The sequence below is a fragment of the Alligator mississippiensis genome, chromosome 6 (genome assembly GCF_030867095.1).
Source record: "Alligator mississippiensis isolate rAllMis1 chromosome 6, rAllMis1, whole genome shotgun sequence".
Lineage (NCBI taxonomy): Eukaryota > Metazoa > Chordata > Crocodylia > Alligatoridae > Alligator > Alligator mississippiensis.
Window position 1 is genome coordinate 40,558,734 of NC_081829.1, and position 203,214 is coordinate 40,761,947.

The 203,214-nt window shown below is 44.2% G+C and overlaps 3 protein-coding genes across 9 annotated transcripts in view; 2 read left to right on the forward strand and 1 right to left on the reverse strand.

The window, feature by feature from the left end:
• The window catches only part of CHAT (choline O-acetyltransferase), a 56,025-nt gene extending 20,381 nt beyond the window's left edge, over positions 1 to 35,644 (forward strand). Inside the window, exons 7-14 of the mRNA XM_006270175.3 lie at positions 4,291 to 4,460; positions 8,092 to 8,192; positions 8,868 to 8,996; positions 9,788 to 9,910; positions 12,070 to 12,211; positions 22,352 to 22,414; positions 28,216 to 28,353; positions 31,660 to 35,644. Coding sequence (XP_006270237.1) covers positions 4,291 to 4,460; positions 8,092 to 8,192; positions 8,868 to 8,996; positions 9,788 to 9,910; positions 12,070 to 12,211; positions 22,352 to 22,414; positions 28,216 to 28,353; positions 31,660 to 31,929 — 1,136 coding nt within the window. The 3' untranslated portion in view covers positions 31,930 to 35,644. The remainder of the gene's footprint in view (positions 1 to 4,290; positions 4,461 to 8,091; positions 8,193 to 8,867; positions 8,997 to 9,787; positions 9,911 to 12,069; positions 12,212 to 22,351; positions 22,415 to 28,215; positions 28,354 to 31,659) is intronic.
• An 887-nt stretch (positions 35,645 to 36,531) lies between these two features.
• On the forward strand, positions 36,532 to 41,844 carry C6H10orf53 (chromosome 6 C10orf53 homolog). Its single transcript, XM_006270169.4, has 3 exons — positions 36,532 to 36,707; positions 38,539 to 38,658; positions 40,349 to 41,844. The coding sequence occupies exons 1-3, from the start codon at positions 36,614 to 36,616 to the stop codon at positions 40,411 to 40,413; spliced, it is 279 nt and encodes a 92-aa protein (XP_006270231.1). The 5' UTR covers positions 36,532 to 36,613; the 3' UTR covers positions 40,414 to 41,844.
• A 40,593-nt stretch (positions 41,845 to 82,437) lies between these two features.
• OGDHL (oxoglutarate dehydrogenase L) lies at positions 82,438 to 182,033 on the reverse strand. 7 transcript variants are annotated; one of them, XM_059729799.1, is made up of 24 exons: positions 174,874 to 175,293; positions 174,315 to 174,394; positions 172,575 to 172,801; positions 167,841 to 168,011; positions 157,602 to 157,704; positions 151,226 to 151,341; positions 150,673 to 150,827; positions 133,462 to 133,608; positions 131,987 to 132,077; positions 130,907 to 131,086; positions 130,272 to 130,400; positions 127,063 to 127,242; positions 126,581 to 126,733; positions 121,302 to 121,404; positions 120,481 to 120,609; positions 115,616 to 115,766; positions 108,577 to 108,704; positions 97,728 to 97,906; positions 89,072 to 89,143; positions 87,848 to 87,973; positions 86,866 to 86,938; positions 84,173 to 84,336; positions 83,591 to 83,745; positions 82,438 to 82,646 (listed from the first exon to the last, which is right to left on the reverse strand). In XM_059729799.1, exons 3-24 carry the CDS (start codon positions 172,779 to 172,781, stop codon positions 82,523 to 82,525), a joined length of 3,036 nt encoding a protein of 1,011 aa, XP_059585782.1. In that variant the 5' UTR covers positions 172,782 to 172,801; positions 174,315 to 174,394; positions 174,874 to 175,293; the 3' UTR covers positions 82,438 to 82,522. The 7 variants fall into 7 exon arrangements, with proteins under 7 accessions (XP_059585782.1, XP_006270227.1, XP_014457208.1 ...); XM_006270165.3 differs by having other exon boundaries at positions 174,713 to 175,293; XM_014601722.3 differs by lacking the exons at positions 174,315 to 174,394; positions 174,874 to 175,293 and adding an exon at positions 181,939 to 182,033.
• Between the last annotated feature and the right edge of the window lie 21,181 nt (positions 182,034 to 203,214).

The window sequence follows — 203,214 nt, forward strand, 5'->3', positions numbered from 1 at the left end:
TTATTGTGCTGTGCGTTAGTACTTCCAAAAGAAAGTACTAAAGCATTGTGTAGTAACAACATCATCATAGGACAATGTGTAGAAGCACCCTATATGTTTAAAATTTATAGATAATTCTATGGTATCTAATAAGACACTGGAAAGACAGAAATATAGGTACCTGCAGCTCACTGAGAGGATAGTTAATTACTGTCAATTAAATGCAGAATTACTCTAATCAAATACTCAGCTTTTCATATTTTGTTTCCCATTCTACAGATCACTGAAATCCATGCAAACACTCAACCTGCTGAACACAAGAATTTTCCCCTATTGCATACAACAAATAGTGAAAATTTTTACATACAACTACAACCTCTGACAGAAACAAAGTATTTCCTTTGGAATGCCACCTCCTTTTGTTTGACTGTTCATAGTTTCTTCCACATCTGTTTTTTTTCCTTTCTGGTTTGCAAATGTTCTCCAGAGTCTCTGCTTACAATATAATATGAACCTATGCTAGAAGGGCCTACACATTTTACATTTCAACTTATGCAAATTGTACTATTTCATCCAAATTTATTTCTTCCTAATCACTTCCCAAACTGTCCTTTGATTATAATTCATGAAGGATACACAGTACTGGAAAGTGAATTCAACAGGTCACATCCAACATAAAAATTGTCAGCATTTTCTTTCCCATAACACTGTGCCATTAACCAATGCCAAACCATTATCAGTGACACCGAGGTAAAAAAAAAAAAAAATATTTTAAAAATATATTACTAAATATGAATGAGTCAGTTTCATAGATCTCAATATTCCAAAAAACAAAACAAAACAATCAAAGCATATTTTTACCAATATGCTAGACTCAAGAAATGTTTTTAACCAGATGAATAATGATACTGCTTCAGATATAGTAGCATTAAAATTTTCTTCAGGACTCATTTCAGACACCTAGTTTTATTGCTCCTTTGAGAACTGCAGTTACATTGAAGAGAAAAGAATTGAAGAAACATGCTGTTAAAAAAACCATAACTACCAAACTGGCAAATTTAAGCAAAAAGAGGAAAGAAACGCCCATTCAGCTAAACTGGTATTAACATTTGCACGAAGAGCTGATATAGCTGAACCTATTTTTCTATTGGTCTGAGTTTTAAGAAGACAGTGCAGCAAGACTGCCAATCCCAACAACTTAGAATTCATACAACAAGCCTTAAGAAATGACTCCCAATTGAGCCTTAAGAAACGGGCAACAAGCCTTAAGAAATGGGCTCCCAAGGGAGGTGGTGCTCTCCCCTACCCTGGGGGTCTTCAAGAGGAGGTTAGATAAGCATCTAGCTGGGGTCATCTAGACCCAGTCCTCTTTCCTGCCTATGCAGGGGGTCGGACTCAATGATCTACTGAGGTCCCTTCCGACCCTAGAATCTATGAATCTATAACAAGATGGTCTTAAAATCATGAGATTTGGAAAATAAAATCCTTCTTGCCTTTGGTGCCTAAGCCTCCAGGATACATCTACAACATAATTGCGATCTTTTTTCCGCCTTTATGATAGCAGAAATATTTTAATTTTAATGAATGTTACCTTCTCATCCTTTTTCATAACTTGAGCTTTAAGTAAAACAGTAAATATTGTAAAACTTAAGAGTTAAAGTCACAGGAGTTGGCTATATTAGGGTCATTCCATTGGAAAGGAAGAAAAGCAAGAGATAACCGCTAAAGCTCATTCTGCCGTTTCCTGAATATTTACTAAGATCATCTCTGAAAACACCATTAATACCCCTATTTTCAGATGAATTGCTTTCTATTACATGACTTCACATAAATATCAAAATAATGTAGAGCAGAAAAATTGCTTCTGTATCAGTGAAGGACATAAGGAGAACTTTTGATACCAGTCATCTCCCTCCCTATACAGTAATTAATTGTGAGTTCATATTGCAGCTCTAATCAGATACATAAATCCAAGCTGAGATCTGGTATAAGCAAGTATAACTCTGCTGAAGCCTCACATGCACATTATCTAAGTTTGGTCCATTGCTCCCTTCCTACCTTTCCCTTTTAAAAAAGGCTTTTTAAGAAGTTTGACTTACTATTAAATGTAAACCAGCACATTTGGTAAGGTAGTAACAAGACAAATTGTTCTTGTTTTCCTCTGCTAGTCCTTTATTTTCATTACTTCTTGAAATATTTTCCCTCCCTAGTTTCAGTACACAATTTCTTTTCAGTTCATTTTCTGCTTTACATGATAAACTTGTCAGTGTTTGACTGATTGCCTCTCTGGACGTGTTCTGGTTCATTTGCAAGGGCAGTTTCCCATTGCTTCTCTGTTTCTAACATAGGAGCCTCATTTTACTTCATCTAAACCTAAGCAATAGGAACCCTGAATCCATATGTCAGAGTAAAAGTTGCATATTAGGTGATGGTGGGTAGGCAGCAGCCATGATAAAATATATATGCCTGTCAGGTCACATAAGCAAAACACTGAACTGTAAGAAAACATGGAAGGCAATTTTGTAATTAATTCTTCAGCCAGTTTTTGCTTCTAAAATACTAGGTGGCTTCTGTATACAGAAGTAACATCAGACATTTATATAGCACCTCCTTCTTGAAGGATCCCAGTGCACTTAATACTGCACACAAAGCAAGGTCTTCTGACATAACTCAGAATGATGCACAGTGGGGAAAGAAGAGATTCATCACTCAAGACACAGCAGCAAGATCTATTCTTATTAAAAAAATGTCATGATGCTTTTAAGAGACAACAAACAGCAACCAAGACCTCAGTGTTTACTGTGTGCCATACATTTTACAGAGGAATTAAATTTAACAGAAGACCTGGCTTGAAAATTAAGATATAGAAATGGGTTCCTAACATGCATTTTATATATACATACCATCATTTACAACTACTCAGCTAAAGTCTCTTTAGGAACTTACCAGGATTTGAAGGTCCACATTTTAAACCACTTGTTGAGATTGGCAAGCCTTGGGTCTTTTCCTAAAGCTACCTGTAGGTAACTAAAACCAGTGAGATTACTCTTGAGAGAAATGGCTAACCAGGGCAAGCAAAGAGTGCACAAGACTATTTGGTAGTTTCAGTCAATGGATCCCAGCTGTTTCTTGTTGGAGCTGCCCTGTAGAATGGGCCAATGAAGCACCTACTCATTCAATATCCTGAAATAGTTCTTGGCCTCCGTTTTCTTTCTAGTCTTTTTGGATAGCCTTCTTCCTCTTCACTGCATGCTGACTGGAGAGCTAGCACAAAACTAGCATAACTAGTGCTGTGCAAATAAGTGATTAATGTGTTCTCAAACAGAAATGGTTCTGGTTTTCCTAATGAAACAAAAATTTAGTAGAAAAATGGTATTTGTAATGTGTTTTGTTGTTGCTTGTTGTTTTCTTTAGATATATAAAATTAAATATTAGTGAATTTTGAAATGAAATATAACTTCAAAATTAAAACCAGAAATGTTTTACTGTTTCTATTTAGTAGCTGATGTTTTCCTTTTTGGTAAGTTTTTTCAGCCATAACTATCTGGCAAAAATAGGGATTTGCAGAAGTTTTGGTAAACCCAATCTGCATTTTTCAGTGAACCACATATCTGACAAAAAAAATTGCTCAGCTCTACCAGTAACATTGAATGAAGTAAGAGTGAGAGCTGAGCTCTTACAAGGAAATGGAAGTTGAAGTCATTATCTGAAATTTTTGGAGGGGTTGTTTGATTGTGTTAACACTAATTTAATATGAATTAATGAATAACACGACTTCAAATGCAAATAGTCTTGTTAAAGATTCTACACTTTTAAGCAGCTATGCAGGGCTTAAGAGATCAAAATAAATACCCTGTACCACAAACCAGCTTTCCAAAGAAGGCAAGGCTCTATGTTCCTATTACTTCTGAGTTAAACCCTGATAAAATGTGAAATAAATCATTCTTGTATTTATGCATTATAAAGAAGGGAAAAAAAGTCACAGCCCAATTTAAAAAAAAACACAAATAAACCAATATAAGTGCATTGTGTTCAAATATTTCCTAATGTGATGGGAGTAAAATTAACTGATATATCTACACTACGCAAAAAATAATATGATAAAAACCCCACAATGTAATGAAATGGACCCCATTTGCAGGGTGGATAATTTTTGGAGGTTGATACTACCGTAAGTTATTTGGCAAAATAAACACAAGAGACTGAATTCCTAGGGGAAGGAAATATCCTGCATCTGATATCAGTGATTGCACTGTGCACCCCTCCAGCTACCATAGTAGAGTTGTAAACATTTTAATGCTGTATCCACAGACTCTACCAATCGAGATTCTCTTGACATGATTGAACGCTGTATGTGCCTGGTATGCCTGGACAGCCCAAGTGGGATAGAAATCAATGACACAAACATGGCTTTGCAACTCCTACATGGGGGAGGCGATGATAAAAATGGTGCCAATCGCTGGTATGACAAACCCATGCAGGTAAGTCCTTGCTGCACGCTAACACATACTTACTATTATACACGTTAAAGACTCAAGTCCTACATATCAGGGTGATCATCACAGGAGTTAAGATGATGAACATTCCATCTTTGAGCAGTGCACTTTAAAGAGGGCTTTCATTTCCTTTGGAACTTTAGGCATAGACCACTAGTAAAGGATACTCATACCAGAAATCAACAGACTGGAAGGAGAACCGTATTAAGGAAAACGCTGGGATGAATTGGTTTTGAAACTTAGAATGACTCCAAACAGACAGGAAAGCAAGATTATTGATCTCCCTGGGGAATGAAAGGTGTAGGTGTCAGAGTACATTCTTTGTCATTTCTAAACACATGCAGTTTTACAATTCGTTAAGTTACCATTTAGCCATGCACCTGAAAAAATATGGTTCTCCTTCAGAGTCCAGCATGCAGAAACACATTTATACCATACCAAATGAAAGAAAAAGGTTAAATTAGGAACCTGAAAAGAAGATGAGCATCCAACTTTTCCTCATCTTACACTATTTTTCTGGTGTATAAAAACAGTAGCTATAGTGGTATAGTATACACTATAGTGGTATAGCTACACTATAGTAGTATAGTGTAGCTTTTTTTACTAAACCAGGTATTGAGCCTTCAGTTACGGATCATTTATTTGTAAAATGACATTCTGGAAGAGTTCTTCTTGGAAGTGTGGATTTTTCAGATCCTTTTAACCACGATGGTTTGACTGTCATATTTTAAAACATCACACTATTATTTGTACCTTTTGTGATAGGATCTAGTGTGCAGTCATGTATCACATACTTATCAGGCTGATAGAACTGCTGATGTCTCATGAAAAACTCCAGGAAAAATGACATAGTTTTATGTCTTTATAATAATGATATAACTTTGCAGTACGTTGTTTCATGTTTGTGATGCCTCTTGCTCTTTCCTTAAAATGCTAAGGTATTTACATTAAAACAAGGCACATTATTCTGACTTTACCCAAACCAGTTTTAGACTAGTGTAATTCTGTTTCAGTAGTCATTCCTGATTTGGGCCAGTAGAAATGGGTTCAGCAGCCGACACACTGTTTTAAGAATGAATCATCTCCTTTCTAATCATAGTCCCTTGTTGCTTCCACAGCCACTAATTAATGATGTCATAAATGAAGGATAATGGGCTTGATTTGGCCCTCATTAACATCATCACATTCACTAATAGCAACTGAGAGTAAAATAGAGAGCTGAATTTATTTAATGTAAGGAATAAATAACAGGCACAGAGGAAACCCTAAGAAACAGAGATACTATTTTCATTCCTGAAAATGTACAAAGTATAGAAAGCCTTTCACACAATAGGATTTTTTTTTCTAAATTTGTATAAGTTTTTCAATGGGGCATCAATAAATTTTAAATGTCCCTATATTTGTATATTGACTTTTTAATCACATATGATCTGTCTTCTTTCAAAACAGGATAGTAACCATTAGAAATTAAGTAGCTTATGTAGACATTCATATTTGATGTAATAAAATGTTCTTTGTGTTTGGGCAGATATTTTTTACAAGACAGAAATTTACAGCATGAACAGGCTGAAAGATGTCCGAACAAAATATGTTCCTCAAAAGGGCAACCAACAATTGGTGGGAAAAAATCAGTTTGGTGTAAAGTGTCTGTTGTTGGTTGATTGCAAAGAGAATATAAAATAAAGGTGAAGAGCAGCAGGCTAATCATATCCCATTATGTCAATCTGTATGAGATTAAAATTTAGAATAAAAGGGGATGAAGACTATAACATATAGAAAGGGAGAAAGTAATATGAGAAAGGCGCTGAAGGAAAGAGGATAGAGATACCAATTAAAAGCCCACTGGGTGGTGTGATGCAAATGAATACCAATAGTAAAATAAGACAATAAAGGGGCTTTTGTAGCACAAACCTGCCTTGGGGCATGTCCAGAAACTGAGAAATGGGGGCCATTTTCCTTCTCTTTAGGAGATGATTTACTCTGTCATGAAGGCAAAAGCTAATTCCATTTTCCACTGAGATCAATAAAAGTTGCTAATTTCAAGAACTTTCCAAGACTGATTCCGAAACAATATAATGACTGAAAGCCAGGTCTTTCAGTGTAACATGAAGTTTTCCCAACACTCTGATTCTAGTAGACCTCTAGATGACATCAGGGTCCAGATGCATTCCAATAACAAAACAGGGCAAAACAATTCCTCTCTGTCACGGCGGGATCCCCACAGAGGGCCGTGATCTCCTTGAGGTCCCTCGCTCCGTGTCAGGCCGGCCCAAGACACCCTCTAATTCTCGCCCGCCACGTCTTGTTGGTCAATATAATGTTGGGAGGCTGCCTTGTGTCTTCCCTGGGCACAGCTACTCGGGACCTCTGTCCCCGCAGTTCTTCCGGACCCCCTGGGGGTCTCCCGATACGGTGGGTGTTCCTCGGACACCCTAGCCTTATGGGCTATGCGTGGCTCCTACCAACCCCTAATACCACGCCCCAAGCCTCGCAGATGTAATAGACGTTGTCCGGTCTGTACGCCCGCTTCCCGGGCCTCCTCTCTAATGTGGCCCACTCTGGGCTCCCCCTCTCGTACCCAGCCTCTTGCTGGGACTCTCGTCTAGCCCACTCTGGGCCTCCCCTGCCAGTGTGGTTCCGCTCAGGGACTCTCTAGCGGGCCTCCGGTCCTATGGGCCAACCGCACGGGCACCCTCTCTGACCCTGGCTCACCGCACTGCTACTCCCTGTCTTTTCGGGGCAACCGCAGCGCCCTACCTCAGTCTGAGGGGTGTTACCGCACTAGCCTGCGGCCGGGCTCGCTATACCCGTCTCGGGCTTCTCAGTAATTGCCCCTCTCTCTAGGGCTCCTCAGTATGGCGCTCCCCCTCTTTGGGGCTCGCCATGCCCACTCTGGGCTACTCAATAATACCGCCCCTTTCCTGGGGCCGGGGTCTATGTTCCCCCACACGCAATCCGGGGTCTAGGTCCCCGTCTGCAACCTACAGGTTGCACCCGCGACCCACTGGCCGCGCTCCTCGCCGCCAGTTGCTCACGCACTGGCGTGCGAGCTGCGCCTTCCCTGGCGCTATGAAAATAATGCGCCCTCTTGGTGCTAGGGCACCCCACACTCTCTGGGGTCCTTGTGATTGAGGCCTCCTCCAACCCCTACAGCCTCACCCAAGCCTCCGGGTGTAATATACAGAGCCAAACGTAAACTAGAGCCTCCTGGCTATAACACAAACATAAAGCCCCCCTGGCTAACCATAGTGCCCAATCCTCTCAGGGCTATCATGAGCTGTACTTGCCCGTCGGGCTTCTCCCCATATCTCGGCTGAGGAAGCTCCTGCCTCTCCGGCTGCTGGCAGAGAACTGCCAGCCTGGATTCGGCCCTGGACTTTATAAAGGCCAGGCCCTGCCCCCTTCTGGCCAGCTGGCTCCCCTTAGTTGCTCCAACAACCTGCAGCTGTGCTCAATTGGCTCTGCCAGGGTTCTCTCCCTGGCAGTTTCTCCTCTCTAGGAGCAGGCACTGAGGTGCCCTGCGACACTCTCATTATGTTGCCAGTGTATATTGCTTTGTTTGTATCACTGAATGATCCTACTGATGTCATATATGTGATGGTATTTCCCTCATCAGTTTGTAGTGGGAAGAGATGGAGTGTGTGGTACAGTGTGTGAACACTCTCCTTTTGATGGGATCGTCCTGGTACAATGCACCGAACATTTGCTCAAGCACATGTGAGTCCTCCCTCATTATTACCACAACAAGAAAGGATCCAGATATATTTTTGCTCATAAACCTTTATTTGGCCTTCTGAATGTTTGAAAGAAGTTCAGGTACCCAAAAGAAAAAGGAATCAGAACCTCCTCCAAATTTCCTAGAATTCCCACTCGGTAAAAACCAGCTCTGTGCATGAGGACGGATGAAGGCCAAGGTGCACTTCACCCCCATTTGCAAATCAATATTGAAGTACCATCTCCACACAGTGGCTATGCATGCTTCACTATGGTTCATAACAACTGGAAATGCAGATTACAATTCAGATAATTTCTTTTCTTTCACTTCTTTTTAATGAACCAAATTCTAGTTGTCTTGATATCAATGGGAGTTTTTGCCCTTCAAATTACCAGGTTTTGGCTCAGTAAAGGAGTGCGTAACCCAAATTAAGATCATGGATTTTGAAAACACCCAAACTGGTTTCTTTGGGATTACTCTTAATTTATACTACTATAATATCAGAATTCGGCCTACTGAATTTGTATATTTGACCCTGCAAAACAAAGAGAGATCACTTTGATTTTTCTCTGACAGGCTAAGAAGTAATTATTTACCCAGAACATGCTAAGAGCACCTTTCGTAACAGGCAGGTTGTCACTCAGGTCGTTAATGTATATTCTGTCACGTATTTGCAGGAAGGAAAGCTGTAAGAAGTTAGTCAGAGCTGATTCTGTAAGTGAGCTTCCTGCTCCAAGGCGATTACGATGGAAGTGTTCTCCAGAAGTTCAGGGACACCTATCTTCAGCAGCAGAAAAACTTCAAAGGTACTGCAAATTTCAATGGCTTTAATGACCCACCGTTGCAAGTGTGTAGCCTTAGGACTAGTAATGCATTACGGCACCTAATCCAAAGTAGTACTGATTACCCTCAACTCCCACACAAGCTGAAGATGCTCAACAGTTACCAGGATTGGTAGCCTATATATATAGATATATAGATATAGATATAGTAACAACAAATATCACAGGAAATAAATCTAGTAAGGCATTTATTATTTGCATAGATTGCAAACAGTGGCCTCTGTTTTTAAAGCTGCATGAAAAATGTGGGGGAATGTATATAAGAAAGTGTTAAATAACTGGCTTGAACAATTTGAATTAAAGAATGTAATTTGCATGTACCCATGCTAGCTCTTCTGGGATGGATTTTCAGGACTATACCTGAATTCTACAACAGGATTAAATGGTGGTTTTTAAGATTCAACCTATTTTCTGACGTTCACTAGAAAATGAATATAGACATGCAGATAGTCAAATGTTTTTGTTATGTCAAATCTGTTATGTTTTTGCCCATGCAATCACATTAGATGGTGCTAACATATATGTGTCAGGTATTAAACCATTCCAGATACCAAAGGACTAGTTTTATTTCTAAATAAACAAAAGGTGCCATTTCTTTAAAATGGAAGTCCATAATAAGTTATGGTGTGCATTTGATAGTCTAGCCATTATTTAAACATTGCAAACTTTGTAACACAAAAATGTTTTCAAAAGGTTCTCTAAGAATTGTATCTCATAAACTTCTGCTGCAATAAAACAACTTTATTTTTTTTTAGGATAGTAAAGAATCTAGATTTTATTGCTTATAACTTTGAATACTATGGAAAAGAGTTTATCAAGAAACAAAAGATTAGCCCAGATGCCTACATTCAAGTAGCACTTCAACTAGCCTTTTACAGGTATGTTAATTTACTTAATAGGAATAAGTTACCACAAGAACAAATCTGCAATAACGCAGTTGTCTCAAAGGCCCAATCCTACACTGTGCACATAAACACACTTTCTTTAGCATGAAAGCAAGTTATGTCTGCCTCAAGGATGCATGTCTGGACCCTTTAAAATCAGGATAGAAATCCATCCTGTCTTAACCCACAGTAGAACCCACTTTGCTTTGACAAGTAGCATGCCACTTATTTGGAATACTTGTTTCTCAACTGAAATGAAAACATTTGAGTTAACCAGAAGAATAAGCGAGACGTATATTCTGGTAGTAATCATAAAGCTACAACACATTTAAAAACCTGAAGAGAAGCAAGTTCTTATAGCAGATAAAGATGATAAAAATTGCATATCTAATTTTTCTATTATAATCCAAGTTAAATTCAAATTCAACACAGTGTCATGAAATGAGACCCAGTTCTGTGCCTCACTCATAATTATGCATAGTTAGAGGACACAAATGAAAGTTTTAACTGAGTAAGGACATGACTGAGTAGAAGGTTTAGTTTAAGGAAAGTCCTGGGGAAAGAATACTGGCATCTAAATGGATACAGTCAAGCTGCAGATGCTAACACATACACAAATTATTCCAATCCAGTCTGCCACTTCTCTTCATATACAGGCTGGGTCCAAGGAATTTATGCAGTTTAGACCAGTATGGTTTCTAATTTCTTTGTATGTGTATGAAGTCAGTGACTGTCTGAGCAAAACATACAACCCATGTACACAATCTCTCTCTCTTCCATCATCTGCCTTATCTTTTTCTATAACTCCCTCCCTCCTAACTCACCCAGCAGCCCACATTCATGATCACCTCCATTCCACCACTCACACTCCATTTTCTGGTCTCACCCCCTTTCAGTCTCCCTTTCATTTTGCCTGCCTCTCTCTCCCATACCCCAACACCTGTACCTTCACCATCACTGTATGTGAAGGGAATGATGGGCTATCACCTCATTCATGATACTCTAAGGTGTCAAGAGAAGGAGTCTGAAGCCCCCAATTAAGAGGGTTTCAGCAAGCACTTGTCCATGTTGTCAGCCAGCACTCTGGAAGGAAACTCTGCCACAGACCCACAAGGATCTGGATATCCCCTCACAATGCCCTCACCTCTCCACTAATAGACAGCAACTGTGATTTTATCAACATATCTCAACAGTATGCATTACTCTTGCAGAGCATTATGGATGGTACAGCTGACAAACTGGTCTTGGACTTTCCCTGGATACTGTAAGCTTTGAAATTAAGAGTTACCCAGGGCTTTTTCCACTGTTAAAGCCTTCATTATTCATAGCTTATTAGGACAATTAAAATTCCAGGCTAAACCAGTTGTGTGGTTTTTCACAGTATGGGTTATTATACCAACAATTCCCAGTCTCATCTAATTAAATCCTGGAATGGTCTTCCACCTTATCATAGTCAACAGGTGTCAAATTTGTTTGTAGCTAAAATCTCAGTGGAGTTTCTAGGTCTGAGTTAAGTTACGGTTCCAGGACAATTGTGCTGTAACCAGGAGCCCTAATTCAACAGCAGTCTGAATAAGTCAAAGTGATTTATAGAATTCCTTCAGTGGGGCACAGCAGTTAGACACCTAGTTGCAAAGGCACAAGAGTAGAAATACATAGTAACACTTCTGTTTTCACCTTTGAATCTAAATATGAAATGGCATTCTTCACCCATTTTAATTTCTGTCAGACACATACACACACATGCTCCATGCCATGCAAACTTTCTTGTTTCAATAAAACATGTTCTAGTCCTTTAAGTAAATGATTAATCACAGAATTATTTTATTGTGCCATGCCAATAAAACAGCTGTTGATATCTTTCAGTAAATTCTAGTTTCACTAGCTTTGTTTTTGCACAAACACATATTTCTTTTACTAGCACTATATAACTAAAATATACCCAATTCCTTACAGCTCATTGTATTAGAAGGGAGCTAGCATTCATCTTTTTTGTAATTTTCGTATAGAATTCTATTATCATTAAAATGAAATACTACATAAAAATAAAATCAAGGTTGTAAAAATAAAACCTACTGAGCCTCTATATCATTTTGCCTTTATGATTCTCTGAAAACAATGATTCCTTGGTTTTTTCTATTTCATTCTCTCAGATGCCACGGGAGACTTGTTCCCACCTATGAAAGTGCTTCTATAAGGCGATTTGAAGAGGGGAGAGTTGACAATATTAGGTCTGCTACTTCAGAAGCTTTAGCTTTTGTAAAAGCAATGATTGAAGAAAAGTCTTCTCTATCGGTATGTTAATCCCATTTTTCTGCTAAACTAAAAATAAAACTGTTTTTCCATCTCATGGTTATTATGAATTAGTTGTTGAACAAAATCATAAGAATATAGTTAAGAAACTGTAGGCTTTATAGACTATGTTGAGGCTGGTGGGAGGGCTATTTCTGTGAGTACAACATTTTTATGCTAAAGATAGTATTCATTTTCTTAAGTACCCAAAACATAATGCTTACACAACATTATTTCATGAAAAACAAATAATTCTTTTGTAATTTATGCTTAGAGACAGATTCTTTGAAGAATTCTATACTGAACATAAAAGTTCAGGGCCATATATGGCACAGTTGACATGCCTTGGAAATCCCATTTGTAGATGTACTGTGTATAAGTCTACTGCAGGTTGCAATGCACTATCACTGTGGTGCTCGACCTTCTGGCCCTGCAGGCTGGATGAGTGGTGTGGGGCTAGTCTGTGTGTTAAATCTGGCTCATATGGTTGGCCTGTGGGTCAGATCTAGCACAGGGTCAGCACAGGTGCATGGGTGTGACCCAGTGTGCCAGCCTAGCCCTGTGCAGTGAATCTGACCACAGTGCCAACCTGATTCTGCATGCCAACTTTATCCATGCGCCAGCCCAGATGCAGTGTGTGGAGCCATGTCATTCAGCCCATGGGATTCCCCATGGGTTCTCAAATTTAGCAGCAGGGGAGCTATGGCAGCATTACTTGCCATAGTTCTGAGAGCTACAGCAATTAACATTGTCACTGGTCCCCCACTACTGCAAGTGGGATCCTGCCACCATTCCCCCTGCTGCCCAATTTCAGGATCTGTGAGGAGTTGCACAGACCAGATGGCCTGGCTTTGAGGGCCAGATCTGCTCCATGGGCTACAGGTTGAGCACCACTGCACTACTTGATTTTGGTAGTTCTGTGTTAGCTGCTCAGTTTGTTTGCAGACACACACTTCAGCCAAATACATATCTGGCACTAGTGTAGAATGCCTAATAAAGATGAAACTTCATGAGAACAAGCAGTGAAGTCTTGATCTGCTAAGGAAACAGCTTTCCAAAATATACTGGAAACCACTTTTGGGAAATGCTCTATTTATCTACCTGCTGTGCAGAGTTCTTCCACACATGCTCCTATCTGCCTGCAAAAGTAAGAGTAATTTGCCTTGTGAGATAAGTGGGTGACATTAAGGCTGTGCGAGGCTTTGGATACAGCTTCAGATCCAGAGAAGCTTTGGACACTTTGGCATCTGAAACAGCATGTCCAAATTGAAGCGCTGGCCTCGTTAGGCTTCCCCAAGTGGTTCAGAGCTTCCAAAGTGCTTTGGAGCCACCTCGGAGCTGCCTCAGAGATCCAGCCATAGGGTATAATGGGGAAACAATAAAATATCTATAACTTTGTTGTTTTTTGTCCAATTTGGATGAAATTTTCAGGGGCAGTAGACTCTTCAGGGAGCATGAAGCCTGCCTAGTTTCAAGAATATCGGTTTAGGGGTTTTGGGTGAAGTGAACCCCATATTCTTGAAAGAAAAACTCATGTCACGTCTAGGTGTTAGCCTCTGCTGAGGCCACAAAGTCTGCCAAGTTTCAAGAAAAATCAGTGTAGGGGTTTGGGGGGAACTGTGCCCCAAATTCTTGAAAGCAAAACTCCTGTCACACGTATGTGTTACACCACAGGGGGGTCAAAACTGCCAGGGTGGTAGCTTTTGCTGAGGCCACAAAGCCTGCCAAGTTTCAAGAAGATCGGTGCAGGGGTTTGGGAGGAACTGTGCCTCAAGCTGCATACAAGCAAAACTCGTGACATGGATGACACTGTGTGTGTTAAGGCGCAGCAGGGTGACAGCTGCAGGGATGGTAGCCCCTGCTGTGGCCACAAAGCCTGCCAGCTGTCGAGGAGATCGGTGCAGGGGGGTTCTGGGGCCCTGCACCCCTAGCTGCTGACAGACAAAACTCGTGACATGGATGCTTGTGCAACTGTATCTGTCTCTGTCTTGGGGCATGGGAGACACTACTGCAGGCCTGGCTGCTAAGCTACTGTGTTACCAGTTACCAATCAGTCATGATTCATTCAGGGACCAGCTCGATACACAGGACCTAGCTAATGTAGCCTGTTAATTACCATCAGTTAACACCTACAAAACCAGACTAGGAGAGGAAATAATCAATACAGACAATCAACTGCCCCAAGACAGTCAGTCCCACAAGCACCCATGTCATGAGTTTTGTCTGTCAGCCGCTAGGGATGCAGGGCTCCAGAACCTCCCTGCACTGATCTCCTCAACAGCTGGCAGGCTTCGTGGCCACAGCAAGGGCTACCATCCCTGCAGCTGTCACCCCACTGAGCCTTAACACACACAGGGTCACCCATGGCATGAGTTTTGCTTGTCCGCAGCTTGGGGTGCAGTTCCTCCCAAGCCTCTGCACCTATCTTCTTGAAACTTGGCAGGCTTTGTGGCCTCAGTAAGAGCTACCAGCCCTGCAGTTTTGACCCCCCGTGTTGTAACACCTAGACATGACAGGAGTTTTGCTTTCAAGAATTTGGGGTACAGTTTCCCCAAAATCCCTGCACCAATCTTCTTGAAACTTGGCAGGCTTTGTGGCCTCACCAGGGGCTACCACCCCTGCAGTTTTGACCCCCCCCCCTTCCCACGTGGTGTAACTCCTACACGTGACATGTGTTTGGCTTTCAAGAATTTGGAGTACATTTCCCCCAAAACCCCTGCACAGCTTCATGCTCTCAGCAGAGGCTACCACCCCTGCAAGTTTCATCCAAATTGGACAAAAAACAACAAAGTTATAGATATTTCATTGATTCCCTATTATACCCGATGGCCGAATCTCTGAAGTGGCTCCAAAGCTTCTGAGCTGCTTCAACCGGATCGAGGCGGAAACCCGGTCCAGAGCTCCGGATCGGATCGCTGCCATCCAAAGCGGCCAGATCTGAAGCCGGATCGGATTGCTGCCAACTCACACAGTCCTAGGTGACATGGTGAAACTGACAGGTTAGTGAGTATTTATAGGCAAGCAGGCAGGCCATAAACCCCGCAAACTGCAGGCTTCACCTTGCCCCCCCCGCTGCCCCTTACTCTCTCTAGGCCCCTGGCCTCCGCTGTATAACAGGAAGGGATGTCTGAATATCTTTCCGGATCATGTGGAAGATACTTCCACCCTGCATGTTCCCTGATGTTCGCAGATACTTCTAGTGGGTGATACTTTCCCAGAATCTGGACTTCTTTGTACTGATCCCAGTCCAGCTACAATAGGCACCATAGCTCTCCAAAGCATTTATCATGAACTGTAATAAAGACACCAAAAGGCAATGAGGAATTATTCTCTGAGCAGGTATATTGTGGTGGCCATATTCAAAATTCCAGAAGATGAGTGAGAATTATACTTTCATAGCTGGTAGGGTTGGAAGGGACATCAAATCCAATCCCCTGCCATGGGCAGGAAAGAATGCTGGGGTCAAATGACCCCAGCTAGGTGTCTATCTAGTCTCCTTTTGAAGACCCCCAAGGTAGAAGCAAGCACCACTTCCCTTGGAAGTTGGTTCCAGATCCTAGCTGCCCTGACCGTGAAGTAGTGCCTCCTGATGTCTAGCCTGAATCTACCCTCTGCCAGCTTGTGACTGTTATTTCTTGTCACTCCTGGTAGTGCTCGGGGGAACAGGGACTCTCCCATTGCCTGCTGGTCCCCCTTGATCAGGTTATAAGTGGCCACCAGATCCCCTCTAAACCTTCTCTTGTGGAGGCTGAACAGGTTCAGGTCCCATAGTCTCCCCTTGTAGGGCCTGCCTTGCTGCCCCCTGATCATGTGAGTGGCCCTCCTTTGGACCCTCTCGATGCTGTCCACATCCCTCCTGAAGTGCAGCACCCAGAACTGAATGCAATACTCCAACTGCGACCTGATCAATGTCACATAGAGGAGGAGGATCACCTCCTTAGACCCGCTCATGATGCATCTATGGATGCATGACAAGGTACAGTTAGCCTTCCTGACTGCATCCCCACATTGGCAGCCCATGTTCATCTTGGGATCAATAGTGACTCTAAGATCCTTTTCTGTCTCTGTGCTGATGAGAAGGGAGTTCCCCAGCCTGTAGGTATGCTGCTGGTTCTTCCTCCCCAGGTGCAATATCTTGCATTTGTCAGTATTGAAACCCATCCTAGTCTCATCCGCCCAACTCTGTAACCTGTGCAGGTCTACTTGTAGCCTATCCCTCTCTTCCACCATGTCCACTTCTCCCCACATCTTAGTGTCATCTACGAATTTGAACAAGGTGCTTTTCATCCCCTCGTCCAAGTCGTTGATGAAGATGTTGAACAGTGCGGGCCGAAGGACTGAGCCCTGGGAACCCCACTGCCCACATCCCTCGAGGTCGAAAAAGACCCATCCACCACCACTCTCTGGTGTGACCCTCCTGCCAATTAGTGACCCATCTGACCGTGTAGGCATCGACACCACAGTCGCCTAATTTTTTAATGAGAATGGGGTGAGAGACAGTGTCAAAGGCCTTCCTAAAGTCCAGACAGACTAAGGCCACCACAACACCTGGATCCAAAGATTTTGTGACCTGGTCATAGAAGGCCACCAGGTTGGTCTGACAGGACCTGCCTCATAATGAATGATTATGCTTAAGGGCAATGTTGGTTGCCCCTAAGCATAATCTCTCCTGCTGGTCCCTCACAGATATGAACCTGGATAATTTTCTCAAAGAGCTTTCCCAGGACTGTGGTAAGACTAACGGGCCTATAGTTTCCTGGGTCCTCCTTCCGCCCTTTTTTGAAAATGGGGACCACATTGGCCCTTTTTCAGTTCTCTGGCACCTCACCAGAGCACCACAAGTGCTCATAAAGCTGTGCCAAGGGTCCCGCAATGACCTCTGCTAATTCCTTCAGCACTCTGGGGTGGAGATCGTCAGGACCTGCTGATTTGAACACAACTAGTCCCACCAGAAGTTCCCTAAGTCCTCACTGACCCTGGGCCTGGCTGTGCCTCCCCTGGGACCGTTGGGGATCCCGGTGGGGGGGATGATCTGGTCCCTGCTCAGAAAAATGGAGGCAAAGAAATTGTTAAAGAGATTATCTTTGTCATCTGGTGCGACCACCAGATTTACTAGTGTGTCCTGCAGGGGCCCCGTGTTAGCCTGTACCTTCTTTTTACCCACTATGTATTTAAAAAAGGACTTCTTGTTATCCTTGATCTGGGTTGCTAGTCCCAGTTCCATCTCTGCCTTAGCCTTCCTAACAGCCCCCCTACAATCTCAAGCTAAGGAGGTATAGTCCTCCCTGGTGATGGCCCCTCCCTTGCATTGGGTATATGCCTCCTTAGCTTTGAGACATTCCTGGATGCTTTTGGTGAGCCATGGGGAATTTTGAGCATTCTTGACCCCTTTGATCCATGTTGGGATTGTCTCCTTCAGGAACGACCACTCTTCTTGGACTCCCAACTCCTCCCCCTTCCAGGACCTCAGAGCCTCCCCAACTAGTCTCCTTACCTCATTGAAATCTGTTCTCCTGAAGTCCAGGGTTGCTGCCTTGCTGCAGGCCTTTGACACCCTGTGCTGGGTGGTGAATTCCAGTAGGCAATGATTGCTATCGCCCAGGTGGCCAAGCACCCACAGTCCCCTCACCAGGTCATTGCCTGTGGCCAGGACTAGGTCCAACAAGGCATTTCCCCTGATGGGACTGTGCACCTCCTGAGTTAGATGGAGGTCCTGCAACTCGGCTAGGAACCTACGTGAGTGGTCAGACCTGGCTGACTACTCTTCCCAGCAGATGTCTGGATAGTTTAGGACACCCATGATCACCACTTACTTTGACTTAACTGGCTCTGCAAGCTGACCTGAGAATTCTTGGTCTAGCTCTTCTCCCTGGTTGGGTGGCCTGTAGTACACACCCACCGTTAAGTCCCTTTCCCTCCGACCCCCTTGTATTCTGACCCAGAGCACTTCAGTCTTCCCCTCCTCTGTCCCAGTGTTGTTGAGGATGTGTATTGCTCTTTGACATAGAGTGCCACACCCCCACCTTTCCTCCCTGTTCTATCCCTCCTGTACAGCCTATAACCCTTGATGTTCACTGCCCAGTCGTGCTTTGGATCCCACCAAGTTTCAGTGAGCCCCACTATGCCTGGGTTTGTGTTAACTAGCAGGACGGCAAGTTCCTCCTGCTTGTTCCCCATACTATGAGCATTGGTGTAAGGCATTTAAGGCCTCCTGAAGATGCATGCACCACCCCTGTAATCGCAGGACTGTCCGGGCCCCTGTCTCTTACCTGGGTACTTCTTGTGCTCATCGCCTGTCTTGGCTGGGCTGTTCTTGTGGGTGACTCTTGGTTTGGTGTTCTGTGGCTCCCTCTGTCCTCATCCTCCCCTTCCCCCAACAAGCCTAATTTAAAGCCCGCCAGGGAGGTGACAGTTTCCGTTCCCCCTGTCGCAGAGCACTTAGGTGCCCTGCTCCTAAGAAGGAAAAAAACTTCTAGGGAAAGAGCCCTAGCAGTGAGTGACGAGCCCAGCTGCTGGTTGCCAGGGCAACCAGAGGAGGTCAGCTGACCAGAAGGGACAGGGCCTGGCTCCCATATAAAACCCAGGGCTGAGGCCAGGCTGGCAATTCCCTACCAGCAGCCAGGGGGGAAGGAGCTCCCCCTGAGCAAAGCTGAGAGGAGAGGCCTGACCGCAGGTACAGCCCTAGGACCAGGTAAAGGATGGAGCCTCCATGGGGTGTTTTGAGTAATGCCGTTATAGCTGGGTGGCTTCTGTTTATGTTATAGCCAAGGGGCTCATGTTTTGTTTACTGTTTAAGACTGGTGGTTTGAGTGAGGCTATTAGGGGATGGAGGCGGCCTCATAGGGGATCCACAGTAGTGTGGGGACCCAAGCGCCAGCAAGGGCACAGCATTCGGGGTGCACTGACCCCAGCCCCAGAGAGGGGGGCAGTTGAGAAGCCCCAGAGAGGGGGCGCTGATGAGAAGCCCTAGCACGGGTGTGATGAGCCCCAGAGAGGGGGGCAGCAAGAAGCCCCAGAGAGGGAACATTGGCGAGAAGCCCCAGTGCAGGTGTGCTGAGCCCTAGAGAGGGGGCAGCATTTGAGAGGCCCTAGAGAGGGGCCCACATTTTGGAGAAGCCCCAGAGAGGGGGCAGTGATAGAAACCCCAGAGAGGGGGCAGTGAAGAGCCCCAGAGAGGGGGCAGCATTGACGAGTGCCAGAGAGGGCGCAGGGTGAGACCAGGGCTGCGCAGGGCCCAGAGAGAATAAGAGGGCCATATTATAACAAGGCCATGACCAAACAACGTCAATTCCATCTGCAAGGCTTGGGGCGTGGGTTAAGGGGTGGTTGGAGCCACGCATAACCCATAAGGCTAGGATGCCCCTGAAGCACCCATTGCAGATTGGGGCCCACAAGGGGTCTGGGAGTCCACAGGGTCAGATATTACAACAAAACGTGTCCAAGAGGACATAAGGCAGCCTCCCATATATTTATTCTCCATCAAAGACGAGGCAGGCGAGAAGTGAGGGTGCCCTTTGGGCCAACTTGGCATGGAAAGGGGGCCTTGGGGAGATCACAGCCATCCTGCAGGACCCCGCTCCATGACACCCCCATAACATCTTCCACCATCATTAACTTGCTCAGTCCAAACTTTCTCTTCTGCTGAGTAACGCTTAAAGATGTTTCATTTTAAAAATTGCTGACAACATAAATGAAAAGTTGAATTGATTCCTGAATTGGAAATAACTGTGTAGTCACTCTAGGCAAATGATGACTTCTTAATGGTGACCAATGTCCTTTGGCCTGAACTCTCCTCCAGTCTGGCCAACGCTCCTCAAACAGGACTCAGTCATTCTGGTAGTGACCAACTCTTGTTAATGCCATATCTGTTATACGGTTCTCCGGTGAGTAATGCAGCTTGTCAAAGAAGAAGTTTTTCTGGAACAGGAAAACTTTTAGGTGGTTCTCCAGTAGCAGTCCCTCCTCTGTACTTTAGCTCCCCAAACACTCAGTGCCTGGGAACCACCCCAGTACTTTCTCTCTCTCAGATGTTCTGCCAGAAGAAAGATGATACCCTTGTCAGCTCCTGCTGTCACATTCTCTTGCCAAATTTCTTTAGCTATTCACCTTGCCCCATCCTGTGTGCTCACCCCTAACTGACTTCTTCAATGCTCCAAAGCTACACCATCTCCTAGTCAGTGCTTTACTGCCCCATCTCCAACCATGCACACATCAGTGAGCTCTTCAACTTCATTGTATCATGCAGGTGAGCAATAATACATAAAATATGATCCACCTTTTCCTAAAACCAGTTCTCTCTGTCCTAAATTAATTCAATGCAATGTTGATCTAACATTTAAAATCTTTGTCTTCCCCAATTGGCTGTGCTAAGCATGGAGAATAATACCTTTACTCCATATAAGAATCCTATAAACATAATGCAGTTCTGGCCAATGAAGTTGTGACTTTCCTCCCTGCCATAAATTATTCTCTTAGAATACCCACTGGGGAATATAAAGGCCATTTGAATTGTTCTGTGGCTATTTTGCCTGTAATTTTGGGGGCACAGAAATATTTCAGATTTTTACTATTCTTTTCCAATCAAGAATATATGCATTGTAGTTACCAAAAAGAAAAAACAGGATTCTCTTAAGAGAAGTTCTCTTTACTTCGTGAATTTTTCAGACCCATTCTCTGCCTGTGGAAGTGAAAAGGTTAATTCTGTTTTTGGAGTAACAGACATATGTCTTTTGATTTAAGTAGCCTTGAACCCTCTGAAATATTGCTTGTTAGTAGACATTAGTCCAAATCAAATAAGAAAATATCTCTGTGGCTGATACCACAGAAAGTGATCTTCAAATGATAGTTTGAACAGTCACCAAAGATTGATTCTTAGATTGATTATCTAACTCAGGAGATATATCTCATGTACTCAACACATCTGTAGAGGAAGGAGCATCTGACACTGCAGAGATTGCTTGAGTAACTGTAAATTTATCAGATTTACAGACTGCATTCTATAATTTAATCTATATAAAGGACCTGGGGCCTGGCTAGTCTTACAAAGAGATATCAGGCTCTGTGCTGTGAAGGTCTCTGATGGTGGCCTTGGCTTGTTTATAAAATGAATGCTTGGTTCAGTAGATCATTCATCATCCATGCAAGCTGAACCTTCCCTGTTCATTAAGAACCACACACACACACACACACACACACACACACACCCCTAGTAACTCTTTGCTGTTTCAGGGTCTCTCTAAGATACAACATCTGGCTTGATATACAGCAGAGCAGCTAGGATTGATCCCACAGCTTAAGTCTGACATTTGGCAGGAGCTGAAATTTACAATTCTGTAATCTGAGATGTGAAATAACTGTAAAGGTTAAAGCAGCCTTGGAAATTTTTAGTTGCCGTTTCACTCAGGAGAGCAATTTTCTTGACCAGATAGTAAAATATAAATAGAGTTTTTCATTAACAACACTACTGTTGTTTTCAAGATAAAGGATGCTAACGGAGATTTAATGTTTGATCTGATAAAATTTCCAAGATGGTTTTGTAAGCTGGGTTAAACTGTGTTATTATTTTGCCTTTTAAAAATAGAATGGAAAAGCAATCCCTATCTCCACCTACTGCAAACTTTACTAACTATACCACTAGTGACCACTAATTTGAGTACACATACTCAGGCTTTTTTTCATTTAATTTCTACCAATTATGTTCTAGACTTGAGAAACTGGTTCTACTCCCTAAAAGGTTTCAGTGGTAAAGATTATTCTGCTTTTAATTTTTTTGAAGTTTGCTGCCACTTATATAGAAGTATGGCTAAAGGAATTAGACCCATCGGGTCAAATGTTATGTTAGCTCTTGAGCTGATAAAAACTCCATGGAAGTCAATAGAAAAATCTCTCCTTGGTTTCCATAGGTTTTAGATCAGCTCTTTTACTTAGTATGACCTTCACACAATAAGGCAATATTATAAATCTTAATTCTGAACTACAGTACCCTTCTATTCATTCAGAGTGTTCACAGTAATATAGGTATTTAGGGATTGCCAAGGGAATTTGAGTGTACTTACTATTTGGTTGTTGGCTCATTACCAGTAGATGCTCCTTCATAAAGAGATTTTTCAATATTACCAATTTATGGTTCTTCTCCACCAACAGGATTCTGAGAAGATGCAGCGATTTAAAGATGCAATCACAGCTCAAACTAATTACACTATTTTGGTGAGTAAATTGTTGGTCTGCCTGACTAAGAACTAGCCAGTTTTAAAACAAAAAACACACATGTAAATACATAAGTTTCAAAACTTCAGATGTCTCTGAATATGGAGGTATCAGTGTCCGACTTAAGAAAGGCTTTTTTACTATCTAATATATCCTCCAAAAAGACATCTGGTTCCATCTTCTACTATTTCCCTTCAATAAATACTTACTAGGATATAATATGGCGTAAGACTAGACAGTACTTCATAAGATAATGTTTTTTAGTTTACATTACATCATGACTTTTGGGTATTGTCACAGAAAATGGTATTGTGTATCTGAAATAAATCACAGACAAACTGTGATACTGAGTGGCATTTATAATATAGTAGCACCTGGAAACCCTAGTCATGGATAACAGAAAAACCAGCCCTGCCTCAAGGAGCAGGAGGGCTCAGGTAGAGAGACAGATAGAACAGGGAAGTAATGAAACATCCATCTGTTTCATTTCCTTTATTCAGCACAACATTCATTCATTCATTCATTCAAACCACTGCAAACCAGAACAGTAGCAGTATCACCTGCCTTTATTAACTGCTGTTTGTTATCCACCACAAACATTAATCAAGAAAGAAGGAAATGGGTACTCTAAGATAATGGGCCAAGTACATTTTAAGGGGTGTTGCAGGAAACAAAAATGGCCATTCATAAAGGTAATAAGCCTTGCCTTTCTGTAACTCCACACACACACACACACACACACACACACACACACGGCTGGAACCAGAGGTGCAAAATGCAGCTCACTCCAAAGCTCATGGGCATCTACATTCCAAGTTTGGGTTCATGTAAGTCTAACACACTGATAATAACTCTTCTAAAATTAGCTACTGGCATATATCCTTCATGGGAATTATGGGGCCTCCTCATTGTGTGACATAACTAGATGGAGTAGCATTGGCCTCAGTGTTGTTGCATCCATGTTTCCCCATAGGAATCTGTCCTTGATGGTGGAATGTATTCCAAAAGCTGAATGAGAACGTATATGTTAAATAGTTATTAACAGCAAATAATGATTACCGGATTGTCCATCTTAATTATTGTTGTACAGTATGTGCTATACTATACAATAAAGAAGGGGATTCCCCAGTGAAGAAATCACCTTACTAGGAAAACAGTTTCTGTTGATTATAAGTGAAGCAGCTCAGCCTTGGTAATAGTCCACCTCCTGCATGTCAAGACAAAGCACTGACTTACGATACTAACAACTTACTCAAATCACTTATGAAATTAATCACTAATAACAAGTGGCTTTGATATAAAATTTACCACCGTTGGTTTTGCCTCAGTCTATTACAAATTTAATGTAAACTCTTGGCCATGATCATTACTGATTACTACTTAACCATTCACCATTAATGGTTTTCCCAAAAGTAAAATCAGTCTGAGGATGATGAAAAGCAGTATGTGAGCAAGGAAGTATTCTTAAGTCTGGTGAATGGAGAGAGGAACAAGGAAGTATAGTTTTGTAGTTAAGACACTGTACTGTGATACAAAAAATGGGATCACCTTCATCCTAAACAATCTGCATGTTTTACCTCAAAGTAACTACACATAAGCTATGTCAAAGTTAAATCACAAGCAAGGAAGGATACTTTAAGTATACTGCAAGGTAATTTGCCATGGTCAAAGTCATACCCACCTTAGTATAGCTTGCACTAAACTGTGCCTAGTCTTTAGCTTAGACATGGCTTTTTAAACCTCTAAATAAAAACCAAAACAGCTTTTTAGCAGTGAAGACAAGTCACTAATTCATGATCCTATTATTAATTCTGTATCGTAGTTCTCCAGCTGTAAAAAAAGGTATATAAATACTTCTTTCCCTCCACCAAGAGTCTGTCAATCTTCATTTAGTTGAAAAATTTTTCAGGACAGGAACTGTTTCTCATTGTGTGCATGCACACAGAGTGATCTATGTCAGTAGGGCCTCTGAACACTACCTCAACACAGATAAATAATGCCCCCCCTACACAAATTATCAAAACTTGTTCAATAACTCATTTTCAGTCCCACAAAATTTTATGAAATCTAGGTCATAACTAAAGTTGCTTTGGAAATTTTATTTCTGGCTTCCCAAACTTTTATGGAATTATAATTTCAGCCTCAACAGTTCTTTAGCATACTTAAAAAATGAGGAAGGATTAATGTTGATACATTCTTAAAGATATTCTGGAATTTAACTTCAGATGTAAAAGAATTCCAATCATATTTCTATCATTTAGGATTTCCTTTTTCATATGAACATTTAACTGATGTGCCTTTAAACTTTGAAAAAATCAGAGTCAATATTTACACTGATTAAACTTATATTTCTACTACATATACACAGCCCTGAAAAAAACCAAGAGCCCTACCTCATAAAACAAACAGCAGTTTAGTGATTTTGTTTTCCCTTGCTAGGGCTTACCAGCAGCATTGCTATCTTAAATGTGGAGCCCTAAAATTCAATTTAGCACAGTTTTTTCTTGTGTGTTGACTCACAGTTTATTTCGTTAGCCTGTCTCGGTTGCTCTTCAGACACGACATTGATCTATGTTGCAAAAATGTCATTGCTAACAGCCTTATAAATCTTGTGGGATTGCAAAATATTTCTTTTGATCACCAAGTCAATTTCCTTCAACAGGAAAAACCAGGTAACCAGTACTGTGCTGTATGCTCATCTTCCCTCCATCTCTGACCTGTGTGCCCTAATGCCCATACAGACCCCCTTAAAGAAGGTTACGCTTTTTCTTATGACAAACAGTACTCCCTAGACCTTGCATCATTCACCCACTCATATGTTATTACAATACTTCCCTTAAGAAGAAAAAAAAAAATTCTCATCTTTAAGTCCTGCCATTTTGCCTTCTTCCCGATTTCCTAGACCTTCCAATCCTTTTGGGGTCTGTACCTCTTTGGCCATCAATTCTGATTGAAATGTTCTGCATCTAAATAATATATCCTTCCTATAGTATTTCAGATAGTCCATCGGTGATAAGCAGGGATCCTGGTTTTCTCCAATTAAAAATTGCAAATTCAATGATTAAAAACCCCAAATCCGTGATAAAAAATAAAGGCCCCCCACAGCCCCCACCCCTCACCCAGTGTTGTGGAGGGGAGTGCGGGGTACCAGCAGTCTCAACAGCCCTCCTAATGCCCCTTGCAACAGCCCCCAAGACATGCAGACACAGACACTGACACCCACCCCAGCAGATAAGTGTGTGTGGGGGGAAGGGGCAGGGCAGGGCAGGGGAAAGGGAAGGTGCTGGGTAGTAGATCAAGAAGGCGGGGAGTGTGCCCCTGTTCCCACTCCCAGGAGCGGGGCCAGGGGGTGAGGGCAGGGGTGCCACTCTGTGGGCCACACGCATGCTGGCCTGACAGGAGATTCGCACACAGACGGAGCCATCGCAACTCTGCCACTGCACCCTGTGCTACCATCCCATGGCCACGCGCATGGCTTTGTGGGTAGGTGGCACAGGGCACAGCAGCAGTGCAGTGGCAACCACTGTGTGCAGGCCACATATGTGCCACCCAGCCGGGAGGTGAAACAGGGGGCTTGCATGCAACGGCATGCCCTGCAACTGTCTGCACAGCTCCACGGTGGTGTGGGGTGGTGGCGGCTGCATGCAGGCTGGGGGGGCTTTGTGGGCAAGCGCTGCCACCATGGAGCCATGTCCTTTACCCCTGGATCCTAGAGGTAAGAGGGGCTTGGGAGTTGTGGGGCAGGGCTGGGGAAGATGGTTGGGGGCTGACGGAGTGCAGGGTCCTGCCAGCTTCAGGCGGCACATCGCAGCTGGGAGCAGGGCCAGGGGGTGAAGGCAGGGGTGAACGCTGGCACAAGCGGCCCCACAGGTAGGTGGCAGTGGCTGCCCGTAATGGAGGTGATGGCTGCTGCCTGCTAAACCTCCTGCTGCTGCCATGGAGCTATGCCCGGAGCTGCACAGCTGGTGGCAGCAGTGCAGGGTGGTGTTGGGGATGCCTGTGTGCCACCCAGCCACCACCATGCTGCCACTGCTGCCCAGCAGCTCACTGCACAGCTCCAAGCATGGCTCCACAGCGGCAGCGGGAGGTTTTGTAGGCAGTGGCTGTCACCACCATCATGGCCCTCCAGGTAAGCAGCAATGGCCGCCACGTGCAAACCAAAGCCCCCACCCTCTCCTCCCCCACCCCTCCATCCCTTGCCATGGCTGCAGGCTGGCCATGGAGCTGTGCTCCAGCTGCATGTGAGCTTCCCTTCCCCTCTCCCCTGGGCATGTGGCCGGGCGGTATGTGTGCGGCCCGCACATGGCAGGTACCACCACACTGCGCCTCACATCACTTGCCCACAAAGCCCCCCCACAGAAGGGCACCCCTGCCTTCACCCCCTGGCCCTGCTCCCAGCTGCAATGTACTGCCTGGAGCCAGCAGCACCCCGCACTCTGTCAGCCTCCAACCATCTTCCCCAGCCCTGCCCTACAGCCCGACTTACCTCCATGCTACAGGGGCGAAGGGCGAGTCTGAGCCTGAGCCCAAGCCCCGCCTCGGCTGCCTCAGAAGCTCAGGCTCCACCCTCCCTGCTCTCCCTCCCCCTCCAGCCAGGGCTGGGGGTTTCCCCGCGCTTTTTGCAATTGGCTCTTGCAGGCTGGAGCTGTGCCAGCCTGCAAGAGCTCATTGCAAAAGTGGAGAATCTGTGGATTTCTCTGCTAAAAAGAGAAATCCGTGTTTTCTCCGATAAAAACAGGGAATCCATGGTTTTCATCATTTTTCTGTGGGAAACGGGAAACTGGATCCCTAGTGATAAGTAACAGCAGTAGTGTAAATAGGGTGGAGCAAGCAGGGCACCAGCCCTGGATGCCACCTGTGAGGGACACCACAATTGTCCCCCCATGTCTCTTTGCCACAGCAGGGGCAGTCCTGAACTGTCCCTGCCTGATCATAGGAGCCAGGCAGGGTACCACGACACCAAGCAGTGTATCTTGGGGACAGGTGGCAAATGGGGAGAGCAGAATGGTATCCCCCCAAACCAGGGAGCCTTTGCCAGAGCAGGAGCAGCCTGTATGTATTGGAGGCATGAGGGAGGAGTGAACTAGGCAACGGGGTCAGCTCCCAGCGCCAGAGTGGAGTTGAAGCTGCTACAGCAACAGCAGCAGTAGCTGGGGAAGGTAAGCCTTCCTTTACCCTCACCCATGTCTGCTCCCTCACCCCATCTACAATAGCTGGCATATCCCTGTGCTTCCAACCCTCTCCTGCCCCTGGTGCTCAGTGAGCTGACTATGCCTCTGAGTAACAGGGTTCTGTCCCACATTAAGTCTACACATTTCCCACCATTGGATAGGATTCCAAAACATTTTTTGATGGTGTAGCTCATTCAGATCACTACCTGGGCACTTGTTCCCAGAGGATATGATACACATTACATACAGAATGGTTGAAAAGTGTGTTTGTTATGGTACTGTAGAGCTAACATTTTGGATGTGTGATCAGAACCTTGGAAAAACCAAATTGCTGGCCCTAACAGAATCCAACCAAGACTTGCAGTATGGTTCAGGGTGGTGGCCAGAGGCATAGCAGGATAACTCTGCCAGGGCAACTACAATGCATGAGCAGCAGGGACTGCGGGGGCCAATTGCTGCGCTGCAGTCAGCTGTCACTGTGGTGGTAGAAGCTATATTCTAAGTGATTTTCAAATACCTTCCGGACATTATTCTACACAAACCAAGGTTCTTATCTCTAACCAAGGGAAATCATAGCAACAGCTGAGCACATTGTCAGTTTAAGCTTGTTTTCTGTTCTATTGTGCATAGGCTATTACTGGAATGGCAATAGACAATCACTTGTTAGGGCTAAGAGAGATGGCACGGGAACACTTCAAGGAACTGCCAGAGATATTTATAGATGAGACATATTTGACAAGCAATCGATTTATCCTTTCAACCAGCCAGGTAAGTGTTGCAAATTCACTAATCTTGCTATACCAAGACTTCCTGTTAGAGAGCTAATTCGTTTATAGTCAGCTGATTTTATAGTTCACAATGGGAATGGCAGCTTTGAAACAACTTGAGGGTGGTATGAATAGCTGTGAAACATTTTCATTACCTGATTTTCATTACCAAGTGTTTTTCCATAGCCAAATTTACATAACAAAAAATGGCTGAATTTTCACTTCTCTCTATCCCAAAGCTTTCCCTGGCTGAAGCCTAATACTGAACACAAGAGCAAGAAAAAGTATTTTATATAAGAGCCTTGTGCTTCCATTCCTTCCACACTAGGTACTTCCTTATGCCATGCCCTTTTAAAGGCATCAGCTCCACTGAGAATTCTTTCTTCCACTGACAACACTGGCACCAAGCAAGATATACTACCACTGTGAAGGAAGAAAAGCCAGGAAGCATGGGCAAATAATAGCAGCTGCATTTGAAATATTGGGGCCAGGGCCAGCATAGGTTTCACAAGGCCTTATAAATGCTTCAAATATGTATGAAACCCTGTTTAATCTTTCCTCGTCTAAAAACGTTCCTACTTCCACACTCTTAAGCCAACACTAGCTGCCTGTTAAATGACTGGGACATTCTCTGTATACCTGTTTATGAAGAGTTAATTTATAATCCCTAGTAGAGATCAAATGGGCAATTCCACCAAATAGTAAATAATGAAAAAGGCAGCAGTACAGAATCATATTCAAGAGCTTTAATTAGAAATTGAGAGGAAAACTGGGCAAGACAACCACTAGAAATAATAATGAGGCTATTAGAGCCCCATAACTGTTGGATACATATGTAAAGGAACCGTGCAACCACACAGCTAACATAGGCCAAGGCCACCATTGGCTCTGTCTGTCCACAATATACAGAGTACATAAACAAGAACAGATTATGAAGCGTATATGAAGTTCTAGTATCATATAGCTGCCCGCATCCTTCAACTGTAGACTGTAAGTGTCAGACATGCAAGTCCTGATCTGAAAGCCAGCACTTAAATTTACAGACAGTGCACAGCATCGTGAAATGATCAACAGTCACTAGTTTCTAGACTGAGCATTTTGAACAATATAGCCATCCATACAGGAGTCGACAAAAATTGAAAATTAAATATTTCACCACATATAGTATCAGCTTTAATTAAATTAGAAAAAAAATTCCTAACAATTCATTTGCTGAAATGCTACTTCAACCTTATAGATCTGTGAGTGTGCAATAAAAAGATCTGATAATATTGTGCTGTAGCATAAAACCTTAATAAGTAATTTGATCTTGTCCTAATGTTTGTGGGCTTTCAGACATGAGTGAATGTAACCAGAATACCACGGCATAAATTCTCCAAGAAACCATCCATGAGCAACGAATGCTTCTGAATAGCTCTATGGCCTTCGGCTGTTGCACAGCAAATTTATCTGACAATTCTATGACTCTATTAGCAGGACTCTAATGGCTTGTTCTACACCATTAAAAAGCCAAATGTCATTTCTGAAGGCCCATGTACACAAAGTCTGAAATATATAAATCTCAAACAAATCTTAAATTTTCTTCTGTAGAACGCATAATGTCATAATTATATTGAAATTGTAATAGAAACCCAGTTTCAACTAATAGCTGAATGCATTAAAATGCAGTTTTTATGTGAACTCTCAATATTAAAAGTTAAAAACTGTGCAAATATTATATTCTATAGTTGATTAAACACTTAATATTACAAGTTTAAACTAACCATGAGGTAAGGAATGGAATGCAGTCCTAGTAACTAATAGCCACTGGGGCTTCATTACAGTTAGAAAATTGGGGGGTTAGGTCAGGTTAAAAATGGCCTCCTGATTTAAGTCAGTACTTAGATAGATGCCAAGAGCCTGATCTAAGGTAATTCAGGGTAGGGGGAAGGACAGGCAGGACTGGGGCAGCGTGGGAGTGCAGGGAAGTCATAGAGGAGTTGGTGCAATGAGAGATGCTCTCCAATCCTGCCAAAATCTCCCTGCCCACTCCCGCCCCTGCCCCATCATCCCCTGATGTGACTGAACTGCTCCCAGTCCCACAAACCACTCCCTGGGCAAAGTTTACCAGCATTCAACAGTGTTGGGAGCCTAACAAAAATAAGGTAACATGGGGGGCGGGGCAGGCAGATGGGAAGGGTTGGTAGGATAAGGGGGCCTCTCTCTCCTCCCAACCACAAGCTATTTTTAGACCTCTAACCCCAGACAAACCACAACCCCCAGCAAACCAACTGCCCCTTATCTTTCCCCCCACAACTTGTTATGATCAGCTTACCACACCAGTCCCTTGCACCAGTCCCAACCAGCCCCACCCCAGACTCAGAAGGCACCAGTCACCCCTGGGAGGGAGGTCGGTTCTGGGGCTTCCCCAGGTGCCCTGTGGGGGGTGGATTGGAACTCCCCCAAAGTGGGCCCAAAGTGAAGGGCTCCAATCTACCCGCTCAAAAACTGGGGAGCATCCCCCAGCATGATTTCCCTCTGCTCCCCTCTCCCCCTCCCATTCTGAAAACAGTGCTGGGGGCAGGGCTGGACTGTGTCAGTCTAACCCTATTCCTAGCACACACAGACACAAGTTAATGAAGGTGCTCTGCTTTAGAGCGCCTTCATTCAAACCCTGCTGTAATGAGGATTCAGATTGTCACAGGATTGGGCCCCCTTAAAATGCTCCACAGTTGTCCACTTGTCATGGCTGTAGAGCACTTTGAGGGCCAAATCAGGCAAAAATTGTCACTTTTGTCTGCACATTTAGTGTACCTTCATGGTACAGTTTAATTAGATCAGTTCAGCCATTTTTGACCATTCTAACCTACCTGGAACTTCTGCACAGTTCACACTTAGATCAACCTAACTAGGGATGTTAGTGTAAGGCTCACACATGGGCAAACTAAGTTAGATCAGGTGGCAATTTTTAACATGATTTAACCTCCCCCTAACCTCCCTTAACATCCATACCTACCTTAAAGGTCTGCGTAAAATGAGAGAATAAATGAAATTACAGTCTCATATTGAACCCAGTTTTCAAACAGAGCAAATCACATCCAAGTTGTGCATGGAAATTAATATACAGAATCTTATAGACATAACTGGTTTATCTGCCAAAATGCCAGTTTTTGTCTCCAGCTCTGAGATCTGGACTTCCCTTTCAGACAGTATTTGGTAAGGGAATCTGCTGTTTAAAGTATTTGTGGCTTTTTCACATTTTTCTTTACTATCGGTTAAATTACTTCAAGGGCAGTTATGAATTTTTCCCCTCTCTCTCCACAACCAGGTTCCAACTACAATGGAAATGTTCTGCTGTTATGGGCCCGTAGTTTCCAATGGTTATGGTGCATGTTATAACCCACAGCCAGAGCATATATTATTCTGCATCTCAAGTTTTAAAGGCTGTAAAGAGACCTCCTCAGTCACATTTGCTAAAGCTGTGGAAGAAAGTCTCATTGAAATAAGAGATCTGTGCAACAAGTGCAACTCTGCTGTAGCAAAACCACTGGCTAAACAAGAAACTGCTGCAAAATGTCATAATGACCATAAGCTCTAACCGTCCATGTGACCTGAACTGTTTTCTTTCCCCTGCCCTGCAATTATTTTTGAAGCTATTACCAGAAACATTTCATTGTAGAAGAAAAACATGTTTTATTTTGGGTATGGATGCTGCCAACATTTATCTAGAAAATAAGCTAGAAAAGCACTGAAGTTTCCAGTTTTTGCCCAATAATCAGCAATAAGGTTTGGTTTGATTAGCTTAACAGAAGATGACAATGATATGGGTACATGCTAGACCATCACTTCTTTTCTATCAAATATCTAATGAGTTTAACTGTTTTAGTGTGGGACATGAATTAAGCATCAAAAGTGTGACACCAAGACAGTCTGAAGGGTAGTATTTCTTAGCAAATCTAACAGATTCATGCATAGTCTTGCAGGTTTTGCATATAAGCGAAAACAAGTTCCCATATGTTTTTTCACCACTGAGTGCTACATGCAATGTGCTATAAAGTGAGTGCTGTTAAATCTTTAAAATTTTGCTTTTGCTAAGTACTTAACATTACCATAGTATTTTCTATGTACAGGGAATATCATTAGCCGTGGTAATGTTGCCTGTTTCCACAAGCAAAATTGTATGGTTTTTTTGAATGGTGACTGATGTTTAGTTTTATAAACACCCACAAATTGGAAGTAAATTCTGACAGATGCCTTGAAAGATGATAATATTGCCTAAGTTCCTGTTCATAAATGTTGCAAAAGCATTATTAACCTGTATTTAAACCCAAGTACTGCATCATCAAACAACTGTTCCTAGTAAAAGCCAAAATAGTAACTGACATTTGAATTGAGGAGTTCTACACTGATAGCAGAATATCTTTTGCCCTAAATTAATTTACTTCATTATATCCTTCTATAACTAAGTGACATTCAGCCCTTTGTGCCCAGCATAAGGCCTGCATATCTCTTATTTCCACATTTTTCTCTACACAGGAATGATTCACTGTGACTAGCAAGAGTCATATACAAATTTAAGAAATTAGAGTGCTGCAAAAAAAGCAAACATTTAGAGTTGCTGTGCAAGATGAGGTAGTCCCCATTATATGAACTACAGACATGCTCAAAGTTTGAGAGTACGTATCAGTCATTGCAGCTTCTGATCATCCCATTTGTTTTCTTTTCTTATTTACCATTAAGGTTACCATATTTCCAGTTCCAAAAAAGAGGCCACCTGTTGAGGGGACACCTCACTCCCAACCCACAGCCCCCTGGGGCCCTGCCAGCACCTCTGACTCCCAAACAGCAGCCCTCCGTCCCTGCTGCTGCCCCTCACTCCCAAACCAGCCACAGACCCCTGGTCCTACCAGTGCCCTCACTCCTAACCCACAATTCCCTGTCCCTCCAGGCCATGCTGATGCCCCTCACTCCTGATGCACAGCCCCCTGCTCCCTGCAACCCTGGGAAGCTGCCCCCTTCCCAACCAGGCCAGAGCAGGGTGATTCTGATTCATGTGGGTGGCAGGAGGAGGGAAGAGGAGGGGAAGCCTGTGACACCCCCTGCCCTGGGGTGGGTCTCTCACACTATGCCAGGCGGCCTGGCCATGCCCTTCCCTCCCACCTGGGCAGCGTCTCCTGGTACCCTCTGCAAGCTTGGGTACCAGCCCAGGTGCTGCAAGCCCAAACACAGAGCTCCCCACTTCCCCGGCTGGCTGAATGGGCAGGCACATCCCCTCCTCCCTCCTGCAACCCCAGTGCTGCCAGGCTCTGCCCCCCCCCCCAAATCCCTCTACACACCCCCACCACACACACCTCTCAGGCAGCCCCCATACCCCAGCTCTCCAACCCCTGCCCCCCACAGACTTTCTATCAATTTGGCTTGACAGCAGCCATACTGATCCCTGTTTGCTTTTCTTCCCACCTTCCTTCTAAGTTTCATTATCCTTCTTTCTGACTGAAAGATACAGCTGTGTCTGGAAAAGTTCGATCCTGAATGTTAGGACCTAATCCAGCTCCCATAGGAGTCAATTGCACAGCACAGGTGTAATTAGGCAGCAGGGTCATTTTCCAGGTTTTGCTTAGTTCAGAGGTTGGCAGTGGTAAGTGTATAGACATTCTTGGGCTTTTTTGCAGAAAAAAAATGGCTCTTCTGTAAGTTACACTGGTTATCAGTGAAGAAGATCTATCTCTTGGGCTGCACATGCAGCAATTCAAAACCTGGCAGGCAGCTATTGATAGCCTGCCCCCTTACCAGGCAGGGCAGAGGACAGGCTGTCAGGTAATAGGCTCCTCTAAGGGCAAGGATGGCTCAGGAAGAAGCTCTTTAGTGTCCCTTGGCTGGAGAGCTCACCTGTGTACTCGACCAGTAGAAATGAACCTCCACATGCAGCCAATAGCTTGATATTCAGACCAGATAAAAATTACCACATAATAGTCCTTTACTTCAAGTCACAGACAGAATAAAATAAATAGCAAAAGAGTTCATCACTTGCCTACTGATGCAAGGTAACAGGTGTTTTTCAATTTTTTCTTACTGTTAATTGACAAATTGCAAAATATGTAGTCAGGATTCTTTCAGTTGACAGAAATCACAACTACCAATCCTTGCTGATTAAAGATCATTATTGTAGGTCTAAATGTTTTTACTGACGATTTGTTTTTAACATCACAAGTTTGTAAAGTGCCATTTTGACATGCTGAATGAACTTGGTCCTTGCGTGGCAGGGCACTTACCCTTATCTACACACATGCTTAGTTACTGAAGTGCTGAGTACCTTGCGATGCACAAGAAATGCAGAATCAGCCCAGATGTGGTTGAATTTGAGATTATACTCAATATAAACAAGAGGAATAAAATCAGAGCAAATATAACACAATATTTCAATTATCAGTTCCAAAATATATTTTCTGTCCAGCCTCTCAGTTAACAGAATCATGTATCTCCATGTTAAATTATGCTTTGTTGCGATGCAATATTTTAAGGATTTCAGGAAATAGTAGTTTCTGATGCTTAAAAAAATTGTTAGAGACTCATAGAATAACGTCTTGTTCCGCAGCTTTGAAATATATAATCTCAGCATATGCGTATATCCGAAGTGAACATAAATCTATTAAATATCATTTACCTACAAAGCTCTGGAATTGATTGCTTGCATTTTGAGAATTGTCATTGGCAAAATTAATAGAATTACATGAATATAGTAAGAAGCAAGGATTTACTGCAAATATATTGAAATCCATGTATTCACTGGAAGATGTAAAGTTTAACACAGTATGGACATATAAATAACACACACATACAAACAGTCATAAGGAGCTGTTTTATTTTACACACACACACACACACAGCTGAGCCCAAAAGCTTGTAGGAAGGCATATCTTATTTAAATGAAAAATACTCATGAATCTCAGTATCCAAAATGGACAGAACTGAAAGAAGTCTTATTTCAGCATGGTGATGCATACTGATGATATATATGGCTGGCCTTTGACAGCACTGACAGAAAAAAGTACAAGAAGACACAACTGAATCCTTTATGGTGTGTTATTAGAATATAAAGTGAATATTTTAGTGATATGTTTATTTTTTTAAAACAATAGAGATTTATGGCAAATGAAAATGTATATATCTTGTGTCCCAATTCTGCTTTAGTTGTAGTTTATGCTGTAAGGAAACAGAACTGAATCTCTCTAGGCTGCTACATAATTGAACTGTGCACGGGCATTATAATGCCAGAATATTTCAAGAGAAATCCATGACCAATAAAAAGCATTCCCAAGAAAAGACCTGCTTGTGCTTGCTTCAATCGCAGACACACTGTTTCAGTCTCTTCAGATATAAGCAAAAGTGGTCTGAACCTGGATGCTGCCAAGGGGGCACGGGTAGCATGGCCCAACATCACACACGACACAATGCGCATTTTGCTCCAGAGAGAGAAACTACAAGTGTTAGGCCCCTGCTACGTTACATATATTACACAATTCACTGGGGACTCATGCAATAATTGTAAACCAGGCACATGTGCAACGTTATCCTCAGGATAAAAATGGTGCTCCTGCTAGGAAGAGATGTTAACAAGGTTCTTTGGGTAGATGCGATCACTTTTATTAGACCAACTAAACAGTTGCAAAAACTGTTCTTTGCAAGTTGTGGGGCACAAACACCCTTCTTCAGGCAGAGGGAGAGTCTGCTGGGGTGTGCGAGCTCTCTTGGGTGGAACAGAAGCCAATAAGGGGGAGGGGGAAATAAATACATTTTCCAACTATTTAGTTGGACTAATAAGAGATCACATCTACCCAAAGAACCTTGTCTTCCTGTGTCCTTAGACCAACACGTCTACAACCAGCGCCCTGAAGTGTAACACCCCTCTAGCCGGTCCCCGCCGCTTCCATCCGAGCGCGCACCGGGGCCCCTGCGTCGCCGCCCGCTCTGGTCCACTGAGGAGCGGGGCGGGGGCGGGGGCGGGCCGGCGCTGGCTGCTGAGAATCCAGTTTAAAAAACCCAAATAAAACCTACAACAAACCAGGCAAAAAAATCTAGTCCAAAAAGCACAACGCCGCTGGCCCTGCGGCCGGGCTCGGCCCGCGCAGGGAAGGACTCCTCCTCCGCACCGGGCACCGCCTCAAGGCCAGGCCCGAGGAGAGGCCCTGCTCCGCCCTCCTGCCCTCAGTGCTGGGGCTCCTCCCCCGGCCCGGCCTGGCCCGGCCCGGCCTCCCCGCCGGGGTTGCTAGGGCGGCGGCGCCATGCCTCGGCGCGCGCTTGTGTCGCTGCGCTTCGGCCTGTCCCGGCGCTGCGGGCAGCTGGCGCATTGGACCGGCCGCCTGCGGGGCCTGCGAGGTGCGTGCGGCCGGGGGTGCAGGGCCCCGCTCCGCTCTTGGCCCCTGTGGGGCACGCCGGCGGCCCCTCCTGCCCGCAGGCCTGGGCAGAGCCGACCCCGGGCGAGGGCACGCGGGCTGTGTCCAAACGAAGAGGGGAAGAAGAGGTGGGGAAGAGCCCTTTAAGGAAAGGCCCGGACCCACAGTAAAAGAACAGACCCAAAAAACTAGCAACGCAGCCTAAGAATGTGTCATAATTCTCAGAGGAGGGGAGTACTTATGTCTGCGGTCCTGTCAACCCATGCGTCTCCAAGCTGCTGGCAGTGGCTCAGCACCCCTTTCCCCAAATGGTTTCCAAGCAGCTGCTGCTCCGCAAGGAGCCAGGATCCCCTGGGCCAGAGTCCTCTCCTGCAGCATCTCGAGCCCTTAAGTTACGGTGCTGCAATCATGGTGGGCACAGTCAGCTCCAGTTATGCTAACCAAATTAAACACAGAGCAATTAATGGAATTAGAGATGAGAAGGTGGCACTTCTGTCCACTTTTCCTGAAACAAAGAGTGACTAGAGCACAGACAAGGAAAAGACCCAATTCACATTAATTAAATATGTTCTTTTAGAGGTTTACTGTAGGTCTGCACTCCCTCAGCAAGGCCTTCACTGAACAAAATTGTTAGAAATTAGCTTTCATTTTTTTTAGTTGATAAGCAACTGATGCTAGGCTCTTATCATAGTGCATTTCCACTGCCAAGAAACATATCCAGAATAAGATGAAAAAAAGGCAACTTACAAAATACATGAAAATCCAAACCAATCCATCATGTTGTTTGAATTGTATTACTCAAATTCAGCAAGACTGAAGGACGGCTGGTTAAGACAGCACTGTGTAATGTGCATTAACACACCAGGATACTCTATTGTGGGAAACCAAATAGACCAGGGGTGCTCAGCCTCCTGCCCACCAGCCAAATGTAGCCCATGGGTTCTTGGAATCCAACTCACAGGGCTTCCCCCAGGTCAGGAAATTTGGAGGTGGAGGAATAGTAGCAATTAGTATGGCAACCCTTCCCCTGCCAAATTGCCACACATCAAGAGGGCCCACCCCATGGGGCTGGTCCACACCCCCCCCAATTGGACCATGCCCCCTTTTCCCCTGCAGGGCTGAGCTGCCCCCTCTCCTCCCAGCAGGCTCTATCCAGCCACTGCTCCTTCCCTGAGCACTGGATTAGGACCACCAGCTGGATCCAGCCTGTGGACAGAGACCGCACTGCCCATCTGGACTACTGGGTGGGGGGGGACGACTGAAATAGATCATAAAGATTTTTTAAATAATAATTTTTTGGCTTAAATGGAGAGTTGGAAAGATAAGCAGAGACCATGTTTCATCATAATTCTCAGACAAATTCAGAAAAATCTCAGAAAAATCATATTGTCGAGAAAATCACAGGATCCGTTGTACATGTCACACAAATACAGTTACCTGCTTAGTGCTCCAACTGTACAGTAGTATCCTTTTAACATTTATTGGATACTTTTCTTTCAAAATTGTTTGTAGATACTAGAGTGAAAAATTAATTCAGTGTACTCCTTATGACTACTATACCAGCCAGTAGCTTATTTAAGTGCATAGCAAATGTCTTGCCTTTTAAAATGAGATTAGAACAGAGGAAGGGTGGAGTAGTTCATTCAAAGGTGACCCACTAATGTAGTAATCATGAAATTACAAATTACAACCACAACTTGTAAGGAATTTTGTACAATGCTTTCCTGCATTGCACATTATTTTTTCATGCTTGTCATCATGAACAGTTAAATTTAGAAATACCAAAAGAAGGCTGCTTTTCTGGTCTTTTGTAGCTGTGCTGGAAGCAGATGGACATCAGGTTATCCTAGAAGAGATGCCAGACTGGAATGTTGTAGAACTTGTAGTGAATGGCGAAACTGTGTTCCAGTGCAATATTAAAGACCTCGACTTCGGTAAGTACCAGACTTTCTTTGCTGTACTCTTCATTAGATATTACTTCATTCTGAAATTAATGTCAAAAGTTCTGTCTTCTAAATTGTCACTTTAATTAATATTAACATTAATGCCTATCAGTTTTTCAGTTCTTTATACATAAGCCATCATAAAGTGCACATAAGAGAAAAGATTGTCCATTGGTTAGGGCACTGCTTGGGAAATTTGGGTTAAGTTTCCTCCCTTTGCAATATTGAGCAAATCACTTAGGTTTACATTCAAAATTTATTTAGGTGCCCAACTTCCATTGAAACCAATGCAACAACACCTTTTGGTTCTAAGTCTTAGTCTCTCTATGTGCCTAGGGTCTTAAATAAGGATAACAGTACTTAGCTACTGCACAGAGGTATTGTAAAGATTGTGAGGCACTCAGATACTACAGGAGTGGGGAGTATAACATTCTTTTCTTAGATACAGTAGCTCCCTTAAAATAATAGGAAGGTGGTACAATTATACATAAAGACATTTCATTATAGATTTAATGAAGTCACATTTAGGTTGGGACAAAGGAGTTTCAAAAATCTGCAGCAATTTAAAACAGGAAGCATAGCAGAATGTTCCAAGTGAAGCTGCAGAATACTATAACTGGATCCAGTAACCTGTGTTAGAGTTTGGCCAGAACATGAGAATTCATTTTATTTTCAGCCTCCTCAGCTCTACTCAGAGACTGCAGGGCAGGAGGAGAAGCAGAGAACTGGAGTGCTCAGCTTTCCCATCTACTTTGCAGCCAAGATGGGTGAGGAAAGAGAGAGGCAGGGAAGTCCAGTGCCCCAGCTCTTTGCTTCCAGAATATACAACTGCTAAACCACCAGTGAGGCTGGAGTAGGGTAGACAACAAAGTGGGAAGTGGAGCCCCTCACTCAGCATCCTGTAGCCCATGAAAGACACGTGTCATTCACACTTTCTCCCTGCAGAGATAAAACTGAAACCAACAAGGTGCTTTTGGGTTGGGCAGCCAGGAAGCAAAAAGATTCCATTTCATTTCTCCCAAAAGTAGAATTCTTCTGGAAGTTCTTTCCAACAAACAATTTGTATTTTTTTCTTTTTAACTTTGTCCCAGTTCAGAATGAATTCCACTCCCCTCACCTCCAAAACATGAAAGTTTTACAGTAATTTCCATTTTCTAGCCATCCCTGTCTCAGTGTAGTAACACAATGGACATTGTTAATAACTACCTATGGCAAGGACTTCCACTTTTTTTTTTAATCTGAAAAGATGTCACTTTCAGTACTCTCTAATTCCATTTTGGGCATTGATTAAATACCGTCTCCTCAGGAGGAGTGCCTTCTAGCTAATGAATCACCGATAGCTTGCAGCATGCACTCCCTGTAATATTTCTGTATTTTGTGACATTCTTCAGTGCAAGTAGTTCTCAGTCTCAGATTATGCAGTTAAACAAGATCAATCCTGCTTATTTTTTGGACAAAATTGACGGAAAATATTAATTCTTCCGTTAAATCCAGGTTTATTTTGGTTTCTTAGTACGGCCACATTTTTAGGGACTCACAAGAGGTAGATTTAAACTAGGTTCAGGTACCTAGTTTAAAGGTAGATTTAAACTGGATTGGATGGGAGAATTTAACAGAATATGATATGAAACTAGGAGTAGAATTCTACAAATATTTTATAAGTGTTATTTTTTTCCTTTAGGAGGTGATGGCAAGTTGGATCCACTTTGTGAAGAAGCCAGAGTAGCAGTGTTGAATGCCTATTGATTATCAGGCACATTTCCTCTCTGTCCCTGGATTATATAGATTAATTATAATAATTTTACAAGGTATCAGATGTCAGACTACAGGTAGTTCTATACATTTTCATACCTCGTAGCAGGTTTCTACATAACTGCATTGAATATTGCCATGTGTGAAACAAGAATACTATCTTCTTACAGAACTATATACTTACTTAATTTTAATGATTCCCACAAGTTTCTAATACATTTATTTACATCAAAAAAGTATTCTAGCTTATTTTCTATAAATCTTAGATGGCTAATATACGTTGTTTTACAGAAAACATGAAAACCCGCGTCCTAAATTAAGACCAATTTAGAATTAAGGCTAAATTTAACTACACTGTCATGCAGTCAATAGGCTGGATTTATTTTTAAGACAAAGTGATAAATCTGGCCCTTAATACTGCCCTATGAAAACCAGAATCTTTTCACTATCATTGGCCACCCATAACAAACAGATTAATTTAATCACTGACCACAAATTTGGAGTTCCTTACTCAAACATACAGAGGTTGTATCAGCTCCACCCGTTTTAATAGCTAGAAACATTTTGTAGAGAAAAATATACTTTTAATTTTGTACCTACCATTAAGATTCAATGGTCTATCAGTTTTTCTTGGGTTATTAGACACCAATGTAGGGAAGGAAGATGGGAGAATAACATTATTATAAACTCAGGTTAAGGTTGCTTAGATGACCATAACTGAATATTAATCTATTTCTGAAGTTTGTGGGACAATAGTTCATTGGTAACTCAGATTTTCTGATTCTCTAATTTTTGTTAATTTCAATACATGTTTTCAACCTCAACTTCACTTTACAATTTTTGGCTCAGGTTAATACAGCTGTTTGCCAGTAGTTCTTTGCCAGGATGCTGGTATTCTTGAAAGGTTGTTTAGTTCATGTCAGAAACAAACCAAAACAAACCAAGCGTATTTCCTTCCTCTGGAATAGAACTCCTTGGATCATCATTTGTATCACAGTGCAACCATTTCAACAAAATGTACATGATATTAGACATCCTTAGGTATTAGTAGGTAGTACAACTGCAGTTTCTAAGAACATGGCTATGACGAGACAAAGGCTGGCTGTTATAGAGCTAGAGAAAAAGCCTATAACTCACAATACCTCCAACCAACTTTGGTCTGCAGGGAGAGGTCTTAATTACAAATGACCAAACTACATTGACTTACAGTGTGGATCTGAAGCAAAATCATGAAACACTGTCAAAATACCACCACTATGTCCTACTATGGTCCCTTACTAATAACTCAAGGATGCCAGAGGCTCTGAATAACCTATTCTTCAATAAGTGGTACAAACTAAACATACCAGTCACTAAATTGTGAGAAGCAGGAACTTTTTCTTCAATCTTCTGAAGGAACAATAAAGACAGCACTTTTGCTTTCTATACATTTGAGACTTTTTTATTTAAACTCAGAAGAAGCACAGTAGAAACCCACTAGTATCTGTACAAAGTTATATATACAAAAAGCTATTAATAGTGACACAAATGACAGATGTTCTGCCCTTAACAATGATCACTATGAAAATCTGAGCCCTAGTCTTACATTTTTGTCCTCTCATCTGACCTGCACTTGCTAGGAACAATATAAAAGCCCTATAGAGTTCCCCCAGCTTAGGACATATGGAACATATGGAACGTACGTACAAGCTGTCTTTAGAGGACCCTCTAGCAGACATGCAAGGTTAAAGCAATAGCAGCACAGAAAGCTGGCTAAGTTTCACTGGGAGTCATTGCATCTCCTGGAGCAGCCCAGAATCAGGAGGGCACAGTGGTGCCTTTAAACTACCTACCCATGTCTTCTGGTCAGCAAATTCTGCACTGTACCTCTTAGCCTGATTCAACTAATTATTTAACCACAAAATAATCCTTTACAGAATGGAAGCCAGATCCCACAAGCACGCCTGGAACATCTATTGGACTTGGTAGAGTTTAGGCATATAGGCTATGGACAGAAATTACACATAAACTGGTATAAGTGATAGGAAACTGGTTTAAATCTGTAACAACAGAAGTTCAGTGCACATGAACTGCTTTCAAAATAGCTGAAATTAGTTTAAGATAAACCTGGATGGATGTAGTATCAGACTTAACCAATTTAGGTTAAATTGGTTTATTGAATTTCTGTCCCAGATTCCCTCCAGATTCAAGTTAACTTGCAGTCCCCCAGTATGCCAGGAAGCTTTGTACCTTCCTAGCAAACCCCTCGTCACAGGAATAGGCAGGCTAGCCTTGGCCCAAGCTGTCTGCTCCAGTTGAGCAGAAAGGCGTGCTCTAACTGCCCCCTCCCCCCCCAAGCTTCTGGCCTGGGTCACTGCAGGCAAGTGGCTGCATTTCCAGAATCAAAAGTGAATGTCTGTTAACTTGCTAATTGGTTCAATCTACACAGCTTAGACTAAACTGTGAAGATTGAATCAATTCAGTCTTGGGTTTTTTGACTGTCTGTACTTAGCCATGGAGGGCACCTATATATGTGCCGGATGTCTGCTCTGATGCATGCTAATTAGCATGTCAGAACAGAATCAAGTTTACTGGAGCGTGCTAATTAACACACTCCAGCAGCCTTCATGTCACATCTATACAGCATTCTTGTGCTTCAAAATGGCGGCAGGGGCACTGTAACTAAAGCTCACTTTAACTAGAGATCATAGGATCCCAGCAAGGTAAACATCCAGATGTTTTTGAATGCCTTCAAGAAACATATGGATGTTTATCTTGCTGGGATCCTATGATCCCTGCTGACTTCCTGCCCCTGGGGCAGGAGGCTGGACTTGATCTTCCGAGGTCCCTTCCAGCCCTAATGTCTATGAAATCATTGAACAAGCTTTAGTTCAAGCACCTCTACTGCCATTTTGAAGCGCAGGATGCTGAATACATGAGACACTGCAGAGCCTCTCTAATTAAAGCCCCCCACCCCTCTACCCTGCTTTCAAAGCAGCTCTTGGAGCCACTCTAATTAAAGCACCTTCCCCCACCTTGGAGCATGTGTATAGATGCCCAAAGATTCTGCCAGAGTGGGCCCCATTTATCAGTGGGCTTAAAATGTTCTACTATATACAGTAGACAAAGATGGAAATGCCAAAGAATGCATCAGACTACATACAAGTAAAGAAATTTTGAAATATTGTACTAAATTCAGAGTTGATATGATCTTTTGCTGTACTATGGTATGCATAAAAATGCATATGGTATAGTGTGAGGAAAACTTAAAAGGATCTGCAGAAACCCCATCATTGTTTACTAAGCAAATCCTTTAGAACCATATTTTCAGCTAAAACTTAGTAGTGGTTGGCTTCACAAAAAAGCAACTGTATAGCACCATCCTGAGAATCTGATTCTTCATTCTTTGTGCATCCAACCAGTCACTGATGCCACACGGGTAACTATTGCTGGTAAGTTGATCACAGGTCTCATCGACATTAGTGGAAGTTGAGCCTCCTTTGACAGAATGGGATTTGGGGAATGAAAGGATTCTGGGATAGAAAAGAGCTGTGATAAATTTACCAGAGATAAAAAGGTAAAGAAAGCATTGCACATTAAGAGACTCCATAGATTTCTCCAACTCAAAAGGGATTGCAGTAACATCATCCAAAGAAATGATGTACTAGTAGCAGAAGCTGATGCACTAGTTCCTTCTAGAGCAAGACCAAAAGTAATCAAATCTGACTAAGAGTTTGATGGATTTAGAACTTGTAAGAACTTAAACCCTGTTTTTGAGTGTTTTTTTGCCGCATGTAGGAGATCTCCTGTTCCATTACAAAAGGAAAAAAAGAAGTGCCACTTTATTGTTTTGGAGTAAGGGGTTCAAATCCTCAAAAGTATTACTTAATTGCCATGGTATCTATGAGTCCCTGGATATTCTGTGCCTATTGAGATAGGTATTTAGCATGGATATTTAACTTCTGAAAAAAAGATTTGAAAACAAAGTAATTATTTTGAAGTCAACTTCATTTTTGAAGTGCCCCATAGATAATAAGAGCCATTTGAGAATGATTACACAAGGACATTTTGCTTTTAGATCCTCTCCACAGTGACTTTCACGGTCTATTGTAAAAGTCAAATCAGGAGGAGGGACACAACAGCAGTAAATTGTGCCAGTAGTAGCCCAACTAAATTGCTATGCAGCCTTTGTGTCTTGACTAATTGTCTCATTAAGACACATTTCTGATCCCCGAAATGGATCTCAAGTATTCTTAATCACTGAAAAATTTGTACCATTAAGGGCCTCTCCCTCCTGTCCTCAATACTATTTACAATGGAAAATACACAAAGATCCTTGTTGATTGCAGCCCCACTGGTGCACTGTTGGCAGTCAAGTGGTGCTAATGGCACAATAACACAATATAACTAAAATAGTTAGCCTTTTAGAGTAATAATCTTGTATAACATGATTATGCTATATTGCATGATTTTCCTCATGTTTTGCAAATGCTTCCAAAAAATCTGACAGTTTTCCAGTAATTTCTCTAAATGGGAAGGTTGGGGGGAAGGAAGGGATTTAACAACTGAATTGACAGTTTTCCCATACTTGACGATTCTCAAAACTGGGAAAGCAAGCGTTGCTAAAATTTTTAACGTTTGTTGAATAAATCATTAAAACAACTTTAGCAAGCATCGGTAACAAGCCCACTCCAGTCACTTCTTTCACAGAACTGAATATAGAGGCTTTTGGTTTGCTGGGAGTTTGAGGTTTTTGATTAGGAAGCACTGGAAAGAATCTGCTTATTAACTCCTGTTAATGTATAACCTGTTCAGGATGAACAGTATTGCAAATGATGGGCACCAGCTTATGAGAGCATGTCAATTTTGGCCACCATCTGGGGTTGCACAAACTCTTGCGGTTGCACAGCCATTTGAGAATGATTGCACAAGGGAATCTTGCTTTTAGATCCTCTTCGCAGTGACTATTAATGCAACACTCTCCTTTTGATATTCTTTTGATTATCATACATCATTTTTCCTGGTTCTATTACAGATTTCTTGTGTGATCTTGGGAAAGTCATGTAACCTGTATCAATTTCCTTGTGAAAATGTTAATAATGTCCCTCTACATCATATGCTGTTGTGTTCATATGTTGATGCAACACTCTCTCCTCCCCCCATGCACCCAAGATTTAAAGCCACAAGTAGTTTTAGCACTGATTTCACAGAATTAAAGGAGCACAGTCATTTAATTTCTTCAGGCAATGAATTCCCAAGCTATTCCAGTCATGGCCAAAAAAACCCAAAAATCCCCCAAACAACCCTGCCAATGTCAATGAGGATAATTTCATGAAATTTACCTCCTCACAGGGTGCATCTATATGTGCAATTAATGAGTCTGAATTTCCTGCACAGTAGATTCAGGTGCAATAAACTATATCCAGGCACATGTCTACACATGTGCCCAGGTTGAAAGTAAATTTAGCCTAGCAGGAGCAGTGCAGTCCAGGGCTGCTCTTGCCCTGCTCTGCCCCCTGCAGCAGCCAGGGAGAACTTGGGGTCCAGCTTTGGGCTGGCAGTGGGCATGGGCAGGGTTGGGGAGGATCAGGCCTGGGATGGGAGGGAGCTGTCCCTGGCTGTGTAGGCAGCTCTGAGCCACGTCAGCATGACTCAAAGCTCCCCCCAGAGCCATGGACAGCTCCCTGCCTGCCCTTCAGAGCTCAGGGCTAACTCCAAGCTCTGTGAGGCTCGGAGCCACCCCTGGAGCTGAGAACGGCTCTTCCCTGCCCCCTGGAGCTCAGGGGTTAGCTTCGAGCTCCATGCAGCTCAGAGCTGTCCCCAGAGCTGGGGACAGCTCCTCCTCCAGCCCCTGGAGCTCAGGGTTAAGCCAAGCAGCCGTTGCAGCTCCCTGCTGCCTAGGCTGACCAGAAGCAATTTGCTCCCAGGTCAGTGTCTACACGTGTGCTTCGGTGCACTAGTTTAAACTGCTGTTTTCTGGTACTTGTATCTGTCTTAGTAATTGCTGTGCGCATGTAGATGGTGATGTTTTACTGCACACGTTAGATTAGTCTAATGTGCAGTAAACTGCACATGTAGACTTGGCCACAGAGGACTAGCAATGGCACATATATCATTTCCATTTCAAATGGTCTATAAACTTTGTGACAGGGGTGCTTTCAGTTCATATAAGTAACTCAGGGGAAGCCTACAGGAACAGATTGTTTGCTCAAACATCTCTTCTGTTTATTTTGTCCATTAAAGTTACAGTATACCTCACAATAATCACTTATCACCCATGAGTCCCATTGTTAGTTATTTACTTGGAAAAACAGAAGAAAGATAGCTGATGTTGGCACAGTTCTGAGGTAGTGTTTAATCAATTAAAGGGACATTGTTGGAATGTGGTGTTTTTTAAATGATCTGTTATCATCATCCTCTTCTGTTATTTAGAGTCCAAGCAGGAAGCCTATTTTGCTTTCCATATATGTTAGAATATTACTTTTTGTGCTGCACTCAGGCAGTGAAACAAGTCAGGGATGTTTTTTTCTTTTGATTATCATGCATCATGTTTTCCCAGTTCCATTACGGATATCTTGTGTGATCTTGAGAAAGTCACATAACCTCTATCCATTTCCTTGTGTGAAATGTTGATAACACTCCTCTACATCACACGCTGTTGTGTTCATTAAAATGCTTTTCAGTTCTCTGATGAAAGGCATTTTGTAAACACTTATTTACACTGAAGTGCTGCAGTAATTGGGGTGCAAATACTACAGGAAAATGCTTAGCACAAAAAGCCTCCATTTCATTACATGGGGGAAAAAAAATCACACCTTTTTAAAAAGATGAACAAGTCTACATTCTTGTGCTTTTGTCAATGCTATTTAACAGTCCTTTAACTACTAAAGTTTTTGGGTTCTTGTAAGACATTATGTTAGACTCTTGAGAACATTCCCTACCCGATCACATCTTTGTTCTGGAAGTAACCTAGAAGAACACACATGAGATTCCCAATTCTTCTGTTTTGGCTAGGAGTACATGTCTCATCATAGAACAGGTCTATTTACACAAGGACTGTTTACTCATGTAAGTAAATGAGGATGTGTAACACTAGATGTAAGGTTTATTGGAAAGCCAGTCATCTTCCCACTGAATATAAAAGAGTTTACCTTTATTATGTCTTGCAAAACAGTTTGTTAAAACAAAGAACATACATACATATATGAACAGTGTACATGTCAATGCAATCTGAAAATGAAGTTATTCATGAGATTAACTCCAGGGAACAGATTATGACAAAAAGGCTACATGTCATCTCTCAGGTGTCATAACAAGGATAGAAGTTATAACAGTAATAAATTTTCTGAATAAATCCATTTATTTTGGTCAGTTTCTAGTACAGGGTTCACTAAAGACACAAGTTTAGTACTGTTTGTGCTAATGAGGGATCTGAATGGTTTGAGGCAATATCTAAAAATAAATCACTGGGGTCTAGAATTCCCAATTCCATTTTTCTCATGCAGATAATTATCACACACCTAAGAGAAGTGAGGGATAAGCTCCACTGTTTTTGGTGACAGTCTTTGTAGTGACTGTCAGAGAGACCAAAGTCCAGACTCAGAAAAGTCTTTCACTGAAGCCATTTTGAGTTTTACATGAACAAAAACTTCAGAATTACCTCCACACACAAAATAGCACTTTTTCTAACATGAAAATTCAACGCAACTTAGTATAAACATTATTATAGAAAATTTTAAAGTGACAAAAATTGATTGTCACCAATGACCTTTTAAAAGAAGCAGGATCCACATTGTAAACTAAATTAATTATTCAAATGCTACTGGTAGGAAACATTGGCAATTCAGACAGTTTAAAAACTTGTATCATCTCCTTTTTATTAGTCAATACTAGTGAATTGGCCATCAAAAATGATGGGGGTGTGGGGGGGACAGAGCGCCGTCACCCACCACCCCACACTGCTGCCGCCTCCCAGAAGCAGGAGAGGGGAGAAGGAAGCTTGATCCTCTGTCTCCCTCCACCAGCGACCCACACTGACACTGCCTCCAGCACTGCTGTCCTCCCTCCAGCCCTGCTCCTTGGAGACGGCAGAGCACCACCATGACAATAGGGGCAGAGTGGGGGGCTCCGTTCCCTCCATCCCTGCCACCATGGTGGCGCTTCACACTCCGATTGGTTGTTCAACTAACCAGAGTGATTCGAGAGTGTTACAGACAGACTAATGGACTAAGCCCTTTATTATATAAGAATGCTGTTATCAAAGCAGTGGGCAGAGAGAGAGAGATAGAGAAAGAAAGAGAGAGAGTTGCCTTCTCACATACAGCTTTAGCCCTGATTTCTGTCAAAGACATTAGGATCAGATCCATCTCAAATTCTAAACTATTTTGGCAACAAAAGAATTTTTCCACAAAGAAACTTAGAAGAGTTTGCATAAAAATACTGACATAAAATGCCATTTGAGAAGTAAAGCTGTAAAATATTTGACTCCTTTGGTACTAACCTACAGAGTAAGGAAATACCCTTGTGCTATATATTTCATAAGTGAACTCTGACATGTTGCACTATAAATCCAGATACAAAAAGGTTTCCTCTAAATTGTTGTTAGTATCAGAGACCATCTGTGGAGCCTGCGCCCCGCTCTGCCTGGTCTATCGGGGTGTTGCCCCTCCCATCAACTCTCCTGCCACGACTTGGATGTAAATATATACCTTAAGAGGGGTCTACAGTGGAGATCTTTATCCTGGGTGGGGCCTCCCAATAGACGGTGTTACTCATGGTCGTCTGACTCGGTGGTCCATGGGGCTCCACCTCCCCTACACCCCGTCCACGTGCCAACCGCTGGGTGATGCGTTCAAGACGTTTCCAGGCCTTGTATGATGGCCTCAGACCAGTTCTCCGGTTCCTGGTTGTTCTCCCTCCTTCTGGGAGCAATATCTCCTTTTCCCTCTTTTACAGGAAATACTCCCCCGAGTTAGGAGGAGCTGCAGGGTGATTCCCCTGATTCCAGCTCCCTCTTGGAGCCTCCACTGTCTCCCCTCTCCTACCAACAGCAGAGCGCTCCCCTGCCTCCTGAGCGTTAGCCGCTTCAGGAGACTGAGAGAGTGCCTCGGCTTGCACTCTCTGTCTGCCTTCTGCTCTGCCTCCTGTAGAAGGCTTACAGCTCTCTTCTAAGATGCCTGCTTGAGACCCGCAGGCTGGGTCCTCTCCTTTCCGTGCCCGAGTTCGCAGCACGAGCAGCCCGCCCGTACTCTCTCTCTCCGGCTCCCCCTTTCTCCCTGTTCTGCCGGCATTTTTAAACTTTCCCGCAGCTGCCGATACGGCCGCTGGGATTGGCTCAGCTGTTCCCTGCACTGGGAACAGCTGTTGCCACAGCCGACGTAATGGCGGTTCGTGCGGCTGCAGCCACGAACGCGGCTCCTGCCCCCGCGGCTCTTCAGCAGGTACGTACGCCCCTCTGGGTGCTTGCTCTCGGGGTCTGGGGGTCCTCCTCCCTCTCCCTCGAGAGCCTGTGGGGGCACTTTGCCGCCACAGACTTCCCCCCTTAAGTTGCCTTGTGGAGGCTGGTTTTCTCTCGTGACGGCATGCGTCACCTGCTGCTCCTCCCCATGGATGTGACCTGAACCTTCCTCTGGGTTATTCGCGCCTCCCCATCTGGACAAAAAGTCAGCCACAAAGTTATCTTTGCCCAGACGGTGTATCACCGTGAACTTGAATGGCTGTAAAGCCAAAGCCCAGCGGGTGATCCTGGTGTTCATGCTCTGTTTCTGTGTCAACCGCTGTAGTGGTGCGTGGTCTCTTACTACCACGAATTCCCTCCCCATCAGGTAGTATTTAAAGTATTCTATTGCCCAGCGTATTGCCAGGCATTCCCTCTCGATGGTGGCATACCTGGTTTCCGCACGGCTGAGTTTCCTGCTGGCAAAAGCGATTGGACGCTCTTCCTGCCCGTGTTTTTGGAGTAACACTGCTCTCAGAGTCCTGATGCATCTGTCTGTAAAACGAAAGGGGCATTAAAGTTAGGCGTGTGCACGATAACGTCATGGTGTATTGCTTCTTTCAAGTTGTGGAAGCTCTTTTGCATCTCTGGTGTTCATTTCAGTGGCGTTACCGATCTCCCAGCTAATGCGTCTGTAAGCAGTGTGGAGAGCGTTGCAAAGCAGGGTATAAATCGCCGATAATAGTTAATGAGTCCCAAGAAGGAACACAGTTGTTTGCGGGTTCGCGGCTCCTGGAACTGCCTTATAGCCTCAATCTTATCTGTGAGGGGCCGAACTGTCCCTCAGCCCACCTGAAATCCCAGATATGCTGTTTCTTTCCCCGCTAGTTTACATTTCTTCGGGTTGGCGGTCAGCCCCGCTGCTCGGAGTTCTCCCAGGACAGGTCTGAGGTCTTGAAGGTGTTGTTGCCAGCTGGCGGAAAATATAATGATGTCATCAATGTACGCCACCGCATATGCTGCATGTGGTGCCAATAGGTTGTCCATCAACCTTTGGAACGTCGCAGCCACGCCGTTGAGGCCAAAGGGCATCCGCGTGAACTTGAATAGGCCCCACGGGGTCCCAAAGGCTGTTTTGGCACAATCCGTGGAGCGCATCGGGATCTGCCAATACCCCTTTGCCAAGTCAAGCGTGGTTATATACTGTGCTTCGCCGATTTTCTCAACAAGGTGAGTGACATGGGGCATCGGAAAGGCATCAAACCTAGTCAGGGCATTAAGCTTCCTGTAGTCTATACATATGTGCAATGACCCATCTGGCTTGACGACAGGAACTATGGGACTCCGCCATAGACTGCGGGACAGTCGTATAATCCTTTGTCCTTGCATCTTCATGATCTCCTGCCGTATTTCCTGTTGCCACTGTTGAGTTATCAGCCTCCATCTCTCCCTAACTAGTGCCCCCTGAGGTGTCCTGATCTCATGTTCTACTCCCGTTACCCGTCCCGGGACCTCTTGGAACACCGCCCTAAATTCTTCTATCAAAGCTAATAATTCTTGCTGTTGATGGTTGCCCAACTCCTTGCCCATTTGTACTGACACCTCCTCCCAGGGTCTCCCTAACCCAGGACACGGTGGTCCCAGGTCTTCCTTTGTATCCTCGTCTAGAGCCATCCAGCCCTGAGGAGTCTTCCACTCCTTGAGCAGATTCACATGGTAAATCTGTCGTTCCCGGCGGTGACCCGGTTTAAGTAATTTGTAATCCACCGGCCCCACTTGTCTCACCACGGTAAACGGCCCCTGCCACATTGCCAGCTGTTTGCTGGAGGAGGTTGGCAGCAATACCGGAACTTTGTCCCCCGACTGGAACGTCCGTGTTCTTGTCTTCTCATTGTAGCGCCTTTCCTGTATCCCTTGGGCGTCCTTCAGGTTTCGCCTGGCGATCCGTTGGGCCCTGGAAATTCGGTCTTGCAACTCTTCCCGGTATCTTTCCGCCGATACCCCCAAGCCCATCGGCCTCTCCCATTCTTCCCTTACGATTTGTAGCAGTCCCCGAGGACTATGGCCATACACCAATTGAAACGGAGAGTACTGGGTTGACTCTTGCGGTGCGTCCCTCAGGGCGAACAACAAGGGTGTCAAGATAGTATCCCACCTCCGGGGGTCTTCCTGGGCGCACCGCCTGAGTATCCGCTTGATGGTCCCATTTAACCTTTCTACCAGACCATTAGTTTGGGGATGATAGACTGAGGTCTTTAGCTGGGTGATGCCGAGGGTTTTACATAAAGCTTTCATTACCCCAGACATAAAGTTCATCCCCTGGTCTATGAGTATTTCCCGTGGTATGCCCACCCGTGCTATCCACTTGAGTAGCTCTTCCACCACCCGAGTGACTGTTATGGACCTCAGGGGCACGGCGTCTGGGAACCGGGTGGAATAATCTACCATCACCAGGATATATTGGTATCTGTTATGGGACCTGGGGAGGGGTCCTACTATATCCAGGGTGACCCGCGAGAACGGTGTCTCTATTATTGGCATGGGATTCAGGGGTGCCCTTGGGGGTTTCCATTCCTGTGCCCTCTGACACTCCGGGCATGCGGCCCCCCATCTTTCCATGTCCTCTTGGAGACGAGGCCGAAAGAATTCTTGAGCCAGCCTCGCCCGGGTCTTGTTACGTTCCAGATGGCCACCCACGGGTGAGTGATGGGCCAATCTCCACACCACCTTGCGAAGTGAGGACGGGACCACTAACTGCCTCCCTCGTATGGTACCCTCCTCACACCGTTGGACCCGATATAATAGCCCCCCTGTTACCTCGAAGCCGGGACGACTCCATGAGGATCCTTCCCCGGGGTCGATGTCCCACATCCGCTGCAGTTCCGGGTCCTCATGTTGTGCCCTACCGAATTGGGCCGCGCTCACGAACTGTTCTAGGTCGATGCCGTCTGACGTTATTTCATTCCGACGGACCAAGCCCTTGCCAGCCCATCCCTCTCCCCTCTTGATCCGGTTCCTCTCCTCTTCCGTAGCCCTCAGTCGCTCGAGGACTGTATAGAATGGACCCCATTCTCAGCCTAGGATCATCTCACACGCCAGGGTTGGGGCAATTCCAACTTGTAGCTCTCTGCTAAACTCCATCACCCTAAGCGGAACATAGCAAGTCTGGAACCGCATCTCCCCCCCCCCTAGTATGCAGGTCATCGTCAGGGATCCCGCACTCTTCCATCCCATCTGCGGAGCGAGGTCTGCCTGAAGTAGGGACTGGGAACACCCCGTGTCCAATGTGGCCTTAACCGCCCTGTCTCCAATCCATGCGGTTACCACGGGTCGGTTCCATCCTTCATTTTGGGTTGCCGACCCAAAACTGCAATCAATAGGCTCCCCTCTCTCCGCCTCTTTGCGTCTATCCCGGGAGGGTGGATATCCTGTTGACATGCGACTCAGCTCGCTCAGGCCCACCCCACATTCACGGGAGATGTGTCCTGTTTGCCCACAGCGGTAACACACCACCCCTTTTGGTGGTCCTTGTCTCGGGGCCATTCGCCTTTCCCCTTCACTTGGCTGTCCCTCTTTTGGGCCTCTGGAGCCTCGCCCATATCCCCGCTCCCTTACCGAATTCGCAAAGGCCTCAGCCAAGCGAAGTGCCTCTTCACTAGTTTGTGGCTGATGTCTCCATACCCATCTCTGGGCATCCTCCTCCAAATCCCATATGAATTGTTCTAACAGGATCTGGTCCATCACGCCCGCCCAGTCAAACTTGCTGGCTGGCAACCATTTGTTAAGTGAGTCCCTTAAAGCTTGCAACAACCCCCGGGGTCGCCTAGCCTCCTTGGTCTTTCGGGCTCTAAAGGCCTGCCGGTGACTTTCCGGTGAAATCTCAAGCCTGTAGAGGATTGCTGCCTTAACTGTCTCATTGTCACGGGCTTCCTCCCTTGATAGCGCTCAGTAGGCGGCTTGGGCCTGATCTATCACCAGTGCCCCCAGGTGGTGGCCCCACTGACCACGGTCCAACCCCGTCTGGATGGCTGTCCTCTCGAATGCTTCAATATAAGCTTCTGGGTCATCCTCCCTAGTCATCTGGGACATTTTAAATAAAGCAGCATTTCGCTGCATCCACTCCTGCTGGTGTGCGCCCTGTACTTGCTGCACTTCCAGCACCTGCCCTATGGCCTGGATCGCCTGTGTAAGCAGCTCTGCGTGTGCTAGTGCTGGCTGCTGCATCGCTATTTAGTCCCAGGTCGGGAACACTGTCCCATTAATGCCGTACAAGGATGACGCTCTTCCCGGCCAATGCACCACTGTGGAGCCTGCGCCCCGCTCCACCTGGTCTATCAGGGTGTTGCCCCTCCCATCAACTCGCCTGCCACGACTTGGATGTAAATATATACCTTAAGAGGGGTCTACAGCGGAGATCTTTATCCTGGGTGGGGCCTCCCAATAGACGGTGTTACTCATGGTCGTCTGACTCGGTGGTCCACGGGGCTCCGCCTCCCCTACACCCTGTCCACGCGCCAACCGCTGGGTGATGCGTTCAAGATGTTTCCAGGCTTTGTATGACGGCCTCATACCGGTTCTCCGGTTCCCGGTCGTTCTCCCTCCTTCTGGGAGCGATTTCTCCTTTTCCCTTTTTTACAGGAAATTCTCCTCCGAGTTAGGAGGAGCTGCAGGGTGATTCCCCTGACTCCAGCTCCCTCTTGGAGCCTCCACTGTCTCTCCTCTCCTACCAACAGCAGAGCGCTCCCCTGCCTCCTGAGCGTTAGCCGCTTCAGGAGACTGAGAGAGTGCCTCGGCTTGCACTCTCTGTCTGCCTTCTGCTCTGCCTCCCGTAGAAGGCTTACAGCTCTCTTCTAAGCTGCCTGCTTGAGACCGGCAGGCTGGGTCCTCTCCTCTCTGTGCCCGAGCTCACAGCACGAGCAGCCTGCCCATACTCTCTCTCTCTCCAGCTCCCCCTCTCTCCCTGTTCTGCCGGCGTTTTTAAACTTTCCCGCAGCTGCCGATACGGCTGCTGGGATTGGCTCAGCTATTCCCTGCACTGGGAACAGTTGTTGCCACAGCCGGCGTAATGGCGGTTCGTGCGGCTGCAGCTGCGAACGTGGCTCCTGCTCCCGCTGCTCTTCAGCAGGTACGTACGCCCCTCTGGGGGCTTGCTCTCGGGGTCTGGGGTCTGCAGGTCCTCCTTTCTCTCCCTCGAGAGCCTGTGGGGGCACTTCGCCGCCACACCATCCCATGTGTAATGTGCAAATCAGTCATATTAATAAGGTCTTTGAACCAGTTCTGCTTCAGTCAAAATGCCGAACTGCTGACGTGATGCCAGTGCTTGTACCACAAAAATCTCCAGAGCAGCTGTCAGATATTCAGTGTTCACCACCATGGAATTAATATTGTAAATAGTTTTACTTAAAATTGTTCTGAACTTATTTTACATTTTGGTACCAAGAACAAAAAATGGTTGCATCACAAACATTCAAAAAAGATTCACCTCACCTCTTAAATTATTAAAATACAGCTTAAAATCTTTACAATATTACCAGAGATTAGTTACCTACAAAATAACTCCTGGGAGCTTTTGTTAACCATATATTTTGATTCTTTGAGGTTATATACTATTATATATTCATTTTATTAGGTTATTTTATTTAATTCTTCTCAAATACCCACAACAGTAAATCTACTCATTTGAGGAATTAATATAATTAGGAAGTTAATGATTGAAATTAGTATTACACTAATTGAATTTATCCTTGTACAGTTGTATTGGCTAGAATTCTGTAATATACTTGTAAGTCATTGAACTGACTTACCTATAAGTATGGTGTCAGAGATTTTATTGTAGATGGAAATCCAGGGGAGATTATACCATGTCACTGCAAAAATTATCTTCCAGATCTTAACAGGACAGAAATTTGTATCTGAACATTCATGCCAAATCTCTAAGTTACATATGAGTGATTGATATTGATCTGTTTACACCAGTAGCACTCAACCTATGGCCTACAGGCTACATCCAGAAATTCAGAGCCAAGAAAGCAGTGGCAGCATTGCCATGGCAGAGCCCAGACCTGAGGAGAGCCCCAAAGCTGGATTGTACTAGCACATGGAGCCACACCAGCATGTAGGTTTGTTCTATGGCCAGATCCAATGTGCAGGGCCATGCCAGCATGCTGGATTGCACCAGTAGACAGACCGCTGGATGCTGAACCCACAGTCAGTCAGGCCCGTGGACCAATCCTGCACATGGGTAGACTAGCCCAGTGCCACTCAACTGACTCACAGTGATAGATAGGTTGAGCATCACCAATTTACACTACACTGAAATGCTCCCCAGTCTGTCCCCCTCCAAGTTTGTATGCTTGATGGAAAAACCTCTTATGTCTTTGTTGAAGGAGGGCTTAATAAGAACCTTAAAAGTATTCATAGTCTCTGGACTTCCAAAAGTCCACTGGCTCCTCCCTTCGCATGGTTTGCTTATAGAGGTGAGGAAAGCAAAAATATATGAGAACCATGTACTCCCCCATCTGTGAACACCTTTGCTTTCAAGAAAAAGGCACAGGAAATGTGCTGCACTGTTAAAAATAATGACTTGAAATACAATATGGGACGTTCCTACAGAAGCAGTATCTCATCACATATACATCACCATAGCTACTATATTTCGCTTTTAGAAAAATGGTGTCTCAAACTTAGGCAGGACAATTGTAATTAATCAGGAATTTCCCTAATTTATGGACAACAGGGAAATGAAAAGCCCCGTGGTTACCTCAGATGAAGAGTCTTGTTGCTTTTCTGAGCCTGGAAAACTAGGCCACTGTTTGGAGAATGGCTTTTCTTTCCATTTCCTGCTTCTGTAGGAACACATCTGTGAAACCAGAGTTATTACCAGAGGTATAGCCAGCTAGTACTATGCCTTGGAGGGCAGTGGCAGCAGCAGCAGCAGCAACACACTCTTCAGGAGCCAGTGGTTCACTGCTGCTGAGAAATCGATTTGGAGAGCTTTGAATTGATTCATACCTTTAAATTGGTCCCCTAATTCAATTCAGATTCGGAGATTCGACCACTGAATTGGGCCACCTGAAGCTTCGCACAGCCCTGCTGTCTGCAACAAACCAGGATTTATGATTACCCTACATAAATGTGTAAGCCTGAACTCTGAGCAAAAGACCCGTCAAAGATGCTTCAAGTCCAGTGCACAAAGTGCTGTAGGAACCATCTGCAAAATTTCTTAATTTTAACTCTGTAAATTTAATATTTAATTAAAATAAAGGTTTAAATAAACGTACATTCATATATATAATCACCTGTGCTGAGATTATAATATAAGAAACCTAAAGATGGTGCCAAGGATGCTTACATCCAAATCTTTACAGAACTTATATCCAAACCTGTGCATTTAATAGGCAATATGATTACAAGTGTATGTATGTATTATACAGTAGGAGCTTTGAAAACCACTTTTCTTACCTGTGTTTGTAAAGAAGACATTGACAAAAATCATTCGCTCAAAACCAGATTCTCTTTAAACAGAAGATTTAACTTAAGCTATTATAAAATTGCTGAAGTGTTAATAGGCCTCTAATCAATTTTAACTAACTACACATATCACCTTCCTGCGACTACCAGAAATATCTATTAGAAGCATATCAACTTAAGGCTCTAAAAAACCCCTAAAATTTCTGCTCTTTCTTGTACTTTATATTCAGTTGACAAAGTGAGGTAAAGCAGAGGTAGAGTGTGAACCCTAGTTTGGCAGTATGTCAAACTCTCTAACCCAGGGGTGGGCAAGATCTGGCCCACCAATTGATTGGATCTGTGGCTGCCCCCACACCATTCCACATGGGACTGAGCCCCATCCACTCCCACCCACACATGCTCCCATCCACACCTTCTGACAGCCCCGGCCCTGGCCAGCACACAGCTTCCCAGAGATGCTGCTTCTAGGGCAGCCCCAGCCACCCAGGTACTGCTTGGCTCCCCCCACCTCCAGCAGGTCCTGCCCCTGCTGCACTGCTCCAGGCAGCAGGTAGCATGGGGAAGCAGTGACAGCCATGGGAATACGTGCTGGCCACCACACACCCAGCTGGGTGGAAGAGAAGCTGCTGCTAGGCAGTTCCTGCCCTTGTGCATGGGGCTTCAGTTCTACTTCCAGCTCCTGGACACCTTCCACCCACTCCACCACAGCCACAGTTGCTTCCCCCCACCACTTGGCTGGGCACATGGTGCCTGACACATGTCCCCACAGCTGTCACTATTCCCTGTGCTGGAGGCAGGGGGAGCCAAGCAGTACCCAGGCGGCTGCAGCTGCACCAGGAGCAGCCTTGCTGAAAGCTATGCATGCTGGCCAGGGCCATCAGCAGGTGGGAGTGCAGTGTGGACTGCCCCAGGCAGGAGCAGGTGGAGTTCAGCCCCATGTGGAGCACCATGGGGGCAGTTGTGGGCCAAATGGGACTGAGGTGAACCACACCTGCACCACACTGTCCAGGTGAGCTGTGGTGCACATGCTTCCAGCCTCCCAGCCAGCTCCTTGGACCTAGCACATTTGTCTGTTTTATTCTGTTCTCCTGGAGCTGAACCCTTTTTTGGTTTCAGAAAAGTATCTTAACATATCATTAAATTGTTACACAAGTAAGAATGTGCTTTAGGACTCTATAAGAGGCAGCTAGTTAAATTCACACTGACAAAGATGACAGTAACAAAATCCCTGCAGTGATTATGAATACTGCATATCAATAAGCCAACAATGTGTACTGAACTCTTCAAAAGATAAGGATTTGTTGAACTTTGAGGGAATTGCCCATGAAAGGCATTATAGGACACAATGTCCCAAAACAGCAGGGAACTGGACCCAGAAAGTCCTTTCCAATCCTTTGCCCATTATAGCAATACCTGTGTGCTCCTTTAGACTGAAAATCTCCCTAAGCCAGTGGCGGCAGCCTGTAAGCACAGGATGAGCCAGCTCCATGATAATACATACTCATGCCTTTAGAGTGACACAACCATCTGCAGTAACTGAATACTGCTGCTCACTTTGCATTTTAACTGCTTCAACATAAACAAGGGAGACAATTTGTGTTCCATAGATAGGAGCATCTTCCCCGCTATCCTGTCCCCCAGGGGCACCATAGGGGGATGGTACATTGGCCTAAGAGCCAATAGGTTGAGGGATTTAAGCTCAACTTATATGAAATGTTTGCAAAGTGCACTCATTTCTACCTTAGAAAGATGGGAAGTATTCTTTCCTTTCCCTGCAATTCTCTCATTGTTTAAAACACATACTAAGAGGTAGCATAAGGTGATTTCTGGCAATACTAGCTTTGTTTCAGGACACCACAGTAGCACAGCAGAGTTCCAGAACATCCTCAGAAAGTATAAGTTTTATGTACTCATAAGCAGTGTTCTAACCACTAGCCCACAATTCCCTGTCTGGGCCAGAAGATTGGAAAATTACCTTAGTACTGCAGGGGAAAAGATTGCAAATCTGCTTGGACAAAAGTTGGTGTATCAGTTATCTCCACTCATAAAGTTGAGTACAGGGTATCAAGAGACTTATGGGCCTTCTAACAATAAGCATCAGCATTGACAGGAAGCTTGCAACAGAGGTTCTATTTCAGTGTTTCAATTCAGAGAGTATCTTCAGTTTTAATTAAAATTGCCACCCCCCTTACAAAAAAAAAAAAAATCTTAATTGACCATTAATGACTACCTCACTTCAGAATCTTACAAAGCCACTGACTGATGAACTTTATTAATAATTAAACAGTTCAAGAAATCTACAAAATATTTTCAATTAACAGGAGGAACAAAACCCAAACACTTTCTTTTTCCCTACAGATTTTTCCTCCTGTTCTCTCTCTCTCTCTTCCATAATGCACCACATTTTAAAATAATGGAATAAGAGTGAAAGCGTAATCTGGAAATGTCAGAATGGCATTAAAAAAAATCAAAACTGTCAAAATAGGAAAAAATAGTAAAATAAAGGATGGAAAATTTATGCAGAAGTATCAGTATTAGGGAGGACATGCACACACACACTTGCTCACTGCTGACAAAATATATTCCATTTATACGTTAGTTTGCAAGAAATTTCCTAATATCATACATTTTTCCCCACTGACTAGGAAAATATAACTACTTAGCCTATCCTTGATTTCATAGCATTACCCTGTTTCTTAGCCTGAGGGAAAACTTCAAATAATCTTGACCTGACCACTGGACTCCATCAAATCAAGACTCCCATTGTAACAAAAACCTACTTTTCTGAAATACTAAATGAGTGAGGAGGAACAGAAACAAAACAAACACTAAGCATTTTTTATTGAAATAAGAGAATCTCAGGTGATTTAGACTTTGTGGTTTAAGATTTTTTTTAAACAAACACTAGTAATTTCTCTACTGAACTGGCATTTGCTACCACAAAAATTAAGGAACAATGGGAATCAAGAGACATGTGGTGCTGCCTGAGTTGCAGAGATACTACAGACACATTCTGGTTTTTAGTGAATGCTATGCTCAAGAAAAAGAGCTCCAACACGAGTCCCAACCCTGCAATCTTCTGTATCCAAAAAATGTCTCTGCAGCAGAGAGAGACTGAACAGAAAATCCTGCACTATCAACGTGCCTGGTACGTAGGGCTGTGAGGGGCTTCAGACAGAGCTTCGGATCCAGAGAAGCTTCAGACGCTTCGGGGTCCAAAGCAGCACATCCGGGTCAGAGCGCTGGCCTCGTTGGGCTTCCCGAAGCAGTTTGGAGCTGCCTCGGAGATCCGGCCATAGGGTATAATGGGGAAAAAAACAAAACATCTATGATTTTGTTGTTTTTTGTCCAATTTGGATGAAATTTTCAGAGGTGGTAGACTCTGCAGCAAGGATGAACTCTACCAAGTTTCAAGAAGCTCGGTGCAGGGGTTTGGGGGGAACAGAACCCCACATTCTTGAAAGCAAAACTCATGTCATGTCTAGGCGTTACAACATAGGGGAGTGAAAACTGCAGGAATGGTAGCCTTTGCTGAGGCCACAAAGCCTGCCAAGTTTCAAGAAGATCGGTGTGGGGTTTGGGGGAAACTGTACCCCAAATTGTTGAAAGCAAAACTGTCACATCTATGTGTTACAATGCAGGGGGGTCAAAACAGCAGGGGTGGTAGCTTTTGCTGAGGCCACAAAGCCTGCCAAGTTTCAAGAAGATCGGTGTAGGGGTTTGGGGGGAACTGCCCCTCAAGCTGCAGACAAGCAAAAACTCGTGGCATGGGTGCTTGTGGGACTGAACGTCTCTGGCTTGGGGCAGGGCAGGGAGACACTACGGCAGGCCTGGCTGCTAAGCTGCCATGTTACCAGTTACCAATCAATCAATCAATCAATCATGATTCACTCAGGAACCAGGGACTCAGGGACCAGCTCAATACACAGGACCTAGCTACTACATAACTTAACAAACATCAATTAGCACCTACAAAACCAGGCTAAGGAGAGGAAAGACTCAATACAGACAATCAACTGGCCCAAGACAGACACAGTCTTGGCAAGAGTTTGCCTGTCAGCAGCTAGGGGGTGCAGGACCCCAGAACCCCCCTGCTCCAATCTCCTCGACAGCTGGCAGGCAGCATGGCCTCAACAGGGGCCACCATCGCTGCAGCTGTCATCCTGTTGCGCCTTAGCACACACAGTGTCACCCATGGCGCGAGTTTTGCTTGTCCGCAGCTTGGGGTGCAGTTCCCCCCAAACCCCTGCACCAATCTTCTTGAAACTTGGCAGGCTTTGTGGCCTCAGTAAGAGCTACCAGCCCTGCAGTTTTGACCCCCAATGTTGTAACACATAGCTATGACAGAAGCTTTGCTTTCAAGCATTTGGGGTACAGTTCCCCCCAAACTCCTGCACTGATATTCTTGAAACTTGGCAGGTTTCATGCTCTCTGCAGAGGCTACAATCTCTGCAAGTTTCATCCAAATCAGACAAGAAACAACAAAGTTATAGATATTTCATTGATTCCCCATTATACCCTCCAGAGGCCAGATCTCCAAGGCGGCTTCGGAGCCGCTTTGCCTGTATCGAGGTGGAAACCCAGTCTGGAGCTCTGGATCGGATCGCGGCCATCTGAAGCAGCTGGATCTGAAGCCGGATCGGATCGCTGCCGACTCACACAGGCCTACTGGTATGCATCTGAACCCACTTCTAGAGATGGATGAAGACAGGTGTCATTCTTGCTGTATTCTTGGCAGGGGAATATAGCAAGCTGGTGAAAGACCTAGCAATAATCCTTCAGAGAAATTAACACAACTAAGCTCCACATAGGTGAAAACAGACTTGCACTAACATCTCTGATTACAGGATAGAGTCACAGCTATTATCATTGGACTTGGTTGGAAGATGCAATTGTACATCTGAAGTTTGCAAAAATAAAACCATTTGTCCTTGTACAGGCCAAATAGGGCCCTGGCATAAGTAAGTTAAGTCTAATGACTTTACTGACTCTTAGTACCAGACTGAATTTGCCCCATAGTACTCTAAGGGTTTGTTTCATCCCTTTGCCAGCAACAAAAAGAGGAAAAATAAGTGCAGACTATGTTAAACTGGGGCCATGTCCAACCGGCAGTTCTCTTAATCATGGCTGTTCTCATTACACAGACCTGACATTTTGGTGGGGCGGGGGAGGGGAAGGACAGGATTTGATAAAATATCACAAATATGTCAGGTAGCCTGTAATCTGGTAAGCAGGACTGATTTGAGAGGCTTCTAATTTCATTTAGTTTATTTGGCCTAGTGGTTCATCCAGGCCTGGCCAACCTTGGCCCAGTACTACAGGTCTTGGTCACTTGTTGGGCAGTTCTTGTAGGATTGCTCATTTGGAATTGTGGGCCTTAGTCATGGCAGAGCTAAATATTCTGCCCACCCATTGAAGTCAATGGCAATGGCACCCTGGGAATTCTGAGAAACTAACAGAAGATTGAAGGCATCACCTGTATACGTTGTTTGCTATTCTGCACCTACAACCTAGTTTCATATTGTATGTGCTTAATTCCAAAGTTAAGCTCATGCAGAGAAACAACAAATTAATTGAGCTGCTTTCTTTTTTTAAATGGATTGTTTATGAAGGAAAAACCGAGTAATTGGATAATTATTTATAAACAACTAGGGAGGAGTATAAGAGTATTGCTCGGGCATGCAAGGATGAAGTCAGGAAGGCCAAAGCACAATTGAAGTTGTAGCTAGCAAGGGATGTGAAGGTTAACAAGAAGGGTTTATACAGGTATGTCAGCACCAAGAGGAAGATCAGGGAAAGTGTGGGTCCTTTACTAAATAGGGGCAGCAACCCAGTGACAGACGATGCATAAAAGGCTGAAAAACTCAATGCTTTTTTCACCTGAGGCTTCACAGACAAAGTCAGCTCCAAGACTATTTGGCAGCACAGTTTGGGGAGGAGGTGAGCAGCCACCAGTGGAAAAAGAACAGGTTAGGGCCTATTTAGAAACGCTGGACATATACATGTCCATGGGACTGAAGAGGATGCACCTAAGGGTGAGGAGGGAGCAGGCTGATGTGATTTCAGAACCACTAGCCATCATTTTTGAAAACTCATGGTGATCAAGAGAAGTCCTAGATGATTGGAAAAGGGCAGATATAGCGCCCATCTTAAAGAAAGGGAAGAAGGAGATCCAGGGAACTACAGACTGGCCAGCCTCACCTCAGTTCCTGGAAAAATCATGGTGAAAGTCCTCAAGGAATCCATTTCTATGCACATGGAGGAGAAGGTGATTAAGACCAGTCAGCATGGACTGACCAAGGGCAAGTCTTGCCTGATCAACCTGATTGCCTTCTATGATGAGATGAGTGGCTCAGTGGATGCAGGAAGAGCGGTGGCCATGATCTACTTTGATTTTAGCAAGGCTTTTGATACAGTCTCCCACAACATTCTGACAGGCAAGCTAAGAAAGTACCCGTTGGATGAATGGATTGTAAAATGGATAGAAAACTGGCTGGATCATTGGGCTCAGATGGTAGTAAATCAATGGCTTGATGATACTAGCTGCCAGCTAGACAAGTGGAGTGCCCCAGGAGTTGGTTCTGAGGCTGGTTTTCTTCAATATCTTGATCAGTGGAAGATGAGATGGAGTGCACACTCAGCAAGTAAACTCAGCAAGTGTATGGCTGACACCAAGCTGGGGGAGTAGTAGATACACTGGAAGGTAAGGGCTAGGATTCAGAGAGACCTCAGCAAATTGGAGGGTGGGATCAAAAGGAACCTCATGAGGTTCAATAAATGCTAAATCCTGCATTTAGGACAGAACAATCCAGCAGAGGGCAACAAAAATAGTGAGGGGGCTGGGGCACAAGACTTCTGAGAGGTTGAGGGAGCCAGGCTTAATTAGTCTAGAGAAGAGAAGACTGAGAGATTTAATAGCAGCCTGTGACTACCTGAAGTGGGGTTTGAAAGAGGATGGAGCTAGACTGTTCTTGGTGGTAGCAGATGACGGAACAAGGAGCAATGGTCTCAAGTTGTAGCAAGAGAAGTTTAGGTTAGATATTAGAAAGAATTTTCTCACTAAGAAGGTAAGTAAAATATTGGAACAGGTTACCCAAGAGGTGGTGTAATCGCTGAGATGATCTAGTTGGGGCTGGTCCTGCTTTGGGCAGCAGATTGGACTAGATGACCTCCTGGAGGTCCCTTCCAACCCTAACTTTTTATGATTCAATGATTCTATAATCTGATGCACCAGTGCAGGCTGGGGACCAATGGGTTAAGCAGCAGCTCTGCAGAAAAGGACCTGGGGGTTACAGTGGACAATAAGCTGAATAGGAGTCAGCGTGCCCTTGTTGCAAAGAAGGCTGATGGCATACCAGGTTTCATTAATAGGAGCGATGCAAGCGGATCAAAGGAAGTGATTATGCCTCTCTATTCAGCACTGGTGAGGCCACATCTGGAGTACTGTGTTCAGTTTCAGGCCCCCCACTACAGAAAGGGATGTGGACAAAGTTGGAGAGAGTCCAGCAGAGGGCAACAGAAATGGTTAGGGAACTGGGCACATGACTTGAGGAAAGGCTGAGGGAACTGGGCTTATTTAGTCAAAGAGAAGACTGAGTGGGCATATCTATACAAGGCATTTACTGCACAATAGACTAGTTAGCTGCACAGTAAACATCTCAGTGTCTACACGTGCACCCATTGTAGGCTGCAGTAAACACCACATCAGGATAAGTAAATACAAGTAAATCTGCAGCAGCACATATGTAGAGATCGACTCGGCTGGTTGAGGCATGAGAGCAGGGAGCTGGACTAGATGACCTCCTGACATCCCTTCCAGGGTTTGAATTATGGGGGATCGAGGGGTGGGGGGAGCTAAGGCTCCCCCTCCACTCATAAGAGACAAGAGCCTTCCTGTAAGATTTGAAAATCATAACCTGGGGGGAGGCTCTGTTTCTATTAGGGCATCATGATGTGCAGCCCAATTTTTTTTGCAGACCCTCCCCCCCTCCCAAGAGTCAAAGTTTAATTCAAACCCTGGTCCCTTCCAACCCTAGTTTTCTATGATTTATGATTCACAGCTGAGGAGATGCAACACATTCTGTCATTTACCAATAGCCATGTCCCCCACAGCCCCAAACCAGATCTTTCCACAGGGTTTTAAAATTATTTGCTTTGCATTACAGTCCTATTTAAAAACACAAGGAAGTGAAGCAGCCATCTTGGCATTTGTTGAAGCTACAGCATATGCCAGAGCCAATGTTTTCCATTCTAATCACAATAAAAGCTGAACTTTGTGCCTTATTTTTGTCTTTTATTCAAGTCCCAAAGTACCTGTACATTGATGCGCTAAACTGAGGCTGTTTGCTGTGTACCAGATCACTGTATCCAATGCCAAAACCATGTGTTGTCACAGTTAGAATTAACACATTTGCCATCTCAAGCTTCTGAAAAAGCTAGCCAAAATTTATAGTTCAGAAGCCTACTTGAGTTCATTTCTACTAGTTATTTTAACAGGACTTGCTAGTGCTACACGTTTGTTTCCTCTTTTCAGAACTATGTATAGAAATAATTTAGAATACCTTCAGGATTTCACATAGATAGCCTCTCACTAGATTTAGCAAGTGTGTTAGGCATTTGAGCCAACTAAAGACATTAAAAGTAAGGACTATCAGTTCACTAAATTCCTTGATGAAAAGTTAAGAAAAATGTAATTTGGGGTATTTTTGGTCCAGATGTTTCTCTTGCCTCATATGATCTTTAACCACCCAAACTAAGTCTCATGTACTGTAGAGTAATGGACACTACCTTGTATTTCCTTGGGGTAAGAAAGAAGTAAAGTGTGAATGGTTCTATCATTCCCAGAATGTGGTTTCCCCATGTTATGGCAGACTGCATCTGCAGAGTATACATAAAGCACAGCAACAAGGGAGCATCAGGTTGACACTATTAAAATACTCTGGTGAAACTTTAATATAGACAGGAAAGCCAACAGCTTGTTCAAAGCAATCTGCTGAGTTTATGGATATGCACAGTGCAGGGTCACACTGAAAAGTAAAACATAAAAATGCATCCTGTTTGTCATGTTTTTTTGCATTTTTCTTAGAGAAAGAACCAAACAAGGTATGCACTAAATGACTTGGGTTCCAGTACTTCACCCTTTATCTAAACACTACGCAAGCATTAATTAATAGACCAAGTGACAATCAATAAAAAAAAAAACTATGTTGTACAAATTGATAAGGCCCTCAGTTTTAAGTGTGATATTTTCACTGATGTGTTTGGTAGCCTTGTTGGTCTGAGACAAAAAGAAATGCAAATTTCTTAGGCCACAATTTGATTATATTTTATTTTAACTCAAGGACCATCAATTTATAAAATCAGTTTATTCAGAAATCATCCTTTGACCCAAATAGACCAATTCTCAAATGTGCTAGGCCACTGAAAGAGAATGATGAAACAAGCAGGGGAAATATGCTGGTGTCTTTAGGATGCTAATACAAATTCCCAAAAGAGAAACGGTCAAAAAACAGCCATAACAATAAATTATTTCTACGTTTTTACTTATTTATTTTTACAAGCAGAGATGGAATTTTTTGTTCAGCAATCATGCCCTGATCTGACAGACAATGAAAATGGAAGCCTGCCATTTACCACTTTTATTTCTATGTTAATTTTGTTTTCTACTTTTGCATACACAAAGTGCGAGTGCATTTATCATAGAAATGGGGACAGAAATATTTCATGTGGTAGTGAAATGACTTGCCCTGTGCAGAGTACAATAAATGGTCCCAGTATTATTTAGCTGGAGCTGACTCTTTCCATTGAAATATGAACTTTAACAACAATGAAAGACTTTGGATCACAGTTACTTACTATCAGCTTAACATTCTTATCTGCAAGAATGAACAGGAGGCTATTCTGGCTGACTTAAACTGCAACAGTCTTCAAGCATATATACGGAATATTAAACAGCAAAAGGCAATCCACTTTAATGATTTACCACCATGTTTGCTGGGAAGAGAAGAAACACAAGGCTGCCTGATTTAAAGGGATGATGTTAAGGTTCATATATGCAAATAATAGGCCTACTCAACTTGGTTTTTGATCTTGGGGCAGTTAAGCACTTCAGCTCATTGGCTATCTGCTTTGGACAAACCGCTTTCCATAATCCTGTTTTCCAGGCAGAGAGTGGGAAAAAAAAAGAAACAAGTCCTGGGTCTAGGTTATATATTGCTGCTTCTATGAGCCTGCTGCTCACAGCTGAGAACATTTGACAGGAGTGCTGCTCATTCTGTGGATGTGATCAGCTTCTCAAGGTATGGAGAAGCATGTATTTTTTTATTGGACCAACTATTTTATTGGAGAGATGTTGCACAAACTCTCGGGCATGAGAGATGTTACCAAGCAAACCTTGCTTCTTGTGTATTCCTAGACCACTACCACAGGTAAACCACCACAACTGTACTATGATAAGATCTGTAGGACAGTTACAAACTGAGCACAGGATAAATGCTGGTTTCATCTTAGTGATATCACAGGAAATACAAAAGGAACAGACCTTGTCAAAAACCCAAGCATGCTGTTACCCAGGTGACCTCATGGGTAAGCTACTGATAAAAAGGCATAACCAGGTCTACAGCCCAACATTTCATTTGCTTGCACCTTAAAACATAAAAACAAATATTTACCCCAAAGTCTATTTGGCTACCCATGAGAGCACAACATAGATTCTCACCTATACTGGCTGGGAAGACTCTAGAGGTGGGAGGAGGGTGGCATGCAGATTGGTAGCAAATCATCTTGAATTTGCTGAGTTCTCCAAATTTCCCTCCAGCCTATGCCCAATATTTATAGATGGCTAGTTTTAATATTCTAATAAAATGATCTCTGATTGGTTTTATTTGCATTTCTTTGTTTCACTGAACCTTTTTGAACTGGACTGAACCGGATCTCCTGTGGACTTGGAAGGTGTCAGTTAGTTGGGTTTTACATCCTTGGAGAAGAGGAAGGGTTTATCTTATCTCCTTTCATTCTCCATTGTGGAATACTGTTCCCATTTCTTCTGTACCTTAGCTTATGACAGGAGTGGGCAAAATACAGCTCGTGGGGTCAGATCCAGTCTGCCAGGTGACTGAATCTAGACTGCAGCTGCCCCTGCAGTGCTTCACATGGAACTAGGCCCCACCAGCTTGTGCCAGGGTAGCCTGCACTGAGTTCTCACCAGCGTGTCCAGAAGCTGGAGCCAGAATCCCATGCATTGGGGCAGGAACTACTCAGCTGAAGCTTCCTGCCCACCCAGCCAGGATCAGTGCAGCATGGCACAGTGCAGTGCAGCAAGGGTAGGAGAAGGAGAAGGAGCCACTGCTGGAGGCATGAGGAGCAGACCAGCACCTGGCTACAGCTGCACTGGGAACAGGCCCGCTGGAAGTTGCTCCTGATCTTGCCCCTGCTACGCTGTGTCACACTGGGCAGATGGGCCAGCAGCTTCACACAGGTGGCTCTTGCCCTAGCACATGGGACTCCAGCTTCAGCTCCTAGCTGCTTTTCTAGGAGCTACAGCCAGGGCCCAGGACGCTAGGGCAGGAGCTGCCTGGCTGAAGCTGCCCGTTGGCCCGCATTCCCCCCACCCCGGAATAGTGCAGCAAGGCAGGGACAAGATCAGGAATAAAAGCTGCTGCTGGAGGCAGGGGGAGAAGAACAGAACCTGGCCGAGCCAGGCCTCAGCCACTTGCAGGAGTGTAGCATGGGCTGCCCCATTGCGAGTGGGTGGGACTTGGCCCCATGCAGAGGGCCATGGAGGCAGTGCCTACTAACCTAGCTCTGCTGCATGCACCCCCTACCCCATTTCCCTCCCAGTCCTCACCCACAGCAGGTTCCCAGTACCTAGTGCTCACTTCCCAGGCAGTCTCCCCCCACCTCTCCCTCTCTCTCACACACACACACACACACACACACCCTCCACCCCACATTCCCCAGAGCTGTCACTGCCCCACAACTTGGCCCTGTGATCTCAGACACACACACACACACACACACACACACACACACACACACACACACCCCTCTACCCCACATTCCCCAGAGCTGTCGCTGCCCCACAACTTGGCCCTGTGATCTCAGACACACACACACCCTCCACATTCTCCAGAGCTGTCATTGCCCCACAACTTGGCCCTGTGATCTCAGACACACACACACACACACACACACACACACACACACACACACACACACCCCTCCACCCCACATTCCCCAGAGCTGTCACTGCCCCACAACTTGGCCCTGTGATCTCAGCCTCACCCTCCTCTCCCACTGCTGAACACTGTTCCCTGCCTACCCACAGCCCCATAGGGAGTTTTGGCAAGTTGTTGCAGCTGGGGACAGGGAGGAAGGAGAGATGACTCAGCCCGTGACAAATCATCAAAACTCTCCATGTGGCCCTTGGGGCCAAATAATTGTCCACCCCTGGTTTATGGTTTTCTCTGCAAAGGCTTTTGACAAGGTTTTTGTTTTTACAAATTATCTAAAAATTTTAACAAATATATATCTGGTATAGCAAAATGGAGAGAAATGCTAGAGGGAAGAGGAATGAAGATTAATCAATCCAAAATGGAATATATCCACTGTAATTTCTCTGAGGTAGCCGATGTTGGAAATGTGCTAATTAATGAGAAACATGCTCAAAAACTTGACATTCAAGTATCTGGGGTCAACCATTCAGCGGAATGTCGAGTTAGACAAAGAGTTGAATTATTGAATAGGATGGACAAACTGGAAATTGGCGACAGGAATATTATGTGCCTGGAGAGTATCAGTGAAGTCACTGGCAATGTGTAGGGGGTGCACAGGTGTGAACGTTCACCCCCTGAAAGCGCTGGTGACAGACCACGCTCCCCACTTAGGCGATGGGCAGGGGGGGCAGGCAGGAGTGCTAGTGCCCCCCGCAAGTGCCAGCCGGGAAGTGGAAGTGCCAGATGAAGCACCGCAGCCACTTCCTGGTCGGCACAATCAGCCATGGTCGGTGAGATTGGCTGTGGGGGGACTCCTGCCAGTCGCTGACTGGTTGCTGAGGGGGAATGTGCCTCCCCCAACTAAGGTGGCACCAGTCGCCTATGAGTGAAGTTGAAGAGGAAAGTCTACAAGACTTGTGCATCCTGCGTTATTGTATGGAGCAGAGACATGACCCTGAAGAAAACTCAAGAAAGGAGACTGAATGTGGTAGAGATGAGAATGCTCCAGTGGATGTGTGGAGTAATGAAAATGAATAAAGTGAAGAATACCTAGATCAGAGGATCAGTGAAGGTAGTGGAGGCATCTAAGAAAGTACAAGAGAAGACTGGCTTGGTATGGGCATTTTCAAAGGAATCTGGTAGAATATGTAGGAAAAGAAGTTATCAGAATGGCACTACCAGGAAGAAGGGAAGAGGAAGATTGAAGAGGAGATGGAGAGATAGAGTGGAGGAGGAGTTGGAAGAAGAAGGTACTGTACACATGAGCAAAGCCGGTAGAGAGCCAGGATCCGCAACAGCAACCCCATTTAGATGGGAAAAGTGAGGGAAGAAAAACAATATCTATAATAGCAAAATAACATCTAATACATTTGGTTACATCAGTCGCTACTACTACTATTTTAAGATAAAGCTCTGATATAGTGTATGGTCTTTCCTTATCACCTTTCAGGCCTTGTACTTTGTTTAACTGTGTTTGATGGCTTCTGTTGCAGATGTGATAACTAATTTGGTCAGCAAGTAAAGGTTCACACTACAGTCACTCAGAAACAGGCTTTGGGCCTTCTGCTTAGCAACACTTCTGCAGCTTACCCCAGACCCTTTGAACATGGTCAGGGCTGGCAACAGTGCCCTGGCTCTTCAGGCACTGAATCAAAGCACAGGAAGAAATCCCTCCCACTTGCTTCCTTGGTGCTCAGACTGGTTACTGCTAACATTTCATCCCAACAGCTGCCACAGCAACTAGAGATCTCATCTCACAGAGGTTTATCCCCTTGTGCATTTATATTTAGTCCCTGCTCAAGCAGGACAATCCCCAACTAGATCATCCCAGTCAAGGCTTTGTCAAGCTGGGCCTTAAAAGCCTCCAAGGATGGAGATTCCACCACCTAAGTTACCTGTTCTTGTGCTTCACCACCCTCCTAGTGAGAATACTTTTCCAGTTATGCAATCTAAGTGTCCCTTGCTGCAACTTATAGATTTCATGGACATTAGAGCTGGAAGGGACCTCGGAAGATCATCGAGTCCAGCCCCCACCCGAAGGGCAGGAAGTCAGCTGGGGTCATAGGATCCCAGCAAGATAAGCATCCAATTTACTCTTGAAGGTGTTCAACGTAGGTGCTTGAACCACCTCCGATAGCAGGCTATTCCAGACCTTGGGGGCTCAGACAGTAAAGAAATTCTTCCTTACGTCCAGCCTGAAATGGTCTCGCAGTAGTTTATAACCATTCGACCTCGTCATCCCTTGGGGCGCTCTGGTGAGCAAACATTCCCCCAGATACTGATAGTCACCCCTGATAAACTTATAGGTGGCCATCAGATCACCCCTGACCCTGCACTTTTCCAGGCTAAAGAGCCTCGTAGATCTCAGCCTGTCGTCGTAAGGTCTGTTTTCCTGACCTCTGATCATGTGCATGCTCTCCTCTGCGCTCTCTCAAGCTTCTCCACATCCTTTTTGAATTGTGGAGCCCAAAACTGGACACAGTACTCCAGCTGCGGCCTCACCAAGGCTGAGTAAAAGGGGAGAATGACATCCCAGGATTTGCTTGAGAAGCATCTATGGATGCAAGCCAGCGTTTTGGTTGCTTTACTAGCTGCAGCATCACATTGCAGGCTCATGTTCATTTTGTGATCAATGGTGACCACCAAGTCTCTTTCTTCCGTAGTACTAGCCAGCATAGCACTGCCAAGCCTGTAAGGATGCTGCAGGTTTTTCCTCCCAAGGTGGAGAACCTTGCATTTTTCAGTGTTAAACACCATCAGGTTCTCATCCTCCCATTTGCTGAGCCTCTCCAGGTCAGCCTGTATCACCCTCCTGTCTTCAAGCATGGATGCTTTGCCCCAAAGTTTGGTGTCATCGGCAAACTTGGCCAGTCTGCTTCTGACTCCAATGTCCATATCATTAATGAAGATGAACAATATGGGTCCAAGGACAGAGCCTTGGGGGACCCCACTGGTCACAGGGCACCATGACGATTGACTTCCATCAATTACCACCCTCTGGGTCCGACCACGGAGCAAATTTCCCAGCCAGCAGATCATGGTGGACCCAAGGCCACAATTGGCCAGTTTTATCAAGAGATGATCAATGGATACCAGATTGAAGGCTTTTTTGAAGTCAAGATATATAACATCAATCTCTTCTCCCTTGTCCAGGTGATAGGTCGTCTGGTCATAGAAGAGATTGAATAGGGGGTGCATGTAGAAGAGAAAATGAGATTGGTCAAGCAAGACCTACCCGCTACAAACCCGTGCTGACTATCCCTCAGGATGTTGGCGTCGGCCAGTCTGTTAAAGATGGCCTCTTTAATAAACTTTTCTAAGATCTTCCCCAGGATAGAAGTCAGGCTGATGGGCCTATAGTTTGCCAGATCCACTTTCCTCCCTTTCTTGAAGATAGGCACCACATTGGCCTTCTTCCAGTCTTCGGGCACTACACCAGAGTGCCAGGAGTTCTCAAAGATGCTTGAGACCATTGCTTCTTGTTCTGTCATTTGTCACCACTGACAAGAGTCTAGCACCATCCTTTTTGGAATCACCCTTCAGGTGGTTAAAGGCTGCTATCAAATCCCCCCTCAATTTCTCTTCTGCAGACTAAATAAGCCCAGTTCCCTCAGCCTCTCCAGTCATGTGCCCCAGCCCCTGAACCATTTTTGTTGCCTTCTGCTAGACTCTCTCCAAGTTCTCCACATCCTTTCTGTAGTGGGGGGCCCAAAACTGGACACAGGCCTTACCAATAAGAATAGGAGGGAAATAATTACTTCCCTCAATCTGATGGCAATGTTCCTACCAATGCAGTACAGCATACTGTTAGCCTTCTTGGCAACAAGGGCACACTGAGTCATATCCAGCTTACTGTTCACTGTAACGTCTAGGTCCTTTCCTGCAGACCTGCTGTTTAGCCAGCTGGTCCCAAGCCTGTAGTGGTGCATGGGTTTCTTCCATCCTAAATTCAAGACTTTGCACTTGTCCTCACTGAACCTCATGACATTTCTCTTGGCCTAATCCTCCAATTTGTCTTGATCAGGGGTGTCCAACCTTTTTGAATGTGGGGCCGGATCATGAACTTTTTATCACCTAGTGGGCCAGCGAGCCATATTCAAAGACCTCACAGGAAGTGGTATCACATCAGGAAGTGATGTCACGTGACCTTTGACACCAGTGAAGTTGCAGGAAGTGACAATGAAATGGGTCTGGAAATGTGGTTTAAAATCCAAAATAAAAACAATATAAAAGCAAGAATGAAATAATACCAAACACTTGACTAAAATAAACACTTTCACTTCTACTCACTTCTCAGTGAATGAAAGAAGCATAATGCAAGTCAACAGATCAGATGAGGAACAGATATCAGCCAGAGTGGAATCTAATCAAAGCAACAAAATATGGGCATTTTTGAGAATAATCTTCAGGAAGATTGACTGTTATAGAATTAATAACTAGTTATGACTAAAAGTTACATAATAAAACCCTGGTTTTAAATGTTGACCATAATTTAAATAGCAACATCAGAAGGGCTTGTCAGCATCATCCAGTCTTAAAATAAATTGCCCTTTTCTACACAGAGATTGATGGCAACATGAAACTTGACTGCTAGGGAAGCCCATCCAAAGATGTGCTCCCTTCGCACCTCCCTACTCATTCCTACAGGTGTTCCCAACACCCCCTAATCCCCCCCACACACATGCTCCCTATACCCTTCCCTACATGCACCCCCTATTCATCCCTACACCCACACCCAACCCCCCCATCACTATGAATCCCCCCACACGCATACTCCTTGTTGACCCTTTCACCCCAATACTGCCCTCACATATGGAACCCTGCACCCACACCCAACACACATACAGGCAACACTAGCCCACCAAAGTGTCAAGGGACCTGCATGCAGCCTCTCACCCTCATAAGATTCCACTGATTCAATTGCTGGCAGCCTGCTTTTGAGCAAAGTGCATCTAGTGTGGTCCTCACGGTGCACCAGACTAGCAGCTCCCACTTTTAATAAGGGCTGGGGCATTAGGATCCCCAGTTGTGGCTGGACATAGAGCGCCTCTGGGCCGGGCTCCTCCTGCCTCCCTCCCAGCCCGGCTCCGGCAACTATGCACCCCGCAGCCCTGGCCTGGCCCCAAGGCACCCCCAGCTCTGCGCAGGAACTTACCCGTGCCTCCATCCACCACGCAGGATGGGCAGGACACGGGCCATGCAGCAGCTCCCCGGCCACATGCTGGGGGCAAGGGGCGGAGCCAGAGAAGAAGCTGCACACGCTGCCCCAGCTTGTCTAATCAGGCGCGGCTGGGGCAGCCCCACGCCGTGCAGCGCTCGGGGCAGCGGTGGCAGGACCTGGCTCACTGATGAGCCTGACCCCGCGGGGGTAAGCAGCTCCCCACCCTTCGCTGCCGGCTGGGACCCACGGGCCGGCACTGCCCACCTCGCCTCGCTGCTGCCCCACCTTGCCATGGCTCCGCAGCGGCAACAGCAGCTCCACGCTCTGCTGTGGCGGCGCCACTGCCACCACGGGCCAGATAAAATGGCTTGGCAGGCCACATGGCAGCCCGCAGGCCGTATATTGGACAAGCCTGATCTAGATCACTCTGAATCCTAGCCCTACCCTCCACCATATCTACTCCCCACCACCCCACTCCAGCTTGGCATGATCTGTAAACATAGAGAGGATGCAATCCATTTCATCTTCCAGGTGGTTGATGACAATATTGAAAAAAAACTGGCCCCTAGGACTGATCCCCAGGGCACTCTACTTAATACCAGCTGCCAGCTATACATCAAGCCATTGATTCATACTTGTTGAGCCTGATGATCCAACCAGCTTTCTATCCACCTTCCAGTCCATTCATCCAACCCATACTTAACCTTAACTTGCTTGCAAGAATGCTGTAGAAAACCGTATCAAAAGCCTTGCTAAAAATCGATATATTATTCCTGCTGGTTTCCCCACATCCACAGAGCTAGTTACTCATCATAGAAGCCAATCAGGTTGGTCAGGTATGACTTGCCCTTGGTGAATCCATGCCAACTTTCTAATCACATTCTCCTCTAAGTGCCCCCAGTAGCAGGGGAAGAAATGTAGGCAGTAGTATTCTGACATTTAGGGTGTGTAGACAAGTGCTGCATGTATGGCATACAGTGCTGTAATTTAGAGCACTTTTTAAGGCATTATAATAAGTTACAGCACTCTTAGACATGACAGAAGTGCAGCGTTTGGTGTGTGTGGTGGGGAACGTCTGAGCCTCCTTGCACCATCCAGGCTAGCAGGCAGGGTATGCTTCACAGCTCCAAGCCTCTGGGACCCACGCAGGGTCTCAGGGTGAATGCATAGTAGGGGTGTGCGAAGCTTCAGTCCACAATTCAATTCAGAGAAGATTCGGCCCGATTCAGAGACCAAATCACCAAATCCAAATTGAATCAGGAGAAGAAAAAGAACTCTGAATTGATTCAGAAGCTCCAAATCTATTTGGAAAAGAGTCAGAAGGCAGTCTTTCAGGGGAAGAAAAACTGAGAAGAGGGAGGGGGAGCAAGGGGGGAAAGACTGACATTTCTAGCTGGCCAGTGATTGTGTTCTTTCCTTGAGTCCCCTTCCAATCACAGTGCTCTGGAGGTGGGATGTAAAAACAGCATATAAACCTCCCTCCGCAGGCTTTCTGTGCCTTTTATGAGCTGTTTCTGCCTGAACAAGTGTTTGAAAGGTACTGGACTGGCTTGGCTTCCTACCTAGTCAGTCTCCTGCTACTTTCTGTTCTTAAAAGGGATTGGATAGTAGGTTGTGGATGCAAGTGGCTCAGCTGAGTCAGCTTCTGTTGTTGTGCCTCTGCCTACTGAGGAGGGGATAAGGCAGGATCCCCACCCTCAACCCAGAAGCAGAGGAGTAGTGTAGTGTGGGATCATTTTGAGATGACAAATAATCCCAAGTATGCTATCTGCCAGCACTGCCAAAGGCAGATCAGCCAGGGCAAGGAGGTGAAACACTTCACCACCACGGCGATGCTGCTGCATCCGAGGAGGCAGCACCCCCTTGCACTTCTTCCTCCTCAGCCTGGCACCAGCATGAGTATGCCCAAAGCGAAGTCCCCTGCTCGCTCCAAAGCCCCCATCCCCCCAAAGCAGAGGCAGGCCACCCTGAAGTGGTTGGGGAAAGCTGCAGACAGAGGGGGGCACATTGCAAGGGTGAGCAAGGTCACCAAGAGCATTGGGGAGATGCTTGCTCTGGATGGCCACCCCTTCTCCTACCAAGTTCCCACATGCACCACCTTTAGCAGGATGGTGGTGCCCTCCCTCTAAGACATGCAGGGAGCACTTGAGGGAGGAGCTGCGGAAGGCAGGGCCACAGGTAGCTTTGCACTTCACCTCTGACATCTGGAGCAGCCGGGGTGGAGATCACACCTACCTCTCCCTAAAAGGCACTGGTGCAATCAGTTAGGCCATTCGTGGACTCTCCTTCAAGCTGAGGTGATGGATGAGTCCCACACATCAAGGGAGATTATGGTGGTCATAAACTGCATGGTGCAGGGGTGGCTCATTGTGCAGGGCAAGCTCACCCGCAGGTTCATAGTCGCCAACAATGGGGCCAATATGCTCAAGGCTGTCTGTGATGTCAACTTTGTTGGCATCCGCTGTGTGGCGCACAAGCTGTACCTCATAGTTAGGGATGCTTTGGTGAGTGACAGGGCTGCTAGTGATAGTGCCATCACTACCACCCAGCTGATTTCAACCTGCAGGAAGGTGGCAGGCTATTTCCACCAGAGCATCAAGGGGGGCAAGATGCTGTGGGAGAAACAGGCAGAGCTGAGCATCCTACAGCACAAAATCATGCAGGATGTGGAGACTCAGTGGAACTTCATGTACCTGATGCTGGAAAGGCTGGTGGAGTAACAGAAGGCCATCTATGATATGGCCTTGCTTGGGGAGATTAAGATCAGCAGTCCCCTTAACAGGGCTGTGTGATACCATCCCAGATCTTGGTGGTCCTCATGGCCACCAAAACCCTCAGCACTGCCTATGCCCTCCTTAGCCAGGTGATCCCCATAGTAAGGGAACTTCAGAGCCAAATGGAGAAGTTCCAGGGTGTGCGGGCCAGGAGCGGTCTGAGGCTTTCGGGGGCGCGCGGCGGGCTGTGGCCAGCAGCCCTGGCACGTGGGTCGGGGAATTCGGCACGGCAGACTAGAATTAGGCACGGACGCGTAGAGGTTGATTAAAGATTATTTTACTTACACCATAGATGGTCGCGGTGCAGGCAGGAAAACTTGCTTGCGTTGCAGTTACAGATAGGAAAGAAGAAGAGCGGACAAGAGTTCTAACCGCGAACTCTGGTCCAAGGCCGGCTGAGAGCTCTAGAACCGCGAGCCCGTCGAATCAACCGGACGAAATAACCCGAGAAGAGCTCTGGATACCACAATGAGAGTCTGAAAGGTGACTCTCCACGAAAGCGCGCAGGGAAGGGTACGTCGAGGGATCAGGCAGCGACGGGGAGAGGCTAGAGGTTGATCAGGCCCCTACATCCTTCTTAAGGCACATGCTGGGTTCGTTAAGCTCCACAGCGCGCTTAGAGTTCTTCACGAGATGTGAAGTCCTCCTTCTCCTCCTCCACGAGATGGTTGTGGAGTCCTCCAACTTGGGCGAAAACTGCTCTAGCCTCTTATACAGCTAGCAAGCCAATCGCTAGCCACCACGTGGGAATAATTTAGAAACAGCCAATAGTGGGACACAAATTTACATGCGAATGGCGGGAACTCCTTTGCACCGGGGTTTTCTCTATGCAACTGAGAATTGCACCATGCAAAGAAAGCTCCATGTAGCAGGAAATAATTCTGCAATGCCGAAGCACACACAAAATCATACCCTTTGGGTCATGACACAGGGGATCAATGCCCCTGGCTGGGGCAAGCCGGTGTCACCAGAGGTGCAGGCACTGGTGAGGTGGCTGAAGGAGGGCATCAGGAAACGGCTGGATCCATTACAGTCCAGTATGGTCCACATGCTAGTAGCCATTTGTGACCCAAGGGTGAAGGGGGTGTGCACACCAACAAAACCCTAGATCACTGGATGGAGGTCCTGGGGAAGAGTCAGGGAGGCAGAAGGGCAGAGACCGGGGGATGTGGAAGAGGCAGAACCTGCCCCATGCCAGCACTCCATCCACCAGCCAGTCTCCTCTATGACAGGTGCTGCCAATGTGGGTCAAGGGCCCAGCTTCCAAGTTGGGGTCCAGATGCACCATACCCCAGCATCAGGCAGGTAGCGCCAAGGCCTCAGTGGCTACCCATCTCATTGAGGAAATGGAGCCACTGCTCTGCGACCCCTTGGCCTACTGGGCAACCTGCAGCCAGATGCGGCAGGATCTGGCCACAGTTGCCCACGAACACCTGTCCTGTCCACCGACCAGTGTTCTGAGTGAGAAGGTGTTCAGCATTGCTGGGGATGTGTTGTGACACCCACCACACCTGCTTGGATCCTGGTTTGGTGGAGCAGCTGATGTTCCTGAAGGTGAACCTCCCGTTGCTGGGCTTCCCAAAGCTCCACCTGCAGATGGAGTGAGTGCCACCCACCTCACTCCGTCTGCACCTATTTCTGTTTTATTTTTTTAACCAGTTAATGCCCTGCTCTCTGAGGTGGAGGCAGCACTCATTGCATCACCAGCCAGCAAAGGAAGACCATGTCCCTGCTGAGCTTCTGTGCCAGGGTGAACTTGGAAGTACGGGCTGGGGCTATCAGGAGGGAGGAGGCCCCAGGTCCTGGGCATAACCACTAGAACTGCACTCTGCCAGGGTTGGGGAGGCCTGGTGGGACTGCTGGTGACACAGCAGACCCAGGAAATGCCAGGACTGAGAATCCCCCTGGTGAAAGGTTGGTGGGAGGTGCCATAACCTCTAGCCACCACACGCATACACACAGTCCTGGCTGGGGAAAGCCCAGACCCATCATGTCTTTGACAGGCCTGAGGCTTGCTGGTTGCATTGGAGTGGTGAGGCTCCTGGTGAGCTCAGCTTAGCTGCCTGGGATGCCAGCTTTCAGGTTGAAAAATGCTTTGTCAAGCTGAGGAAGCATTTGCAGTTGGTCTGTGTGTGTGCTGTTCCTGGATGGAAGGAATAGTAAAGAAGCCAGAGGCTGGCATGCAATGCAGGCAAGGAAGCCAGTCAGTGAAAGTGGAAATAGAGGTATCAGGGGATGAGAGAGACAGGCTGGGGTAGGGGGCCAAATCCAAATCGAGTACTTCCCTATTTGCACAGGCTTAGTGCGTAGGTGGGTGTAGGTGTGCATGGTCCCCTGGTGGTGCTGGGGAGCACTAAGGAAGCTTGAAAAGCCCATGGGATATTGGCAGAATTGCCAGAAATTTGACTAGCATACAGAAGTTATTTTAGGTGCAGTAAAAATACAGTGCTTCAAATTTAATACTTCATTTAACAAGGATTAGTTTAAAATGCTGTACCCCTTCTTAAACGTAATGTAAAGCCATGTACTTCTGTTAAGTCGTGGCAATAAAATGCTTTAAATGGCAAAAAAAAAAAAAGCAACTTCTGTATGTTCCCACATTTCTTGTAATAAAACTGCTATAACAAAAGGCCAGTGGTAAATATTTATAGGTACTTAAGCCTCGAGTCCTTTTTAGTGTTTTCCTTACTTTGGAATGCAGGGTTATTGTCCCATTCTGCTGCTGCACTTCCTGCGACAACTATAACAGGGTATTATTTCTACATATCCGAAAGAGGCCAAGTATATAAAATTAATTGATATTGTTCTCCAAGTCTGAGCTCTCTTGGTATTTGTACTGCCTTTGCAGGTCAAATGCCAATTGTTCCAAAAGGATCCTTCTCCTTCTTCCAGAACTTTTCCCCACCTCCTCCCTGCTCACAAATCCTCCTCTCACCTCTATGATGCCTTGCATCTCCTCCTCTGGCTTCTTCATTCATTCCAATCACTTCAGCTTAAAGAAGAAGCAAGGTATGGAAAAGAGGTATTCCAGTCAGGCTTGAAATGCTAAAGTGAATCTGTGAAGTCTAGGGAGTAAATTTAGATAGGGTACCAAAGCAAAGTGCAGTTATTCTGCCAAAGTTGTCAGTGAAGATATTTGCAGTTTCACTGCAGGTGATTTTACACCTGCAAAATAATGTTCCTTTTCCAACAATGCATCTCAAAACATAGTTTTGACTTAAAGCCATGTTTAGAAATGAAAGAATCTGCCTTTATCTGACTAAAATATTGAGTTTCAAGAAACAATTCAGTCCTTATCCTAACAGAACTCTTTTTCAAATGAATTTGCTTTCCCTGTACATGGCATAATGTACCAACGCTGGCATGTAATGCCATAAGCAAGTTGAGTCAAGGGGAAAATAATCCTGCTTTCAAATAAAAAAAATTCAAGTTTTGATTAAATGAGATGATAATGATCAGTTTAATTGTAAACATTTTCACTCTGATATTTATAACAGCTTCATATGCCTATGAATACCTGAAAGAATCACACAGATCAGAAGATAAGGGCTCTGCCTAGTAGCTTGTTTCAGTCATATTTTCAGTGCTCAATCCCTCAGGGCCTGAATTCATGCTATATGTCAGCTGTTATTACAGACTACCAGATGGATTGTCAAGGATGGTTAATTTTTACGTTCATATTTCAGATTCCAAGCCGGTTAGTATCTTAAGGAGCAGGTTATTAAAAAAATAATAAATAAAAAATATTAAATAAAAATTCCAACTGAACGAAATCCTTTCCTGCTTTTGGCCTAACAGCAAGTACAAGTCCTCCAAAAAGTCTTTCCCTCTCACCTAAACACTTCCAATTCTCTTTTCATTTACAACCAGAGCCAGGAACCAAACCCACAAGTATTGGAATCCCAGTCCAGCACCTTTACCACAAGCCCATCCCTTCCTCTGCTCCTCTATTCTCACTTTTTTTTTCCAGCCAGCCTTCCTGCCTCACTAGTGGCAGGCAGGCCTTTATTTCTTCATGCTGCTCCATGAGCCTCGTGCTGCTTTACTTTTCTTCACCCTTTACTTAGATTCTTCCTGGGTGTGGATTTCTTCCAACATAAGCAAAGCTGACACTCCTGTTGCAATATACCATGAGCCAGTCACTTTTGTGTGGAGGGCTTTTCTATTTAGTGAAGAAGCACTTTAGGGCAGGAATCCTCATCCATAGTGCCAAGAATGCTGCTGGTTACCATATTTATGCATATACCAGATGCATTGTTTTCCCAGAAATTAGCTCACCAGAACTGGGGTACACAACTTAAGCAGGGAAGCTGATTTTCTATCCAGGATAAAAGCAAGGAACCACTACTGCTGCTTCTTTCACTTGCCTCCAGCCATGGGCTGTAGAGGGAGGAATGAAGTCCAGTCTTCAGCAGCAGCTAATTTTAACCCTTTTACAACTACTGCTGAATTAGCAGTAACTTTTGACCAAAATATGTTGCCATTTCAGCTGTGGCTGTGACAGGGTTAAAACCAGATTCTGCCTGAGTATAAAAAGGGAAGGCGAGTGCTCCATCACTGTTCCATGCAGCCAGGACTTGGGAAAACTCTTTTTTCTCTTCATTCTGTCTTTCTAAAAGAAGATACATGTCTTATGTACACGTGTGTAGTGTAAGAGAAAATATAGTAATTCCCCTTCTTAGAGATAGAATTCTTCAATACAGGTTAAGACAGGAACATGCATCTAATTTTACCATGTCGAAGAGCTACTACATTTTTGTCAAAACTACTCAACCCTCAAGTTTTCTTCCTGTATCATGGCCTCTTTACCCCAGTAGACCAGCCCTACACATGGGGTCAGTCACACACACACCCATCTCCCTATACACACTCACACATCCCAGGTAGCAGTTTCTTCCATTCCTTCCTTCATTTCTAGTTTACCCACTGGTTTAGCAGGAAAGGTCTATTTGCAACCTCTTAGAAAGCAAAAACCAATATTCCTAGTAGTTTTCCCATTCAGTTTTATTTTCTCCTTTGGAAGCAGTAATTGATGATAATGCCATGCAGGTGATGGACTGGTGCCCTGAAGTCAGAACATCTTTCCTTCAAAGGCCTCTAGGTTGAAAGCCGTGTCCAGGAATTTTCTGAGTGACACCATATGAGTGTTCTTGTTACCTGTGGCAGAAGCAGCAGCTGGTTCTCGGCCAACATACCTACGCAATGCAAGACAATTAGATGGATAACAGGAGAGGAAAGAGACAGAATATGTTGAAGCTGCTTTAAAAAGTGAACATGGAAACTAGTTAGTAGCATTTAAGTTTGGGTCAGGAAGATGTACGCATTCTATTATGGCCCCTCCTGGATATTCAGTGTTATTGTAGGTTTAAGACAGAAGACCCGATGAAAACTACTCTATGGCCTTTGATAGAGCTGATCTACACCAGCTTGGAACGTGGCCCAAGAGGGCTATTTGACAGTATGGGTCTATGTATAGGTGGCTCTTCTTAGTTGCACACACTCAGCCTTACTAGGGATAGCCCAAATCACTCCTCCAGTCACCCTACAATGGTTCGGGAATAAACAAAAGCTCAGAGAAGAATAATCACATGCGTAGATCATGACCTATTCAACAGCTATCTCCTGTGAGACCCAAGATATGGAATGGAATTTTTACAAGGAAAGACTGTTCCTCAAAAACAATGGAAATGCAACAGAGCCAGGCAATATAAAAAAGGCAGAGGAGGAGCACGAGGCTGTTAGCCTGTTAAGCTGCTATTGATTTTTCTGTATAACTGAAAAATAGCTCAGTTTTACAGATGCTGTGGGGAAGAGGGAGTAGAAATAACAATAAAATGAAAATTTCCAGGCTCTCCCTCTTCAGGACATGAGACTGGATTAGAATATTCTGCTCTACTGCTTAAGCATCCACTAGGTAACAGGAGGTAAGCAAGGTGGGTATACACAAACTGGAGGAGGGAGTGTGATGTTTATGCATTGGCGATATAGCTGCTGAAATGATACAGGTTTTTAATCTCTCCCCTTCCCCTTATATTCCAAACTCAGACCTTTCAAGTTTGGCGGAATTTGATTTTTCCACAACTGGCAGGTACATTAACCAGTAGTGCAGAAGAGACAGCAGTCATTTAATATTTCATACCATATGGGTCGTGTGTGGTTCACAATAGTGCGGAAACGAGGTTTCACATAGTCATAGAATCCACTATTTTTGTGCTCCTCCTGACACCAAACTAGATCAGCTCCAGGATATCTCTCAAGCTCTTCCTTTAACAGATCAAAGGGGAATGGAGAGATCTGAAAAGGAGAATGGACACTGAAAGATAAATGGCAAAGCTCTCTTTTCCATGGTCAGATATCACAGAGAAATTATGTCAAAATTTATGTAGAACTGCTACCCATTTATTAGAAACTACACAGTAGTTATAGCTAGCAGACTGAGTAATGGAGGTTAGAGCCAGAAGCTACCAAATTCTAATTATGGTTTTGCCATTTTTTTCTTGATCCCACAATCCCCATTTTACAGATAGGAAAATTACCTAATCCTCCTAAGCCCCTTGTGAAGCAGACAAGCAGTAATGTTTCTGAAAATCTGATCTTATATACAACCGCTACATATCATCATCATGCCAGGCAAGTACAAACAATTTAAAAGCTAGCTCAGTTACAATCTGTGGCTGAAAACAAACAAAGTCTTCTTTTCAGTAAGGATCAGGACACTCACCTGCTCTAGTCGAGTTAGAGCCACTTGTCCTTCCAAATCTTGGTTTTTTCTCTCTTTAAGAAGATCATAGTACACTTTCCCCGTACAGAAAATCACCCGCTTAACCTTATTCGGCACTTCCACTGCAATTCCTTCCTCTGGAATCACTCGTCTGAAGCTCATACCTATTAATACCAAAAGATCTTTTAACATTAATTATTTTGACACCGTTTATTTGAACACACTCTAGAAGGCAGCCCATTACAAGATGAGCAGCTTATCCCAGCTCTCCTGAAAGCAGATTTTAAACACCAATTTCTCTTTTGGCATGCACTGGACTCCTGTTTTTATCTACATTTTGTGTGCCGTAGACTGGACTTAATACCCTTTCATTGCTGACATGGATATATGTTAACAGGGCATGCCATCAAGTAAGAAAAACATCTGTTAATTCTGCATTTAAGTCTGAAATAAAGAAATTTTAGAATGACTTAAGTTACATTCTCCACATGCCACCTTCTATTTTATATTCCAGTGAAATATTAAGACTATGTTACTAGCCTCTTTGTGTGATCAAAGCCTTCTGTTTGAGACATTAAAAGAGGATTATCTGGAAAAAGGAGACACGAAACCAGTAATGGAAATAACTATGTAATACAATTTAGACTGTATATCACAAAACTACCCGAGAGTAAGATGTATTCTCCCTCTGAACATGTCTCAAGAGACTTGGATGAAACTTTTGCTAGGGACACACAAAACTAGAGTGCACAACAGGGGCAATCCTGCATGGGCAGGGAGATAGACTTGGTCTTACAGGCCTTTTCCATCTTTCACTCCTAAAACTGATTACAGCTATTCCTGTCTCAACCAACCATGAGGTGCCAAAAAGTAGCATTGACCTCCAAGTCTGAACCAATGCAACACACCCACATACCAGGAAAATAAAGTCCTGTTTGCACCATTTATCTTACAGAGAAGAATAGATTCAAATGCATGAAAAAACTGATTTATGTCCAACTTATCTAGTCTGACTGAGCAGAGTTCACATTTTAAGACAACTATGAATCTGTGCTTTATGGAGCCAGCCTCCTCCTTTCAGCCTGCACACTTTAATAAAAAAAAAAAAAAAAAAACAAGCAAGGTGGCGAGCTAATATACTTAACCCTTTGTATTCACTTACAGTAACAACATTCAAGTACGTCTATTTGAATATTGAACTAGAACCTTTGGCCACTACCATGGATTAATACAGAATAAGTATGGAAAGTAAATAGTAAGGGGACAGACAAACACCTAACTTGGTTAATTTACATTGGTTCTGTATGCCAAATACAAGTAACACCAAATTAGGAATGGGCACACAAGCAGCTATCCTGGGACAGCTCACAAAGTAAGCATATCTTATTGAATCTCGTTACTAGGCACAACAGGAAACACACAGTCACCTGTTTTGCCTTTAGTAACGGGATTTTGTGAGATCGATGTAGACAAAACCTGAACTAGCATATAACTGACACCAGCAGACTCTTACTCTAAAAACAGAATTACTGCAGAAGAATAATTAACACACATTACCCTGGCTCAGGTTTGGCCCACTTATGGTCAAGTTACTCCTCCTCTTCTGAGAGGTAACTGTAAATGCATTTAAGTTAGCTTGTTTAAAGGTACACTGGTATCATGGTCAAGTGTCTGCTCCCCTAGTCAGTCGGTTTCATCTTAAGATAGCCCTTTACTCAATGTAAACCAGCTCCTCCTCTACCCAGGGGCCAAGCACTGTAACAAACCTACTGCATGCAGCTAGCTTGGAAAAGCTGGTCATGCATCCATTCCTTACCACAGAGAAAATTTAATACAGAGTGGGCATATCTACACATTTAGGCGTACCTACATTTAATGTGCATTAAGGCAATTTAGGCTTGCATCTACCCATGCGCACATTAAAGCATATTAACACTGTGTGCATGGACTGACGTGGGAAGTTAGTCCCACGTCAGTCCATACACAGCGTTAATGCGTTTTAACGCATCCACACATGTGTTAATGCATGTTAGCTATTCGTGCCTAAAGTTGATACTTGCTTTTGCAGGTATCAAATTTAGGCGCAAGTAGCCTAAAATTGCCATTTTACGGTGTATTAAAGGCACGCACATGTAGTCACCTGCCTTTAATGTGCCTTAAGTTGGGCTAAAGCACCTTAATTCATCATGTGTAGACGTGCCCAGTAAAATCCTATAGTAAGAGAGTTGCATGCCTGCATCCTACATAGCCAACAGCTACTACTGCCTCACTGTGCTGTCCAGCAAAGCTTCAGGCTGTCAGACGTTTAATTCTCCACTTCTCCTGGTTAGTACCTTAATTAAATTTGCAACAGGACAGAAGGTGTCCAGAACTGAAAGTGGAAGCAAGTGACAAGTCACTCCTTGGAAGAAAAATTAAGTGGGGGATTGTTTAGAACAAGGTGCCTTATGAGGACTTTATACAGGCAATTATGAGATGTTACTGAAACTAAAGAGAAGATTAATTATTTGGATCCAGGCTCTTCCAAAATCCTGAGAGATTTCTTTTCCATGTGCACTTTGCAGTTGCTGTGGAAGTAATGGGTTTTGATCTCCTAGGAAGTTCATTATCTGTGGAATGAACACTCTGGGTCCTGTATTAAGGATTAACTGCTCATAAATGAATGTGTCTACAAATGTTGTAACTGGACCTACCAGATACCATTTCATCAAAATTGGATTTGGCTTCAGGATGCCTCAGCAGTGACTTGGGTGTCAAAATGATCAGCTGTAAAAACAAATTGTTACAAATCTCAGAGGCTGCTACTAGCTTCATCACCTTCCACACGCATGCAATATTAACACTACAAAAATAGTTCTTGCATGTGACACCCTAGAACTGATATAAGTTTACCCAGTGCATAGGACTAAGCTAAGCAAAGAAAAAAGAAAACTAGCCACTGGAGTAACCCAAGGGGCTGTTCATAGAATGGATCTCAGTTCCAACTACAGGCTCTCCAGGGTAGAAAAGCAAGGCAGTGACAGCACTGTGGTAGCTTGACCTTGTTCTAGACAGAGTAGAAATCTCAAACTGAACAAGTGCTTTGGACAAATCTTTTGTCAAATGAATTGTAAATGTACCAAATCTCAATTCTATGGGTACCCAGGTTCAACTTCACCCAACAGCGTTACAGCTACACAAATGGAAATCCCTAATGCAGAAGAACCACTAATGTACGTTATACAGCTGTTCTAGTTGAAGAGTAGACTGAACCATACCAGTACATATCATGAGATGCAAGGAAACAACATCTACCCCAGGTGTCTGCACTGGAGCAAAAACATGTCTGTGCAGATCAGATACAAATGAAAGCCAGGTCAGCAGAAGATAGCACTGTCTGTGCAGACATATGTGCTTTCCAAGCTCCAGCATCTGTGTCCAGAGGCAGTAGAATTTATACACACAACCCATGCGAGCAATGGAATCCCTGGAATCAGTGATTAAAAAAGCATGCCAGGTGTTTGAACACATGAAAGGAAAGCTGACCAGAAAACCAAACCTTGCCCCAAAAAGTTTGCATGCATTCAAGTTTCTTACTGAAGTCCATCTTCTACTGAGTAGTATGTCAATATAAAAACAAAACCCTGAATTCAAGTGGCTCACTGTAATTTGAAGGCAGGGTAACTGACCACTTACTGGTTTCCTGAACGGCAGTGAGATCTGTCTTCTGAGGACATGAAAATAATTGGCTGGAGTTGAACAGTTCACCACAATCCAGTTGCACTCGTAGAGCTGGGAAACTTCAAAGTGTTCACTAAACTCCTAAATAAGGCATTAAAAAGGCATCAAAAGTCTCCCTTCCTTTTCATTCCACCCTCTCTTGTCCACTTCCTACCTTGCACACCAAAATCCATAACATTGAAACCTAGGAAATACAGCAGTTCTGGAGCACTAGAGGCTACAAACTCTGCTTTAACAAATGCATAACAAAAAACCTGTTCAATACTTTCTCCTCCATCACTCAAGTTCTAAACAAGAGCCCACGGAAGTCAATGAAAAGCATCCCCTAACTACTGATTTCAGCAGGCTTTGACTCTTTTTACTTGTATTCAGTAGAAGCTTCTTAGGAGTTTAATAACAAAAAACTCTGAAGATTACTTCCCTAGCAAACACATTTGAACTTCTCACTACGCTGTTCATATGCTTTCCCCACAGAACAAATGATTGTGTTCCAGCCAGTGGCTATAGGAACAAAGCTGAACTTTGTCTATAATTGCTACTCCCTGATACTTTGAGACAGCACCATAATAGGAGGCCAGAATAAAATTGCACTTAGATGCATAAGTCCACTTACATGCCTAATAGGTGGATCAGAATCTGGCCCTGGGACTGGACAAGGAAGCTGCAACTGGCATTCACGATTTAATGGTGTGATAGTTATAAATGCTCAAGGGAAGTAGGTCTTGCAAGTGGGTAGAGCCACAGGAGTGAGTTCCCCAGTGAAAAAGGACTAGGGTGGAAAAGCATGTTACAAAGCACTGACAAGTTTACTTCTGACACTCCCCAACTTCTGAGTGCCTGAATTTACAACGTTAAAAGTATTTTTAATGCAGCTGCATGTGTGTAATTCTTAACAACTCCTCACTCTCCCTACCCATTTTTTCCAAAGGATCTACCTATTGCATCTCATCATTAGCTGTAGAATACCATTCTAAAGCCCAATATTTCAACTAGTTGTCCTATAAGAACGTTCTCCCTGAGCCAACTTTATTATTTCCTCCCAGAACAGACAGTTAAGTGCTATTTGGTGGCAATAAATAAATCTCTCATGTGATAAAGCCAACAAAAACCCTGCTTAAAATAAACCTCTGAAAAGCTGAAAGCCAAAGGAAAGTCATTACTGCTGACAAGTCTACTTACTGGATAAGCATCAGGATCATCATTGCTCATCTGCAGAAATCTCTCAGGCCTGGCTGAAGAATGCTCTGGGCCCTGGTAATCACATTTTAAACACAACAGCCAACAGTTTAGATGTCTGACTAGATCACTCATTGCACTTATGCTTCCTGTCAGCCTAATCATCACAGAGCAGCACTGGACCAGGCTGCTCCACCCTCTCAAGCAGAGAAGCATTGTAACAGCAACAGCTAAAAAAGAGGGAGGCTTTGAAGAAATGAACAAGAGGCTCCCCCCCTCAATAAAGCCATGATGGTAAGTGCTTTAAGCTAGGTTTGGATCAGGCACAGCTACCTGATCCAAGGCAGCTACCAATAATTTCTGTCTTAATTCAACATGTTTGGGCAAAGCAGAGGGGTATCTGTGACAAGAGCCTACTTGCCATTTCAGGAGGGTGACGTGTGGTAGTGAAACCAAACTTACGTTCCCTTAAAAACAAGCAGCATGTGTAAGACATGATGTCTCCAGGGCACTAACAGCTGGAACACAACCTGAACCACCAGTTCCCTGAATGAATACTGCAATGCATTTAGCGTGATTAAATTTTAGCTGGCACAAGTAAGCTAACTAACTATTCGTTAGATATCCTTGATAAGGATTTTGCACTGTGCTAGAGTTCAGGTATCTAGCATGTGGATACCGTTTTCAGGAAATGAAGACACTTTACTGACCAAGTAAGTACAATTAGCTTGACTTCACAATAAAGGAGAGGCAGATGGGACAGAATAAGTCAGACTCTATTGCCCATCCAGCCTCTATTCTGCTCCTTTATTTTAATATATTGCTAATGTTAGTCATCTCTCCTTGTACGGGTGATTTTTTTTTAAATTAGGCAAAGCTTCCATGGCAGAGAAAATTACAGGCATCCCATCCTAAAGAGATATTCCCATGCCTATATACAAGCGCGGAGGTTGCTCCAACACGTTGTAATTGTAGCATGTTGGAGAAGACTCAATTAATCAAATCTGCTGAAGCGTGGTAAATACCGTGTTCTAGCCAGCCTCTGCATCTGATATATCAGCATCCCCATGCTGCAAAATGGCCATGGATGCTCATCAAATAAGCTTTAGTTAAAGTGCTCCCACCACCATTTTGAAGCACAGGGACATTGATACACAAGACACTCCAGGTGTTTTAATTAGAGTGGCTCTCGGAGCTGCTCTAAGTAAAGCGCCCCACCCCTGAAGCACATATAATGTCTGCTGTTCTCTCTCAGGGCTTTTAGTGCTTAATTCTGTTTGAACAAGGGCTTGCTCCTTTACATATCACCCCTTGCCATCTGTTCAACTGAAGTCATGCTGAATTTCTGACAACTCCATGGTAATTTCTATGGCAATTTACATGTTCTGCTCTCTATACTAGGAAGGGAAGGGGGACCTCAGAGCACTCAGTACCTTCATAGTCCCTCATGTGCCCACCTTCGGGCCTCACCTGTCCCTCATGTGCCCACCTTTGGGTCTTGGAGGAGCAAGTGAGGGAGCTCCAGGAGGCAGTGAACAGGCTAAGGGGGATTAGGGATGATGAGGCTGTGATTGACGGGTATTTCCATTCCTTACAGCTCCAGATGCCCACGGGTGAAATTCCATGCAAGGAGTCTGCAGCAGGGGAGTGGAGGACAGTCACCTCTGGATGCAGGTGGTGGGGCCTAGTGTCTGCTTCCCCATTGCATGTGGGGAACAAATACGGGGCCCTGACAACCATGGAGGAGACAAAGGAGGAGCATTTTCCTGAAGAGGTGGTGATCCCTGTAGCCCCTACTGGGCAGGCTGGGAGATCACTGCCCAGGCAGAAGAAGAAACGCCAAGTGATTGTGGTGGGGACTCAATCCTGAGAGACACTGAGAGGTCAATCTGTCGACCGGATCCTATGGCGAGAGAAGTCTCCTGCATGCCTGGAGCTAAGATCAGGGACATCACTGAGGCGATTCCTGCTCTCATTAAGCCCCCTGACTACTACCCCATGGTCCTCGTCCATGTGGGAGCCAACGATGTGGCTAGGACCAGCCCTGACTGCTTCATGAAGGACTTCCATGACTTGGGAGACAGCCTCAAGAAGACTGGGGAGCAGGTTGTATTTTCCTCCATCCTTCTGGTTGGCAGCAGCCGGAGACGCCAGGGTGCCCGCATCAAGGAAGTCAACTAGCAGCTCCAGAGTTGGTGTCTTCAGGAGAGCTTTGGATTCCACAGCCATGACCAGAACTTCCAGGGAGGAGGCTTCCTGGGAGATGATGATCTTCATCCCTCTCCCACAGGTAAGTATCTGTTCACCCGCAGGTTGGCTGATCTCCTCCGAAGAGCTTTAAACTAGGCTCGACGGAGGTCAGGGAACCGGTAGTCAAAGAGAGCCCAGGGCTGGTAAACCACAAACAAGATGCCAGATCACACCAGGTAAGTATTAAGGGGTTGGTAAGCCATAAACAAGGCACCAGACCACACCAGGTAAGTAATAAAGGGAACACACGCCATCAAGGCACAGGGGCACCAAGAGCCCCCTTTGGGGGACTAAAATGTCTTTATACAAACACCAGGAGTATGGGGAACAAGCAGGAGGAGCTCGCACTCTTGCTTGCTAGCACCCAGTACGACCTAGTCGGACTAACCGAGACATGGTAGGATTCTACACATGACTGGGCGGTAGGCATTGAGGGCTATAGGTTGCATAGGCATGACAGAGTGGGGAAAAAAGGTGGGGGGTTAGCACTCTATGTTAAGGAGCAGTCTTCCACCATTAAGGCGGGGGTGGAGGAGGGGAACACTGAGGCATTATGGGTCAGGATCCAGGGGGGGCCAGGGGAAAAGGACTTGGTTGTGGGGGTCTACTACAGGCCTCCTCATCAGGATCAAGAGCTAGACGATGTATTCTCTGGGCAGCTAGTAGACGCCACACAGGCGAGGGAGGTGGTGGTCACAGGAGATCTAAACTATCCAGATATCTGCTGGGAGGAGCAGACAGCCGAAACAAGCTGCTCGTGGAGGTTCTTACACTGTGTGCAGGACCTCCACCTAACCCAGGTGGTGTCTAGTCCCACCAGGGGTAGCGCCTTGCTTGACCTGGTCTTAGCAACAGGGGATGATCTCATGGGGAACATGCAAGTTCATGGTAGCCTGGGAGATAGTGACCATCACTTGGTTGAGTTCATTATCCAGCGAAGGGTGAGTAAAGTAACTAGTGGGGCTAAGGTGCTGGACTTCAGAAGGGCCAACTTTAGCAAGCTTAGAAGGCTAGTTAGTGAAGGGATGCAACTCAAGAACATAGAGCATATGGGGGTCCAGGAGGGTTGGAGGTATCTCAAGGGAGTGATCCTTGGGGCTCAAAAGGAGTCTATCCCATTACGTAGGAAGGGAGGTAAGGGGGCAAAAAAGCCCCCTTGGCTGAACAGGGAACTCCAGGAGAGCCTGAGGGCAAAGAAAGAGATGTATAGGTAATGGAACCAGGGAGCAGCCACCAAGGAGGAATATATCTCCCTGGCGTGCTATTGCGGGGAATCAGTTAGACAGGCCAAAGCAAGGCTTGAGCTCAGGCTGGCTTCAACAATCAAGGACAATAAAAAGTCCTTCTTCAGGTATATAGCGGGCAAAAGGAAAGCTCAGAGCAACATAGGGCCCCTGCAGGACAAATCAGGACAGTTGGTGGTTGACGCGGGGAAAAAAGCAGAGCTCTTCAATGAGTTCTTCACTTCAGTATTTTTATGTACCGACCAAGCCAATTCCCCCAGCTCGATCATTGATGGATGTCCACATGGCACCAGTCCGCCTACAATTAGTTCTGAAATGGTTAAGGAGCTCCTGGAGGAGCTGAATGAGTACAAGTCAGCAGGCCTGGATGACCTCCATCCACAGCTGCTGAAAGAATTGGCCAGTGTCATAGCTGAGCTGCTGGCACAGCTTGTTCGAGCACTTGTGGTGCTCCGGCCAGGTCCCTGAGGACTGGAGAAGGGCTAACGTGGTGCCCATTTTCAAGAAAGGGAGAAGGGATGAGCCAGGTAACTTAAGACCAGTCAGTCTTACCTCTATTCCTGGGAAAATGCTAGAGAAAATAATCAAAGAACACATTTGTGTAGGCCCAGCAGGGGAAACGATGCTGAGGGGAAACCAGCACAGGTTTGTCACAGGTAGATCCTGCCTGACAAACCTTGTAGCCTTCTATGACCAGATCACGCACCGCCTGGATGTGGGAGCCAAGGCTGATGTCATCTTCCTGGACTTTAGGAAGGCCTTCGACACAGTTTCGCACCCTATCCTCATTGGGAAGCTAGCACACTGAGGAGTGGACGCCTACACGGTCAGGTGGGTGGCCAACTGGCTTAGGGACCGCACCCAGAGAGTGGTGGTGGATGGTTCCTTCTCGGCCTGGAGGGAGGTGGGCAGTGGGGTCCCGCAGGGTTCGGTCCTTGGACCGATATCATTCAATATCTTCATCAGCGATTTGGACGAGGGTATGGAGAGCACCCTCTCCAAGTTTGCTGATGATAGCAAGTTATGAGGCAAAGTTAGTACACCGGAGGGCAGGGAGCAGATTCAGGCTGACCGACAGGTTGGATCAATGGGCAGAGAGAAATAGGATGCAATTTAATAAAGATAAATGTAAGATACTCCACCTGGGAAGGAGGAATCACCAGCACACCTATAGGTTGGGGAGTGTCCTTCTCAGCAGCTCGGAGGCAGAGAGGGATCTTGGAGTCATAACTGACTCCGAGATGAACATGAGCCGGCAGTATAATGAGCCCATCAACAAGGCCAATCGCACCTTGTCACGCATTAGCAGGTGCATGACTAATAGAACAAAGGAAGTGATGCTCCCCCTCTATGCGGCACTGGTCAGGCCGCAGTTGGAGTACTGTATCCAGTTTTGGGTGCCGCAATTCAAGAGGGACACGGGGAATCTCGAGAGGGTCCAGAGGAGGGCCACTCGCATGATTAGTGGCCTTCGTGATAGACCCTGCGGGGAGAGGTTGAGAGAGCTGAACCTCTTCAGCCTTCACAAGAGACGGCTGAGGGGAGATCTTGTGGCTGCCTATAAATTTATTAGGGGAGGTCAACGGGGAATAGGGGAAGCGCTGTTTACTAGGGCGCCCCAGGGAGTGACTAGGAATAATGGGTGTAAACTAGTTGAGAGGGGATTTAGGTTAGCTATTAGGAAGACATTTTTCACAGTAAGGGTGGCCAGGATCTGGAATGGGCTTCCAAGAGAGGTGGTGCTATCACCTGGCTTGGAGGTCTTCAAGAGGAGGCTAGACAGTCACCTGGCTGGGGTCATCTGACCTCGGTCCTCTTTCCTGCCAGGGGCCGGACATGATGATCCGTTGTGTTCCCTTCCGACTCTACAATCTATGAATCTATAGTCACAAAAGGAATATGAAGATAGAACAGCCCAGAGCATCTACCTTTTATAAATGTTCTCTTGTAATCTGGCCCCAAATTTGAGTTGCAAGAAAGCCACAAAGCAAAGTCAGATAGTTATAGCAGAGTGTGACAGTAACACCGTGATACCAAGTCCAGCTGGCATAAATTCATTTGGCTAAAATTAACAGAGTGCAATGTCCTACTTTAAAGGCATATTAAAAATGTTAAAGAGAACAGAACATTCAATAAAGATGCTGAATTTGCCATACTGGAAACAAAACTGTGTCCACAGGGCATGTACAAGGAGGTAGCAGGGATGAATATCTCCTGACGGCACACTTGCTGTTCCAGCAATAATTCCTAATCCTTGCCCTTGATTTACATCCCTCACTGATGTCTGTTGAATCTGCCCACAAGTGTGGTGGTGGGTTTTTTATGGATGTCCACCCAGTAGGTCTGAACTGAATTAATTAGCTACTTTCAAATGAGTACTGCCTGATACCTCCTTGGTGAAAGTCATTCATATCACAACCCACCTGGCTGCAGACAAGTCTGTGGCCTAGAAGTGAAAGGATTCATATCCCATCACCAATCCTCCCCCAAGATATTTTGTCCCTAATATTGGATTTTAGAGAGAAAATACAACCTCTTATATAATAGAAAGCACCTCTGGGAGGATAAACTAAATCTCAACAGCCTGTCAGGATTCTCCTGTATTCTGAGGATTGTTGCCACACAAAATAAGTTTCAGAATCTTATCAAATCCTGAATTTCAAGCAGCTGCTGAGGCAAAAAGTTGGGTTCCAGCAGTTCAAATGGTAAAATGCCAATTCCCTCCAGTTGTTTGAATGCTTTCACTGTTCACACTTGGGACTTCCTTGTGCCAAGAAGGGGCTGGCTATAACCCTGGCCCAGTAGAGGAAGGGAACCTGCAGCTATCCCCAACCCCTAGCCAGGGAAGCTAGCCAGGGAAGCTTTCCCCACATTATCAGCCAGCAAAATTGCACTACCAGCTGTTCCTGGTGGTCCCCAACAGCATTCTCTCTCCTTGGGGATTCCCCCACATGGGGGGGCTCTCCCCCAGGGGGAGGGAACTTCCCACAGCTTCCCCAAGACCCCAGCAGATGTAGCTGAGCTAGGCCAGACCCACATGGCAGGGGGTAGGCTCAGATTCCTGTTCTGTCCCCCCCCAGATCTCCCCCTGGCACAAGCTTCTTGTCAGAAGCCCTAACTGCCATACCAGGAGCTTGGATAGGGGGCAGAAACCAACACCCCCCGCCCTTGGGCCCAGGCTGGCTCCTTCCAAGATTCCAGAAGGGATAGATAGGCCAGGCCCATGTAGTTTTATAGATGTTAGGGGCTGGAAGGGACCTTACAGATCATTGGGTCCAGCCCCCCTGCACTTGCGCAGGAAAGACTGCTGGGGTCAAATGACCCCAGAAGATGGGTATCGAGACACTTTTTGAAGATCACCAGGGTAGGTGACTGTACCACCTCTAGAGGAAGCCTGCTCCAAACCCTTGGCACTCGACTCAAAGAAGTTTTTCCTTATGTCCAGACTGAAGTGATCTTCAATCAGTTTGTGCCCATTGTTTCTTGTCCTCTCCCAGGCCCAGATGTACACCCCTAATATACTTATAGGTTGACACCAAGTCACTTCTGAGTCATCTCTTCTCCAAGCTGAACAGTCCCAAGTCTTTCAGCCTCTCTGTATGACCTGCTCTCTAGGCCTCTAATCATGCACACGGCCCTCCTCTGAACTCCCTAGCTTCTCCACATCCTCCCTGAAGTGCGACGCCCAGAACTAGATGCAGTACTCCAGCTGCAGTCTCACCAAGGCTGAGTACAGCTGGAGGATGACATTCTTAGCCTTGCTCTAGATGCCTCGGTAGATGCATGCCAGCATTTTATTGGATCTGCCAGCTACAGAATCACATTGGTGGCTCATGGTCATTTTGTTGTCTATCAACACTCAGGTCTTGTTCAGTTGTGGTGCTGGCAAGCATAGCACTGCCGAGCCTGTAAGTGTGTTGTGAATTATTTCTCCCCAGATGGAGTGCTTTACATTTCTCCATATTAAACATCATCAGATTGAAGTCTGCCCATCTCACAAGCCTGTCCAGGTTGGCTGTATTTCGTAGATTTCACAGACATTAGGGCTGGAAGGGACCTCGCAAGATCATGAGGTCCAGCCCCCTGCCCAAAGGGCAGGCAGTCAGCAGGGGTCAAATGATCCCAGCAAGATAGGCATCCAAGTGTTTCTTAAAGGAATCCAGAGTAGGTTCCTGCACCACCTCTGGGGAGTTTATTCCAGGCCCTGAGGACTCGGACAGTAAAGAAGGTTTTCCTTGTGTCCAGCTTAACATGGTCTTCCAAGAGTTTGTGACTGTTGGACCTAGTCTTCCCACGGGGTGCTCTGGTGAACAGAAGTTCTCCCAGGTCCTGATGTACACCCCTTATATACTTATAGGCTGCCACCAAGTCACCCCTGAGCCTACGCTTCTCCAGGCTGAAGAGTGCCAAGTCTCTCCTCATAAGGCCTGCCCTCTTGTCCTCTAATCATTCACATGGCTCTCCTCTGGACTGTCCTCAAGCATGACCACACTCTTGGGGGAGGGAGCTTGGATTCTCCCCAACCACTGCTCCAGCTCCTGGCACGGCAGCCAGGGCTGTTGACAAAATGCTCCTGCCAGGAGCTGGTGGGGGAGCTCCCCCAAACATCTGCTTTCTAGGCCCAGACTGACTCCTCTCCAAGACTCCAGCAGGGGTACCTTCCCCAACCCCCCTCTCCCTCCTTCCCACACTACACAGGAAGCAGACTGTCCTTGGGGATTATGAGACAGCCCCACAAATGCACATGGGATATAAGCAGAATCACCCTAAATTAACCCTCACAGGATACCTGTACATGGGTTTCCTAAGGCACTGTGCTCTAGAGCACCTTCATCTAACAGCTGATTTAAGGATGGTTATTTTTTTTTCATGAATGAGCCATTTTAAAAGCACTCTGCAGCCATACAGTTATGTTACAGCTGTAAAGCACTTTTAGGGACCTCATCACAGGAAAAATGTAACTTCTGTAAGTGTCCAAACACGCACACATTTATATAGCAAAAGAATACTTTAACATGTCAGCATCACATTCATTTCTCGTTAAAAAAAATTAAGGATCATGCATCCACATGTCTATTGCAAAAAGGGAACTGGTCTGTGTCTTTTATTCTATAGCTTTATGTTCATGCATGCTTCCTGTTCCAGCAAGTTAGTGAAAGCCTTACCATTCCTTCCATTCCATGTGGCAAAAGCAGCACAATCCCATTGTGACGAACCCACTTTGCCTGCCCCGAGCTGATGAACTGGTCTATTATGCACTGTGCAGTGTTGTGAAAGTCACCAAATTGAGCTTCCCAGCACACCAGAGCATTGGGACTTGCCATGGCAAAGCCAAGCTCAAAACCTAAGAAAAGGACAAAAGGAAAAGAAACAAACATCCTGGTTAGAGCTATGTTCTGTTTCACATAATTCAGCCCAGTACCTTTATACTGAAGCTATATTACACAGATTGTTCTTTTGTCTTCATGATCATTGGCCATGAGGTCCAAAGGACAGTTCAGCATCATCGTGTTGTAGACTATTTAGCATAACCCAGGGTGCACCATGAAGAACAGTCTACATTCACCCTATTCTTACAACATACATACCTCCCCATTAAAAAAACACCATAACTAAATCATGAACAGAAAAAGATAGCACTCACAAAAAAATGGCTTACCACAAGGCAGTGTGCTTGCCCCACTTTTATTCAACATCTACATTAATGATTAGCCACTTCCTACCCGATGTCTGTTTCATCTATGCTGACAATTTCTACATTACCACACAGCAGAAAAGTTTTGAGGACACAGAGAAGATCCTGGAGAGGGCACTGAACAAGATGTCAGATTACGACCTAAACAAGGTTTTATTTTCTCTCAAATCCAATCCTTGCAAAACTCAAATCTGTGTTTTTCATCTGAGAAACCTAAATGCAAAATGACACCTGAATGTCACCTGGACTGACCAGTCTCTTGAACATCAGAAACACCCAGTTTACTGGACTGTACACTTAGTTACAAAAAATACATATTTAATATCAAAGCCAAGGTCAATACACAAAACAACATTTTGTGCACAACCATCCACCCTATGCACTACTGCTTTAGCACTTTGTTTCTTTGTGGTTGAATATGCCTGCACCACCTGGGCATGCTCAAATCACAGTAAACATTGACACTGTCCTAACTGATACACACAGAATTGTAACAGGCTGCCTAAAATCCACCCCTGTTCCCTGCCTATATGCACTATCAGGAAGAAAGTAGCAGGCAGCATTGACTGGCAGATACAAGAGTCAGATGACTGCCACCTGCTATATGGACATCAACCAGCACACCGTTGTCTCTCACCAAGAAACAGCATTTTGTCCTTTACCATGTTATTGACCACATCACTGGAATCACCCAGAACTACCTTCTGGCAAAAAAGAATGGGAGAAACTAGGCAACAAAGCTGTTGAATGGAGCTGGTGAAGAATCACGCCCCCAGTGAGGAGTTAGCATCTGGCTCCAATTACAAGTGGCATAGATGGCGGAGCCTGAACAGATTGAGAGTGGGGCCTCTAAGTAAATGACCAATATGTTTGTTAGGAGAAGCAACCCATGGATCATCTATTTCCTGAGATGCCCTCCAGCACCATAATGCACCCCACCAAATTTGGCAACACCAACACCGGATGCAGTGGCCTGTGCAGAATACTGGGAGCAAACCATATAGAAAGGGTGGACTGGAGAAATGACAAAGAAGCCCTCTCTGTGCATTTAATGTAACTCTACTGGATCTGCACAATACTACACATAAGGCAATCAGCTGGCTGCAAAAGTTGGATATAAAATTGTGAACATTTCTTCTTGCTTTGTGATCACTATCATCATACACTAAATAATAAAAAACATGGGTTGCGCTACAGTTTTCTTAAGTTACTCTAGCAAGCATACATAATAATGACTAGATGCCAAGAACAATACATAAAACTTGGTATGTTTTTTCCTTGTATGAACTCTCATTTTCCATACTTCTTCCAATAATTAAGTTACAGTGTTCTTTCCTGCTGCAATGGGTCTGTCCTCAACTCCAGTTTCACAAGCCTCCTTCCTCCAGCCTTTTTTTTGCCTCATTTCACCCTCTTATCTTTGTTTTCTTCATGTCACATTGAGGCCAAACAAATGCTGTTCTATAATGTGTCCTTAAAAATAGAAAATTCCAGGCAGAAAACTACCACATGCATTCGAGAAATCTAAAAACCTAAGATTCAGATATATATTAGAGTACAAATGTTAAGAACAGAGATGGACCTGAGGCAAAACCTTCTGGATGCAGAGTAGTGTATCCATCTAGATATGGGGTGTTAGCTTGAACTCCTTCCCCTCCCCACTCCCCAGCAATATTGGAGAAACGGACTCCTTCCCCTCCCCACTCCCCAGCAATATTGGAGAAATGTTGTAATTGTTACTATACTTCTACTAAAGTATAGCATCTATGATAAAGTACCAGTATAATCTAAAGAAGTATGAGATTTTCAACAGACTAAGGGCAATTAGGTGCCCAGCTCTCATGGACTCTCAACAGAAGCCGTGCACCTGACTGTTCTCCCAAATACTGTCTCTGGATTTTATCCATACACAGCTGCTCTTTATATTGCACAACCTATGCAATAAAACCATAAAACAATAAAGCCGTAAAACAAACATAGAATGGAGCCCCCGGAATCATGGTTTCTGGCTGTGATCAAACTTATTAATTATATACCTTTAGTACAAAAGTTTTAGGAACTCTCCAATTCATGCTGACTGACAGAGACCAGCTTGGCATCTTGATATTCTCTGCACACAGTAGGCTACTGCTTCAAACCCACAAGTAAGTGCTCCCTGACAGGTCTCATGTACTTGTCATTTGTGATTTACACCATAGTGACTGGAGCCTGGAGTCTCTCCAGAAGAACCTATCCTATGAGACTTTATGGGCTAAATGGATTGCTTCATAGAAGGCTAAAGAAATACAGCAACCTAAGCAAAGCAAACCTACACCAGTGGGGTATGAAAGGGGATTTTGGCATCTCTAAAATGTTGCATTCTTACTTCTCCTACGTGTTAAGTAGTAAGTTAGGATTAAAAGACAAGCAAACTGGTCACATGGCAAAAATACATAAAAAGCAAGAAAAGAAAGCAATGTGCTCCACTTGCAGTTTGGACTTATTTTAAGACCTTCTGCACAGCTGCTTGATCCTGCAATCCTCCTCCAGGACTAAGTATATCTAAACATCAACCCTTTCCCTCCATTGTTTAGCTTTTATTTCACCACTTCCATTATTGCATTCCAGGTTTCTCCTTATTGCTTTTAGAGCACAAAGCCCTCTGGAAATAAAGGAATTACAACAGTGATCGTATGGAAGCAATTACAAGTCCATACTAAGATTGAGCTCCCCCCGCCACTAGGCACTGTGCATACACATAAAAGATAGCTTATTCAGTTTAAATTTAATTAGATAAGACAGACAAAGGCTTGAGGAAAAACAGCTTCCTCCCTTTACAAAAGGAGAACTAAGAACCCATGGGCAAGAGGGATTAAGTGACTTACCCAAAGTCACCCAGGACATCTGCAGCAGAGCATCAATTTGAACCCAGAATCTCCTAAGTCTCCATGCAGTGTTTAAATCAGAAAAGCATTATTTGAAATCAGCTGCACACATGCATAATTATATCTTTGGTTCAACTTTGAATAGCTACTGCCAAAGTCTGGGAAGGCCAGGGAAGGGAAAGGTCCTTGGGTCTTTTCTTCAATTTAAGGACGAGTACTAGCACCCTGTAGGAAAGCTAATGAATAGATAAGGACAATCTGAATGCAATAACTGGATGGGAGGAGCAGAAGACAGTTCTTCCAAATGAATCTGTTTATTCATGAATATATGCAGCCTAGAGCCTGCTTTTACAGAGCGCTTGTTTTCACACGCTATTCCCTTGCTAGTTTTATTCCGGATGTTTGGCCACCTTCTCGATGAAAGAAATCTTTGAACCACTAGGTCCCTGTGGTGCTGAACTCTAAACAGCCCATCTGTGACTCTGACAGATGCTCCTGTTCTCTTCCTGTCACAAGAAGGCTGCAGGGTTAGGAGGACTGGTCTTGCTCTTAAGTGCGCACAACCCTGGTTCAGGCAGTAAATGACAGGCTGAGCTTCTCACCTAGCTAGCCATACCCCCATCTAGGCTACCTTCAAAATTAATTTTATGCCACAGCCCTTCTTTTCTTCAGTCTTGTTATCTTTAAAAGCCATTCAAAAAGTGAAAACCTATATAACTCCTTCCCTGAAAGTTCCCAAAGGTATTTAAAAACAGATTTCCCTAGATAGGTTTGAATCCCATTCTAATTTTAAACAAACATTAAGGCACTATTTGCGTTGATTGGGTGGCATGGTTGAGAAAATATGCAATATGGCTAATTTGTTCAAGGCTTATTTGCACATATGCTGCTCTGTATTAAGACAGGGATAGTCTAACTTTTAGATAACACCCAAAACTCAGGTCTTTAACTGCTTGTGAATCAAAACACTTCACAGAAGAAGAGAGTTTAAACCCTGTGTCCTAGCCAATTTTTTCTCAAGTCATTCTATACATTTCTGTTTTCCCTCCTATTTCAGATGAGTGGAGTGCCCTTTTTCACTTCCTCTTTTATCATCATTTAATGTAGGTATGTGCTGTTAATCACTATTGTATTCTACCACAGAAGATTTAAGAGGTAGATGCATGATGTGTGGATCGTGTGATCCTAATGCATATTAGGAATGTCACAAGGGAGCTGAGTGAATGATGTACAACTTGCAAGTTTCAGTTACTATGAAAATTGCTGCATCATACAATGCCTCTGTCTAGCAATGGAGAATAGTTAATCGTAACATCTGTACTTTAACCACATATAGACAACAGAGGGAGGAGCTAGTGTAAACTATTCCTCCCACCTGACTGCAGGAAGGCAACTTCTAAACTATCACATATTGAACAAAGAAATGATGGTCTTAGGGGGAAATATATATAAAAAAAAACAGACTTAGAGGGGAAAGTTACAGACTGAAATATAGCAAGCTCTGGACAGGAGAGGGTAAGAGATGAGTAATACTTAAGAGTAAATACTTAAAAGAGTATTTTCTTATCTAAATCTGTGCATTTCTTATGCCACTAAGATATTAGGAAGCCTGTGCGTTCAAGAGTGAACTGTAATCCAGAACTCCCACACAAGCAGAGATAAAGGAAAGAGGTGTTTCAACTACATGAAAATCTAAGGGGTCACCACTAGTCAGGGGCTAAGTAGCAGGACAATGGGTCCCAGGTCACAAGAAGGGGCACAGGCCCCAAAAGGATACTCAAAGACCCCAAACCAGAAGGAATATTGAAGGAGTTGTTCAGACTCTGAAACTTAAAGCACACCAGAACCAGTGGACAGGGACCAGCATTGTCCAAAATAGGAGATGCCTAATCATCTGTGAATGAGGCTTAATTTTATTGTTTGAAAAGTACTTTGAGATCCTTGGAAGAAAGGCATGGCAGAAGGGCTAATTTATGCTAGCTCAATTCCTGCTGTGCTCTCTTCCTGTTCTTTTGTCACTATGGCAAGCACAGAAGTGTTCTGAAGCAAAACATCAGCTAGCAGGAACCCATTATTCTGCATATTCCCTCACAGCACTGTGTGAGACTCTCACAAATTACCAGTCTTTCAAGTAACTTAACTAAGGCTGCAGCTAAATTCAGTAAGATTTTCAGGTGAGTTATGACAAGAAAATTAAAATAAAAGATAGAAAAATTAAAATATGATCTACAGTTTATTACAGGCTGAGAGAAACCATGAGGAAAAGTTCACCAGTAAATTTAATAAAAATTTAAAAGTGGGCACTAGTATTGTGCATACAGCCTTTCACTTTCATGTTACCAAATCCGTAAAAGATTCAGAGCTTCGATGATTTGGACAGTCCCCAGTGGCTGCAGCAGGGAGTCCTTAAGTTGGGGGTGGGGGAAGGAAGGGTGGAAGATGGGGGAGAGGACCATGGGAGGGCCCCTGCCAGGCCCCATCTCCTGCCTGCTCCCTCAGCCCTCCTGATCCCTGCCTGCTCCCCCATGGCTGCCCCCCCGCCCCAGCTTCTGGTACTTTAAAAAAAAAAAAAAAAAAAAAAAAGAGTCCCACTCACCAGGTGCTGCCAGGCAGGGGGCAATCCCTGCTGCCCCCCACTGCCCCATGCTGAGTGAGGGACTCTGCCATAAGCCCCCTGACCCCCCCTTGCTCACCCCCCCAGATGCCCCTCCCACCCCAGCTCCGGCCCTTTAAGGAAAAAAACAAAAACAAAAAAACCCTTCATCTAGTCCAATGCCCTGCTCAAAGCAAGGCCTTCCCCAAATATCTCATCCCGGTCAAGGCTTTGTCTAGTCAGGTCTTAAAAACCTCCAAGGACAGAGATTCTACAACTTATCTAGGTACTCTGTTCCAGTGCTTTACTACCCTCCTAGTGAGAAAGTTCTTCTTAATATCTAACCTAAACTTCCCCTGATGCAACGTGAGACTATTGCTCCTTGTTCTGTCACCTCTCAGCACTGACAGCAGTCTAGTTCCAGTCTATGATCCTAAATCAAAGTGCATTTGGACATCTGGGTTTGAAACCAATACTAGTCTTCCCATTTTTGCTATTCACCCTATAAACCTTGCAAACCCCACCCTCAAACCTCAAAGTCCAGCAGTCCCAGCTAAGTTAACTGTTATTGTTAAATTTTCAATGTCAGAAGACAGACAACATTTCCTTTATTAAATGTATGATTTTTACAGAACTCCCAAGCTCCAAGATGCAAAGATGGCTTAATTTTAACAGGTATTCAGGTTGGAAGAGAGATGGCAGTTTGCAAAAAAACCCAAAACAAAACAACCCCCAAAAAACTTTAAAACAGTTCATTAGTACCCTTTTTTGCTATGTATATACAAGGGACCTGTAAATCACTTCTGTTGACCTCTTCTAAGTCTAGACAAAAACTGCTGAAACTATAGTCTTTCTGTCCATATGACTTCACACAGCAACTCTGGAAGCACAGCTTTACTACAGAAAGCATAAGAAACTTAAAATGCACAAAAACTGCTGTTTAGCTACAACTAGCTGCAATAGTTCCCCTGCAGCTAACAAGATCTATCCAGGGACAAAACAGCTAGAATGTAAAACCAACACACCTAGCTCTCCACCCAGTAATCTAAACCACACTATATCCTGAATTGCAAGATAAAAGCAGGACACAGGTAGTTTCTTTGAGGCAGATCAATCTTGTCAGAATATTATTTCAGTGGAGCAGTTATACCCCAGGTGCTCTTAACAGGCTCTTGGTGCAGAGCTTGCAGCTCTGAGCAGGTGCCAGCTCTCTGCTTCTGCACCTGCCAGAGAAATAATCAATAGTCCTGTCACGCAGAGCTATTCAATCCATTTTTACTTAATTAACTCTAATGCAAGAAAACTAAGGAGATTCCCCAAATACTCCCAAGTTCTTACATGTTTACATGGTCAAATTAAATTCATAATATTAACTTCCTTTTTTATCTTGGTCTCCCTCCCAGGACAACTTCCCCTAAATGTGTTTTATTGAAAAGAGTGTATAGCAGGAGCAGGCAATTATTTCAGACAGAGGCCCGCTTACTGAGTTCTAGCAAGCCATCGAGGGCCACATGACAGGCAGCCAGGAGCCGACAAATATTAATTTTATACATTTTTAGGGGCCCCGTGGGCCGGACAGAATGGCCTGGTGGGCCGCATTTAGCCTGCAGGCTGCATTTCTCCCACCCTTAGTGTACAGCCATCAGGAAAGAAAAAACTTTGACTCCACCCACTCCTCAATCTGCCTCTCAACATAGCAAATCCTCAAACCAAAAATTATACTCTTCCCTCCCACCCTTGGTGTATTTCAAGAAGTGAGCACATCCCAGAAGGAACCCTCTAACCTGAAATACTCTGCAGAGAAATCCCCCCACACTCTAGTAACCAGGAATATAACCTAGAAGCTAACGCACACACAAACTTCAGTCTCTTTAAGTGAAACAAATAAAAGCATTGATGGATATTTGCAACAGTTTGTCTAAAACAGATTTAGGTTAAAATGGTGCAATTTAGGGTGCCTTAGTTTAGTGGCTAAAATATCTCTTTGGTGACCATGATGCTTACCTTCACAAATGGTCTTGCTGAAACATCTGGAATGAGTATGTTTAGGTCAGAGATTCTCCACCAGGGTGCTGTGAGATCCTTAAGAGTGCCACAGGGTGCCATACAATATTAGCACTGCTAAGTGTGCAAACATTTATACATGATTTATCAAATAAACCCAGAGATTTGAAACATGAACCCATACGGTCAAAAAACATTCTGACCTGTTGTGGTCTGAGTTCTTTACACCAGAAGAATTGCTCTATTAATTTTTCTGTAGTCCAAAAAAATTTTAAAAAGTGAAAGCTAAATGCTAGCATTTTCTAAGGATGCCTTCAATCTAAAAAGATTGAGAACCCCTAATCTCAGTTATATAGCAGGGTTGGGCAAAATATGGCCTGTAGGCTGGATGTGACCCACCAACTGATTGGAACTGGACCATTGCGGGGTGCCCGCCAATTGACTGGATCTGGGCCATAGCTGCCCCCATGGCACTCTGCACGAGGCCAAGCCCCACCCAGGGCAGCCTGCACTGCACTCCAGCCCACTGGCCTGGCTCTGGCCAGCGCGCAGCTCACCAGCAGGGCTGATCCCAGTGTGGCTGCAGCCCTCTGGGGTGCTGCTTGGCTCCCCTTGTCTCCAGTGGTGGTTCCTCCTTCAGTTCCTGCTGTGCCACTCTGGGCTGGGAAAAAGCTTCAGCCAGGTGGTTCCTACCCCAGCACATGGGGCTCCAGCTCCAGCTCTCGGCTGCCTTCTACCCACCCTGCCCGCCTAGCTAAAGAAATCATTCTTCATGATTTTTATTCAAAGCCAATAAAACTTCAAGATAAATCACAGCGGGCACATCTACTTGAGATGCTCAACTGTGTAGTAGAGCTAATTACCATGTAGTAAGTATCATGATCTAGATGTGTTGACCCTTACTGCGCAGTAATTTGCTCTACTTGGAAGTTAATTTGCTACCTGCAAATGCAAGTAGCAAATTAATCACCAAGTAATTACTACACAGTACAGCAAGCGTAGATGGTCCACCAGGAGCAAATTTGCTGTCAGTCAGCTAGGCAGCAGGGACCAGGAGCTGCCTGCTGCCACCTGAGCGTAGGTGGGGACAATGCTCCCCTGCCCCGGCAGCAGGCAGCTCCCAGCCCCTGCTCTGCAATCATAAGAAATTGTTCCCCACCCCAGCTCCACAATCATGATCATGGAGCGGGGACTGGGAGATGATTCCCAGCCCCTGCTCCATGATCCCCACCCAGCTGGGGGCTCACTGCTAGCTGCCCCACTGGCAGATTGGGCAGAGGGTTGGGACCTGCCCCTCCCCTGCAGATCTTTCCAAACCCCCTATCCCCAGTCAGGAAGCCAGGATTGGGACATTGTCCCTGCCTGGGCTCCACCACTGGAGCCCATGCCAGCAGCAGGCGGCTCCCAGAAGCAGGGAAGCACTCTCAGCCCTGCACCAGGAGAGAGCTGTCTCTTGACCCCCTGCTCCCCACCAGCCCCTGGCCTAGAGCTCCCCCTGGCTGGTGCAGAGCCAAAGGGGGCAGGAGCAGACCGGTGCCAGGAGCAGTAAATCTGCTCCTGAATACCTGTACATGTAGATGCCTGCCCAGGGTGGGCTTACTCTAGAGTAAACCCACCCTGCAGCATTTGCACATGTTGATGTGCCCAGCACGCATCAGTTTTGTACTCTACATCTCCTCCTTCTGCTAACCTTAGTACAGTGGGTTGAGTTTATCCATTCACCCTCCAGCTGACCATAAAATATCTGATACAAGAGTAAAATCTGAGTCGCTGTTATAAATCCTATTTGTAACAAAGATTTGTGTTCTCAATATATGTAACATATTTGTAATAGCATTCTATTCTTAAGGCTAGGACAGGTTTTATACCCATATTCTGAGGTATCCTTCATTTTATTTATACCTTTACCTGGCACCCAGTTAAATTTTCAGTGCCGGAACCCAGATAAAATACCTTTTATTAAGTGTATGCCTTCTACAGACCCAAGCTCTGAAATGTAGAAACAATGTATTTTAAGGGGTGTTCAGTTTTCAGGACAGAGGCATTCTACCCCATCAGTCAGTCCTGTATAAGACCACTCTACGTGTTTTCTCTATAATCTCTGATGCTTTCATATGAAGCTCCTACCCTTCTCCCAAACAGTCAGGTTTTAAGATGAAAGGAACAGAGATATGGGAGGAGAAGGGCTACATAGTGTGTGCAGATGCGAGTGGTCATTAACATAGGCACAATCATTATGTTAAGAGTTAAAAGGAAAAATTCCCCAAACAATTTCACAGATTTTTAAATAGATGTAAAAAACCAAATCATGGTCTGTTTGGCTTCAGGGTTACAGCAAGATTTGGTTTCAGGGTTACATAGGTATCATTTTAAAAACCCATTTTAATCAAAGAGGACAAGACACCACCACCACAGTATTACTGGCAAAACCTTTTCTTTGGAGGGTTCAGCAGAAAGGAAAGTCAGCCATTTTAATTTAAATTCATTTTTATACCTTTTAACTAGCTTCCATATCATTTTCATACCTTCCAGCCTTCCAATCATTTTCATACTTTCCAACTTCCCTGTTTTAATCAATAGTAAAAGCAGAAGTGCCAAAGTAAAAATGAAAGGCTGCATTTGTCCTATTTCCAGCCAGAATGGAAGTGGGAGAGCTCATTCTTCCCAGTTTACTAGTTTTTCAAACTAGAAAGAAATTTAGATAATTGCAAGACTCTGAACACGAGAAGTACACCTGCAAATTTAAAAGTTCTACCAATCATTAGATTAAAATTCTCCTACTTAGCAATAAGCTCCCATATTTCATTTGAGACATCTTAACACATATGAAAATGTGCTAGATATTTTGAGAGACCTACCTAAGACGCCATATTCTGAAAGGGAGCTGTTACACACTGTGTACGGGGCTTGCTGCTCCCAGAGGTGATTCATAGGAACGCATGTCCTCTTGTCAACTTCTTGATCATGGAGCACATGATGGCGATGGCTGTGAATAGTTGGAGAGAATTGATTTGGCTATAGTTCTGATACATTCTTAAAGATTAAATTTGAGTCTATAAAAAAAGAGACACTCTCATTAAAAGAAGTCAAAACCTTAGAAATTATGCCCTGAAAACATCTGCAGCTATCAGAATTTTAATGGAACTACCTCTCCCATCAGTCATAGTGAATCCTGACAATCTAAGAAATAGAACTGTACAGCACAACATAGTATCCATGTGACACTGAACTGAATTCACTGGCTATTCAGGGCTGGTTTTAAATTCACTCAAGGATTAAGCAGTGAAAGTATATCACCATCATTAAAAGAATAGAGTCCTCTCGGTAAAAAAATTAGGGTAAAAAAAACCCATCATGCCTTCCCTGTCAAACAGTATGTGAAATAAGAAATCAGGATAGCCTTCAATAAAGGGCAGCCATTACCCAACTCAGAAGTAATTGTGGAATACTATTAGTCACCTCCTTAGGATGACTAACTGTGGTTAGTCTTTTATACCAGATTTTTTCTTATCAAGCATTTTTCAGGACCAAGACCTAGGAAGGCAGCATCCTCCTTCTCCATGCCACCCCATTCACACTGTTTACAGCTTTCTAGAACTTCATTAATCAGCATTAGAATGGTACACCAAGGAACAACATCAAAACAGAGATGACTGAAGTAATTACTGTAATCTATTAACTCCCTGAGCAAGACTAACTGAGTGAATCACACCAATATGTTCAGCTCTACAGTCACTAACGTAAGGAAGGTTATTATCCTGATAACAGCTATTATGTGTTGCGTAGCTGCCAGCACTGAACAAATTAAAGATAATTTTTCTGTCGCCATCTCTGCTATAATATATCTTAGCACAAAACAGCTCTGAAATCTATACAGAAATGAACAGCATAAGATCAGGAACCGGCAGGATCTTGGAGAAACAGCACAGGAAGAAAAAAAAACAAAAGAAAAAATATTTAAAGGTATCTCCCCTTATTTTCAAAACCACAAAAATTAAAAGAAACCTAATCCCCCATCCAGCCTCCCTCCAACCAAAGGATAAAGTCACCTTCTTGAAAAAGTGGAGATTAGTTTCTTAGAAGAGCTGGGTTACCATATGCATAGCTTCAGTCAATTTAGAGCTACAGACATAGAAAAACCAGGTGCTGAACAGGTCTTACCACTAACCCTAGACAGGGTCGCTTAAATTCACTATGTTGGAACGAGTTCCTCCCCACTCCTGGAGGATAGAAGAAAGATGCATTTTTACCTGTAACAATACCTATTTTCCTTCCTACTGCTAATTTAAGTGACATTGAACATGCAGGAAAAAGAAAATGACTCACTAAGCTCCATCCCATTCAGGAGACCAGAAGAACTGATCTCTAGATACTAGGTGGGAAACAAAGATTATGTAACATCCTTTCAGAGAAGAGTTCTGTAATTCATAAAATGATGGGGATCCTTTGTGAAGGCTGTTAGAAACAGTCAGCACCCAGTTAGCTTTCTCCATTTATCAGACTAATCCCTTCCACAAAGAGTACTAATATGAACAAGACAGTCACAAAAATATTGTTGACTGTCCTACAGGTACTACTTTAGGACACTCAGAGTACAGGCTAATAAAATCCCTCCCCGATGTTTACCATATGGCAGTACTGCACCTCTGGGTCCTCCCAAATACTTATCTCAAATTTTACCTCCTCATATTTTTACATGAATCCAAAACTGAAGAGAGCGTACAACACTGCTCATTCTTCAGCCTTGCAGAGCAGCTTGTTCTCATTATCAATGCACTGGAATTTTTGACTCACTCCTGTTAACAGTTATGGGAGTTACACGCATATATTATGCATCAATTTGAGAAGCAGCACTGTAATCAGTGAAGAGTAGACAAGCTTTATTTAGAACTGCACAGTCTCTTAGATGTGCCTCCATCCTGAGTTAATGTTTCTGTCTCATATCCTTGATGAAAATCAGTCTGAATATTACACATTAAGCCTTACAAATTTCTACAGAGTTCTCTCCTAATACCATAGCTTGGTTTGCACGAGTTTCTGGCAGCACTTTAATTTCATCCCTTATTGTTCAGCTGCCCCTAAACAATTGCAATTAAGATTTACAATCACTCCACTCCAGCAAGTGTTTTGTAGGCCCTCCTCATTGCCGCAGGCAGACAGAAACCCAGCAATACAGCAAGAAAAGGTTGCTATAAAATCAAATAGCTAAGATTAAGGAAGGCTCCACTGCTCCATTCCACAAGCATTTATCTTACAGCATTTGTGTTTATTTTTCAAAAAGGCCAATTTATCTGATTAAGAACAAAAACAAAAAACAAGATGAGACTGCTGAGAACCTTCTGCATTAATCTTACTACTATTTTTATATTTTAAATTTAAACTTTATAAAATAAAAATGCATTTATTTAACGGTATATTTTAAGTTAAAATGTATAATTTAAAAATGTATAACATTTATTTTGTTTTTATAAAATATTGCTTGGTTTTTGAAAAACTATAAAGTGAAATAATTTACATTTTACGTTACTGCCTTCTATTTAGAATTCCTGCTCCCTACAAGTCCATTCATAGCATCTGATGAAGCAAACTGTTGCTTATGAAATCTTATGCCTCTCCAAATTAGTTAATCTCTTATGTATCGCTCTGGCCTGCCTTCTGCCAGACTTCGGATTAACATGATTAACCATGCCTGTCTAATCTTAGCTCAATCGAGTTACTTCTCATAAACAATTAGATTGTTTGCGTTTCTCTGAACAAAGTGAGTTATCTATTTCCTTATACCTCCCTTCCCCCATCCACCAGCCTTTTTGTTCTTAAAAATACCCACCAGCTCTTCCATAAACTAAATTGGGGAACCAGGATTATGAAGTGACAGTATGACACTTATTTTTGCATGCTGCCTCTGTAGATTACTGTGTGCATCAGTCAACACTAACTTCACTTGCAGTAAGCGAACAACAAACATGCTCTGCACTGCCTCTGGACATACAAGACAAAAATTTAACTTAACAATGGAACTAAGAAATTCCCTGGGAATGTCTTAATTTTGAGAGCTCATATATGGCTGCTAAAATGGCATTAAAGATGAAGAAGAGAGGAACGCCCAGAAGGTCCAAAACTAAATGAAGCTCAGCAAAGAAATGTAGAGCTGCGTTGCAGAAACAAACAGCTGAAACAGACCAATGTTCATCATTACCTTCTGCAGGCAATCACAATGAAGCGCAGGACCACTAGTTCATCCACAACCAGTAATGGTCTTCGCATCAAAGGGTTCAATTAAATACATCATTAAGATTTTACTCCACTGAGAGTGAGGTGAGGATAGGAGGCACCACTTTTATTTGCAAAGCGATCAGATTCCATAGTCATTCAGACATGCCCTATATTCATTTAGCATTTCAGCATAAGAGATGTTATTTTACTTATAGAGCTTTGCCATTTGGCATTTTTTGTTAAAATAAATTTACAGCTCTAAGCAACTACCATTTGAACAATTTAAAATGTGTCTCAGAATGTCACTGATTACCAAAGTAGCAAAAAACCTTTCCTTCCCTCCATAACAGCCCAGCAGCTTAAGGCCAAACAAAAAAACAGTAATACTAGATAAAAATAGATAAAAATGTATCCCTTCTAGAGGCAAGAATATGAGAAGGAAAGTTAGGTTGGAGTGGGGGAGTGGTGAGGAGACAGGAAGGAACAGCAGCTACTTATCCTACAGTAACAGTGGTGCTGTCTTCATTGGAGCACATCTCAGGTTCACAGGAATGGATTCTTTTTGGCCAGTTATGTCTACTGTGGGGACACTTGTGAGCCAACGTTCTTGTATCCCACCCCACTGCCAAACATATAGACAGAGGTCAAAGTAACCTAACAGGTCTTTAGGGAAAGAAGGTTGTGAAATACATTTGGACAACATATCCAAGAGCCATGCAGTCATTTTGCTCTAAATAACCTTCCTTTCCTGAACACCCCACATGGATTCCACTCTTGCTGACTAGAAAGTTATCATTGTTTAAAGAAGGACTCCTACTACCCCAAATACAGTTGGACCCCCAGTTACACGGCTCTGAGTTGCACTGATTCATGTATACACATTTTATATAATGTAATGACGTTTCAAATTACGCGATACCCTGCTTCACATTTACACTGTGGTAGAGCGGTTCTTAGTTTGGAATCTGCTTGCATAGCATTAACATTACTTGTCATCTCCTCCAAAATTGTCCATCATTTTTGGTTACATTAACCCCTGAATATTTGTGAAAATGGCATCAAAGAAAGCCTTGGATATTGTGCCCAAAAGAGCACATAAGTCTATCACCCTGGCTCAGAAAATAGAAATCCTTGATAAATTAAGAGAAGGCAGTAGTGCTGCATTGATTGCTTGCCAATACAGTTTAAGTGAATTGACTGTGCGTACCATTAAAAAAAAGTGAGCAAAAAATTAGAGACTGTGTGAAAATGACAACCTCTGAGAGTTCAGGAGGGTCACTGGTGACTAGAATTCCTCATTTAGATAAGGTTGAGAAACTCCTTAATCTTTGGATCAATTAAATGACCAATACAAAAGGAGCAGTAGTCAACGGCATGGCAATTAGGGCCAAAGCTTTGTCTACGTATGAGCACGTAGCCGGGAGTAAAAGGTTTTAATAAGGCTACTAACTTCATTATTTTGTATTTAAATATCCTTTTATTATGAAATAATGTTATCAAATCTTAATCCCAGGTCTCTATCCCCATGTTTTCCATTGACTTAATGCCTCAAGTTACATGGTTTCAACTTGCATGGTGTTTTTCAGGAACGTATCCCCCACGTAATTTGGAGTCTGACTGTACTACTGCCTATCAGACAACTATGTTTGTCCTGTCAAAATGTCAACTTCTCTAGAGTTCCTTAGGGAGCCTTAATATAGACTGAAACAGCCTGTGCTAGTCTTAGTTGTATTTGGAGAGAGGAGGCAGGAAAATAAGCCACCGTCATGTGGAGCCAGGTTGATGAGTAGAACAAGCAACCAAAGTGATCCAATTTCTTTGCATCCCTATCTGCTGGAACACTGTCAGGGACTTAGAAGGCCTCTGTTTTGGTTCCCTTTGACCTTAAGTAACTAAAGGAAAATCCACTGGAAGATGAGAATAAAAACATTCAAATCCCTTTTCAGGGAACCAATACATCCCAACTGTTTGTCTGACGGTGGCTAAAATGAATGCAAATATAGGACATGTATTTTGGGGTTTTCAATAGTCCTTCATTGGGCCAGGCAAGCTTTCCTGGAGTAGCATATAGGACACTGCCATCATAGGCTGCATACTAAGTTGGGTAGGCAGGCCCTATGAGCCCTAAGTCTCTCTTTTTCACCCTTCATGGACTCCTTTGTAGAATCCCTTACTTGCATAGTTTTACCCAGGAATGGGAGGGTGGACTTATGGAATCTAAGGATCCATATGCCCAGAGAAGTTTACAACCCCCATTCTATTAAGTGTGTTCTGCCTCCCTATGAAGATGACAGTATCCCAGGTAGAGTAGGTATTCTACTATGGACAAGTACCAAGATTGTTTACATCTGAGAGGAAGTCAGTACCCTGGTGGTTGGAACTGGAACTGCAATTCTAAAGACACTGCACCACCAATAGTTCCGAAGGCAAATGTAGTGCACTTTATTAGTGGTTACCTTGTACTGATTTGAAAGTTAAAACCAGGACCAGAAGGTGGGTTTTTTCATTTTGCCTGGTCTTAGATAATTGAGCCTAAACACAAATCAGATTACTTCAAATCTCACCTTGCTAGATGCTGGTGATGGCAACTTGGCTCATCTCTTAAGCAGTGCTTCTTTTCATCCTATCAAAACTCAGCATCAATGCTGGAAAAAGGTCCTTTAACAGGTGTGGCCTATGACTCAGGATGGGATCCCTGCTTGTAAGGCAGCAACAGAAAGACGACTAGAAGGCTGAGGTTTGTTTACTGCTTTTATCAGTGCCAGAGACAGTTTACAGCTTTCTCTTGAGATAGGGGAGTCAGCTTCATGCAGACTCCCCCAAATTTGTGGTGGGGTGTGTGAGGGGAGGGGACGGGGAAGTGATTCATGGAAGGTGGTTCTAGCCCAGGGCTGTCCAACTTTGGTGTGGCTGGGGACCACAAGCAGCCCCCAGGCAATGCCAGCAGTGTATGGGCAGTGGTAGTGGCAGATTTAGGGACCTCACATGCCACCAGTTGAATAGACCTGCTCTAGGCTATTGTCTAGCACTACAAGTGCTTGTTACCAGTATAAAAATGTCTTGCAAGGAAATCTTCCAGAAATTTATACTTAGTCCATGTTACTTGCAGTCTAGCAGGAAAGGTTCTAGTTTAACATGTCCTCCCTTTGGTACCACCACTTTCCTCTCTTGGCTTCCCTGGTCGCTCTTACAAGCCTTCCACTGATCCTTCTGCACCCTTGTGCCACCTTCCACATAAGCCCCAGGGCTCCATCATTTGCACCCCGTTTCTTCCCATACCCACTCAGGATGAAGTGGTAGACACATAAGAAGTAAATTACCATATTACATCACTGCTCACAGATCTACCTTCCCACTTGCCTGACTACTCTCCTCTCATTGAACCCTAAGTCTCAATTTAATATGTTGCTGCTAAAAGAGAAGTACTCATTTACAGCTAATTTCATATTCTGTCTTATAAGAAGTTATGACTTATTTTTCAAAAGATAATCATATCCTTGTATCTTCCACCAAACCCATCAACCTCTTGCACAGCAAACAGTACAAGTACAGTGTAACAGCAAATGATTGTACAATTCCTTTCACACTTCAGATAGCAATAGAACACTTAAAATGAACACCTAGTTATGCTCCTATGTAGTTTTCCATCCAATAGTATTTGTCAGCAGTCAGGCTGGCACTTACCTGAAAGTGCCCCTTTCCACATCCTGTCCACTCAGTCGAACATGGATCCCTTCTTTCAGCAAAGATCCAAAAGCCATATATTCTGCTAAGGCCCAGTCAACAACTCTATTCTTCGTCATTTCCATACGGGCTTTCAAAATGCGAGAGAGTCCTATATTGAGGCAAGTCAGAAAGTAGTGAGACTACTTCACAAATGGTTTGCACACATATTATATTAATCTCTCTCCCTCCAGCTCCACAAAGAAAACAGAGACAGGCCCAGGGGGACAAGTCAAGATGGATGGCCGTACCCTCCCCTCAGACCCCAATATTTTGGGGATTACCCAAAGTCATTGGTAAATGCAGACCAAGGGCAGCAAATATTATTTATTTATTTACTGAGAGAGAGAGAGAGAGAGAGAGAGAGAGAATAAAAAGATAAGAGTTTGTCAAAGACTATTTTGCAGCAGTACAAAAATAGGATATTCAAATCCAAATATTTAAATTTCTTTTCAAGTCTGCACTGCTTGGTGCTATTCAGTAAGCAACAAAGTCAGATTAGGGCTGGTTGTAGTTTTTTATTTATTTATTTTACTTTTCTGGACTTTGGGGGATGCTGCAAAAAAGCAGTTGAGGGAGGAGAAGAGGCAGAATTAAAAAAAAACAAACCAACAGAAATGTAGCGAGAACAGAATAAAGTGGCTGACACTATCTATTGTTTTTGAATTTTAAATGGGATGTGGATTCTCAAATGGGAACTTCATGCACCAGCAGCTTTCCATGGGGAAGCTCTCATTACTTTTGGAGTCTTTACAGTTTCCTTGAAACTGGAAATTAGAGTTCAAGGTGCATGACTTTCACAGGGATCAAAACTGCACACAGTGCACCTCAAATGAAAAGACTATAAGCCTTTCCAGCTGCAAGTCATTTTATTGTGGTCTCTTTCTGCCTTTGTACCAATGCTGCTGCCTAAAAATCCTAACACCCCTTCTTGCAAAATATGCAAATCACTCCCCATTCCTACCACCAGAACTTTGTCCTTGCCAAAGCTACAACTGTCTTCTGAATATCCAAAGGTTTGATACAAAAATTACACTTTCCTGATCTCTTCTTCATCTCCTGCCACTGTTCAAGATACATGACTCAATTGTTCCCTTAGTCTCATTCCATCTCCAAGTTGTCTTTCATGATGTTTACTCTATGTGAATATTTTAAGACCCCTTTTACTGTCTCACTCTGCCAGGTTTTAACCCAATAGTCTCTTCCTTCAAAAAGGAACCTTTTCTAGAATATCTATATGGGAACTGACTAGAAAAGCGTTCCCCCACTACAGCAGTGGTAGCGGCTCAACCTCAGTTACATAGATGTGATACCTTCCAGCCTATGTCTAATTTCTAACCATGAAGTCTTCAGAGATTGATCTCATCTTTCACACCTGCCTGAATAGTATGATGTTGATAGTGTAAACACATAACCAGTTTTATGCAACTTATTTTCATGTGGATTTAAACATCACAAGATGGTTGCATGCTAAATGGAGAACATAATTATATCTGAGAAATGAATGCTGTATGGGACTCCTATATCTAATCCTTGATCACTAATTATAGTTAAACATCATTTATATTATATTAGAAATCATTTATATTAATTAATCAACAGTTGAACACAAGCATCTAAGATGACTAAAAGTATGTAAATCCTATTTACATAAACACACTCCCACTCAAACATGAGTGTCAGATACCAAAAATTATTTCAGCTCTGAAAACAGCCACGTGGTGATTTACATTAAGGCAACATGGTGTGACACTAAACGTCCTGGGTCAAAAATGAACATTCCCAGGCAAAAGATCATCTGTCCATTAGAGTTCAGACAGGCTGGCTATTTATTTTTCCAAAAGAGGAAGGCATTCACCTATTGATTTTATCCTGGAGAAAGGACACTGACAATATCCTCATGGTGCACCCTCCATTTTAACTCCCCAACCAACAAACTTCTCCATTTTGGTGGCCTTTTCAACTATGTGAAAGTTCACAAATTAAGACCTACTATCTGTAGAAAACCACTGATCCCTCAAAAAATGGAAAGTCATGTGTTATACTGTGTGTTACTTATGGTATGTCTATATCAGTGGTTCTCAACCTTTTAAAACTCAAGGCATCCCTTGCAAAATGCCAGCTCTTGCTTTCTCTTGTTTTTTGAGGATGGAAAAAAAACCCAAAGCCTGGGTATCTCAGTTAGCAGTGCATTACACTTTTTGGAGATAGCATTTTCTCTGTTGCTGTAGGGGAGAGGACTAGAAGCAATAGCTTCAAACTGCAGTATAGGAAATTTAGGTTGGAGATTTGGAAAAACTGCCTGACGATACGGTTGGTCAATCATTGAAACAGGTTACCTTGAGAAACTGGAAAATTTTCAGGGCTGGAGATTCCCAAGAGCAGGTTAGACAGGCACTTGACTGGTATGATTTATTCAGGGCTGATCCTACCCTGTGCAAAGGGCTGGACTAGATGACCTCATGAGGTCCCTTCCAGCCGTACATTCCTATGATCCTATAACCTTAAACCTTCTATTGCCAAGAATTCAGAAACACCACAACAGGTTAGAGTATTTTTGACATAATGTATTACTATTTAAAATCGAGGCCTATTTTGTGAATCTTAGGCAGTGCGTGCTAAAATTGAACAGTACTCCACTATACTGATATTAAGGATTGACCTTTACCCTCAGCCTGAGCCCCATGAACTACCACTCTCTGCACTGCTGCTACTGGGGCTGGATTTGAGCCATGCTCCGTGCCTCAGGTTAGAACAGGGATGGAGCAAGCGTAAGGGTGGAGGGATTAAGGAACAGAGGCTGGGTGGGGGGAGGAACAGAGACGGGGGGGTAAAGAGGCGGCCTGAGGCTGCAGGGAGGGGATAGGGAGCAGACATAAGGGGCAGAAGTAACAGGCAAAAGCAGGGGGCAAACCGCTTGACCTCCCCATACTGAATGTCCCCCCACTACCTGCTCTCCTGCAGCAGTGGCAGGGGTTGAATTAAAGACAACCCCCCAATATTTAGATTCTATACATGGAAAATTATAACCAATTTATACATTTTCCATGTACAGAATCTAGTTATAGGGGGGTCATCTTAAATTCAGACTCATGTTAGATTTGAGTAAATATGATATCACAGGTTCTCTGTATGGCTCTTCTAAGAATCCATTCAGCAGAGACACTAGTGTTGCCATGGACTGGATGTTGCTAGGGGTAAACTAAGTGTAGACAGTCAGCAGGTATGGACTAACAGAATTACTTTAAGGCTGATCCCAACAGTTGATGTAGACACAGTTTTAGAGCTATCAAGAATTAATCAAGTTATTCTGGTTTCCAAAAGGAGATGAACCTAAATTTCCTTCCATTCTTGTCAGGTGTACAATCAGTATTTTAAATTAAATATCTGGCTAATATTAATTAAAAAATTAAACAGTGTCACAACAATCCAGGGCCTCTTGCACAAGTGTAATGCAGACTTTTAAAAGTTAATATTATGATTGATTCTGTTTAATATGCCTGCAAGTGAGAATTAGGAAACCCATTACCACTGCTTTTTACAACATTTAGTATCCCTGGAAGAACACAAGCACATACAAAGACCTATTCCAAATGCTGATATTGTAAGGCTGTAAAATATGCATTTATTTCTTCTTCTTTTTTTTTTTTTTTTTGGAGGGGTAAGTATGAAAGGGAAGGAAATTATCTAGGCAGGTAGTCCAAGGTAGTCCCAGTCTTGCCTAAAAATATTTAGGCAGATGAATATTACAAAGAATTTCAGCTCCCTCAAAACTACAAGTTTCCAAAGAAAAGTGTTTCTTTTGAAAAAGAAAGGACAGAAGTATTGTGATAAAGGAATATTAAACTGGTAGACAGAAGTCAGTAGACCCTTTGTTGCCACCTTCCCATAAAATCTCATGTACTGTTTTTACGCAAATTGCCAACAAACCTAAATTTAAGACAACCCCCCAACTATCAGATTGCAGACATGGAAAATTGGTGGGGGAAAATAACCTGCCCTATGCCCCTTTGTCCATCCCCACAACCTTGCCCCTTGATCCCCCATGTCTGTCCCCTGTCACCCCCTGCCAGTGCTTTCCTGTGCCTCCTAACACTTGTTCCCCTTTTGTGCCTGCCACTCCACCCCCCTTACCTTTGCAGCTTCTCTTGCTCTGTCTCCACTGGGGGCATGGAGCATCCAGCTGGGCCAGGTAATAACAGTGGGTCCAGCTTCAGCCCCTTGCCCAGCATTGCACACCCTTCTGAGCTTCCCTTATACCGCATGCCCCTTCCCTGTGCTACCTCTTGCACCATGCACCCCTTCCCCACATGTGGGAAAGGGTATGCAGTGCTGCAGAGACAATACAGTTGAAGTGGTGTGGGGGAAGGGACGCTCCACATATCCCTTTCCCTGCGCTCTGCATGTCCCTTCCCCTGGGCCTCCCCTTACTCTGTGCATCCTTTCCCCCCTCACAATCCTCCCTCTGCCTTTTCCCATGCTCCTCCCACACCATGCACCCTTCCCCATGCTCTCCCATGCACCCCCTACCTGCCACATAAACCATCCTAGCCCACTCCAGGGCTGCATCAGCTTCCTGCCTGGCCCATACTGGAATGTAAGATAAGAGATTCCCCACCACCATACTGAATGGGGGGAAGGGGGGGGGAACTCATATTATATTCAAGTAAATACAGTATTAATTGCAAAGAAAGGTAACATGCTCCTTCCTCCTTTTTATCAGTTAATACACTTCAGAAGAGTGATCAATCAGCAGCTTATGTTCAGAAACCTAAGTATAAACAGAAAGTAGCAATACTACATTAGAAACAAGAACTCCAGCTGACCTGTATGTATTTTGAAATCTTCAAGTGGCACAGAGCTGGCTATACTGCCAATGTGAGTCAGCATGTCTTCTGCAATGCCAGTAGGAGTACAAGTCATGCTCTTTGGTTCTCCATCCAAATTAAAGAAGCCTGGAAGGAGAAATTTTGTAAAACATTCCAGATGCTTGTTATTAAAATGAGCTAATTCTTAAGAAGTCTGCTTTTCATTTGTATTATTTTACATACTATAAAACCTGTTTTTAAAAAAAAAAAAATCAATGTCTGTAATGGTCAAGAGCCATTTTTCTAGCTTTTAAATTAAATTAGAGGCTCAATTTAAAAGGTCTTCCATGAAATGATACTTGAACGCACATGCACCCAATAGCTCCATTTTGCTTAGTTTAATTTACTGTGGGTGTAATTCACCTATCTCCAAAGGGCCAGCCAACACAGGGCATGGGCTCACTTCAGTTCACCAAAGTATCTGTGGGAATGGGCAATTTCCCCTGCTCCAACAAGGCATGTACCCCTACAGGAAAGTTATTTTCTCTTAACAGCACTGATTGGGAGGGGAAGGAAGAGGGAGTCCTCCTCCCTCCCAAAAAGTAGTAATGAATTGCTCTGGACACATTCAGATTTAAAGATTTGCTGACAAATGCACTCTGCCCAACTCATCTGGTATGCTATGTTTCAGTTAGCCTAAGTAAACAAGTGCTACATCCTTCACTCAGCACAAGCACTGCCTGATAAAATCAGTAAGAGTTGCAGGAATTTGGCACAAAATGGAAGTACAAATGTATCAATAACAAAGGTAGTAGGTTATTTGAAAGGACATATCTTACCAGGCCAAGGTGAATCAAGCCAGTGCTTAATATGTAGAATTTTTTTATCTTTAGATCTTGTATAAGCTTCTTCACAGATTCTATCATACTTTGCAATTTCTTCCTACAGGACAAAGAATCTATATATGAAGCAGACAGAATAAGCACCCCCCCCCCACTGTTCAAAGAAATTGTATATTATTCAAGTGTGAGAAAACCTTTTCATAATAGAGAGCCATTTACAAAATTCTAGTTTCTGTTCCCAATTACACCAGCTAAGAAATTCCCCTAGAGTCACTGCAGTTTATCTAGGACCAAGCTCTGGTTCAGGCCTCTTAAGCATATTTATCCACCTCACAAGCTAACAGTTCAGCACTTGGGACAGATGCTACTGAATAAAAGCTCAGCACTAAAACAACAGGTGGTATTCCAGATGAGAATGAAATAAGAACAAGCAGACACATACATGGCTTGTAGTCATGCATATTCAGATCAAACTAAATCTTACGCTTCAAGATGTAGCATCACCACAGGAATTGGAAGTTTCACAAACACTCAATGGTTCTTAGCTGCACTGCTTGGGTAACCTGAAATGGTTGGGCACAATTCACACCTTAAGGCACAATACCAAGCTGTGAGTTTACCTACACTGAAAGCCAGAGATCCAATGACAGACTTGAATTAACTTAGCTAACTATGGTACAGAGAACTTCACAGCTGCAGCAGCCTCTAGATAGGTTTGTGTAGCCCACCCTGCAGACACTATACTGCTGTCTAGCTTAAAGACAAACTTGAGTACATTTAGATGGGTTGCAGTAAGGGCCCTGGGATTGCAGCATTAACTCCTACTCCTTGGGCAAGTCTACACTAGGTGTTCACTGCGCAATAGGCTAATCTACTGTGCAGCAAAGCGTCACCATATAACCATGTGCAACAGCTACTGCACAGTAAATTAAGCTAATGAGCAGTTTTCTACTACCTGTAAATAGAAGTAGTAGATTAACTCTGCATTAGCTACTATACAATACTGACTGTGCAGACAGCTGAAAGGAGGAAATTGCTCCTGGACAGCCCAAGCAGCAGGGGGGAGGGGGACCTGTCCCCTCCCCCGCAGCTGTTTCCCCAGCTTCCTACCCTAATTGGCCAATTGAGGCACAGGGCTGGAAAACAGCTATGGGGGAGGGGACACTTTCCCATCCCTGGGGCATGGGGCTGAGAAATGGCTGCCCTAGAAGTGGGACAGCCTCCCCCCCCCCCCCCGCCCCTCCCCGAGAGAGACCAGGCCTGACCATGGTGCCCCCTGCCAGCCTGGGGCTGGCAGCCAGGGGAGCCTAGAGCTCCCTTGGCTGCTGTAGATGGGGGAGGGGAGCAGGGCAGGAGTAGCTCTGCTCCAAGCTGCTCCCAATGGGCACACATGTAGATGTGCTCTGTTAACTGTCAGCTCTGTGTTCCTGAGGGAGCCCTGGCACCCAGCTTGCTGGACTTACAAAGGACTTTTTCTATTCCCCCCCCACACACACACACACCTCATCTACACAGAACTAAGCAGAAGAAAAATGTAATAGGCATCTCAGGCCATACATTCCCCAGTCCCAGTATGGGAGGCCTATTTAAACTTGATTGACTAAAACTCGGTTGCCAGGCTAGGGATTGCTGAGGCAAGAGACCGAGTCATAGGGGGTATGGGCGACATCTGAACAATGGTTAAGGGTTCATCACAGCATCCAGCCCGTTGGAGCTCTGACCACAAATGGTGTCATACTTTTCCCGGGATGACTGGTGGAAGTCCTCCCCACAAAGTTTATGAACACTCCAAGTAATCCTCTTAAGTCTGTTAAAAGACTACAGCAAAATCTGAAAGTCATGCCAAGCCGAGGCTTATTCACAACAGATAAAATACAAAACACTGATGCTGACTTCACAGTGCAAGCATAGCTAGGCTATCTGAGAAGAAACAATGTGGTATCCCTTCCAGTATCTTCTATATTTATAATAATTTCAAGCAGGCTCCTAGGTGTCTGGTTACTCCTTAAAACTTAGTGTTTTTCCTGGTTGTTAATCAGTTTCTTGAGATGTTCCAAACCAGATAACCCCTTGTCACTGAAAAGGTAATTCATTTAAATTTAAACTGTTTATATAACAGGATTTTCCCTGTCAATTATGGCTTGGAACCCTCTTGATTTACAATTTAAAAAATGCTTTGAAGAGGCTAGACTGAGGGAATAAGAAAACTGCAAACTTTCTGAGGGTATAATAAAGCAGCAAACAGTGTGCTTCAAGAGAGAGATCTCTCTGACACCATCTGCTGTTGTTCTCAAGAAACTGGTAGAAACAGACTCTCTCCCTTCAAGGATTGTGCTGGGAACTTTGCTTGTCAACAAATCACCTGAGTGCCTTGGAATGGTGAGATCCCAGCTCTTGCTCTCTCTCTCTCCTCTTTTTCTTTTTCTTCTAGGAATAGCTTTCTGAACCTAAATTGTATTAGTTAAGCTTGAGCTAGGTTTCCCCAAATACTCAATTAAACCAGGGTAATATTATAATTGTTTTGTTTGTTTTTCCTTGCATGTCTATTACTACTAGTACCATCATAAATGTCATATACTTAACAGTAAATAACTTCTATAGTCAAACTGGTGGTAACCAGGTGCATTTTTCCTTCTCTACTTCCCTTCCCCGCTTGCTGTGCAGCAACGCCCCTACAGGACAGGCTTGGCAATCCAGCGATTGCAGCAAATGAAAAAGCTGACCTCTTTAACGAATTCTTTGCCTCCATATTTCTGAACAGAGACCAGGACATCTCTCCCACTAGGATGAGATGGACCCAGGGGAGGCACCGCCATGCCTAGGGTCAGGGACAACCTAGTTAGGGAACTTTTGGAGGGGCTGAACGTGTTTAAATCAGCAGGTCCAGATGCTCTTCTTCGGAGGGTGCTGAGGGAATTAGCAGGGGGTACAGCGGGGCCTCTGGTATGGGTTTATGAGCACTCATAGGACTCTGGCCAGGTACCGGAGGACTGGAAAAGGGCCAACATGGTCCCCATTTACTAGAAGGGGAGGAAGGAGGACCCTGGCAATTATAGGCCAGTCAGTCTTACCTCAGTCCTTGGGAAGACCTTTGAGAAAATTATCAAGGAACACATCTGCAAGGGTCCAGCAGGGAAGGTAATGCTCAGGGGCAACCAACATGGGTTCACTGAGGGCAGATCCTGCCTGACTAACCTGGTTTCCTTTTACAATCAGGTCACAAACTCCCTGGATGAGGGTGTTGAGGTAGATGTTGTCTTCCTGGACTTTAAGAAGCCTTTTGACGTGGTTTCTCACCACATTCTCTCAAAAAAACTAGGTGACTGCTGCATTGATGCCTACACAGTCAGATCGGTGGCAAATTGGCTAGATGGTTGCACCCAGAGAGTGGTGGTGGGTGGGTCATTTTTGATCTGGAAGGATGCAAGCAGTGGAGTCCCTCAGGGCTGGTTCTGGGGCCTGTACTGTTCAACATCTTTATCAGCGATCTGGAAGCGGGTGTGGAAAGCATGCTGTCCAACTTCACTGACGATACTAAGATGTGGGGCGAGGTGAGCATGCTGGAGGGGAGGGACAGAATCCAGCTAGAGCTAGACAGGCTGCAGAGGTGGACAGATGAGAATAGGATGGAATTCAATACAGACAAGTGCACAGTACTGCATCTAGGGATAAAGAACCAGCAACACACCTATAGGCTGGGGAACACCCTTCTTGTCAACACAGAGGCAGAAAGGGATCTTGGAGTCATTGTTGACTCCAGGATGAATATGAGCTGCCAACGTGAGGAAGCGGTCAGTAAGGCTAATCGCACCTTGTCGTGCATCCACAGATACATCACAAGCAGGTCCAGGGAGGTGATCCTTCCCCTCTATGCGGCACTGGTCAGACCACAGTTGGAGTACTGTGTCCAGTTCTGGGCACCACACTTCAAGACAGATGTGGCTAGCAGAGACAGCGTCCAGAGGAGGGCCACTCACATGGTCAAGGGGCAGCAGGTCAGGTCCTACGAAGAGAGGCTAAAGGGCCTGAACCTATTTGGCCTCCACAAGAGAAGGCTGAGAGGGGATCTGGTGACCATTTACAAGTTCACCGGGGGGAGCCGAAATTGGGCAAGACTGTTCCCCCAGGCACCACCGGGGGTTACTAGGAATAACGGCCACAAATTGTTAGAAAGAAGGTTCAGGCTGGACATCAGGAGGCATTACTTCACAGTTAAGGCCGCCAGGCTCTGGAACGGACTCCCAAGGGAGGTGGTGCTCTCTCTTACCTTGGAGGTTTTCAAGGAGGAGGCTAGATAGATATCTGGCTGGAATGTTATGACCCCAGCACTCGTTCCTGCCCAGGGCAGGGGGTCAGACCTGATGATCTGTTTAGGTCCCTTCTGACCCTAAGCACTATAATACTGATACTACAGTTAGAGAAAGTATAGATGCAGGCCCATGTGCTGCTGAAGATTTTGCTGCATCTCCTCATGCAAAGTTGTGTTTGCTGCTGCTATGGTTAATTCAGATCATGAGCACAAGATTTACTTCCAAACACATGGAAAAAAACCCCAAACCCCCCCCCACAAAACCAACCTAACGAGTTTAATTCTAACCTGCAAAACAGTTTATTTTTTTTAAACTTTGACAGTGGTTTAAATAAGCCTAGGCATAATTATTTGTTTTACTACTGACAGGTAAATAAACAGCGCCTATTGCATACAGCTGCTACTTTTAGATGTGGCAACAAGAAGCTCCTATGATTAACATGCAGTGTACACGATCATGAACATTCAGATATCACTTGACTGGACAACACCTCCATGGTATACTTTTAAGATCAAGGCAGAAAGGGTAATTTGGATTTCCTGCTTCTTCCCTCTTAGTCCTAACTCACTGTTTGTCAGTCTAAGGATAGAGGAGAACATGTTTTTCTACTTAGTATGCATTACTGAAATGCTATGTAGCACTTGGGGCAAACAGCAACCATGCAACAGGAAGACTTCATCATAAATGTCCTAGCTTCAATTAGTGATAAATCTGCCTCTTTTTCATTACTTAAGTAACTGAATTTAAAGATGGCGAACATTAACTTAATCTCTTTGGACACTTTTTTCCCCAGTAATTGGATTTTCAATTTTATGTAAGACATAACTGAAGTAAGTCAGAAAAGTCAATGAGAGAAGGCAAAGAAGTCAAGGAAGAAGTAGTTAAGCTAACAGTGTGTAATGAAACAGTCACTTCTTTCTGCAAAAAGCATCACAAACAGCCTTCCACTCTGCTGACATATTGTACCTCAAACTCCTGCAGTGTTACAGTCCCATCTGCAATCAGTTTGTCAGCATATTTCTTCAGCACTGGCACCTGCTTGTGGATCTGCTTGTACATCAGGGGCTGGGTGAACATGGGTTCATCCATTTCATTGTGGCCTCTCCTTCGGTAACAGACCTGCAGAAAGAGGGCAGTAAGGAATCTAAGCTATTCACATGTACTGCTTTCTTGATATATAGTGCTTAGGACATTAAAATAACAGCTTCTACAGAAGCCAAGAGATATTCACATTAGTATTAATTTCTAAGGAGGCAGCATCTGGTACAATGGGACCTTTGTCTTGAGGCCTCTAAGCAGTACTGCAATACAAGGTGAGGAAATTCTTATTACTGAGCACATTCTGTTTAGATGTGAGCAATATGTAAAGCTGACAGTCATTAACCAGTTTGATGATATTTATGTACTGTAATTAACACCGTAAAAGTTAAGACTAATCCAGTACTTACTAAGTCTACAACCACATCTTTATTGAATGTATTTCTCCATTCTGCAGCTACGTTGCACACATACATCACTGCTTCAGGGTCATCAGCATTCACGTGGAAAATGGGTGCGTTGACTACACGAGCAACATCAGTGGGGTACGGAGAGGAGCGGGCCATTCGGGGATCTGTGGTGAAGCCAATCTAAAAAGAGGAGAGTCAATAAGGCAGGAAAGGCAACCAAGTTATTAGCCTTCAATGTTTTTGCTCTAATATAAAGCATCTGAGGTTTTAATATAATACAGTGAACTTATTTACCCAACAGTATCACAGGCTTGCTGTCAGATAACAAGCAAGTTAGTTTAAAGGCTGGTTTTAATGTTGTGATAGTTTCTAATAAACTTATTTGCTTCCCATGAAGTTTGCATCTCCTCCCCCCAAGCACCAGTGTAACAGGGACTCAGGCAGGAGCCCTGTTAGTTAGATAGAGTCAGGCAGGATTGACCCAACAATGAACTCTGTCAGGTGGTAGACATTACACACCTGGGAAAGGTTTGGGTGATTAGCCCACGAAAATTGGGGGATAAAAGACGGCTGTGGGGCATTGATTTTTGCCTTCGGGCACAAGAAGATAAATGAGGAGTGATGGAGACTCCAGAGGGGAAAAAAGAAACCGACCTGCAATCCAGAAGAATGCCAGGAGTGCGGGACTTCAGGAGCGGTGGCAGGTCAATCTTAGAGGGAAATTACTTGGCTGAGAAACTGAGCTGCAGCAAGACACTGAGGCACCAGCAAGTGGATATGAACGAAAGCGAGAGCGAGAGCACGTGCCCTCTCGGATAAGGTACAGGGTGTGGGTAGGAGCTAACCTCGAGCCTTGAGCCCACTGGGACAATTATAACCAAAGACAGAGAGAGAGGCTGGGAGAAAGCAGCAGGAAATCGCTCTCGGCAAGAGACACCTGCAGAGAAAGAGAGATGCAGGAAACACTCACCGCTAATGAGGTAATTAGCAGCAGACACTGTTTGCAAAGTAGCTACAAAGTATCCAGCGCAGAGATTCTTCATTTGTAACACAGACGTCCCTCACCAATGAAGTAATTGGTGAGATTGCTATTGCTGTACCACTTTACCTTAGAACTAAACTAACACGGTGACCTTTAACACCGGGGTGGCATTTATCTATCGCAAACATCAAAGAACGCTATCTCCTTGCTTTTCTTCCCAATCCAAGTCATGGCAGGCAAGTACAGAGGGGAGACGAAGATAAAGACGCAGAACCCTCTCACAAAGTGGTGCATTGGCTGGGAACGTCTTTAATTATCCCAGGAATAACTTTCAGACACTTCCAGGCAGGATGGAGTCCATGGATACACAAGGTCCCACCAACTGGCAGCAGGCTCAGTGTTACCCTGTGATTCCTAAAGGGACATCAAGCCCAGCTGGAAGAGATGGTGAGAATGAGGACTCAAGAGGTGGAAGCAAGGATCTGGCTTTTCTCTCACCAACAAGATTTATGCAAGAAAATTGAGGCAAAACAGATGTCACTGGGGAGGAGGAGGAGATGGAACCAGGTTGCCTCATGTGTCTCCAGATGATGACATGGAAGCATACCTACAAGCCTTTGAACGGATGGCTACAGCTGCAAAATGAGACCCGGAAAGCTAGGCAGCTCAGATCGGACCTCTTCTTATTGGACCAGCACAAGCAGCTTACTGTGCCTTCAACAGGACAGAGGCTAGAGATTACCAGAAGGCAAAGGCAGCAATATTATATCGATTGGAGACTTCCTCTGAGACTTATCGCCAGAAATTTCGGGCTAAGAAAAGCCCTGAAGGGACTCGACCCCATCTACTGGCCCAGATGCTAAGAGATCTGGCAGAAAGATGGTTGCAGCCTGAGTCACATACTCTCTCAGAACCAATAGACCTTATAGTGCTACAGCAATTCCTTACTGATCTTAGCAGTAGTTCCCAGCGATGGGTATGATGCCATCAACCTAAGACTGTAGAAGAAGCTCTATGACTTGCTGAAGATTATGCTGCAGCAGCAGGAGAGGGCAAGACCCCTAGGAGAGACCGCTCAGGAGGTCCAACATCTGGGGCCTGGCAAAGAACATCTAACCAGTCGCGGCGGGGAGAGAATACTCAGAATTTGGGATGAGAACTTTGAATCTGGGATTCGAGAGAAGTAACGTGCTACAGATGTGGTGAAAAAAAGGGCACATCTCATGGTTCTGTTCACAAAAAGTCCAGACCGAAACTGCCAACGATAATACTCACGATGAAAAAATTAATTGCAGTTTCGGCCGGCATAAGGGGCCGGGCCATCAAAACAAACCGGTGGTTGAAGTAATAGGAGACACTATCGTACCTGCAGTGATCAATACAAGTTGCTCCCAGTCTATGATTCGGCTGCTCTTTTTCCATCTCATCTAGGGAACCCGGAGAACCCAGTGAGCATGATCTGTGTTCATGGGGCTTCATACACTTATGAACGCAGGAGGGTTCAGCTGATGGTACTTGGTCACACAGAAAAAATAGGCCTAGCTGAAACACTACCTTGCCCCATGCTCTTAGGAGTAGATTGGCAATATCTAGAGGAAGTCCTTGTACGAGTCATCACCGAGAAACGGGGTCAGTGGAAAAGGGACCCTGGAAGAGTCTGCTTCAGAGAAGGATGAACAAGATGACCTAGATATAGAGCAACTGATAGGTGAGGAGTATTTTTGTGATGAGCAATGACAAGTACCCCCATTCCAAAATATTTGGCAGTCTCAACTGGATAAAGAGGAAAAAAAAAAATGGTGGATCTACAATTGAGCGAGAATATTTACCTATCCGGCGGGGAATAGAATTGTTCCGTTATTGTCTCCTCGAGAGGGAAGTTGTGTTGATAACTGACCACATGCCCCTTTGCTGGTTGAGGACAGAAAAGCTAGATAATGCTATGCTAATGAGGTGGTCCCTGGCCTTACAACCCTTTTATTTTACAGTAAGACATCATGAAGGGAGACTGAGTGGGAACATCGAGTACAGAGGGCAGACGAAGATAAAAGTGCAGAACCCTCTCGCAACCACCACAAGCACCATTTTCCAGTTATAACAATTCTACTGGGGGTGAGGGGTCTGAAAGAAAGACCAGCATATCCAGTTCATTATGAACAAAGGAATACCACTAGAAGCCATTCATCCATCACACCCAAATTGCTTTGGGAATTCACTGCTAAATCACCTGGTTGTTGACCACAACATGAATAGTGCCATTTGTAGTATACGATGGCAGATCACTGAGATGAAAGGTTTCATACACCACTCCCTGTCCAGCAAAAGCAGCATCTCCATGTAGCAATATGGACATGACCTGAAATAAAAGAGTAATTAAAGTAGCAAGAATTGCAACTGTAAGATTTTCAGGGAAAAGAACTGTGTTTTTGGTATGTGTTTCTACAGTGCCTAGCTCAACAGCATCCGAGTCTATAATGTGGCAATTCCTAGAAACTGCAAAATTCAAATAATGGAGTAAGACAGTCATAAACCCCATGTTTGTCTGTGCTGACTGCCTTGTTCAATTCCCAGCTGAGTTAGTTCCAATTTATCTGATTGCTTCTAAATTCTAACTTAATCAACCTACCAATCAGTCAGATTCAGGAAGCTTGTTAGTAGGAAGAAGGTACCACTTGTCTGCAGACTAATTTGAAATGAGTAGTTCTGTTTCAAGGGTGACATGTCCAATTATAAAAGAGCTTCAGTCTTCAAAAATAATTCACCCACTTTTACAGCACAAGAGTTCTGTTACAGATCTATTGAAAAAAAAGTTAAAGCTGATAGCTCAAGCCAAAGTTATTGCCACATCCAAGTAATATTTACCTTTTTCCCTTCTGTATCTCCTCGGTAGAACTGTTCTGCTTTAGTCTTTCCCTGTACAACAGGGTCCACTGCTTCCAAATGAGATGGGTTAGCCACAAGCGAAAGGGTGATTTTCTTATTTGTTGCTCGGTTGATCCTCTCATGGTACATTCCCAAATGATATTTTACATCCCCAGATCCCTAATAGACAAGAGGCAGTGAAGGCTCATGCATGCCATTCATACAAGCTACTTCCAATTCAACATGTCTAAAATCTAAAAAATGAATCTGGCTTGTGTGTCAGTCTATGCTATAGTTTTGACAACATAATTTCAAATTTTAAATAGTTCAGTGCTTATTAATGTTAACCAAATACAGACATCATGCTTGGCTCCAAGCAAAACAGAAGATGTCAAAAGCTTTCAAACTAGATTAGATAGATATATTGGGATTTGGATATCCACAGTTATCATTTAGAGCAGGAATGTAAAAGGCATGTCATCTGGCCTGCAGGACAGGAAATCTGGTGGGGGGCAAGTAACAGCAGCATTAAATGGTATGGCTCAGAGCTACGACAGCTACTGCTCACTCTGCATCAAATTTCTGACCCATGGACAGCCCCACAGACCACATCTGGAGCGCAGCAATGCATCATCTGGCTCACAGAACTACCTGTGGGTTGGGAATTTGGTGGAGATGAGCAATGGCTCTGGGAGCCACAGTAATTAACACTGCCACCACTCGACTCACCACTAAGTTCCCAGCCCCATGGGCCAGATAATACACCTCAATGCTCTAGATCTAGCCTCATGCTCTGGGACTAGCCCATGGACTACCCCATACTGCTCATCAATCCCACAGGGCTGGATGAGTTTCACACACCTGATTTAGAGTTACAGTTCATAGAAGAGTTAATTCCTAAGACTCCTGCATTTGAGCACATAATACAGTGTTTTGTAAAGAGTAAATCTGCTACTGAATTTCACAAATTCACACTGAAAGCAGAAAATACAGACTCCATCCTTTAAACTGCATCTAATTCTGTTCACACTATATGGGCAAGAGAATTTTTGCCCTCTCACTAATGAAGATGGAGCTAACCTCATCAGCTGCTTCAAGTTTAGGATCAAACTGACAGAAGATCTGCTCCAGTTCCTTCCGAATAACGTTGGCCAACACATTTAGCCTGCCTCTAAAACAAGCCAAAAATACATTTAAATAACTGAAAACAGAAAATTAACTTATCAAAGTTTACAAAAAACAATCAAATCAAGAGTATAAGCTACAGGCCTTAAATGCATCTTGCACATTGCATTAAACATCTAAAAGCACCAATTCACTAAAGATCTTTTTAACCTCCTTCCCAAACACATCAGACCATCTCCATTGCATTTCCAGAGGCATTCCACAGCGTGACATGCAGTTGATTGCTGTAAGTTTCCTTATTTCTAAGAATTTCTTTCCTAGTCTTAATATACCAAGAACACAGAATAACCTTGACCAGCTAATAAACAATTCTCAGCCAAGAGCCTGGAATTTTTCTTAGGTTAGCTACTTATGGGAGCCAGGTGGGCATATTTTGTCACCTGCAGGTGCACAATTGCAGGCAAGAGGTAGCCCTTTGAAAATTCTTTTAAATGAATGATTATAGCAACAGGCACAGCAGGCTGTGCATTAGCTAGCTGCTGGTGTTTACTTCAGATTTGTTGTAAAGGAGACGGCCAGAAATTTACTGACTTCAGCTACCAAAGATGCAACAGTAGATAAATGCACACTATCCTTGAGTAGCAAACTGCAGTATAACTGCCTTTTACCCATCTTAAATTTTGTATTAAAAAAAAAAAAAGGCAGGTGGCAGTTTTATATTTTTCTGCTGCTGTAAGAAGTAGTTCCCAGTAAAAACAGCAAGAAATACCATGGCACAATTATAACCTCTTCCCCTGCTACAGTTTGTATTTCTTTACTTTATCCTAACAGAATTTCCCTGAGCTTTAAGTACCAATTCTCTCATGTATTAGAAAGGTGACTGCACTTTCAACAAGAATTATGCAGCTCAGTCATATTCAACTCACAAAAAAAGACAGCCAAGTCTACTGCTGTCTGTAACATGTAAATTCAAACTAGAGAACAAAACAGAAAAGTCACACAAACAAATGAGCGTCTTGTTTAAGGAAAGATGAATATCACTTTAAGTGGATTCTTTTTTAATCTATTATTCATCGCCACAGTCCTTTCCCATTCCTGGCCCTGTCTGTCAGAGTATAAATGGGTACAATCCTCCTTGTCAATTGCAGGCTCTCTACACAGGAGGATAAGTATTGCATCTGCCAGGCTTGCTTGCTCTTTCAAACTATGTCTTCAACTGACCTCCAATTGTGAAAGCTTTACCCTCTCACAGACAGGCAGCTCTCTCAGGACCCTACTTCTGTTGTTCAATGCATCTTTTAGTAGGCATAACTGACCTCTGCTTCAGCAGCCTCTGTAATCCCAGTCTTTTTAACAATGTGAAAAGTGTCTGAATATCCTCAGGAAGCGAGCACATTTTCAATCACCTTTTTTAATTAAGTAAAAGTTACCTGTGAGGCATCCCCATTATTACATATTCAATCCCCATCTCACTGGATTTATCAATAATGGTCTTAAGGGCAGGGATCATTACTTCACAACCTTCCAAACCAAAGCGCTTCTCTGAAGACCACTTGCGGGCAAGGAAATCTTCAAATCTTCTCAAAACGATGAGAGAAAAAAAAAATCAGTAAATTAAGGAAACTGCAGGTTATGAGTTAAACATCAACTGAAGTACATTCATCAAAATAAGCAGTGTGATTTTAGAGAATTCCCAATACAGGCTCATAGTCATAGAATCATAGAGTTTGGGTTGGAAGGGACCTCAGGAGGTCATCTACTGCAACCCCCTGCTCAAAGCAGGACCAGCCCCAGATAGATCATCCCAGCCAAAGCTTTATCTAGCCAGGTTTGGAAAACCCCCAAGGATGGAGCTTCTACCACCTCTCTAGGTAACCTATTCCAGTGTTTTACTACCCTCCTAGTGAGAAAATTCTTCGTAACATCTAACCTAAACTTCCCTTGCTGCAACTTGAGACCATTGCTCCTTGTTCTGTTAACTGCCACCACTGAGAACTAGCTCCATCCTCTTTGGAACCCCCCTTCAAGTAGTTGAAGACTGCTATTAAGTCTCCTCTGTCTCCTCTTCTCTAGATTAAATAAGCTCAGTTCCCCCAGTCTTTCCTCATATGTCATGTCTCCCAGCCCCCTCACCATTTTTGTTGCTCTCCACTGGACTCTCTCTAATTTGTCCACATCATTTTATAAGGGGGGGGAGACCCAAAACTGAACACAGTACTCCACATGTGGCCTCACCAATTCTGAATAGAGGGGAATAATTACTTCCCTTGACCTACTGGCAACACACCTACCAATTCAGCCCAGTATGCTGTTAGCCTTCTTGGCAACTAAGGCATGCTGCTGGCTCATATTCAGCATATTCACTGTAACCCCCCAGGTCCTTTTTTGCAGAGCTATTGTCCAGCCAGTCAGCCCCCAGCCGGTACTGGTGCATGGGACTGTTCCATCCTAAGTGTAGGACTTTGCACTTGTCCTTGTTGAACCTCATAAGATTCTGTTTGGCACAATCCTCCAATTTGTTTAGGTCACTCCAAATCCTAGCCCTACTCTCCAGCGTATCTACTACTCCCCACAGCTTGGTGTCACCTGCAAACTTGCTTGGCATAAATTTTAGTAGAGAATAAGAAAAAGGATTTCTCTCCCATCGCCTCAACCTCTCCTTTAAGAATGCCCACACCAGAACATTGAGAACTGACCCTTACATTTTTAAATCAGAGATGTAATTAGCCATGTTAGTCTGAAGTCAGGCAGAAGGCAGGGCAGGGTGGCGCTTTAAAAAAAAACCTCATTTGTCCAGAAAAGCATATGCTTTCATAGGCTACATCTTACTGGAACTGCAGGGAGCAGATGTACTAAACAGAAAGGAATATAATAATTTGAATACAAAGTATGCAGAAAGAAAAAAGAAAGGATGGGGGAGGGAGCACTGCTGAGAATGGAAGGTGAGTTGAAGAGATCAAGACGAATAAACAAAGCAGCTAACCCACGGAGAGGCATAAGGGTTATAAAAACTAGATGGGGTACATGTTTGGGATGTACCTGTGATAAGAATCTAGAATTATGCACAGGAAGAGGTTTCTTGCTTGTAGTAAAATTCACCTCTCAGGGCTACTGCTTTAAGTGATGACTCTAAATACTCTGCTGCTCCTCCATATGTAAAAATCCCATTGACCTGTGGGAAAGCCTCAACAGACAGAAAGTCCAAAGTAATCCACCCAGTAGATCCAAGAGGAGACAGCAGGAAGTCCAATATTTTCCAGAAGTAGCATAATGCCTAATCATGGGGATAGTCAGCATAAAACATGCAGTTCCATGGGAAACCTCAATGAAATGATGTAACAGCAGGTAAATTTGCCAAAAGCCACTACACTGGAATCACTGCCTCAGGAATGAGTAACTATAGAAATAAAAGATAAAAGAAATCTGTCCTTTGCTGACAGTTCTAGTCTGTTTCATTCATTAATGGATTTCGCTTAGAGGCACTGCCCAGTTAAAGTGGCTTTTAACAAAACACTAAAAGGGTCATTTATAAAAGCTTGAGGATACTAAACACAAATTTATTTTTATGAAGGCTTTACAGGCTACACCAATATAATACAAGGGTTGATAATGTTGCAATGCCAAGGTTTCCACATATTGTCTGAATGCTTAAGTTTACAGTTTTAAATGCAGAACTTCAAGTCCCAAATCTTTTTCAGTCCACAATAGTGCTGTATCTATTGAATGCAGAGGGGTATTACAGTGGGACACACCCCTAGCTACTGTAAATTGATATAACTCTGTTGAAGTCAATGGAATCATACCTATTTAGATCAGCTGGGGGGGGTGCTGGTTCCATGTGAACCAAAAACTGTAAGGGCAATGGGAGAAATAAAAGCTGTATGACAGGGCACATCTCCCACTCTGAGCCTGGCTTGTACCTGGAGCCACAGGTGCCAAGGATTTGGGGGGGGGGGGGACTCGGGGTTCCCATCCAGCCGAGCTCCATCTCTGTCAGCCCAGCCAGGGCTCGACTCCGGGGCTTCCACACCCCGCCCCCCCATCCCAGTGCGGCACCCCCTGTTTTCCCTCATTGCCAGCCTCAACTTGCCCAGCTGCAGCCTGAGCCCATTGCTCCTTGTCCTGTGGACTTGAAAGTTAATCATTCATAGCTTTCTAACTTTTTTTTGAAACAGCATCAACTTTGTAGTATTTCCAGTACATGAAAGGGGCATCTTGTATGTCATCAAAAATATTTGCCACTAAACCACTGCATTTCCAGTGTACAACACCTTGCCCAGCATTGGTTACTATATGCATGATGTGCTTGTAGACTAGTTAGCCCCTTTAAAGAGAAAGGCCTCTGGAAGGAGGTACAGACAGACTCTGGTTACATAGTTTTAGAAACAGGTGATCACTTAAGTGGGTATCAAAACAAATTAGAATTGCTCCAAAGCAGGTAAACAATAAGCAGGAAAAGCTGATGAATTTTGTTCACGATAAATTAAAGCCTTTACTGATAAAGTAAAAGTAAAAATAAGCAATATCAAAAGACTAATCCTCCCAGCCATTCTTCCCACTATCCATACAACAAAATTCTGAGAAACAAAATCTCTTTTTTGCCTTAACTGTAAAATTTAGGCTCAAAACCTGAAAAGCCATACCTTTGTTGCACATGTGAATAGCCCTAATAAGGGAGAGTCACAGGAGCAAAGACCAAATGGCATCTATAGAAAAAGACTTGTTTATCACAACTAGAAGCTAGTATTTTGATAAAAAAATTCCTCCAATCAATATCATTCTGACAAAAAGGAGTATATTGCCTTGTGCCTAACAATTCAGAAACTGACCTCTAGCTCAAAATTTAAAGCCAACCATGCTGGACAGTGGCAACATGTAGAGAGTGCACCGGGGAGCACGTGCACCCCCTGAAAGCACTGGCCAGGGAGTGGAGGTGCCAGGAGAAGCAATCAACTGTGGTCTCCCAACAGTCAATTGCACCGATCTGGAAGTGCCAACGGCATGCCAGGATTGGCGCAATCAGCCGCGGGGGAATCCCCTTTCCCTCCCAGTCAGCGCAACCGGCCATGGGGGGGATCCCCCCCATGGGCGCTGACTGGCCACTGGGGGGCCAAGTGCAGCCCCTGACTCAGGAGGCACCAGTCACCCATGATGCTGGAAGCTCCCGAAAATGGTCAGGGCTTACACTAAAAGTATCAGACTCTTAAAAAGGACGACAAAACTGATTTAGAGAAAAATTAAGTTAAAGTTTCATCAAAAGCAATCACAGACCTCTGTCACAGGCAATCAGTTTTCATTATCCAAACGTTCTGCCCTCCTTATTGTGAAACTGAGCACTGTAGCCTCATGCATGAGGAGAAATTAAGAACAAATATTAAAAAAATATTTTAAAAAGACACACTAAAACAGGCCCCACACTTGTATCAGTATAGAAGCTGTCCTTGTGGACTGGGCTGAAGAATCAAGGCTTAATGCAAAATGGCTAGTATTTGCTTCAGATTTGGATTCAGCTGATGTGGGGGGCAGTGATTTGATTTGGTGATTCAAATCACTGCCCCGAATCAGGTTCAGCTGAACCTGATTCGGAGATTCAGCTGCTGCCGAATTGGCCAAAGCTCCGAATCAGACAAGCCCCATCCCCTGCCTGCTCTCCCAGCCCCAGCTCCTCACTTTTTTTTTTAAAGCTGCCCCCACTGGTCCCTATTGCCCCACGCTGTGTGGGGGTCTCTGCTACAAGTCCCCCCAACTCCTGGCCACTCCCCGCACCCCCCACGGCTTCCCTGCCCACCCCAGCTCCAGGCTCTTTCAAAAAAAAAAAAAAAAGCCCTGAACTCACCGGCTCCTGCCAGGCAGGGGGGCCATCCACGTTGCACCCCACTGCCCTGTGCTGCATGGGGGGCTCTGCCACAAGCCTCCAGAAGCCCCGATGGCTGCTGCAGCAGCCAGTGAGTGTGGGCTTTTTTTTTTTTTTAAATTAAACAACCAGGAGCTGGGGCCAGGTGGGGCAGCTATATGGGGGGCTGGGGGAGTGGGTGGGGATCAAGCAACATTCAGGGGGACTGAGGCCTAGCAACCTAAATTGATATTAGCAACACACAAAAGAAACATACATTTTAGAAGATAAAATTCATAACCAGGATAATGTCCCTTTGAGTAGCAAGCCAGAAAACCAAACAAAGGATGAGGCAGGTTTGTGCAGGAACAAATTTAGCGCTTTTGATTCAGCAAATACTTCCTCCCACCCTACATTATCCATGAAAAATTTGGTAAGATATGTCTGACTTTCTCCAGATGCTCTAATACGGGTTCTTCCCTAGCATACATAGGCTGAAGTAGTAGTGCAAATTCTTAAATGAAGAAACTTCACGGTGATGGACTGTTTAACAATCTGTCACTCAAGCACCATGTTTACCTGATTTAAGTATCTGACTGGATTTCCTCTTAATTAAAACCTAAAATTAGACAAATGGCATGCTGCTGTCTCCTGAAATTTCACACAAAATACATAGGCTACAGACAGAAGTTACACATAAGTTGGTCTAAGTGATCAGAAACTGGTTTAAACCTGGAACAGAACAGAAGTTCAGTGCACATAAACCAGTTTCAAAGTGGCTGAAACTGGTTTAAAGATAAACCTGGTTAAACGTAGTATCAAGACTTAACTGATTTGGGTCAAACTGGTTTATGAAACTTCTGTCCAAGACCCTGTCCTAGCTCAAGTTAAATCACAGTCCCTCAGCATGCTTCCAGCCCTGGGCTGGTCTGTGCTATCTGCTCCAGACAGCAGGACTGACCTCTCCCCTCTTTGCTCCCTAGCTGGAGCAGTGAGGGCTGGCTGACTAGGAGAGCAAGCCCAGCTGGGGATGCAGCCCAGTCTACAGTGTCTGGAGCCAGGGAAAGGCAGTTAAACACCTCTTCCCCCACTCAAACTTACTGCCAGCTGCAACTGTGGACTACAAATCTCAGAGGCACCTGGAAGCAGGAAGAGGAAGTCATGAGAAACCCTGCAGAATCCAGCTGTTGTAATTCTGGACTGCAAATCCCAGAGTCCTTAGGGGCAGCAGGAAGAGGAAGAACATACAGCCAGAGAGCCATGCTTTAGTGCCCCCCAGCTTCTGGCCTGAGCCCTGACAGGCATGTGCCTGCATTTCTTGAATCAAAGATAAATGTTTGTTCACGTCTGTTTCAATTTAATCTGTGCATCTTAGACTAACTTGCAAAGACTGAATCAATTCAGCCTCGGGCTTTTTGACTGTCTGTACCTAGCCATAGAAACAATGCTTTCAGTATGTTTTCTTGGAGTTTCTTTTTAACAGCTCTCCACAGCCTTGATCAAAAAGAAAACTAATAAAGAAGCATATTCCCTTAAACACACTCTAAATCAGTTCAAAAACAGCCTCTGTGCTTGAGGACTGAAGGACAGCCAGTGTAACACCCATCTTTAAAAACAGACACCAAAGGGTATTCATGGGACTAGTCAGGTGAACCTAAAAGAAACAACAGCTAACAACAACAACACTTAATGGCATTAGTATTATCACCACCACCACTGCTAGAACTGTTCATCACATGAATGAACAGGACTTGCTGGGAAAGACTCCAGATGAGCTCAGCCATGTGTTCTGTGGCACCCCAAACCATGCAGCTGTTCTCAGTGCTGCTAGGCAGCCCAAGTAAGGCTTCTGGGGCCAGCCCAGTGCTGGCCCCAGCTTTCCCTACCCCATCCATGGTAACCTGGTGCACCAGAGGGTGTGGGGCACAGGTGTTCCCCAGGGACAATTCGCAACAGCACAAGGTGTGTTGCTGATTCTTGTCTCCAGGGAAACAAACGTGATGCACCAATCTACTACAGTTCTTTGAGGGCAACAAACATGTGGATCAGGTTGATGCAGTATATCTGGACTTTCAAAAAACTTTTAGAATAGTTCTGCACCAAAAGTCCTTACGTAAATGAGGCTGTCATGGCATCAGAGATAAGAGTAATTCATGGATCAGTAATAGGATAAAGGACAGGAAGCAAAGACTAGGTTAAACAGCCAGTGTTCACAAAGGATAGGGAGGTAAGCAGTGGGATCCTCTAAGGGCCTACGCTGGGGCATTTACTGTTTAACATATTCATAAATACATTATTCATAAATATGGCCAGGGCTGGTCTGGCCCTGCTGCAGCCACACACCCCACTGCGGGCACAGAAATCTTGGGGGGCACATGCTCCCCCCACCCCCTCCATCTCACCCTGGCCACCCACTGCTTCACCTGTGCACCCCGCCCCACCTCCCCCCGATAAAAGGTAGCTACAGGAGTTGCTCTTAACCACCCTCCCTGGCTGCCACAAGAATGTGCACATGAGCGCATGCATGTGGCACCCCTGCATCCCAGTCTCCCCAGCCCCAAGCAGCCCCCTACAGGCTGGAACACTGCCAGACTGCAAAGAGAAACCCATGTTTCCCCATGTTTTTCCCATGAAACAAGAAAATCCATATTTTTTCCACAGCAAATGGAAAACCCAGATCCTGATGATCAGGCAGGGAACAGGGAGCAAGAGGTGGGTCTCCTCTCCATTGCTACTGTTCCCAGCTGAGCCCAGCTCTCTGTGCATCTGCTCACAGAAGCTCCTGGCTAGAGTGGGGCAGGAGTGGCCTTCAGACTTCCCCTGACCCTGGTTCAGTCAATCCCCACTTCCTATACCCAGAGGCAAACTCTGCTGCAGAGGGGAAGGTGAGAAATGGGAGGGAATGGAGATGCTGCTGAGTGCTGGAGGGGAGAAAATGACCAGAGCTAGGGAGTGAGGAGGTCATACCTGGCTTTGGGAATTCAAAAAAGTCCCCAGCAACTGCTGCCACCACCAGTCAGCCAGCTCAGGGGAGTATGGGGGAGAGGGGGTGACAGCAACCCCCTTACACCTCCAGTCAACTCCTCCTACACCCCCCCTTTTTCAAATCTAGATCCACCAATGGATGATACCAACTTATTCAGGGTGCTAATAAACTAAGCTGAATGAAAAAATTATAGAAGAATCTTGTAAAAATGTACGTATGGACAAACAGCAACAGTGAATATAATGGGTCGAAGTGCAAAGTGATGCGCATGGGTGGGAACCAAGATATACATACATAATGATGAGCGCTCACCTTAAACTGCATGCAGTCCAGGTCCCCCCCACCTCCAGAAAGGACAGAGAAAAGGTAGAAAAGATACAGAACAGGGGAACAAGAATGATCAGGGGTATAGAGAGACTTCAGTATTGTGACAAGCTAACACAGGCTAGGACTTTTCTGCTTAGAGAAATGAAAATTGAGAGGGCATATGACAAGGGGCTAATAAAATCAAGAATTGCATGGAAAAGTAAATGGGCACTTACTATTTACTAGGGGGAAAGGGACTTAATGGTGGGGGTCTACTACAGACCACCCAACCAGGAAGAAGAGCTAGCCCGGGAATTCTCGGGTCAGCTCACGGAGGCAGTTAAGTCAAAGGATGTGGTCACCATGGGTGACCTAAACTATCCGGACATTTGCTGGGAAGAGCAGTCAGCCAGGTCTGACCACTCACGTAAGTTCCTAGCCATGTTACAGGACCTCCATCTAACCCAGGAGGTGCACAGTCCCACCAGGGGAAATGCCTTGTTAGACCTGGTCTTGGCCAGAACCGACAACCTGGTGAGAGGACTGCGGGTGCTCGACCACCTGGGAGATAGTGATCATCGCCTATTGGAATTCACCATCCAGCGCAAGGTGGCAAAGGCCTGCAGCAAGACAGCAACCCTGGACTTCACTGAGATAAGGAGACTAGTCGGGGAGGCACCGAGGTCCCAGAGGGGTGGGGAGCTGGGATTCCAAGAAGAGTGGTCCTTCCTGAAGGAGACGATCCTCCAAGCCCAAAGGGTGGCAATCCCAACATGGATCAAAGGGGGCAAGAATGCTCAAAAACCCCCATGGCTCACCAAAAGCATCCAGGAACGTCTCAAAGCTAAGAAGGATGTGTACACCCAATGGAAGGGAGAGGCCATCACCAGGGAGGACTATATCTCTGTTGCTTGGGATTATAGGGGGTCTGTTAGGAAGGCCAAGGCGGAGATGGAACCGGGACTAGCAACCCGGATCAAGCATAACAAGAAGTCCTTTTTTAAATACATAGGGGTAAAAAGAAGGTTCCGGGTAACGTGGGGCCTCTGCAGGACACGCTTTGAAATCTGGTGGTCGCTAACCTATTTAACAATTTCTTTGCCTCCATTTTTCTGAGCAGGGACCAGATCATCCCCCCAACAGGGATCCCCGATGGTCCCAGGGGAGGCACAGCCAGGCCCAGGGTCAGAGAGGACCTAGTCAGGGAACTTCTGGTGGGACTGGACATGATCAAATCAGCAGGTCCTGATGATCTCCACCCCAGAGTGCTGAGGGAAATAGCAGAGGTCATTGCAGGACCCCTGGCACAGCTTTACGAGCACTCATGGTGCTCTGGCAAGGTGCCAGAGGACTGGAAAAGGGCCAATGTGGTTCCCATTTTCAAAAAACGGAGGAAGGAGGACCCAGGAAAGTATAGCCCTGTTAGTCTCACCTTGGTCCTTGGGAAGCTCTTTGAGAAAATTATCCAAGTGAACATCTGAGGTCCTTTCCGACCCTAACATCTATGAATCTATGAATGAATCTGCGAGGGGCAACCAGGGGAGTGTATGCTTAGGGGCAACCAACATGGGTTCATTAGAGGCAGGGCCTGTCAGACCAACCTGGTGGCCTTCTATGACCAGGTCACAAAATTCTTGGACACAGGTGTCATGGTGGACATAGTCTTTCTGGACTTTAGGAAGGCCTTCGACACTCTCTTACCCCATTCTCGTTAAAAAATTAGGGGATTGTGGTGTCGATGCCTACACAGTCAGATGGGTTGCCAATTGGCTGGAGGGCCACACCCAGAGAGTGTTGGTGGATGGGTCATTTTCGACCTGGAGGGATGCGGGCAGTGGGGTCTCCCAAGGCTCGGTCCTTGGACCCGCACTGTTCAACATCTTCATCAGCGACTTGGACAAGGGGGTGAAAAGCACCGTGTTTAAAATTCACAGATGACACTAAGATGTAGGGAGAAGTGGGCAAGCTAGAAGAGAGGGACAGGCTGCAATTAGATCTGGACGGGTTACAGGGGTGGGCGGATGAGAATAAGATAGGATTCAATACCGACAAGTGCAGGGTGCTACACCTAAGGAGAAAGAACCAGCAGCATATCTACAGGCTGGGGAACTCTCTTCTCATCAGCACAGAGGCAGAAAAGGATCTTGGACTCATTATAGACTCCAAGATGAACACAGGCTGCCAATGTGGAGATGCAGTCAGGAAGGTTAACTGCATCGTGTCATGCATCCACAGATGCATCACGAGCAGGTCCAAGGAGGTGATCCTCCTCCTCTATATGGCATTGGTCAGGCCACAGTTGGAGTACTGCGTCCAGTTCTGGGCGCCACACTTCAGGAGGGATGTGGACAACATCGAGAGGGTCCAAAGGAGGGCCACTCGCATGATTAGGGGGCAGCAGGGCAGGCCCTACGAGGAGAGGCTACGAGACCTGAATCTGTTCAGCCTCCACAAGAGAAGGCTGAGGGGGGATCTAGTGGCCATCTATAAACTGGTCAAGGGAGACCAGCAGGCAATGGGAGAGTCCCTGTTCCCCGTAGCACTATTGGGAATAACAACGGCCATAAGTTGATGGAAAGTAGATTCAGGCTAGATATCAGGAGGCACTACTTCACAGTCAGGGCGGCTAGGATCCGGAACCAATTTCCAAGGGAAGTGGTGCTCACTCCTACCCTGGGGGCCTTCAAAAGGAAGCTAGATAGACACCTTGCTGGGGTCACTGGACCCCAGCATTCTTTCCTGCCCATGGCAGGGGATCGGACTTGCTGATCTGTTGAGGTCCCATCCGACCCTACCAACTATGAAACTCTCTCTGTATACTAACCCAAGAGGATACACAATGAAATTAGGAAGCAGATTTTTTTAAAAAGTTTTTTCACATGGCATGTAATTAACTTGTGTAACTCAAATGTCATAAGATGGTGTAAAGCAGTGATTCTCAACCAGGGTGCCATGGCACCAGGGGCCCCTTTAGATTCCTTGAAGAGTGCTGTTGGATGCCATACAATGTCAGGCACTGTGAAATGTGCAAGCATAATTGACAAGATAAACCCAGCAATTTGAATAAGAAATCTATTGTTATGATTTTTGAGCTCTTTACAACAGAAAATCTGCTCTATTATTTTTCTATAGTTAAAAAAGAAATGGAAAAAAAAAAAAATCAAAACAGGAACTGGCATTTTCCAAGAGGTGCCTCAAGTGTATCCAGGGATGCCTCAAGTCTAAAAAGGTTAAGTACCACTGGTGCAGAATCTGACAATTTATCCAAGTTCAAAAGAGGACTGGATAAATTAATGTGAGATAGATCAATCAGTGGATTTTAGAAATACGACAATCAGGGCTGCAATTTCTCAAGTAAGACTTCCCAAGCTTCCGAATGCTGGAAGCCGTAAGGAAAGAGGGGCAGGGGAACAGATCGGTCAGGAAAGGCCCTGTATAAACACTTTCCTCCTCAGCATCCACATTCAGGCACTGTAAGATACAGGATACTAAAGCAGGTGGATCTGTTGTCTGAACCAGTAGGACATTCCTGACATTCTCTCTCTCAGGTTCCAATGTCCCGGACACTGAGGTTCTCGCGCACGCAGGCATTCCAAGCATCCACACTACTGATGAAGTCACAGATGAGATGGGCAGGCCACATCACCAGGATGTCAGATGAGTGACTGCCAAACAAGATCTTCTATGGTCAGCTAAAAGAGGGAAAGTGCTCTCGGGGAGTCCAGAAGAAATATTTCAAGGACTCCCTCAAGTCATCCTTGAAATGTTTCAACATTGACCTGAAGTCTTGTGAAAATCTCCTTTATGACCATTTCACCTAGCAAAGTCTCATCCATACTGGGCTACAGTCTACCAGTGAAGGAAAACTGCTGAGGCAGAGCAGAAGCACAAATATGGTAAATCTAACAACAGCAGCATATCCCCTGTTGATTAAGCAACACAGTGGCATCTCTTGCTCAGCCTGAGACGGACCATTCAAAGCACAAGTTGGCCTGATCAGGCACCCACTTGCCAAAGAAACCAAACCAAACACTGATGTCATGGTCATCTTTGAATTCAAAGGATGAACAACAACAACATCTTATCTCTACAAGGATTTACACAAGATTCCAGGTGAACAGCTACATCATGTGAACTGACACTGTGACAATAAGTCTCATTTTAAGGAGAAGAGAATAGGTCAGTCATCAGGCCCTATGATGTCTCTGCAGAGATGGCCAACATGGATGCTGACAGTGAGCAACAGAGAAGGGGATACTTGGTCTATGACAGTAATAGCTCTCTAATTTGTTTTGCATACAGAGAAGCCAAAGAGACACAGTGCCATTACAGAATACTATTTGGCACTATTTAGAGCAGGGATGGGCAAAATGGCGGATCTGGCTGACAGCCAGACTCCATTCCCCAGCAGCCTCTACACACATCGCTGCTTCTGGTTTCCATGGAGACCCCAGTAGCAGTGGCACCATGACAGCACAGGACCAGGGTTTCCATGGAGGCTGCCCCCAGCAGTGCTGGCAGAGTGCATGGTTGGGCAGGGAGCTTCTCCAGGGCTGGGATCTTGCACTAGTGACAGTGTGGTTCAGAGCCAGGGCAGAGCCACAGTCTGCTGCCTGCATGGCCCTGCCCAGGGTGTGCGCAGCTCTGCCCCAGCTGTGGAACACACCGTCACCACTGCAAGATCCCAGCCCTGGAGCAGCTCCCCACCCAGCTGTGCACCCTGCCAGCACTGCTGGGACTGGTCTCAATGGAAACCCTGGCCCCACGCTGCCATGGCCCTGCCACTGCTGGGGTCTCCATGGAAACTGGCCACAGTGACAGACATAGGTTGGTGGGAAATTGAGTCTGCTGAGGGCCTGATCTGGCCCCTCTGGTTTACAGCATAATGTATAAAAATGATTAAGTCACCTTTATGTTTCCCCTAATCCAGCCCTCTCTTGGCACAACTTCGTGCATCCTGCAAGCTGTGCTAGTTACATGCGACTCATGGAACCATTCTGGATGCAAGAAAAAAAAAAAAAAAAAAGAAAAAACAGGAATATCCTAGTCATGCCACCTATACCTGACAGTAGGGCTCCTGGCAGATAGTAATTTGATGGTGCAATGGGATCTGAACTTGGATCCTGACAATTTCACATCCTGCCTTGCTACACATACATGACAGAATACATAGTTTGAAAGATCATAGTATCAATTGATCCCTTTCAACTTGCCAATGCATGTGAAGCCCGAGATCATGATCCTAGGCTCCACCTGCATTGGCAAGTTGAAAGCTCTACATAGTGAAGCCCTGCAGGGGCTATCAAAGGTACCAGTGTGCAAGTTACAGGTAGGATAAACTGATTGGCTCCCTCTGTTTGGCAAGATCAAAGCCGGGTGCCCTGCAACCCTGCTCAGCGAGTTGCAGCCAATTGGGTTGGCACATGATTCTGGAAGTGCCAAACAGGGGTAGTTGATCAGTTCCCCACTCCCCTACTTGACATGATCAGAGCTAAGCACTTGGAAGCCCTGCGTGCAGGCTTTGAACTTGCTGAACAAGGGAATCTCACTGGCTTCCCCTGCCAGGCGCTGGTAGACACCCAGGCAGCTCTGGCCCAGTTCAAGACCCTGTGCTACCCTGGTCCCCACAACAACAATCAGCTGATTGTCAGCTTAGGGACTGGGTCTCCAGAGCCAGAGCTGCCTCTCCTGCCAGGCTGATAATCAGCTGATTATCAGGATCACAGTGAGAGAGACCTAACTGTAGGTGTATACTACAGACCACCAAACCAGGGGGAGGAGCACGATCTGGAGTTCTCTCAAGAACTGACAGAGGCCATGGACGCATGCAACATGGTCGTCATGGGTGACCTCAATTATCCAGACATCTCCTGGGAGGAACACTCGGCTAAATCGTTCAATACCAATAAATGTAAGGTACTCTACCTCGAGGGGGGAAAAAAACCCCGCAGCATGCTTATAGGCTCGGCAGTGCTATGCTTGCTAGCACCACTGCTGAAAGAGACTTGGGGATCATGACTGACCACAAGATGAACATGAGCCACCAATGTGATGTTGCAGCTGGTAAAGCTAACCAAACTCTGGCTTGCATCCCTAGATGCTTCTCAAGTAAATCTCAGGATGTCATTCTCCCACTGTACTTGGCCTTGGTGAGGCCGCAGCTGAAGTACTGCATCCAATTCTGGGCTCCTGAATTCAAGAAGGATGTCAAGAAGCTTGAGAGAACCCAGAGGAGAGCCAAGTGCATGATCAGAGGGCAAGAGAATAGGCCTTAGGAAGAGAGCCATGGGACTCTTCAGCCTGGAAAAGCACAGGCTCAGGGGGGACCTGGTGGCTGCCTGCAAGTACATAAGGGGTGTACATCAGGATCTGGGAGAATATCTGTTCACCAGAGCACCCCAAGGTAAAACAAGGACTAACAGTCATAAACTCCTCCAAGACCATTTCAGGCTGGACATAAGAAAAAATGTCTTTATTATCTGAGCCCCCAAGACCTGGAATAGCAGAAGTGGTGCAGGCATCTACTCTGGACTCTTTCAAGAAACGTTTGGATGCTTATCTTGCTGGGATCCTTTCACCCTAGCTGATTTCCTGCCCCTGGGGCAGGGGGCTGGACTTGATGATCTTCGAGGTCCCTTCCAGCCCTAACACCTATCTTGTATCAAAGAGCTCTACCTGACTTAGGAAGTTCACAGGCCCACTAGAGGAAATGCTCTCCTAGACTTGGTCTTGGCCAAAGGAAACTACCTGGTGAGTGACCTGAACATAGAGGGTAGCCTGGGCGACAGTGACCACAAAACCATCGCATTCCTTGTCCGTCGCAAGACAGGCAAATCAGATAGGAGGGTTGAAGTTTTGGACTTCAAAAAAGTGAATTTCAACAGGCTCAGGGCAATAGTAGGGGAAGCACTGCGGGCCCAGGGACCAACGGTGAAAGGAATGCATGAAAAGTGGACATTCCTCAAGGACATGATCCTCAGAGCCCAATAGAAGTCCATTCCCATGCAAAGGAAAGGTAGCAGAAGGACTGGTAAGCCCTCTTGGTTTAATAGGGATATCATGGTCCTCTTTAAAAAGAAGAAAGAGGCAAAGAAACAATGGAAGCTTGGGACAGTACCCAAGGAGGACCATACAACAATGGCCTGCACTTGCAGGGAGCAGATTACAAAGGCTAAGGCAGTGACTGAATTTAAACTAGCAACAGAAATCAAGGACAATAAGAAATCCTTCTTTAGGTATATGGGGAACAGGAGTAAAACAAATGGAAGCATGGGGCCAATGCTTAACAACTCAGGACAGCTGGTTACCAACACTCAGGAGAAAGCTGAATTCCTGAATGAGTACTTTGGTTTGGTATTTCACTAGACTAAGGGGAAAATCATACCAGATAAGGTTCAGAATGGGCGTGGTGGGAATGACTGGCTTCCTACTGTTGACATTGAGTTCATGCGTGATCAGTTAGAAAAGTTAGACATTTATAAGTCAGCAGGACCAGATGAAATTCATCCAAGAGTGCTGAAGGAGCTGGTTGAAGTCATCACGGGACCTCTGGTGAAACTCTTCCAAAACTTATGGTGCTCGGGGGAGGTCCCTAAAGACTGGAAGAGGGTTAATGTTGTGCCCATCTTCAAGAAGGGGAGGAGACAGGACCTGGGCAACAATAGGCCAATTAGCCTAACTTCTATCCCAGGAAAAATCCTGGAAAAATTCATCAAGGAGTCTACATGTGATATGCTTGCAAAAGGTAGGATTCTGAATGACAGCTAGCATGGCTTTGTTGCAGGCAGGTCTTGTCTTACCAATCTCAACTCCTTCTATAACCAGGTAACTTGTCACCTGGATAAGAGGTCAACATTGTATACCTAGACTTTCTAAAGGCCTTTGATCTGGTATCCCATGATGTTCTCACTGGAAAATTGGAGGATTGCAGGCTTAACTGCTCAACAGTTAGGTGGGTAGGAATCTGGCTGAGGAGTAGGAGAGAGTTCCAATGAACAGATCTGCATCGTCCTGGCGAGAAGTGGCCAGCGGTGTCCCTCAGGGGTCCATGCTTGGTCCAGTGCTTTTCAACATCTTTATCAATGGTTTGGATGTGGGGGTGAAGAGCTCACTGACCAAGTTTGCAGGTGACACCAAGTTATGGGAGAGCGTGATCATGCTTGAAAATAGGCTGCAGATACAGGTGGACCTAGACAGGCTGGCAAGTTGGGTGGATCAGAACCAGATGAAGTCAACATTGAGAAGTGTAAAGTGCTCCATCTGGGGACAAACCATCTCCAACATACATACAGTCTTGGTGGTACCAAACTTACTAGCACCACGACTGGAAGGGACCTAAGGGTAATAATAGAGCATAATATGAACATGAGCCATCAGTGTGATGTTGTAGCCAGGAAGGCAAACAATACTCTGGCATGCATCAACTAATGCATCTCAAGCAAAACCAAGGAAGTGGGTTCTGGGTGCTGCACTTCAACAACGGTGTGGAAAAGTTTGAGAGAGTCCAGAGAAGGGCCACCCACATGATCAGAGACTTGCAAGGCAAGCCATACAAGGAAAGGCTGAGGGACTTGGGTCTCTTAAGCCTAAAAAAGAGAAGGCTGAGAGGGGACCTGGTAGCAGTTTACCACTATATTAGTGGAATACATCAAGGGATCGGTGAACAACTGTTCACCAGGGTATCCTTAGGGAAAACCAGGAGTAATGGCCACAAACTCCTGGAAGACCATTTCAGGATTAACACTAGGAAAAACTTCTTCACAGTTATGGTATCCAGACTGTGGAATAAACTCCCTCCAGAGGTGGTGCAATCACCTACCCTGGAAATCTTCCAGAGGAAACTGGATGGTCACCTCACTGGGGGTCACCTGACCCCAGTTGTCTTTCCTGCCTAGTGCAGGGGAGCTGGACCCGATCTTGCGAGGTCCCTTCCAGCCCCTTACAATCTATGCATCGTGCTGAAGATCTAGCATGCCCTTTCTATTTAAGATCCTATAAAAAGTCACAAAAACGTTATATATATGTGGAACACCTTTGTGGCTGGTTTGCCATTTTATGGTACCACAAAGTGGCTTAACTTGTACTATGTTGCCATTATGGCACATTTAACACATTAATCATGCCATAAAATTAACATCTAACAGGAGAATCCATTGGCTCCATCTCCTAGAGATTCTCCCTACCTAAAGGAAATCCTGAAGATGCAGTTAATCTGAATTGGGAGTCACTGGGCTACTAGCCTGATGCAAAGGATCAAATACCTCAACCAGATAGGAAAGCTTCTGACAGAATCTGAAGCCACTCTTCATGTAGGTCATGTAGTTAAGCCATTCTTCCAGATGCCATATATCAACCAAACACCTTGCTTGCCCTGCCATTAAAACCATGGAAATAATCAGAGAATCTAACCTTTTCTCCTCATCCCTCAGTAAAGGAAAAAGTCAAATGCCTATGTGTTGCTTAACAAATTTCAATATCCCTCCACAAGGGCAGCAGCCCCACTCATCCCAAGCATACCTCATTGAGCGTACCAGCCTAGCCAATAAAGTCCTTTTTTCCTCATTTGTAAATTTCATGACACCAGGAGTCTCAAACTTCTGCCGGATCCACTGGCATTGCTCAACATCATTGATAAACATGAACTCCAGTCCAATGTGCTGACAATACGTGCTCTGGGAGGGCAAATACAGTCCAGAAATTCAGAACTTAATGAGCTAGACAGCATTAAAAGGCAGCTATTTTAAAATTAAAATCTGTTCCTTTCTATTATCAGTCAGATTGCACTTGAACACAAGGCAACTTCCCTCTCCCCCCTCCCCCGCCACCTCTTTTCTGGAAGTTTGCAAGTCAAGGGTTTTTTGGCCGGGGGGAAGGAGTTTGGCCAAGCCCTGACTATTCCAGAAATCTTAGGCGAGGGTCACTTCTCATGTCAATGGAGGCTTCATTAACTGCCCTGTTAACAGCTTGAATGGATTATCATTGTAGTTAGGAACTGTCAACAACTGGGAACAATCTGATTCAGTATGATTTATCCGGATAAAAATAGTTATACAACAATTGCCACACTAACCTCCAACCGCTTGATGATTTCTCGTAGAGAAAGCGTTGCCTCATTTCCTCCTATGAAGGTGGTGGTAGGCAATCTGAAAACCTTGTCCAGGTCAGATTCATGCAAACCATAAAACCCTGCAGGGTATTCATTGATGAGCGGAAAGGCAGGAGAGAAGCAAAAAGTACAAAATAGAATCATTATGTGCATGTCAAGACAGCTTAAAAAGAAACATCTCAGAACTGGGAAATGAAGGGCTAACAAAAGTACTGTACGTGTTACAATTATAAATCTGGCATTTTTAAACCACATACCCTACTGCATTCCTAAATAGGAAATGCATACTGTGATGGACTATGGGGTTTATTGTAATATTTTTATTAACTGGTTGTATTGTAATAATATTGTGTGCCCCAGTTTCCTATTAACTTAAAGCCTTCAATCTGGCATCACCTCTTGGCAAAACTGGCCAACTGTGGCCTCGGGTCCACCACGATCCCCTGGCTGGGGAACTGGCTCTGTGGTCAGACCCAGAGGGTAGTGGTTGATGGAAGTCAATCATCATGGTGCCCTGTGACCAGTGGGGTCCCCCAAGACTCTGTCCTTGGACCTATATTGTTCAACATCTTCATTACTGATGTGGACATTGGAGTCAGAAGCGGACTGGCCAAGTTCACCGATGGCACCAAACTCTGGGGTAAAGCATCCACACCTAAGGACAGGAGGGAGATCCAGACTGACCTTGACAGGCTCAGGAAATGGGCAGATGAGAACCTGATGGTGTTTAACACTGAAAAATGCAAGGTTCTCCACCTTGGGAGGAAAAACCTGCAGCATCCTTATAGGCTCGGCAGTGCTACACTGGTTAGCACTACAGATGAAAGGGACTTGGGGATCATGACTGACCACAAGATGAACATGAGCCTTCAATGTGATGCTGCGGCTCGTAAAGTGAGCAAAACGCTGGCTTGCATCCATAGATGCTTCTCAAGCAAGTCCCAGGACATCATTCTCCCACTGTACTCGGCCTTGGTGAGGCCACAGCTGGAGTATTGCATCCAGTTTTGAGCTCCACAAATCAAAAAGGATGTGGAGAAGCTTGAGAGAGTCCAGAGAAGAGCCATGCGCATGATCAGAGGTCAGGAAAACAGACCTTATGATGATAGGCTCAGAGTTATGGGACTCTTTAGCCTGGAAAAGAGCAGGCTCAGGGGCGATCTGATGGCCACCTATAAGTTTATCAGGGGTGTTCACCAGGATCTGGGGGAACAATTGCTCACCAGAACGCCCCAAGGGATGACAAGGTTGAATGGTTATAAACTCCTGCAAGACCGTTTCAGGCTGGACATAAGGAAAAATTTCTTCACTGCGGAAGCCCCCAAGGTCTGGAATAGCCTGCCACCGGAGGTGGTTCAAGCACCTACATTGAACACCTTCAAGAGAAATTTGGATGCTTATCTTGCTGGGATCCAATGACTCCAGCTGTCTTCCTGCACCTCGGGCAGGGGGCTGGGACTCGATCTTTCAAGGTCCCTTCCAGCCCTAATGTCTATGAAAACTATGAAACTTATACATGGGCGGGAAGAATGAATTATAGAAACAGCAAAGCCAGAGTTTCTGGCCTACATTGTTTAAGACATCCATCTACAGACACCCAAAAAGCTTTGTTGGCATTTCAACTAAAGTGAGGATTGCAGGTAACACTCAAGATATGTCTAAGGGGGAGGCAGAAGGGCAAGGGGAGGGGGATGGAAGAGGAAGACAAATATGACAGTGGGTGCAACCAAGTTGAATAAGCAGAGTGTTGCCAGAAGAAGAGTCCAGAGACAGACATTAGTGAAGGAGTTTTGGGGTTCCAGAGCTAGAAGACTAGTAAAAGAACAGACAACTCTGGGGTGGGGCTCAAGGTTATGCAAGCTAGACTGGGGACAGGCTGTCCAACACCTTGACAAATGAAAGGAGATATGACAAAGTCAGTCAGCTAGTGCTGCTTAACAGTGATATGGAAGAAGAGCCTGATGTGTAAGCAGCAAACCTTCCAACAGTGGCTATAGGTCCACTCTGCAGATGGAAGTTGAAGCACACTGCTTCCTGGCTTACCTGCAGGCTTCAGCCTGGGCTTTCTGACGGCTCTGCATGAGCCTTGACCCGGCTTCTCCAAACTTAGCAGTTGTGGGCAAGGTTCTCCTGGCTGTCAGTGGGAAGGCTGAATTTCTTGAGACCCTGCTTGACCGTGTCTCTATATCAGAGCTTTAGCTTTCCTCTGTATCACAGGCAGTTCTTGAGTTGGCCATAGAGCACTGCCTTTGGCAGATGATCTTAAGGCAGGGGTGGGCAAATATTTCAGGCGGAAGGCCGCTTACCCAATTTTGTCAAGCCACTGAGGGCCACATGGGTAGCCCCGCCCCTTGACAGGTGCCCCGCCCCCTGGTCACCATCTTGGGACCAATGTCTCAGGGCCAGCGCTGGTGGGGCCCAGCGTGGGGCGCAGACTGGCAGGGGTCTGTGGAGCTGGGTTGGGCTGCACCAGCAGGGAGAGGGGGGAGCAGGCCCAGCTCCACAGACCCCCTGCCAGCCAGGACCCTGCGCTCCTGCCACTCTGCTCTGGGCCCCGCCAGCGCTGGCCCTGGGACACCAGTGTGGGCCCCATGCACCCACTCAGTCCCAGTGCCCCCCCAGCCCTACGATACAGACTGGGGGTAGCGCACAGCCCTGACACTCTACTCCATGGTAGGAAACGAGCTGGTGCTGAGCACAGGGAAAAGCAGCCCCTCCCCTGCCCCGTGGCAGGAGCTCTCTGCTGCAGCTGCTCGCAGTCCGCAGGGGCTGTCCTGAGCAGGCACAGGTGGGGGCCGGGGCAGAGACACAGCAGATGTTTGCAGCTGGCCCAGGTTCTAGGTAGCTGCTGGCAGCTACAGGAACAGGCTGAGGGACAGAGGCTTTGGGTGGGGGGCACAGGGCAGCAGGGCATCCTGTCATGTACCCCCTGCCCTCATTTTGTCCTGAGCAGGCACAGGAGCACCAGGAGGGCTGCGAGTGGCTGCAGTGTGGGACGCTGATTATGGCGCGGGACAGGGGCCACTTTTACTGTGCTCACCACCAGCTTGTAACCCGCCTCCGTTGCCAGCCTGGGCCCCGCGCCAGATCCGGGCTCGCCCATTGGGGCTGCGCATGGCAGCAGCAGCTGTGGCCCCCTCCCCACTTGCCGCACCAGGCAGTTTGCCACCGCCGCCTCTGGGCTGCCCAGCGCACAAGCTCTGGGTGGGCAGCAGCAGCAAACACTGCCCAGCGCACTAGCAGCCCCTGCTAGGACTTCCAGCTGGGAGGGTGGGGCCAGGTGGGCCCTACTGTTGAGGGAGCCTGCTGGGCTTCCCCTGGGTCCTACTGCTCCTGGTTCCTGTCATTTTTGACAGGAACCAGACAGAGAAATATTAATTTTCTAAATTTTTTAGGGGCCCCCGGGCCAGATAGAGTGGCCTCACAGGCCAGATCCAGCCCGCAGGCCATATTTTGCTCACCGTCTTAAGGCATGCATTCCTCATGTCCCAGCCAGTGAAGCCTTCAGCGTAGTCTGCATAGACTGTAAGCCAGTTCTCTCAAAGATCTCATTGTTGGTGATCCATTGGTCCCAAGTGATTCCAAGGATTTTTCTGAATGTGGAAGCTGTTCAATCTCAGCTCCTGCTTGGAGTATGTGACCCAGCTTTCACAGCCATAAAGGAGGGTAGTGAGGACACAAGCCTGATAGACTGACACCTCTGTGTTCAAGGTTAGCAGCTTGTTGTTCCAGACACGAGATAAGTTTGCCCAAGGTAACAGAGGCTTTGCCAATTCTTGCATCAAGTTCTCCTTCTGCAAGCACCTACTCTGGACTCCTTTAAGAGACATTTGGATGTTTATCTTGCTGGGATCCTTTGACCCCAGCTGACTTCCTGAAGAAGTCAAGAAAATGACAACTGTTTTCTTGATACTGATTACCATGCCAAACTTGGTGCATACATCAGAGAACTTGTTCATCAAGATCTGCAGTTCATTAGGTGAGTTAGAGATTAATTTAGCATGATTTGTTAAAGAGCAGATCCCAAATAGTGAACTGGGTGACATGCCTTTTGCTCCGACATAGTCTAATGTTGAACAAGCTGCCATCCACCTTTGATTCAATTAGTACACCAGACTGATTGTTTCCAAAAGCATACTGGAAAAGGGTGGAGAAGAAGATGCCAAAGCCAGTAGGCACTAAGATGCAACCTTACTTCATGCCAGTATCAATGCTAAATTCAGATGATGTTTCATTTTCATACTGAATGGTTGCCTTCCATTCAGTAACGATCATTACTAAACAGGTCCAGGAGCATTCCCCCGCCCTCCCACCTCCCCCAATAACAGCTCTCCATTTGGGAATGAGAAAATTGTATGCGCTTCATAAAGTACATGGCAAGGATTTTTTTCAGATGTTATTGGACCAGTAGAAGATTGAGAGAACTGTTGGACAAGCTTCTGCGCATCAAGTGCCCTTACTCAAGTTTTTAGACATCTCAAAAAAAAAAATCCTTGCCTCAGACATTTCCTGGATCACCCAGACTGCAACAACACTCCAACCCTAATTCGTCATAAAGTAGGCAGACAAGCTTGAAATTAAGCTTGCTTGCTTGTTTTCTTGAAACAATACCACGAAGTAACTGATGAGTTTTACTACAAAAAGCGAACCAACCACCTAGATACTGAAGGTCATGGCAGGGACATATTACAAGAATTTCACCAGTAATATCATCAAGCTGATTTACATATTATTTCTACTTTAACTCAAGGATTTAATTAATCAACCTTATTATTTACAGGGTGTCAGCATTTGAAAATATATTACTAAGAGCATGTCAAACTCAGTAAGTGTCCATTGTGTTTTCTGGCTGGCATTTTACTCTAATTAAAGATGTCATCATGCAAAAAGAGAAATCACAGTGCATAAGTGCTTCTTCGTTTATATATTTGAGTGCTACATTTTGTGTGTCTTTCCTAATAACCAGATCTGGGAGAAGCAGAACTAGAGGGATTACAAGCATAATTAAGCAAATATCTGTTAAAATACCACTATTCACTCTTTGTGCCATTGCTATGTCTAGCATTTAGGAAGCTTTGGGTCAAAGAAAACCAATTTAAATTTCTTTACCTAGTTCCCTTATGGATTATTAGTGGGCTCCAATACTGATAAACATTGCCCATCAGGTGCTCTTTATTCTAATATACCCTTAAATTTTCAAAACAATAGGAATTATATTGATCATATTCCGGCATCTCTCACAAAGCTGCTATCTAACAGATAAAGGTATTCCTGAATACTTCCAAGATAGGGTCAAGCAATGCTTGCAAGACTTAAGGTCAGCCTTCAGAATACTGACTATTCTATTTTTCTTTTAAAAAGATTCAGCTTAGACTTCATATTAGGAAAGCAAGAGGGATCATGCATTTGCAAGACTATGACACTAGCTTGGTCACCTCTACAGTTGCTGTTGTCAGATGAAAAACTATTTAATGCATAGTTCATCATCCACAGAAAGGCTGGAAACACTCTCAGAAACATATTCTCCAAAGCTTCCTAGGAGCAGTTATCATAGAACAGAAGAGACTGCATGAATCACTGAACTACCAAACTGGGAATTTTAGCAGCTGAAAAATAAAAGATCTCTATTACATAGGAGACAGATAACCTAGTGATGAGCAATATGGACATACCTACTAATATTTATTGGTTTAGAACTCTCAACTGCATATGACCATTCCCTATACTTTATATTTATATATAAGTAATAAGCATTACCTGTTCACTTACTGTATACCTGGGTCTCCATTCCACCATCCTTCAATTTCACCCATCCCCTCCAAACCCTCTGTCCCTCAATTAAAGAAAATACCGTATGGTGTCACCAAGAAGGAAAGGAGAAAACTTTATTAGAAGGTTTTAGCCACCATTCTATAACCCAGCCACAGAAAACTGCCACATGCACATTCCAAGTTACTGTGTCCTCAGTCAGTCTGGCCTCTCAGTTCCTGAATGGTATGAACCATGCTTGATCTCCCCAACCTTCTGCACAAGAGCACCAGAACGTAACTGTTGCTTCTACAGATGTTTTTACTTGAATTAACTGTAAGTAGTACAAGTATGAGGGAATGTTCCCATGCGGGTGGTCACTCTAGACTCACATAAAATGCATCATAATACAAAGTTGAAAGAATTTCTTGTAAAATATCACAAAAAAGCTAGAAGAAGAGCATTTAATTAATTATGAGTTATTCTATTCAAGTAAAGATAATATTAAATTATTTTATAGTAATCTTCTCTACTGACTGTGACACAAGGGCACAGCTCACCTAAACATATGGATTTAATACACAGTTCTCACCCAGTTTATCAATAGTGGTGATTAAGTCAGATGGAACAAATGAATCCAAGTCAGCATCCAGAATTCCTAGGGGATCCAACTGAGCCACATGATGCCCACGGATCTGAAGAGGAGAGAAGAAAAAATGTAATTAAATAAAAGAAATCAGATTGACAAAACTGGTCAAAGGAGAGAGTTTGGTGACATTTTTGCCTACAACACACACACCCCCCTCCTGGGATCAAAGGAAGTCAAGATAACACTAATCCCAAAAAGGAAGAGCATGTTATTGGATATACTCACTGAGTTTTTCTATTATAAAACACTGAGCCTTACTAATATGTATGTGTAACCAATCACATTTTTTTCTTACATCCATTTCACTTTAATTTCACTTTAAAATGTAAATAAATAAGCAAATTAAGAGTAATTCCTTTTCTTATTTATGGTTTATAAAGCTCTGGGAAAATTTAAGAAACTTTGTCCAGTTTATAGTAGTAACTTAAAATGTTCTTTGGCTATGGTAAATGACAATGCAGAGCTATAATCATATAGTCCTAAGATAAAGACATCAAAATGTTGGTGGAACAGATATTACCACTGAAAGACTAGCACTGTACTGCCAGTATTAAAGAAAATCCATGTCAGATGGGAAAAGAAGTTATAAACACTGTACAAGTCCTCCCAGTTCTACTTCAAGAAGCTTTGAGCAGCTTAATTACATAAAATCAAGATGAAGTTAACAGCAGTTAAGTGTCACTTTCAAATTCAGGACAATTCTGATTTAGGTGTTTAGGAACTGCCATTGGCAATATTTGCCAAAAGTTACTTGACTTACCACAGTATCTCAAAGATATAGTATTTAATATGCTCCAAATAGCGAACATTGTTCTCTCCATGCTATGTAAGAACGGCTTTGTTTAGACATTGTTTATAATGTATTTCTCACTTTCACAACAACACAACTATTTTACCCACATATTACTTTTTATTAAAGAATGAATTAAATTTGCTAAGCTAAGGGCTAAATTGTGGCTTTAGTGCACAAGGGAGTAACCAAACATTTCTCAGAGGTACAGTTCTAGTCTAAAAAGGCATTTTTAAAGTGACTTGTAGAGTTCTAAAACTACATCAATTTCTGTATCAGGTGGGCTCCACTTACAAATAAAAGACTGTAAAAGTCCTGTAAGTAGAGCCTGGGCTCTGACAGTCAAGCCATGGTTCTTCACATCTGGATGTATTGTCACCAGCAGCAAAATTTCTTCAAGCCAAGTTAAGCCCTGTGCAATATCACTGTTTACCATGATTTAGCTGGGATGATCTAGTTGAGGATGGTCCTGCTTCGAACAGGGGGTTGGACTAGATGACCTCCTTGAGGTCCTTTCCAACCCTAATTTTCTATGATTCTAGGATTACACAAATACATGTAATTGGAATTGAGCAAACAATTCTGTTGGTGATGCTCATGTCAGTAGAGAGCCTTCAACTCCCTCAGCTATGTTTTCTCTGCAGTATTAGCAGAAGTAGTCGAAGTAACTTATTTTAGGCAAAATCAGCTATAACTCCACATACAAAGAAAGGATCTCAAAAATCACAACACTGTCATTTTTACGTATAACTTTACAATGAAGCCATATAACAAGAAGTGCTAATTGCTGAGGAAATTCTTTGCATGCCAAAAATAAAAATTAAGCACTCCATTTTTCCAACATCTGTAAGAATACATAATCTGTTCAGTATTTACAGGTATATTAATGATTATGTATGAAACAATGTCTGGAACTATGACAACTATATTAGACATAGCAATCAAAACATGCTGGATGCATTTTGTACATTTTTTCTTGTATTTCTATATCACTAATTTAGTTTACAGTATACAAAACAAGAGGCAGCTTTGGGTTCAAAGCTACAGATCTCGTCAGGGATGGCTTGGTTGGGGAGTGAGGAGGGGAGGGAAAGAAACAGAACTATCTTCACTAACAAGGAGCCAGATAATAATAAACCATGTTCTGATTCCAGAACCATCATCAGTGGCCATGATGAATGAAGCCAAAAGGAGGAAAAATTGATCCTTGTGTGACAGCTTGCACCCTTCAAGCACTGCAAGGAAAAAGAACAAAAGCTATTTCTTTTAAAACTCAACATGACAAGTCAACTGGCAAGAGCCTGGAAGTGGACATGCAAGCCCCACAATTTGCAAGCAAAGTTGGGTTTTCTTATCAAAGATTCAGTGGAAGATTAGACACATTGTAGAGATTCAGCCTTAATACTAAAAAAAACTATCTTGAAACCTTGGTAAGACTATCCTAAAACTGTAAAGTTTCACTTTGTTCTGCAAGAGGTACCCCACTTGGCATAGCTAGTATCCAGTTATACATGGATATAAATCTATACAAAGATTTATATTAGTATATTTATACATGCTCTCCAGGACAGTAGGATTTTTAAATTCCTCGTCTGTATCCTGTATACAGAGATTCATGGAAATGATATGCACCAGTTTCTAGAAGCAGCTTCATTGTCCATCTGCCCAAAAGAATGGTGAGGAAGTTCAGGAAAAATAGATTCTGAAACTTGAGAAACTGACAAGAAGCAACTAATATTCTGAACAGGATATGATGCTGCCAGATCAATGACATAATTCATTAAATAAGTGAAGATTTAACTTAAACAGGTCTTCCTCAACAAGGTGCTCTGACTATGCAGGAGGTTCATAAGTCTGCTACTGGCTTGGAGTTAGCATATTGGGTTCTCCTAACTTAGAAAGTGGCGATTTCAAGGCCCAGCAATCTCAGGCTCAGTGTCTACTGAGCCAGTGTCTACTAAACAAAAATTACCAAGAAGGCCCTTTAAATGAACATCTAAATTGTTCATAACTCTGGCAGCATTTTAGTAAAAAATGTAAATGAATGGAAAAATAAAAGCTGTCAGAAAAAGATGTACAGGGTAGAAAATCAGAGGGAAGGACTGCCATCTTAAAAGCAGAGAAAAGGCCATCTCCACCCCCTCTATAATCGCCCTTCAGCTACTTAAAGACCGTTATCAAGTCATGCATCTCTCTTCTCCTCTGCAGGCTAAATAACTCTAGTTCTTTCAGCTTCTCTGCATAAGTCTTGCCTCCCAGGCACCTAATCAGTTCTGTTCCTCTGCACTGGACTCTTTCCAATCTATCTACATCCTTCTTCAAGTTTGGGGCCCAAAGCTAGACACAGAAATTCAGGTTGTCACAACCCAAGGGTGTGATTTTTGTTTGTGTGTGCTTCGGCACTGCTAAATTATTTCCCGCCACTCGTAGCTTTCTTTTCAGGGTGCATTTCTAGGTTCCAAAAGAGAAATGCACGGTGCAAGGAGTTCCCGCCATTCGTATACAAATTTGTGTCCCACTATTGGCCAGTTCTAAATTATTCCCATGTGGCGGCTAGTGATTGGTTTGCTAGCCGTATAAGAGGCTTGAGTGGTTTCCGCCCAAGTTGGAGAACTCCACGACTATCAGGAGGAGGAGAACTTCACGTCTCGTGAAGATCTCCAAGCGCTGCAGAGCCTATCAGACCCAGCATGTATATCAAGAAGGCTATAGAGGTCTGATCAGCCTCTCGCCTCTCCCCGTCGCCGCCTGATCCCTCGACGTACCCTTCCCTGCGCGCAAGTTCCACGGAGCCTAGCAAACTTCGTGTGAGTCTATTCAGAGCTCTTTGCTTCGAGTACTTTCTTCGGTTGACACGATGGGCTCACGGTTTAGAGCTCTCAACCGGATTGGGCTAGAAGGTTCAGGGGAAGGAACTCTAGTCCGCCTCTCTTCTTTTCTGTCTGTAACTGCAACTCAAGCAAGTTTTCCTGCCTGCACCGCGACCATCTTCAGTGTAAGTAAAATAATCTTAAATCAACCACTAAGCGTCCGTGCCTAATTCTAGCGTGCCGCCTGCCTTCCCCGACCCAGCGTGTCCGGGCTGCTGGCCACAGCCCGCCGCACGAAACCCCCCCCCCCCCCCCCCCCCGAGGGCCTCGGACCGCTCCCGGCCCGCACACAGGTGAGGCCTCGCCAGTGCTGAATAGAGCAGAAAAATCACTTCCCTGGATTTATAATCAATACTCCTGTTGATACAACCCGGTATGCTGTTGACTTTTTTGGCAACAAGAGCATGCTGTTGGCTCACATTCAGCTAATGGTCTACTGTAACCCTTATGTTTTCTCCCCAGTACTGCAGCCTAGACCAGTCTGTATCTGTGCATGAAATTATTCTATTCCAAGTGTAAGACTTTGCACTTGTCCCTGTTGAATCTCACCTGCTCCACCCAACTTGGTGCCATCTGCAAATTTGCTATGTATGTACTCAATCCCACTGTCCAAATCATTACTTTAAGATATTAAACAACTCCCGACTGAGGAGAAACCCACTTGAAACCTCCTCCCAACTAGACATTGAGCCATTTATGACTACACACTGAAAGCAACTGCCCTACCAGTTATGTATCCACATTAGAGTACTTGGTCTAGTCTGTGTTTTCTTAGCTTGTTAATGAGAATGTTATGGGAGACTGTCAGAAGCTTTGCTAAATCAAGCTTTGCCAAATTAGCTGCTTGCTCCCCCATCCATAGAGTGTTACCTTATCATAGAAGGAATTCAGGTTGGTCAGGCATAACTTGCTCTTGATGAATCCATGCCGATTGTTTCTGAACACCTTGTTCTCCTCTAGGTGTTTCACAACTGACTCCTTGAGGACTTGCTCCATGATTTTTCCAGGGAACAGTCAGACTGATAGCTCTGTAATTCTTCAGATCCTCATTTTCCCTTTCCAAGCATCTGGGACCTCATCTGACCTCTGCAAATTCTCAAAGAGTATAACCATTGGCTGAGCTAGTTTCAAAGCCATTTTCTTCAGTACGTTACGGTGTATTCCATACAGCTCTGCCAACCTGAAATCATCTAACTTCTCTAAGTAATCGCTAACCTATTATTCTACTACTCTAGGCTATTTGTCTCTCCCTTATCTTTGCTGCCAACTGAACTTATCATCCACTATCTGCCCCATTGTGAAGGCTGACATAAAAGAGATATTAAACACTTCAGTCTCCTCACCATCATCTGTAACTAGACTGCCTTCTGCATTCCATAAGAGATGTAGTTTCACTGGCCTTCCTCTTGACATACCGGTACCTATAAAATCCCTTTTTATCGCCTTTTACGTCCCTTCCCAGCTGCATCTCAAATCGTGTTTTGGCCTTTTGTTATATACTACCCTCATACTGTGACTGAGTTTCTACATCTTGCAGGATTAATTTTTTAGTTCATCTCATTGAAGAGATTCCTGCCTAGCCTGGCTAGCATCTTGTTGCACTTCCCAGTCTTCAGTCACTTCAGCATAGCTTGCTTCTGTACTCTTAAGAGGGCCTCCTTAAAAGTACAGCCAACTCTTCTAGACTCCTCATCCCTTTAGACTTGCCTCCCAGGGGATCCTGCCCACCATTTCCTGGAATTTGTTAAAATCTGCTTTTCTGAATCAGAGGCCTTTATTCTGCTGCTCTCCTTCCTTCCTCCCCTTAGGATCTTGAACCCTAACATTTCATGATCAGTCATCTAAATTACCTTCCACCTTCATATTCTCAACCAATTCCTCCATGTTTGTGAACAGGAAGTTAAGAGCCTTCCCTCCTTGTTTGCTTCTCTACCATCTAAAACAAAAAGTTATCCCACACATACTCAAAGAATTACTTGGGCTGCTTGTACACTTCTTTGTTTTCCTCCAAAGACATGTCCAGATAATTAAAGACCCGAATGAGAACCAAGTCCTGCAATCTGGAAACTTCTGTAAGTTATTTAAAGAAGGCACCATCCACCTCTTTCTCCTCATTTGGAGGCTGGTGTGTATATATGTGTATATGTGAAACACCTCTTCCTTCCTATTTTTCCTAAACAAGCTATGACTAGAGTATAATCCTGGATGGTTATGTGAACTATCCAACCACACTCTGTAATCCCAATTACAGTAGAATTTTGCAATTTGTACTAGGAGCTCCAATTCTTCCCATTTTTACCCCCGTGCTTCTTACATTGGTATATAAACATACTTTATGGGCACTTACACACATGCAGGGAGGCTGCTCCGATGTGCTGTAAATCCAGCGTGTGTCAGAGCCAGCTCAATTAATTGAGTCTGCTGGAGTGTGGAAATTAATGTGCTCCAGTGGCCTCCAGCCTCACGAGTATCAGTGTCCTTGTGCTGAAAAATAGCGGCAGGGTGCTTTGAACTCAATTTGTTGAACAAGCTTTAGTTCAAAGTGCCCTTCTGCCATTTTTTCAGTGCAGGGATGCTGATACGCATGGTGCTTGGGCACTTTTAATTTGAGTGGTTCGCAAATTAGAGCACACCACCCCGCCTCCCAGAGCACATGTATAAACACCCTATTATGGTAAATATTCCTATTTGCATTAATGATGGTAATCAATATGTTCTGTCAGTACTGAGTGCAGAACTGAATCCATAAAGATATTTCCATTGGGTATTATTCATTTTCTGTCATTCACAGTGTTTAGACCAATCAACTGTATTAACTAAGACGAGGGGGGAAAAAGCAAAGGAACAAAGGTAAAAGGAAACAACAATTCTCTCTGGATATCAACATTCAGTTATCTTTGATAACTAATTTTTGTAACAGATAACTGTTCTGTAGTTTCAGAACATATCTCATGTTCAGTGTAAAAGTATTAAAGTCATGAGGCTAAAAAAAAAAGAGAAAGAAATGTAATTGTGCTACATGCAGAGACAGAAGATGTCAAGGGAGATTTACAGTACTTCTGTGCCACACTTAGATTTATCATTTGGTCAGCATTTTGCAGCTTCTGGCAAAACAGCTTCATTACTTTCTCCTCTCTTGTTTTAAAACTTGTTATTTTGAGACTTATGATTTACACAAGACTGTCACCATTCCTAGATTGCCAACTTTTAATATTTAAAAGAGGAAAAAGTTATTTAAAATGGTTACTAGATTCATCATGTCTGGAGAACAACAATTTAGAAAACACTGACTTTTATTCATCAAGTTAATACTTTACACATCAGTGCAGTGGTAAAGGCAAGTAGGAGGCCATTCTTTTTAAAGGTCATTCTTTCAATTAATGGAAAATTCCAACCCACCAATACAAGCTTCATCCACTCTAGTCTTAAAATAGCTCAGATTCTCCAGTTACTTTATCATGTATACACACTCTCCCCTCCTTCCCCACACCATTTTACAAACCACAATGGTCTACTGCTCAAGGCAACTCCATCCACCATAACTGGAAAACCACTTAAAATGATAAGGTATGGCAAAAGACAACATGAAAACCAGTGGTTTCTGTGATTTTGGTTTTAATACATTTGGTGGCTTTTTAAATTTTTTGCTCAAGGATTTCATCAAACTATATCTTGCTCTGGGAACCCAGTCTTCCCTACTGATGCATGTGTGAGGACACAAGTCAAACCTTTGACTGGAGAGAAAAAGTTACACAAGAAAAATCATTGTTGCCCTCAATTCAGATATGGCAAAACATGCAAAATACACAGATTTACAATCTATTCATTTTCCTTGCATCTGCACACTCAGAACTACATGGCTTAACATTAGGTATTGTGGAAATAGATCAGAAAATCTGCATTACCCATAGTGTGAGAGAAGTCAGGAAGTTTAGTTTTAAAATGTTAGTGTCAGAGCTAATACCAAACAGAGTTCAATATTACAGAAAGTTGTGATTAGCGGTCTTTTGGTAAAGTAGGAGTCTACCGCAAACAGCACAAAACTGGCAAATCTAAGAAATGAAAATTCTGTATTTTTCTTTATTAGATTTAGTTATCAGGGAGAAGCTGCTTACAAACTGATGGCAGCCATTCAGTGTAGCAATCAAAAGACTACATATGTTTAAAGGCAGCAAGGTGCCTTAGATAATCCTTTCATTGTTTGTCACAGAGGCATAGACTCTTGCCATGTGCAGATATTTCTATTCCATTGATCAAATCAGATAACACCCACTTTCAAATAAAAGGGGAAGTCACTCTCTTCCAGCATTTTGCTTCCGACAGTTTTTTAGAAGCACAACAGCTAAACCTTTTGTTATAGTCGCTCTTATTTAAGAGTCTTGCTACAAATTTCAGTGCCAAGCAAAGTACATCAGGCTAGCCTGAAAGCGAAAGTGTTTTCTGAATAGACTAGTTAAGTGGTGCCTGTATTTATATAGTCCCTTTCACCTATTTACCATACAATGCTACACATTTGAGTTATCAAGACTCATACTGGATCATTCTGTAGCAGAAAGCCCCCTTTTCCTCTTGCCTGCATTTGCTCTCCCCTCTTTGGATATGTTTCTCTTTTTCTACCTTTTCTTCCTTCCTCTCTCTTTCACTTTAAGATAAGGAATTGTGTTTTAAAATTTGTGTGTGCACATTTTGTATCTCCCCTTGTAGTTTGGTATTTTTATCTATTTGTGCGCCATGGCATTTGTAGCTTATATTTTATACTCCTCACCTTTCAACTTTCAACTAAATGTGTTTAGTTTCATAAGTAAGTTATACATTGTAACAATGTTAACAAGGGCAGGATTCAAATTGCCCTTCCCTGTATCAGGCTGGCCCCTGAAAGAGCGAGTGAATCAGTGATTGAATGTGTAACAAGGTAGCACACAGCAATTAACACCTGGAAGCTGCAGATCAGCCAACGGAAGAACTCAATAGAAGACAATATAACAACCAGGAAATCTCTAAACATCACTGATCAAGGGCTAGAAGCCTGGCCTGAGTTAATCAACGCCGGGGACCAACTTTTGGGCTGAGTATCTCCAGATCAACCGCTCCCAGAGCCCTATTCTAAAATCATCAACGGATTCCCAAACCTGCACATACATGCGGATGACCCCTGGGGCTGACAGATGCCATCCAGTAGCCACCGGGGGGGAAGGGGGGGGGGGGGGGGGGAGTCCCACGAGGGTCAATGACCCCTGGATTGGGCAAACCTGAAAACTGGGGAGTCACCAAAGTCTGCCAGGGACAGATAAAAGGCAGTGAAAAGTGACCCTCAGGGGCGCCCTCTTGATCTCCAACTCGACCAGACCTGTCCAGCCAGAAGGACCAGCCGGCAACCCCCTTCTGGAAGATGATACCACACTGAAAGAAGCCTCAACGACAGACTCCAGCGCTTGTAGGATAGGTATACCTGACTCTGTAGCCTGCAACTGTGTGTGTGTGTGTGTGTGTGTGTGTGGACCAGCCCCAAGGTTTATGATTACAGTGTTTCAATCCGCCTAATAAACTAGAATTTTAAGGATCCCGAGTTGGACATTTGTAGCCAACAATTCCCAGTACCAAGATAAGCATGATACTATGCAAACAAATGATGTTGTGGTACAAGCAAAACAGTGCAGGATAAACTTAGGGGGAGTGGGGGTGGTCATCTATTCCCAGTAACAAGGATTCACAATTAATACAGCTGGAATAATTACAATTTGTTTCAGTCTGGCCACTTCTATAGAACAACTCAAAAAATATTTTTGGTTCACATAAAGCCAAGCCAAAATTTGTCAGGTTTATTTGAAAAATGTATTTTGGGTCATATCAAAGAACACTGCTTTCAGGTTACCCTTTGTTTAAAGTTAAATCTATTTTAAACAAAAAGTCTGTCTCTAAACAAAATGTATTTAAGAGAAAGGGTCTAAATGAAACATTTCAGAGTTCCAAAAAGTTTCATTAAGGCATTTTTTAAATTCCATTCCCCCCCCCCAAAGTTATTCAGCAAAATTCACATAAATTCACAAAAGTATTTAGGTTCCCTTAAAACTTCATTTTTAGCCAACTTGCCATTGGTCAAGTAGGTTGTGTCAAGCTCTACAATTCATTCTGATTTATTTGGGAATTCCAATGTATTCCTTCCCTTTTCCCAAGAAAGAGAATTTGGTGCTAATGAAAATATAACTGGACATTGATCACTGTTTTCCTTGGTCTGAAAACAAATTCAGGTGAAAAAATCCACTATGGAATATGATCAGAAGTTTCACTTTACTGCACACATCTACCTACGATATATATACATATTCACTAGATTAAAGAAAAAGCTAGTTCATAATATGAAGTAACCCTGTGGCAATTCTATCATCATTCACACCCAAAAGATTCTAGCAAATGGAGCATATGGATTTCAGAGAAGCATTACTCTATTTTCCCAACCAAAAACCAGTAAATACATGCACAGAAAAAGCTCCCAGTAGAACACTGAATACTTTATATACTTACTTGATAAGCCCTAATCAAAGACTGCACAGCTAGGTGGTCCTCAACTAGTTTTTCGGCTTTATATGCTGTCTGGGTCAGTCCATGGCTCTGAAGCAGTGATGAACAGTCTGGTAAGTACGCCTGACCAGGAGGAGCCCCAGCGTTGGCATTTTGAAAAAACAAATCCCAAGACTGGATACCAGTATAGAAAAGAAAGGAAATCTCTCTGTTGGAACAAATAAACTCACAATGGCAAAAGCAGCAGTTAGACGTGACAATGAATGACATCACACCATTGCAGAACCAAAACTAGCTAGCTGACGGCCTTTGTCATATTTCAATACATACACAATTCCTGTGGCAAATTAACGGCTCTCTATGCATGTAAGTTTATTGTTTATTATAAGTTTATTGTTCTGAATGCTACCATTTGCCAATGATGGAGAGCTTTGTGTTAGAAGAAAAATACCAGTGAAAGTTCAATGTCAGGTGTGAGTGTTTTTCTGAATGAGCTGGTCAGTATCATGCCTATTCCTCATCATCCTGGAACATTATATTAATCTAGACTTCAGGGTGTTTGTAAACTTGTAATCTGCCATAATTACAAAAATCTAATTAAATCACAAATGTCGCTACTTAAGTCATGATACCTAGTTCCCTCTGAATAACAAAGCTGGAAGTCAATCTTTGGTTTACTGACAAGCTTTAGATCTACTCAGTGGGGACCAGAGGCAGACAGTCCATCCCAAAAGTCTGACAAGAAAAACTGGCCACAGTATCCTGAATCTGTGTATTCCTAACTGCCTAAGCCAGGGTTTCAAAGTGCTCCAGTTTCAAGTTACAGCTTCTCCCTGCCAGCAACAAAAGGCTTGGGCACCAAGGGTATAGGCACTATATACCACCCTAAGAAATACATTCCCTTCCTTTGTTCATTGAGCATTAAGAAGGCTCCTTTCTTATCTCAATACAGATGTGCACGACTTGGTGAACATCAGCCCTCCCCCTTGTAAAATGGCAATGCTGCCGTGCTCACAGGGGTTTCGTGATATTCTATATTTATGGAAGCACTTTAAGGGTTTATGACAAAAGGTGCTAAAGAAGCACCAAGTGTTATCAAATCACTTCAGTGGATAGAGCTGAAGCTGGAACAATGGTTAGAGACTCAGTTGTTTAAGAGCCCCAAAGCTTTAGAACATATTTTGTTCTTTATTCTTATTTGTATCTATTTTAAAAGCTTAGCAAAGTGCTATAGGATTGTTTTCTCTCATTTAGGAACTTCGGTGCATTCTTCCAAGGAACTTGCATAACTGAAAGTTCTGCCCCATCCACATGTGTCATTCTGAACTGGCACAGATCACAGCAACCTGGTTCTGTTGACAGCCTGCTCTCTTCCTACCACTCTACTGAGAACTTGGTTCCCCATTTCCCATAGAATTTTTTTTCCCCGCATAAAAAGTATGTATCAAGATGTTTCAAATCCTTACTCTTCTTGAAACAGATATTCTGAAGCTCAGCTAAAGAAGCTCCTCAGTCAGTCACTTGTACTGCACAAAACCGACAACAAGAGAGCTAGGCTTCCAGTGTTTTCAATGGGTATCAAACAAGGGGGCACAACTATTCAAATCTAGTGTTAGGTTCAGACTTTGTTAACTGCTTAAAGTTACTCAGATGCCGGAGCTCTGAATGTCTTCCTCCCTATGTCAGATTTTAAATGTTTTATTTGCATGTCTCCACAGTGGTACTTAAGGCCTTCAGAGCATAGGAATTATTTTGGTAATTCAAAATGAAAGATCATTATTACATTAAAAATTCCAAATATCCTATTAATTCAGATGTGTAGTTTCCAGATGAGATCGGTTATGAATTAAAAGTTATATTTTCAAGTAATCCAGGCAAAATATTAATTACGTCCAGTTCCCCATCACTTTCTCAATTGGGGGGGGGGGGGGTTTGTTGTTTTTTGTGGGGGGGGTTATTTTTTTGTTTGTTTGGGTTTTTTTTACAGACAGAGTAGTGAGCAAGCAATATAATATAACTTCCTGTCAAATGCCAAGAGACTGTACTTTTAGACGCTATAATGCAGGATAGGCTGTCTCACAGGTCTCACTGCCTTTGGCAGAAGTTGATAGTCTGGTTAATAAAATCTGAATAGTCTAAATAACTGTTTTGAAGATGTACAACCATGGCGCTCTAACCAACTTCTGAAAGGCTACATTTGAAGGCATATGTGGATGGAGGGAAGGAATCCCATACATTTCACTTCTGCTATCAATGTTCTTGAACGTATTGATTTGTTGAACAGGTTTGACATTTAATCAGAGGGGAAGGAAAATACATCATTTGGCTAAAGAAAATTAGTTTTTCCTAGACACACATCCATCAACCTTCAGGAACTTATATGGCATCTTTCAAGATTGATACCGGAGTACCGTCTTTTGGAGTTCTTGTATCAGTGTCTGTCTCTGCTAATAATGCTTGCTATGTAACTGAATGGATAAAAGACCCACTCAGTTTCACAACTCACTCAGTAGAATGAATAGTCTCTCAGTTCTTTCTTTATTCAACAGAGATCTGGTTACATTGGGCTGAGTTATACCAAGGAATAGGAGACTGTTAATGGCATAGGGACATAAGCTATAAACAAAAATTATTAAAGAAAAAAACGGATGTTGATCCCCAGTGACTGATCCTCTGTTGAGAGCAAACTTTCATCTTCCCACAGCAGCAAATTCATTAGATACTTATGCCTGAGCTTTTAATTTCAAAATAAGTCAAAATGTCAAATAATATGATGACATTTCGTTATCACATATTATGCAGTACTACAAAACTAGTCTGAAATAGGTTATTTACACTATAGCATCACTGGAGGAAACTTAAAGCAGTTTGTCCTCTCAAGTATGGCAGAAACACACATCTTGAGCTAATTTTATAGCATCACTGTTCATACAGAGCAAGGTTGTTTTTATAACACCGATTTCCAAGTACACAATATAAGGAAGCAATTAAATACTCGCAGTAGAATGGCTGCATACAGGAAAACATGGTTACTATTATGTACTCAATATTCAACCATGCCGTTTTGTAATTAATCTTGCGATAGTAATAACTGAGCCTTGTCAAGCCCCTTCCCTATGATCTATGGCCCTGACATCATTCTATGAGCAGAAATAATGATGCCTTTTTCAGAGTTCATGTCACATTTTATTCCCACAGCTGTTTTGGATGCTACTTTCAGAAGAAGAAAGACAAATGCAGAAGCAGAGATGCTTCAAAAGGAAAGGATCAAGTGGAGACGAGGTGGGGAAGCAGGGGAATACAGGAGAAATTCCTTCTGCAACCTACCATCTAACCAGGTTTAATCTCTCCTTGGCTTTGCAGAAGTTTCCTTAATATCTACATATTCAGGGAAGCATTTCTAAGGTCAAAACACTAACGATGCTGGAGTCTAAACCTGAAACAAAGTCACCTTGCAAAGCAGTATGTTAAAAGAGTGAGCAACCAAATCTTTCAATCTTATGAGAAAGGAAAATACTGTTGAGAGCCATGGTTTGTGGGCATTTAAAAATAAAGTTTTCAAAAAGAGAGGAGAAAGTGGAGTTTGTTTTAAAAGTTGAAACAAAAGATGCAAGCTGACAAGATACATCTGAGCAGAACAGCAGAATGTCCAAAGGGAAGTGAAATAACTAGGGCTATCAATTAATCACCATTAACATGCACGATTAACGTGTTAATTGGTTCTTGCATTAATTTTTTTTAACCCATTAATCGCACACATGATTCTGAAGCCCACACCTGGGCTCCACTCAGCCACCATCACCACTGCCTCTGGACTGCTACAGCAGGGTAGCGGTGGCAACAGAGGACCGAAGAACAGCCCAGGCATGGGCTCCGGGCTGCTGCAGCGGGAAGGCTGGGGTGGAGGCGGGGAGGTACATGCACAGACAGACACAAGAGCAGCCGCAGCATGCATGAGGTCAGGAACACAACCAGGAGGCGTGTACAGCAGTGCCCAGCAGGTAAGTCTGTGGAGGTGAAGGGGCAGGTGGAGACAGAGGGAAGGGGCGGGGGCAAATTGCGGGTCCCTACAGTGAGGGAGGTAGCAGGGCAGGTCATGAGACAGAGCCGCAGGCAGCTCATCCAGGGGTGATTGGGGGGGCGGGGGCGCCTCCCCACTGCTGCGTGCACTCCTGAGGAAGGCATGGCAGGGCACGTACCCCCAAAATTTGTGTGTGGGTCAGAGACAGGCTGCCCGCTGCAGGCTGGGGCTCTGTACCCTGCTGCCTATGCTCCAGGAGCCATGCAATACCATGTTGTGCCTCCTGCCACTGGGCAGGCAGCAGATGCAGCATGGCCAGTGCACAGCTCCTGGAGCAAAGGCAGCAGGGCACAGAGACTCAACCTGCACCCCTGGACAAGCCTCCCGTGGCTCTGTCCCATGACCTGCCCTGCCCCAGAGCCCCATACACCCTTGCCCCTCGCGCCATCCCTTCCCCTCCCCCCACTCCTTCCCATCCACAGACTTACCTGCTCGGTGCTGCTCTATACCCTGCCATACTGTGTTCCTATAGGGTTACCATATTTCCAGTTTCAAAGTATATCATGATTGCAACAATTATGATTGGAAAATTAGATTCATATTTATTCATTTTATTAAATTCCCTAATAAAAAGTTTGGTTTAAGATCACCAACAAGAGTGGAATCAATCTATACTTAATCTTACTAGTATCATTTTGTATTAATATTTAGCTTACCTTATGAACACTTTTAGGGTTTTCAAGCCATGCATAATACATTTCTTCCACATAATTTGAATTACTTCCACTCAGGAATGGTTCTGTGGCTCTGGATGAAACACAAAGTCGGTTCTGTAGAAATACCTTTCTGGCCACATCTTGATTTTTCAAAAATCGAATGCCAGGATGTTTTAAGGTAACTACAAGCAACCTCAAAGGACTCATGGTTAATAGAGGATCCAAGCCTAATAAAACAAAACAAATTCAAGTCAAGAGAATGGCTAATGCATTACAGATGTCTTGCAATGAAAACTGATATAAAACTAGAACTGTTTTTTAAACAGAAAAAAAACAGAACAGAAAAGTCCACTGATCAGTTATAGAGTCTGCAGATACAGATGTTGATAGCAGTGATGATCACCCATTACCATCTATCAAACCCACAAACACTTCAGAGTTGGGAACCAAAGACATCATTAAGGTTTCTAAAGCAGGAGTAGCCCCCTACTTCTAGATATGTTTCTTTGAAACCCGGGCAACAGAGATCACATTAACCCTCTCACTCCTCCTGGTACTACTGAGAGCTGTTGCTGCTGTTACTCAGGTTTTTTTTTTTAAATGAGTCAACCTTTCTAGTAGATCTCCTGGAGGGCTTCAGCCACAGAATCCTTCTGAGAAAAAAAGGGAAGACTGGTATGTCAATTTATTTTGCCATATAGGGTAGAAGTAAAAACATGCAACATTAAGGTGGGCTTTGACTGGGCACTAGGCTTAAAACCAGATTACAGCAGGGGTGATTTAGTTCAAGCTCTATAGTGATGGAGCTATCCTGTTGTGCTCCCAAAGGCCACTTAGCTTCCAGGCTCACTTTTTAACTGGGTAAGTACCCTGAAACTTTAAATGTGACAAAAAGGGAAGTGCTAGATTCAGAAGTCTTGAGCACTAGTAACTTCTAATGTTATCACAGGACATTGAAGCATTTCTAAATGCAAGCTACAGTTTGAAACCTAGCCAAAAAAGCAACCATTATGTTAATAAAAATCAAAACTCACAGGAAAAGCAAAAACAAAGTGAAAATAAATAATCTGAAAAATTATAAAGAATGTATTAACCAATAAAAGTTAGAAAACTTAAAGTTAATCCTGACTCATCTTCCATGAGTATGGAAAGTGGGTCATTTAAATTACATCTATCAGTTACCCTTACAAATGGACAGTTGGTTAAAACTGGCATAATAACAATGTATTTGTGTACATACACATCACTGAAGGGAGCATTCACATAGATCCAAGATGCAGAATATGTACCATTAGACATAGCAAAATAAGAGAAAGTTTTATCCCAGTGCAGCCCTATTTTACTAAGCCACATTATATGGACCTCCTCTGTTGACAGTCATGAAAGTTTTGCATAATTGAGGCCATGGAAGGGACATGCAGTTGAAGAACTCCGACTCCCACTTCAAATTTGGAACACTTCAGCAAAGTTCCCTGTGCATTTCAGAAGCAACACTGTTCTCCAGCTAGATCTCTGGAGGCTCCAGAGGATAGCCAACTCACTTGCAATCCACCCAACTCTCCCTCCCTGCTCTGTAAGCACTTCAAAAATGTTCCTTCTCCCCCTTTCTTCCCCAGGATCATTTCTGAAAGTGCTTCTTTACCCATGGATGCCTGCACCCTTTCTGTCTGAAGCACATGAAAGTAGGAATGAAAAGTTAATCATTTAACCAATAAGCCCAGTGGTAACCAGTTAGCTTACCAGTTATTGTTTCATGTGAGGCAGGGCACAGTCTGGCAGGGAAGGGAAGAAAGGGAAGCCATACAGTATCCCAGCAGAAACTGGAAGACAGAAGGGCAAGGGGGACTAGTACCCACAGCCTATGAAGTTAAAGAGTAAAACAAAAGTGGCCTGACTCATCAATTAAGCAATTAGCTGCTCATTCACAGGTGCTTCTCCCTTTCAAGGAGGGGCTTCATGCGGGGTTTGCTGTCTAGCTAGGCTTGTGACTGCCTCCTTCCCCCCACCCTGCAACCCCACCACAGGGCCCGGGAAGCAGCTCCCAGCAGCAACTGTGTTCCAGCTGCTGTATTATCAGTTAACCATTTAACCAATATAATTAAAGCAGGCTAAACGGATAATTTTTTAACAATATTTACATCCAAAGGCACTTGCAGCACTTCAAACAGCATATCTGTTCAATAACGGTCACAAGCTGGCAGACGGTAGATTCAGGCTAGATAATCAGGAGGAGCTACTTCATTGTCAGGGCGGCTAGGATCTGGAACCAACTCCCAAGAAAAGTGGTACTGGCTCCTACCCTGGGGGTCTTTAAAAGGAGGCTGGATGAACACCTTGCCAGGGTCGTTTGACCCCAGTACTCTTTCCTGCCATGGCAGGGGGTCAGACTTGATCTGCTCAGGTCCCTTCCAACCCTACCAACTATGAAACTATGACCCAAGTCTGGAAGGCAATTTTGATTTTTAATCTTAGTTCTGCTCTCCTCACTTATAAAATGGTTAAGTATAGAGGTGCACCAATATATCGGTCGCACATCAGATCAGTACCAATAAAAGGAAAATACATATTATCGGCTATCAGCTTTCTTTGGCCAGTGTAGCCACTACCAGTAATGTGACCGATAAATACTGCTTTCCTGCGCACAGCCACATGCATACACGCAGCCAGGAATGCAGCCCGGCAGCTTGGAGAGCAGCATCCTCCTGATAAGCCTGTAGGGAGAAAGAGGCATAAGGGACAGCAGGGGGCAGATCAAAACCCCCACGGTGAGGAAAAGAGTGGGGCAGGGGCTGCCCAGCCAGGACGATAAGTGGGACCCCGGGGCCAGGAGCAGGATGGAGCCACAGGCAGCTATTCCAGGCAGCATGGGGAAGGGGGCAGCTCCTCATTGCTGTGTGCACCCCCAGGGATGGTATGGGGGACCTGTGCCCTCCCAGATTTGTGTGAAAGGCAGAGACAGGCTGCCCACTGCGGTCTTGGGGCCAGAAGCTGCGCCCAATTCTTCCCGGTGGGGGGCTGAGCTGGGCTGGGCTTGGAGCAGACTGGAGCAAGGTGGGAGGGCCACAGCAGCAGTGCTGGGAGGGGTGGCTATGGGGGAGGGCCTATGGGAAATTTTTGGATGGTTACAGCCCTCCAAACCTCCGCCTAGTGCCACCTCTGCTTGGGGCCATTCTGCTGCCTTTCCCTTGGGAGCCCCTGCACTGGCCGTGCACCCCCTGGCTGCCCTGTAGCGGGGGGGTTCCTGAGGGAAAGGCAGCAGAGCAGAGTGCCCCGAGCAGGTGCAGCACTGAGGGGGAGGGGGTTGGGAGGCTATAGCCACCCCTCCCAGCACCACCACTATCACCCATCCCATGCATCTGAGCCCACCCCACTACCACTCTGAGTCCAGCCCTGGCCCAGTCCCCCAACCGGGAAGAGGCTGGTGCCACCCCTGGCCCTGAGCCCACAGTGGGCAGCCCACCCTCACCCCATACACAAGTCTGGGGATGCACCTGCCCCCCATGCCTCCCCCAGGGATGTGCGTAGCAGCAGGGAGCCACCCCCTCCACCACCCCACACCCCCTGGATGAGTAGCCTGTAGCTCTGCCCCATGCCCTGCCCTGGGATCCCATTCACCACCTTGGCAGGGAAACATCTACCACAGCCCCAGCCCCACTCCCTCACTGTGGGAGCCTCAACCTGCACCCCTCCCCACAGCCTTACCAGCAGGATGCTGCTCTCCAAGCTGCCAGGCTGCTTTTCTGTAAATCGGCTTTTGAGTCAGTAACAGCAAATATGGCTGGTTAATAATCAACCAAGAAAATCTTTATCGGTACACCCCTAGTTAAGTTGTAGTTCTTTCACAAGGTAATGACAAAGAAAAATTACTGTTTGAATAACACTTTGGAACAATTCAATGCGAACTCACTTCAAAGGTCAGGATTGAAAACAGCTTTCCTAGTAAACCTTCTTTTATTATTTAAATGCATCTAGGAACATAGCATCACTACAGTGAGCCTCTCATAAGAGTACAGATGGCACACTGAAACTAGCCCTGACAGGCTAAACCCAAATGGGAAAAAAAAAAATCAAAATCTAATGTCCTGGATCAGAATTCAAGAAATGAATGCTGATTCACTATGAAAACCCTCAAATCAGGTCAACAAATAGAAAATATGGCTATAAAGACATTAAAAATGTTGACTCTGTAAAATTACAGTCATCTCAGAAACAGCATCCTAGCCCAAGAGGGTTTTGCCACTTTTCAGTTACTACTTAGGTAGCAGAGCATATGTTAAAACAACAGGTGAACTAGTTACAAGATACTAGCTCCACAACACACAATACATGCGTTACAGCTGCTAAGCACAGATAGAATGCAATGGAGCATATTCCCAACATATTTGAAAAATCACATCTAAGTCTTTCCAATTCTTTCAGCATTCCATTTTGAGACATGGTGCTTCCTATCTAGCCATACAGCTAAGCGACTTGTCCAGAGTCTTACAGACTATTGCATCAGATCCTGGCTTCCACAAAAGCAGCTGTCAAACTCATCTTATTTCAGAGCACTAATGTAAAGATCTCCTTGTGGAGGGTTGATACAGTCAAAGTGAAGAAGGACTTTCCTTCTTTGCTTTGACTGTATCAACCCCCCACGGGGACCCTCCTTCATTATCATAACAAGCAGTGTCTATCACAGAAGTGGCCAAACTGCAGCTCACAAGCCACATGTGGCTTGCCAGCATGGTACTTGTGGCTCTCCCAATTTTCCCAACTCAGGTACCAGGCTGCTGAGGCAGGAGTTGCAGCTGTGCCACATACCCCAGGGCACGCTCCCCACAGGGAAAACATACTGGCTTGACACTGTGGCACTGGGAGTGGGGGAGGGAGTGAAGCAGGGGGTCACCTCCACTCCAGGTTGCTTAGCACCCTCCTCCACACATTCCTCCTCCTCCCCCCACTCTCCAGCTCTTGAATTTCCATGGAGGATTGAATGTGGCTCCCAGGGTGAGTAACTCTGGTCACCCTGGCCTAACATCTCTCATTCACTGTTAAGATGCAAATTCCTGCCTCGATCTGCCTCGCAGTGCAGGACTCCATTGTCCACTTAAGTTTTCAAACCAGCACCTATGTGCTTTCACTCATTCTGCCCCTAAAGCTTGGAAGGCATCCCCCCATAACAAAGCTAAGGGCATAGACATACAAACTATCTACAGTGGGGGAAAAGGGAGCAGAGCATGCATCATGGTGAGAGAAAGCTAGACCACAGTAAACTTGCACTGTCTTCCTTGACAGCTAAGTTATCACAAGATAGTTAGGCACAAAAGTATTTACTGAAGAGTAGCTGACACAAGGTAAAGTCTTAGCCTCTTCTACCCTGCAGCACAGTGTTCCTACATCCATAAAACACTGAACCCTCCTTGCCAGCATAAAGGCCACTGGTGTGCCACTTCTTCAATCTCCTGTGTTCATCTGCTTTCTTCTGCCTATTGTGCAAATTGCAAGATCTTTGGGCAGAGACCATCTTTCTGTTCTGTATTCATAAACTATCTAGTCATTACTACAATACAAGTAATCACCACCAAGTACAGTACTTTGGAAACAGCCTATTACGTCAAACAGAAATCCAGAATAATACCAGGCAATGCTGAGCAGACTCAATAGTTTTTCTAGCCCTGGTATATTTTTCTGGATAAAGTATTTATTTTAAATGTAATAGTGTTAACAACAATGGAAATGCTACAGCATAACATGATACCAGGGTGCTATCAGAAAAAGACAAAAGATGTCACAATGCTACTTAGGGCCAGCAAGCTAAGAGGGAAGTGGAATAAATAACTGCACAACACATTTTTGCTCAATAGCAATAAATAGCTTCTTAAACACATGCTCCAAAGGCAGCCTTTTTAACCTCACTGGAGACAAATGCATCCAAAATACAAAGACAGTTCATTCCTAAAGTGTAACTGACAATTTAGCAACATTTATGCCTGTGCTGTACCACTGCTACAATAAAGAACAGGAAGAGAGGAGAAAGAGAAAGGGCTACCCGGACAGCCCTCCCCAAATCAACACATTCTCTCTTTTACAGTTCGCTTCCCTGCTACATGAGTCTCTTACACTAAAAAGAAAAAAAGAGCAATGGTATTTAAATTAATCACAAATGTGGTAAGGAACATCCTGGGTCAGAGGGAAATCCAGAAACTCACATTTTTCCTTAAAAAGACAAGATTTCCAATTTCACCAGAAAACAGAAACAAGGAGCCTGTAAGTGATACCAAGCCATTTTCTTCTAGTTCCATTTAAAATTTCAATATGGGGTCAGTGCCCCAGATTAAGAGGTAATCCAATTACTAAACACACAATCTAGAAAGGTGAAAACCAGATTATTTCACTCCTATAAATGTACAAAGATTATTACTGTGGCAAATTGGTACCAGATATGTTATCCCTGCCTCATAAAAAAGTAATGCCTCAGTTTATGCAGGCATGAAACAAATAGACAAAGCCATTGCTGGCATAACTCTGTTCAGATTTATACAAAGGACTAATTTTGCTCAGTAATCTAACTTCTTCCTGATTCTTCCTTTGTACCTGCTGCCCTTCAGAGATGTCAGCCATCAGCATCAAAACTAGACAAATTAGAGACCACCGGCTTGATTACAAAGCACTCCAACCTACTCAGCCCTGAACCTGTCATTCAAAACCAGCACAAAGGGCAACAGACAGAATCAAGAAGCAGATAGGATTGTTTCAATTCATACCATCTCCCAAATCAGCTCTCAAATGGTAAAGGGTGCACCGAGATAGGAGCACCGAAACGAAAGTAAAGAATTAAAATCCATAGGATAGAAAAATGAGGAAGAATGACCTGGAAGGAAGGGTAATTTTGCATTCACTAAACAGTATATTACAGCAGCATTAAAATGATGGAGGAAAACTGAAAGCTCTAAGGGATTTACATGGCCAAAAGCAAGAGGTGCGCAGGTCATTGTTAACCAATTGGGAAACTGCGAGAACCAGTCAGAGGTGCTGCAGCACTGACACCACAGGGTGAAATTCCCCATGCATCTCTTTTCCCAAGGCATGTGGAGCCAAACTGGGAAGAAGCTGCAGCAGAAAGGTGTGCCTGCCTGGCTTAAGCGGGGTAGCTCTACCTGGGGGAGCAGCATTTATATTCAAGTTGCTGCTGCCACCAGGTATAAGCATCCCATATGCCTCCATTTTCAGGAGGCAAGGTTTTCTGAGTAGATGTCCTATCTTTTATTAGACCAAGTAAGCAGTTGGAAAAAAGTTCTTGGCAAGCTTTCAGGCGCAGTCACCTTTTTTCCATTTTCAGGAGGCATATCAGAACCAAACTGGGAAGAGCTGCAGCAGAAATGGCACGTTTGTAGGCATAGCATAATGCAAGCAGGTGCAGCTTTCTCCAGCAGCCACTTTTCAAGTTTGGCTACAACACCTCCTGAAAACAAGAGATGTGTGGGTGTATGGGCCACATGTTTTCATTTCCACAAGACGCCATGCAGTGTAGGACCTGGAAAGGCTGCAGCAGGAGCACACACCCCTGCTAAAGTTTCTTTCCATTCGTGCTCTGCAGGAGGTATACCATATTGCGGTGGGTTGGATATAATATTAATTATATAATCTAATCCGGTGGTTCTCAACCTTTTTAGACCCAAGGCACCTGTGGACAGACTCAAAACACCCCTCAAAAATCCATAGTTGTGGTGTTTTTGAGTTCTTTGCAACTAAAAAACTGCTCTATTTTTCTGTAGTCAAAAAGAGTGAAAAAACTAAGCTGGCATTTTCCATACAAAATTCCTGGGTTTATTGTGTGAATCATACTTGTAAACCAAACAGTGCTAACATTGTGTGGCACCCTGTGGAACTCTTGAAAGGATCTCCAGGCACCCGAGTTGAGAATCACCAACCTAATCAATTACTAACATACTAATTAATATCAATTACAACATTTATATTATAATGTGCACGATATATTTAAAATTAGTTCTTTAAATGGCCATACTAAATTCTGAACAGTTTTGGATGGGTGCCTCAAATCTAAAATGGTTCAGAACCACTGCCATAGCACATAGGCCTCAACTATGGCACAGCCTGAGGCACTCAACAAGCAAATGAGCAGATTTTCAATCCATGTCCAAGAAATCATCATGGGAAACTGACCATCTTGTCATAGTCATAGAGTCATTGAGATGTAGGGCTGGAAGGTCACCTAGTCCAGAGGCTACCTAGTCCAACCCCTGCCCAAGGCAGGGTGATCCCTATCCAAACCATCCCACACAATCCATGATCTAAACTCTACATAAAACTACCCTCAACCCTGACACAACACAGACCTAACACCATAACCTGCCACTGGTAACACAGGGGAACCACAGCAGCCAATGGCCTACTTCTATAAAATACTGTCAATATATGCTCAAGCGATCCTAGAAAGAGGGCCATGCCCCCGACTACAGAGCAAGGCAAAAACCCTGCAGCTCATACTAATATGACCATGGGGTAAAATTTTCTTTCCTTCTTTCTAACAAGAAGTGTGGGTTGTTTCCCATACATAGTGTTGGTCTGGCTCTGAGTGAAGGGGAAAGACCCTCTAGGCAGGAAACTCTGGCTTTGGCCGGGTAGGAGGCCTGGCACTTGCCTGCCTTGGATGTAGCCAACACACATTGCCTGTGGGAAGGCTTTAAGGTTGTGAACTACCACAACCCCATATTCAGTCTTTCTTCTAGAAGTCCCAGTTTTCCATCCAGATGCCACAGTCTGGGATATAACCCACACTTGTTATCAGATAGAAGGAAGGAAAGAAAATTTCCCAAGCTGGTGGCTGCCTCGCACAGACCGAGCCTTGTCTTCAGCTGCTTCACCCTCCCCCTTCCCGCTTCCCCGGAGCTGGACCGGGGCAGGTGGCAGCCAGGAGGCCTCCCCAGGAAAGGCCGCTTGATTAATGGAGCATGAGGGACAGGCCGGTTAACGCCTCCGCCGTGAAGAGCCGGAGCCATTAAGTCAAGCAACTCCCTCGGGCGCTGCGGGCCCCGCTCCAGCCCGGGAGCACCCGCTGCCGCCGGCACCCCGCGGCCTGGGGCAGAGCACGACTGGCCGGGCTCGGCGAGCGCGAAGCAGGACCGACCCGGGCCGGGCCGGCCCTCGCGGCTCCCCCGCACCTGGCTGAAGACAGCCCCCCTCCCCGCGCCCCCCGCCGTGAGGGCGGCGGCCCCTGAGCAGCATCAGCGCTCGCCTCCACGCCAGGCCCCGGCCAGCCCTGACGCGCCGCCAACGGCCGCCGCCGCCGCCTCACTCCGCGCCGGGCCCGGGGGACACGGCGGGCGGAGCGGGGTGCGAGAAAGGGGCCGGGCCCCGGTACCTTAGTCACGTGGCGCAGCAGCTGCGCGCGGCACGAGGAGGTCGGGCGGGGCGGGGCGGGGCGAGGTGGGGCCCCTTGGCGCGAGCGGAGGGCGCTGTCCCTGCCGCGGTGCTGGAGCTGGGTCAGGAGCAGGCTCCTCCCCGCGGGCCCCCGCACGCATGCGCCAGCGTCCAGCGGGGTGCCCGCGCCCCACCCTCTCTGCTGGTGCTCCCAGGGGCGGTCCCGCTGCCGGACCCAGGAGCCGAAGACCCTTCCCGGAGGCCAGGCAGGCACCCGCGTGCCGCTGCCCCTGCTGCCAAGCCCAGCTGCGGGGCGCCAGGGTCCAGCCCGCTGGTCTGGACTGGCCTAGCTCCCTGTGCCCGAGCCATAGTTCAGGAGACCGACAAGCCGCCGCCAGAAAGACAGCCCGAAACTTTGCCCGTTCTCTAGCCCTCCCCTGCCCCTAGCTCGGTGGCACCCGCAGGCCCAGGCGAGAGACCCCAAGCAGCCCGTCCACAAGAACTATCTTGGAGCACCCCCAGGCCCCGTCCCGCAGCGCCCGACCCTGCCCCTGCCGCTGGCATCCCCAAGCAGCCCAACACAGTACAACAAAGAAAGGAAAGGAGGAGGAAAGACAGAGAGGAAACCCTCCTAGACCTTCACCAAATTACAAGATCCATTTTAATAATTGAATATAAACAGGCACTTATCCTCATGCTATGTGAATAAGCTAGCATGGCATCAGGATTTTAATTTTCCTTCTAGCAGTTTTCATTTTCTGGTGAGCACATCCTTCTCCCTTGTTTCTTTATGCTTTAGGTACTTGCCTTGATTTATATATAAAAATTAAGCATTATTTCTGCTGTCCCAAATCAAACTACAACATAACATACAACCCAGATCAGTCATCTACACAGTCTACCAAAATTGCTACTTCAGTTAATGATTGACACCACAGCATAAATGTCAATATGTTTCATAATTTTCTAGGAACAGAAGAAGAAAGGAAAATGGAAAAACTGTACTTGAACTAGAAAGGGAGGAGGAGAGTGAGGGAGCCATAATTTATTCCAGGCAAAAAGTAAGTAACAGAAATGACTTAAATCAGAATCAACTTGGCTACAAGACTAAGCAAAATCTTAGATGGGAAGGAACACTGGCAGGTCTCAAGTGTTTATATAATAATGAACCTTAGATTCAAATCTAAGGTTTGAATCTATGATAACCCATGGTTATCTTACTGATTGATAGTCACTCTGATTTAGCTAAATATTTTATAATAAGAATATGTTGTTATAAGGATCATATTTTTTTCTAAGAAAAAAATTATCATGATCATCTTACCTGTTTTCTACCAAGAATCTGAGTAGCCTTCCAGCAACTGTCAAATTTTACTTGGTTGATATTGCCTAACTTGCTGTTATAAAATGATCTTTACATTTGGGGATATTGCCCAGATTAAGTGTACTCAGAGCAGCACATGAAGAATTGTACTCTAGGATGTTCTGTCTCACAGCCAGGAAGGAGGAGGACCCTGTAAATGGGGTAGGAAATATCATTGCAAAACAAAGATTCAGCTGAAGACAGTTGTGTGCTAATCTAACCTACTGGCCATCAGAGAAACATTTTTGGTGCCATAGTTACTAAGGTTTAATCTTATTGCAAGGAGACACAAACCATCTTTAGAGCCAATCATGTCAAACTAACTGATTATAAACTCAATTAGAAATTGTAGTGAGGTCAAGGCCTTGCAGAACTCTCAGTTACTTCAGAAATAACATATATGTATAGTAGCTGCTTGGATTCCATGGTGGTGAATCTATTACGTAGACTCAGATAAATATATTCATCCTCTTAGTATCTAAGGGACAGAGCCACAAAAACAATTAGGCACCAGATGAGTGATCCACAAGCAGGCCTTCAAATTTAATTGTTTCATTTTGCTTAAGTCTCCCACGATCTTTAGGTACAAGGTGTAACTACTGGCTTCCCTGTCACTTTTACATAGCTCTCCTTGTAGGCATTAATGTCTTTCATTTCCTACACCTATTCCCTCTTGAAGGTTTCCTTGCTGTCACTTCTTTTCCTTTATCTTTTATCTTGTCTCATGAGTCCACCAAACTGGTCTTCTGGGTGTCTGTGTTAATACTGACCTCTGGTTCTCTGAGAACTCCTGTAAACTATTTTGACTCTCAAATCTATTCAACTCCTTACAGCCTTATTCATTCACTTATCTATCTCCCTTTGGTTTATGGGAGATAAAACAGTCTACATAAAACTTCCAGTAACTTAAATGAAGGCACCAGGTGCACAATGAAACCACACCAAATTCCAGGTGTCAAAAGCTGGGTAGCCATATTCAAAAGTGGTCTAACTAATTTTCAGGAGTGTACCTGGTAGCCGTGTTGGTCTGAGACAAAAAGACATACAAAAAACTAGAACTCTTGGTTCCAAAATGATGCCATTTATTAGACCAACTGGAAAATGGCAAGAAAATTGTCCTTTTCTGCAAGCTTTTTGTATGTCTTTTTGTCTCAGACCAACACGGCTACCAAGTACACCCCTGAAACATGGAAGATGCCGAATTTTAGCCGATTTTGGATTTTAAATTTCATTGCAGAACAACAAGGAAGTTTTTTTTTTCCCTCCCTGCCTGCCATCTGACACCTCCAGGAAAGGAATTCTACCTGATCAACACATCAAAGAGCTACTCAACACAGCTCACAAAGACACTCATGGACCCAGTGGGACAGACTTCCATCTTTAGCTCCCTCTGTGCAAAAATGAAGTTTATTTCCTACCTATGGGGACTTTTTACCATCTTGTACCATTTACATTTTTCCCAGAGCCTGACAAAGAGACATTGATCCCAAAAGCTTGGAGAAAAGGACAATTTCCTTGCCATTTTCCAGTTGATCTAATACAAGGTATCATTTTGGAACCAAGAGTTCTAGTTTTTTGTATGTCTAGCTAATTTTAAGCACTCACCCACAATTTCAACCCCATACAGAGGTAAATGGTGTTAGAGCCTAAATTATCTTTGCCCAGTACCATTAAAGAAAATTAGCAGCATATTACAGCTAGCAGAGTCATTTTTAGCAAGTAATGTAAATGACCTGATGGGTAGGATGGAAGAGGAATATTTTCACCCCAAGTGTTTTATTCGTCTTAAGGCCAATAAGTCCTGTGTGTGTGTGTGTGTGTGTGTGTGTGTGTGTGTATAATAATACTGCATATATTATCTCTCTCTAGCACATAGTATATATAACAATGGAAATATGTGTGTTAAAATATATAATGTATGAATATATAAATACATATGTGTGTGTGTGTGTTTGTATAAACAGGAATAATTGATCTTCAAACAAAGACACATACATATTCTAGTTATAACTTGACATGTTTCCTAAGGAATACGTATCCCTTTCTTTTCTTCTTATGATCCAGTTCAGTCCTATGCTTGAACCAAATTAGCCCTAAATTCTTGATAGCTGGAACTTTTGCAATAAATCACAGCAATTAAGTGGTTCTTTGATAAGAGACTCAAAATGTATGGCGCACAGTTGTTCTGAGTAGGAAACAAGTTACTATAATTCCTCATGACTATCCTTATTTGCTCTCTTATACATCAGTTCTGCTTGCCAGATCTCCACCTATTTGCCTTACTGTTGCTTTTCCAATAGTTAATTGCTTCACACAAGTCTCTATTTAACACAGCATGATTTCTCAGTATGTTTGAATCTTCAAAGAGTAGTCGCTTTGGGGAGGCTGGGGAGTCGGGAGGGGTCTGGGTACAGATTCTTTGTGGAAGGACAAGCTCATTAATAACTTCCTTCCTTAAAATGGATATATTTTTGAGACATTTCATTGCATTAATATTCTTAATTCTACTATTAATAATTTAATAGGGATTTTCTAGAGTCCAGCATAGAAACTCCATTTTAATTCTTTTTTCTCCCAATTTGTTTACTGAATGTCATTTTATCAAGAATATAATCTAAACTTGAATGTAGAAAGTAGAGTCATTGTTCACATGTAAAGCAATACATATCTTCTGATAGAAATTTCAAAGTATGTTACAGCAGTAATAAGAGAAAATTTGTAAATTCCTCAAATAGCCATACAAATTAAGCTGGGTCAGATATGTACACTTTGTCTGAATTATCTGAACCCCCTAGAAAAAGACAGGTTCCAATGCTAGTGAGACTGATTCAAATCTTGATTCTTCGCAGGTAGTTTATTTGAATTTCAGAATGTTTACTCTGGATGGATATTTAAAATAACAACCAAAGACCTTTTTGGTCAGATATTAAAGATCCTGTGGCACTCCCCTCCTATGAATTGGGAATTGTGTCAGTTCCCTAGGCCCAACTTTTCTCCTCGTTGTCTGCCACCCTCCCAGACAACTTGCAGTTAGAAGTTCAAGTTGTCTGAGAAAACTGAAGGGGAGAGCCCACGCTTGCTATTGTTTCTTGCCACATAGGCCTTAACAAACATGGAAGTCTGGACATCCACATACCCACATAGGTACCTCAAATCCTCATGCAGTCCCACATTCCTCAGCCATAGGATGCTAACTGCCAACTCTCATCTAAACCCAAACAAATCCTAACCTGTAAAAGTTGAGATTTCTCTTATATCACAGAAACCATCACAGTCTGTTGCTGCAACATCCAACACTGTTCAAAGGGAAAAGTCCTGGATTGTTAGAACCAGGTTTATGTCCGTTAGGATAGGAACATAATTGAATATATATTTGTCACCGTGGAGTTCACACCATTCTTTTAGAAGGAACCAAATTACATTTGGCAGTAACCAGCAGGTACTTTTTGAGAACAGGCAATTTCAAACCATTCTCATTCATAACGTTTCTGGTTTTGCTGTTTTTATTTTAATAGACATACCTATATTTAAGTAATAATTTGTTTCCTGATAGAGCTGATGTAGTTCTATATCCAATCTGTATGGGACCAGGCTAGCAATGTTCTGTTTCTTATTCATCTTAGTATAGCCTGTAAAATTATGTGTACCAACTATCAGAACAACCTATGTCTTAATTAACAGAATCTACTCTTTCAAATGGATGCTTTAACTAGTATGGCCCCTACTGTGTTTCCAGTGTATAGGGAACATATCCTCTTCTAAACTACAGTAAATGTGAATGTTCTTAAAGTGAAGTCATTTTTAAGAGCCAATCATTTGAAATACACAGTCAAGTTCATCTGGCATTTCTCACTACAGTAATGTCAGTGTGGGAAATCATGATGCCATTCACGTCAACACAAAACTCCCTTTGATTTCAGTAAACCAAGAATTTTGCCAAAGTTCTTTGGTTTGCTTTGGCTTTCTAAGTTTTATGATTTATCATGTTTCTCCCAGCCAGGACACAAAAGCAGAATATTCTTTTAACTGTCTCTATTAGCTGAGCTAATTAAAGAAATATACCTACATGGAAATGGGTCAGTAGAAATCAGTCCGGATATTTTACTACTTTCTGTGTGGTATTCAGTAATGATGAGGTATCAGATCCATGCTTCTTAAGCAAGCAGTCATTATTCAACCAATAATAAGACTAATACATGTAGATAGACTTACACAGATGTTCAAGGTCTCTTTGTCCTGCCATCAAGCAGAAAGAAGCTTTGCAATTGTTCTTTATTCTCAATGTTTAGACTATATTATTCCATCTGAAAATATCACCATTGCAAGTACATTATATTTTATTGGAAAACCAAGGTCACAAATCTGAAAGCTTGCACCATTGTGGATTACAGCAAACAGGTTATTTATCAAGTAACTATGCTCCAAGTGTACTTACTATGCAGAGCCATGCTATATAGAAGTCCTGTGTCTGGTCATATGGGCCATTTAGAGTAGAAAATCCAGGACATATCCATATATGACAGTCACTTATGCATATTTATTCCACCTATTTGCATATTCAAGTCTGCTCTAGTGGCTTAGCTCACTAGGACTACAAGAACAGTAACAATTTTAGCTTGAATGACTGCTTAGAAAAGGTACTCAATTAAATAGAACAGTGGTGCCCAACTTCTCCATCTCCACAGATCAGATGAGTGGCAAAGGGCCAGATCACATGCTGGATCCAGAGCATGGAGCCATGTCATCTAGCCTGTAGGGCTGGAATTTGATGGCAGTGTTAACTGCTGTGGCTCCTAGAACCAACAGCTGCTGCTCTTCCTACTGCCATACATCCAGCCCCACAGGTAGCCCTGTGGACCAGATAATGTGGTTCTTCCCTCTGGATCTATCTTGCAGGACTCTTCAGTCTAGAAATTTGGTGGTGATAAGTGATGGCAGTGTTTATTTGCCATGCTGCAAATTTTGGTACCTATGGGAAGCCCTGCAGGCTGTATGACCTGGCTCCATGGGCCAGATCTGGACCATGGGATGTACCTTAGTTAGCCTGGAGCTAGAGAATTCTATTTGAACAAATGTAAAACCTTTTGGAACAAGAGAGGGTCAGGTGCACCTGTGGAACTATCCATCTAATGGACATGCACTGAAGGGACTGTCATAGAGGTTGAGATACTTATAAATATACATTTGGTGACTGAAAAGTAGGTGCAAGAAACTCCTCCTGAACACACTGCTCTAACTATCATCTTGTCTCATGGATATAGTACTCTAACTGCAACTGTGCGCCAGTGTATGCCACTTTTACACTGGGGTCTGTGAAAGCAGTGTAATAAAAATTATATTTTTCACAAGTGTCATACATGAAATTGTATTAATATTAGTATCACTGTTGACTTCAGTAGAATTGGTTAACTCATGATTAAAGTTATCCACATAATTAAGTATTTTGGGGAACCAAAAAAAGAGAAGTTGACATTCAGAAGACCCTAACAAAAGCATGTAAGTGTTTATTTAGATTTTTTCTCTTATATTCCCCTTTTCTTTAAATGATAGTAAAACTTCAGTGCATCATGACAGATTCACAAAATTTCCCTTTTATTTCCTTCAAAAGTTAGGGATGGACCATTTTGACTTCTTTTAAACTTCTCAAGAATATCTTCCTAAGTTTGTTTTTTTAATTTAAAAGAAAACAATCGCGTACATGTAATAGTACAAAAAGTCCATTCTCCATCAGTAATACTTTTTGGTTTTTGAGATTTATAGCTCACTTCAGGAGGGGGTTTTGCTAATGAAGCTTTTGAAGCCCCAGTGACAGTGTCTGATTGTAATTGCAGAACGGTACCTCTCTTAGAGGTTTATTTGCACTAATCAACACCATGTTGTGCCTCAAAGCTAAAGTTCTCTCAGATGCAATGCTCCTACTGGGTTATTCTGAAATAATGAAATAGCCTTTTCTGTTTACTTTTGTTCTGGCACCATATCTATTTTAATGGAATCCTTTGAAGCCACTCTTCAAACCTATTGTACAGCAGAAACTTTATAACTTCTTTTTGACACTTTTCGCCTGCATTCACCTTGCTCCCCTCCTCAGGCTCCCCACCAGCAAACCCTTAGCAAAAGTGTTAATGTAAAACATCCAGGGTCTCAAGAAACTTTGAAAGCCTGGCAGTGCTTAGGTAGCAAATCCATTAAAATAGCAGATTGACTGGATGTTGGGGTCTTTTATAGCAACTTACAGAGTAACAATCAATTCTTATTTTCTTGATGGTGGCCATTTGAGATCATTGCATCCACAGTGCTGAAAGACATTTGACAGTATTGGCAGGTGATTCTTATTCACAGTCAGGATGGGTGTATGCTTCTCTTCGGGGTTTAGTGGCTGGGTTTTGCTATTATATTATTAATCAGGTTAGTAGGAAAGGTTTAATAGGTTAAATTATGAGAGGTTAAATTATCAAAGGGAACATGGTAGGCTTACCATTTATTTTCACATTAATGCATTGATCAATTGCTAGGCAATACTCCATGAGACCGTTTTCAAGAAAAATAATGTTGGGGATTTAAAAAGAAAGAATGTGAACAGTTGATCTGAAGCTCTTATCAGATAAACTCTTCACTTTCTTTTCTCATAAGACATCTTCTGTTGTGCTCTCTTTAGCTTCTCCATGCAAATTGTGCTGTGCTATCCAGCTCAGGCCTGAGCTGGTTACAGAAGTTCCCACATTTCAAAAAGTCTTACTCTCCTATGTTGTGCTCATTGTATCATTAGAAAGAGATGGCATGGTAGTGACAGCACTGGAATAGATGTCAGGAGACCTTGGCCCTTCACTGACACTGTTAGTGATTTCCTTTGTGATCTTTGCCCATCTGTAAAATCTGGCTGGTACTGCTTGGCCCATTTTTAAAAAGCTTTCAGATCCTCATGCATGGAAATCTTTATAGAACTGAGAAGCATGTTTTCTCAACATACAATTATATGAAGGAGAAAGACAGAGACTGTCAGGAGAAAGCTCTGCAATCTTGACATTTAGAACCATACCCAAAGCAATCACTTAACCTTTACCTAAAGACCACTTGGTATAAGGGGAGGCATTTTATGCAGATGTGTCAGTGCTCCTGGATTTACAGTATATCTTTATCATAGTGTCACGGGATGGGGTCCTGCAGGATGGCTGTAATCCTCCCAAGGCCCCCTTACCATGCCAAGTTGGCCCAATGGGCACCCTCAATTCTTGCCCGCCACATCTTTGATGGTATGAATGATAGGGAGGCTGCCTCTAAGTCCTCTTGGACATGGTTGAGATTGATTCTTAGGACCCTATAGACCCCCGGACCCCTGGTGGGTCCCACTCCAGGATGGATGTCACAATGGGTGTTTTGGGGGCACCCTAGCCTTATGGGCTTTGTGTGGCTCCAACCACCCCTTTACCATGCCCCAAACCTCGCAGATGGAACTGACGTTGTTCGGTCTGGGCCTTGCTATAGTTCAGCCCCCTGGTCCTCCCTGGGCTCTCCGCAACCCTGTCTCGCATTGCGCCTTCACGGGCGCTTGGGCTCTCCACAGCCCCCCAAATGCTGCGCCCTCTCTGGCGCTCGGGTTGGTACACCCCAAATGCTGCGCCCTCTCTGGCGCTCAGGTCCCTACGCTGCCGTGGGGAACTTTAGCTTGTTCTGGCTGCCTTGGTAACCAGCAGCTGGGGCTTCCACCTCACTGCCAGGGCTCTTCCCCTGGCAGTTTCAGCTCTTTAAAGGAGCAGTATCAGTAATAAGGCTTAAGAATTATTTTTTTCCCAGATGCATCTTTATCAGGACTGGGAGGTCAGAAAGGTAGTGGGTGTTCTATGAATAGTGTTTTTCTACCTGGGTTTGTGTTTTTCCATCCCTTAGCTTTCTTCTTCCTTTTTCTGATGTGCTGGGTGAAATTAGTCTTGATGATTGAAGATTACTATAGCTCCTTCTTTGTCCACTAATTAGATTACTAATTTATTGTTGGATCTTAGAAACTGTATAACTGGTATATGTGTGTATATGTTTTCTAGAGCCAAAGGAGTAGAAATGCATGTGCATGAAGAACTTGACAGTGGCAGTCAAGAGTTCATAGCATATACAAAGGCAGACAAGGTTCCTTGGGTGAATTTGATATCTTTTATTAGACCAACCCAAATGGCTGGAGAAGAGTTATTAAGCAAGCTTTCGAGTTCAAAAACCCTTCATCAGGCTAAGCAAGTTTCAGCAGTTGCTGTGTGCTCTTCCTGGATGGAATGAAAAGTATAGAAGCCAGGGGCTGGGCTGGGCTGGGCTGGGCTGGGCTGGGCTGGGCTGGGCTGGGGAGTCAGCTGCCAGGCAGATTATAATGCATCAAAAATCCAATGTCTATGTTTAGTCCATGATCTCTAGTATCCAGGAAGTTGATGAAATGGAGCTCATAGGCTCGTTTCTGGGAAGTGTTGTGTAAGTTTCCCTTGAGGATCAGGACTGAGAGAATGGAGAGAGAGTGGCCCTCCTGTGAGAAATGTGCCCCCACTGGTAATTGGGTATTTCTGTCTTTGATAGATTTCCGGTGTGCGTTCATTCCAGTGCACACTTGTTGTTTGGTCTCTCCTACGTATTTTCCATCAGGGCATTTGGTGCATTGGATGAGGTATATTACATTTCTGGAGGTGCAGCTGTAAGGTGCAGGAATGCTGATGGCCCTGTTGTGGGGTGCAGTAATAGTGGGGGTGGTAGAGATGTGTTGGCAGGTTTTGCATTTCTTGTCCTGGCACAGTCTGGATCCTTTTGGTGTGTTCTGGGCTTGAGGAAGTTTTGGTGATGAGGTTGGCGAGGTTCAGTGCTTGTTTGAAGGCTAGGATGGGTGGCTCTGGGAAGATCTTTTTAAGAATAGGGTCTCTTTCTAATATGGCTTGCAATTTTTTGAGGATTTTCTGTACAGGTTCAAGGGAGGGGTGATACGTCATAACCAGCAGTGTGCGATTTGTGGGGGGTTTTCTTCTGTACTGCAGCAGTTCTTCACGAAGTATCCGGGTGGCTCTTTCAAACGTGCAATCTATCTCTCTGGACGAGGTCCTTGTTGGGTGAAAGCCTTTTTAAGATTGGTGAGGTGGCAATCCCGGGTGGTCTCTTCAGTACAAATGCGGTGGTATCTGAGGGCTTGGCTGTATATCACAGCTTTTTTGGTGTGTTTAGGGTGATTCCTGGTTCTGTGCAGATATGTATATTGGTCTGTGGGTTTCTTGTATACTGTGGTCTGTATTTTACCCTTCTGGATACTGATCATTGTGTCTAAAAAGGAGATGTAGGTGCTGGAGTATTCTAAAGAGAGGTGGATGGAGGGATGGTGATTGTTGAATTTCTGATGGAACTCAGTCAGAGATTGTAGGTTTTCAGTCCAAATGATGAAGATGTCATCGATGTATCTTAAGTATAGCAAGGGTTTGATGGTGCATTCCTTGAGGAAGTCTTCTTCCAGGTGGCTCATAAAAAGGTTGGCATACTGTAGGGCCATTTTAGTGCCCATAGCTGTTCCCATTATCTGGGGGAAGTGTTGATTATTAAAAGTGAAATTGTTGTGTGTGAGGATGAAGTGTATAAGGTCAGTAATATCTTTGGGCCTGTATTCTGAGTTGTAATCTTGTTCCTGTAGATATGTCAAGTTTCGTTGAATCAATCCTAAAACCGCTTGTCACCCACAGAGCAAGTTTTGTACAAGACACTACAGACTTTCTACAGAAACTTAAAAACATAGACCACCTTCCCAGCAACACACTCCTAGCCACCATGGACATTACCAGCCTATATACCAACATCCCACACCAGGATGGCATCCAAGCCTGTCTTACATATCTACAGGAACACATTGGGTTTAGAAACTGTTTTAATGGAAAAATAAATTCTTATATTATCATGACCTGGGGGCTTCAAAAGGGTGAGACTTAAGATATAATCAAGAGAGTTGTTAACCTTCACAATCTCTCCATCAACCAGTCACATATGCATTTCAGAAACAGAAGATCAAGCAGTTAAAACCTTGCTGTTAGCTCCTGGGAATTTTCTATTATGACTGACAGCAAGATCCTCTAATAGCTGCTAATGGGAGATGGGCTTTTGTTTCAAACAATGTCCATTCTATGTTGTTCTAATTCCCTGTTGCCTTTAGTTTACACATGCATCCTTGTCCCCTCAAAGCCTGATAAATCTGGTAGCTTACATACCATTTAGCAGGAAGTTAGTCTTAACTGACATCTATAGCACTGTTGTAAAAGCTTGGCAGCTCCATTCAAATTGAACCACTGATAAGCCCATAGTTTTTGAACAAAACTATGTCTTTATGCACTGAAGAAATTTATGGTTGCTTTTCTCAAAATCCAAGTGAGAGTGTCATTATTAAACTATGCTTTTTTAGAAGTAATCTTATGAACTGTCTCTGGATTCTGAACTTTATTAATGTTAATCCAATGCCTTACTGGCTGCCATGTGCATAAATGGTTGGGTTATATAGAACAGCATCTCTAAACTGATGGTTTGCCTTAGCATTTTCAAATGATTTAGTATCTCTTAAAGGCTCCTGCATGTTACAAATTGTAACTAGCAGACAAGGAATATAAGAAGAGGAGGTGTATAAGAATATTGCTTGGGCATGCAGGGATAAAATCAGGAAGGCCAATGTGCAATTGCAGTTGCAGAAAACAAGGGACAATAAGGGCAGCAGAAAGGGTTTCTACAAGTATGTTAGCAATGAAAGGAAGATCAGGGAAAGTGTGGGTCCCTTACTGAATGGGGGAGGGCAAACTAGTGACAGGTGATGAGGAAAAAGCAGAAGTACACATTGCCTTTTTCACCTCTGTCTTCACAGGCAAGGTCAGTTCCCAGACTACTGCACCAGACAGCACAGTTTGGGGAGAAGGTAAGCAGCCCTCAGTGGTGAAAGAACAGGTTCGGAACTATTTAGAAAAGTTGGACATGTACTAGTCCATGGGGCTAAGTGCGATGTGTCCAAGGGTGCTGAAGGACCTGGCTGGTGTAATTGCAAAGCCGCTGGCTATTATCTTTGAAAACTTGTAGCGATCGGGCAAGATCCCAGACTATTGGAAAAGGGCCTATCTTTAAGAAAGGGAAGAAGGAGGGTCTAGGGAACTACAGACCAGTCAGCCTTATCTCAGTTCCCATAAAAATCATGGAGCAGGTCCTCAAGATATCCATTTCTAAGCACTTGGACAAAAAGGAAGTGATCAGGAACAGTCAGCATGGATTCACCAAGGGCAAGTCATGCCTGACCAATCTGATTTCCTTCTATGATGTGATGACTGGCTCTACGGATATGGGGAGAGCAGTGGACATGATATTCATGGACTTTAGCAAGGCTTTTGATACCGTCTCCCACAATATTCTTGCAAGCAAGCTAAGAAAGTATGAGTTGGATGAATGGAGTGTAAGGTAGGTAGAAAGCTGGCTCAACGGGTAGTGATCAATGGCTCTAGGTCTAGTTGGCAGCTGGTATTAAGTGGAGTGCCCCAGGGGTCAGTCCTGGGACCAATTTTGTTTGATAACTTAATTAACAATCTGAAAAATGGGATGGATTGCATCCTAAGCAAATTTATGAATGACACCAAGTTGTGGGGAAGAATGATTACAGGCTTGGGACCAACTGGTTAAGCAGCAGCTGTACAGAAAAGGACCTGGGGGTTACAGTGGACAATACGCTGGATATGAATCAACAGTATGCCCATGTTGCCAGGAAGACTAATGGCATACTGAGCTGCATTAGTAGGAGGAGCGTTGCTAGCAGACTGAGGAAAGTGATTATTCCCTTCTATTCTGCACTAGTGATCCCACATCTGGAGTACAGTGTCCAGTTTTGGGCCCCCCGTTATAGAAAGGATGTGGACAAGTTGGAAAGAGCCCAGCAGAAGGCAACGAAAATGGTTTGTGGGCTGGGGCACATGACTTATGAAGTGAGACTGAGGGAACTAGGCTTATTTAGTCTGCAGAAGAGAAGACTGAGGGGGGATTTGATAGCAGCCTTTAACTACCTGAAGGGTTGTTCCAAAGAGGATGGAGCTGGACTGTTCTCAGTGGTGGCAGATGACAGAGCAAGGAGCAACAGTCTCAAGTTGCAGCAAGGGAATTTTAGGGTGGATATTAGGAAAAACTCTCACTAGGAGGGTGGTGAAGCACTGGAATGGGTTACCTAGAGAGGTGGTGGAATCTCCATCCCTGGAGGTTTTTAAGGCCTGACTCACCAAAGCCCTGGCTGGAATGATCTAGCTGGGAATGGTCCTGCTCTGAGCAGAGGGTTGGGGCATAGGGTTGGATTGAGGTCCCTTCCAAACCTAATTTTCTATGATTCTGTGAATAAGATACATGTTGATATCTAATGGTTCTTATCTTAAAAGCATTTTGAAAGTTCAAGACATCCTCTTAATGGTATCTTGGCATGATTCCATTTGTAGAGAGTAGAGATGCTGAGACACCCAAGAGTTAACTGACTTATCCAAGGTGATGTAGTGAGTCAGTGTCAGGCAGGCATAGGCTCCCAGGAAACCTGGTCTTGCCTGAATCTCTGAGCCACTTTTTGGCCAGGGGATTTGCTTCAGAAAGCCTGCAATGTACACAGTGACTTTGCCTTACAAACATAAACCTGTGAACAAAAAAAATCAGAATTTTTCCAATAAAAACCCAAGGATGTGTTTTGTCCTGAGCTCATGGAAGTGTTAATTTTGTTCTTTAAAAGAATGTTATAAACTCTTTCTCTTTATATCTCAGTATTCTGACATAATGGCCTCTTCATTGCTCAGACTCTCCAGCTCTGTCTAGTCAGTGATCTCAGCGCTGGCCCGAAAGGTTCACTTTGTCTGGAAGGAGTGTCATAACTCATCTCCCTGTTGGTTTAGCTCTAAGCCTCTAAAGCATGCAGGCTGCCAATAGTATTAGAATGAGCCAGTTATACTTGCTGGCTTTATAACATTGAATGAACTATCAGTCTCAGATTCATTTTATTTAAGATGCAGACTGGTCATGCTCCCAGAACTGGGTGTGGAATCCTTTCACCTCTGATCCAGAGCCCCTCTTCATAAGGCTGCAATAGCGGATACTCATGACCTGCCAACTGAGTAGGGTCAAGAATGTTCAGTATTTTCCAAACATCTGTATGTAGACTGGCTGGAGTGATACCATGTGTCATAGAATCATAGAAGTAGGGTCGGAAGGGACCTTATAGATCTTCAAGTCCGACCCCCTGCCTGGGCAGGAAGAAAACTGGGCTCAAATGACCCCAGCCAGGTAGGCATCGAGCTACTTCCTAAAGTCCCCCAGGGTAGGAGCCAGCACCACTTCCCTTGGAAGTTGGTTCCAGATCCTAGCTGCCCTAACTGTGAAGTAGTTCCTACAGATGTCTAATCTAAACCTACTCTCCAACAGCTTGTGGCCATTATTCCTTGTTATCCCAGGGGGCGCTAGGGGAAACAAGGTCTCCCCCAAACCCTTCTGGTCCCCCCTAGTGAGTTTATAGATGGTCACAAGGTCCCCCCTCAGCCTTCTCTTGTGAAGGCTGAACAGGTTCAGGTTCTGTAGCCTCTCACTGTAGGGTCTGCCCTGCTGCCCCGGATCATGCGGGTGGCCCTCCTCTGGAGCCTCTCAATGTTGTCCACATCCCTCTTGAAGTGGGGTGCCCAGAACTGGACGCAGTACTCCAGCTGTGGCCTGACCAGTGTCGCGTAGAGCGGGAGGATCACCTCCTTGGCCCTACTTGAGATGCACCTGTGGATGCACAATATGGTCCAGTTAGCCCTGCCGACCGTGACCTCGCATTGTCAGCCCATGTTCATCTTGGAGTCAATAATGACTCCAAGATCCCTTTCTGCCTCTGTGCTCTCAAGAAGGGAGTTTCCCATATTATAAGTGTGCTGCTGGTTACTACTGCCCAAGTGCAGCACCCTGCACTTGTCCGTATTGAAATGCATCCTGTTTTTGTTAGCCCAGCCTTGCAGCCTATCCAGGTCTTTCTGCAGTCTTTCCTTCCCTACCAGCATGCCCACCTCACCCCAAATCTTGGTATCATCAGCAAATTTGAACAAGTTGCTTTTTACCTCATCGTCCAAATCGCTGATAAAGAAATTGAACAGTGTGGGCCCAAGGACCGAGCCCTGGGGGACTTCGCTGCCCACTTCCTCCCAGGTCAAATATGACCCGTCCACCACCACCCTCTGAGTACGACCCTTCAGCCAATTAGCAATTCATCTGACTGTGTAGGCATCGATGCCACAGTCGCCTAGTTTTTTAATGAGGATGGGGTGGGAGACAGCGTCAAAGACCTTGCTGAAGTCCAGAAAGACTACATCCACGGCGACACCTGCATCCAATGCTTTTGTGACCTGATCGTAAAAGGCAATCGGGTTGGTCTGACATGCCTGCCCCTAATGAAACCGTGCTGGTTGCCCTTGAGCATCATCCCCGATGCCGGCCCATCACAGATGTCATCCTTGATGATCTTCTCAAAGAGTTTCCCCAGGATTCAGGTAAGACTGACGGGTCTATAGTTGCCCGGGTCCTCCCTCCTCCCTTTCTTAAAGATGAGGACCACATTGGCTATCTTCCAGTGCAGTTTCTAGACCCAATGTGTGCAGACAAAATATTTAAAAAGGTGAGCCCCAAAGGCTCAAAGACAAGATAGGAAGACATCATCCAATGTCTTATATCTTAAATGTCATCATTTTTAATCTGATCTCAGGATATTCTGGGGACAAACTCATGGGGTTTTTTTTTTTAATACAGGGCTGAAAGTAGTGGGAAATGGCACATCCCAGTCAATGGGTCTTAATCCGCATGAAGTGGGGAATGTGAATGAAACAGGCCTTATTACTGATACTGGAGCAGGTCCCCATTGCACTGAGCCCTGTACATGCAGTTATAAAATGATAGTTCCTACCCCAAAGTGGTAAATATATGAGCATGTAGGGACAACAGGCAACAGAAAGGAAGGAAGCAGATAAAGCACCACAAAAACAAGTTATGCTTGGTAGACAGCTGCACTAAAAGGTGCACAGGTCATTTGTTCATTATTTGAACTGAATATATTGACCTAATCATGAAAAAAACACTTTGTACATGCTATACAAAAAACTAGAACTCTTGGTTCAAAAATGATACCTTTTATTAGACCAACTGGAAAATGGCAAGAAAACTCTCCTTTTCTGCAAGCTTCTGGGATCAAAGTCCCTTCATCAGGCTCTGGGAAAAGTGTAGATGGTACAAGATGGTAAAAAGTCCCCATAGATAGGAAATAAACTTCATTTTTGCACAGAGGGAGCTGAAGATGGAAGGCTGTCCCTCTGGGTCCATGAAAGTGTCTTTGTATATGCTATGAACTCTTGACTGCCACTGTCAAGTTCTTCATGCACATGCATTTCTACTCCTTTGGCTCTAGGAAACATATACACACATACACCAGTTATACAGTTTCTAAGATCCAACAATAAATTAGTAATCTAATTAGTGGACAAAGAAGGAGCTATAGTAATCTTCAATCATCAAGACTAATTTCACCCAGCACATCAGAAAAAGGAAGAAGAAAACTAAGGGATGGAAAAACACAAACCCAGGTAGAAAAACACTTGTCATAGAACACCCACTACCTTTCTGACCTCCCAGTCCTCATGCTCAAGGGAAATTCACAAAACACCCTCAAAAGATGCATCTGGGAAAAAATAATTCTTAAGCTTTCTATACACTAAAAAGCAGAGACTAAGCACAGATATTGACTTCATGGCTCATTATAATCTACCTGATCTCTCACTAACCTCTCTGCACTCCACAGGTGATAATGATGTTCTTGAATGGTCTTCTTCTCTTCCACTTACTAGGTTATCCTTTCTACTGCATTTCTCTTGTCTGTTAGCTACACGATAAAGGTTTTTTTAATCATGTTTTTAATTATATATGGACATTTACACAGGTCTTTGTTCTATCTATTATTTAGCTCAAGCCATGTCTAGTTTTTTCTTGGACCTGAGTAAAGGTACTTGGTACCTGAAAGCTTGTCTATATCCCTATACAATTCATCCAATACAAGATATCACTCAAAATCCTTGCCTACATATGCACACACACAAAGATACTGGTGCTTTTATTGAGCGGCATATTGCTGACATCATTGTAAAAAACTCATCCACTTTGTGAGAAAAATTAATCCCCCAAAAGGCATGAAATAGTTCAGACTACATAATACAGAAGAAGCGAAACAACAGCCTGATTTCTTTAAAACACTAGAAGGAAGTCAGGAGGTTGGGAAAGATACTAGCTATAAGCTGTACAATGAAACAGAGTGGGGGCAATGAGAGAAGTGCTTAAGCAAAACAGTATCATCCCTAATTCTAAGAAAGTTCCTTGCTCAGTTTTAAAAGAAAAAAAAAAAGTCTTTCATTCTTTACCATTTTGTGCTAATTGTGGGTTGTGAGTACATCATTTGGCTCTTCCCCTGGGACAGGCTAATTTATATAAAAATAAACCCTAAAAGAGGGGTGTATTTGAAGTGCACAATTGTATGACTTCTAAGATAACCATGCTCATTTGGTTACCTCAAGAAGTTTAGAAAAGGCAGTCCTTCTCTATGAAATTCAGGACACATGTAAGCCTATCACATTGGCTCCAGCTACATTAAAAACACAACAAACTACTGCTTTTGCAACTTACTGAAAGGCTTCTTCAATACAGAGTATTTGCAAATGTACCCCAAATTAGCAACATCTCTCTCTCATTTCACAGCTTAGCTTGCTAGTTGCATGGAAGAAACCAGTCTGAGCTGCTTGCTCCTCTGAACTAACAGAATTGATATTTTTTCCAGTGTGCTTTGCTAGAGAAACCTAGTAAGCACAAATTGCAGGGAGAATGGGATTAATAAAGAACCTGTTTCCCTACACTAGACATTCTAAGAGAGCAGTGAACAGAGAAGATTAGTGGCTGGAGCTCTCTTCTTACCCCACAAAACACAACACAGGTCTGAGAGTTAGACCTGGGGATTTACTTAATTTATTACCATATAAGAGTAATAATGTTATTTTAGTTGTACCTTTCTTTAAAGATTCAAAACATCATTACAAATTCACAAATTAAGCTTCCAAGCCAACCATTCCACTGGGCCAGGCAATGACTGTTGCAGGTTAGTTGAAACGTGATTGAAACTCTTGGGAGGAAACCCTGCCCTTCTGAAATGAGAGCAGTCTCCAAACAAAAACACAGGCACATATCACTGGCCAGAAAAAAGACACACCTAAGGTCACCTTGGACTTCAAATAACATGACAGAGGGGCATTCCTGAGCACTGTTTAAAATTGGGATATTCAGGTATGAAAGACAGTGGGAAAGAAGTATCAAAAGCACCACAGAGGGAAAAAGAGAAGTGGCAGAACCACAGGTGTACTGCTATAACCCCTAAAGAAGTCAAAAGCAATTTTTTCTAGTGCTGGCTGAAAGAGGATTGGAGCGATAAGCAAAGATGCTATATCCCGTTTGATTTTTGCTGTGCTCAAAGAAACAAAATTTTGTTTATATTTTGTAAAAAAAAATTGCATCGGAAAAAAAACTCCCGATTCCATCACCAGTATCTCCTTGTAGAGATTCTCACCATTGCCAATTCCTCAGGCAATGATGGAAACAATTTACAAGATGCCAATATTTTTGCTTAACTACTTGGGATACCAAGTGTGAAAATATTATTACCTCCATTTTCTACATAGGGAAACAGATGGAGACAGATTCAATCATTTATCCAAAGCATCACTGTAAATTGGAAGCAGACATTTATAGAGAAAGAAAACCCCAATCCTTCTTCCCTGTTCCTCTGTCTAATCTCCCTCACAAAAATATGGAGATCTGAAATTTCCATAAGCACTCTCATACTATGAGCTTTAAACTCAGCAGCAGAAAGCCCCCTTTTCCTCTTGCCTGCAGTTGCTCTCCCCGCCTTGGATATGTTTTTCCTCTTCCACCTTTTCTTCTTTCCTCTTTTCTTTCACTTTAAGATAAGGAATTGTGTTTTAAAGTTTGTATGTATGTGTGCATTTTGTATCTCCCCTTGTATTTTGGTATTTTTATCTATTTGTGTGCCATGGCATTACTCTTGTAGCTTATATTTTATACTCCTCACCTTTTAACTAAATGTGTTTAGTTTCAGAAGTAAGTTATACATTGTAACAATGTTAACAAGGGCAGGAATCAAACTGCCTCTTTCCTGTATCAGGCAGGCCCCTGAAAGAGCGACTGAATCAGTGATTGAATGAGTAACACAGTAGCAGCTGGCAATTAACACCTAGGGAAACCACAGATCAACAAAGGGAAGAAATCAATAGGAGACAATGTAGCAACCCGGAATTCTCTAAACTTCACCGTTCGAGGGCTAAAAGCCCTGGTCTGAGTTAATCAACACCGGGGACCAACTTTTGGGCTGAATATCTCCAGATCTACCGCTCCCAGAGCCCTATTCAAAATTCATCAACGGACTCCCAAACCTGCACGTACATGTGGACGACCCCTGGGGCTGACAGATGCCATCCAGTAGCCACCGAGGGGGAAGTCCCATGAGGGTCAACGACCCCTGGATTGGGCAAACCTGAAAACTGGGGAGTCACCAAAGTTTGCCGAGGACAGATAAAAAGCAGTGAAAAGTGACCCTCAGCGGCGCCCTCTTGATCTCCAACTTGACCAGCACCCGACCTGTCCAGCCAGAAGGACCAGCTGGTGACCCCCTTCTGAAGGCTAACACCACGCTGAAAGAAGTCTTGACTGGCCATCAACGACAGACTCCAGCGCCTGTGGGATAGGTATACCTGACTCTTGTAGCTCGCTACTCTGTGTGCGTGCGCGTGCGTGCGTGCGTGTGGGGACCAGCCCCAAGGTTTATGATTTGACTTCATTACAGTGTTTCAATCCACCTAATAAACCAGAATTTTAAGGATCCTGAGTTGGACATTTGTAGCCAACAACTCCATAGCTGAGATCTTGTAAGAAGAAAAATTATAAGTAGATGCCTCCTTTGATCAATGAGATAATAATGCACAATTTGCAATAGACATTTTACCCTTATTGCATCAACTTTCACGTTTTCCATTTCTGTACAACATAGAATAAAACAGTTCCTCATTCCTGACCCAGATCTGCAGTAGGTCAAGCAATTATGAATGAAAATGCCATTTTGTTTATATAAATTCTGGTTTATGACAGAGATGAAGTTAAGAAATTCTTACTCCTGACATCTTATTAATACTGTTCCTCCAAAAAATTCCTCAGGCAATGGTGGAAATAATTACTTAAAACTTCAACAGAATAATTACCTTAACATGTAGGCATTTTGAAGATAGAATTACCACAGGATTTGAAAATACAATTTGTTGGGTTCTTGTCCTTTATAAAAAATGTCATAAAATGTATACAATGACCCTTATTTCAATGACACTTTGGTTAAGATCAAATAAGTTGCTAGTACAGTAAGGAAACTCATGATATTATTTAATTACATAATTCAACCATTCCCAGCAATTTTCTCAACACTTAATTTTGGAAATTTAAATCTTGAAATCTGTCAGAGAACATGGAGATATTAGTAAAATTAGAACACTTAAGCTGCTTGTGCCATTGGTCAAACTTGGGACTTAAAAGTCAATTTTAATATCTCTCAGCAGCCAGAACATTGTGATGATTCAAATAAATTAATTAATCCCAGCCATGGCCCAAAATTTCTGTTTAAAGTGCAGTTTTATGTTGAAAAGTAATTATGGGTTTGCCTATGGGGCAACATTCAGGAAAGGTGTTAAAGGATTTGTCTACATTACAAGACCCATGGGCAACTAGTGCCACCTTAGTCAGGGGAGGCATATGCCCCCCCAGAGACCAGTCAGCAACCGGGGGGAAGGTCCCCCCGCAGCCAAT

Bases quoted from the DNA above. Each gene is read 5' to 3' on its own strand.
- C6H10orf53 (XM_006270169.4), top strand. From the start codon at position 36,614: ATGCCTCGGCGCGCGCTTGTGTCGCTGCGCTTCGGCCTGTCCCGGCGC. The intron at 36,708-38,538 runs GTGCGTGCGGCC...GGTCTTTTGTAG, and splicing joins CCGCCTGCGGGGCCTGCGAG to CTGTGCTGGAAGCAGATGGA. The intron at 38,659-40,348 runs GTAAGTACCAGA...TTTTTCCTTTAG, and splicing joins TATTAAAGACCTCGACTTCG to GAGGTGATGGCAAGTTGGAT.
- OGDHL (XM_014601722.3), bottom strand. From the start codon at position 172,781: ATGAGTCCTTTGAGGTTGCTTGTAGTTACCTTAAAACATCCTGGCATT. The intron at 157,705-167,840 runs GTAAGTATATAA...TCTCCTCTTCAG, and splicing joins CTTTGATTAGGGCTTATCAA to ATCCGTGGGCATCATGTGGC. The intron at 83,746-84,172 runs GTGAGTGTCCTG...TCTCCTTTTCAG, and splicing joins CTCTAACTCGACTAGAGCAG to ATCTCTCCATTCCCCTTTGA.